This window comes from Lissotriton helveticus, chromosome 11 (genome assembly GCF_964261635.1).
Source record: "Lissotriton helveticus chromosome 11, aLisHel1.1, whole genome shotgun sequence".
NCBI lineage: Eukaryota > Metazoa > Chordata > Amphibia > Caudata > Salamandridae > Lissotriton > Lissotriton helveticus.
This window is the reverse complement of record NC_136072.1, coordinates 811,431,638-811,719,995: the sequence shown is the minus strand read 5'-3', so window position 1 is coordinate 811,719,995 and position 288,358 is coordinate 811,431,638. Positions and strand designations below refer to the sequence as shown.

The window sequence follows — 288,358 nt, the reverse complement described above, 5'->3', positions numbered from 1 at the left end:
TAAAGGTTAGCAACATGTCCTTGCAGTCCCTTTCTTACATCACCTGACCCGTTCATGTGTTACTTTAGCTAGAGTTTAAGTAACATGCCAACATGTTTTTGTGATGTATTGTATTGTATTGTAATTGCATTTATATAGCGCTTACTACCCCTGACGAGGCGTCAAAGTGCTTTTTCGGCGAGTAGCACGCTACTCCGGGACCCATAGAGGATTCGTGTTGAATTAGTATAGTGAAACATGCAAGTACATTTTAAGTGGTGGATAGGTTAGTCACATGTACGCAACTTCCGCTTCATGCCCAATCCATCATTCATTACATTTATTCAGAGTATGACCGGTCTCCACAACCTTGGCCGTTTATAAATGCATTTCATTCAGTATATACCTGTTATTTCAAATCTTGTAGCAACTGAACAATAGTAGTGTCTTCTAGAGTTTTACAGTACTAACATTGGAAGTGCTAACATACAGAATGTAGTAGTTTGACTGATAAAGAGTGTTGATCGAATACTCAAGAAAAATAACTGAGTTATTATAGTGTGATAAAGTAATAATTTAAAAATTATTATGAGACGGGTAAATTGTAAAAGTAAAATATTTTATTAGAAAATAGTGCTTAACATAGCTCTGGTTTAGTTAGCATAACTAACCACATTAACAAGAGAACTTGTCAAATTGCTGGAATGTGCATGTTTATTTGTTGTGTCCGAGCTGCACACATTCATGTGTTATCTTGTTTTCAGAAAATCATCCAAATTCGAATGCAAACCATGTTCTGTCTTTGTGTGCAATTGTAACTTATCGCTAGCTTCCTAGGGAAGGGATGTACTTATGTTGCAACATTGCAAGGTTATGAGGTGAACGTCCTTTGCCGAGTCAAAATTATATTACAAATATGCACAAGTAGTTCTTTGTTTTCTACTGTTTTTGCATTAACAAAATATAATACAAATACATGATTTATTTTGTGCAACAAACCATGTATTTAACAACCACTGAAAATTATGTGCAAGTATCTGTTGTTTTGAACTTAATGTGATTGGTCCTGTGCAAGTAACACTTTTAGTTGAGACCATTTAGAAACAAACATTCAATGAATTTGTGTGTTATCTTTCTCCAGAACATTATAAAACACGTGTTTTTTGGGGAAGAGCTAATTCTAGTGTTAGGCTTTTCTGCTTGTTACTAGTGAGGGCTAGATGGTCGTCGTGGTCATTTCTGTATTTACGCCAATGTACTAATATTATTATGATGTGTGCAAGACCAGAGGCTCGTGTTATGCAGTCGCTTCTCCTGCTATTTATTTTGATAGCCCTTTCAAAGCAAACTGCATTTCCCATAACCCTGATCCTCTGGCAATGAAGTAACAGCAAAGACGAAATACAATCAACTATATACATAGAGTGGTCCATAGCCACTTCCTTTTCTTGCTACTAAAAAAGTTAAGCTTCTGAGGAATGTGCTGTGGTTTACAGCTGCCTGCAGGCATTTGGCAAGTGGGGTTAGAAGCAAGAGAGAGCACATGATTCGGTTATCTGCACAAGGGGGAGCTGCTGCAGGGCGGAAAGCTACTTAATCATTTCTTTCCTTGACACAAGGCTTGGAATGGAACGACTGGCTGCACTGTTTCACATTAGTGAATTTGAAAGCAGCTTCTGGCAGCAATGCTTTATTAATTTGCAACAAATGTTTGTAGCAACCACATGACCTTGGGCTTTCATACAGTCATTCAAGTTTAAAGACTCTAGAACTGTTCTTGATGCTGTCTTTGCAATTCCTGTGCTAATTGCAAAATGAAATGCGATGTTTGTTTGTGAACTGTTCATTTTAAGAGTCTGCTTACATTTTGGGACAGAATGATTGTGATTATATTATATATATATATATATATATATATATATATATATATATATAGGCGCTCCTTAATCCCCTTTACCCGAGCACTCGTGGGCGCGTGCTAAGTTTGCGGGGTTGGTTCCAAAGTTTGTATTCTTGTATGAAGCCTTGCATGGGTTCACACAAGAATAAAAACTTTGGAACAAACTCCTGAGGGTGCTGGACTTCGAGCATATGTGGCATGGCATGGAGGGTGGGAGCAGTAATATATATATATATTAACTTTGGCGCCGAATGAGGGATCTGCCTGTAATTTTCCTTAACTTTGCCTCGCTGCGCTCCGCTCCTTCCCTGAAAGTTTCGGGGGGATCCGTCAAGCGGGGGCCGAGATAAAAGGGGGTCCCAAAACCCTTTTTTACCCCATGTTAATTTCCATAGGGCGGTTGGACTCACTTTTAGCCCGAACGGCTGAATGGATTTCCACCAAACTTGGCAAAATTGTAGGGACTGGTACCCCGATGTGCCTTTGCTATGTCTCAAGATATATGCTCCAGTGGTTTTTACGAAAATTAACTTTGAAAAAATATATATTGGGCTACATTGGGCTATATATATGTTAGAGCCCAAATGTAGCCCAATGTAGCCCAATGTAGCCCAAAGATGGCCACCAGAGACAAAAAAAACAAATGTAGCCCAAATATCAGCCAGATGTAGCCCAACTATAGCCCAATGACAGAATGTCCCAGAGTGTTCTAAAGAACAACTAGAGCGCTAACAGTCTTACTTATGACAAAAGTATGGCACACCTGAAGTCATCTTGATTGGAATAAAGTGTTAACACTTAAAACATTCAATTTGCAAAGGAACAAAATGAGGGGGTTCATTTGCCATAGAAATTATGATTAGTGCTGAAGAAAGAAAAATTAGGGCACATTTTGAGTGACTTCTCAAATCCTCTTATATTTCATTTAAAAAATTCTGATATGCAGTCTCCCAAGATGGCCACCAGAGACAAAAGAGCCCAAATGTAGCCCAAATATCAGCCAGATGTAGCCCAACTATAGCCCAATGACAGAATGTCCCAGAGTGTTCTAAAGAACAACTAGAACGCTAACAGTCTTACTTATGACAAAAGTATGGCACACCTGAAGTCATCTTGATTGGAATAAAGTGGTAACACTTAATACATTTAATTTGAAAAGGAACAAAATGAGGGGTTTCATTTTGCCATAGAAATTTTATATATATATTTATTCACTGAAAAAACCATAGGTTATACACCAGTTATAGTTAGGAATTAGCATTTAAAAAACCTTTGAAATTCACTGAAAAAACCATAGGTTTCACATCAGTTATAGTTAGCTGGAAATTGTACTCGCATAAAACCATTGAAATTCCCACGTTATAGTTAGTTGGACTCACTATAACTTGCACGTCTGCAATGCACTGCTGATGACGTCACATATTACATCACTCATGCATATATTTAAATATTTAAACATTACTCGCTAATATATGTATTCACTAAGATACACTTAATAAGCCAGTTAACCAATCATTTTTTTTTTTAAAAACACTGTCATGAGTGATGTAATAAGTGACGTCATCAGCAGTGCATTGCAGACGTGCAAGTTATAGTGAGTCCAACTAACTATAACGTGGGAATATATATATATATATATATATATATATATATATATATATATATATATATATTTTCTTTTTTTTGGTACGTAGGACGCCGCACACAGCAACTTCAGTTCACAGATTTATTGAGCAAGGCTGTCAGGCTGAAACGCGTTGGTGTTAGACTGGGCACTGAAATAAATCTGTGAACTGAAGTTGCTTTGTACCAAAAATTGTTTTTTGGCCATTGGTCTGGCCCAACGCCGGCACCCGCTGGAGAGCGATCCTGTTACAAGACCACATTGCACCAAAAAAAATAAAATATATATATATATATATATATATATTACCTACTGGCGGTTGCCAGTAGGTAGTTATAGTTAGGACCTAGTTTCCATAGGAAATCTGCAACATTCTATTGGGAATAACTTTGGCGTTGATTGGCGTTGATTGACAGAATTGGCTGAATTTCTCCAAGAAAATGGCCAGCTCCGCTCCGCTCCTTCCCTGACAGTTTGGGGGGGATTCGTCAAGCGGGGGCCGAGATAAAAGGGGGGTCCCAAAACGTGTTTTCCCCATGTTAATTTCCATAGGCCGGTTGAACTCACTTTTAGCCCGAACGGCTGAATGGATTCCCACGAAACTTGGCAAAATTGTAGGGACTGGTAGCCCGATGTGCCTTTGCTATGTCTCAAGATATGTGCTCCAGAGGATTTTGAGTAATTTAGGTTAAAAAAATATATATCTATTAGCACGCCCCGGTACGCGCACCGGGGCGCTTACCAGCGCGCTACGCGAGTTTGCGCGCGGAAAGCTGATTGGCTCTCGGGTGTTTGTCAACATTCCAAACAGTCCGGAGCGGCCGTCATCTTGTGTCTCGGTAGGATCGAGACACAAGAGGTGGCAAAAACAAAGGGGGAAATAACCAAAAGGGGGCAGGGTAGACCCCCCCCTGACCCCATAGGTTTGATGTGGGGGCCATAAAAAGGCTTCGCGGGGCAATTTTTTTTTTTTTTCGATTTTCGCGGGGGGATAGCCCGGTACGCGCACTGGGGAGCGTACCGGGGAGCGTACCATGGGGAAAAAAGAATGACAGATTTTTTTTTAAATGTAGCCTTTTTTTTATAAATTGGAGGTAGTTCTAAAAAGAACTGTTTTTTTTCTTCTTTTTGTTGTTTTATATTTTTTTTAATGTTTTTTTGAACATTTTGTACTTTTTTTGGCTTTTATGAACTATTTTATATTTTTTTGGTTATTTTTATGGGGAGAAACAAAAAACAGGGAATTGTAAACGGCTCAACTGGAGCAAAGAAAAATAAGGAAAAAATTATGTTTTTTTGGGGCAATTGTGGTTGTCACCAGCACGGTTGATGAGCTTTATGCTCTGCTCACCATAGGTGATGGTCTTACCACAAAAAATACAAGTGATCTTGAATTCACCAAACTGTGCTTGTATGTTTGGGACCATCTCCCTTGTCTCTGGTCCCGATGAAGTGGGTTGCTTTCTTTTGGAGGTGCTGGGTGAAGATTGGGGAGGGTTACTGGCCAGTTCTCTCACCTCTGCCGCAGCATAGTTGTTGGGATGCTTGCGCTGCATGTGCCGAATCATGATGTTATTGCCAAATGAATATTTCTTATTAGGGTTCCCCCTTGAAAGTTCAGAGCCACAGATTTGGCAAGTCACCTTTGGCGCATTCACTTTCTTTTTGCCCTCTGGGATGGAAAAAAACTCCCATACAATGTGCTGCTTTGGCCTATATGGGGTATTGTCTTCTGGCAGGAATGTCCTACTCCCCTCCTCCTCCTCCTCCTCCTCTTCTTCTTCTTGACCACCAATGTGATGTTGTGGTGGTCCTCTTGGTGGTGGTGGTGGTGGTGCAGATGCTCCAGCTGCTGCTGCTACTGTAGCCATTTTAAAGTACAAAATATTAGTCACAGATCTCCAAACAGGTCTTCCTCAGTCAAAGGACAAAGTGTGAATAAGGAAAAAAGGTGGGGGCTTTCATCATTTGGAAAAAAAAAATGTCCTGGACCAATGAAAAGTGTTATTTTCAGGTCACATGACCCGGACTTTCATCATTTCAATCAATCAATCATGCCATTTGTATAGCGCACTACTCACCCGGGAGGGTCTCAAGGCGCTTGGGGAGAGGGGTATGCTACTGCTCGAACAGCCAGGTCTTGAGTTGTTTCCTGAAGGCAAGATGGTCCTGGGTCAGCCGAAGGTGGATGGGGAGGGAGTTCCAAGTCTTGGCAGCCAGGTAAGAGAAGGATCTTCCTCCGGCGGTGGCTCTTCGGATGCGTGGTACGGCTGCAAGGGCGAGGCTGGTGGACCGTAGCTGGCGGGTGGGCGTGTAGAAGGTCAGGCGGTCGTTGAGGTACTTGGGGCCCAGGTCGTGGAGAGACTTGTGTGCGTGGGTGAGGAGCCGGAACGTGATCCTCTTGTCGACGGGGAGCCAGTGCAGGTTCCTCAGGTGGCTGGAGATGTGGCTGCGTCGGGGGACATCCAGGATGAGTCGGGCGGAGGCGTTCTGGATGCGCTGGAGTCTTTTCTGTAGCTTGGCTGTGGTTCCGGTGTAGAGGGCGTTTCCGTAGTCCAGTCGGCTGGTGACTAGTGCCTGGGTGACAGTCTTCCTGGTCTCGGTCGGGATCCAGCGGAAGATCTTGCGAAGCATACGCAGGGTGTTGAAGCACGATGAGGAGACGGCGTTGACTTGTCTGGTCATCGAGAGGGAGGGGTCCAGGATGAAGCCCATGTTGCGTGCGTGGTCGGTTGGCTTGGGTGTGGTGCCCAGGGCTGGGGGCCACCAGGAATCATCCCAGGCGGAGGGCGAAGATCCCAGGATGAGGACTCCCGTCTTGTCCGAGTTCAGTTTCAGGCGGCTGTCCTTCATCCACTCGGCGACGTCTTTCATCCCTTCGTGTAGGCAGGTTCTGGTGGTGTCGGGGTCTCTGGTGAGGGAGAGGATCAGCTGGGTGTCGTCGGCGTAAGAGATGATGTTGAGGTTGTGCTGGCGTGCGATGGCTGCGAGAGGTTTCATGTAGATGTTGAAGAGGGTGGGGCTGAGTGAAGATCCTTGCGGGACGCCAAAGATGACTTCGGTGGCCTCGGAGCGAAACGGGGGGAGGCGGACTCTTTGTGTTCTTCCGGCGAGGAACGAGATGATCCACTCCAGTGCCTTCTCTTGGTTACCGATGTTGCTGAGGCGCTGGACTAGGGTGCGGTGGCAGACCGTGTCGAACGCAGCGGAGAGGTCCAGGAGGATGAGGGCCACTGTTTCCCCCTTGTCGAGCAGGGTCCGGATGTCGTCGGTGGCTGCGATGAGGGCGGTCTCGGTGCTGTGGTTGGCTCTGAAGCCGGACTGCGAGGGGTCGAGGGATCCGTTCGTCTCGAGGAAGGCGGTCAGCTGTCTGTTGACGATCTTCTCGATGACTTTAGCAGGAAAAGGGAGGAGCGAGATGGGGCGGAAGTTTTTGAGATCGGTGGGGTCCGCTGTAGGTTTCTTCAGGAGGGCGCTGATCTCGGCGTGCTTCCAGCTCTCCGGGAAGGTGGCGTTGTTGAAGGAGGCGTTGGTGATGTTCCGGAGTTGGGGTGCGATGGTGGAGTCGGCCTTGTTGAAGACGTGGTGTGGGCAGGGGTCGGTCTGTGATCCGGAGTGGATGGTGTTCATCGTGCGGGCTGTGTCTTCGGTGGTCACCGTGGTCCAGGTGCGAAGGGTGGTGGTGGGGGGCATTGGTTCAACGGTTGGGTGCGTGGGTGGGGCGCCGAAGCTGTTGTGGATGTCGGCGATCTTGCGGTGGAAGAACGAGGCGAGGGAGTCGCAGAGGTCTTGTGACAGAGTGATGTCGTTGGTGCCGGTGCTGGGGTTGGAGAACTCCTTGACGATAGTGAAGAGCTCTTTGCTGTTGTTGTCCAGTCGTTCCTTCAGGGATTTCTTCTTGGTGGTACGGATGAGCTGGTGGTGCTTGCGGGTAGCGTGTTTGAGGGCGGTCATGTTGTCGATGGTCCGGTCGAGGAGCCAGGCTTTCTCGAGGGTGCGGCAGGTCTTCTTGGAGTCCTTGAGGTCGTCGGTGAACCAGGATGCCTTCTTGCTTCTGGATCTGCTGGGAGGGTTCTTTAGTGGCGCGAGGTCGTCGGCGCAGGCGGTCAGCCACTGTGTGAAGTTGCGGGCTGCTTCGTTGGGGTCCGTTGTGTTGGCGGGTGGGCTCTGGCTGAGGGAGGTGGTGAGCTGGTCTGCGGTGATCTTGCTCCAATTCCTGTGAGGTACCTGTTGCAGGTGGTGTTGGGTCGTGGATCTTTTGAAGCTGAAGTGGACGCAGCTGTGGTCGGTCCAGTGGAGTCCGGTGGCGTGGCTGAAGGTAATGTACTTGCTGGAAGAGAAGACGGAATCAAGCGTGTGGCCGGCGTAGTGGGTGGGGGTGTTGACCAGTTGCTTGAGTCCGAGGTTGGCGAGGTTTTCCAGCAGGGCGGTGTTGTTGCGGTCCTTGTTGTTCTCCAGGTGGAAGTTGAGGTCCCCGAGGAGGATGTAGTCAGTGGAGGGGAGGGCGTGCGGGCTGATGAAGTCTGTGATGTCTTCGCTGAATTGTGTGCGTGGCCCCGGGGGTCTGTAGACGAGGGTGCCTCTGAGGGTCGTCTTAGGGTCGGTGTGAATCTGGAAGTGGAGATGTTCGGCTGCGGCGAAGGAGTTGTTGGCGTCGGTCGTGATGCGGATGGTGTTCCTGTGGACGATGGCGATGCCACCTCCGGTCTGGTTGATGCGGTCCCTCCTGATGATCTTGTACCCGTCCGGGATGGCGATGGCGATTTCGGGTGCAGAGGAGGCGTTCATCCAGGTTTCCGTGAGGAAGGCGACGTCCGGTGATGTAGCGTCGAGGAGGTTCCAGAGTTCCACGGCGTGTCTGTGGACGGAGCGGGTGTTGATCAGGATGCACTTGAGGTGGTTGCTGCTGGTGTTTGTCTTGGCGGGTGCGGGGCAGGTTCGGAGGCAGGTGAACTTGCAGGTGCAGCAGGTGAAGGGTCCTTGGGTGCGTCTCGGGGTGGCTCGGCAGCAGGCGTGGGTCCGGCCGGTATTGAGTGCGTTGAGAGTGGCGGCGTCGTAGGTCAGTCGGGTCGTCTTGCCTCGGCGGGGAGGGCCAGGGGTCCTGGCGCTGGGCGCGGGCCAGGCGCGGACGGGCGCAGACGGGCTTACCTTTGGCGCACCTTCGGCGCTCAATCGGCGCTCCCGCTGCGCGCGTCCGCTGCGCGGTCGCTCTGGGGGCGTCATAAGTAAGGAGCCGGGAGGGAGGAGCAGCTGGGTGGCGGGAGCGGGGCGGCGAATGGAATCACAGGGGGGCGGGGCCGCAGGGAGGCAGCGGCGGGAAATTCCAAGAAGCAGCGGGCAGCGGGAAATTCCCAGGAGCAGCGGGAAATTCCCAGGAGCAGCGGGCAGCGAGCGAAGGAATCTGCAGGCAGGAGGTGGCAAAGGCAGGCAGGAGCGGCAGCAGTGAGTGGGGCGACTAAGCCCTGTGGAGGGCTGAGCGGTCATCATTTGGAAACCAAAACTGTTCTGCACCAATAAAAAGTGTTATTTTCAGAGTGCTTCTGGGTGCGCTTACGCCGTGCGTATCACGCAGGCGCGGCTACGCGATACGTCACGATGATGTTTGGGCGCGCCCCGGGGCGCGTCCCGGGGCGCTTACGTAGCGCGTTCGTATGCTCGTGGGTGCTTCCGGGCGCGCTTACGCCGCACGTATCACGCGGACGCGGCTACGCGATACGTCACGAGGATGTTTTCGTTCGCGGCAATAGCGGTAACGGGACGCTCCCCGGTACGCGCCGCAAAATTGCGCTGACCGGGGCGCTCCCCGGTACGCGCCCCGGGAGCGCTCCACGGCAAAAAAAATCTTTTTTTTAAATGTTAATAAAAAAATAGTATTATATAAATATACAATATAGGATTCATTATAAAAAATATTACATTTCATAGGTTTGAGGCCCTATATATGGTTAGGAATTAGCATTTACAAAACCTTTGAAATTCACTGAAAAAAACCATAGGTTTCACACCAGTTATAGTTAGCAATTAGCATTTAAAAAACCTATGAAATTCACTGAAAAAACCATAGGTTTCACACCAGTTATAGTTAGGAATTAGCATTTAAAAAACCTATTAAATTCACTGAAAAACTATAGGTTTCACACCAGTTATAGTCAGCTGGAAATTGTACTCGCATAAAACCATTGAAATTCCCACGTTATAGTTAGTTGGACTCACTATAACTTGCGCGTGCAATGCACTGCTGAGGACGTCACATATTACATCACTCATGACATGGTCAGTGACATCACTCATGACATCACTGATGACACCATCCTTGTGACAGAGTGACAGACCTCCTTTCACTGAAATGTAACCCTTGAAACACATTTTCAAAAATAAAAACTAACATTTTCAAAAAAATGGAGATAGCCATACCAGTTACAACAACCAATTCAATTATTCCACCATCTATATACTCATAAACTCATTCACCAACAGTTCTATATAATCACTCATACATATACTCACTCTTCATATGAAGTGATACACCTATACATCCTCTTACACACCGACAGTCATCCTAAAGATACTCTCACACATACTCACACATGCAAATAAACTATTGAACATCCATTTATTTGCATATACAGCCTTAAACACACTACCACTATACTTCTAAGGAAACTTACACATACTTACTCTCTTAAACAATCACTTATAGAAACACATACTAATTTAAACAGGAACTCTTACAATTCCTCACTCACATATACTCACTTATATACATCAATCTTCACATATACTAGATTAAAACATATGTAGTTACTGATAAACACACTAGTGAGACAGTCACTCACTCGCTAACACACACATATACACACTCATCCACCCATACAGTCCTGCACATATGCTGTCTTCAAAACACATACAAACAGAGAGTCAGTCATTCATGCATCTATGTGCTAAGTAATACCCCCACCAAACCATACAAACACTCATACTGATACGAAGAAAAACATCTAATAACCCATATACATACACATGTAGCAACTCACCAACCCATGCAGGCACTTATACACAAAGTGAAACACTAATACATATATTTGAATATTTAAACATTACTCTCTAATATATGTATTCGCTAAGATACACTTAATAAACCAGTTAACCAATCAATTTTTTTTTTTAAACATCCATGTAAACACTTATTTAAACATTTATTCTTCCATCAACTTTTACATATACATATATAACACATATTTATTTTTTAAAAAGACACACATTCACTGGATGGTGTCATCAGTGATGTCATGAGTGATGTCACTGACCATGTCATGAGTGATGTAATATGTGACGTCATCAGCAGTGCATTGCACGTGCAAGTTATAGTGAGTCCAACTAACTATAACGTGGGAATTTCAATGGTTTTATGCGAGTAAAATTTCCAGCTGACTATAACTGGTGTGAAACCTATAGTTTTTTCAGTGAATTTAATAGGTTTTTAATAGGTTTTTTAAATGCTAATTCCTAACTATAACTGGTGTGAAACCTATGGTTTTTTCAGTGAATATATATATATATATATATATGAATATATATATATATATATATATATATATATATATATATATATATATATATATATATATATATATAACACACACAAAGCTGGCGTGCTTAAGCCACTTGGACGGCGGGCTCACGACGGGGTACGCCAACCCCTATATATACACACACTCCTGGTCGATATTCTCCATGAAAAACCAGAGTCGGAGCCCAAGTATATTACGGTGCTGTCAGTTTATTTCAGCAGAGAAACCCAACGCGTTTCGAGATCCGCCGATCTCTTGCTCACGGGTGGAGCTTTGCCGGTACTGACATTCATTTAAAGAGACATACTGTTTACAGAGTTACTGCACGTGATTATAGACATAAAGAAAATATATCCGTTCGAGCTATGTCTGTTAAATTAGAAACAATGTTTCAAATAAACAATTGTATCAGTTCCAGAACAGAAAACAAATTGGAATTGTTTGGAAGCCACACTCATAGCTTCAGATTTAGACTTTTCAAATTATATAAACAATGTTCATAATTGTGGAACAGTTCTAAAATCATTTGGACTGTCCAATTTGAAGTGCGCCTGATATACCCGGCATCATCTGTGGTACTGTGTTGATTTCACACGAGTACAGTCTTCGTGTGAAATCAACACAGTACCACAGATGATGCCGGGTATATCAGGCGCACTTCAAATTGGACAGTCCAAATGATTTTAGAACTGTTCCACAATTATGAACATTGTTTATATAATTTGAAAAGTCTAAATCTGAAGCTATGAGTGTGGCTTCCAAACAATTCCAATTTGTTTTCTGTTTTGGAACTGATACAATTGTTTATTTGAAACATTGTTTCTAATTTAACAGACATAGCTCGAACGGATATATTTTCTTTATGTCTATAATCACGTGCAGTAACTCTGTAAACAGTATGTCTCTTTAAATGAATGTCAGTACCGGCAAAGCTCAATCCGTGAGCAAGAGATCGGCGGATCTCGAAACACGTTGGGTTTCTCTGCCGAAATAAACTGACAGCACCGTAATATACTTGGGCTCCGACTCTGGTTTTTCATGGAGAATATCGACCAGGAGTGTGTGTGTATATATATATATATATATATATATATATATATATATATATATATATATATATATATATATATATATATATATATATATATATATATATATATATATATATATATATATATATATATATATTCACTGAAAAAACCATAGGTTTCACACCAGTTATAGTTAGGTGGAAATTTTACTCGCATAAAACCATTGAAATTCCCACGTTATAGTTAGTTGGACTCACTATAACTTGCGCGTGCAATGCACTGCTGATGACGTCACATATTACATCACTCATGACATGGTCAGTGACATCACTCATGACATCACTGATGACATCTCAAATGACATCACTGATGACAACATCCTTGTGACAAAGTGGCAGACCTCCTATCAGCATAAAATAACCTTTGACACACACATTCAAAAATAGAAACTAACATTTTCTTAAAAAAGGAGAAACCAATACCAATTACAACAACTTATTAGGTAATTCCAACATCTACATACACATCCACTCATTCACCAACAGTTCTATATAGTCACTCGTGCATGTACTTACTCATCATATGTACTCATACACCTATACATCCTGTTACACACTAATACTCAATAGTAGAGAAAATGTCATCCCTTGGTAAACCGTTCACAAAAAAAGGGGGGTACCCCAGACTCAATACCTGAGCCCACCCGATCAAGAAATCACTGCGTTACTTTACTGACTAATACACTTCAGCAGCTGTAGTAAAATTCATTGTTTATTATATAAAAAATATATTTGTACAAATACAATCAGTTAAAAACAATACGTGCCAAAACAATTTCTTTAAAATCTCACAAAATGAAACATCCACTCTGTGATACACATCAATTCAAAACACAATATAATCAATTGGCATTTGACATTTAATAAAACTGAGAGATAGAAAAAAGGGGAAGGAGAGACATACAAAAGACAGTCAGCTTGTCAATAGATTTTGCACGTTCCTGGAGTTTCACATGAACACAATCCTGAGAAACTATAATTGTTTATCTACAGTCTAGGTCTTTACTCCCTTAATCGTGCAGTGGGGCGTCGACGCGTTTCGATGGTTTTATTGTTCTATTACCATCTTTATCAAGACTATAATGATACGTCTCTCCTATTTTATGGCACTGGTTGGTTGCCCGTGGTTTATGATCTCCTGTGGATAAACATATTGCCATCAGAATATTATATGCAATACATTCTACATTTTACAATACAGTTAGTTACAGTCCCTATTTCCAATGCTAATGTTCTAGTGTGCACAAATATTTATTGGCATGTTGTGTCTTTTGTATCATACTGCAACCCTATTATCAGATATAAGGGGCCTAATTCATATATACATCATATTCATTAATGTATCATATACTGATCAATCATATTTTCATGCTATACAAATTTCAGTACATCTACTCTAATCGATACCTTTATGAGTCCTACTCTGACCCCCCCTGTTATTTTTAATGCTGGGTCAACCTTTTTTATAGGATCTTATCTGCCCATATGAGTTACCCGGTTACAGTCATGATAGTCTCATTTGGGAACCTACTTCCTATTTATTCTTAGAACTATACTCCTCTCTCACCACATTTTAGTCCTAGACACAGATTAGAACTAATCTCTGATTCATGTTTAGGTCTCTTCATTACCTTTTACATGTTACAGGGTTTCACGGATTTTCAGATTGGATGGCCGGTTTTTCTTCCTGATCTATGTATATTTTAGAAAGATAGACATACTTTTGTTACCAATGTGCCTTGAGGGGCACAGAAAAGGATTACTCTCTTATCATGCCACTTGTTTATTTACCATTAGATCTTCTTTCTTGTTCTGATTTTGATGAAGTTGGGACGTTATGTCTCCCACACTTTCTTTATTTAAAACCGAACCTGTAATTTATTTATATGAATTTAAAGGAGAAAAAACAAGGGGAGAAGGTTTTATCCTTAATTCTCACTCGTGATGCTCCATTTACGTGTGTAGCAACATGTTATTTTGATGATTACCTTCAATTTTGGTGTAGGCAGTGTTCTGTCCCTTTCTTCGATTTTCTGTTTAAAATCAGTCAGAATATTCTCATTTTTCTTTTGTGTTGTAGCAAGTATCTGCAAACAACGATATACATCCTATTTACTATTTTCGCCCTATCGTTCTACTATTTGTTCTACATGCACAAACACACATCTTACCCCTATTTATAGTGGTGTTAGGGCTTCTATTTTCATCAGGGTACCGTTTGTATTTCCTCTGTACGTATCTGTCAAGGATAAGGCATTGAATTACTTCACTGTATCAGTTGTTCCCCCGCTTTTAAATCTTCCTAATAAGCGCTGTTTCCACTCCTGCGAGTGGAAGAAGTCTTACCGGTATGGAGCCGGACGCTCGTCTCCCACGCCCCTCGTCTGCCTCAGCTTCTCGGCGAGTCAGGAACAAAACGTCTTTCGCCAAGATCAAAGAGACCATTCTCCATTATTCTGCCCTTTTTAAACATGGAGCTAAGTTCTTCTATTGGCTCCTTGTGACCTGTAACAGGTGAGTTGAATGTCATCCTTTCCTCCCACAGTGGATTTCGCGCGTAGATATTGTTTGCGTTCCAAGCGAGTTTCAAGCCAAATTTTCTCTACTATTGAAGTACCCTAGTCCCCTGGTTGTAAGGGGGTCTCTCTCAAATTTGAAACACACTAATACTCATCCATAGTTACTCACACACAAATTCACACATGCAAATAAACTATCAAAAAAACATTTACTTGATTATACTGCTATATACACACCACTACACATACTTCTACAGAAACGGAAACATATTTACTCTCTTAAACAATCAATTATAAAAACACATACTCACTAACCCACCCATACACACAATCATCCACCCATACAGTCTTGCACACATGCTGTCTTCAAAATACATACAAATAGTGAGTCACTCATTCATGCATCTGTGCTCTAAGTAATATCCCCCACCGAACCATACAGACACTGATACTGATACTCAAAAAAACAACTAATAACCTATATACACACTCATGTAGCTACTCACCAACCCATGCAGCCACTTATACACAAAGTGAGACACAGATACAGATATTTAAATATTTAAACATTACTCGCTAATATATGTATTCACTAAGATACATTTAATAAGTCAGTTAACCAATCAATTTTACACAAAAAAAACATCCATTTAGACATTTATTTACCCATTTATTCTTCCATCAACCTTTAGATATACATATATAAAAAATATTTATTTTTCAGAAAGATACACATTCACTGGATGATGTCATCAGTGATGTCATTTGAGATGTCATCAGTGATGTCATGAGTGATGTCACTGACCATGTCATGAGTGATGTAATATGTGACGTCATCAGCAGTGCATTGCACGTGCAAGTTATAGTGATTCCAACTAACTATAACGTGGGAATTTCAATGGTTTTATGCGAGTAAACTTTCCACCTAACTATAACTGGTGTGAAACCTATGGTTTTTTCAGTGAATTTAATAGGTTTTTTTTAAATGCTAATTCCTAACTATTACTGGTGTGAAACCTATGGTTTTTCAGTGAATATATATATATATATATATATATATATATATATATATATATATATATATATATATATATATATATATATATATATATGTATATAAAATTTCTATGGCAAAATGAAACCCCTCATTTTGTTCCTTTTCAAATTAAATGTATTAAGTGTTACCACTTTATTCCAATCAAGATGACTTCAGGTGTGCCATACTTTTGTCATAAGTAAGACTGTTAGCGTTCTAGTTGTTCTTTAGAACACTCTGGGACATTCTGTCATTGGGCTATAGTTGGGCTACATCTGGCTGATATTTGGGCTCTTTTGTCTCTGGTGGCCATCTTGGGAGACTGCATATCAGAATTTTTTTAATGAAATATAAGAGGATTTGAGAAGTCACTCAAAATGTGCCCTAATTTTTCTTTCTTCAGCACTAATCATAATTTCTATGGCAAAATGAACCCCCTCATTTTGTTCCTTTGCAAATTAAATGTTTTAAGTGTTAACACTTTATTCCAATCAAGATAACTTCAGGTGTGCCATACTTTTGTCATAAGTAAGACTGTTAGCGCTCTAGTTGTTCTTTAGAACACTCTGGGACATTCTGGCATTGGGCTATAGTTGGGCTACATCTGGCTGATATTTGGGCTACATTTGTTTTTTTTTGTCTCTGGTGGCCATCTTTGGGCTACATTGGACTACATTGGGCTACATTGGGCTATATGTGGGCTCTAACATATATATAGCCCAATGTAGCCCAATATATATTTTTTTCAAAGTTAATTTTCGTAAAAACCACTGGAGCATATATCTTGAGACATAGCAAAGGCACATCGGGGTACCAGTCCCTACAATTTTGCCAAGTTTGGTGGAAATCCATTTAGCCGTTCGGGCTAAAAGTGAGTCCAACCGCCCTATGGAATTTAACATGGGGAAAACACGTTTTGGGACCCCCCTTTTATCTCGGCCCCCGCTTGACGGATCCCCCCGAAACTTTCAGGGAAGGAGCGGAGCGCAGCGAGGCAAGGTTAAGGAAAATTACAGGCAGATCCCTCATTCGGCGCCAAAGTTATTCCCAATAGAATGTTGCGGATTTCCTATGGAAAACGATCCTAACTATAACTACCTACTGGCGACCGCCAGTAGGTAATATATATATACATTTTACTGTTCGTCACATGTCACATGCACAGCGGCAGCTTCACAACACTCAGTAATTCCTAACCCATTTCTGCATCTTTGCCTTGTTCACAGGTGAGTGTCTTTAAGTAACTCCCTAGTGGTCACATGACCCATAGCAGCTACTACGGGCCCCAGAATGCACCAAAATGTTCATCACAAGTCCAACATTCGATGAGCATTTCGGTGCATTCAAGGTGAGAGTTCTTTCCTCCACCCTTGTGAAAGAAGGATAGCCATTTTGTTGAGGAATGGAGGTTAATTTTAAACAACCCTTGGATTCTGCAAACACGGAAAAGGTTTCAGACAGATTTTTATGCTCTACCAGGTTCAATGGGATTCCTCCAAGAGAGTCTAGAATTAATTTCCTTAGATGTGCAGGATTTGATTTGGGATGTTAAAGCCATGTTGCATGCATACCTGGTGGTTAGTCAGCAATAGATTTTTGGTTCAGAAGAAGAACAAAAATGTTAGGCCATAATAAACTTGAAAGATCTCAGTAAGTTTCTGCTTTATGGCCATTTCAAAATGAAGATTGCGATTATTCTTGAGGATATATTCCTTCCTGGGGATTGGATGATGCCTACTTAATGGTGCCAATATTTTGCAGTTACAAGACATATCTCCGGATCCTCCGGCAAGGACAGAATTACAGGTTCAGGTACTTGCCTTTTGGCCTCTCTTCCACTCCCTTCAAAACTACTACAAGACGTTATCAGAAGCTCTCAGGACCTGAGGATGGTGACGTATCTGGATAATATGATATTCCTAGGCTAAAAGAGCAACATTTTGTTGAAGAAAATGCAGGAGACAATAGAGCTGTTCCAGAAATTGGGATTTATCATAAATGTAAAGAAATCAGATTTCAGGAAACATTGATTTAGCAGGGTTTTTGGTAGATTCATTAAAAAAAGATGCTTTTGCTTCCAGGTTTGCTTCCAGGTTTAAAGCTACAACTGATCAGGATGGAATTGAGAATCACGTTGTCTCAGCCCCAAATTCCCCTTTGGCACTTAGGAAGAGTAATGGTTCATCTTTAATCTTCTATTCAGGCTTTCTTTCAAGGGACCCTTTACTACAAGGCGCTACAGCAACTGAAAATAAGACCTGTACAAAAGGACTTGGAATACTCAATCAATCAATCAGGGGTTTGTAAAGGGCAACTACTCACCCGTGAGGGTCTCAAGGTGCTACGGGGGGCACCTCCGTAAGGTGCTGTGGTCATCTAAAGAGCAAGGCTCTGATGTCCCTCCTTAACTGGAGCAGTGTAGGGCTTTGTAAAAGGTGGAGCGGGAGGTCTTCCAGGTCTTGGCTGTGAGGTAGGAAAAGAACTTTGAACCCGTTTTGGTCTTGCAGATGCATGTGATGGTGGCCAGAGAGAGGGCGGCTGATCGGAAGTTTCTCTTGGGTGCGTGGAAGGAAAGGCGGTTGTTTAGGTATGCTGGTCCGATGTTGTGGAGGACCTTGTATGCATGAGTGAGGAGCTTGAAGAGGAGCCAGTGGGGATCGCAGAGGTGAGGTGTTGGGTAATGTGGTTGTGATGAAGGATGTCTAGGATCAGTCTGGCTGCGGCATCTGGATGGTCGGGCACTTGCAAAGGAGATTTTTGTTGATTCCATCATAGAGGCGTTGCCATAGTCCAGTCTGCTAGTGATGAGGGCATGCTTGACAAATTTTCTGGATTTGGAGGGGATCCATCTGAATGTTTTTTGGTGTATGCAGAGGGTGTTGAAGCAGGCAGGGAATACGGCAGTGATCTGGCGGTTCATAGTGTGAGATGAGTCCAGTATGATGTAGAGATTTCATGCGTAGTCTGTTGGGGGGAGGGGTTCCGAGGGCAGGGTGCCACAGAGTGTAGTTCCAAGCTGAGGGGGTGGAGCCCAGGATGAGGACTTCTGTTTTCATTGAGTTGTTTCAGGCAGCTCTTCTTCATTTTTTTGGAAGTTGTGCTTGGTGCTGTTGGGTTCCTTGGTGAGAGAGAGGATGAGCTGGGTTTCTTCGGCGTAAGAGACAATGGTGAGCCCCTGGTTTCTGATGATGGTTGTGAGGGGGGCCATGAGGATGATGAAGAGGGTGGGGCTGAGGGAGGATCTCTGGGGTACTCCACATCTGGTCCCTGTTGGTTCTGAGAGGTATGGCGGGAGTCCAACTCGCCGAGTTTTGCCTGTGAGGAATGAGTATGTCCAGTTGAGGGCCTTTCCTCGGATACCGGCGTCGTGGAGTCTGGTCGCTAGTGTGCAGTGGGAGACTGAATTGAAGGCAGCTGAGAGGGCCAGGAGGATGAGGGCTGCTGTTTGGCCCTGGTCAAGGAGGGTGCTGATGTTGTCTGTGGCTTCGAGTAGGGCTGTGTCAGTGCTGTGGTTGCTGCGGAGTCCGGATTGGGAGATGCCCAGGAAGTTGTTGGCTTTGATGAAATTTGCAAGCTGGGTGATGACCTTGGCTGCAAAAGGAAGCAGTCAGATGGACCTGAAGTTCTTGAGGTCCATCAGGCCCTCAGAGGGTTTTTTCAGGATGGGTTGACTTCGGTGTGTCTCCAGTCTTCTGGGAATGTGTCTCGAGGGAGCAGTTAATTATCTGGTGTAGTTCAGGTGTGATGGCGGCTCTGTGGAAAATGTGGGGGGGACAGGGGTCTGCGGGTACTCTGGAGTGGATGCTCTTCATGGTCTTTAAGCTGTCTTATGTCGTGAGCAGAGTCCAAGTGAGTTGTCTGTTGGGTGGCGTTGCTGGGAGTTAGGGCTGAAGCGGTGCAGGGGTCTTGGTTGTTGAAGTTGTCATAGTGCGTATTAATCTTGAGGTGAAAAAGGTGCTGAGTCTGTTGCAGAGGTCTTGGGAGGGTGGGACATCTGTTGTTTCGCAGACGGGTATGGCAAATTCCTGGGTGATGGAGAAGAGTTCTTAGGAGTTGTGGACATTGGTGTGGATTCTGTCTTGGAGGAAGTTCTTCTTTTGGTTTTGATGAGTTGGCGGTGTGCTATGGTGGCTGTTCTGTAGGCGGTGAGAGGTTCTGGGGTTTTGCTGTTCTTCCATTTCTTTTCGAGTCATCAGCAGGAGTGATTGGTTTCTTGGAGTGCAGGGGTGAATTAAGAATACTCAGAATGAATTCCCTTAGACCAAGGGGTAAGAGAAGAATATAAGTTGGTGGTTAACCAACATAGATGCCTGGAATAGATGGGCTATCTTCCCTATGTACCCCAGATCTAATATTAGAATCAGATGCAAGCCTCAGGGGGTGGTGGGGCCAGGTGTGGCACCTTCGTGACTGGAGGAAAATGGTAGTGGAAGTAGTTCTCATTGATCATAAATCATTTAGAGCTTCTTACAGGCTCCTTTGCAATCCAAATCTTCAGGAAAGGCAGGGTAACATGTGAGATTCCTCTTTGCATGGACAAACTGAGTGCAGTTATTCCAATCATAAGTAGGATAAAGAGGGCTTATCATTTAAATTATTGTCCGACAAACTGGTAACATTGTAATGCTTTATGTCCTTTAGGAGGATATCAGAAGGTAAGGCACTGGACATTACTGCAATGACTGTGTGGTATTCCTCTTAGTGTATCGTCCACCTAACACAACTACTAGGTTTATGGAACCTTTTTTGAAATTGGTTCATGACCTCCGCACTCTGAAGGACTGGTGGTGCTCGGGGATTTTAACTTCCACTGGGAAATATCCCCGAGGGATGGTCAGACTAAAGACCTAGAAGAGGTGTTAGTATCTCTGGGACTTAGTCAGATGGTGGACGGGCCCACACATGAGAGCAAGCCGGGCTGAAGACGGCTGTAATGCCAGAAACCGGTCTCGGAAGCTTGTTTCCGGTCCAGGGAAGGCATGGCTTGGCAGTTCGGGCTGCACTGTTCCCATGAGGCACAGGGTCAGACTGATTTGCATGTGGCCATGTCTGAACTGGGGTGGCAGAGTGGGCTAAAGAACGGTGATGGATTAAACCCAGATCTTTTGACTGGGTGTGAGTGTTTGATTGGTTCAGATGCTCCGTCCATCACCACCCCCTTTTGTACCGCTTTTGGCTGCCATAAGTGTGGCAGGGTATGCTGAGACGTGAGTCCCTTGCTCACTTTGCCACTGGATTCAAGCAAGCCGGGCTGAAGACGGCTGTAATGCCAGAAACCGGTCTCGGAAGTTTGTTTCCGGTCCAGGGAAGGCATGGCTTGGCAGTTCGGGCTGGACTGTTCCCATGAGGCACAGGGTCAGACTGGTTTGCATATGGCCATGTCTGAACTGGGGTGGCAGAGTGGGCTAAAGAACGGTGATGGATTAAACCCAGATCTTTTGACTGGGTGTGAGTGTTTGATTGGTTCAGATGCTCCGTCCATCACCACCCCCTTTTGTACCGCTTTTGGCCACCATAAGTGTGGCAGGGTATGCTCAGACGTGAGTCACTTGCTCACTGTGCCACTGGATTCAAGCAAGCCAGGCTGAAGACGGCTGTAATGCCAGAAACCGGTATCAGAAGCTTGTTTCCGGTCCAGGGAAGGCATGGCTTGGCATTTCGGGCTGAACTGTTCCCATGAGGCACAGGGTCAGACTGATTTGCATGTGGCCATGTCTGAACTGGGGTGGCAGAGTGGGCTAAAGAACGGTGATGGATTAAACCCAGATCTTTTGACTGGGTGTGAGTGTTTGATTGGTTCAGATGCTCTGTCCATCACCAACCCCTTTTGTGCCACACATGAGAGGGGCCACACTTTGGATTTGGTTTGGTCTACCTGCCCACTCACAGGTCCCTTAGTGGCATCTCCTTGTCCCTGGTCAGATCATTATCTAATTGAAGGCCAGTACCCTCTTTCAACAGGAAGAGCTAAAGGTAAACCAGAATGGAAAACTTTGCGGAGCTGGAGGCGGGTCATAGCATCTGACCTGATAACTATTCTACGACACTCCGTCAGCTCTCCGCCTACGAAGGCCGACCTGGACATGGAAAGCGTTGCCCTGCTGTCCACACTTAAGGAGGCCATCGAGGTTATAGCACTGTCCCATAAAATCAAGTTAGCTGATAAGGGAAAGGGGGCATTATGGTTCAAAACTGCTCTTAGGGAACAAAAACAAGCTCTCCGCCAATGCGAGAGAGCTTGACGTAAATCTCATAATCCTAGTACCCTTTCAGCATATGCTCTGAAGTTCGCTGCATACAAAAAGGCCATCCGCGTGAGAAAGGCCGAATTCTATGAGGCGACAATCACGGAGGCTACCAATCCGCAGAAAGAGGTGTTTAAAGTCCTAAATGCTCTGAGGACGGTTAGGGTGCCTAACCCGACTTTTAGCCAAAAGGACTGTAATCTTTTTCAAACTTTTTTTTTGGATAAGATAGAGGATTTGATGACAGAAATTAGTCTTTCCTCCACCCTCCTCTGTTCTATTGAGCCTCCACCCATTCTACCCAGGCCACTTATGAATCTCTTGACTAGTGTGCCCCTCCTTACCAAGGAGTTCCTGGTATCCCTGGTGGGTCAGGTGAAATCAGGCTCTCCAGCGGACCCCTGCCCTCCAAAAAATTTCAAGCTGGGATGGCTGGGTATGGAGGATAAAGTGCTTGCCCTTTTGAACCGGTCCTTGGAGATGGGATGCGTCCCCTCCAACTTCAAGGAAGCACGGGTGGTTCCGCTTCTAAAGAAACCGGGTGCTGTCCCGAAAAATTTAAAGAACTTTAGGCCAATCTCTTGGCAAAAGTTTTAGAACAGCATGTGTTACATTCTCTCACCCACTATCTGGAAGGCAATGATTTTCTTGAGCCTAATCACGCTGGGTTCAGAACCCATCACAGCACGGAATTGGTCATGCTCTCCGTGCTGGATGACCTGCGACTCAGGGCTGATAAGAAAACGCTGTGTGCTTTGGTCCTATTGGACTTATCCGCGGTGTTTGACACCGTCAATCATGGCTGCCTACTCTCGCGGATCAAGGAGCTAGGGATCCAGGGTTCGATTTTGGCTTGGTTGACCTCTTTTCTTAAAGACCGCTCCCAGGGAGTCCAACTAGCTGATCTAGCGTCTAATCCAGCCAAGCTGACTTGTGGAGTGCCTCAGGGTTCAGCCTTATCACCGCTGCTTTTTAACATCTATTTGCAACCCCTGATAGCAGCACTTAACCGGATGGACTGCAGGGTTTATAATTATGCCGACGATACTCAAATCCTGATCCAGATCGACCATTCACCTATGGCTTACTTGAGAATGCAAGACATTCTCAAATTCACCATCAACTGGATGTCGGATAATTCATTAAAAGTAAACCCTGATAAAACTGAAGTCCTAGCGGTCACCACGGCTTCTAATCCGTGGTGTGAGTCGTTTTGGCCAGCAGAAGTGGGGCCTTTTCCAGTAGCTGCAGGGGCTGTAAAAAGCCTGGGCATCAAAATTGATGCCCGGTTATCCATGACACAGCAGGTATCGGCGGTGGTGGGTACTTGCGTTAATCTGTTGCGCTAACTTCGGAAACTATCTGCATTTTTGTCCTTTTCCACTCAAAGATTGGCCGTCTCTGCCCTAATTCTGGCACGCCTCGATTATGGCAACTCTTTATACTATGGCCTACCTAAAAACCTGCTGGCCAGGCTACAAGTTGTGTTGAACGATGCTGCCAGACTGATTTTTAAAAAACCTCGGCGAACCCGGGCCACGCCTCTACTTCAGGACTTATTGGCTTCCAATTGCCCAGAGAATTAAATTTAAAAGCCTCTGTATCACACACAAGGCTATCTACGGCTCGGCCCCTAGATATATCAAGGACCGACTGATCAGTTACACGGCGGGTAGGGCCCTCCGGTCAACTGATGCTTGTAATTTGGTTTGCCCCCGGTTCAATCTTGTGTCCATGGGCAGTAGAGCGTTCTCCAGTACCATTCCTCAGGCTTGGAACCGCCTTCCAGTGAAACTTCGGAAGGAAACTAATCTACTCCCTTTTAGGAAAACTTTGAAGACTGTGCTTTTCCTGGAAGCCAGGGGGCCCCTTTGATTTGACGGCTCTGCATTTTTATGGGTTGTGTATGTGTATTTCCGCTGATAGCGCTTAGATACCTCGGGGTGATAATGCGCTATATAAGTGTATAATAACATAACATAACATAACATAACAATGCATTTTACCCCATTGGTGTTCATTTTAATATCACGAGATGTACCAAAATCGCTTCCACATATGTGGAATTCCCAACTTTACCTTTGCATTCCACATTGCGTGTAGTGAGTTGCCTCAATCAATAAGTTCAGGTAACCGAGAACCTGCGGACACCTGCTCTGCAGTTTTTAAAAGCTTTGCATAAGCCATTCGCTCCAGTGACCTCAATCACTTTGAGTAGGTGGGTTAAATGAGTGATGAATTTGGCAGGAGTGGACACAGGTTACTTTGGAGCACATTCAGCCAGGGAGGCTTCTAATGTCTTCTGGACTGTGGTTAGCTTGGAGGACACGTTAAAGTAAGCAGATTTGTCTACAGTATCAACTTTTAAGACCTTTTATTGTTAACCTGTTCAGCAGGCAACAATGAGAGTCATAAATATGCTTTGAATGTGTATAATATGAGTCTTCAGTCTTGCAATAAAACTGCAGATTCTCTTAGCCGGTTGGTGAAGGAGAGTTCTGATTTTAGTAAAGACAAAAGAGGCGAGTGTTATACCACCACTACTAATGGTTGTAATGGGTTATCGTTTGGTTGTTCCTAGCGTCAGTCACAAACAACCAGGTGACAATCTGTGATGTTACCAAATGGATGCCATGGAGCAGAATATTCCTTTGGAACAGAGGACATGTTTTATATGGAAATATGTCAAGGAAAAGAAGATCTTCTGTAGTGTATTATAGGAGTTTTTGTTTTTTTCTGTTATTGTGGTTTTCACATGGATTACAGAGTTTTTTGGGAGCATCAAGGAAAGAGGAAGTGGCTTGTGTGGCCCTATTTATATTGTTGATTGCCTTTCTTCTTTGTTATTACTTCCTGTCAAGGGAATCAGGATTATAGGAACTATAGTTTGCTTTGAAAATACTATGTATCAAACTGCATATTTGAGCCTTTGGTCTTCAAGTAACAGAGGTTGAAATGGGTGTCATGAGAGGGGCATGACGTGCCCATACTTTTTTTAATTTAGGAAAGCACTTTCCCCTACTTTTTGCGAAAAGACAACCGGCCTGTGACGGTTAATTCCAATAGTTTTAATTCTTCAGCTGAAGTGTCATTCAGGGAGTCTCCAGTGCTGTGAAACCAAAGGAGGACAGACAGTTAAACAATAAACAAGCTTTGTTGCCAGGGTGCCTGCTTGCCTGAAAGAAATTCCAATGTGCGCAACTGGTTAATCTGAAAATGTAAAGCGTGCTTGGGAGCGGTCCTGGCTTTAATTCATGCAATCAATTGAAGCTTTGTGATGACAAAGGTTTATCCTTTTTGAGTGGTAGTGCAAGGGAGTTACCAGTTGAGCTGTGACGTGCATGCTTTTAAGGGACAGTTCTATAAAACAAAATTGTATTACGTACAGTCTGGGAAATACTAAAATCGACATTTTGGAAGCACCATTTAAACTTAAATCTTTTTGCACATTTTGTAGCAGACTATTTATACTGTGTTCAATGCAAATCTAATATAATGACTTACATATTCACAGTGCTTTCTGTCACACACTGGGACCGCCTAGCACAAAAAATACACAAGTTACTATTCTCCACTGCATCAACCAAGAATTCATTCTGTGGCTCTCTGGTTACAGACACAGACCCCTGCAGTGCATTATCTAATAGAGGTTTCATAATGTACTATATTGCATTTTGCACTGATTAACTTAACTTTCTTTCTTTATTTTTCATTTAAGCTGCATGTTATTTTCATATGTAGCTAACTGAAGGTAAAAGACCAAAAGAAGCCACATCTTCTACCCCGCCCGAACGCTCACTGACCCCGCCTCCATTACATGCAGCATCACAGTCCCTATATTTTTTATATCACACTTCCACTGCTGACTATTAATAGTGAATAAGTGTAAGAAAAAGCCTCTTTTTATATACTTACTCCCATGTTTTTGGGCTGATGTTGCCGGATTTTCAACTCTTTGAGATTGTACTGAGGCCTGCCAAGCAGACCTCAGTGCCTGTGCCCTGACCTTAAAACATGTATTTTGAATTGCCCAATTGGCATAAGCAACCTTACTTATAAGTCCCTAATATATTGCACCCAAGGTACTCAGGGCCTGTGAGTAAGAGCGTCACTCCAAATATTGCAGCACTGGTTGTGCCACCCTAGATGTGACCATGGTAAAACATGTTTCCCAGTCTGCCACTGCATGCTGGAAGGGCAGTATAACACTGCTCTCCCAAGTTTGCCATTCAAAAGTGTTGAAAACCCCCAAACTTCCCAAAAGTGTGGAAAAACCCCAAACTTCCCTTTTTAATATGTGTAAGTCAGCCCTATGGCATGCCGAACGAGCCCTAAGGCAGGGTGCAAACTATGTTAAAAGCACAACATGCATTTTACAAGTTGTGCAGTAGAAACACCAAATTGACGTCCCACTGGTGAGTGCAGGGTTATATGTTAACCCCTCAGCTGTGTTAACTCCAGAACGGTGCGACCAAAGTTGATACTGCAAGGTATGAAACTACTTGTTACATCAAGTCGACTTGTAGTGTGCAACTTTTACAAAGCTGCCACTTTCTTGCCTTCAGCCTTGTGTGCCGTTAACGGTTGCACATGGGGGTTGTCCCAGAGGCATGTTTCTGCCCTTCAGGGGAGAAATGTAAATGACTCTCAGGAAATAAGATATTAGCATCTTGTGCCGGAAAGAGGTGTTACCTCTCCCTGGCAGGAAGTCACACGGTTGTTGGCACAAAAGGCGAGCTTCAAAGGTGAAGCCAAATGGGGGAACACTTGGGAGTGGGGCTGTCATATTGCTTAACAAGACATCCTAGCAATCGGGCAGGAGAGGGGAAACCAGTTGCCTATCCAGTTTTCCAGGGGCCTAAAGCCCACTTGGTAGCCCCAACTCTGGGATGCGCTAGGGGGCCATGGACGCCAAGAGAGGGGTTATGCCATGTTGGAAGTGGGCAGAATGCTGCATCCTGGGATAATCACATACCACACTGTGCAGGAAGTGGTCATCAGGACGGAGGGTACATAGTATCCCATTGGGCACCAATCGCATGCTACCTGAGGGCATTTTCATTAGCATAAATAGGGCACCCCTGGCACTCAGAATTCAGATCGCGACTGGACTGGACGAGAGACTGAAGCAGGACTGCACTGTGGCACCTAGGACCTGGTGAAGAGAGGCTGCCCTGACAAGGACCACAACTGCTGAACCTGGTGGCTAGCAAAGGAGAAGGTACTGTGCCTTCTGTCTCCTGCTTGTGGAGAAGTTGTAATCAGATCCCAGACAAAGCAACAGAGTCAAAGGGTCAGATGGCTGACCTGTTTTCAGCACAAGGCCACAACAACTGACGAAGCCTACTGGGGCAAGGTGATAGCTCAGATCTTTGCATTGCCGCCAACCGCAGCCGTGCAGCACCAGAGGCAAGGACCTGATGCTCAAAGTTGCACCCGAGACCGATGGATGCAAAATAGTACAGTTTGGTTGCCGAGAAGATAAGTTGTCGTCCAGGAAAAAAAATGTCTGTTCCCCTCTATACTGGGTAACTGGTAGCCCAGTGGCAACTGGACTTCTAGCAGGACTGAGAGGACTTCGAGGGACATTGACCCCTGGGACCAGGACCGCCTCACCCTGCTTGTGGACCAAGGAGTATCCACAGAAAGACCCCCATTGACCACATTGCATCCACATCATCCTGGAGCACTTTTAGCATTCTGTAGCCCTCTCACCAGGGCCCCTTCATAGGAACCTTAAGCAAAGGGATACAAGTGCCTGGAACTGACTAAACACTGCTTCTTCTGCTGAGGTGCCTGTTTTTAAGGATATTACTGGTCCCCCTGGCTGGCTCCCTGATGAAGTTGGTCGCTCAAAGTAACTCTAACAGACTGCAATACAACTAGCCAATGTTTTTCCTCAAAAAGTATCTGTCAAATTTGTTGAATTTGTCAGTGCTTCTTTGTGGTTGATCAAAAGGTGTATATTTACTGTATCTGGTAAAATCAGTATCTCCGGTAGATCTTTTCCATTTTGGCACTTAAAAATACAGTCTAGTTCTATAAATTGGTGTTGGATTTCTTTAATGTCTTGTGTATTTCTTCAACTGTTTTGGTGCTATTTAAATGTTTTACACTAGTCCCTTTGTGTAAGCCTTGCTACTCATAGTCACAGCTACCCAGGGTCTAGTTAGAAGGATTAACAAACAAAACCTACTGGTCCTAAGGGTTTGGAAAGGTTGTTGCACGGTGAGGTAGCACAACCACACCATGTAGTACACCCCATTATCTCACAATAGTCCTAAATACAGAAAGGGCCATGAGCATCTAGCTCTCCCTAAGCAACAAGAACAAACGTTGACAGGAAAGACTAGCATTAGAATTAGAAATAGAATTGGCTTTAATACAGGCCTCTTCTTCACCAACTGGCTAGGAGAATCTGCAATTTCATTGACTGCCAGATGTGCTGTGTGTTTTAACTTTCATAAAGGCACAATGCACTATTTTGATTTTGGTTGTATCCTAACTCCCGTAAATAAACCTTGCTTTTTTAGCATTTACCATTATTTGAATAGATCAAAGTTACTGAGAGCTAGAAAAACCTTGTTATGCAGTTTTCCTAATGGTCTTGACTGAGCGTTAAAGTTCAGAATTTTCCCTTTCTTGTACATCAACACTTATTAATTAATTAGGGGTGGAGCGTTGACACGTGTTATTTTAATTGATATTTTTAATATACATTTTCAAATGTAAGTGGGACTGCATACATTTAAGTAATGTTTTAAGCATTTTGTATGGAATTATTGTTCGAGCTGTGATTTGTATATTTACATGGCTTTGTATTTATGAATACAGAAGTCTAAATAAATAAAACAACTGATTGACACTACCGGTTAGTATATAGGAAAAGGAAAACCAGAAAGAAAGGAGTAGATGTAATTATGCAGCAAAATAGTTGTCTATAACTTTTTATGCTGTATGCAGTATTACCCAATTTCAAAATGTGGCTTCTCCACTTGACCAAATTATGTAATCATAGGCACATCATTTTAATTTAATGACGACCTTTTTAGGTCTCTCCTGAGACAGTGCATTATTCCAACGCACTATGTCCTCATCCCAGTCTTTATCTTTGAGGTGAACTCCACCTCAACTAGAAGAGAAATACAAAACTGGTGGGGTAACCCCACCCACCCTAGAGTGGCAGATGCACCCTCCTACACACATCCCTTCCTGTTTTTTTCTCCACCCTGACCAGGACCGGAACTAGGATGTAGGGACCCCTGGCGGACTTGGATCCGCTTTTAGTGCCTACGCTCCCCTTGTGCAGGGCACAGGGTGATTAGGGTGTTTCATGGAAATACGAAGGGGGCAGGAGCGGAAATCTGTCCCTATCCACCTCATGCAAGGAATATCTGATCCCCGCCACGTCCTCTTTAGTTTATGGACTGACAGTTTTGTCCTGTGAATCTGCTCAGTGTGCTGGTGAGAGACACCCTTTCAGGAGGTTGTTGCTGAAGCAGTCAGTAAGTCAGTCATTAAAACTTTATTTGGTTTGTTACAACCATAAAAGTATACACTATACATTTTATAAGAACTTTGTAAAAACCCATAATATAAAACATTTATAAAATTACATCCCAGTCATTTCCTGGAAGATAACACGACTTCTTTTGTTATTAGACAATATCCTCCTAGGTTGTTAAAATCACAATGAATTAAACATATATAACCGAACCTTCCAAATGCAGTATATACATTAAAATGCAATCTCAGTTTATAATAGGGGGGTTACATGCACCTATAACTCTGTACTCTGGAGAAACATCCTAACTCTACTCATGTATTTCCCCAAAGCACAGGCTATATCCAAATTTGTCATTCCCACTAGGAGATTTGCAGCTTGCTTCCTATTCATAATCCTGTATTTTTTAAATATCGGGCATAAAATCTCCTTATGTATATCAAGGACCATCCTACAGTCTAATAAAATATATATATAATATCACAGGAGATACCTAACATACACGTGCAGTTACCATCACTATTTATCATGAGGTTTTTGACCCTATTATTTACATAACAGGGGTTTATTCCCATTCTCACTTTTAATACCTCCTGTCTTAAATGCTGGTTCGGTAACCTATCTAAGTAAGGGTAGGGATGGTCGTCTGAAGCCCATACTTGGATCATATGGGACACCGATATTTTTTGCCGAAGATACTCTTGATGGCAAATATGGGACACATCAGCTCCCAATGACCGTAGTTCTCTTTTGCCTATGTTGACGTGTCCTAACTGCATGTCTAGTTCTATTCCCAGCACTCCATATGCTTCTTTTAATGAGACTCTTGTTTCTTTTGCCCAGGATAACTCACTAGAGGCAATTTCCTCTCTACACCACTGTGAGATTTTTTTGGGGAGCTCCCCAGTCCCTAGACGCTGCCAGAAACATATTAGGGCCATCCTAGTGGTTGCTGCCCGGGAGGTAAATCCCAACTCTAGTCTTGCTGCTTGTACCATTGATGATTTTGGCAGCGAGAACAAGCTTTTCAGGATCATACCCTCCTCTTTATCCCAACATTTTTTCCCACTTAGGAGGAGAACCTCTGCTCCATATAGAAATTGCGCGGGGACCATTGCTAGGTAGGCCTTTATAACCGGCCCATCTGACCTGTCTCCATAGAAGCTATTAAGGGCCAGATGTAGGTAATTCCTATTTACCGACTCTTAAATACCGAATCATACCGATTTGGTATTTAAGAGTAGGTAAATAGGAAGGAGGCATATGTAGGTAAATCTTATTTTCCAATTACCGATTCGGTAAGATTCTGTATTTACTGATTCTGTAAATACCGAATCGGTATTTCACATTGATTCCTATGGGCCTTGAAGCCCATAGGAATCATAGGGAAATACAGATTCAGTAAATACCGAATCCTGCAAGGGTGCAGGGGGTGTCACTTTGACACCCTCTAGCACCCCAAGTACAGGCTTGTGTGACATGTGGCACACATACATGCCCTAAGGGCATGTCTGTGTGTCACATTGCACAGGTGTGCATGCACAGATGTGCATGCACACCTGAATTCGGTATTTTACCACACAATAGGATTGTGTGGTAAAATACCGACTCTTAAGGGCCTGTGGCACTCTTAGGAGTGTCAGCTACATATGGATTTACAGAATCGGTATATTTACCGATTCGGTAAAATACCGAAGTGGTAAATTTACCGAATCGGTAAATATACCGATTCTGTAAATAACGACCCACCTACATCTCAAAAGCCAAATACTGGTCGGTAACGGCCGAATTCGGCCGTTACCGACTGTTATTTGGCTACCTACATCTGGCCCTAAATCTTTTTAAGCCCTTCATAGAAGCCGTTGCCCTCATTTTTAATGCTTCCAGAAGGGTGATCCAATTCAAACTACTCGTGAACCATATTCCCAAGTATCTATATTCAGTTACCTTCTCGAATAATTCCGTGCCTAGATGCCAAGGGATCCGGGTCTTACTTTTACCGAAACATAATATTTTGGTCTTTTCCATGTTTACTACTAGTTTTTTATTTAAGCAGTATTTATGGAACATGTTTAATTTCCTCTGCAGGCCTATCTCTGTCTGGTCCATAATCACCAGGTCGTCTGCATATAGCAGACAAGATATGTGATTACCTCCTAACTTTGGACTAGCCCTTCTAACCTCTCTTAAGTTGCGAGGTAGGTCCGCTATAAACAGAGAAAGAAGCAACGGGGGTAGTACACACTGAGTTTTATAGTATCCAAAAATTCTTATGTTTTTGAACCTTTTATGGATTTTATCTATCCTCTTTTGGCGAGGAAATTGTTCCTGCAATGGAGGTTTGGTACGCTCCCTACTAAAGTTTTTACCCATAAATGGTTGCAAGGGGGTGACAAGCTCTGTCCATGCTGCAAAGCTACTGATGAGGACGACTTGCACATAATGTTCTGTTGCCATGTCTATCGGAGCCCGAGGAGGCGCTGGCTAGCCCCTCTATGTCGGAACCTGGGCTTCAGGAACTATTTACAGGCCTACAGGGTTATGAAAACTAATACCCTGGGCCACATTGTGTTTGCGGTTTCCAAATTTTTAATGGCAGCATGGATAATAAGGAAGAAAATGTCTGGTTAACTTATATCACCTTGTATTTTCTAACGCTGCAGGTCCAGTTGGCTTTTATTGTATATATTGTGTTTTATTTATGTATTTTTACTGCATCTTTTATGGCCCATGTGGCCGAAATAAAGAATTTTTGGATTGGATTGGTAGTACACACCCCTGCCGCAGGCCATTTCCAATCTGGATCCTCCCAGACAATCCGCCCTCCTCGTCCAGGATTACCTGGGCCCAGTTATTTGTATGTAAGGCCTGAATAAGGGCTAACAGGTCAACGTATATCTTGTAGTCTACCAGGGTTGACGATAGCTGCTCCCTGCCTACAAGGTCGAATGCCGCGTGGAAGTCTACAAAACAACAAAGTAGGTTACCCCTTTGCTCTATCGACTTCCGCGCTACTACCCAGAGAGCAAAACAATGATCCACCGTTGAGTGCCCTTCTTTAAATCCCCCCTGTTCAGGAGGTAGTATACAGTTATCTTCAGCCCAGTCTTTTAGCAAACCTAAGATTATTTTAGAAAATACTTTTTCCCAATATCCAAGAGGTTTATCAGGCGATGATTTTTAGGGGAGTTTACATCGCCTTTTTTATGTATTGGTCTAATGATAGCCACTTTCCGGCTTTCTGGTAAGGTTCCTGTTTTTAATATTCTTGAGAACGTCTTTGAGAACAGATCCGCCCACCAATCTATATTTGTTTTTATAATGATGGCGGGTAGATTGTCTGGGCCAGCAACTCGTGTCAAATTTAGATTGGCTACTATGGTTTTGATATGAACTGCTCCATTACTTCTTCCCTAACTCATGGCCAGCTAGATGATAATATCTCCTCCCTCCTTAACCATTTGCTGTAGATCTCCTCAAGATAAATTACCCACTTATCCTTTGGGACAGGACATTGCATGGTCCCTGCCGCATTCCCCGTACATTCCTGTATCATTTTCCAGAAGCCTTTGACATTTGTTTCTTCAATTGCCACTAGTAAGTTTTCCCAACATTTTTCTTTAAAGGATCTTTTTTTTTTTTTCTAATAGATGCCTTATATTTTATCCTTAATTTCTTAAGTGCTAATAATGCTGCTTCATGCAACATGAAAGGCTTCTTTCATGTTGCCTAATAGCGGGCTTAGCTTTCCGGCAGTCTTCATCAAACCATGGTTTATTACTTACATGTAGTGATACTTTACTTACTAAGCTATGCGTTCCCCGTTTAATTTTTATTCTGAGGCATTCTACCAGTTGTCTTATTATATCCTCATACCAGGATATCTCCTCCCCTATTACTAGATTTTCTAGGTCAACTACTATCTGGAGTTGCCTCAGTTTCTTTAGGTGTTCTTCACTAATCCGGGTTATAAGTCGCTTGGGATATTCAACCCCTACTTGTAACACTTTCTGTCTCGGCGGAACCTTATTTGCATACATTTCTATCAATAGTGGGAAATGGTCACTACCCTCTACCTGGAGTATTTCAAAATGTTGAGTTAAGTGGAAACACCAAGCCTGAATAAAGGCATAGTCTATGGGGCACATTTGCTGTCCTATTTTAAAGGTGCGCTTTGCAGTCCGATCAGTTTCTTTCCTACCATTAACACAAACCAAGCCCATGGCCCCCAGCAGCCGTCCAAGCTCCACATCTTAATTTGAGAGCTCGTTGCTGATGAACAATGCAGACGCAATATTATACGCTTTTAACAAGTCGCTATTCCAGGAATCAGTTTTTGGGGGATTTAGTCTATGATTAAAATCCCCTAGAATTAAGATCACATCTCTTGGGTAGATTTCATACAAGTTCTCTATATCCTTTTTTAGACGCTACAGCTCTGCTTTATACTCATTTTTTCCCCTTTCTGTATGTACACATTGATAATACATAAATCTCCACCCCTATGTTGTTATTTAGGATCAGCACTCTGCTACCCAGTGCCCAGTTACATGTTAAATCAAGGGGAAAAATATCTCTCACTATCATTGTGGAGTCCAGCGTCATCTGGCCAACTGATGCCCTACCTATTTGATTCTTCTTTGCAGGTTTTACGTGGTGTGCAAAACCTTCAGTAAAGGGGGTTTCGTCGCACAGCCGTAGGCACACAATATCGATCTTCCCGAGGAGGTTTTTAAAAGTCTCCTGAAGCTGTATTCTTTTATAGCCATTGACATTCCAAGACAAGATACGCAGGCTGTGCGATGACCCAGTTTCCTAATCGATGTTACTTAAGTTCCCCTCTTCCTCCTGGTCCGTATAAGCCAATTCTCTATACCTATTTCTGACCAAGACATCTTCCTCCCCCCACACTATCTTTTTGGGAATAATTGTAATTTCCAGGGCTTCCTTGTTACCCCGTCCAGATGTAATAATTTTTATTTGCCGTTCTCCCAACCCTGCATGGTTACTGAGGAATTGGTGCCCATGATTATCCATTATCACATCCTCTCTATTTACTAATCTGATTCCTTCCCTTAACATCTCAGCTTCTGCTTTTTCCATTGCAACTTGTATTAATGCTGCATGGAGAAGGACCTTTGTTATTTCTTCACCTTTAGCGTTAACCAAAAACCCCACTTCTTTTAAGTCATCTGTACTGACATATTTTAAGCTGGGGCATTTAGCAAATGAGAAAAGTAGCTGTGAGCGATTTAGAGGTTTTAGTTTCTTACCCAATTTCCCCCCTTTCCCGGGCCCATAGATTTAGATATAGCCAGGTGTCCACAATCCTGGATTCCTGTAGGGTCTTTAGGCTTTCCTCTGATCTTTCACCCCTTCTCTTCATATTACTTTCTACTCTACCTCTATTCTTAAAATTTTTCGCCAGGGATAAGTTACTGGGCCCTGCATCAATGGACATCTCCATTTCCCATTCGGATTCTACCCCCTCCTTTCTCCCCATGGACTTCCTCAAGGGGGCCTTTACACTCTTCGCCAAGCATTTACCTAAGTCCCAACTTGATTTTTCTTTAGGTCTAAGGGTGCTTGCTCCTGTGTCTACAAGGGTTAACTTATCTATTTCTACCCTTGCTGCCTTGTCCCTGGGCCTTTGGTCATGGAGTACCTTTTTCCTTTTCTCCTGTTATTTTACTACCTGATTGACCCGTAGGGCCTTTTTCCCTTTCCTCCTCTTCAGGCAACGCCTCCTTTCACCATATCTCTTTATAATCATGGGACAGCGGGAGATATATATACAGTTGGCTCCTCCTCTTTAGGTATATTTCCCCTTGTTGTTTCTCCCGCTTCATCTGCTTTTTTCTCTACCGCTCTTACAAGGGATGGCATTTGGCCTTTAATCTGCATCAGCTACCCAATTATGTTCTTAAACTGATTACTTTGGGTTTTTAGAATTTCATTATTTAGAACTGAAACCTCTCAAATTCCTTGCAAAGTTTTCTGGAGCATCAGCATAACTTCGAGCATTGATAAGCTCGATGTACCTGTCACCTCCAGACTATTCACGGGTAGACCTGATAACTCTATGTGGACCATATTAGCATTTTCCAAACTTTCTTTCCCATTAAGTCTATATTCCTCGTGGTCAGCGTCTCTCTCCGGCTGTGATTCGCTCTGAATTTCATTTTCTTCCTCCCCCTCTACCTCTAAGTCTTGGATAATTACTGACTGAAACAGCCGAGGGGAGGAGGACAACCGAGGTTCCATCGGAATCTTAGCGATGTCTAAGTTTGTCTGATTCAGGGAATCGGCATCTGATACCAGGTTCTCTGTCATTTTTGGGGACTCAACCGCATTTTGCTCTCTTTCTGGTGTCTCCTTTTCTTTAAAATGTTTACCAAAAAAGTCTTTGATAGATTTTGAGACTGTAGAACCGCCTTTTACACCTGCTGCCTTAGCGGTCATCAGCCCTTTTTGTTTTATTATACTTGAGGATGCGGTAGACCCCATTGCAGATGTTTTATTTCCGGTAGGTGTCGTCATTGCACTTTCCAAGTCTTTGGGTAGTTCTGTTTGGTCCTCTACTCCAGGGCTTCTATTTCCTGTTTTTTTAGAGTTCTTCTGTACCTTACGTGGTTTATTCTTCCCTAATGCCATAGCTTTATATTCTCCTTCTCTGCTTACTTCCAAGGGAGCAGAGATTTTCAGGGCGGTTTCCTTCGCTTTGTTGAATTACCCGCAATTTCTAGGTGCACTTCTGCCCCTTTAACATAAACTCTTAGCTGCAACTCCCCCAATTATAATGATGTTTTTTCCACTTACCTCTATTCTGGTGGCCCACGCTCTTCCTCCACCACCCTTTTCCTTTTTTTCCTCTGCCTCTTCCAATCCTGGCACTGCCAATCCTGACAGCCCCCTCTGTGTCTTTATCTTGCAGGTTAGGTTTTCCTGGGGTCTCTATCCCCACCCTATCCCGCTACGGGGCGACCTCCGGTTAGAGTCCGGTTAGGGTCTGCCCAATCAGTGCCTGCAGTGCACTACGGTCCTCAATGTGGCGTCTCCTCAGGTCACACGGCAAATGGAGGACAACTAGGGTGGCGTCTCCTCAAGTGTGACCACTAGTGCAACTCCCAGGGTCTGCTCCAAGCGGCGCGCAGACAAGCGGCGAAGCGGGCGAACAACCACTGCTACCGCGATGCCCGCACCACGCCGCCGACACTGCCGAGGCTGACCCGGAAGCCGGGATCCTGAAACCGGAACCGGAAGCATGCAGGCCGGAGACGGAGGTGCAACGATGAAGGTGGGAGGTTTCTCAGCAGCGCGGCCACACAGTAACAGAGGTCAGCGTCAGCTGCGGGGGCCTGTCTTTGTACTATTTCCACAATGTTTACCCCTTACTATCCTATTGGGATAGTAAGGGGGCTAACCAGGATGACAAGGCTTTAAGGACAGGCTCAAGAACATTCTGTTGGAGGCCATGTCTTCTATTAATTCTCTTCAGGTGCCAAAGAAATGTAATGAGGACCAGCATTCATCCATTCCAAGCTCTGGAGCAGAAGTAGAGGGAGATTCTTCCCTCTTATTTGAAGGGCTAATACATTGATAAGGCGATGATGCCTGAAAAAGCCACAAAATAGGCTTCTCTAAGGAGGAGTTGCCTAGAACCTCTTCTGAATCAGTAATTTGGCAGGCACAGCAGCTCAGAGCTTTGGGGCTTCCTATTTACCAGTATGTTGCGGATGTGGTAAAGAGGGAATTGAAGGACCCAGAATCAATGTTCCTAGATTTATATCTAGGCGTGATCCCTTGGAAGAAGCTGTCAAGTCATGGCAGAGTCAGTGGCGGTGGACTCATTGAATGCCAGTCTGGTTGGTAGAATTTTTATGGCTGAGTAAAGTATCCTTAAGGATCAAACTGAAAAGAAAACTGACTTGCCCTTACCGAAGTCCTATGCTAGAGCTAATCTAGTTATGAGAGCTGGTATTTATGGTGTCTACACTAGGCACTCCCTTATCTCTAACAACAAGAGCCTGTTTAAGGTAATTCAAGAGAATACAGAGAGTTCTGAGCTTCTTCAGGCCTTGGGAAGCAGGTAGGAGTTTTATCTGTTATCTTCTTTGACATAGTGAGTATGTCAGCACTGCCAGAAGGTACCACCATTTGTGCCAGAAGGAACCTTGCTTTAAAGGAATGGTACACTGATGCAACTCAGGAATCAGTGGCTTTAAGAATGCCATTTGGAGGAATCAAGGTCTTTGGTATGGACCTTGAGGACAAATTACATAGAATCTCCAAGTAAAAGAAGCATTCACAATCCTTTCATCACAATGGTGGAGCTTCTGCTTCAAGATCTCGCTCGCTCTTCTAAATCATCTTTTTGTCAGCCCTCTGATGGCCTAGCCAGCCACAGAAACAGAAGTATTCTTTTTCCAGAAGACAGGAGAGCAAAAAAGACATGAATCAGGAAGATCAAAAGGGAAAGTTTGGATCTCCATCCAGGATTTAGCGGTCCTGACTATGTGGAATGTTTTTCCCTGGGCTGTGGGAAAAAGGATAATGTTTTTCCTTCCGGCTTGGGAGTGAAGTACATTTGACGCATGGGTCCATCAAGTGATGAAGGAAGGTTACCGGAGAGAGATTCTCGAGACTCCGGTGGCCTCAGGGATCATTTGTATGACAGAACAGAAGGATACAATAAGGAGATTGTTTTTGTAGGCTGCAATTGTCATCCTGGTGGAAAATAAAGTGTTGATTCTGGTTCAAAAAGCAGAGAAGGCAGGGCACTGTACTTGATGATCTTTTCGGTCTCCAAACCGTCGGGTCAGTTCTGGCTGATCATAGATCAAATTCCCTTAAATAATAGTAGACAAGAGGCGCGTGGCAAAACAGGAACAGTTTGTTTAATGAAACATTACTGCCAGTAGAACAGTTACAGGCACGAGGTCTGAGGACTGTCTCAATTTACAATCAGTATGTGTCCTTCTTTTATACAAAACATGATGGGTTATACACGTTTCCTGCGTACCATATATGGTGGTGTTGGTTGCTTTGGAGTCATAAATTCATTGTCTAATTGTTACCAAAGGTGAGTTTCAACCTTGCGTGGACACAATGTGGCCAATGGTTAATGCGTCCAGATGCCTGACATGCGGAGCATGTGATCACTGCGTGTGATAGGTCCTGACTGGCTATGCGTTCCTAACTCATGTGACATCTGACATTTTATGGTGTTTTAGGATCGTATGTACCCCTCCGGCCATGAATGCTTTATTGGGGCAATCTTCATTGACCCTTGTAATGTCGCTGCGCCTACCCATGTACTGATCAAGAGTTTCCTGCCTGAGCATTTGCCTGCCAGCTATGCACCCTCCCACATGTGACCTATCAGTCAGCAATCCCGGGCCTTAGTTTCAGGGCCTGCTTGACTACACATTAGCCAGTCGAGGTTGATGTGGAGTTCACAACAGGTGATACTGTTAATAAGGATGAAAATTAATTTTCATTGATGAATGCATCAATCGCCATAATAACATTGCCCCCTCTAGCTGATTCTTCAACTACACTACCTAACTCATGCATTTTGACAGTTACTTTATTTGGGGTCGGTTGTTCCTTATGCTCGCTTTTGACACAAACTACCTCTCTATTTACTTGCATTCTTCCCGGTTTGAGGACTGTGTTTTACAGCTGGTGATCCCCAATTGTATAACCCCACATACAATAGCAACATAATGATAACTGATAACAGTGATTTACATTAACCAGATATCCATTGTGGGAGCCATGAGCACAAATTTGAAAACCACTCCTGCTCAGGGGCACCCCCCCTCTTCGTGCATGATTCTTTGTAGATTGTGCAGTGGTTGAATGGCAAGGGTCAGTGTCCATGTCATATTCTGGGACAAACCTAGAGAAAGCTGCTCCGATCTTGGCACAGACCCCTCTCTACATTGTGGGTATTAAGTAGAGTAAATATTGCTGCTGCATTACCATGAGGTGGATTGCTTGCACTTCTTCTTTGATAGAATTGAGGCGAAGCTCAGTGCTGTTCATCATTTTTAGCATCTCCCACCGGAGTATTGGAAACCAGCGGGCATTAACTTTTAATTCCAGGGTGAAGAAGGGTATCGAATCCCCACCACCCAGCTGTGTTTCTGTGAACAGTTTAAATTCTTCTGGAATGTCTTTGATTTGTGATCAGCCAAAATATTCCGCAGCTCTCCTTTCACAAGCTTGGTGCAGCAAGGTTGTCTTTTTCCTTAATGGGTGCTGGTACAAGTCTGATATCTTTTCTCCAGGAAAGACCAGGGTGGGGGTGTGCATGGTGACCAGGGAACATAGTCCCCTCCATCCGGGAACAAGCTGAGTGTAGGCGTACTCGCTGCACTGCCAGTAGTAGTCCATCAGCGTGGAAGTTCCCCATTATATATCCAAAATATATAATATCACTCCACAGTAAGCATTTGTGCCCATCAGAAGTGTTCCTTTTGCTCTGAAACATAGGAAATACTGTGTTAGTTTCCGTACAATCAGGGGTTCTCTTTCCCTTCTAACATACTGTATCCACCCTCCTCAGTGTCGCATATTTCCTGACATGGGGTGGTCATACTTTTATTTAACCCTCCCCATGTGAATCTTTCCCCTTTTTCTCCCCAAGCTGGACGGCCCTACATAGCATCCAATGTCGGGAGACAATTTGTTGTTTAAGAAAACCACAATGGTTACACTAAGAGCCACTCTTGGTCTAAGATGGATGCCAGTGCCGACATGTTTGTGCACTGAGTTGGGGATGTGCCACCTCCAAAAATCTTTTTTCCTGGAAATCTCGGGCCATGTGATATCTTCCCCTATGTTGCCCTTCCTATGCATTCTGTCTAGCTCGGTTTGGATATCAGTGGGTTCAGTTAGGATGTATAGAGCTGCTGGGCTGATGTCATATTGGGTTATGTTTACAACTACCCTTTGAGGTTATATCTTGTTGGGTTGTATCTTAGCTCTTATTCTACATAGGGAGAGGTGCATACGGCATTTTGCTTTCAAGGGGGCTATTTCTTGGGACAAATAAAGCCTGTCTGCACCTACTACATGTGGGATTAATGACCAGAGATAACATGACCTGGCTGATGCTTGAAGCCAACTATGGTCATGTGCTGGTACCATGTGTTATGCAAAAAGGCGCTGTGCAGTGCACGTGGATGCTTGGGTTCTGTTTGGTGTAATTGTAGGTAACGTATGAGTTCTAGGTATGGGTCTCCTGGTTTGTCGTCTGCCCTCCTCCTGTGGCTGTGTTCCTTTTGACTAGTTCATGAAAATGTGCAGTTTTTAGTTCTAGGGTGATATAGCCGTGGAAGGGCTTGACCGCATGTTGGAACGGCGCACCTACTCACTTTTCCCCTCTTCTTTGAGGGACATGGGTGTTAAGCAGATGCCTTGCTGAGGGCCTTGACTTTTTATTCCTTCCATTTGTGCAAGTTCAGTAATGATCCTTTCTCCTTGAGTCGTGGGTATTGATGACAAATCGGTATTGGTGCACTTCATTGGCCTTGCGGCTTCCTGTTTTTTAATAAGAGCTTTGTTGACTGTTAATTCAGCTTAGTTACATACGCTCCATTCTCAATGGTTTTGGAAAATCTTTACTTTACCACAGGGCTGTGTTTCCATCAACCTACTAGTCGCGATCTGGTGAGGGATCGGTAGGTGAACCCACTTGGATAAGTCTTTCAGTGATTAGGGGAGTGAAGGTGTTTACTATAAACATTAATAATGAGACAGATTTTATTTTTATAAGCCGTTATCTTACTAGTTTGATTTTGGAACTTTTCTGACACTTTGGCTCTGAGTGGTCAGATCCGTCTTAGGTGTGTTGTGGAGTGTTCCCATGAGTTTAGGGAGGGATAAGATTGTGGCTTTAGCAGGGGTTCTACGGGTGTCATTCGTTTTTCCAAAAAACGCCTTGCCCCATTGTGGTTATTAAGTCCAGTAAATATTGCTGCTGCATTACCATGAGGTGGATTGCTTGCATTTCTTCTTTGATAGAATTGAGGCGAAGCTCAGTGCTGTTCATCATTTTTAGCATCTCCCACCTGATTATTGGAAACCAGCAGGCATTAGCTTTTGTTTCCAGGGTGAAGAAGGGTATCGACCCCCCCAGCCCCAAGCTGTGTTTCTGTGAACAGTTTAAATTCTTCTGGAATGTCTTTGATTTGTGATCAGCCAAAATAGTCTGCTGCTCTCCTGTCACAAGCTTGGTGCAGGAAGGTTGGCTTTTTCTTTAATGGGTGCTGGTACTAGTCTGATATCTTTTGTCCAGGAATGACCAGGGTAGGGGTGAGCATGGTGACCAGGGAACATAGTCCCCTCCATCCGGGAACAAGCTGAGTGTAGGCGTACTCGCTGCACTGCCAGTAGTAGTCCATCAGTGTGGAGGTGCCCCATTATATATCCAAAATATATAATATCACTCCACAGTAAGCATTTGTGCCCATCAGAAGTGTTCCTTTTCTTCTGAAACATAAGAAATACTGTGTTAGTTTCCGTACAATCAGGGGTTGCTCTTTCCCTTCTAACATACTGTATCCACCCTCCTCAGTGTCACAAATTTCCTGACATGGGGTGGTCATACTTTCATTTAACCCTCCCCCATGTGACTCTTTCCCCTTTTTCTCCCCAAGCTGGACGGCCCTACATAGCATTCAGGGGCTGAGCAGTTGCTGTGCGGCCCCTTCCTGAGATATTTTCCTGCTGGTGGCTTCCTGTTTTGATATAACCCTCAGTGGCACTTGTGAGTTGTGTTTTTCAGTCCTTTTATATCCGCTACATGTGTGCGGAAATGTGAGAAGAGGGGGCGTGTTGCCGTTTGGTGTTGTTGGTGTTTGCAAAGTGAGTCAGGAACACTTTTTTATGTTTGTGCATCTCCCTGATCCCAGCACATAATGTGCTACATGGCCCTCCCCAGTGACATCAGTTACCTGGCTTCGGCTGATATCGCACTGCCTTTTTATCTGGATTCTTCTTTTTAGGGCTAAATTTGGACAGCTTTCTATCAGTTTGGGAGTTTCCTTGAGTCACATAATTCATTGTTTCCCTTGCCTCCTGGGAAGAGGGCTAGAGGCGTGGTGTTGGAAGTCAATGCCGACTGTTTTCCTGGATTGAGCCTGCAAGGTTGGAGCAAAGTGAGTGGACTATGCTTGGAATAGAGGCAAGCCTGGAAGGGGTGCACCCACTGCCCTGCTTTCCATCTGGAGCAGGGGTAGAGGATTGGAAGCCTCTATCTGTGCCACCCCCTCTCCCTCAGACCACACCCCACTTTCTATCAGCTCTTCTGGTGGGCCTGCTGTCCCTAGCTTTTGGCTGAGGTTTCTTGAGCTCCTCAGATTAGATACATTTGTTGATTGCCTAACAAATTGGTGCTCATCTTGTCGATCTCTGGAACGATGAAAGGTTGTGTGAACCTCCAACTGGAGCCTCAAACTCGTCATCACACTTAGGCCTATGAGCTTATTGACTCTCCCATGTGGGGTCTGTGGAATTTTAGGGTCTTATCGAGGGGTGGCTCCTCTGCAATGGTGGAGGAGCATCGCCCCATTGGCTCAGAGCCAGCAGCTGAAAAATAAAACAATATTCTACCATAATTTTATTTTTCACCTTCTGGCTGAGCCATCGTGTGTAGGGAGGGGCACTTAGGTTTCTCTAACCCAGCTGTATTGCACAGCCGGGTTGGAGAAACAGCACAGACTCCCTGTGCCTGAGCAGAGCGTCAAACTGGCCCGCTTAGGCCAATCCCCGCATGAGAGTGGCGTGGGTGTTGCACAGGGTGTCTCTGATGCTGTCCCAGTACCTGCTGGAACCAGGGCAAAGAACACTGAGGCAGCTTCTGGTAAGTCTTCTTTTTAAAAAAAAATATTGTTAAACTCCCCTCCACATGCTCCCTGGGCTTTGGAGGAACCTAGAGGATTTGGGGTGCTATCGGGAATCCACACCATGAAGGAAACTTTAAGTGTGGACATGATGCCCAAAAATGGGGTACTTCCGGCTTGGTGATTGGAATGCGTCCTGTTGGACTTGGCCCTTCTGGCAGGTTCACCCCTGAACTTTTTGCCTGGTATTATTAATTAATTATAGTGATTTCTGGTCTTTGCCCACTTTGACACTGTGGCACAGTGTAAAGTGCGTGCGCTCCCTGAGTCCGTGTGTGAGATTGGTCTGCCCTCCCATAGGAATGCATGGGGAATGTTTGTGTCCCTGGTAGTTCCTGATGCGTGGGGTGTGCAGGCTCGAGTGATTGAAAGCTGTGCAATGGTGTGTGCAGCATGTTTGTGTCTAATATGGAAGTGCCACTTCTAGAAGTGTGCCTGTCTGTGCAGTAAGTGTGCTGGCGTGTGATTGGCTGGAGCTGGCTGGTGAGCTTGGCTCCAGGAGTCTGGATAGGTCTGCCCCGGTGGTGAGTGGAGAGATTAGCATGCTGATGTGAGGGAGGGGTGCACCTGGGGCCTGAATAGGGCTGGGCTTTCCCCACGCAATGCTGGCTCCGCCCCCTGTGGTGCGACTGATGACCCTAGCCTGGCCAGTGAATAGGAAGAGTGGCTGGGCACATCACAGTGCTCCAAATCCAGCTGCGACTGGTTTTTCCCCCACCATGCACCCTGAGATAAAGGAATTGACTGTATAAAAAGGGGCTGTGTCCCCTTACAAAATGTTCTTGTTTCTGACTGGAATCTGCCAGGGGCGTGCTGCTGCTTGGGCCCAGGGGAAGGCTTGCCTCCCTGGGCCCTGCCCAGCCCCTGGATGTCTTGAATTGCTGGAGGAATTTCCTTTTCTTGGAGCCGCTGTGCTCCACCTTTTATCCTGGACCTCTGGGACCCATTTTGTCCTTTTTTGGATGTTGCCAAGGCTTGTTGTAGCCTTCCTGCACCTCATTGTGTGGATTGGGCGCTTTGACTTGACCTCCCTGGGAAAGGGAGAGCTTGGGGGCTGTGCAGCGCGGCGCTGCAGCCCTTCCCGAGGGGATCCCCCTCGTAGGGATTCCCCCCTCCTCTTCTTGTGCCCTCACAGGTGCCCACCCTGCATTCTGCCAGTCTATCTGCTTTGTTATTTATGGGTGCCACCCCGTTTATATGCCCCTTAGCGAGTGCCCATCTCGCTTCTACGTTTTAATTGCTTATCGAGGAAGCCTACCCCTCGTTCTGCCCCCGAAGAATCACCGCCGCGGCCCTCGCGCCGCAGAACAGGAAGTCAGGCACCGTAGTGCCTGACGCGGGGCTGGGACTTCCGGTTTTGGAAGGAAGTCCCGCCCGCTGCTGCGCTGGGATTGGCCGGCGCCCGACCAAAGGAAAAGAGAGCTGTCCCGGAGCCACGAAGGCTACATACCCTGAGTCCCGGTCCCGAGATGGGGGACCGGGTGAAGACTGGGCGAAGCGGGCGCCTTGGGAAGGCGGGGCTCCCATGAGGAGGGAGAGCCCCGCCAAGCGCTACCGCTGCCAGGAGGAGTCCCCACCAGGAAGCCCAGCCTGGTGAGTGAGAGACGGCTGGGGGGGCTCCGTGCAGGTGAGTGATGGTGCCTGAAAGCACAGTGGTGCGTCCCCAGTTAGAGTGGCTCCGTCTTGCAGAGGGCCGCTCCCGTAGGGACCATAGATGTTTAAGGGGCCAGAGAGGCCCAGGTCTTTCCCCGGTGTGATCCAGAGTTAGGGCAGCCCCGGATGGCAGCGGGCCGCCCCCCCCCCCCCGTTGTACCGAGCCATGCGTGGCTCCAGCCAAGGCGAGTATGTTCGAGAGGACCCCAGTGGGGGGGTCCTGAGTGCCAGGGGGGGCCGTGTTACGGCCCCGGAGGGCCCCAGTGATTTCCAGAGCCTAGATGGCTCTTAGGGGGCACATTTGTTTTAAGAGCCCAGAGGGCTCCCAAAAAATGCACATATTTTGATTCAGAGCCTAGAGGGCTCCCAAAGTGCACCAGTAATTTCTAGAGCCAGATGGCTCCAACCCATGCATACAGTGATGGTTCCAGAGCCTAGAGGGCTCCAGCAGTTAGCGCAGTTTTGTTTCAAAGGGCCAGTGAGGGCCCTGTCGCAGTTTTACTGATTCCCAGCTGCCCAGCAATTAGTGGGCAGCTGCACCGTTTAGGTTTCTTTCTTTTAGGGACTTGTTCTTTGGACTTAGGAGTGAGTCGCACTCCTTCACCCCTACCCTGGCCTTCCCCAGCTGCGCAGCACTTAGTGCCAGCTGCAGCGTTTAGGCCCTGTTCTATCCCTGTCCTCAGCTGCCCAGCAAGTAGTGGGCAGCAGCTACGTTTAGGTTTTTGGTGCAGTGGCGCAACCTGGACTTTGTTGTGAGTTATGTGCTTCTTAGGGTGCTAGGAAATGTACTGTGTGTTGTATGTTTTGCGCACCCTGTGTTCTGGTACCTCTGAATGTGTTTTTATGCATCATGTCAAAGTTGCTTTCCTTACACCGCTGAATGTATGTTTATGCTTCATGTGTTTTCTTCTCCTACACCTCTGAATGTTGTGATGCATCATGTGTAATGTTCTCATGTTTATACCCCTAAATGTATAGTGATACTCAGGTGGTTAGGGTTGCGTAGGTGGTACTTACCCCTTACCAGTGATTACTGGTTGTGTGCTACATGATCATTTGGTGCTTAACTATCTCCAATGGCTTGATACTGAGCTTGCCCCCTGACTAGAGTCACAGTACCAGTGGACTCTATCGTGCCTTCCCTGACAAATTGCTGGGACTTGTCTGATCTCCTTGGGCCGCAGGAGCCTCGCCTGAAGTGTGCCTCACTCACTCCCCTGCAGCTCGTGCCTAGCCGCCCCCGCCAAGAGCTGCACCGCTCCTTGTGAAGCCGTGCTCTGCTCCGCCTGGGCCGCCGGCATCCTGCACCTCGGCAGCTTGTGCCTGGGCCGCTCTCATGCCTCGAGCCGCGCCGCTCTCCTCTGAGCCGCGTCCGCTTCGCTGGCCGCCCGCATCCTGCCCCCATCCTCCTCTGAGCCCACACCTTGGTCTCCCCAACCAAACGCTTGTAGCGCGCGGGTCGCCACTGCCCTCTCAGGCCTACTGAGGAGATCACTCGCATTATCCCGCGCAACCAGAACGGAAGGTATGGTCCGTATCCGCCGCCAGTTATTATATGTTCTATGTTCTAAAAGTGTTACTTCTACAACGTGCTAATTTTCCCAACAGCTAGTCATAAAAGTGCTTATTCCTGACAGTGGTCCAGATGGCCCTGTCTTGTACATATCCCCTGTAAATTCTGCCCGTGCCTGTTGGCACATTGTAAAACGTGTGTTTTTATCTAAGGTGTTTTGGTATAATACAAAGGCTATTGTTTATATATAACCTTGTGTGGAGTTTCCTTTGTGGTGGGCCTTGGGTGTTGTTGCTGGGGGTGCGTGCGCCAACACTTAACTCACATTGCCTCCGAGTTTAGCCTTACTGCTCGTGTCACGTTACCAAGGGGGTGAGCAGGGGTTATCTTGGCGTGTAACTCCCTTGCCCTGACGTGGAAGTGGTGGTCTCTGACTGACTTTGGCAGAAGCCCTGGCCAGCCAGGGATCCCATTTCTAACACGTCCCTTTAGATTTTGCTGCAGCACCTGGGTGTCTGCTATTTAAACAGTTCACTGTCCCGCCCCCTTGTCAGACTTCCCTGCCCCTAAGGTGTGGCCAGTAAACCCCGCCCTGGGGTCTCAGCAGCAGAGTGGGGCCTGTTTCCGTAGGCGCCTTAAGCAACCTGATTATTCTGTGCTCCCATCAGATGACTATGTCGCTAGTGTGGATGCCTGATTGAAACAGTCCCAAGCAGCCCTGAATTCCTAGAAACAAGTACAATTGTTGGACTCCTAATGCTGTCTGTTGTCCTTTCTGATCTGACACAAGTTTTAGGGAGAGGGGGATGCTGGTTGTCTTTATCTTCGGAGGTCAACTACTAGGAGTTAAGTCACTGGGATTATTATTACCTGTCTTCATTTACTTGGGGGGGTCTATTTTACTGTGATTCCTGGCTCTGTGGTTGCATGAAGGCGCTACCTCCTCAAACCGTCACCCTCCTTGCTGGGGTTGTGGCCCCGGTCCCTGTTGTTTTGTGATCCCTTACTGTGGTTGCTGCTGCCATGTGCTTACCCAATTACTTGATCCCTGCTGCTGTTGTGTGGTGAATGGGTGACCTCCCTTTGACTGAGTGTATGATATGTTCTGATTACCCTGTACTTGGTACTGAGGAGGGACGTTAACCATATCCTGTTGTGTGGGGTTTTGTAGTGGCTGGCCCTTTTTCTCTAACCTCTGCTGCTTTTGATGCTCATGGTGTGTCTTTATCCAGCATGCTTGTACCAGGTGACCCCCCCCAACGGCAAAAGAAACACTCTCTAATGTCTGATTGAGTCCAGCCTCCCTGGACTCTACTATCATAACCTGTTAATTTTTCAGACTATCTGTTTGGAACCCTCTAAAGTTTTGCACTGGAGCCCCCATTGTGACTGGTTCCATCTGCATGGCTGCGACCATCGCTGCTCCCTCGAGGGCAGTCTTTTTCAAATTATGCTGTACTAATTCTGCTGAGTCTTATTGGGTCTGCTCCAGCTTCTCTCTATCCTTTTCTTAATTTTTATTATGGTAGTGGAGTATATTAGCTTGCATTTCCTGCCAGGGTTTCGTATCTAAACCAACTACGCTGTCCAGCTCACTCTGTATCTCGCTGGGTAACCCCTTCTTTAAAATATTGTAGAAACATGTGACTTGTGAGCCTGTGTTAGCCCACGGCTGTCCGGTTTCCTGTCCCCATCTTTCCCTCATTCTGTTTAGGAAATAGTTTATGCTTTCCTCTGGCTTCATTATGTCTGCCATTAGCCCACTTACATCTGGGCAGTCAGGGAATATTTCTCTCAGGGCAGTCCATATCTGTTGCCTGTATGTATTAAATGCAGCCCCATCATGCCAGGCCAAAAGCTTCTCTTTTACTACATGTAGGTCACCCCTAAGGTAGGTCCAAGGCAGCCCCATGGGCAGGGTGCAGTGTTTTGAAAAGGTAGGACATGTAATGGTGTGTTTTACATGTCCTAATAGTGAAATACTGCTAATTTTGTTTTTCCCTTTTGTAAGGACTATGTCTCCCATAGGGTAACATGGGGATTGCCTTGAAATATTTTTTAGGTATAATTTCCCATTGGGATTGGGAGCAGATAGAGATTTGGAGTTTGGTGCCTCTGAACTCATAATTTAAAAATACATCTTTTGGTGAAGTTGGTCGTAAAATTGCACGTTTGAAAATGCCACTTTTAGAAAGTGGAAATGTTCTTGCTTAACTATTCTGTGCCTCTGCCTGCTGGCAGCAACCACATCTCAGTGAGGATGACAGTTGGGCATTCACTCTAGACAGTCACACAAAGGGAGCTGAGGTATGCCTTGCATATTCTGATGGGCCATCACTAGGCTGATCGGCCTTCCTGAGCTACAGTGGAAGGGACGAGTTGTCATTGACACCTGAATAGGGCTGTGCCTGTCCTGACACAAAGCTGTTTCCACCCATCCTCTTTCTGTGTCTGGAGCCAGGTCAGAGAAAGGCAGGGTCTTGTGCACTACAAAGACTTTCCTTTAAAGTGTGCCTGCTTCAAAGACAGAAACTGGTATATGTACTAGAGCTGTGACACCATAACCTCAGAGCACTTCTGGACTGAGGACATTTTGCCAGAAAGAAGAGCTGTGTTGCTATCAGGAGGGGCTAAAACTTTTGTGTTTGCTTTGCTCTGTTGGCCTGCTGCTTCTGTCTTGTGCTGTGAAAGGACAGGACTTTGCTTTCTACATCCTGCTTTCTAAGTTTCTCCAAGGGCTTGAGTTGAGCTTGTCTCCTGTTACAACTCTCAGGGATAGCAAAGACTTCATCCACATCTAGTTACCAGCACTGGGACTCTCCTGCCATGAGTCATGTATTACCAAAGGGTGCCAAAATCAGTCCTGGGCCCTTGGAACTGAGTAGTTGTGCTGTAACCTCCAGAAAATGAAACCCAACGCTACCCTGATGCCGCTTGGCACCAAAGCTATGGTTACCGCTTGTGAGGAGCACAACACATCGACCGTGACAACATCGCAGACCCGGCCTCACTAATGACATCACTTCACACTGTCATCGACGCCGCTGCCTGCCCTGAAGCCGAGAGCACCGTTCATGAAGATCGTGATATATTGCCTCAGTGATATCACAACCTTGGTGTACCGATGACTGCGCCATTGACTCCGACCTCGTCTCCGACGCAGCTCCCGCACCATGGCTGAGGACACTGCTTGTGAAGAGCACAACACATTGCCCCATCTCACATCACAGCCACGGGTCTGTCAATACAAGTGCTCAGCATAGACGCTGCGTTTCTGCCTGCACGGAAGCCATGGCCACCACTCATGAAGAGACCAATGCATTGACCGCTAAACACATCTCTGCCCCTGGCTCCGCTGGTGCCAGCACTCCTGACATCAAAATGGCAGAGCTCGATCCCCAGCGCATGTGACCCCAGGCCTCAATTACTTCTGCCTGACTTTCAGAACGGATGTCCAGCGATGCCAGCAACACCGGCGACCCCTCATCTTTTGGTTTCATCGCAAGGCCCCTCAAGAATAAACACTTCCAAAGGTACTGTTCTGCGGGTCTGTATGGTGCAGTATCACTGAACTGTTGGATTTGTTTTGTTCACGATGCCGCAATAGCCCTGGTTGGGGGTATAGACTTCAAGAAACTGTATTTTTAAGTCTATTCTTGCAAAATTCATATTTTATGTGTGTTGGATTTTTATTGTTTTGGTCTTGTTTTACTCAGGTAAATATTGGCTATTTTGCTAAACTGGTATGGAGTCCTTTTGTAGTGTTACTGTGTTTGTGTGTGTGTACAAATAATTAACACATTGTAAGCCAGACTGCTCATGCCAAGCTACTAAGGAGATGAGCAGGGGTTATCTTAGCTGTGTAACTTTTTTACCCTGACTACAGTGAGGGTCCCTACTTGGACCGGGTGTATACCGACTGCCAACTAGAGACCCCATTTCTAACAGGTGAACACTGTTCTTGTCTGCTCCCCAACTAGCCTTTTTAGCAGGCTCTCAATGTCACCCATGGCAAAATGTATACCTGTCTTGTTCTTCTCGAAGAATGTAAACCATTTCCCTGCCCCATCCAGCAATGACGGCAACTTTGTTCTCAACCCTTCTTTGTCCATCTGAGCCCATGGCACATATATAATGTCCGCCATGCCCTTCAGCAGTAACAGGTACATTTTCATTCTAGGTGGCTCCTCAATGTAGCGCTTCCATCTTGCGAGGTATTGCTGCCTGTAGAGGGACTTCCAACTGGGGTTTCCTCCTTTATGCCTGATGCAATTCTCCACTGCTGCCAAGTCTTCTGGCTCAAACTGGTGTTCCCTCCGCCAAGACCTCATATTGGTCGCTTTCCTCAGTCCAATCTGCTAATTGGTTGCAAAACAGTTAAGCAAACGTCTCACCTTCCTTTTTGGCTATTATCTCCCTCTGGGTTATTTTATCTTTCTCATACACCGCTGCGGAGCAGCGTGTATCCTCGTTGCTGCTTCCCTCATGTGTACGCACAGGTGCCATTTTGGTTTTCCTGCATTGCGGGAGGGTAAGCATCAGGCGGCCTTGTTCCTTATTTCTTGGTCAGCCCTTCTCTTTTGTCGACTGGACGGTGTGACTCTGAGCCAGCGCTGCACCCTGTACCTGGCCCGCTTTCATAATGTAAAGAGCACGCAGTCCTGTACTCCTGCTCTAACTCCTGGTTGCGTGCCCTTTCTCTCTGTAGCATCAGCTTACACCTCTCTTCCACACGCCATATGGCCTGTCTCTTTTAATCGGAGCTATACGCTGCTTTCGTTGGCCTGGTTTCACCTTCAATTCACACTCTGTTTCCTCCTTGGCTACATGGGCAATCTCTGTAGCCCCACCCTTGTCATTGGTTCCCGGGACACTGGAGCTCCCTTCCCCTCCCGAGTTCACTGAGTTGCTATTGAGGACTGGCCCACAAACCTTCTTGACACTCGCTTACGCCCACCTGAGTCTGTCGGAGTGTGTGCTTTACTTGCCTTTGAGATGTCTTGTGTTGAGCATTGTGGGCGTGGAGTTGAGCTTTTGGGGACCTTCCCTAGTGACCTTGGGCTTTGCTGGAGGCATCTGGGCTCACTTGCTTTAGGTTTTCTTGGGCTTAGAAAACACTGTCCTTTTTTTGGTGCAGGCTCGTCAGCTTCTACTATTGTTGGATTTGAATAGTCTAATGCAGGGGGAGCTGATGTGAGTAAATCCATTCCTGCATATGGTGGGGGAGGTGCTGACACCTTGCTCACTGTTAACATTGTGAAGCTATCGGTTTTAGCTTCTTAACAGATGGCCCATAATTCTAACATCATCTCTCTTTTGTCCTGCATATTTAGGGCCAGATGTAGGTAGCCAAATACCGGTCGGTAACGGCCGAAAATCGGTAATTTCGGCCGTTACCGACCGGTATTTGTAAAATGAGATGTAGGAGTCAAAATACTACTGAATCTGTAAATACGAGTCGGTAATCTACCGAATCTGAAAATTCCGAATCCTTATTTACCGAATTCCTAATTACTGAATCGGTAATTAAGAAATGGTAAAAAATTACTTTCAAGATGTAGGAAATTAAAAAAATACTGAATTTTATGAAATTCGGTATTTATGAGTCGGTAAATACCATGGATTGAAAGAAGGTGGTAACCAGGTGCAGGGTATAGAGCAAGGTCCCAAAATGCAACAGGGCAACCAGAATGGCGGCATTCTACATCATAGCAAGGCGGCTACGGCTACAGGCAGCAGGAGAGAGGGTATGGAGAAGGGAGGAGCAAGTCTACAGGCAGAGGATAACGCTCTTCCAACTGACTGAGCCAGAGATACTGCAAAGGTACAGGCTACACCCCCACACCATCCAAGACTTGATCAGGCACCTGCACCCACTTCTGGATCACCCAACACCAAGGGCGCACGCCATTCCACCCCATGTGCAGGTGCTGTGTAGCCTACACCTGCTTGCCTCTGGGAGTTACCAGAGTGTAATTGCTGCAGTAGGTGGTGTGTCTCAGAGCTGCCTGTCACGTTTCTTCAGGAAGTTCCTTGAGGCCATGATGCAGAGAATGCATCATTACATTCGGTTCCCTGACACACCTGCGGAACTTGCGAAGATCAAAACAGATTTCTATCAACTGGCACACTTCCCTCACGTGATAGGCTGTATAGATGGCACCCACATTCCACTATGCCCACCTGCAGCAACAGAACACATTTACAGGAACCGGACGTCAACGCACTCAATCAATGTGCAGGTGATATGCAACGCTGGCAACATCATAACAGACATTGTGGCCAAATTCCCAGGGAGTACCCACGACTCGTACATCTTCCAGAATAGTGGGATATACACATGCCTTGTTGCCGGTGAATTTGGAGATGGATGCCTGCTAGGTAAATAATTGTGACACACCCTGATAGTGAATGCAGATGGATCAATCATGAGTATGTATCTAATGGCATTCTCTTTTACACCTAGGTGATAGTGCATATGCTCTGCGGTCCTTTGTTCTCACCCCCTACATGAATCCATCTACCAGGAGTGAGAGGCGTTACAATGTGGCACACAGAGCAACACGCAGCGTTGTAAAAAGCACATTCGGACTACTAAAAAGCAGGTTCCGCTGCCTCCATAAGAGTGGAGGTGCACGGCAGTACACTCCAATCATCTGCTGCAAAATAATAGCAACCTGTGCCATGCTGCACAATCTTGCCACCAAGGCAGGCACAGAGGTGGAGATCACACATCATGAGGACATTGATGATGCAACAGAACAATCAGAGCCCTATGCAGCAGGAGCAGCGCCAGCAACAGATGGTAGACTGAGATGGGCAGAAATCACACGCAGATATTTCTAAGTAAGTAAGGAGACACAGACATGTTTAGTATTTGAAGTACGTAGTTTAATAGTCACTACAGCACTTCACTGATACCACACCATGGCACTACAATATCAGTATTCCACACTGGGTGGCCACAGTTTACCTCACCGTGACCTGTCCTGTGGGTTTAATGCATTGTCAATGTTTGCGCCCACGCACTACAGTGCAGGGTGTACGGGGCTGGGTGTCAACGTGCGCAGTGGTGCCTGGGTCAGCAGGTTGACGCCTGCTGCTCCTACGAATGTCAGGAACAGGAGTGCTAGAGCCACTCCTGCTGGTGGAGTCTTCTGTGTCCCGACACCTGTGTCTCCAGCAGTGGCTGCCTAGTGTGTCAGCAAAACCTCCATGGCGGAGGTGACTCTCCCCATTCCCCTCGACAAATCGGTGCAGCAGTGCACAATGTCATCCTGTATGGCGACAGAGCGCCGGCATAGCAGGGAGGTTGCAGTGGCAAGCCGGTTCATGGCTTTGATTTGTTGCCGCATGCATTGACGATCCCTGCGCCTCTCGGAGTGGTCACTCTCTAGTTTTTCACAGAGGGCACTCATGCACTGTGTCATTTCCCTCATGCCCTCTGCTATGGAGTGCATGCTTTCAGACATGGAGCCGATCCCCCTGTCAATGTTGGACATCCTGCTGTTTAATATGCGCACCTGCCTATGCACCGCTAAAATGCCCTTTGCCTGCAGGCGCTGTACCTTCACCATGGTGGCCTCAAGACCACAGAAGACCCCCTCTCCATCCTGGCCTTCGCCTCTCTCTCGTACCCTACGGCATCGGACACCAGCACGCACAGCTCCAGATGAACTCTGTTGCCCAGCGTTGTCAGCCAGAGGTGGATTACTTTGTGTGAGAGCCTCCACATCTTCCTCATGTGATGTTTTGAGGATCCTGAAAGGGGGCACATCATGCCTCCTTGGCCTTCCCAGCACAGATGACTCTGATGTTGGTGTTGGGGAAAGTGCAGGTGCCTCCACATTGTGTGATCCAAACAGCAGAGGTGACAGTGGCTGTGGTGTGGTGGGTTGCTGCGGTGTAGTGGCTGCCTGCGCTTTGGATGTTGTTTCAGATACAGTGCTTGGTCCTGATCTGTCGGGTGTTTTCTCCCTCATCTCCGTTGCCGGTGCCCTCTCCTCCCTTTCCTGCGCTGTACTGCGCGATGACTCTCCTGTGGGCAGATATGGACAATGGGTCAGTGGTGTTGTCCACCTGTGTGACATTATTAAATCACATTCCTATCACACAATTGCTTAGTCCTCAATTGCTTATGGGTGTAGTGTGTGGCATGCCATGCAAGATTCTATGTTGACTGCATTGATGTATGTTTCTATGACTACGTCTCCCATGATGCATTGGTGGTAAGAACTAAAACCAGTGTGGAGTGTGTTGCAGACAGCCAAATTGGGGAAGGGGTCAGGGAATAGGGTGTGTATTTATGGCCATGCATCTTACCTTGTTTTCTTGCAGCTCTGGCTGAGCTGTCAGCATCCCCGATCCCATGTATTATTTCAGGCTCCAGGGTGGATTCAACCAGCTGCTCAAGGTCTATCAGTCTTGGTGCATGGCTCCTCCCTCCACCTGTGGCTCCGGCTTCTTTCCTCTGTGTTGCAATTTTTTTTTTGGTGATGATCCGCAGATCATACCACCTTTTTTTGAGGTCATCTATGTCTCTGTGTGTGACCCCAATGGCATTGACTTTGGCCTGGATCTCCAGCCAGGTGTTCCGTTTTACAGACTCTGCAACATGCAGAGACTGTTTGCCAAAGAGCTGGGTGTGGTGTTTGACCACCTCCTCCACCAGCACCTGGAGTTCTGCTGTGCTGAATTTGATCTTCCTCTTACGCTCAGCTCCATCCTTCTGGCCATCCTGGGACTCCATTATGATGCTTTGCTATACTCAGGGCAGCCTGCTTCTCAGTGTTACCTCCAGCTCTCCAAACAGTTCAGTTGCTCTGCATCTGCATGGGTGTGGCCAATTCCAGGTACTGGGGAGGGGTAGTTGCATCTGATTGGATGGTTCCTCTGTTGCTTTGTTTTGGGGTGTGGTGGGTGTTCCTGATTGTTTGACTGGCTCACATGGCTTTTTTCATATTTCCCGATTTGGTATTTACCGAATCGGAAAATACCGAATCGGTAATTACCGAATCGGTAAATCTCATTCATCCCTATGGGCCTGGAGGCCCATAGGGATGAATGAGATTTACCGATTCGGTAATTACCGATTCAGTATTTTCCGATTCGGTAAATACAGATTGGGAATTCCGATTGTTACCGAATCGGTAATTTTTACAGATTTTTTACCTACATCCCGTTTTCCGATTCCGAAATACCGAATCGGTATGATTCGGTATTTAAGAATCGGTAAACTGGGATTATCTACATCTGGCCCTTAGTCTTTATGTTTAGTTTGTTCAGTTATATTCGAGTCAAATGTTTCGTCCTTAGGCCAGGGAAATGTGTGTGCCCATGTGTGTAAATACCACTCTTGGCAAAATGTATTAATTCTTATCTGTTTGAGGAACATAGCTTCCATATGCTTCAATGGGGGATCAATGGCAATTTTAGCAATTTGGAAAAATACAACCCAAATTACATTTTGTAGTTTTGTTTATCTAATCGTAGGGTCAATCGTACGTGGTGCACTCTTACAAATTACAACACAGTGCGAATATGCGATATATTAGAATAACGTGCATGATCTCAGTTTTTTCACATAATACAGTTTGCAATCAACAATCAATGCATCATCATATACATAATACAGAACAATAATAGTTGACAGAAAAAATTACCTTGCCAAAGAATGAGTACCCTCTCAGCACATGTTATCCTCTAAGCAGAGAAGACTTGCGTGGAACACCTAAGTGAGCTGGATAGTCTGCCAATAGCTGCTCCCAAACAAAGGTGATAATCATAGAAACCATATCATAATAACTCGGGAATTTTATTGAAAATATATTGTGCAAGGTGCGTGAGTACAGTAATCTATGGGGCAGGAATTTGGGGTTTCCAAGACTGCGGTACAATCCAGCGCATTGAAAATACCTTCCTGAGATCCCTTTTAAGTGTCCCAAATAGTGCCCCTGTTTTTAATTACCATCCAGAACTGGGGGTTATATATATTTCCGGCTTGATTAAGGCTCAACCAGTGATGTTATGGCACAGGATTTGGACCACAGAGAACGCAAAACTAAATAGAGAAATAATCACGGACTCTATGGGATTAGATAAGGCTTGTAAAATATTATGGTTAAAATATGTGGGAAATTGTATGCAGGATATTGGCAACCCAGAGTATTACACCAAGCCCGATTGTATGAACCTTATAAAACGTAAAGATTTTTAAAAATGGTTATGTCTCACCTAGAAGGAAATAGATTAACATCTGAGTTAAATAAACCTATGGTGATTAGCCACCAATTGACCCTTATGACTGTATATATTCAACCCTACTTGCAGTGTGTCCAGGATGGCTATGACAGATATCTTCTGACCAGATTTAGGTTTGGGACTTTCCATCATTTAACCTCATACCCAAATGTAAATGACTGGTCACAAGAATTATGTCAATGTCCCTGTGATAAAGTATCTAGACAAAGCACAATGCATGTAGTTCTATTTTGCAAGCTATATAAAAAAAGAGAGGAGAAGATGGTTAATACCTTTATTAAAGCAGGGCGGATGGAGACAATGTTGCCTGCCTTCATATATCTACAGATGCTTGAAAATTATTACTGTATTGGGTCTATGGTGGTCTTCCTAAAGAATGTCTTGAGGACAAGGAAAGCTGTTAATAACTGAATTGTGGGACATATGTTCTGAAATATTTATCTAAGGGAAGAACAAAATTACCCCAATTATTAGCTTAATTTTTTAGATTTTCGTTTATAATGACTGCTGTCCATAAATGAATATTTTTATGTAACGTATGGAAATGTATTGTTGGATTAGGTGTATGCTTTTATGATTTTAATTTTTCAAAATCGAAAAAAGCTAATTTTGATTTGAATTGATTTGAACTCGGGAATCACTGACCCCTATTGGCCACACACAAGGTACACCTAGTTTCCTGAGTCCATTTTTTTCCCTTTGTCCGAATTCCACCCTGTTAAACGCCCAGGGTCCAAACTAGATGTACCTCCCATACTCCTTCTAGATATTAAGGGTGTTAGGAAACATCTTAGCACTGAGAAAGCATTGAACTAGAAAACTATGAGACTGAGGTATCAACTCCACCCAATCAGGATAGCTGTATCTCAAAAATCAACGTCCTGGGAGTTATCAAGGGCTATATTCACCTTAAGTAGCTTACTCAGCTCTCGAAGAAAAGTGACTTCTGCAGGAATACCTCCAAGGACACCTTACGACTTTTTTAGTTAGGGCATATAAAAGAGGTAATATGCCAGACCCTGTCAGTGGCACAAGCATTTAGGTTATCTTTTCATGCTTCTTTCTAGTTTACCATACACTAAAATGTGTTAGACTATGCTTGATATTTTGATGTAGTTTCTTCTCTCTGTGAACCAACAACCTTGGGATTCAGCAGAACTTCCAATCAATTGCAGTGTCTGCCCACCTGTCTTGTTGTGTAATCCTGAATCCATCCAGGCGTGGGTCTCCTTCCTTTGGCTGCAGTCAGGTTCGAGGTCCCAATAAGTTCCTATCTGGCTCGCCAAAATGTTGTTTGAATTCAAAGCCCCTTAAACAATAGAAGACAAAAAGCTTATGTCAAAACAGGAACAGTTTGTTTAATTAAACATTATGGCCAGGAGAACAGTTACAGGCACAAGGTCTAAGAACTGTCTCAATATACAATCAGTATGTGTCATTGTTTTATACAAAACATGATGGGTTATAAAAGTTTCCGGATTACCATGTATGGCGAGGAATGTTGGTTGCTGCCTTTGGAGTTGGAAATTAATTGTCTAATAGTTACCAAAGGAGGGTCTCGACCTTGCATGGACACAATGTGGTCAGTCGATAATGTGCCCAAATGTCCGGCATGGACTGCAGCGCGTGATCACTGTGTGTGCTAGGTCCTGATATGCTATGTGTTCCTAACTCACGTGGCATCTGATTTTTATGGTGTTTTAGGAGCGCACCATGTGTGCTTTATTGGGGCAATCTCCCTTTCTGTGGCTTTGCTGTGCCTTTCCATGGGATTGTTCAAGAGTTTCCTGCCCAAGCATTTGCCTGACAGCTACACACCCACCCACCTGTGACCTATCAATCAGCAATCACAGGCCTTGGTCTCAGGGACTGCTTGACTACATATTTGCTAGTCGAGGTTGATGTTCACAATGGGCGATTCTGGTAATAATAACAAGATTTCATTTTTATCAAACAAATGGATAAAGAGGATTCCATTCAACATGGAGGTGGTTCATAGGATTGTTCCTTTAATACTGGACAGAGCCTTTATAATAACCATGGACTTAACAGATTGAGTCCTTCTCAGGACAGAACTTTAATTAGAGCCCATTTCAGGACAGACCTAGACATGTTTTTTCTGCAAGAGTAAGCAGCAAGGCTAGAACAACTCTATCATCCCTGTTGTCATGGTTGGAGGCTCTAGTAAGGATGTGGCAAAAAGTTCAGGGCCATTAGTGTGTATTTCTCGTACCCTGGGCAATACTTCATATGAGACCACTGTTGGCTCATCTGAAAAATATTGGAAACCGTCTTCCATGGACAGTCAGAGAAGTATCCCAATTATGAATCTGATCAAGGGTCAACTACAGTGGTGGCTGAAGGAGGATTATTGAGCTGGGGATTTCCGCTTCATTCTCCTCCAGAGATTATCATAAAAATGGACGCCAATTTGGGATTCAGTTTTGGTGAGCAAAGAGGCTCAAGGGAGGTGGTCACCAAAGGACAAAAGCAGAACGTCAAACTGAAAGGAGTTGTCTGGATTTTTCCAGGCGATGTCACATTTAAGCTTAAACATTGTTAATCACCAAAGGTTGATCAGGATGGGCAACAGTTTGGTCCGGGGACCCGTATATAGGCCTGTTTTCTTCCAGAGAAGACTCTCAGCTTCTGAGAATCTTCTCTAATACCTGGACCAAAAAGAATGGGGGGGGGGGGGCATATGGCACATGCATGCCCACGAAATTCCTCTGAATCCTTGCCTGCCTTCAAGAGTTCAGAGGGAGAGGGTTGTTAGGCAACCCCTCTTCCTTGGAAGGTTCCATTGTTTCCCTCTCTGAGCAGCTGGCCTTCAGAGAAAGGGTGGTGCCTCAACATTTAGAAACATTTAGCTGAGGTTATTCAGGGCTCTAGGTGCCCTTCTATCTTGAAGTCCTACAGTGAACATTTGGGGAAAAGGTTGAAATTTGGTGTTTTTCTCCCTTTTAGCAGTTCAATGTGAGATTTCCTCTGTCCTCTGCAGTAACAACGCTAGGGTGGTAGGATTTTAGTCCTGAGGCGGAAGCCGGGACTCTTTTTAAACACTCTCTAAATTGCTGCTACTCATTCTTTTACAGATTGCTTGTATATTACTGTGTTTTTAAAAGCTACTATGCACTGAGCAGGGCGCGAACCCCACGATCTCGCCTCACCGGCCCCGCCATCTTGAGTGAGGGGGACGAGCTGGGCGAGCAGTCTAGTGCTCCGCCCCGCCCGCCCCGGCCTGCATAAAAGCCCCGAGAACTCACATCCCTCGCTGATTGCTAGCGTGGTAGGATTTTAGTCCTGAGGCGGAAGCCGGGACTCTTTTTAAACACTCTCTAAATTGCTGCTACTCATTCTTTTACAGATTGCTTGTATATTACTGTGTTTTTAAAAGCTACTTTGCACTGAGCAGGGCGCGAACCCCGCGATCTCGCCTCACCGGCCCCGCCATCTTGAGTGAGGGGGACGAGCTGGGCGAGCAGTCTAGTGCTCCGCCCCGCCCGCCCCGGCCTGCATAAAATGACACCCTGGCCTAGGAAGCGCAGCGGACGGGCGCAGCGGGCTTGCCTTTGGCGCGCCGAAGGCGCGCCAAAGGCAAGCCCGTCTGTGCCCGTCCGTGATCGACCGGGACTAGGGGCAGGAACCCCTGTAGGTCTGTGTCTCCAGAAACGCTACAGCTCCTTAGAACTGCGCAGGCTATGTCCACCTCTAGATAACCCCTGTCTGCATAGCGTAAATGTTAATAAGGGAGAAAATTTGTGTGTGCATTGTTCCTTTACAGTCACCAGACAACTCGGGTCCAGACACAAAAGTAAGATACTGAACCTGGCCCTGTTAAACTGTCGCTCCCTAGGAAAACACAAGATGGAGGTACACGACTACCTTATGGATAGTCAGGTAGATGCCTTATTCCTTACAGAGACGTGGCTGAATACCACATCGGCACCAGACATACTGGCAGCCCTCCCACCGGGATACAACATCAAGAGAATAGATAGGCCAAAGGGGAAAGGGGGAGGAATCGCAATAATTCATAAACTAGACCTGGTGTGCACTCTAGAGGAAAGGGATCTTGTCAGCAGTGAAACAGGCTTCTTTTCCATCTCTGTACAGCAGGGGTACTGCATCAGGGGTTACCTGATATACCGCCCCCCAGGACCGGGAGCTCCCTTTTTCACCCAACTTATGGAAACCCTTACACTCTCCGCTCTCAAACATGAGAGACTTCTCCTACTAGACGATCTAAACTATCATTTGGACGACCCGAAAAATACTGAAGCCCAGGAAATTAAACAAGAGTTGGCCAGCATCCAGATGCTGCTCAAATCAGAAAGGCCCACTCACTGTCGCGGCCATCTCCTAGATCCTATCTTTGCCAACTGGGATACTATAACCGTAGAGCCCCCCACCCCGGTAATCTGGTCAGACCATGCTTTAATCACCTTCCGGGTGGCGATCCCAGACAATGGACGCCAGAAGGAACCTATCATAACCAGCAAACGAAGGAAGTGGGCAAAATTTTCCACGGAGGCCTTCAATAAAATTATAACATCAGGGGCCCCCCCCGAAGGCAAAGATATAGAAACCGCCTGCCTTCAATTGAATCAACGAATCATACAAGCGCTAGATTGCACAGCGCCGTGGACTCATAAGGCTCCGGCAAGGAAATCCAAATCCGCACCCTGGTTCAATACTGAACTTCGGGATCAAAAAACTAAATGTAAAAGCTCAGAGAGGAAATGGCGGAGACATTACCTAGAGACTGATAGGGCGGACTACAAGAATGACCTTAAGATATACCACGCACTGATTCGTAAAACTAGAAGATCCTACTTTTGCACTAGAATCAAAGACGCTGACAGCTCTATGAAGGAAATGTTCCTAGTATATAGGGAACTCTCTGATCTTACCCCTCTAGCAGCCCCTATGACTGGATCTACTAAAACGTGTAACTTAATAGCTGAGTTCTTTGCTAACAAAGTAGATCAAATCTACGCAGGATTCCCAGACTCGGCCAGAACAGGCGGGGGACAGACTACCAATAACATCATACAGATACAGGAGACCAACTGCCCCTCAGCATTTCTGGTCCCGTCTAGGGAAACCATATGTCACATAGCTAACAGTATTAAATCAGGATCACCAAATGACTCAGCAACCCCTAAAAGACTCCATGGCTGTACTACTACCCTGGAGCCCTACATCAGTCATCTCCTGGCTCTCTCCTTTAGCACAGGACAAGTCCCCACCTCCTGGAAAAAAGCGACTGTCCTCCCCTTGAGGAAAAAACCGAACATTAGTATAGAAAAACTGGACAACCTCCGACCTATCTCCCTCCTCCCCTACTTTGCAAAAATTGCTGAGAAAGCAGTGAACAACCAACTTTCAGCATTTGCTGAAACTAATGGACTGCTCCACCCCTCACAGTCGGGATTTCGAGCTCTTCACTCGACTGAGATGGCCCTATTATCTTCAACTGAAGCTTTACGAAGATATGCAGATGAGGGACAGACGGCGGCACTGATTCTCCTCGATCTCAGTGCCGCTTTCGACACTGTAGCCCACCACACTCTGCTACAGTGTCTTGAAAAGGGAGGAGTGAGAGGAAAAGCTTGGGAATGGCTTCAATCATTCCTAACGGACCGAACATTTCAGGTTGCATAGGGACAGTTCAGGTCCAACGAAAGAAAATTAAATCAGGGAGTGCCACAGGGCTCAAGTCTCAGCCCCACCCTTTTTAATTTGTATGTGGCCCCGGTTGGAAGAATCACAGACACGTACGGGGTTGAGATAGTATCGTATGCGGACGATACGCAACTGATTGTGACCTTAACGCAACCAGAGAAACAAAGCGCCAATAATTTCGTGGTCTGTATGCAAAAGGTGGCCCTGTGGATGGCAGACAACTGCCTACGCCTGAACGGAAATAAGACAGAGGTACTGATCATAGGTAAATCCCCATCAGTATGGACCTCAGCCTGGTGGCCGGAAGAACTGGGTGAGCTGCCCACACCTAGCAACGTAGTAAAAAATCTAGGGGTCTGGTTAGACAAAAACTTAACGTTCGACCATCAAACCAAACAAGTGGCAGGCACCTGTTTTGGAATACTGCGTGTCCTTAGAAAAACGCTGGACCTTATGCCCATATCAGTACGTCAGACCATAGTCCACAGCCTGATTACTTCCAGGCTGGACTATGGGAACGTTCTGTTCTTAGGGGCTAGCGAAAAAAGTATTTCTAGACTACAATGTACACAGAACGCAGTGGCCCGCCTGATCCTTCAACTTCCCAGAAGAGCATCCTCTAGGAAAGCTCTAAAAACCCTTCACTGGCTCCCGATCAGGGAGCGGGTGACCTTTAAAGCCCTGTGTGTAGGACACCGCATCCTGCATGGCAAAGGCCCTAAATACCTGCATGGCCTTCTGAAATGGTATGAAGCCACCCGCCAATTGAGATCTTGCGGCACAGGGCAAGTACAAGTCCCGAAGGTCAAAACAGCCAGGATGGGTGTTAATCTTTCAGAATCAAGGCGGCAAGGACATGGAACCAGCTGCCAGATAAACTGCGTACAGAACAATCTGAGTCACACTTTAGAAGAGAGCTAAAAACAATCCTCTTCCCCAAGGACTAAGGTCTTAGAGGAACATGTAAACCCTGAACTACTTTCAGCAATCTTTTAGCGTGGGGACACACTTGCTAGTGTAACCATGCGCTCTACAAAATACTAATAAATAAGGGGCTTAATGGGCGGCGATAAAGGCCTTTAGAGAGTCTTAATCTGATTCCAGTAAGGTGTTCGGCTTTGTAATTAAATTCTTAAAGAGTTTTTTTACTTCTAGATCTTTGTCTAGACCCTCTGTTCCTCTGCAGAATTTGCCTCTTGTACTAAAAGCTCTACAGTGGGTGCCTTTTGAGCCACTGATTTCTGTTGTGTTAAAATACTTTCAGTTTAAGATTTCATTTCTAGTTGCTATTAGTCTTTTAGGAAAATTTGTGAGCTGGGAACACACCTCCATTCTTGAAAATTTTAGAGAACTGGGTTTTGTTTAGACACAATGAAACTTTCCTTCACAAGATAGCGTCCAAGTTACATAGGAAGCAAGGAGTGTTGTTAGCTGTATTTCATTCCACTCCAACTTCCAGGGAGGAGGAACTCTTTCAGTTTTTGGATGTGAAGAGGGCGGTTGAAATTTACCCCTTGAGGTCTGAGGAGCATAGAAAGTCTTAACATTTCTTTGTGACTTTTGTGGGTACCAATCAGGGTCACAAGATCACAAGAAGATAAAGGACAGAGCTGAGTTGGTGTAAATTGCATTGTTTTGCATTTCCAATGTAATCAAGGAGTATGTAATCCTGAATTAGCGTGATATGTTCTTTTATTTCTATTTTATGGGGTTCCAAAGTCAGAACCACAATCTATGCAAGAGACAGTCAACACATGTTTCGCCCACTCTTGGCAAGCAGGCTTGGGGCTTTTTCAAGGCGTGGGGAGCAGAAACTCTGATGAAGTGGCTCATATGTAGAAAGTTGACCTATTTGAAAATATCCTCAAATGCAGTACAGAAGTTTAGACTCTGCAGAGGGCTGTATAAAGTGCTGACAGCAATGAGATGCCAAATATCTCCAATGAATACAAAGTAGTCAAATGCGGTATGCAGTGGGACAGATGAACTGGAAGGTCCAGCCGTAATCTGAGGTCAGGTCAGGTCCGAGGGAGTTCTCCACAAAGGTAATGACCATGACAAGGACAATAAGGACTAAGGATAATGAGATTTACTGGTAAGTAACTGGGCATGAGCTGCTGTGTGCGACGCATTTTGTTTGCGTATAGAGGCTGATCCTCCCCTACCTCTCATTGGTCCGATCGCTTAGCTATCCCTTTTCAGGTTTCCATGCTTAAAGTCTCTTTTAGTTCAATTTCTGGTCAAAGGTTTAGATCCAGGAGATGGGCCAAGGTCACTACCAGCAACTTTACCAAGGTCCTGGCCATTACCCACCCTAAACTGGACAACTGTGTCTCCACTACTAATATACAAGAGGATCATTGGACTTCTGGGGCTCTTGATTGTGTTGCTCCTATAGTGGAGAGGGTATCACATTGAACTAAACCCTCAGTGGACTGGTCAATGAGGAACTTGCCAAGCTCAAAAAGCAATGGCAAACGATGCAAGGTACACCGCATATGAATTTTGATCAAACTAGTAAGGAGATTTATTGTCTAGCTTTGAACACTTACCATAGTCGTATCAGGCATGTGCATAGGGTTTTTTATGCAAATTAAATTGAGCCCGCAAAAACCTCTTCTAGAGAGATATTTGCCATTGTTAAATCTTTATCCTCATTGGATATTGTCTCAGTGGATGTCGCCTCGTCTGAGGTTACTTGCAATAGTATGGCAGACTATTTCTCTGATAAGGTACTAGGTATCTCTTCCTCCTTTTCAGAGGCTGCCAGCAATGCTCCATCTCTTGACGTCTGGTTTGAGCCATCTACAGACCCTGGGAAACTCTTACAGTTTAATTCTACTGTGCTTTCAGAGTTACAGACTTGTATGGCTTTAGTTAAGTCTGGCTCCCCTCTTGATCTGGACTCTCCTGGGATCTTGGAGAGCAGAACAGAAGAGCTCCTTCCCGTCTTTGGAGAACTCTTGAAGAACTCTTTTATGGTGGTCCAGGTGCCTCGGAGCTGGAAACCTGCCTCTGCGGTCCCATTGCTTAAGAGGCCTTTGTTAGATCCCTCCAAACGAGAGAACTATAGGCCAATATCGCTCCTTCCTTTTTTGTCGAAAGTGGCAGAAAAGCATGTTAATCAGCAGATTGCATGGTTCATTGAGGAAGGGAACCTTTTGCACAGAACACAACTCGGCGTTCGTCCACAGTACAGCATCGAGTCTGCTTTGCTTCTCGCATTAGAGTCTTTATGCCAGGTAGTAGATAGAAGAGACACTGCAGCACTCATTTTATTAGACTTGAGTGTGGCATTTGACACCCTATCTCACAACTGTCTATTGGAGTGGTTGTGGAGCTATAGGATTGGCCATAGCCGCTTAAAATGTGCAGCATCTTTTTTTTTCCATTGTGGGTTCTATCGGGTTTTTCAAAAGCGTTTTCAATCAAAGGTGGTCCGGCAGGCTCAGGGGGGCCACAGGGCTCTTCTTTGAGCCCCACTCTTTTCAACCTGTACATGCGTCCCCTGGCTGATGTCATTGAGAGTCACGGCTTTGATATTCTATCATATGCTGATGACACTCAATTGATTATTACTCTATGTCAAAATTCTGCTGTGGGGCGACTTCCCTGAGGGCTTGTCTGTCAGAGGTTGCCCAGTGAATGGCCCTCAACTACCTGAGGTTAAACGCAGGCAAAACTAAGGATCTGATCCTGGGCAAACAACCAACTGTTTGGTCCCCGGTTTGGTGGCCGGCGGCACTCAGCACTTTTCCAGCACCAAAGCCTAAGGTTAAGAACTTGGGAATGTGGTTTGATGAAAATCTTACCTTCAATGGCCAAGTTTTGGCTTTGGCAGGCAGGTGCTTTGGAGCTCTCAAGTCTTTGAAGACCTTTATTGGCCTTCTTCCACCAGATGCCTAGAAGACAGTGACCCAAGCCCTGTTCATCTCGCAACTGGACTACTGCAATGTTGTATATCTAAGTGTTTCTCAGTCACAGCTGCTGAGACTTCAACGGGTTCTGAATCTGTCAGATCAGCTGCTATTAAAACTTCCTAAATGGGCACCTATGGGCCCAGCACTTCTTCATCTTCACTGGCTTCCTTTGAAGAAGCATGTTGCTTTTAAGGCCCTTTGCTACTGCACCAGGATTTCCAGAAGGACTGGTGCAACCTATTTGCACCCTCTTATAATGCCATATTTCCCTTTGAGGTACAAAAGGGGGTGGTACAAAACGGGGTGGTGATGGACGGAGCATCTGAATCAATCAAACACTCACACCCAGTCAAAAGATCTGGGTTTAATCCATCACCGTTCTTTAGCCCACTCTGCCACCCCAGTTCAGACATGGCTATATGCAATCAGTCTGACCCTGTGCCTCATGGGAACAGTCCAGCTCGAACTGCCAAGCCATGTCTTCCCTGGACCGGTGATGGATCAAACCCAGATCTTTTGACTGGGTGTGAGTGTTTGATTGGTTCTGATGCTCCCTCCATCACCACCCCCTTTTGTACTGCTTTTGGCCGCCATAAGTGTGGCAGGGTATGCTCAGACGTGAGTCCCTTGCTCACTTTGCCACTGGATTCAAGCAAGCCGGGCTGAAGACGGCTGGAATGCCAGAAACCGGTCCTCGGAAGCTTGTTTCCGGTCCAGGGAAGGCATGGCTTGGCAGTTCGGGCTGGACTGTTCCCATGAGGCACAGGGTCAGCCTGATTTGCATATAGCCATGTCTGAACTGGGGTGGCAGAGTGGGCTAAAGAACGGTGATGGATCAAACCAAGATCTTTTGACTGTGTGTGAGTGTTTGATTGGTTCTGATGCTCCCTCCATCACCACCACCCCCTTTTGTACTGTATTTCCCTTTGAGGCATCTCAGGTCCTCTGGGGCCTTGTTAGCCGAGGTCCTGAGGGTAAAGTAAGTGCGTATATGTGGGAGTTCCTTTGGCTCTCAGGCACCCAGGCTTTGGAACACTCTCCCTCTGTAACTAATGCATTCAGAGAAAGAATGAATGTCTGAACAGAAAGAATGTCTGTTTCGGAAAAAACTAAAAACTTGCCAGCTTGGTTGGTATTTGACCTTTGGGATGGGATGGGACATTCCTCTGAGAGTAGCTATGCGCTTTATAATCTGCTTTCTTATTATTGTTGCTTTACCCTCCCACCCTCTGTCGTGCTGCTTGCTCTTCCAGCCCTCTACTGGCTGTCTCTCATGTTGCTTGCCCTGCCAGTTTACCTCATCATAGCATTTTGTTTTTTACTTTTTACATTCTCCACAGCAGCCAAACTGCTGTACAACATGCCAAAAAACAAAAGAGTGGCGTCATCAATAGGTCTCGCTTATAATGCTCAACAAAACTAGAATTGGCTAAGCCAATACTTCTTGTTTATGTCAGGACATGTGTCCCATTCCCTGTTTCGTAGGGCTTTGAAGACTTGGCTCTTTACACAGATAACAGTTTGAGCATATCTTGTTTTAATTCTGTTAATTGTCTACTCCTGCAGCGCCTTGGTGCCCTGTGACTAAGTTTGCGCTCTATAAATTTAATATTCATTCATTCAGATTCATTCATTCATGCAGAGCTATTGGATTTGTCAATGCTTGCTTTCTTGAGTGTTAAATTTAAGAACACCTTGAAGTAGGGTGTCCAGATTTTTAAAAACAAAAACCAAGAAATTTCACAAAAATGAAACAAGGACTACAATTTTACTTCCACTGAGGGGCACAGAATGACTGCACTCATCAACACAGAAACACAGACAACAAGGAATTAAATGCAACTTTTAAAATCAGTATCAAATTTGTTAGTCAAATTGCTTTCTAATATGTGTTGCTAACTAGTTCTGCCTCGCAACACATAAAAACCACACCTTCCTCTGTTTTCAGTCCTTTCTGAACAATTGTTACCTGAGATACATGAGACACCGGCAAACAGAGAGACTGGGGATCTCATGAAGTCAAATGACAAAACCAGATGTAACTCGGGATGGAGGATATATGAAACCTTGAGAAGAATGTACTTATCGAACTAAACGCTAATTCAATTCAATCAGGGCAGATAACCTACATAATAGACGGACGGCTATCTATGGGGCCCTATGAACTTATTAAATAAGCCAGCATTTCCAAAGACTTTACCTAATGGATGGATATAATTTGATGAGAATATCCTTAAATTAGAGCACGTGCACCGTAATTCAAAGGATACGCACAAAGAGGCAACCTGACCTACAAAGGCAGCGATTGATAAACTTGTTTTTGAAAGAAAAAAAGAAATATGTGATTTACAAGTCCTGAAGAAGGTGGAGATAAAATATAAAGAATTGCCGAAACGCTGCATCGAAACTTGTTTTTATATAAATTTGATCTTTGTTTGTATTAATGTACAATTGTAAAAAAAATATTTTAAAATCTACAGTATTTGATGTACAGAATTATGAATATATGTGAAATTGGTTACTGACATGTGAATATTGATTGTGACCTGTACTATAGGATCAAAAAAATCTTTGACAGAGTGAATCCATCATTATTAGATTTTATTACATTTTAATGAAATGTGTTATATGTTTTTATATGAACTTGATGTAATAAATTGATTTAAACATATCATTATTTTTTGTAAAACAATTATTTTTGGGTAACGGTTTTGGTTCAGTGGATACTATTTGATTGACATCACTTGAATAATTGAAGCACAGAGGGGAATTTTGTTGTGCGGGACATGAGCTAAATTTGTTGAAATCTGCCAGGGCATATGGTGAAAACTGGGACTGTCCCTGCAAATCCGAGACGCCGAGTCACTGTACCTTGAAGTAATTCAACTCAAGATGAGCACAATAGAAAAATAAAGGTGGGCGAGCCAACTAATCAACCATGAGACGCGAGCCAGAGCTGACCCAAGCGTCAGGCTGGCTCAAAGAACCTATACACCAGCTGAGCCCTGAAATAATTTAGCATTTAAGTTGTGCAACAAAAATCATGGTAAAATATGATGAAGTTGCTTCAAAATTCAAAGAAGTGTATCCTTTAACAAGCGGATGTGTTTCAGTACTTCAGATTATATTACTGCATTGAGATATATTTAATAAAAGTGAAAGTTTTTAAACATTAACTTGAAAACATTCTTGCCCCACCCCTCCTGACAATGTCATTAGGGATCTAAACGGCAAATCAGCTGTGTATCCTATATATGAGGTGTACATTTTCATTGGAGATGGAGCAGCATTATAGTGTATTAAACAAAAAAACAAGAGGTTTTTGTATGGTGCACATCCTGAACTCCCAATTTGAAGGCTCTCTCAAATGTAATAATGAAGAACAAGCATTGGCAAAGCCAGTAGATCTCGCCGATGCAAGTGCTATTGGCTTTGCCAATGTCTTTTAGCCATGCTGTACACCAGTGTGACTGCTGTTCAGCATGGCTAAGCGCTTGTTGCATAGAAGAGAGTGGTGTGGGGTGGAGTTGCATGGAGTGGAGTAGAGTGGTGTAGAGCAGGGGTAGCTCCCCAGTTATGGCGGAGGAGCATCGCCCCACCTCCCCAACCCCAAGACTCAAAAATAAAACGATAATAACACAAGTTTATTATCATTCTATTTTTCAGGACGAAAAAATCTTGGGGGCGAGGCGGACAATGACAGGCTGTGAGGCTGGAGGGGGAGTGGTGCACAGCACTGCTGTCAGTGCACATGTGGGTTTGGCTGGCCGTCTAAGGCTGACCAAACACACATGCACACTGAGCTGTTTCCAACCACAGCAAAGCACAGACTCCTTGTCTCCCTGAGAGTGCAAATCCACAGCACTCATGATAATCCTGATGCTGCTTTCAAACATGAGAGCAGCATCAGGATTGGCCGCAGGAGAGCCTTCTCAGTGCAGCAGAAGAGTACTGAGTCAGCGATGCGGCGAGAGGCAGGTAAGTGATTTTATTTTTCTTATTTTTTGTTGTCATCCCCGCCCCGTCACTCTGCCGTGATACTGGCCACCACTGGCGTAGAGTGGAGTGTTGTGGATAGAGTGGAGTGTCATGGAGTAGGGCTGAGTGGAATGCTGTAGAGTGCCGCAGAGTGGAGGGGCATAGAGTAGAGTGAAGTGGAGTATCGAAGAATGGAATGGAGTGGAATGAGGCAGAGCAAAAGGGTCTGGAGTGGCACAGAATGATGAGGCGTAGAGTAGTGTGGCATACAGTGGAGTAAAGAGTTGTAGAATGGAGTGCCAGAGAGTGGATTGCTGTGGAGCTGAGAACAGTGCAGTGGCATAGTGTACAGTGGAGTAAAGTATCATTGAGTGGGGTGGCATAGAGTGAAATTGCGTACAGTGGCATCGAGTGTCTTAGAGAGTCGTAGAGTGGAGTGTCATTGAGTGATGTAGCGTAGAGTGTAATAAAGTGTCATAGAGTGGAGTGTCACAGAGTAGAATGTCACAAAGTGGAGTAGAGTGACGCTGAGTGGAGTTACATCGAGTGGAGTGGCGTCGAGTTGGATAGAGTGGAGCAGAGTAGTGTAGAATGGAGTGTCATAGAGTAGAGTATTGTGGAGCGGAATTGAGTGGAGTGGAGTTGTTAAAACCTGAGTCGGGTCGTGGACAATCGATATTTGCCCGGCGGTATTGCCTCTGTGACCCTCTAGTTATTTAATCAATGAAGAGGCAGGCGCTGGAGACTGGAAAGCAGGAAACAAGGTTTTTATTTTCTCCGGAGGAGAACACGACGAAACGGACAGAAGGTATCGTTCTGAGGTGCTCTAAATACATTTCTGAGGCCTGGCCTCTTATACACTTTTTTATGACTTTATTGTAGATTACACATTCATGTTAAAGCTTTGATGTATGGAAAAGACATTCCCGGAACTCCCCTTTGAGCCCGTTCCCACACGCATTTACAGTTGAAGTCCCCACCCTAGTCACAACAGGTGATGAGTATCACGCAGCTGGATATTCCGCCGATTCACGGAATGTGGGGGGTTTGATCGGATCTCATGGAGTGGGGGCTTTGATCAACCCGGGGATCCTTTGATGGGGGAAGCTTTCTATTGTACGGGGAGGGGCAAGGAATGGTATCGGCAGCGCTGGGTGTCGGCCTGGGAACGGGGAAGACAAAACGGGCACACGGGGAAAAAGGGGGTTTGCATCTAAGGGCCGGAGATCATGAAAGGGAAGCAGGGAGGTGTCGCGCTGGGAACGGGATGAGGGCCTGGGGCAGAGCAGCGCCGAAGAGGGGTTTATGACTCAAGGCAGGTGCAAGCAGGGGGTGGTCTTAGTGAAGGCGAAGGGCTATGTCAGGGGCCAGCGGCATGCAAATGGGTTCGTTCTGCTCGGGGCATCTTAAAAAAAATGGCGGGCGCGCACGACAAAAGTGTGGCATCAGGGGAAGAGGCAAGATGGCGCAGATAATGTTCACCAAAACGTACTAATTTTCCACAGTCCTCCCTTTAACATATTCAAGACATCTTGCTGGTTCATTTTCTACTCGGTTCTATTGTGGTGGGCATGAGAAAGAAAACGGTAGGAACCCTAGAGGAAAAGAGTTGTAAACAATACATTTTAACATTTGGTTTTTAGGAGGTGGGCCTATTTGATAAACTTTGATCAATTTGTTTAGCAGGAAAGTCATAGGAATGCAATACAAAAACGATTCTGTAGCGAGAGCAGCAAGCATATTTCATACTGGCAGGTTATTACATATATATCAGGTTCGGATTGGAGCATGATCAATACAATGGCGGCTGGGAGAGAAATGAGGTCTAGCAGAAACGGCGATTGGGGATGTCAAATGTTCGAAGTTTAACGAGTTCTCATCATTCTTTGTTGCCTTTCGTTGGCGCTGTTGAGCACCGGCGGTGGAGCTACAAGTCCAGCTCTGTTCTAAGTTCTGCGTTGCAGGGCACGACCCTTTCCTCGCGTTTCTGGTCGGAAAGGTCCTTATCACCCGGTGTCCTTTGAGGTGATTGTCAGAAAGTTCAGATGGAAGAAGAGCGTACAAAACAGTCCATAGGGTAGGTCAGAGGAAAAGGGGGATGGAGCAAGGCCAAATTAGGAACAAACTAGGGAAACGAGAGACTTCAAATAGGCGGGCGTGTGACCGAATTCAGAGAGCGGGGACTTGTCGACCAACACTGGACATCGAGCAGGGGCATCAGGTCGACCCTTTCTTCTCATGTTGTCGGAAACAGTGCCTCGTCCTGCAGCTCTTTTCTGTCGTGGTCTCGCCTTGGCTAATGTCGCAGGTATTCCTTAGTCTGCAGTCAGGCCTCGTGCTCCCACATCCGGTCCTTCTCTCCTCCAACAGCAGTACCCTTAAACAAGTTTGAAAAGACAGTCTTTAGAGAATTTGCAGATGAAGATAATCAAAAAGTCTATTTCTCTCCCAGCTCCAGGCAAAGAATGAAAATGCCCGTTATATTAGTGTTCACAACTGGCATATGAATGACCGGTGACGGGCCTGTTGGATTTACTATGATTTTCCTTTACAATTATTTATTACAGTCACGACAGTTCATCTGATGGTGACCCACCTTCGTGAGACGAACCTGGCAAAGATATGCCGTTCTCTAGAGTTTTTCATTTACAAAGGGTACTGTGAGTCGTCAACATGGTACTACACAGGTGTTTTGCTGAGAGACGAACATGGCTACCTGGTTTTCAACTACTACGGGGTTCATTTCGATGATTTCTTTACCTTGGACTAGTCTGTTAACCTTGTAAAACATCATTCTGGATCCTACGTAACCCTTTACAGCCCGATTACTTAATTAGGAAGGACAGGGGTTTTATGGGAAACAACAAGGGGCATAGGAAACTTGTGGTAAGGGCATAAATCGACCCATCTCTCACAACCGGAAATGAGGGGTAGTTTCATAATTCCAGTTTTTGGGCGGCTGATACAGGGGAGGTAACAGGGGTGATCATTTTTCCGGTTTGGGTATTGTGACAATTCGGGGAGGGGAGGGTCGCGTATTCTGAGGTCCTTGTTTTATACCATAGGAGCCGCTGACATGTGGTTCCCTTATTTCGGGTCAGATTAGGGAACCTCTGTCGTCTTACCTGTCCTTTCCCTTACGGCCCAACCTTGGTTCATTGACTTCTAGCGGAAAAGGAGAGGTAATGACGCGGCCTCAGGGTGATTGTATTAAAGACACGTTTTTGTGCAAATACTGACGGTATTTGAAGCCAATTAGGTGGTGTGCTAGGGGTGGCAGTCTGCCAATTTCGGGGCTAATCACTCGGAAGAGTGGGAGTGCAAAAATAGAGGGAGAGAGAGAGAGAGAGAGAGAGAGAGAGAGAGAGAGAGAGAGAGAGAGAGAGAGAGAGAGAGAGAGAGAGAGAGAGAGAGAGAGAGAGAGAGTGCAACGGCAGGCTAAATAGTACACGTGCAACAGAGAGGGTGGCAGTGTATTCAAGAAAGGCTATTTAGTGCATTACACAGTAAAGGGCATTCACGGGTCTGCGTTAGAATCTTGTAATCATGCAGTTTGAGCATTAGACAGGGTAGAGGGGACGTGCCTTGAGAAAAAGGAAAGAAGAAAGGAGGTACCATTTTGTCGCACTTCTCGCATTCTCGGTCCTTCGACCAGTTGGGTCGACGCCTCAGTCACACACACACATTCCCTCATAGTTTCGCATCATACGTGACATGGGTTCATTCGTCCGGTCTGGTTTAAGGGTGATCACTTTTTATCAGGTTGTGCTAATTTTCCGGGTTTGTTCGATACGTGAGTAGTTTGCAGGCGTGCGTAGACACCACCTTGCGGCGCTAGTCCGCTTCGTGTATTAGACATGGCAAGGCTTCAGATCTTCGCCACACCTCGGCTGTAATCTCTGATGTAACCTGCAGAGGGAGGAAAAAAGGGGGGTGGGGGAGACAGCATTCGCGCATATTCAAACACATGGGTTCATAAGTCCTTTACTTACCTCTTACTCGTCTTTCCTCCTCGGGGCAGGGTCCCCGGGGATATGGTTTCTGGAGTCGAGGGGGGTAGTGTGTCCATATAGGTCGTGTGCGGGGAAACGTAAAAAGGAAACCAGAGGTGCTTAGTGCGAGGTATCTAGTCAAAGGATGTATCTCACTATCGGGATCCTTAAACCTCTTTCAACGCTGTGGCGTTCTAAGGTTCTTCGGTTCTTGGGTCAGCTCCGTTCCCTGATACTTTGGAACGTTGTACTTTATCACATTTACATTATTTCATTTCACCCTCCTTTTACATTCCCTCATTTACACCGTTCGTTTTACCCATCCTTGGAAGTCAAGGTCTTCCTCTACGCGAGAGTTCATGAGTCAGTCGCGTACTTTGAAGGCGGAGTGTCGTGTTGTCGATCCGATCCGTCCTCCAGGGCTGGGCAACCATCTTCTTTTAACCTTAAAGAGAGAGCAGAGTAGGGTGCACAGAAAAGAACTTTCCCACCGATCCCACATTTTTTTTTAAAATAAAGCATGCAATACCCGTCCATAGTTTCAAAAACTTTATTTTGCAAAATCATTTCAGCATGAGGATTATGAGGGTGCGGTCGTATTTGGCCGGTCGTGGCAATGGCTAAAGTGCGTACAGTGGGGGGTGTCGTTTGCAGCAATAAAAACATCGGAAAGTTTTACTCATTCATTTGTAAGAGACTAAAACGTCTATTAATTGGCTGGGGGTTCGGGGGCATTTATTTTCATAATTTAGAAGCATAATTATAATAGTGGTAATCAGATTTCCTATATGCATACCGTACGTGTGCGTCGTAAATGAGGTTTACATCAGTTATAAAAATATAATACATTGTACATTTGTAATCAACATTCGTAACGGGGATCCTTTCATACTGTTCGTCGAGTGAGTTCTCCTTGTCTTTTCTAGCCAAGTGTACAAAGGATCATATAAAATCTCAGAACATCAAGTTTATATTAGTGCGAAGGAACACCACGAGGTGTTCGTAAGTTCCGATTGATACCAGCGCCATTTTGGGCGGGGCCGGCTCAGTCCGGAAGCAGCATCAGGGGGAAATGTTTCCCATTACTGGCAGTTTGGACCAGAGTCCTTTTCGGCAGTTCTAGAATTCATGCTAACAGAAGGAGTGGCAATGTCATGTTTGCTTCGTTGGCGACCAAGGCAGCCGTCCCTTATCGGAAGCCTGCAAAGGCCGAAGGTTCCGCCGGGGACCTTTGTAGGATCTTCAAGGCTGCGGAGATGCTGTCGGAGATGGGGGCTCGTGCTCCAGGGGGCAAATGTTCGAGTTATATTGCCGGTCAAAGTTACTCTAGTGGCCGGGGCCCGCCTTCCAGCGGACCCAGACGCCATTTTGAGGCCCTACAGGGGCCACTCTCGTCGAGTTTGCAAGAGTGGGAGAGATCCTTCGGAGTGAAAGGAAGAGGTCCCTGTTGTGTGAAAGCGGGACGTTCAGCTGGGGTGCAGCTGTGATGCCCCCACCTGGGGGGGGCGAGGGAGACTCGTTCGCATCGTCTCCTTCTCCCGGTGCACTCCATGCCGCTCCTTTTCATCGCCCCGCATGAAGGTCTCTCCACATCCGGTGTTTCCCAAGTCCTGTGCTCAGTGCTGTGGGAGTATGGTCACCTGTGGCGCGCATTCGGCGCGGCACGAGTATCAGTGCAGTCATTGCAGATTCGGTGTTCCGAAAATATGGCCACCATTGCACGTTCGGTGCTGCGCAAGTACTGGGGTGCCACCATGGTGTGTTCGGTGCTGTGGAAGTATTGGCACCATCGCCTGACTGGGGGTGTTCGGCGTCGGGCCGGGGGCTGGGAGACCTCCTATCGGTGGAGGTGGGAGAGGCTCGTCCGCGTCGCCTCTCCCTCCCAGCCCAACTTGGACAAATTGTTGTGGAGGCACGTGCAGGACATCCCGCCGTCCAGAGCTGCTGCGGCTGTTACGGAAGAGAAAAGGAAGAGGTGCCTCGTCCTTCTCTGGACATGTGGCGGGACTACTTAAGTCTATCCAGGCCCGTTGCGGCTGGCTGAGGAGACATGTGGCGGGACTACCTACAACTGCCCCGGCTGCTGGCTCCTGCCTCTCCTCCGGCTCCCCCATACGTTAAGATTTCCTGACCAAGAGTTGGCGGCCGGGCCCGCCTTATATGGGTTGCCGTTGGTTGGGCGTAGCCGTAACCCTGCCCTACTTTGGAAGGTTCCAGAATGGGGGGGGGGCGAATGTTCTGTTTGACTTTCATTTTCTACAGTTTACCGTTATCATTCCTTGTTTGTTGTGCTAAATTAAAAGTTCAAGTTCATTAATGGTCTACGGATTTTGTTTTACCATTTCTTTCTTTCCAGGTTGCTTTTATGCTAAGTTTCTGCTAACAGAGGTTGAGTAACACGGAAACACGTGTAGAGGGATGACGCAGATTTGTACATTACATACACACAAACTCAGACGGGGGACAGTACAAGTACGACATACAAAGACCCAAGACGAATATAAAACAGTTATTGGTCATAATTATCTCTTTCCGTCTGTGAATTTGAAACGAGGCTGGGTTCCCGTCTTGACGTTGCCCGACCTAGGAGAACTTGAGCATGCCGCTGAAATTGTCCTGGCGAAATCTGTGCCATCGGGCATAATCAAACGTGGTGGTTCTGTCTGGTCTGTCTATGTAAGTCGGGTTCTTCTTTGTCTCGCGCTTTTTCTCGTACTGTCGGTCTGTCGTTCCTGTCGGCCCTTTGCCTTTACTCACGCTCAGTAGAGTCGGGCATTGGGCTTTCCAGTGTCCGACATACCTACAAAAAGCGCATTGGTCTGGCCCTAAGTCTGGTCGTCTTTTGCATAGTGTCGGGGGATAAGTTGTGGGTAGCGATGTCCTGGGGTTGTCCTGTCGGTATATTTCTCTACTTGGTTTGTCCTCGTCTTTTCTCTGTCGTTGCATAGCCTCTCTGCGCCACATACCGAGACTGTCGAGCATAATTGGCGTTGTCTTATTATTTCGAAGGGCTATTTCTAACGTTTCTATTTTATCAAGGTCAAAGGATCCTGCCAGTGGCCACTGTTTGTCTTGACTCTCTTCGGTATACCTGTGCCACAATTTATTATAGGCTATGGTGACTAATCCATAGTTTATGAACATGTCCTTATTAGGGGTGCCTTCTAGTGGAGCTATATGGTCCACCTCTAATAAACGGTCCGGGCTAAACAGGCTATTAATCAGTGGGGAGAAGACAGACATGACGGCTCGTAACGAGGGACTAAAAAGTCAGCACTGCCTATCTTATCACTAGGTGCAAAGACTGGACAGAATATTTCTATTCAACGTTGTTTGCAGGCAGTGAATACCTCATGGATCAAAAAATAACAAAAAGACCAATAAATAACAATGGGGAGAATGAGTAGGTCCGCAAAGATCTGCGTTACCTACCCTTTTCACTATCTGCAAAAAGGGTGGTCTCTTCCCTGTTTGCAGACAGGGAATCTCCAGGAAACAATAGTTTTGCGAACAACAGTTCAGTTTCAAGTAATTATTGAGTGGGGGAGAAAAAATAAGCACGGCTGCTGCCCTACCTATCCTCCACTGCTTGCAAAGAGAGAGCCCGTTGTTTCTCCGTTTGTAGACAGTGAATCTCCAAATAAATAAAGAGCAATACTAGTATTTTTAAACAATCAAACAATCAAGCACTTATTTCGCAACTTGTCGTGATTACACGACCTTACCCGGACCATGTGGACAGTTTCTTGTCTTCCGAATCCAGCGCCCGATCGTCCTCTTTTTCTCGTATTTCTCACGGCACTCCTGATGGTCCCCAGTCAGGACCGTAGATCACTCGAGAGAGGTCTGTTCGGAACTAGTGAAGTTCGGATGATCGGCTGCCAGACGAGGGTCTATTGGGCAAGAGCTCTCCCGATCGTTGCAGTCGTTCACTCTGTCGTCGGGACCTCTCCCACTGGATCCACGAGTCGCTGATGGGCCCCACGCTTGGGACGCCAATTGTTAAAACCTGAGTCGGGTCGTGGACAATCGATATTTGCCCGGCGGTATTGCCTCTGTGACCCTCTAGTTATTTAATCAATGAAGAGGCAGGCGCTGGAGACTGGAAAGCAGGAAACAAGGTTTTTATTTTCTCCGGAGGAGAACACGACGAAACGGACAGAAGGTATCGTTCTGAGGTGCTCTAAATACATTTCTGAGGCCTGGCCTCTTATACACTTTTTTATGACTTTATTGTAGATTACACATTCATGTTAAAGCTTTGATGTATGGAAAAGACATTCCCGGAACTCCCCTTTGAGCCCGTTTCCACACGCATTTACAGTTGAAGTCCCCACCCTAGTCACAACAGGTGATGAGTATCACGCAGCTGGATATTCCGCCGATTCACGGAATGTGGGGGGTTTGATCGGATCTCATGGAGTGGGGGCTTTGATCAACCCGGGGATCCTTTGATGGGGGAAGCTTTCTATTGTACGGGGAGGGGCAAGGAATGGTATCGGCAGCGCTGGGTGTCGGCCTGGGAACGGGGAAGACAAAACGGGCACACGGGGAAAAAGGGGGTTTGCATCTAAGGGCCGGAGATCATGAAAGGGAAGCAGGGAGGTGTCGCGCTGGGAACGGGATGAGGGCCTGGGGCAGAGCAGCGCCGAAGAGGGGTTTATGACTCAAGGCAGGTGCAAGCAGGGGGTGGTCTTAGTGAAGGCGAAGGGCTATGTCAGGGGCCAGCGGCATGCAAATGGGTTCGTTCTGCTCGGGGCATCTTAAAAAAAATGGCGGGCGCGCACGACAAAAGTGTGGCATCAGGGGAAGAGGCAAGATGGCGCAGATAATGTTCACCAAAACGTACTAATTTTCCACAGAGTGTTGTAGAGTGGCCTTGATTGAAGTGTTCTAGAGTGGCGTAGAGTATCATAGAGTGGAGTGATTTAGGGTGGAGTAAAGTGGTGTAGAGTAGATTGGTGTAGATTAGAGTGACATCGAGTGGAATAGGGTGGTGTAGAATGGAGTGGTGTAGCGTGAAGTACAGGGGCGTGGAGTAGAATGTCGTAGAGTGAAGTGGAGTAGGGCGGAGTAGAGTGTCGTACTGTGTTGCGTCGAAGAGCGGAGGGGGCGGAGGGTGTCATGGAGTGGAGTGTTGTAGAATGAAGGGGCTTAGAGTGGCACAGAGTGGAGTAAAGTGGTGTAAAGGGAAGTGGCGTACAGTGGTGTAGAGTGCCATAGAGTGAAGGGATGTGGATTAGAGTGGCATAGAAAAACAGAGTGGAGTAAAGTGTCATAAAGTTGAGTGTATTGTGTGAGAGTAGATTGGCATAGAGTAGAGATGAGTGGCATAGTGTAGAGTGTAGTAAAGTGTCAGATTGGAGTGGTGTAGCATGAAGTGGCATAGTTTGCAGAGGAGTAAAGTGGCGTAAAGTGGCATAGAGTGTTGTGGGGTGGCGTAGAGTAGAGTGGAGTGGCATAGAGTGCAGTAGAATGGAGTGGAGGTACATGGAGTGGAGTGGCGTAGAGTGGCGTGTAGTAGAGTGGTGTAGAATGGGGTGTCATAGAGTAGAGTATTATGGAGTGGAGGGGAGTTCAGTGGAGTGTTGTAAAGTGGAGTAGAGTGGCCTCAATTGGAGTGGCATAGAGTGTCATAGAGTGGAGTAAAATGGAGTGATTTAGTGTGGAGTAAAGTGGCAAAGAGTAGATTGGTGTTGATCAGAGTGGAGTGCCGTAGAGTGGAGTGGTGAATAGCGGAATAGAGGGATGTAGAGTAGAGTGGAGTACAGTAGCATGGATTAGAGTGTAGTAGAGTGGCATGGAGTGTCATAGAGTGGAGTGGAGTGTCATAGAGTGGAATGGCGTTGCGTAGATGGGAGTAGAGGGTCATAGTGTGTCACGAAGTAGAGTGTTCTAGAGTGGACTGGTGCAGAATTGAGTAGGGTGGAGTAGCGTAGAGTGGAGTATGCATGGTGTGGTAGCGCAGTGCCACTTTTATAAATAAATAAATAGACAACATATTTTCAATTGAAATGACCATTACATTTGCACAGACTTACAGTTTTTTCTTATAAAGCTACAGTGCTCAAACAATAATGTGAGGAAATAGCATCACAAAGTGTTTTGATTTTTTATATCATATAAAAATATGTTGTTTCCATCACACTTCAAAATTACAAAACAATTACTTTGTTTGTGCTTTCATATTTCTGATTTATTCTGAAATATTTGTTTGCACAGTTCATTTACAGACATTTACATTTTGTTGTGTGCTAGAAATCACAACATCCTACAGCCAGACATTCCTCTGACATAGGTAGCCAGAAAGATTGTCACATAAATCCTCTCACTTTGAAGTCAAAGAAATAAAAGTAAACACCAGGCTCCCTCAGAAGGCTGACATTTGACATCTGCCTTTGAATGCACAGCAAATGTGACAAAATAAGAACAAAATTTCAAGCGAGTACTCATGGATGAATACAAGGAGCAATCACGAAGAGGCTTTACTGCACGGGAGGGAAAACAAATAAACCCAGCAAAAAGAAAGCAAACAAATGTGATTTACAAAGCCAATGGTAAGCAATGGGTAGAATGTATTTCCATAGAAGATTTCAGAATATCCCAAAGATGTCTTAAGCAAACCAGTCAGCTGTGCTCTCTGGTATGCTTTGACTGAAAAAGGAGTGTTAGTGAAATAAAATATTTGTCATTGATCACACAATTTCTTCAAGCTGGAAGTTGGGATTTCTTTTTTGCACTTTGCAATTCGGCTGCTAGATGGGTATCTGTTTCTCTCTTGTCTGTTTTACATCAAAGCTTTGTATTTAATTCTTGGTGCTGAGGTGACCGCATTAGTGGAAGGAGGCAGTCACATGAAAGCTCGGTTCGTTTTGGGCTCAAGAGGCCAAGAGGACCTGAAGCTGAGACATAGCCAGGCATCTGACTCGCGCTTTCAGTGGCGCGCCCACGTTTATACAAAGACCTCCCTGCAAATGTTTTAACCAAGATCTATTCTGTGCGGTTTATTTAATGTTTCTAAGTTGGTGGTTGGAAACGTTTACTTGTAGTGCAAGTCACACACAGCACTAATATAAACTGATGTACTAAAATGAAATACTAATGGTATTGTTAAAACATTTTCTTTAATCTTCTCACAATAACCTGCACCCATGACCAATAAAAGTACCAAAAAGTAATAGAAGTCAGGTAGACATAGGATTTAGGCGCAAAGCTGTATAGACAGCTTAGGAAAGGGATACATGCTGTGTTTTAAGTGGGCCGGGTACTGTCGGTGCTGAGCACCAGCAGTTCTAAAAAGCAGGAGCTGAGACAGGCCCTATCGGGCTCTTTGTTTTTGCCCTCACCATCAGGGTGAAAACCACATCTTAACTCTGCAGCAGTACCACCCTTACCTGCCTTTGATGTAAGTTCACCTTCAAGTTCCTCCCTCACGCCTACAAAGCCGTCCACGATGCAGGACTAGCATACCTGAACCACTGCCTCTCATTCCACTCCCCATCAGACACCTCCGCTCCACCCAGCTGGCTCTGGCCACAGTCAGCGTCGGATTGGTAACGCGGGCATTCGGGCAATGCCTGAGGGGCCGGTGTCCGAGTTCTGCCGTGGGCTGCTTTTTTTAGCAGTCTGGGGGGCTATTTGGGCGCTGTCTCTATTGTTCAAATACAGCCAGCGGCCCAGTGGGTGTCTGAGTGGCCTTTCTAGAGGCGGATGGGCGCCCATTACCTCCGTTTAGCAAAAGGTGTCACTCCCTTTCTCTCGCCGTGCCGGCCCATTAATGTGTGCATATACTGAGCGGGGGTAGGGGGCCTGAGTAGAAGTGACCTCACTTGTTTCATCAGTGTAAACTAACGCGTGCATTTTCTTACCCCCCCCCCCCTAATGTTTTTTTATAGGAATACACCAAAGCAGTGATATGAGGAGTGTTTATGCAAATGTGGGTCGTTTTATTTATTTTTTGCGTGCCCGGGACGATTTTCAATCCCAATCCAACCCTGGCCACAGTCCCTTGGATCCACAAGACAAGGACAGGAGGAAGATCTTTCTCCTACCTCGCCACCAAGACCTAGAACAACACCCTGACACCCACCTCAGACAATCCCCGTCGCTGACCCAATTCAGGAAGTATCAGAACAGAGCCACCCAATATTCCCCCAGGGACTGGGTTCGTTAATAACACAAGCAAAAATGCCCCCAAAGGACACATTCATATGATAATTCAAACATTTGTTAGTGTCACATACATGAGCACTTATTTATAGTAATCACAGGGACTAAATGACAGTCACAGTTTATCAAAACAATTAGCTTTAATCCTTATATTCTCTGTAACATTTCGCAAAAATGAATGTCTGGCAACAAAATACTACCAATCTAATCATGTAGCATTCAGTGGTAGTAAATAAAACACCTTTCGCATCAAATATGGACATTCCATTAAACCATATTCTTGTGATTTAAACACAATGTATAGTTAAATTAGAGTCAAAACACATTTAAATATTTATGCAAAAACGGTGTTATGCGTCGACGTTTCGGTCCCCCGGTGGTCTAGTAGATCCTTGGGACCATCTTCAGGACAGAACGGTTGCACAAAAACATCTAATGCATAAAAACAACAATAATACTGGACATCAATACCCTATGACACAAAGAGAATCCGTGCAATCAGCTCACACCAGAACGATTACAAACAGTGACTTAACCACACTAAAAACACTAGAAATACTAAAAACCTTGACAAACCCGTACCACTGATGGAGCGAGATTCAGAAATGTTTTCATTTCAGCTCGTGAAGTCACACTTCCATAACTGAATTAATTATGCTAATGAATTGTGCTATATGTGTATTAATTCAACTTAGTTTTAAGAGTTGCATACACGAGAAAACACGAGGGTTACTAACATGTGGGCTCATAAATGTGCATTACGTTGCATTTTCATGTATGTGGAAAATAATAAATTAATCTTGTCTATTGTTGTGTCATGACTAATAGCGGCTGTTTTAAATAATGGCATGTGCTTATTTTGCTTCCTTGTCTATGTGGTGCCACTTTACTCTTTACAGGTGCATAGAGAATCCTGCTGGATTAAATGAAGAATGGTAGATATAAATGCTGCTTTGCAAATCTCGTATCCTGTAAAGCAGCTTGGACGCTACAGCCACTCACCGCCAAACCGCCGGAGTGCCACAGATCCACCCCCGCCTCCCGCCGCACGACTCCCGCTGGTCCAGGGAGACTGCCGCCGAGCGGAGAGCGGGGGCCTGGGGAACTACATCCCCCAACAAGCCCTGCGCCAGCACCACCTGCAAGGAGCGCCAGGAGGCGCATAAAGCCGCGCCTACCCTGCAGAGCGGGGGAAACCTTTGCAAATCTCGTATCCTGTAAAGCAGCTTGGACGCTACAGCCACTCACCGCCAAACCGCCGGAGTGCCACAGATCCACCCCCGCCTCCCGCCGCACGACTCCCGCTGGTCCAGGGAGACTGCCGCCGAGCGGAGAGCGGGGGCCTGGGGAACTACATCCCCCAACAAGCCCTGCGCCAGCACCACCTGCAAGGAGCGCCAGGAGGCGCATAAAGCCGCGCCTACCCTCCCTCGCGGGACGCCGGGCGTAGCCCGAGCCAAGGGCGGGCCCGTTTCAGCCCGTTCCAGACTGAACCAGGCTGGGCTGGGCCACCCCCTGTCATCTCATTCCCGGGGTGTCACCCCTATAAGGTACTGTTCACCATCTATTAACGTCGGTCACTTGACTGTTTAATTGGGAGTTCCGCAGTGCAATAACCATGACTAGGGGAACAAGAAGTAAAACTGCCTCTAAAGCTGCATCATTTACCGGCCCCATCGATTTATTCATCTCTAAAACTACTGAGGCCATCAATCAGAATATCGCTGTTTTAGAACGACGGGTCTCACAGGACCTTGCGATTGCCAGGAGATCCTCTCTGGGACCCATAGCGGCTGCCTTAACACCTCTGCCATCACTTACTCCGATTCCCATTTTAATTCAATCCGAGACCACAACGCAAGTACATACCATCCCTAGCGCTGTGGACTTGTCGGCCACTAATCTGTCATCTGAAATGGATTTAACGGAGAACCTTGAGACAACTCCTGATCTAGAACATATTCTATCTGAAAACCCGTCTCTGGATCTAGATCAGGTTAACAAGTTAAGAGGGGCCAGAGAAGGCGCTGTCCCGAAACAGCCGGATGATCATACGAAGGGGAGTTCTAAATCAAATCCCAATTTCATCAGACCTAATAATGGGCCCAATATCCCACCTTCTAAAACTGTCCTCCCAAGTAATAACTTTGTTGCATTGGTTCCATCTACTCCACAAGGTTCAAAGTTGGTAAATGTAAATAGTTTGGAGGGTGAAACCAGCCGGCCAGATAGTGATCCATCACAACAACTTCTTGCCAGCTTTAGGGATCTATTAAAACATCATTTCCAACCCCTAGAGAAGAGCATCATGGCAATAGAAAAGCAACTTGCCATTCTCCTTTCTAAAGTATCCAACCAGCCTGGGGTGTGTACTATTAAAACGGGAGGGGCTCCATCGGTAACTAGCCTAGGGTCCACTCTGGTTAATTCATCCAGCTCACTGATTACATCCATAGCACAGGCGAAAAATAATGAGATTCCAACTACCACTTCAGTCTCTGCCCTGAATAAGAGTGTACCTTTTAAATCTAATGTTACACCTATATCGCAATCTACATCGCAGCCCCTCACAACAAGCTTACAAATCCCTACTCAACCCTCCCCTGCAGTTTCACCACCAGCTGCCATCGCATCCCAGTCTCATACAACCTGTGTACAAAACTCTATCCAACCTTCCCCTGCAGTAATACCATCAGTTGCCAATGCCACCACAATACAGGGGTCTCTGCAACCGCACCAAGCAAAACCAATAATTCCACAAAAACAACAACATACAGACGTTAAAAGGGGGTCCAGGCCCAAACGTCCGGTACACCTTCCACCGGAGGTTTCCCCCTTCACGGTAATCCTAACGGGAGTCCCGGAACTCCCACCAGGTACCGATGAACCCTCCTGGTGCCTTCTGAACAAAATTCTTCAATGGCTTAGCATTAATAGGCCTTTACAGTCTGCTAACACTTGCAGAATTTCTTCTGTTCGTAGGGTTTCATGGGTGGGGTCGAGCCCTAAGAGCATTCAGGGGGATTGCGTCATCATTACATGTGTAGACGCATCCTCGGTGAATCACATCTGCTCTTGGCCAGAGCTGGAGAAGAAAGGAGGAATTGATACCCAGAGGCTCTCGTTTTTCTATCCTACACCAGCTACCAATTGGGTTATTCCTCAGGAACAACCGTGGAATTATGGAGGTCCCTGGTTGACACAAAAGAACAGGAACAGGGACTGGCCATCGCGCCCTTGGTACCCAAATAAAGGCCACCCTATGGGGAATGGATGGCAAGACATTCCTACCAGTAATAGGTATGACTGCCTGGAGATGGTTGACTGACATAGTGCTCCTTTACCCTTCAGTCAGTTTGTCTCCGAACAGTCAGGTTTAGCCATTGATTGTCAGTTACCCGTAAAGGAAGGAGCTTCTGTACCATGTACGCCGGTCTGCATATCCTTTGCTGATCTGGCGGACAGACAATTAATTATGGAAAAAGAGAGAAGTCCTATAGATTCCCCCTCTTCTCATAACTCCATCAGTACTACCTCAATTTCAAACATGTGTAAAGGACCCGATAGCAATGGTCCTGATGCTTGTATATTTACTGACGCCCCTAGACTAGACTCAGCTACCAGCATTCAGGAAGATAGTTCAACCTTATCCTATGATATCCAGCCAGAGCCGGCTATTGTCGACACTAGTAAACCTGTTGGACTTTCCCTTATTTCTTGGAATATTGCTGGCATTGCTAGTAAACTAGGTTCACCCTTTTGGACCAGGTTTATTGGGGAAGGATTTGACCTAATCCTCCTCCAGGAAACGTGGTGTCTGGACCTTATTAACATCGAAGGGTACACATCCCACTGCCTTAAAGCTACTAAATCTAGCTCAGGCAGAGCCAAGGGGGGCCTCCTGATGCTTCTGTCTAATAAGCTGTGTAATTGCATAGTTAGAAGCAGTACGACAGTTGGGACCCACAGTCAGGTAGTAAGGGTGGAGTGCAGAAAAGGTATTGACCTGGTGGTAGTAAATTTCTACAACAATATCTTTGATGCCACTAGAGGAGATATCTTACCACCTCTCGAAAAGGAAATCGCCAGGGCTATGGGCATTTCGAAAAGAAAGGCAGAGGTTATCTGGGTAGGGGATTTCAACTTACAGCCCTGTTATTTGTCTAACGGGAACACCTGTGGTCTTGGAGTAGCTATGCACAATCAATGGGGGGGGGTTGGGAGAGAGGGAGGATTTCCTACACTTCCCGCATTGCAATTATGGTTCTACATTAAACAATATGCTTGTTACGCTAGACCTGACCCTGTTAAACTGTAACAAAAACATTCAGGCAGTTATATGCCCCACCTTTACAGGAAGGGACGCGGGGTCATTTATAGATCATATTCTTTTGTCTAGTAGTGGAGACTTTACCAACTTATATGTCAAAGAAGAAAGTCTCAGTGACCATAATAGCATTTGTGTTACCCTCCTGGGACATGGTACTCCACCAACTCCAGGAGAAAAGTGCTCTACCGACTTAGTACCCATCAGACCGAATGGTCTAAGGATCAGATGGACTGGAATTAATTCCAAGGCTAAGCAGAAGGAGGTCTTAACCAGCTGTAAAAACCAAATTAGTTCTTGTCTAGATAAGGAAAGCAACCCTGGTTCCCTATTACTACACTTTGTTACCATTAACAGTATTATTGATGGTATTTTTACTAAGGTCCCGACATCCAATAGTGGTCTGAAGCAGGGGTGGTTTGACAAACCCTGTATACTTGCCCTCCGGGAACTTAAGAAGGCTTTAGGCTCTAAACCATGTGATAGCGAGGGAATAAAACACCTTAGGTCCAGTTATAAAACAGCAATTAATAACAGGAAAAAAGTTTTACAGATTGAGGCTTGGGACAAGCTAAAAGAAGCAGCCGAGACCAAAAACTGAAAACTATATTGGGAAATAATTAATAGCCCATTTCTCAATAAAGATGGTGTCCCTGAATTAACATCTTATGTTGCATGCAGTGATTGGGTCACACACTTTTCTAATATCTTCAACCCAGAAGGGTTATCACTTGAGTCACTGTCCCCTGCGACTACCTCTTGGCCACCTCTCCCTTTGGGAATAACACTAGAAGAAGGCCATGAAGGACTCTCTAATAGCAAAGGAGGTAAGGCCCCTGGCCCTGACGGGGTCCCGCTGGACCTATATAAAGACGAACCAGATTTGTGGGTCCCCATTCTGGTGAGGATATTCAATTGCGCGGCAGAAATCAATTTCCCTCCTTCCTGGGGTCAATCTGTCATTATTCCCCTACATAAGAAAGGTAACAAATCAGAGGCCTCCAATTATCGGCCAATTTCCTTGTTGGACGCCTCTGTAAAGGTAATGAGTAGGATTCTGCTCAAAAGGTTAGAAATCTGGGCAACAGAATCGAATATTTTAACCAAAGTCCAATACGGTTTCCGGAAAGGCATGGGTACATTGGAACAATGTATAAATCTGGACCTTTTAATCAACAAATATACTGTGGCTAAAAATGGCAACCTTTTTTTATGTTTTGCTGATTTGAGCAGCGCCTTTGATTTAGTTAACCATGCTATTCTTTGGGAGGTCCTGCTAGAAGCTGGGGCGCCGAGGGAAATTATCTATTTCTTAGCTAGACTTTATGAAAAACTTTCCTGTAAAGTCCGCTATGGCACCCTAGGCGAATGCACCCCCTTTTTTAAAGTTTCACGGGGCATACGCCAGGGATGTGTTTTGGCCCCTCTTTTATTTTCCCTCTTCATTAATGGTGTTGACCGTACCCTGGTTGATATCCCAGCAGACGCCCCTTCAATTGGAGGAAAACCCGTCCCACTTTTACTTTATGCGGACGACGCTGTTCTTTTATCTCGCACGCAGATCGGCCTCCAGCGTTTAATTGATAATTTTATGCTGTTTATCAAAAATAGGAGGCTTCCAGTGAACAAATCCAAGACTTATGTCATGTCATGCGGCCAGGTAGCAAAACAGTCAAAGTACACTTTCTTCCTGGACAAAGATAAACTGACACATGTTAAATCCTTTTGCTATTTGGGAATTACATACAATAATAGTGGGACTTGGATCTCTGAATTTGATTCCATTAGATTAAAAATGCTGCGCTCCACTAGCAGCATTTTCAGATTTGCTTCTAAACTAGGTTCGAGAAGCATCCCGGACATGTTGAATATATATCATGTTTGTTGTGTCTCTTCTGCACTGTATGGGGCAGGTGTATGGGGCCATAGTGAAGGACCATTCTTACAAAAGGATGAAAACAAGTTCTTAAAGAGGTTGTTATGTGTCCCCCCTTCCGCCTCTGTCCAACTGATTCACGAAGAGGTTGGGGTCGAGTTTATTTCTGACTTAGCAGCAGTTCGGCCACTCTTATTGTGGCGTTCTATTTGGGCTAAGCCAGAGACTCGATTCACTCAAGATATTATTCTTGATTGTATAGGTTTGGACCACTCTTCACGTATACAATGGCTGAGATACATTCACTTCTGGTATCATCTTCTTTTTAATATTGATGTGTTTCTCGAGCCAGAAGTGGCAGTCTCTATTTCCAAAAAAGAAATTAAGTCAACGTTCCTAAATTTCCAAAAGGTAGAGCGAGACAAAACATTTGGTAAGTTAGCCACCGAAAATTTTTATAAGGACCTGAATTTAACCCCGGGGCTTCAACCTTACCTTGTGTATGTGACTCGTTCCTCTCATCAATTTGTATTAACTCGTGTCAGACTGGGTATCGTTCATCATCTGGTTGCGTTCCCGAACCAGAAAGCCAGATCTGAGACACCCTGCCCGTGTGACAGTACCTCACGCCAGAGTTGTTGCCATTTTTTACTCTTTTGTAAATTTTTTCATTTCCTTAGGGTAAAATACCTCAAACCAATTTTTATAAAGTATAATACCCGTACCACAAAAACTGCATTGACACTATTATCCTCATTGGAGAACGAGGATATTTGTTTCTTTTTGGCCACCTACATTTTGAAGTGTACAGCTGCCAGGAAAAGTTTTGTACTGTAAAATCTTTTTATACTTACCTGTCTGTACCCGAGATATACAGCTGCCAGGAATTGTATTATGTTGCAATTACCTTATATATTCCTGTCTGTATACATAAGCTCTCCAAGTCCTATAACAGTTTGTGTATTTTAGGAATAATTTTATTCGTTGATGCCCAAAAGGTCCAGAACTATTTTACCGGAAAGTCCAGCTGCCAGGAAAATGCTCATTAAGCCAACTTTTTCGATTTCCTGTCTGTACACTTATGAACGTTTTATATTGTCTTACTAGTCTGTTGTTTTTTAAAAAAAAACTTTTTAACTGTTGTACACTAGCTTTTTCATATGTTTCCTACTCTCCTTTCTGATTTGTGTCTTGATGGTGTATTAATATCAATAATCTATGTATTTTACTATGCTTGTATGATTTGTATGTGCAAATCGAATAAAAGCTTATGAACTTGAACTTGAAATGCTGCTTTATTTGTGTGCTTCAGCTAGGTAATTTAGACTAATGGGTTAATCATTAGCAATGGAGGGTGGCAACAGCACAAACTGTATTTCTTTCATTAATTACTCTTCTGTGTTGGTTTATATAATAGTTTTACAAATGAAGCTTAGAGATGGCTGCAGAAAAATAGTGCACTTTTAAAAAGTGACGCAAGAAAAAGGTGGCGCAGAAAAATGACGCTTTCTGAAAAGAGGCCTGTTGATGAAAATGCCACAAGAGAAAATAATTCTGAAAAAGATGAAAAGCCTATGAACTTTTAGTTTGAAAGGTTTTGGAAAGGACTGCCAAAAGTGACTCTGTGGAGAAATTTGCTAACGTGCCACGAAAGCTCAGAACGACAAGCTCAAGGCTGAAAGGAAGAGACGTGATAGATTTTGCATTGCTTGAACTTCTTTCGCTACAAAATGTAGCAGCCTGAGGAAGTGCTGCCAAGACTTCGTGCATGAATAATGAACTAGGGAATAATCTCGGACATGAGGAAGGAGATGTCACAATTTACTGTGGCATGAGGTGGCTCAGCCAATGGAGAGCTAGAATTCAACTGCTGGAATGTGAAAATTGTTAGCTCAGCTTAGTTTTAGGGTATAAGAATGGGCTCAAAGAACAGACATTTGGCTTACGCTCGAGATTCCTGAGGGACGTGTTATGCTGGTGGACAACATACGTAAGGAAAGGAGTTTTATTAAATACTTTATTTCTAGGTGATGAGGGTAGAGACAGAGAGATAGTTAGGGTTTGGAAATGCTTATTTTTACTTACTTCTGCTAATGAATAATAAATCTTGTATTATGCTCTCTTTATTAATTCTGAATAAATCTCTCTTTATGACCTTTTCTAATGTTTGTTTAATACAATTCCAAAACCTGAGTTTTTCTAGATATGTTTAAATAAACTTTCTAAATGACAAGCTGGTCTTGTTTATTGTGGATAGTTTAAAACAACATATATAGATTTTATTTATTTTTATTTATTTAGTTCATTTGTATAGCGCAACAGCTACCCAGCAAAGGGTTTCCCGGCGCTAATGATCCAGTGGTAAGATTGGAGGCAAATTGTTAGATGTTAAACAGCCAGGTCTTTAAAGCTTTCCTGAATTTCATGTAGCTTGGCTCATTCCGTAATGTGTGTGGTAGAGTATTCCAGAGAGTGGGTCCAAGAAACGAAAAGGATTTGCCACCCATGCGTGATAGCCTAATTTTAGGAATTACAAAGTGGTTGGCTGTAGCTGATCGAAGGGTTCGAGATGGACGATAAGGACGTACAAGATTTTGAAGATACTTTGGGGCGTTGTTAGTAGAGATCTTATGCATAAAGCATAGGGATTTAAATTTGATCCGGTTCTCAATTTTTAGCCAGTGCAATTCCCGGATGTATTTGGAGGTTGATGTGGAGATGGAAATTTTCCACAGTAGTCTCGCTGCTGCATTTTGCACTGTTTGCAGCCTGCGGATTGTGGCCTTTTTTGCCCCTAAGTATAGCACATTAGCATAATCAAGCCTGGAGGTTATCAAGGCGTTGATTACTGTTTTCTTAGTGTGTTCGGGCAGCATCCCAAAAAAATTTCTCAACCATTTTAAAATTGCGAAGCATGTGGCCGAGGACTTCACAACTTGCTGGTCAAGATTAAGAGAGTCATCAATGATGACACCAAGATTCCGAGCATGTTTAACTGGAACCGGGGGGGTACCCATTTCAGTTGGCCAATGTTGGGGTCCCCAGTGCTCTTTGTTCTTCCCCAAGACAATTAACTCGGTCTTCTCACCGTTAAGTTTGGGAAAGTTTTTAAACATCCACTCCGCAATCCTACTGAGTCCAAGTTTTAAGGAGGATGGATTGTCAGGTTCCGATGAAGACAGAGAGAAAAGAAGCTGAGAGTCATCAGCATAGGAGAACATAAGTAGTCCAGTATCTTGTACTATTTTAGCAAGCGGACTCATATAAATGTTAAAAAGTAACGGGCTCAAAATAGAGCCCTGTGGTACTCCATGTTTGAAAGTCAAGGTGTCAGAACAAGCGGATTGTGAGAAGACTTGAAATGTACGCTTTTCCAGCAATGATTTAATCCAGTTTATGGCCGGGCCTCGGATTCCTATTGAATAGAGTGTCTGTGCAAGGACATCATGCGACACAGTGTCGAATGTCGCACTGAGGTCGAGCAGCACCAGGGCCACCGTTTCTCCTCTGTCCAACATAAGACGGATATTCTCAGTTACGCCTAGCAAGGTCGTTTCTGTGGAGAAGCCTGCACGAAATCCTGATTGATGGGAAGGTAACAGATCATGCGTAGTTATGAAATCAGTAAGAGACCTGTGAACATGTTTTTCCAGTATTTTCGCAAAAGTGGGCAACAAGGAGATGGGGCGAAAGTTAGCTGGCAGATTTGGGTTAGCTCCCGTTTTCTTTAGTAGCGGATGAATCATTGCGTGTTTCCATTCATCCGGTACAATTTCTTCCTGCAGGGAAGCATTGAGAAGATCGGTGATTATGGCCAGGGCACCACTATTGAGTTGTTTTAGCACTGAGCATGGCAATGGGTCTTTAGGCGAACCTGATTTAATGGTGTTAAGTAATTTGTGAACCATATCAGGACTAAGCTTCGGCTAGTTATCTAATGTAACAGAGGGTTCCTCAACAGGGGGGGTGGAGCCTGGAACGTTAATATTGTAACTCGGCTTGCTATGTGGAATATTAGGCAGAATCGGGTGAGTTAGATTTAGAGTTTGTTCGATGTCCTGGTGAATTTTGTCAACTTTATCGACAAAGAAGGAAGCTAGTAAGTCGCATTGTGACTTGTTAAGGTTTGGCGGCGGTTGTATTGTAGATGAACCAGCCAGTTCTTTCACTATCTTGAAGAGTGTTTTAGATTGGTCTAGGGCTTCTGTTATTTTATTGCAAGTGTATTCGGCTTTGGCTTTGCCACATAGCTTCTGGTAAATGGTTAATTTAATTTTATAATCTCGCTTGGCTTCTAGAGAATAGGTCTTCCTCCATTGCCGCTCAGCGTTTTTACATCTGCTTTTTTCCTGCTTTAGAATCTCATTAAACCAAGGAGCAGGGGGATGGAGAGTATTTTGTTTTAATTTTGTTTTAGGCAGGGAGAAATCAATAGCTTACGTGAGCCAATTTTGAACAGCTGTTGAAAAATGTTGTACCGTTGACATTGTGCGGGGAAGGTGGCCTTCCAGAAAAGAGTTAAGACTCTCAATGTCAAGTTTTTTCCATTTCCTGACAAGTTGGATGGGTACCGGTACTTTGTCTTTATTTGACAGTTTCACCTGGAGGGAAAATTTGATCAAAAAGTGATCTGACCAAGGTAAGGGCATGGCGGGATATATACAGATGTCATTTAAGTTGGAGAATATGGGATCCAGCAGATGGCCGGCTCTATGTGTGGGTCCCGAGTTTTTTAAGGTCAAATTGAGGGATGCTAAATCAGTTATAAAATCTTTAGCTATGGAACATTCCTCATTTTCCAAATGCAGGTTCGTGTCACCAATGATTGTAAAGCTGGCAGTTCTTGTTACTAAAGGGCCCAAGATTTCTGACAGGTTTGACGACCATTTAGATGCCGTTCCCGGCGGCCGATAGATACGCGCTCCAGAGAAGGTGAAGTTAGGTGATAGCGAAAGTTTGAAAGTTGCGCTTTCGCAACCTTCACATGGAAGTTTCTTAAATTCACAGCTATATGTTTTTTTAAAGATGATTGCTATTCCTCCGCCTAACTTCTTTACACGGTCAAGTCTCACAATAGCGTATGAGTCAGGAAGTGCCATAGCTATATCTGGGACAGAGCTTTCTTGTAGCCACGTTTCAGTTAAGAACATGGCGTCTGGGGCCTCTTCAAGTAAGAGGTTGAATATTTCTGTCTGGTGCTTGGGTAATGAGCGACAGTTGATACTGTAAAAGGAAAATGATTTTGAAGTATCTGTAGCGTTACCCTTGATGTTTCTGGTCAGTGTGGCTCTTGTCCCTACCGGCTCTGTGAAAGATTGACAACATTGGCAGACGTCTTTCTCCCAGCCTAGCTTCAGCGTTCTGCAGAAGGGTTGTCTTGGGGGTCGTAAGGTTCGCAGGTGTTCGGAAGTGTATTTAATGAGTGTGGGGGCGGCTATAACCGTTAAGACATCAATGGTAGGTGATACCTGGTTAGGCTCTAGGTGGTCGTTAGGAGGTAATAGTGATGGCGCCATAGCCCTTAGACACGTCCGAGACGCGGACGGGCGCAGACGGGCTGACTCTGGCGCTGACGAGGCGCGTCCACTGTACGCGTCCGCTGACGCGGAGAGCGACCGTATCCTTTTGTAGGGATGGCTAGAGCGCTGTCACAGCTGCCGCCTCCCACTCAAGATGGCTGCCGTTGGGAGTCTTCCCCTTCGGCTCGGTACACAGCCCTAAGATCGGCTGGAACCGTCAAAGTGCAGGGAAAGGGGTTAGCGGGGGCTGGGGGAAGTGCAACAAAGTGAAAAATGCTTTTAAAAAATCGCAGTATAAAATGTGAGTAACACACGCTAGTAATCAGCCAGTGGTCTCAGTATATCACACAATTCAGTACAATTTAGTGGCAGCCTACCTCCCGGCTCACACCTCAGGAGGGGTCCAGTTACTAATCAGGCAACAAATACACAAATCTCGCGTTAGCTCTCTATGTGCTCCTTTTGTAGGGATGGCTAGAGCGCTGTCACAGCTGCCGCCTCCCACTCAAGATGGCTGCCGTTGGGAGTCTTCCCCTTCGGCTCGGTACACAGCCCTAAGATCGGCTGGAACCGTCAAAGTGCAGGGAAAGGGGTTAGCGGGGGCTGGGGTAAGTGCAACAAAATGAAAAATGCTTTTTAAAAATCGCCGTATAAAATGTGAGTAACACACGCTAGTAATCAGCCAGTGGTCTCAGTATATCACACAATTCAGTACAATTTAGTGGCAGCCTACCTCCCGGCTCACGCCTCAGGAGGGGTCCAGTTACTAATCAGGCAACAAATACACGAATCTCGCGTTAGCTCTCTATGTGCTCCTTTTGTAGGGATGGCTAGAGCGCTGTCACAGCTGCCGCTGTTCCAGCGGCCTATAGAAAATATGTCATAAATTACGCTACCCAACTCTACAACTTATACTAATAATCACTAATTAAACACAAAGGCCCATTAATCAAACATGACATATTATGACCAACTGAACCAAGTGGCCTAATTAACCTATTCACAAATTATATACATTTATATACAACCGCGGTAAATGGATATCATCATTTCAATAAACCTAACTATTTATTAAGCCACTTATGGCAATAGAATCTAGCTAATGGTAACCTGAACCCATGAAATGTCAAGACCAGCTTGTTTTGAAAAGTAAGATTTTATTAACTATTTATTATAATTTTTGTAAATGTAATTTTTATTAAGGCATTTTTATTAGAATTATTGCAATGTAAAAACATTATATGTTTCAATTTTATTATTGCAAATATTTTTATCAGTTTAGCATTTTTCAAAACCTAAGTCCCTAACTAAGCTAAATAAATGGAAATAAAGTAAAGTCTTTGAGGGTTCTTACATGTTCCAAGTAAAGTCCATCAGCACGACACCCTCTTCCAAAGGTCAGCAAAAGCAGCAGCGAGCAAGCAGCATAACCCTTCCACGGGGAATGGGTTTTTATACCTTACTACGCTAACTAATCGAAGTAAAAGTAATTCTTTCTGCAAAAGTCGGAGTCCCATTGGTTCAAAAGTGACAAGTGACATGTCACCTCATTTTCAAAACATCAGTTCCGTGACTTTCTTAGAGTCCATTGTCTCTAGCATTCGAGCTCCGAGGCTTCCTCAGATTGCAACATTTTCTTGCATAAAATTTTACATCGCATCATTCACTTCCTCGGATGCAAAGTTATCAAATGTTCCTCCTGCCGGTTCCTGGCCTTGGCCTTGTCCGAGTAGGAGACTGCTAGAAACACACCACGCTTTCCAAATGTTGCCACCGAAAGAAAATCTTTCTTTGAAAGGACTCTCTCATGCTCCGTGCAGAAATTATTTGCAAACTCGAGTAAACTAGGCCCAAAGCAGTCAATTTAACTTCTCTAGTGTATAAACAAACACAAGAAAATGATTAATGAAAGAAATATTATTCATTCTCTTTCCACCCTTTGTTTACTAATTATTTAACCCACCCATTAGTCTAATGTTACCTAGCAAAAAGCAAACAAATAAAGCAGCATTTTATATCTACCAGTCTTCATAAAATCCACGAAATCCTTTATGCACCTATAGAGAGTAGAATGACACCACATAGACAAGGGAAGCAAAACAAGCACATGCTACTTTTAAAACTGCCGCAATTAGTTATAACATGACAAAGGGACAGAATTAATTTATTAATTTGCACGAACAAAAAGATGCAACAAATATGCACGTTTATGAGCACACATGTTAGTGTTCCACGTGTAATGTAAATTTAATCTAGGTTAAATTAATATAAACACAGTACCAAACGTTAATAAAGTTATTTTCATTATGGAAATGTGACTATAAAATTATTTCCAAAACTCGCTCCATCAACTCCCTCATCTGGTGATTAACAAATCACCACACCACACCCAAAATTTAGTAAAGTTTTTTCTACCCGAAAATGGTTCGAATTCATTTGTATTAGTATTTTCTAAAAATTTGTCTCTGCAAAATCCTTGCAACTATCATATTGAACCCTACGTAACTCTTGTAACTCAATTTCTTTCTCTTGTTCCTTTTTGATCTTATAAATTCGATTCTTTTCCTTCGTGTGTTTCTTTCTCTTGTGTAACATGCAACTAATTTTTGTTAAAACTACTATAAATATTATTACAAACAAAGGTGTTAAAATCTTGCCAAGAACCGAACCACCAATTTCTTGAAACCAAGTTTTAATAGCCTGGAATCTCTTTGCAAGTCGCTCTAAAAAATCATCCTCTTCTAAAGGAACTATTTCTGAATGCATTTCTGTAATATTTTTAATATACATCTCAATATTTTTACTTTCATCAGGGATGTAAGTACAACAGTGTTGAACATGTAAAATACCACAGACTCCTCCCTCTTTTGCTAGGAGAATGTCTAAAGCAAGGCGATCTTGCATCACCATAGATCTAATTGCAATGACCTCAACATTCACTAATTGGAAACCATCTGCTGTGTCAGTTGACAATCTGTCAACGATTGTGGATCATTTTCTGATCCTTCCTGCATTCAAGGTTATACCTACTAAAGGTATTACTGCTTCAAAAATATCTCCCAAAATTTCTGTAAAACTTTCTCTTTTATATCTATTTATATGATTATTAATTTTAAACACTCCTTCTTCATTTCTGTCAACGTGAAATATCTTTGGAAAAACAAGCCCAACAAAACATGTCCCATACCAATGATCTGGAAGGTTATAATAAGCCTTATCACCACAAATAAAGTAAATCCCAGGAAAAATTGGATCTTTGCCACCTTTGAATCCCCAACCTCCCATAATTTGATAAGTGTCCTCACAATTACTAGCACCTCCAAAATAATTATCAAAAAGTGTATTATCTCTTCTAATGCAAAGCTTACCACTAATTGGTTTGTCTATGTGTATTGCAACATTATCAAAAGTCTTGCCATTAAGCTTCTCATCCTCTTTTTGCCAGAATTTAGATTTAGTCTGTTTGACTATTTCATTTTTCTTATAAATTGCTCTTCTCTCCTCAACAAGATTCAGGAAAGACTTTTCTTCATCTCTTAATTTACAGGTTAAATTATTCTTGTAAGCATACTCATAAGTAAGTTCGTTAGTGACTAAAAAGAATTCCGTCATCTGTTTAGCTCTTTTATGTTTATTCAAAGCACTCTCAATTTTTAAATTCGCAGAAATCTCATCAAAGTTTGAATAGTAATATTCTAGGCGACCAGTCTGATAAAATAAGCTAGCTAACACACTACAAGTTATCCCATATGTGAGAGGAAGCATATTGTATTTTACTCCCTCAGAAACAGAAGCAGGTAATTTTACACAGACGTAGCAATCTTTAACATTCATTACCTTAACATATTCTCCTAAAAGCCTTGAGAATGAATTGCTTGAAAAATCACTAACAGATTTATCCTGATGAATTTCAGGTTTGTGATCAATTACTTTGTTAGCTATATCTGTTGCACTATGTTTGTTTTGACTACCTGAAGCTTTGCTTGTCATATTAACTTTATATAGATCTTTACTAATTTCAAAAGGAATGACAATAGCCAATACTAACCAGAGCAGAATTAATATGAGCACACACACCAGAGTCATCTTACAGCATTTCTTAAAAATGGAACACTTTGAAGTACTCTTCTCCATAACATAAGGCATCTTTAAAAATCTTATCTCAAAAGGTAATAAAAAGAAAACAAAATTTTAAAATTATCTAAAATTCAGACTAATTATATATATCCCCCTTTTTAAAATCTTTTATTTTTTTTTATTTTTTTATCCTCTAACAACTTTTCTTCGACCTAATGTCACAAGTTAATTTCCAGCTAAACAACTTTTCTTCGACCTTGTGTCACCTAACACAATTTCTTCAGCCTTTTGCCAAATACAAAATCCAAAAATTATTTATATTAGTACTTCAATCATTGTCACTAATTTCTTCAATTTCTTCCTGACTACTGCTGTTAATTTCAATAACAGGAGGAATAGTCAGATAAGTCCACTCAGGAGATTTATACTTCTGATTAGGTCTCAAAACTCTTTTAGTTTTTCTAGTCACTACTTCAATTTTCCTCCCATTTTCAACTTTCTTTTCAGGCTCCTTTTGACGAGTGATTTCGTTCACTTGCTCCTTTGACTTTTTAATCAACCTGACTCTTAATCCTCCATTTTCACTTGGCCAGGATTCTCCTTTTCTCAAGATCTTTCTTTTCGGTTCTGTTATATTTGTTTCATTCTTCCAAGATCTTTTTCTCACTCTACCTTCTTGATCATCAACATCACTTTCTCCAGAATCACTATCAGAAATTTCTATTCTTGACTCAGGAACTTTTCTAATCGGCAGTCTCACTCTGTTAGGAACTATACTCTGTCTTCCATCACTGGTACTTGGCAATTCGACTTCCTCCTCCTCTTCAATTACCTTCAGCTTCCCAGTTTCTGGTTTCTTGTTCCTTCTTTCAGAGCTTATCTTCTGCTTTTCGATACTCTCCTGGTCAGAAATTTCAATTGATTCAGCTTCTCTGTCTTCAAAATTTTCAATAGTCTCTACTCCATTCACTTTCTTGGCAGACTCTTCTGCTGAATTTCTTTTAATCAGATCTTCATCACTTTCAGAGTCTATTTCAATGATTTCCAAATCTTTTCTGTTCAAGTCTTTATTCACTTGCACATTTTCCAGATGTCGACCTCGCTGTCGATCTTCAGAATCTGGATTTCTTTCACCTTCTACTTCAGAATCAGAATCATCTGTAGAATCACTCTCTTCATCAGAGTTTTCAGGAGTAGGAATAGGAATAGTGTGGCTTGGATGTATCCACCTCTTCAATCCTTTACATTTCACAGCATTTGTTGTTACTAAAATTATTTGTCTAGCTCTCTGCCACCTTGGAACTAGACAATTTCTTCTTCGATGTACTTTAGTTCTAACCCAATCTCCAGGTCTCAGATCATGTGTCTGTACTTTTTCATCTGATTGTACTTCAGTTCCCACCTGATTAGACACAGAAGTAACTACGTCAGATAATCTCTTGCAATATTCCAAAATAACACTGTCATTAATGCTCAATAATTTCCCTACTGGTATAAAAGCTTGTCTCATGACTCTGCCCATAAGAATCTCATGGGGACTCAGACCTGTCTTTTTATCAGGTATGCTTCTTAGTGACATTAAAACAAGTGGAAGAGCATCTGTCCACTTCATACCTGTATCAAGACACATTTTTCCAATCCTGTTTTTGATCGTTCCATTAATCTGTTCAACTACTCCAGATGCCTCTGGTCTGTATGCACAATGTATTTTCTGCTCCATATGCAAAGCTTCACAGATCAATTTCAAAAGTTTATTATCAAAATGTCCCCCTCCATCACTCTCAATAGTGACAGGGAAACCGTATCTTGGGATAATTTCTCAAAGAAGCAATTTTGCCACTGTAATCGAATCACAATGACGTGTTGGAAATGCTTCCACCCATCTTGAAAACAAACACACAATCACTAAAACATATTTTAAACAATTGTGTAAAGGCATCTCAATGAAATCCATTTGTAATCTGGTAAAAGGGCCACCCTCCCGACCTATGATTCCTGTACCTACAACTGATTTCCTGTTTGGGTTCATTTGTTGGCAAGTTAAACACCTCTGACAGAGAGATTCAGCAATTGTTCTAAATTTAGTATTAAACCATGTCTCTTTAAAAAGTCTGATCATAGAATCTCTTCCAATATGACCAGGGCCATGATATAATCTGGCCATGTCAGCAATCATACAATTAGGTAAAACTACTCTGCCATCTTTGTAAGTCCAAACTCCATCCTCATCTCGTGGTCTACATTCTGCTTTTAACCATGTGTTTTTCTCATCATCATCAGCTTCATTTTGTAAATCTCTGATTTCCTGCCATGTTTCAACTACTGTTGTTAGCATCAATGAATTCGAATCACTCTCTTTACTCCTTTCCCGATTATATGCACAACCATTTTTTGCACAATACTTAGCAGTCTCATCTGCATAAGCATTGCCTTTGGTGATATAATCTTCACCCTTTTTGTGAGCTGCACATTTTACAACAGCAATTTCTTTTGGTAATTGAATGCCATCTATTAATCGCCTAATAAATACTGCATTTTTAATTGGAGATCCTGCTGAAGTTAAATAGCCTCTCTGAGACCAGAGCTGTCCATAATCATGCACAACTCCGTATCCATACTGGCTGTCAGTTATTATGGTAACTCTCAAATCTTTTGATATTTCACAAGCACGAATTAAAGCAATCAATTCAGCCACCTGTGCTGAACGAATTCCTTCAAGACATGATGCTTCTTCAACATCTGCAACTGTACAGACTGAATATGCTGCCTTTAAAACACCTCCTTCTGATCTTAAACAAGAGCCATCTACAAAGTAGACAAAATCTGATTCAGGCAAAGGTTCGTCTTTAATATCTTGCCTTGGCTTGGTACAGTATTCCATAACATCCAAGCATTCATGCTCCACATCAATTTCATTAACAATTTCAGAATCAGGCAATAATGTAGAAGGATTCAAATTCACACATCTTGCAATAGAAACATTATCTGCTCCTAAAATAACTTTCTCATATTTTGTCAATCTGTTACTAGTTAAATGTTGAGTTTTACTTCTTGTCAGGAGTATTTCAACTGAATGGGGAACATAGACTTTTACAGGAAATCCCATTATGATTCCTTCACTTTGCTCCAAACTGACACTTGTTGCTGCAACTGCTTTTAAGCAACCTGGTAAGGCTTTTGCAACAGGATCAAGAACTGCTGAAAAGTATGCAATGGGTTTTCTCAGATTTCCATGTCTTTGAATTAGTACAGACAATGCACATCCTTCTCTTTCACTGCCATATAGTTCAAAATCTTTTTCATAATTTGGCATGCCTAGAGCTGGAGCTTCACATAGGCTTCTTTTTAGATTCTCAAAAGCTTCCAACTCAGATTCATTAAGAACAATCGGATCTTTTACATCTGATTTAGTCAATTTCTGTAGTGGTTTCGCAATTACTGAAAATCCACTTATCCATTGTCGACAGTAACCAACCATTCCTAGAAACATTCTAACCTGTCTTTGAGTTCTTGGAGGTTGCATTGCTTGAATCATTTTAATTCTTTCAATTGTTACTTGTCTTATTCCTTTTGCAATTCTATGTCCAAGGTATTTCACTTCTTGTTTACAAAACTGCAATTTTGCAGGAGACACTTTATGTCCCTCATCTGCTAGATGATTTAAAAGTACAATTGTGTCTGTCACACAATTTTCTCTCGATTTTGCTGCAATAAGTAGATCGTCAATATATTGTACTAATGTCGACCTGCCAGGTAAATTTAAATCTTCTAAAGATCTCTTCAACAACTCATTAAAGATAGAAGGACTCTCTGTATACCCTTGAGGAATTCTGCACCATGCGAGGGTTCTATTTTGGAACCTGAAAGCAAAAATTTCCTGATTCTCTGGATGTAAAGGAACAGTAAAGAATGCATTGCAAAGATCAATGACAGTATACCACTCAGCATCATGTGGAATTTGATATAAAATAACTGCTGGATTTGGAACAACAGGACAACATGGAATTAAAATTTGATTAATCTTTCTCAAATCCTGAACAATCCTATATGTTCCATTTGATTTTTTAATTCCCATAATTGGTGAATTACAAGGGCTACTCTCAATTTCTTTTAATACACCTTGTTTAATAAATTTTTCAATCACTGGAATAACACCCTCTATTGTTTCTGCTTTCATTTTATACTGTGGAATGTTTGGAAATTCTATTCCTTGTTTCAAAGCAATTTTGACTGGATCGATATGTTTCATCAGACCCATCTCATTTCCAGTCAAATCCCAAATCTCATTTTTGACTGTCTCTTTTAGTTCTACAGGAAGGTTTTCCTTTTCAAAAGCAGGAAACAATTTTGATCCTTCTGTTTCTACCAACATCATTGTCATTCTATATAAACCATCTTCCTCCATTGTTTGTAACTCTACTCCATCAGGAGAACAATATATTCTGCAATTCATCTTGCACAATATATCTCTCCCTAGTAAATTCACTGGACTGCTATTACAAACCACAAATCTATGTTTATCTTTAAAATTTCCAATTTCAACTTGCACTGGATCAGTTAAATCAGTCCTAATCTGTTGATTACCAACTCCGACTACTTGGATGGTTTCCCCAGGGAGAGGTAGGTTTTTGATTTCCACTGATCTAACAGTATAACGGGTAGCACCAGTATCCACTAGAAAAGTGATGTCTACATCATTAACTTTCCCATTTACAAATGGACCAGACTGGTCAACCTCAAGAGTGGCTCCAATTACACACTCTTCCCCCTCTCTCGGGCACCGTCAGAAGTAATCATCAGAATCACTTCCTTGATTCTCTGTTAACAAAAATTGTCCTGAAGCATTTTGCACAATTTGTCTTTGAGTCCTTATTACCTGATCATCTCCTTCAAATCCCACACCTGGATTATATTTTTGACTTCCCCCAGAATTAGGAAAGGGAGGTTGTGGAATTTGATTCTGCTGTTGAACCAATTGATTTTGTAGCTGTCGCTGAAGACTCAGGTCATTCAGTTTACGCTGCAAACGTAGCTGTTGCTGCAGATCAACATTGTTCTGCATCTGTGGGTTTAACAATGGATTTTTAAAATTTCTGGGTGGGTTTTTACACTCACTTTTCCAGTGTCCAATTTCGCCGCAATTAAAACAAGGCAATTTCTGTTTTAAATCATCCATTTTAGCATTATATCTTTTATTATTATTAAATTTAAATTTTCCTTGACTTTGATTCATATTCTGATTTTGAATAAAATTTCCATTTTTATTTTCAAGACTAGCAATTTGTTGTTCAGCCACTTTCACCTGAGCCCACATTGCTTTTTCCTTTAACTTCTTTTGTTTGACTTCTAACTCATCACTACAGTATTTTGCTTTTCTCAAGATGTCGTCAACTGAGAGTGATTGCCATCCTACAATACTATTTCTAATCATTTCCCCAACTTCAGGTCTAAGACCATAAACAAATCTGTAAATAAAATGGCTCATATCCTTTTCGTCTAATTTTTCATAACCACTGTATTGTTTGAAAACTAATAATAATCTTTCATAAAATGAATGACCTGATTCTTTAGGTTCCTGATTAGTTCGATCAATTTTAACCCAATCCACTTCTTTAGGAGATATCTTTTGTTTTAACCAATAAATCACCTTTCCGTAAAAATCCATCACTATTGGAGCTGGAGCACCAGTTTCTTTAATTCGCTCCGGTTCCTCTTTTGGCCAACTTATAGCAATTTTACATTCTGTCCAAAGATCTGACGGAACGACAATGTCAAAAAATCCGTCCAGATCAATCCACAGAACTTTTGAAACTTTTATAAACCTGTCTACTTGTCGATACCATTCAACAGGCTTTTCTCTCAGTCTTGGAAAATCATTAGTGAAAAGTAAAATATCCTGTCTCGACCAAGGAACATGAACATAACCTCCACCAGCAATTTCTCTCATTGGAAATTGTTTTGATAATTTTTCTAATTTTTCATCCTCCTTCTTTTTAGTCCACTTCACTCTCCATTTGCTTAATTCACCAAGCCTTTTGATGTAAACAATTAAGTCTTTTATGTGCATTATTCTTCCAATGGAATTCAAATTCTCAATGTCCCTCTCTGTAAAATCTAATCTATAATGCTTTCCAAAATTCTTTTGTCTACTTAGATCAATATCGAGTTCGGCTGCCAGTTCTTCCAACTGATCATATTTATTTTTCGTTTTCCATTGAATACTCTTGCAGATGAATAGTAATTCATCATCACGACAAAATTTAAGACTATCAGAATCAATTGTACCAATTATTAATTCTTCTAAATTTACTTTTAATTTAGCAACATCAAGTTTTGAATTCGACCCTCTTCTTTCAGAAGACTCAGCATCAGATTCTGCACCCATTGGTGAATTGTTAAAAGAACCTTCATTGAAAGTTAAATCAGGCATTTTCGTTTTCTCATGATTAATTTCAGATAAATCAGAATAAAATTTCTCAGCAACTTTTTGCACTTCTGCATTTAAAGGAATTGTTAAACATGTCCTATTATTTTCTCTTTGTTCAAAAACAGGTTGAACAGGACTAATAGTTACTGGAACAGTTACGGCTTCCATGCCCTTAGTAATTTGTCTAATTAATTCTTCTTTTGATCGTAAATATTCTGAAGTATTTACAACTTCTTCATTTCTAATTTCTCTCATTAAAATTTTAGGAGCTTCCCTTTCTTTTGGAATTAACGAAAAATGTTTACCCCCAATGTAAACATCAGCATTTGTCCCAGTTTCTGATTTTTCTGGAGTTTCAAAGGATTCTGAATTATTAGGGTACAATTTTGGAGATTCATTAATAGGAGGTGCACTTGGTGTGGTTTCAGTAGAAACCATTGGAGTGGACCATGTTTGAGGAGGTCTCAAAGGTTCAGTTCTTTTATTAGAAGTAAAAATTTCTTCTAAAACTGCATCTTCAGACTCACTTTCTATAACTACATTATTTTTCTTTTCAGATCTCTTTTCTCCAGGAGATCCTAAAACCATTTCTCTAATTAAATAGAGACCATCACACATGTCTCCTTGTCTCCACATTCGCATTCTATCTTCATGTGTCTCTCATCTATAACTTGGTATTTTTGGAGGTCTTTTAATACCACCCGCTTCTCTTTGAAGTTGAAACATTTCATCTTCCCATTCAACTAAAGCTTCAAATTGTGTAGGTCTCGGTTTCGTTATAAGAGCATTCATCTTTTCTCTCAAATTTCTTAAAATTTTTATATTGAATGAACCATCTTCTGGCCAAGTCAAGACACCATCGTCTTTAGTGTAATGCTTCCAGACATCAAACCATAAGACAGTATGATATCCATATTCACCTTCCATATACGCTGCAGGTGTTTTGTATTTATGAAGCAATTTACCACCTCGCGTTTTTACTTTCTTGTCAGGTGAAATAAAATGTTTAAACCTTTGAAGCATTGAAGGCTTTTTCTCAACGTGTTTAAAATAATAACTCATTTTTCAAATCAAATCCAATTGAAGGAAATGATCTTAAAATATTTCCTGAATGTTCCGTAATACTAGCCAATCCGTGCGCAAAACACACCAACAAGCCAATCAGAGTTGAGCTACGTCACTACCTTGCTCAACCAATAGAAATTGTTCGTTCTCAAAGAACCAATCAGCTTACAGTACGTCAGAGTTACGAGAGCCAATCAGAACACAGCTTGTGACGTATGCTACCCAATCACTGCGCGAACCGTGTGACGTACTTAGCCGCTGCGGTTTCTCTCGTCTCCCTCACAGCGCTCACCCCTCCTTTGCAAAAACTTTTCACAGCGCCATTTTAAGAACGCTTTTTCAATGAAAATTAATTCAACAACCACAAGAAAGACTCATCTGTCTGTTTCTCTAATAAGTGATAGAATTTTAATCATACAAGAATTCTATACGTGGAATAGACGACGCTATTCTCACAGAATATACATTTGCCAATAAAGTAATCCTTTTACTTTACCCTTCAAACAAGTAATAATGAACTCGTTTCCCTCAGAATGCACATCCAAGTGACAATTCAAAGTTTAACTTGAACACTCTTACAAAACATTTACGCACTTTCAAACGGAAAGTTTCCCTAATCAAACACACATGAAATCCGTACAGGACTCTCACCTGTTTATAGAAATCATGCACCGTTAGTAAATAAACGACGTTATCCGTACAGGACTCTCACCTGTTTATAGATATAAAGTATGATACCCGTACAGGACTTTCACCTGTTTATAGATATTCATACACCGACATTAACTTACTCTTCACTCAAGCTCGAATATATACTATTACTCTTATCACAGTGAGTTTTAAAGCAGGCTCATTGTCCCTATACTCATGCTGTTCAAATTTCTTAGATAATCCTCACTATACAACACTCACTCCTAACCCTAACTTGTGTTGCACGGCGACAACACTTGTGATACACGGCGATATCACTACTCTGAAACAGATCAAATGTGCTGTGTGACTACCTTCTCATCACACTAATTTGTACCGGTACAACAAGGAATTTTCACGCTGCTGGAAAAAACCTTACATATAGCACGAAAACGGACTCAACATATGTTAGACATCGATCCTATGTAACTACCATATATGTTGGTTACCATAGCAACCATCAAATTCTGCTACCAAGGTTATTGTTCCAGCGGCCTATAGAAAATATGTCATAAATTACGCTACCCAACTCTACAACTTATACTAATAATCACTAATTAAACACAAAGGCCCATTAATCAAACATGACATATTATGACCAACTGAACCAAGTGGCCTAATTAACCTATTCACAAATTATATACATTTATATACAACCGCGGTAAATGGATATCATCATTTCAATAAACCTAACTATTTATTAAGCCACTTATGGCAATAGAATCTAGCTAATGGTAACCTGAACCCATGAAATGTCAAGACCAGCTTGTTTTCAAAAGTAAGATTTTATTAACTATTTATTATAATTTTTGTAAATGTAATTTTTATTAAGGCATTTTTATTAGAATTATTGCAATGTAAAAACATTATATGTTTCAATTTTATTATTGCAAATATTTTTATCAGTTTAGCATTTTTCAAAACCTAGGTCCCTAACTAAGCTAAATAAATGGAAATAAAGTAAAGTCTTTGAGGGTTCTTACATGTTCCAAGTAAAGTCCATCAGCAAGACACCCTCTTCCAAAGGTCAGCAAAAGCAGCAGCGAGCAAGCAGCATAACCCTTCCACGGGGAATGGGTTTTTATACCTTACTACGCTAACTAATCTAAGTAAAAGTAATTCTTTCTGCAAAAGTCGGAGTCCCATTGGTTCAAAAGTGACAAGTGACATGTCACCTCATTTTCAAAACATCAGTTCCGTGACTTTCTTAGAGTCCATTGTCTCTAGCATTCGAGCTCCGAGGCTTCCTCAGATTGCAACATTTTCTTGCATAAAATTTTACATCGCATCAATTCACTTCCTCGGATGCAAAGTTATCAAATGTTCCTCCTGCCGGTTCCTGGCCTTGGCCTTGTCCGAGTAGGAGACTGCTAGAAACACACCACGCTTTTCAAATGTTGCCACCGAAAGAAAATCTTTCTTTGAAAGGACTCTCTCATGCTCCGTGCAGAAATTATTTGCAAACTCGAGTAAACTAGGCCCAAAGCAGTCAATTTAACTTCTCTAGTCTATAAACAAACACAAGAAAATGATTAATGAAAGAAATATTATTCATTCTGTTTCCACCCATTGTTTACTAATTATTTAACCCACCCATTAGTCTAATGTTACCTAGCAAAAAGCAAACAAATAAAGCAGCATTTTATATCTACCAGTCTTCATAAAATCCACGAAATCCTTTATGCACCTATAGAGAGTAGAATGACACCACATAGACAAGGGAAGCAAAACAAGCACATGCTACTTTTAAAACTGCCGCAATTAGTTATAACATGACAAAGGGACAGAATTAATTTAATAATTTGCACGAACAAAAAGATGCAACAAATATGCACGTTTATGAGCACACATGTTAGTGTCCCACGTGTAATGTAAATTTAATCTAGGTTAAATTAATACAAACACAGTACCAAACGTTAATAAAGTTATTTTCATTATGGAAATGTGACTTCACGAGTTGAAATAAAATTATTTCCAAAACTCGCTCCATCACCGCCTCCCACTCAAGATGGCTGCCGTTGGGAGTCTTCCCCTTCGGCTCGGTACACAGCCCTAAGATCGGCTGGAACCGTCAAAGTGCAGGGAAAGGGGTTAGCGGGGGCTGGGGTAAGTGCAACAAAGTGAAAAATGCTTTTTAAAAATCGCCGTATAAAATGTGAGTAACACACGCTAGTAATCAGCCAGTGGTCTCAGTATATCACACAATTCAGTACAATTTAGTGGCAGCCTACCTCCCGGCTCACGCCTCAGGAGGGGTCCAGTTACTAATCAGGCAACAAATACACGAATCTCGTGTTAGCTCTCTATGTGCTCCTTTTGTAGGGATGGCTAGAGCGCTGTCACAGCTGCCGCCTCCCACTCAAGATGGCTGCCGTTGGGAGTCTTCCCCTTCGGCTCGGTACACAGCCCTAAGATCGGCTGGAACCGTCAAAGTGCAGGGAAAGGGGTTAGCGGGGGCTGGGGTAAGTGCAACAAAGTGAAAAATGCTTTTTAAAAATCGCCGTATAAAATGTGAGTAACACACGCTAGTAATCAGCCAGTGGTCTCAGTATATCACACAATTCAGTACAATTTAGTGGCAGCCTACCTCCCGGCTCACGCCTCAGGAGGGGTCCAGTTACTAATCAGGCAACAAATACACGAATGTCTTATCGCCTCATGATTCAGTCGCTCTGTTGTTGATATGGGCCTAGTGTTGTATGGTAAATTTAGTGGTAGTAGGTAGAGTCATCTATACATAATTTTGGTGAGAGCGCTGGATCAATTTCCTGGTAGCAATCGGACGGTTATTATGTTGTTTTTGACATACATGTTACATGCATGACACATATATGTTGGTATATTCATAGGATAAATGTTTAACATATGTTGAGTTAGTGATGTTGTCGGATTGTTTAATGTAGTTGAGAGGGTTTTTTCCAGCAGTGTGAAAAAAATCCCAGGTTAGCCATGGCAAGAGTAGTGTAACGCTGTGATCAGGACGCTGTTAGGTTAGCAGGTTACACAAGTACATTTGTTCCGCTTCAAAAGGTGATATCGCCGCATATCATCGTGTTGTGGACGTGCAACACAAGTTTAGGGTTCTAGGTGTGATAAGTAAAATTGCATGTATGATAGTGAGGATTATCTATGAAATCGAAGCTTTGAAATATAGGGACAATGAGCCCGTTCTAAAACTCACTGTGGGAAAGTAATAGAATATATTCGAGCTTGTGTGAAGGGTAAAGTAACGTCGTTTATTTTACTGGCGATTCTGGATTACTACGGTTGGTTAGAGTCCATACCGAAGTTTTCATGTATGTATGTTTTAGGGTTTTCCTGTTTGAAAGTGCGTGAATGCTCTGTAATGTCAATTGAGTTAAATTTGAATTGCTAAATGTACCTGCATTCAACTGAAACACTTTTGATTATTACCTGTTAGAAGGGTAGGGTAAGAATTGCTCTATTGGCGATTGAGATTATTCTATGAGAATAGCGTCGTCTTATTCTAAGCTGAGAATACTTGAACGAATGTATAAAACTGTCACTTTTTAGAGAAGCAGGCAAATGGTTTTGTTTTATGTAGTTACTAAATTGTACCAAAAGTAATTTTAAAGCACTTTGGAGCCTTCAGGGTAAAGTCAGTGCTATTTAAAGGAATTTTAAAGTGTTCCGCGCTATTTAGATGTATTTGAAAGTTTTGCGCGCTATTTAAATATATTAAAAAGTATTGCGCGTTAATAAAAAGCATTTCAGAAGTGTCCCGATCGAAATTGTAAGGGAGGGGCTGTTTTTGAGAGTGAGAACGTGTGGGGAGAGCTTGAAACCGCAGCGGCTGTGTGCGTCAGAGCCGCCGCGCTCTGATTGGCTGGGGTGTTGTATAAAGAAAAACAATGATTTGCTGAAAAAGTTTCATTGATTTAGAATAATGGCGCAATGATTGGCTGATGCGCGTTACTACGATCTACCAAATTGTTCATAAAATTAAATGTCCCCGATTTAATTTACTTTCTCGCTAGTTACAGCTGCGAGTATTATAGCTGATGGAAACGGCTAGCGAGCGTTTTGTAATATATTATGAGCTCACCCCATTTTGTTAACGCGGAGAACTGAGAGCCGCAGCAGCTGTGTGAGCCGCCGCGCTCTGATTGGTACAGATGTCCGGTGCGTCATGATAGGGCCGAGCTGGGATTCGCTGAGGCGTCTGGAGCATCGGGGCAAAGCAGCGCTCTGATTGGCTGGGAGGTCCGGCGAATCACAGCGAGGCCGCGCTGTGATTGATTGAGGCATCGCCACCAGCACTGTGATTGGCTGAGGCGCGTTGTTGCTTCAAAATAATTAATTACTTTTAAATGTCCCCGTTCGGTTTCATCTCTTGATGCATACTGCGCTTGTCACAGCTGATACATTAAATGACAATCAGTTGTGTTGTGTTGTGGACTTGTAGACAGAGGAGGGGCGATTTGGAGCGTGAGAGCGCGAGAGGAGAAAGGAAGGAGACTGCGGTAATAATATACAGTGCTATAGCCGTACTGTGATTGGCTAGAGTGTTGTGGCTGTTGTGATGTGATTGGCTGGAGCGTCGCGACAGCGTGTATGCTATTTGCCGAGTTGTTTCAAGTGTCTGTCACAGCTAATGTGTGACAAGCGTTGCGCGCATTTTGAAGAGGAGGGGCTGAGCGCGTGGGGAGAGAGACTGCGGTAGCAGCAGTGCGCGTCATAGAAGGAGCCGCGTTGTGATTGGTAGAGCGTTGTAGCGACTGCGCTGATTGGCCCAGGCATTTATTGTGCTGTAATTGACTAATACCCATTGTTTACTTCTGCCGGGTGTTTGTGGTTTTGATTTCCTTAGCGCTAGTGCCCAGAGTTTCTTTTAGAAACTGTTTAGGCTTTGATTTTACTAGCGCTAGTGCCTGGAGCTTTGTTTTAAAACTGATCTCGATATTGGGGAGGTGGGACTAGCTGTTAAGTAGCAGTCACCACAGCAGATATGCTGTAATATTAGCTGTTAGTAGTGCAGTATTAGTAAACTCAAGTGCTGCAACTGCAAATACAACCACAGCAGTAACAATAGTGGCAACAACAATAGCTTCTATTAGAATAGGGACAACAGCATTGAGTTGATGTGTGTTGTAGTAGCCAGCAAGCATTTTATCATAAATAAAATTGGTGATTTGTGATTTCTAAATAAAAATTAAATTATTGGTTTAAAGCTGGTTGACAAAAGGGAAAATGGAGAATAATGTAGCAAAATTAAATAAATAAACATTACCTAGCCTTTTGTTAGTTGCTGTATTACTGGTGTGATTATTGTATCCCACAAGGCTACATATAATTTATTGACAGCAGAGTAGAAGCTATCTATTACTAAAATAGAAAAGGTGTATTAGGGAGGTTACCTGTGTTTAAGGTGGTCACGGACAAAGAAGAATTATTTTAAAATACCGAGTTCTGTCCTTAAATTTTGATTTATTAATTAGATTACTTCCATTAGTGTTTTTAGTTGGTTTTATTTGCTACTGCCCAAATTAAAGTAAGAACACAGCAAAGAGAGAAAATCTGTTGATTAAGTTTAATTAAAGGTAAGTATTTAAAAACATGGATAACAATTATCTAAAGAAAAAGAAAATGATTTCTTGGTATCAGAAAATGAAAAAGGTTGTTGCTAAATGTGAGAGCAAATTAATGATTTCCAAATTAGCAAAAATAAATAATAAACGTGTTAGAGTAGAAAACAATGATCAGTGTAAAAATGATGTTGTAAATACAGAACAGGACAATAATTTAAGCAGACCCCCAGAACAGATTAATGTAACGCCAAAAGTTGCGGTTCAGATTAATAGAGTCCCAGCTCAGACTTCTTCTGAACGTGACGCAACAGAAAAAAATGATGAAATGCCTAGTACTTTTGGAATTAATATTACTGATTATGTAAATTATACAAATGATTTAAAACAGTCAACAAAATATATGGAAGCAGTGACAGTCACTGTGTTTGGAAAAGATGAAATTAGTTCTACAGTTTTAACTGTCCAATTAAATTCTGAAATTCAAAATTTTACTGAAAAACTTTATTCTAATGTACCTGAAAATGAGCCAGTAATGATTCCAACTCAGCAAGAAAGAGTGATGACTCCAGTTCTAGCTAGTGAGAAGTCTGATATTGACCTGATTGATTTGACACAGCCTGATGAGTCAAAATTATGGTCAAAGGAAAAGGAGATTGAGATAAATGAGCTAAATAAACAGCTACAAATACAGCGACAGGTGGTGATTGAATAGAATGAGACACTTCCGTTGCCATTGCCAAAATATGTTAATGAGCAGTTAGACAAAACAGACACAGGATTCAGTAAAGAACAGGAAAACAGTCTACAAAGAATAAATATACTTCCAGTATTTTGGAATGAATCTGATGGTCTTTTGAGTGAAAACATCCAAGTGATAGATGAAATTGGTTCACAGATTAAAACAAACTTGACAAATGATCATGAATGTCAGAATGTATTAGAATTTCACAAAAAGCCCAGACAGGAAATTAAAGATGTTCCTCTGCCAGAGTCAGGTTATGTCTACTTCACTGATGGCTCTTGTCTAAGAACAGAGGAAGGCTTTATGAGAGCAGCATATTCTGTCTGCACAATTGCTGATGTTGCTGACAGAGAATACGGTTATGGAGTTGTGCATGATTATGAACAGCTCTGGTCCCAAAGAGGTTATTTGACCTCTGCAGGTTCACCTATCAGAAATGTAAATTTAATTAAAGGATTGACTGATGGCATTCAGTTGGCAGAAAGGATTGCTGTCATAGAATGTGCAGCATACAAAATGAATGATGAACATGCTTTGACTTCGCTAATACTAACTTCTGTAGTTGAAACATGGCAGGGAGTCAAAGATTTACAAGATGAAGCAACTCATGAGGAGAAAAACACATGGTTGAGAGCAGAATGTAGACAGCGAGATGAGGATGAAATATGGACACACAAAGATGGCAGAGTAGTTTTACCAAATAGCATGATTGCTGACATGGCCAGAATGTACCATAGTTTGGAACATATTGGAAAAGATTCAATGGTTAAGCTTTTCAGAGGAATTTGGTTCAATACAAAATTTAGAATAATTGTAGAATTTCTTTACCAGAGGTGTCTGACTTGCCAGCAAGTGAACACAATTAAGAAAACAGTTGTGGGAATGGGAACAGAAGGACAGGAGAGTGATTCATTCACCAGATTACAAATGGATTTCACTGAGATGGCACTGTATAACAAACTGTGCTACATTTTTGTAATTGTCGTTTGTTTAGAAGATGGGTGGAAGCATTTCTTACGCGACATAATTATGCAATTACTGTTGCAAAGTTACCAGATTGTAGAAGACATATTGAAGACAAACTGTTACAAATGATTTGTGAAGTTTTAAACATTAAACAAAAGCTCCATTGTACATATAGACCAAACATTTCAAGTGTTGTGGAGCAAAAGAATGGTACTATAAAGAACAGAGATGTAAAAATGTGCCTAACTACAGGTATAAAATGGACAGATGCCACACCTGATAAAAGGACAGGTTTAAGCCCACGTGATATTCTGATGGGCAGGGTCATGAGACAGGCATTCATACCAGTGGAAAGAATGATGACTATTAATGATAGCATCAATTTGGAGTACTGCAGGAATTTATCAGATGTAGTGACTTCTGTGTCTAATGAAGATGGAACTGAAGTGCAAACAAGAGAAAAAGAGCAAGCACATGATCTGTTACCAGGTGACAGGGTCAGGAAAAAAGTTCGTCGAAAAAGAAATTGTCTAGTACCAAGGTGGCAGAAAGGGAGGCCAGTTAGTCTTGTCACAACAAATGCAGTGAAGTGCAAAAGACTGAAGAGATGGATTGACACTGGCCATACTTTTCGTGTACTTACACCTGAAAATCATGATGAACAAAGTGTCACCACTGCTGATTCAGATTCTGAAGAAGAGCCTGAAAGAAATCCAGATCTTGAAGATCGACAGGTTGGTCGACATCTGGAGAATTTGAATGGAAAACAAGCCTTGAATGAAAAAGACTTGAAAGTAGTGACATTAGACTCAGAAATTGATGGAGATTTGCTAGAAAAAGAAGCAGAAGAAGAATGTGATCAGATTGTGATTCAAGACCAGGAGAGTATTGAAAAGCAGAAAAGAAGCTCTGAAAGCAGGAACAGGAATTCTGAAACTGGGAAGTTGAAGGTAATGGAAGAAGAAGATGAATTGCCAAGTACCAGCTACAAAGATGATGTTCCTAACGGAGTGAAGCTGCCTAGTAAAGAAGTACCTGAGTCCAGAATTCAAATCTCTGACAGTGATACTGATGAGAGTGATGAAGATTCTCAAATAAGAAAATTCTGAAAAAGAGCTTGGAGAACAGAATATAATGTGACCAAGTCAAAGAAGAAATTACCAAGAAAAAGTGATAACAGGCCAAATGAAAATGAAGGCCTAAAATCCAAATTGGTACACAGATCAAAAGAAAAGATTGATGAAATATCAAGTCAAAAAGATTCTGAAAAGAAAAGTGAAGCAGGAAAGAAAATAGAAGTGATACCTGTAGTGGAGGTAAATAGTAGCAGTCAGGAAGAGATTGAAAACAATAGTGACAATGATTAAAGTAAATACCTGTTAAAATTTTAGGTTTCCTGATTTTGGCATTAGGCTGAAGAAAATGTGTTAGGTGACACAAGGTCGAAGAAATTGTGTTAACTGGAAAATAACTTGTGACGCAAGGTTGAAGAAAAACAATTAGAAGGTTTAAGGGTATATAAAAAAAATTGAAAAAGGGGGGTGTTAGAAATTTTTAGAAAATTTAGACAAATTTTTTTTTACATTTTTGTTTTATTTTTCCTTGCAAGCTTAGTGAAAATACGTTCATGTTTTTGTAAATAACAGCTCAAGATGCTCAATCTTTAAGGGATGTTGTAAGATGTCTCTGATATATGTGCTCCTAATAATTTTACTTTAGTTAGTTTTAGTTGTCATTTTCACTTGAGGAAAAGAAGAGAATTTACAAAATGAGAAAGGCATAAGAGAGAGGTATAGAACTGGAGGAGTTTCTTAAAACTCAATATGAGAGTTATAAACAAACTAATGAGACAAGTCTTTAGAAATACTAACACAGGTGAAATCGAATCATGTTCATCTTAGATAAAATTTTTGCTAAAATTTTTTGGATGGTGTTTGGTGATTTTAAAATCACCAGATGAGGGAGTTGATGGAGCGAGATTCAGAAATGTTTTCATTTCAGCTCGTGAAGTCACACTTCCATAACTGAATTAATTATGCTAATGAATTGTGCTATATGTGTATTAATTCAACTTAGTTTTAAGAGTTGCATACACGAGAAAACACGAGGGTTACTAACATGTGTGCTCATAAATGTGCATTACGTTGCATTTTCATGTATGTGGAAAATAATAAATTAATCTTGTCTATTGTTGTGTCATGACTAATAGCGGCTGTTTTAAATAATGGCATGTGCTTATTTTGCTTCCTTGTCTATGTGGTGTCACTTTACTCTTTACAGGTGCATAGAGAATCCTGCTGGATTAAATGAAGAATGGTAGATATAAATGCTGCTTTATTTGTGTGCTTCAGCTAGGTAATTTAGACTAATGGGTTAATCATTACCAATGGAGGGTGGCAACAGAACAAACTTTATTTCTTTCATTAATTACTCTTTTTTGTTTGTTTATATAATAGTTTTACAAATGAAGCTTAGAGATGGCTGCAGAAAAATAGTGCACTTTTAAAAAGTGACGCAAGAAAAAGGTGGCGCAGAAAAATGACGCTTTCTGAAAAGAGGCCTGTTGATGAAAACGCCACAAGAGAAAATAATTCTGAAAAAGATGAAAAGCCTATGAACTTTTAGTTTGAAAGGTTTTGGAAAGGACTGCCAAAAGTGATTCTGTGGAGAAATTTGCTAACGTGCCACGAAAGCTCAGAACGACAAGCTCAAGGCTGAAAGGAAGAGACGTGATAGATTTTGCATTGCTTGAACTTCTTTCGCTACAAAATGTAGCAGCCTGAGGAAGTGCTGCCAAGACTTCGTGCATGAACAATGAACTAGTGAATAATCTCGGACATGAGGAAGGAGATGTCACAATTTACTGTGGCATGAGGTGGCTCAGCCAATGGAGAGCTAGAATTCAACTGCTGGAATGTGAAAATTGTTAGCTCAGCTTAGTTTTAGGGTATAAGAATGGGCTCAAAGAACAGACATTTGGCTTACGCTCGAGATTCCTGAGGGACGTGTTATGCTGATGGACAACATACGTAAGGAAAAGAGTTTTATTAAATACTTTATTTCTAGGTGAGGAGGGTAGAGACAGAGAGATAGTTAGGGTTTGGAAATGCTTATTTTTACTTACTTCTGCTAATGAATAATAAATCTTGTATTATGCTCTCTTTATTAATTTTGAATAAATCTCTCTTTATGACCTTTTCTAATGTTTGTTTAATAAAATTCCAAACGTTTTTCTAGATATGTTTAAATAAACTTTCTAAATGACAAGCTGGTCTTGTTTATTGTGGGTAGTTTAAAACAACATATATAGATCTTATCGCCTCATGATTCAGTCGCTCTGTTGTTGATATGGGCCTAGTGTTGTATGGTAAATTTAGTGGTAGTAGGTAGAGTCATCTATACATAATTTTGGTGAGAGCGCTGGATCACCACCACTGTGAGTAAGCCTCAGAGCTAGTGATGTAACCCTCTAGGGGCAGCGTGTCTCCATAATCATAGCACCCCAAGAAGTAAGAACTTACTTACGTGTCTCAACAATCAGACTTAATCATAATCTGTAAAAATCAATCAATAGCTATAATCACAATCATGTACTTAACAGGTACATCAACCCTAGTCTATCGTCACTCTACTCGTAATACTCACGTGGAGAAACAAGCCAGACTGGTCATCTATAAATAATAAAGAATAAAAAAACATAATGAATAAACTTTGCCTATACCATCACCCTAGTACAAGCACCCAAGTGCAAATAGAATAAAACGAAAAACTCACGTTACGCTAAATCACACTGTAACCTGAAATTAAAAGATGTCTACCATTAGTCTATGTACATTAAAGTGACCACAGTATATTAAAAGCCACTCGATATAACAGACTTAAGCAGAGATTTGAGTCTGCGAGGCATTATCACTTAGTGGTCCCATTATCCTACCGCACGACTCGTCAAAACACGGTAGACACATAGTTGAACAATAGCCAGATTGACACGTACAAAGAAGTAACACTTACTTCAAAATGACGGGAACTAGCGGCGCTTAGTCCCGGGACACCCGACTTAGAAGTTCTGGGATCACCGGTAGCACTAATGCACGGCGTTTAAGACGCTTCAGTCAAAATGACGTCAGATGCTACACAAACATCGCGGCCATTTTACAGTGGACAGATCGTTAATCCCAATCGTCTGTATTGTGCCGATTAGTATGTGCGTAATGCACATCCTTCTTCTGAATGTGACAAGTAGTTGGCTACCAAAATTCCTTATGTATACAGGTCAAAACAACTGTATGAAGCCCATATTAACTGACCTCCTCAGAAGAAACACGCGGAGGCCATATTGGAACGGTAACTGCTTAATCTCTCTACAGCGACCAACAAGCTGCCGTCTGGGTTTAAACACTATACAATCGTAACCACACATTCATTGTTTAGACCGTACGGAGAATTATCAATGGAGTATTACATCTACATAAAACATAGTGATCGTTACAGCAAGACAAACTCAAAAGAATTTACGCTGTGTGCCAATTGCCATATTACATATTATTAATTATAAATGTAGTACATTGTCTGGAACACTCAACCGAGTGTTCTATAGACAAACGCCGTCTAATGTCTGTTGTGTACTCGAGCGCCACACTGCTGTTATGGATTATAAATGTACTATATCACCTGACACACTCAGCCGAGCGTTCTATAGATAGGCAAATAAAACCCATAGACTACCAGCAAATAGTACGCCGGTCGGGGCCTGCGGATACCACACGATGCCATGACCGAATATACCACAAAATTATCTTAAAGTGGCTAATGTGTGCCAATCAATTAAGGAATTTAGTCCATTCTCAACCGTGTTGCAAGGCCAAATCCATTTGTTCTCCTTCTGCGTGAGCAGCTTGTCTACACAATGTCTTCTCTTTGTGCCTTTTACAACTTCCAGGACAAACCATTTCATTTCAGATGGCAAATGTGAAAATTTGTTATAATGTTCAACCAAAGGGGCAGTCATGACATTACAGCGGATAAGCGATTGGTGTTGCAAAATGCGTTTCTTAATTTGCTGGGTAGTCTTGCCAATGTAAATCAAAGCACAAGGACACCTTATACAGTAGATTACATTTCTCGTTAGACAATTTAAATGGTGCCTGAGTGTTATCACTTTTCTATTTAGACAACAGCTTTTCATAGTCTCAGTGGTTATACAAGCTGCACAAGTACCACAAGGATAATGCCCCACAATTGGTGTTAGGCCCCATATATTGGTGATAGTATTCGGTATAGGTTCAGTGTAAGCCTTAACAAGGTGGTCTCGTAAATTCCTGCCTCTCTTGAAGGCAAAACGTGGCATCTCCAATTGTGGTTTTACCTTCCTGATGAGATGCCAGTTTCGTCTGATTATTTTACTGATTTGATGAGATTCAGTACCAAAAGTCATGACACATGTGATAGGTTGCATCATGTTCTCATTAATAGACTCTCGTTTATCTCTCTGCAACAAAGCTTGGCGGTCATAGAACCATGCCCTTTTCATAGCGTGTTTAACCAATCTATAGGGGTAGGATCTCATAACCAGCTTGGGCTGTAAAATCTTGGCCTCTCTGAAATAATCCTCCTTTTTGGTACAGTTTCGCCGGATATGGAGGAACTGGCCAAAAGGGAGATTATTGCGCAAGTTCCGAGGGTGATGGCTGCTGTATTTCAACAGTGTATTTCTAGCCGTGGGCTTTGTGTACAGACTCATTAAAGAACCCCGTCATCGTGTGAGATCTGTAAATCCAAGAAACTTATAGTCTCAGTGCTACTTTCTAATGTGAACTGTAAATTCGAATCACATTGATTCAGCCATGTATGAAATTCTCCCGATTGTTCTTGGTGTCCAACCCATACTATACATATGTCGTCTATATATCGTAGATATTTACATAGATTGGAACTGAAGGGGTTGTTACTGTAGATTACCCTTTCTTCAAAGGCAGCCACGAAAAGATTTGCTATATTTGGTGCAAAAATCGCACCCATGGTCACGCCTTGGAGTTGGACATAGAAATCATTATTGAAAAGAAAATAATTTTCTTCCAGGGCAATTTTGGCACAATCAACAATGAACCATGTTGGGACTTGGTGGGGACACGGCCGCTTTTCCAATACATCAAAAATAACTTCAAGAGCCTCCCGCTGTGGAATGCTCATATAGAGACTTTCGATGTCCATCGTAGCCAGAATGTTAACTGATGGATCAAACAATACACCTTCTAGGTTTTTGATGACATCTCTGCTGTCTTGAGTAAAGGACTTGGTTTGACACACAAATGGTTTTAAAAAATAGTCAACATACTCAGCCAGTGGTGAGGGCGTGGCTAAGCACGCAATGGCGGAGGTCGCACTAGGGTAGAGCTCCGTGTTTAGCTCCCCTTCCCTGAGCCAATTCTCCGCCAAAATTCATCACAGCCGCCCGAAACTGCGGGCGGGCCTCCCCGAGACACTTTCCGGCGTTCTGGCCGACTTTGTGCTGTGGGCTCCGACGCGGTCGGCACCGGCCTGTCCTGCGGCCCTCCTGCGGGACCTGCTGCCTCCCGGCCGGCGGGGACATTAAGGGAGGCCGCGGCTTGGGCCCACTCCACAGGCCCCGGCTGGCGAACCCCGCCCCACTGCTTGCAGCCTCCTGGCCGACTGCCGCCGAGTGAAGGACGCCCTCTGGTGGCCCCCGCCTCGACCCGCCCTGTTGCTGGATCCCCGCGGGGGGCCCGTATCGGGGGAGACGTGGACGCGTAGCCCCCACATTGCGGCCACCGCGCACCTGGTGCTCCGTGCGTGGCACGGTTTTGCCTGGCCGCCTGGCGGTGCACCCGGAGCGGGCACGGCACTGAGGACACCACTGGCGGGACGCTGATGAGGTGGCGGACCCGGCTGGCGGATCTCCCCCTGAGGTTGCTGCATTGAACCCGGTGCCACCCGGTGAGTCCCTCCAGCGCCTGCCTGTATAGCGGGACCCGCACAGAGGCGCCGCCAGGGGATTGCTCTGCGCACCCGCTGCTTGAGGAGAAGCTGCCCGGCCCCTCCCCTGGACTGCCACACCACATGTTGCGGAGGCCGGGCCGCCTTCCGGTGACGGAGGCCCACAACAGCACGATCCGCTCCGGACCTGCCTGTAGGTGCCCCGCGGGGATAGCGGCTGCCTGAGAGACAGGGGGGACACGTGGGGGGCTGTGGCCTGGGCCTGGACTCGGCTGCCGGACCTGCGTTGCCCACCCAACCATCAAACTCGGACCCTGTGAACTTGCAGGCCGCCCTGGCCCCCTGGACCCCCGCCGCGCCTGAGGCGGTGTGGTGGGGCCACGTTGGGAGGAGGCGAGGGCCCGCCTGACGGACCTCCCCCCGTCATAACGGCGACGGCCCCGACCGGAGGAGAGGCTGCTGGCTAGCGGACCCCCCGCTCGGAGGTGGAGTATTCCCGGAGGTGCTGCTGGAGTGACCCAGGTGGGGGAGCTGCTGGCCGGGCGATCTTGCATATGTCCGGAGGGGTGCGGACCCGTACCGGGACTGGAGGTGCCCCGCCGAAGGGTAAGACGGACAAGCTGCTTAACAAAATGGCCGCCGACCAAGTGACTGCGAGGCTGGACAGCGTGTTAGCAGCCATGGAGCGCATGGAACAGTCGCTCCAACAGACCAGAACTTCCCTGGAGTCCAAGATAGACAGTGTTGCCGTGGACCTGACTCACCTGCGAGACGACCACCGGAAACTGTCCGACCGGACCAAGACTCTGGAGGGTGCGATGAAGGAGATCGAGCCCAAGGTCACCCAGACGGACAAGCAAGTGCAAGATCTCCTGAACAGGGTGGAATTCCTGGAGGACCGGGCTGAGGATGCGGAAGGGAGGGCGAGACGCAACAACGTCAGGCTCGTGGGGGTCCCGGAAAAATGGGAAGGGAACCATCCTGCCCAGCATGTTGAAGATTGGCTCAGGAACCTGTTACCCGAAGGCACGCTGTCGCCCTACTTCGTAGTGGAACGGGCACACAGAGTGCCGACGAGGCCTCACACCACCGGCGCTAACCCACGTCCGCTGCTCTTTCAGGATACTAAATTATAGGGACCGAGACACGGTGCTGCGACAAGCTAGACGCCTCGGCGAAATTCGAATTGATAATGCAACAATAATGTTCTTCCCGGACTATACTGTTCAAGTACAACGTCAAAGACACAACTTCATGGAGGTGAAGCAACGGCTCCGCACCGCAGGCCTTAAATATTCCTTGCTCTTCCCTGCAAAACTGAGGGTGGTGGCGGGTGACAAGACCTACTTCTTCAACACCCCCGAGAAGGTCAGTGAGTGGCTGGACGAGGGCACGGACACGGCGCCTAGAAAAACACAGGGCGATGAGGCGAGGCCGCGCTCACGCGGGCCGCGGCGCCGCCGCAGGAACAGAGCCCAGCCAGCCCAACGCCCGGTGGCACGGCACTCTCCCCCGATGGACCAAATGCTTCAGGAACAACAAGATGCACTCAGGAGAGTCTCCCAGTTGAGTACTTCGCCGTCCCAGGAAACGGCCCTGGGGGACGGCCAACAGACAGTTCCTAGCGATGATGATGAAGCTATTTATGGGGTCCCGAACTCTCAGATCTCGGTGGACCTGCCGGACGTCACTCTGCAAACTGCAGATCTGTTTCATTGACTCCGTGCGAGTCATCTGTGAGGCACCCGCCGTGGCGGGGGGGATGGCGGCAGGAGCCGACTGGACGCTGAGGCACGGTTAGTGCCCGATGCTGCAGGGGATATCTTCCCCCCCCCCTGCCTGCCAACTGGACAGTGAACAACCGGAACAGTGAGTACTGCCCCAGCGGTGCGGATGGATGCAGGGTGTGGGGGTGGTGGGGTTGTCTTTTGGCCCGTGTCCCTCCTATACTGCCTCTGACCACTGGCCACGGTCAATGGGGAGTCCTTCTTGCCTGGGTCCCGAGACACACACTGCACCTCCTTATGCCCTTCCCCTGCCATGACAGGCTGGAGCGGGACAGATGGCGCCACATACCGGTACACTGCCATCGGCTGCCTGTTACCTATCCCATATGGCTCAGGGAAGGATCTAGATCTCCCTCCTTGACTGATCACCTGGACTGCCAGAACTGTGCTTAGCGCACGACACCCCCTAGACTTGGAAGGTTGTCCCTCTCGATCGAGAGTATGGATGGTGGCCCGTTTTGCCACTGTCCTTTTGGTATTTTAGTGGGGTTTACCCACGGTTGGTTATTGTTGTTTTTTGTTTTTCCCCTCTTCCTGAATGTTGTTGAGTGTGCTGGGGGGGGGTGATTGTGGGAGAGCTGGAAAAGGGGATGCAATGGACCTCCGTTGGGCAGATGCTGGTGGTTATGGTGAGGGGGAGTTCACACTACTAGGATGGCTGCGATAACAATATGCACCTGGAACATTAGAGGCATGCACACTCCAGCGCGTAGTTACCAAATATATTCCTATTTGAAAAGGCAACGGGTGCACATTGCGCTCCTGCAGGAAACGCACTTGAACGGGGCGGAGGTGGCCGCACTGCGCCGCAGATGGAGGGGGCAATTGTATGCCACGGGGTATTCCTCGTTTGCCCGTGGGACGCTACTGTGGGTGAAACCGGGTACCCCCTTCAACATGACAGATGTCCTCACAGACCCGGAGGGGAGGTACGTGTTGGTAAAGGGCCCCTTGGATGGGCAGCCGGTAGTTCTGGCGTCCGTTTACCTTCCAAACACGGACCAGGGAGGCTTTTTTAGTGAGCATTTCGGAGAGGCTGGTGCCCTGGCATGGTGTCCTCTGGATACTGGGGGGGGATTACAACACAGTGCTGGATCCCATGCTGGACCGCTCGGCCCCACCCAGGCCGGATGCAGCATCTCTAGGAGCCACAAGGGCACTCACGCAGTGGGCGGCACAGTGGGATTTAAAGGATGCATGGCGCGCTCACAACCCTAATACCAAAATATTACTCAGGGGCGCACACGCTGCATGTTTGACTCGACAGGTACATGGTGTCATCAGAACTGCTGCCACACATTACAGATTCTCAATACCTTGGCCGGACGCACTCGGATCATAATCCACACACGCTGCAGCTAGCTTGGGAGCGCCCACATCCGCCCATCCCCACATGGCGTTTCCAACCTGCCCTACTACTGGACGCCCCCTTTCGGAACTCCCTACAAGCTTGCGTAACGCAATACTTCATAGACAACTCCGGTACAGCGTCCTCCCCACAGGTCGAATGGGACGCTTTCAAGGTGGTGGTACGGGGACACTGTCTGGGCACGCAGGGGAACATGCAGAAAACACTAGAGGCCGACCTGCGCAGGGTGGAGGCGGACCTGCTCCGTCTGGAACAGGAGGCGGTGGCAGGAGCGGGCGACCAATTAAACGTGGCCCGAGCGGAACACACAACATTACTGGAACGGCTGAGACACATTAACTATGCGGCTCACTCGGCACGCGTACACCAGCACAGTGACAAGCCTGGGAGGCTGCTGGCCTGGCTAGTCAGACAAGAGTACCGCACGGAGCCGGTGTCCGCCATCCGCACGGCTGAGGGAGTGGTAGTGTACACACAGAGTAAAATACACCAAGCCTTTGTGCGTCACTACCAGGCCCTATACAGGTCACAGCTGAGGGTCTCGTCGGCGTCCATAACCGATTACCTCGCAAATATACCACTGCCTTCCCTTACGGACGCGCAGCAGGGGGGCCTAGGGGCACCCTTCATTTAGGAGGAAATGCGCGAGGCCGTCTTCGCCCTCTCCAATGGCAAATCCCCTGGCCCAGATGGCTTACCTGCCGAATTTTTTAAGGCATGTTCAGACATACTGATACCGGAGCTGCTCAAGGTTTATAACGCCGCAATCGAGGACTCAGTGCTCCCGGACACGCTTAACGAAGCTAACCTGGTCTCACTTTTGAAACCTGGCAGGGACGGAACGTGCATGGGGTTGAACACTGACTATAAAATCTTCACCTCCTTACTGGCCCGACGCTTAACCTCAGAGGTCTCCAGTCTAGTCCATGATGACCAGAACGGCTTTATGCCGGCACGGAGCACCTCCCGTAACATACGCCGACTCTTCCGAGTTCAGGAGGCCGCCGCGTTGCATTGGCCGAGATCGGGGTGCCTGGACTTGGACCTTGAGAAGGCCTTTGACTCCGTAGAGTGGCCCTATCTGGGGGCGGTGCTGGACAGATTTGGCGTGGGTGATGTCTACACGGATATGGTCGGACTGCTTTACCAACGGCCCAGTGTGCGTGTGCGGACTGGTGGGCTGCTCTCGGAGGCGGTGCGGGTACGCAGAGGCACCCGACAGGGCTGCCCCCTATCACCCCTACTCTTCTCTCTGGCCATTGAGCCCCTGGCGGCGCTACTGCGGGACAGGGGAGCAGGATGGGGGATCCCGCTGGCTGACGGGGTACATATAGTTTCGCTCTATGCGGACGACCTGCTGCTGTATGTACGGGACCTTACCGCGGTGCCGGACGAACTATCGGATATTTTCCGGACATTCGAAGAAGTATCGGGCCTTAAGGTCAACTGGACAAAGTCCGGAGTGTATTCGTTCAGCCCGGACCTGCGGGAGTGCGATGTGCACCTCGGAGGTGCTCGACTCACATGGTATCCTACCACCTTTAAGTACCTCGGGATGTACATATACAGGGACACGCAATCAATACTAGAGGGCAACCTGGTGCGCGCCATCTCCTCGTTGCGAGCCCAGATGGCCTTTTGGAAGACCCTGCCACTAAACGTACCCAGCAGGATTGCACTATCCAAGATGATAGCTTTGCCTAGGCTGCTATATCACTTCGCAAACCTCCCACTGTATGTCCCCACAAAGATCTTCCGCGACCTGGAATCAATGATCCGTACTCTGATCTGGAACACCGGGCGCCCCCGTGTGGCCTTGGCGAAACTGTACTCGCCGACTGCGGAAGGAGGGCTGGCAGTTCCTAATATGGAGCTGTACTACCTGGCCGCGCAGTTGCAATGGGTGACTCACTGGCTTAGCGGCTCGCACCTAGACGACACGGCCACCGTGCCTACCAATGGACCCACATGCAGGTGTGCGCCTTGTTTCATCCCCTGACCAGGGGACCCCGCCCTCTGCCCCTGCACGTGGCTGTGGCCCGTAAATGCTTCATCCGTAGCCTAAAATTGACCCAGGGAGTCAGACCATATGCCCCTGCGCTCCCCCTGCTGGGCACCCCCCGGAGGGGTGGAACGGTGACAACACGCATACTGGAGAGCTGGACTGCGGCTGGGGTGGAGACCATGGGCGACCTCTACGCGGATGGAACCATACTCCCATTTGCGGAACTGTCAGAGGGCACGGGCCTGCCAGCGGGGCAATTCCTACTCCACGCTTCTATACTGCGGACATACACGGAGTCCTGGGGAGATGTTCATGAAGAGCCACCGATACACCACCTACTGCAGTACCTACACGTCATGGGCAACGGCTCCCACATCATTCACTGGCTGGCGCAGGCCCTCCTTATACACACGCAAAGGTCTACGCAACCGATCCGGGATAAATGGGCGGCCCACCGAGGGAGGGATTGGACTGATAGGGAATGGAACCAGGTACTGGCTGGCCCCGTGAATATCCCACGCAACTCCCGCTTCCGGACGATTCAGTTATACATACTGCACCAGGCATATCTATCACCGGACAGAATCAACAGGTACTTCATGGTCAACACTGCCACCTGTCCCAGATGCGACCTGCTGGGCGCGGACATCCTGCACATGCTCTGGCACTGCCCCTCTCTAGCCACATACTGGGGGGAGGTGACGTCCCTCCTGACACATAGCACAGAACCGGGGCTGCCACACACATGGGAGGCTTGCATTCTCGGGCTATACAAAAGAACCAAACTCAATAAGACACAAGCTAGGTTCTGGGACCTAGGCCTTATCCCGGCCAAGCGGCTGCTCACCAAACACTGGAAACGAAGAGACCCACCAATCCCCAAATACTGGTTTTCCTCCTTTACCAACTGGGCTAGAGCAGAAAGCACGGCACTGCACCGGGAGGAGATAGCGGGCTTACGGCAGTTCCCGATAGCACAGCTCTGGGACGACATCCTGAGTTCCCTCCAGGGGGAGGGCGCGGCCAGAGGGCTTGCTCAGAGACCGCCACAATTGGGTTAGCACTGTTGGGGTACCCGTGGCGAAGACAAGGGGCGCGGGTTGCAGCCCCCCCCCTCAAGGCGCTCGCCGGGTAGCCCCCCCCCCCCCCAGACACCCCGGGTAGCGGCTGCACCACACACCCGACCAGCTAGCTGTGGACCTGGACGCCCGCCCACATGGGGGACCACTAACCCATGACATATCGAAATGTCCTCCTAGACCCTTTTTCGTACTGTCGCACCCACAGACACACTCTCCCCTACCGCTTCCCCCCCCACACTCACACCTATGTTCATTGTTTCGGACTCTTGTCTCCCAGACATAGCCTTATCTTCCACACACGCCACATCCGGAAGACCCACCTGGCTACATGTCCGGCCGCGGGACTGGACGCAGGTGGCGTCTCCCCATTATACAACATGGCTATACCATTTGCCCATATGGCACGTCACGCACTTTGTTGGCAGCCCGTGGGGCCCTACCGCTCTACGCGGCTGTCGTACACCACGACGAAGGCAGACTGAACACGTGCGCTACTAACCCCTATCCCATTGACACACCTCCATAGTATGATGTTACGACCCATGGGTTTTAGTGTTGTAGATACCGGAGGAATGCGTGATGGAGCAGCCAATGATTGGGACACACCGATGAGACTTGTTTTGATTGCAGAGTTAATATGTTTACTTATAAAAAAAGATAAAACAAGACGTCATTTGACAGCATAACTGAATATTGAGCACACGTGGCATGGAAGTTGTACTTGAAAGCTCACTTACTGGGGTCGCGATCGAAAGAACTGAATACCCTACTTCATGCTCCTGTATTCTCGTAATACCGTAATGTTGCAGCCGGCCCACGAGGTTGTAGGCTTTGCTATATGTACTGCTCTTTTGACTACTAATAAACGTCTTTTTTTAAAAAAAAAAAAAAAAAAAAAACATACTCAGCCAGTGGTTGTAAAACCGACTGGCACCCCGCAACAATAGGTCTTCCCGGCGGATGCTGACTATTTTTATGTATTTTTGGCAGCATATGAAACGCTGGAATGTTATAATCTTTCTTATTTAAGTATTCAAACTCTTTTTTACTTAACCATAATCCCTCCTGTCCCTTTGTTGTCAAATGTAGGATCAGCTTGCGAATTCTCGGTGTAGGATCACAGGGTAATTTCCTATAGTGAACTGGGTTGTCAAGTTGTCTAAAGGCCTCCTGATCATAGTCGTTTTTATTCTGTACAATAATACCACCGCCATTGTCTGCCGGCTTTACTATTAAGTCATCATGTTCAGACAAATATTTTAACGTGGCCATATCATCTTTGGACAAATTAAATCTAACAAATGTTCTATCCTGAAAAAGCTGTTCAATTTCATTCAGTACCACATTTTCGAATGTGATAAGTTCCTTGGGCACTAGGTTATTTGCTGGAAAAAATGTAGATGGACACTTTAGGCCACTGATGTTAATTGGCCCACTCGAAGGTGTTTTGCAGAAGAAGTGTTTCAGGCGTATGGTTCTAAAGAACTTATGGGTTTCAACTAATGTGGAAAACACATCATTCCTATTGGTCGGAACAAATGACAATCCATGACTTAGGACCTCAATCTCTTTAGAACTTAATTCATGTGAAGACAGATTAAAGATAGGGACAATCTCCATATTAGAATTTTGAGAAATGTCTGTGAGCAGGGAATGTGCGTCTGAAGCTACCACTCGTAATAACTGTTGCATGTCTGTCGAAACACGGGGGTGTATTGATTGCGAAACCACCCCCTTCTGGGATTTCGGGATCGTCCTCTTTGTGGCTGTTGGCCCCTCACTAAAAAAGGTCCCGAATTAGTTCCTCTAGTGGATCTGAAGGAAGATGTCCCTCTACTGTTATTATCTTCAGAACTCGAAGAGCCAGAATCTGAGAATGTGGTGTGTTTTGGTACCCAGCTACCTTGATTACCTGTTTGTTGAAAAAAATCTTTTTTCAAAACAGGGTAGGTGCGTTCACGACTGTAATTTTTAAGATCTTTCTGTAAATTTTCAGTTTTTTTCAAGATATTATTCCGTTGAAAATCGGCTATTGTTAGATCTAATTTAGTTAGAATGTCGTTAGCGTCAGTGACCGCTGGATCTTCACGGATTTGTTTTTCTAGCTTCGCAAATCTGCTTTTAATTTTTCAATAAGACGTGAAGCAGTTTCAATGCTGAGCACCATCCAACTTCTCGAACATTTGTTGGAGACGAAGCTAAAACCAATTTTGTATTCCTCGGCTTCAACAAAAATGCACGGTATATTTCTCACTTGCAGACCAATAGGAATGATGTTGTTACTCAAACAGTCTCTCAAGAATTTTGCATGTAACTCAGTTCTAATGAGTTTTTTATGTAGCCTCTCCAAATTGTTACGTAATGTGCTCTGCGGTGAATTAATGCCACTAGTCTGGGCTTGAGGACCTAACAATGAAGGGCCTTCCGCAATTTTATTGATGTAATCGTCAGTGTAAGTGATAGTTTCATGTTCTGACATTTAGGCAAACAGTGAGTTCACGTGCAGTAAATTCTTCCAAAATTATATATATAACAACACAAATAACAATCAACAATAATGAAACAGTGAGCTCTTGCACAAACTCAAATACACGACAAACCACTTTTGCAAAAAGGGCCCTTGCAGACAACGTCTGCGCTTATAACAATAGTATCAGAACAGAGCCACCCAATATTCCCCCAGGGACTGGGTATCGTTAATAACACAAGCAAAAATGCCCCCAAAGGACACATTCATATGATAATTCAAACATTTGTTAGTGTCACATACATGAGCACTTATTTATAGTAATCACAGGGACTAAATGACAGTCACAGTTTATCAAAACAATCAGCTTTAATCCTTATATTCTCTGTAACATTTTGCAAAAATGAATGTCTGGCAACAAAATACTGCCAATCTAATCATGTAGCATTCAGTGGTAGTAAATAAAACACCTTTCGCATCAAATATGGACATTCGATTAAACCATATTCTTGTGATTTAAACACAATGTATAGTTAAATTAGAGTCAAAACACATTTAAATATTTATGCAAAAACGGTGTTATGCGTTGACGTTTCGGTCCCCCGGTGGTCTAGTAGATCCTTGGGACCATCTTCAGGACAGAACGGTTGCACAAAAACATCTAATGCATAAAAACAACAATAATACTGGACATCAATACCCTATGACACAAAGAGAATCCGTGCAATCAGCTCACACCAGAACGAGAACAAACGGTGACTTAACCACACTAAAAACACTAGAAATACTAAAAACCTTGACAAACCCGTACCACCACTGTGAGTAAGCCTCAGAGCTAGTGATGTAACCCTCTAGGGGCAGTGTGTCTCGATAATCATAGCACCCAAAGAAGTAAGAACTTACTTACGTGTCTCAAAAATCAGACTTAATCATAATCTGTAAAAATCAATCAATAGCTATAATCACAATCATGTACTTAACAGGTACATCAACCCTAGTCTATCGTTACTCTACTCGTAATACTCACGTGGAGAAACAAGCCAGACTGGTCATCTATAAATAATAAAGAATAAAAAGCCATAATGAATAAACCTTGCCTATACCATCACCCTAGTACAAGCACCCAAGTGCAAATAGAATAAAACGAAAAACTCATGTTACGCTAAATCACACTGTAACCTGAAATTAAAAGATGTCTACCATTAGTCTATGTACGTTAAAGTGACCACAGTATATTAAAAGCCACTCGATATAACAGACTTAAGCAGAGATTTGAGTCGTCTGCGAGGCATTATCACTTAGTGGTCCCATTATCCTACCTCACTACTCGTCAAAACACGGTAGACACATAGTTGAACAATAGCCAGATTGACACGTACAAAGAAGTTACACTTACTTCAAAATGACGAGAGCTAGCGGCGCATAGTCCCGGGACACCCGACTTAAAAGTTCTGGGATCACCAGTCGCGCTAATGCACGGCGTTTAAGACGCTTCAGGCAAAATGACGTCAGATGCTACACAAACATCGCGGCCATTTTACAGTGGACCGATCGTTAATCCCAATCGTCTGTATTGTGCCGATTAGTATGTGCGTAATGCACATCCTTCTTCTGAATGTGACAAGTAGTTGGCTACCAAAATTCCTTATGTATACAGGTCAAAACAACTGTATGAAGCCCATATTAACTGACCTCCTCAGAAGAAAAACGCGGAGGCCATATTGGAACGGTAACTGCTTAATCTCTCTACAGCGACCAACAAGCTGTCGTCTGGGTTTAAACACTATACAATCGTAACCACACATTCATTGTTTAGACCGTACGGAGAATTATCAATGGAGTATTACATCTACATAAAAAATAGTGATCGTTACAGCAAGACAAACTCAAAAGAGTTTACGCTGTGTGCCAATTGCCATATCACATATTATTAATTATAAATGTAGTACATTGTCTGGAACACTCAACCGAGTGTTCTATAGACAAACACCGTCTAATGTCTGTTGTGTACTCAAGAGCCACTCTGCTGTTATGGATTATAAATGTACTATATCACCTGAAACACTCAGCCGAGTGTTCTATAGATAGGCAAATAAAACCCATAGACTACCAGCAAATAGTACGCCGGTCGGGGCCTCCGGATACCACACGATGCCATGACCGAATATACCACAAAATTATCTTAAAGTGGCTAATGTGTGCCATTCAATTAAGGAATTTAGTCCATTCTCAACCGTGTTGCAAGACCAAATCCATTTGTTCTCCTTCTGCGTGAGCAGCTTGTCTACACAATGTCTTCTCTTTGTGCCTTTTACAACTTCCAGGACAAACCATTTTATTTCAGATGGCAAATTTGAAAATTTGTTATAATGTTCAACCAGAGGGGCAGTCATGACATTATAGCGGATACGCGATTGGTGTTGCAAAATGCGTTTCTTATTTTGCTGGGTAGTCTTGCCAATGTAAATCAAAGCACAAGGACACCTTATTCAGTAGATTACATTTCTCGTTAGACAATTTGAATGGTGCCTGAGTGTTATCACTTTTCCATTTAGACAACAGCTTTTCGTAGTCTCAGTGGTTATACAAGCTGCACAAGTACCACAAGGATAATGTCCCACAATTGGTGTTAGGCCCCATATATTGGTGATAGTATTCGGTATAGGTTCAGTGTAAGCCTTAACAAGGTGGTCTCGTAAATTCCTGCCTCTCTTGAAGGCAAAACGTGGCATCTCCAATTGTGGTTCTACCTTCCTGATGAGATGCCAGTTTCGGACGGAAGGACCTCAAAACCTGCCTCTTTGACTGAGCACCTAAGCGCAGATGGACCAGCAGGCAGCCCCCCTCCACCCCCCACAAGTGCCTTGAGGCCCTCACAGGAGATATGCCACGCTTTACAAACCCTGAGTGATTGACTTCAGGGACTCGTTGTAGCATTTTTACAGTCTCATCATTTCGGAACGGAAGCATTTTCAAAATTAAATACAACTAAGCCATAGTTGCTGCTTATTTATCCTCCGCAACTAATAACCATTGACAAAGCTAATAGTCCTGGTTTGTTGAAGGTGTAACGTTACGTTTTGTAGTATATGTCTGGATGCAATGACAGAAGCAGCAAAACACCAATGGGGGGGGGGGGGGGGCATACTATGCGAAGCACAGATTTTTGTAGCTAAGGTGTTTTAAGCCACGCCCTAAATTAAGTCGACCACGCCCCTTTCAGTGGCAGCCTGTCCTGTTCCCCCGCCCCCTTTTTTTCCATCCCTGGATATATAACATACCAGTTCCGTAATTCAGCAAAAAGATCCGCGCTGGTTAGACACTAACAGGAAAGACGGAGAGCTGTAGACGCAGAGCTGCTCGAGTTATTTGGGATAGAACTAGTCACCTGACACCTGAAGGGGGCAGCTGCACACCTCAGGAGTGGGCGAGGTCTACAGCTGCGTCACGGGACCGACACTTTGAGATCTCTTGGAGACAAAACTCACAAGAACCTGAATGTAGGATTGAACCCAAAGTGTGATGTAAGGCGGAAAGGGAGAAATAAACTATTGCCTTCGTCCGCTGCCTGTCGTAAGGAAGCACGGAAGGAAGGCGGGCAGAACTGTTAGGCGAGCACTCTCTGCCCTCCCCCTGCCCAGAACCAGGAAGTGCTGAAGCGCTTTGCTCTGAAACTGGAGCAGGAAGAGGAACGGCCTAGAGACGAGAGAGCGTAGCGTGGAGCAACAGCTGAGCGGTGGGCACTTCCACCACAGACGAGGCACGAACACTTCACCAACCGCTGTGGAGTGCCCCCGTCCCATCCAAGAGGAGACACCGACTTGCTGCTACGCCAGAGACTCCCCACCCTCTTCTGGGCCAAGAATAATAAAAACAAAACAAAAAAGTGACGACTCGTTACTTCGAGGAAGAGGGGCAGTTATGGACAGAGGAATGGTGAGTGCCAGGGCCTCATTTATTATACCTCCTTCTTTACCCCCACCCAATACCTTCCTCAACTATTTTAATTTCTCCATTTTGTTAGTGTGTTTTTTAACTGGCCGGATTGGAGCAATCTGACTTATATTATTAAAGTAGATTCACGTTAACGCCAAGAGGCAACACTTATTTGGTCTTTCTTCCCCCCCACCCTACCCTGTTTGCGGGTTTGTTGGTCTTTCGGTGTGGGTCAAGGACTGTGCCAAGTTATTGATGTCTTGAAAATTATATAACAATAAATACTGTTCAAGAAAGCGCTCTCTGCAGGGGGTTTAATAATACCAGAGACTCCTTGTTCTAATCTCGTTTTCTTTTCATTAAAACTTTACTTCTTGTGAGGCGAACTGGGGCTACATCTCCCAGTATGCATTTGTTTAAGAAAACCAAGCCTGGCACATAATGACACTTGTCACCAGGAGTCTCTATGTAATCTTATTCTTGCAGTATCACTTCTGAGGGACAAAAGGCTCTTGACATGCTTCTTGTAAACTCCGCGTTAGTGCTTTGCTGCAAAGGGGGTGTACGATTTATAAATGGCAGAAAGACCTGTGGGGATAGACTTTGCTAATGTCATTCCATTTCTGGTTGCCATTGTGACATGTCAAGAAGTGGTAACTTGTCGGGACCTACAGAGGTGGACTAAAATTCAGTTCTTAATTTGAGCAGGTGGGGGCCAGCTGTACTTATTTTTGGGGACCAACACCCAATTTTCCTCATTAGATATTTTATCGACCACAACAGGGGGAAAACACTCAGATCGGAAAGACGAGAAAGAGAAAGACGGAAAAACTGCCACAAAGGGATAAAGCAGGAAACTGCAAGAGTGAGATAAAGAGGCAGAAGTGCCTGGTAGTAGATTAAAGAGGCATACAGTGCATTTAAGACTTCCAACACTGGTATTCAGCATGCTGAGCAGAGCTTCGGGCACTGGCGCTCTTTTTTCACAAATCAAGCACTGATTCTAAAGTGTTTAATTGACCAGTGGCATGTGATAGATGTGGATCAGCTATTCCATGCCTGTTCAGTCGGTGATATGTGGTTTATTACTATAGACTGACACATAAGCTAATAGCTCGTTAAAAACATAAAAGGTGCGCGTCTCCCTCAAAGTTCTCCATCCATCAGATTGCAAAGTGATGCATCCCGACACAATAACCGCACCTCGGTGGTCATAACGTTGGACATGCAAACCCTTCCAGCGTAAATTATAAAACAAAGATAACACACTAACCACACACCCTACACGGTGTAGCATGCTGCATGCTACCATGTTGGCAAGCACTTTAAACTGCCCCAATAGGGGTCTAAGCACCACAGAGAAAGTAGATTTTTTTTCAAATAGGATAGTTTGGAGCCTGCTTGTGAAGGCACTAAACAGCTTGGTAATAGTTCTTAAAATAACATATGGTCACAAACTGGGAATCTAAGAAGAGCACGCTGTTTGGTATTCATGTGGTCACATTACTGCAGGCCACACATATTGCCACAATTTTTTTTTTTTTAGCTACCTGCCAGATGTTTAAGGAGATCTGAATGAAGTGATTTGCAGTAACCTAATCAACCTCTGTACCTCGATTATGCACATATAAGAGTGGAAGAAATGGTTTAGTTTTTATGAGGTTAAAGAAGCAACTTTTCACTTCCAAATGACCTTGGAGTTGTGTTTGCATGTTTCTTGCAAGAGGTTTTGTCCAAAGATTTTGGGAGTCTCAACTGCATGAAATCTGGGTCTGTCTTCTATCCTAAATAATTCACTTAGTTTTATTAACAGGACGAGTTGTGGAGAGATTCTGTTTTTCACTAACATTGGCGTCTTAGCCTGAAGTTTTAATGACAGTGACTGAGGTTCAAAGTGATAGCCTACCCTCAGCGCCCGGGTCCTCAGTTTTAATCACACTAGTGTTCTAGCCTACGTCTAGACTTTGGGACCCACATTGTAAATACCCATTTTGTTGCGGCCGTCAGCTAGTGTCTCGGGTACCCACTGTCACAAATGAAAGAGATTTTTATTTAGAAGTGGAACATTGTAAGGTGGAATCGAAAGTGGGGGTAGTGGAAACAGGTTCCCCATCGCACTTTTTGAGAATGCCCACTTTTTAAGGCTGTTTGACTTGTTTTGGTTGCCCAAACTTGTTCTAATGTAATTACGTTTGTTTTGTGCCATCATTTGAACCCCCAAACCGCAGAGATGCTGGTTCCGATTTATATGCAGATCTGCTAAAAAAGTAAACACTGGTTAAAGGTGTCATATATGTGACATGTGACTTCTTAGCTGCTATTTATAAGTAAGCATTTTGGAACATCGACAGAGCCTCGCCAATTAACGGGGACCTTGAGACATTTGGTAACATTTTTATTTGTAACTTGGAATGGTTTCTAGTGGTAAGTATTATTAAAATACATATTTATCTATTCCTCGTTTTTAGTAACTCCTTTTGTTGTATGTTGTTGGAGACTCTACGCTATACCAAGGCTGTCTACTAATAATTTAATAATGGTGGTAGCACTTTCTTTAAGTATTTCTCTATTTATTATGCTAATAGTCTGTAGCCCTTTCATAAGTAGATACCCAATAGAAGCCTACATACTCCAACTGGATCCTTTAGAAATTATTTGATACCTGTGCACCTACTATGTCCTGTCATGAGCCATTCAGTGTAGGCAGCCTCTGACCCCAAGTTCTAGTCCATTAATTACAACATTGCTCATCAGGTCAGTGCGTTGCTTCCACACCCACCCTTGGAATGTAAAGAACGGACTTGGCACCCAGGTGCCACATTGCATAACACATGATCTTACATCAAACAGTTCTTCCTTGTCTCACACCATGTCGGGAATTGCTGTGGAATATACAGATTTTTTTTTTAAGTTTTAAGAGCGAGTAAATGTAAATAGTTTTCCCCTTAAGGACAGCTAAAAAGCTATGATACAAATAGCTCATAGTGTCATAGGTTAACTGTTTAAAGTATACTAAAAGTGATGCATAGAATGCTTGAATTAATCTCAGCCACTTGGAATTACTTGGGGCTGCACTACAGTCCATCGATATTTTACCCATCATGCCACCTCAGTTTGGAGCCAGCTATATGCAAATCTGCCTTGAGCCTTCTCCAATGAGAACAGTCCAGCCCAAACTGCCAGGCCAGATCCTCCCTGAACCAGAATACAAGCAACCCAGGACCAGTTTTGCCCTTGCTATGGGCTCATCAGCCGGGTATAGCTTGGTTCCAGGGTCACCTATGCGTAGGACCCACGTCTGGGCATACCGTCTCACTCAGGGCGACATGCTAAAGTATAAAAAAAAAAACAAGGTTATCTGTATTTCGCATAGCTTGCGGTTTATTTATACTACATTTATACTGTAGATTAGTAGAGTTGTGCATATATTATGGTGGACTTAGGCTACTTATATCACATTTAGGTTATACGTTATTTGATCTTTTTAAGGATTATTTGTCATGTTAGATTAGGTTTTTTGCATCAAACAAGTTAAATCTGTTGCATTATAGCTAGGCATAACGCGCCCATTCATAAATGGGATGAAGTACTCTTTGTGTTAGGCTTATAAAGGTACTTATTGCAAGTCACCAGAGGGTTTCATGACATCATAAAGGAACAATGCTGAAGGCAAATTACTTTATAAGATCATAGAACTCCGTGGTGAGTGAAATATGCTTTTATGATGCCACGTAGTACAAATAACTTTATTCACAAATAATTCTACTTCTTATAATATACAGGCTCACACCGACTGTGGTAACGTGGCAAGCAATATCTGCTTCTGTTTAATGACCTAAAGGGCTGCACAAATTGAAACCAGCTTCCATAAATTGCAACTGTTCGTTTAAGGAAAACGGTTTAAAAGGAACTGAAAAACGTGTTCAAAAGGATGTCATTTTGCTCCCTAACCTGCCTTCACACTGTTTCCTGGCAGCAGGCATTGTCTGGTTACTACTCGGCTGAATGTTTTTACAGTTGAGTAGCTGCGTCATTTTCTTATTACAGGTGGCTAGTGATGTCACTACTGGACTGCAATCCGAACATTCAAGCCGTGCTTTTATAGCGGGGTGAATACAGCCTTCCTATGCTTGGTCTGCCACTCATGCCTGACTGTTGTAGGTTTATTTACTTATAAACTCATTTGTTTTGGGCATTTGACAACTCCAGAACACCTCAGTGCGATGTAAAGCTGTTTTTACAGTACTGCAGCTAAGTACATCAAAGGTTATGGCTACTGTGCAGGGTTTGGGGTAGCAGGTCAGTGGCGCTCAGGCAGGTAGCTAGTGTAATAGAATAGGTGGTGGTTTGTTTAGAGAGTGTGTGGTGCCAACAGGGCAGGGGGAGACCCAGAAACCCCTGAAAGAGTGAGGACCAAGAGGCCCGTCCCTCAGCAAGATAAGACAAAAACCTGGGCACACATATTAGTATCAACAGTTAATACAACAATAGGTAGTAAATGTTGTCGACACCGGTAGTTTTTCTTAAAGGTTTTTATGTGAAGATGTTCATAGGATAAACAACGCCAGCCGGCACGTGTTTCGTCAACAGGTCAGTGCCTTTGACTCTTCAGGGCTTGGGCAGCGTTGAAGAGGTGTCGATGATCTGGTGATAATTCCAACCCGGAGTGCGGGTAAAATGGTTATGGCAGGTACGTCAGGTAGGGGTTATCGGGCGGGCGGGTACGTCCGTCTCAGTAAAGGAGCCTGTAGAAGCAGAACTCCCCTCGTGCTCGTCTCGTCGGGAAAGATAAATCCTTTCGGACCCCTACCTGACGTTCCTGCCAAAACCATTTTACCCGCACTCTGGGTTGGAATTATCACCGGACCACCGACACCTCTTCCACGCTGCCCAAGCCCTGAAGAGTCACAGGCACTGACCTGTTGACGAAACACGTGTCGCCTGGCGTTGTTTATCCTATGAACATCTTCACATAAAAACCTTTAAGAAAAACTACCGGTGTCGACAACATTTACTACCTATTGTTGTATTAACTGTTGATATTAATATGTGTGCCCAGGTTTTTTTCTTACATCAAAGGTTATGCCGGATATTTAACGCATCGTCTGTGCTATGATGCTCAACAAGTGTGCCCACTTTTTATGGTTGTTTGGCAGGTTTTGGTTTCACAAACTTGTTCTATTGTAATTACGTTGTTTTGTGCCATCATTTGAACCCCCAAACCGCACTGAGATGCCGATTCCGATGTATATGCATAATCTGCTAAAAAGGTAAGCACTGGTTAAAGGTGTGATATATGTGATATGTGTCTTCTTAGCTGCTACTTATAAGTAAGCATTTTGGAACATCGAGAGAGCCTCGCCAATTAACGGGGGTCTTTAGACATATGGTAATATTTTTATTTGTATCTTGGAATGGTTTCTAGTGGCAGTTTTTTTTTTTATACATATTTATCTATCCCTCGTTTTTATTAACTAATTTTGTTGTATGGAGTTGAAGACTCTATGGCCATAGCACGCTATACCAAGTCTGTCTACTAATAATTTACACCTACAGAACACCTCAGCGCGATGTAAATCTGTTTTGACACTGCCTGTACTGAAGCTATGCACTGCAAATGTTATGCCGGATATTTAACGCCTCGTTCGAACCTTGCTAATATCGTCAAGATATTTGGGTAGAGTATGCGAAAAAGCGTTCGTTTTGGTATGCAAATTACGACTGTGGGGAATTTGTACAGAAACGATGTAGCAAGCCTACAATTTACACCCTCTGTGTCTTTTTTTTGTTTGGTTTGGCCTTTCAGCGTTTTTTTTAATTTATTTATTTATTTTGTATTTTTTTTGCTATTTGATTTCATAAACTCTGGCGTGCTCGCCCGTGCACTATTTATGTCTATGATCCACCCCCTGCATTTTTTAACATTTCAAAAGTGATCCTATTGCTCAGGTGTTCATTTTTTTCTGCTGTCTGCTTTGGTATTAGCAAAATGAGTGCTAGTTGGCGTGCAAGGAACTCGGAATGGCCAAGATATCACAATACAGCAGGAGAGGGAAGCAATTGTGCATCTGTTTTTCGGTCATTCAAGTTACAAATGTCGATAGAGATATTTTTCTGTTATTCTGCTACTTAAAACAGGAAGAGAAACTTGAAATATAGCACCTGCCTTTCAGTCGTAAGCCTGGTCATGTTGTTCAGTGTTATACGAACAGTAAATGTAGAGCGTGCTTTTTCGGAGTGTTTGTGTCCGACATACAGGGCCTAATATTTAAAACTATTTTAACACCAAAGCCAAACTTGCCACACTAACAGCTTGATATGCAAACACCAAAGCCACCTTTTGCAATTCAGAAAACCTGGCTTCACACTCGAACATGGATTTAGTCACTTAATATTCCCGTGGTGTTGGAATACCGAGGCAGGAATGCTCCAGAAGTGTGTGCATACTCACAAGATTAAACGTGTTGGAATTCACAATGTATGTTCTGACCAATTCCAACCGTAGAAATGTTTAGCGATGTATTGCTGTTGCGTGACGTAATTCAGCATCAAGGGTGCGAAAGATACTCTCCACAAAAATGGGAGTGGATGTAGAGGAAGGGCGTTCTGCCATCTCTTTTCTCTAATGTTGTTTTGCAGTGGGTCCAACAGTCTTGGTGTAAGGGTCTTTAGCAGTATGTCATGTCTTTTGAGTACGAGTGATTCAGAATACCAGCATCGGTGAATAGTAGACAGACTGAAGAACTGTACAGCTCTTGGTGGGGCGTGTATCTTTATTTTAGACGTGCAATTGATCTACTTTTAAGAAATAAATCATCTTAAACTGACTTCTTTGCTTGAACAGGGCCACTTTGCTCCAGGTAGAAAAAAGTTTTCAACATGAAGAGATAAAATACAAAAACGTTTGCACGTGTGTTTGCGTATTTATATTTTCAGTATGACATTATGGAAGTCACAAAGGTTTCCAGGATTAAGCCTGGAAATCTGCAGCTGTGAGGGTTTCCTGGTGTAACTTGCAATAGTGTTGAGAATTCTCAAAATAACTAAATGTACAGACGTGACAGCCGATGCGTCCTCTTATAGATCCCAGTCCCAGCCCATACTTTCCTTTTATGGTGTCGCCTACAGACAGCTGTGGTTTTTTGTTGTCAAAGACAAACTGTCAAAAAATACATTCAAATATATACATATAGTGGGCTGTGGGACAGTACATTGCTTGTTCTTCCATGTCATTCTTGTGAATCTCATTTGCTTGCTTGTTATTCAATAACTGAGCTCTTCTTGTGTTTGATCCTCAATTAGAGCAAAGGTCTTACCATCCTTCTGACTGGATGACTTGTATCTTACACTGCTTACATTCACAAAACTGCTAATTAGATTCCAGTCTCTGCTGCCTCTTTATGTAACAGCCATGATTGGGGCCTGCCAGTGACACGTGCAGAGCTATGTCTGCGGCGATATGAGGGTGACACTACCTTTGCTATGACACGCGACCGCGTCAATCAGCTAACTGTATTATGTCCAAAAATGTTGTGCATCAAGAAAAGTGATACAGCTATGAGGGTCTCACTAGGCCGACAGTTCACAGATGAGGATGTCCACGATTGATTTGACCCCACCCTGTACCGGGGCTGATGACTATGGGGTCAGCAGTAACTACTGTCATTGCTTACTTTTGTCCCCCTCTAAATGTTTGTTGTGCAAGCCACGCAGATGCAAATGCACTCAATATATTGTTCTCACACACCTAAGGGAACTTGTTAGTGTAGGAGAGTAGGGTCTGCTATCCTATGGTCACCCCAATGTTTGCTTTTTGCTTCACTGGTTTTCAACTTAATGTGGCTGTGGGCCTGCTAATCAGACCCACAGCCTGCTGTTCTCTCTCTAAATTCACAGACATGTAATATATGTACATAACCAATTTGGTACTGGACACCTTGTCAGCCCCTATCCAGTGCACAATAGGTGCCAAGGGCATAGGTGCATCCAAGGCCTACCAGGGGCTGCAGCATATCTTTTGCCACCCCTGGCTGGTACTTAAATCGACACAACTGGCTGTTCACACAGCTGTGGCAAGGTGGTGTACTCACCCCTTGCTTAGATATAGTATACCTATGTCTAAACCTATATCTGGTCACATATATACCTATAAGTCACTCCTATGGCAGGCCTTTACAATCCTGGAGGCTGAGTGCTTGGTTTTTATGTGAGATGGTGCTCTAGCATGAGCTGAGCCTGTCTGCAGTGTTGGAACCATTTCCTTAATGCTGTTCCAGTGATACTGCCATACCATATACTCTTAAGTGCATTGTAATCCTCACGATTAATGCTAACTTTGGTTTGGCTTTATCAAAACATGTCGTGTTTGGTGTCATACACTTTGGAATACTACCCCCTCGCCAGTCCTGGTGATGGGGATAGCATCCCACCCTTCTAGAGGGAGAAGACATGTTACTTTACTGAAAACGCGGTTAATCCTAACCAGAACCCCAGCATCACAAAATGGACGCTGCTGCCACAGACTCGAGTCTGGCCTCCTGCTGCTGACCGAAACTTGGCAGAGGACGCCTGGACAAAGGGTTTCCTGTCACAGGGAGGTGTCACACCACCCCAGACAGGAGATAGTGGATTGTAGCAGGGAGGGTTGAAAGAAACTAGACACTGCCTGGGGCGCACAAGGTGTCCCTGGGCAGATTCCAGTCAAACCGGTTTTGGGGCCATCCAGCCCCAGTCCTGGCGCGAAACTGGACAAAGGGAAAGGGGTGTAACCACCCCCTTCCCAGGTCCCACCCATAGGAGGGACCTAGCAGGTAATCGAGCCCCTTGATTTGGAATAAAGGTAGGAGCTGTGCAGATGCACACCAGATTATCCTGACTGAAACTTATGAAACAAAACTCTGGACCCTTTGACATCCCACTCGACGTGGAAGACTGAAGAATTTCCCTTGTGTCAAGGAGTGACCACCCTGTGCAAACAGGCACCATCCAGCACCTCGACGTTTGCTTTGTTGCAGTTCCCGCCGGAACTCGAGCGACAGAGATCGACAAGACCCAGCGTGCCTGCCTTCTAACAGCCCGATCCACAGTCTCTGCAGAGCTGAGACCCGTGGAGGCGACCTGAAGCGTGGGGCCGGCCATCTTGGAAAAACTACGAAGCGCTGACCGTGCAGCATCCGAGGCTCCCTCGAAGCTGTGCATTGGAGTTTGAGAAGCTCCAGCTCCATGCAGCTTTTGCACCGAAGCTCACCCCTCCACACTCCTCGAGTGCTGCGTGGGGCCCTTTTGCATTTTCCTGCTTGCCGCGTTGGTCCGGTCGGTTGCCCGTTGGCTAGTGGCCCCAGTACCGATGAACCTTTGAATTTGCTCTGCTAGTCTGGTTGCTCCAGACTGGCCCTCGCTCCCCTGAAAAGAAGCACCCGCTCAGACCTTGCTGGTCCGAGTAAGAAGCCATCTTCTAATCCTGCGTGGGTTGCATTTGCCAAGGCCTGTTGACTCCGATCTTGAAGCCGATACCGCCGACAGCGAGAGCCTTCGTGGGACAGCTAGGACATCCTCGGTGCCCCAGAGACCACGTGGCAGCGGAGACATGCTTCACGACAACGACCTGATTGCGCCCGACATTGCCTGGTTCCTTCCTGGTTCCTTCCTGGTCACTGGCTAGTGACCCAGACTCTGTCTCCTCTGCTTTCAGGTACTCTACATCTTCGATCCACCCTTGGATCACACCGGACACTTCTCTTCTGGACGCCTGCAGCATCTTCATCTCCAGGCACCATAGATCTTCATGACGAAACTCGACACATCTTTGCACCTGTGCACCCGCTTCCTGTGGGTGAGGTAACTCTTGAACGCCGGTGCTCCTGTAGTGGTTTACACCTCTAGTGTCTAAATCTAAAGTTTTGTCCTTCTAGTCCAGTCGGAAGACTCTTAAAACTGTAACTCGATAACTTTTACGCACCATTGACTTTGCATTGGTGCATGCATGTGCTTTAGGCACTGCACCCGAATCCCGCGGGCTACTCCCGTCCTAACTACTGTTAGTCCAGTGTAGTCCCAGCGATTCCCAAGGCCCTAGGCCTTACCCCCGATCGATTAGTGATTCTTATACCACTTTTTTGATGAGTGGCCACCGGCCTCATCCATAATTGTGCAACTTGTATATGTTATACTGTGCTTTTGTTTAAACGCTTGTGCTTTATTACTCATAAAGAGTACTGGGGATTATTCTGAGAATAAATACATATATTTTTATAATATATACCTTGTGTGGTGTCCTTTCATTTGATATTACAGGATTGCATATGGTAAAACAGCTGGCTTCACATGTCCTCTTGAGTTAAGCCTTTAGGCTGCTTAGTCCATGCTACCTCTAGGATAGCTTGTCTTTAAGGTTGACTTACAACCACCACCATAAGGGATTGTTTGGACTGATATAAGGTGCCCCCAGAATTGGAGACATCATACCAACTTCTCACAGTTAGCATGTCATATGAAATGATCACAAGGAACAGGGTTGGAGAAAGGGCATGCAAGGCTCGGACACAGTGCAGCCATACAACAAATATTTCTTTGGGTAGGAGGTTTGTTCTTGGTTAAATGTATAATATGTTGCCTACTAGGAAATTGTTACAGTGATGCACATCTCGGAAATGAAATGATCTGTTTACACCCGACACCCTCAATAAACATCCCTTAAATTGCAAATCTCTGTTCTTGTAGATAGTGAATTGTCAGTAAACACAATGGTAACTGAGCAGTTCAACAGGCCCATCTCTGCAGGACCACCCAAAAAATGCATGGATATGGTGGTGTAGGACTCGTACAACTTTACAGCCAATGCACAGTGTGGCCGCAGCAATATAGATGCAAGTACATTGCAACGTAACTGAGGTAGTAAAGCTCATCCATAGTAGTTAAGCGTACACAAGTGAGAATTGGAGGATATCCTATATTTGTACCAGTCACTTGTTTACCAACAGAGGTGTATGTGTGACATGTTCAGCTTCACACATGTAGTCACTGCATCCTGTGGCACTTTCATGTCAACGGATACTATTCTATTTGCATTCCAGAGTGGAGAAGGACCTCAAATAAAGGGGAGCTGCAGCCTTGAGACTCTCAAGGGTCAGTCCTCTGCAATCTCCACCATCCACATCACAAAAACCTAACTGAAGAAGGGTAGTAAATGCAAAGGAATGAGATTCCCCAACTTCACTTGAGTTCTGTGGCCATATCATTTGAGTAGTTACAGATCACAAGCATCTGCTAATTCTGTTAATATGTTTTGCAATTTTACACTTAAATCGAAAGGTGAAATTATCGAACTGTCAGTTCAGGTTGACTACTGCTTCTATTATGACAACCAATTTGACTACGTATTGATCCATCGCCAGCTAATATCCAGGGCAGTGTGTGCTGAAGTATAAGGAACGTAAGACCATGCAAGACAAACCGTTAAAAGTACCATTTCTAAAACCATTATTAAGCTGCAACTGGCCAGACTAGCCGCTGCTGCAGATGAGTGCCTACAGATGATACCTGATGCTCACGAGTTAAGCATGTGGCAGAACACTCGCAATGCCAACTGCACTTTGACTCCATTGGCTACGAAAGGACTACAGGCCAGGATTAGCATATGGTGGGAGCTGCCCATGTGAACAAAGCTATTGCTGAAAGACATACTTTTTCATGCCCAGAAACTAGACTGATGGGGGTGGGGCGTACAGCTTAGCAATGGGTTGACAACACAAAGGAGAGCAGTCATGAGAAGGTGTCCGTCTCTGTGTTGGATGCAATGGTAGAAGAGTAACAGAAGAGAAAATAGTGAGATGTCTCCTCGGTCAGAAGTAGGATAAAGTAACTAACCAGCATTCACCTTCTTAGGTTCTTTATTAACTGGTTATGTTTGATGTGCTTTCTTGATAGTGAATTGTAGTTTTATGAAGAGCGTCACAACACTAATGAGCTGCAAACTACTCTGATTTACATCAGGGTCATTGTTCGCATTCGAAGTCTATGGTTGATAGGCTGTTGGGTGTAGTTTTGCCAATATGTAAGGTATTTGATTCGTTTTTGGGGGGTTTAAGACTTGCTTTAAATGTTGTGTGGTAATGTCACTGAACAGAAGTTTGAGGTGTTGCATATAGGGCGAGATGCAGTTGTGCATACCTATCAGGTTTTTTAAAAGTCATCCGTATCATGCAATTATGGGAGTGAGAAGTCAGCTTTTTAATTGCACTCCACAATTCTAAGTGGTTTTCAGTTCTTATTCATGCAGCAGTCAGATTTCAGAGTTTAGCTGTCTGAGCAGTGATGGCGCTTCTGGCAGTCTGTGACTTTTATTTAAGGGAGAGATGGTCAAAAGAGGGAGAACGTAGAATGAATTTTTGCTTGGCGAAAGGTGGGGGAACTTCTGTTCAAGGAAGAGTGATCAGAAAAGTGAAGAGGAACACTTCTGTTGCTAGTGCAGCCCACATCTGCTGAAGCAGTGATCCCGCTAGTGCAGAAAGTGTTGTCCATACACGGGCTCCCACATGATTTGAAGATGGACAATGACCTTCTGTCGGAATGATGCCTAAGGATATATAATTGACACATCAATCTATGATTCATTAATATACATTGCAATTGGCTGTCGATATTTAATGGCCTATAGTCTGCTTCACGAACCTCTCCAACTCTTGGACAGTCTACGCTGGCAGCCATACGTCTAGGGAAAATTATCTGGTTTCATTCCCATTTATGCAACACTGGCACAGTCACTGAAAGAGACCCAAGATGTAGAGAGAACACAGAGGAGAGAAAATGATAAAGCAACTCAGACATGAAGAGCTTGCACAGTGTACTTCCAAACACAGGACCCAGCAGTTTGATCCTCTTCCTTTCACTCAAATAGACAACATAGGCACAGTGAAAGGTGCCAGCAGTAGTAGTGTTATTGTCAGCAAGAATATGGTGTCAGCCAAAAATATCTAAGGGAAAAGTCAAAGGTTGGCTCCCCCCAAAGCCTGTTTGCAGCCGTGACTGTGGGGGTGGTGGGACGGGGTGATTCACAGGTGTAAGAGTTGCCATCATTATCTCCAGAGGATCCGTGTCTACTGACTCTGCATCATAGTCCAGCTTCAGGTCCCCATGAGACTGTGAAGTAAAAACATTAATCGTGTCAAGAGAGTAGCCGATTAGCATTGGATTTGTGGGCCCCCATAATATCCGTGACTCCTGCACAAGCTACAATCCCCTCACCATCTGTGATGCTAAATTGCTTCACAGCAACTGCAGAAGCTGCACGCACCCCAGTTTATTCCAAACACCGCCTGCCCATTTCTTTTATTTACAGAAGGGATGTTATATTCAGATGGTTTTGTCATTTTAACTGAGCCATGCACAGCTCGACCGCCATGCATTAACTCTACTGGAGAACAGTGAGCGGGCTAATGTAAGGAGGTCCCTTCTGCAAAGAGTGGCCCTCGCACACAGGCCTAGCTGTGTGGAGCTTTGCTTGTGTGCGATTCTGCCTAAAATGCTTACCAGCAATCCTCAATGTTCTTCAAATAACTATAGGTGGGGTAGACATTACAAAATGTATGTTCTGCAACAGAGGGATCGGGAGGGGGGTGGTTATAGAGAAAAATATCTCCCAATCCATATCTAGACATGTGCAAAGATAAAGCCCAAAAAGAAATGGAGAATTAATCCATCTTGTTGATTGATTGTGGGTGCATAACCTAGGGGGGCAGAGTTCTATGCATTGGGAGGCTGGATTGTGAATGAGCTGTGGAATAAATGAAAAGAAAGCATTCTCTTGATATTTATAGCAATTCCACATGAATCCTGCTAGAACCATGAGAGATTAATCAGGAGATCGGCCCAAAACGCTTATGCTGGGGACCCAGAGACCTGGGCCAAGTCTGAAGACCCAGACAAGGTGTTTCATGGTGAATGAACTCTGTTGGACATTCCAGTTCCCATAATACAAATGGTTCATAGTATTGGTGTACACATTTTTAGACCATGAACTAAATATGGTTAGCAAGAACAATTGAAATTCTGCTTCTAAATAAAATAAAAGACTAGACTCCAATATGTAACGCCAGGCCAAAACCAGCTGCAATTTCCACCATAGCAAATAAGCAGATTGCCAAAACCCATTTATCAGCACTTGAATCAAGTAAAAGCAATGTGTAATTGGCCAACTGGAATTCCAGCTAGGGAAGATACACTGGGCAATCTCTGATTCCCGCTGTTGAGGCACTGCATTATATTCTGTTTTGCACTTTTCAACTGTACATGTCGCATGTTCTATGTGACTTACTGTGTCTGTAAAGTGTGATGTCATGGAGTTACGTGCATTGTTAGGGTCCTGTGTGACAGATATGGTTGGTTGAATTTTCGTGGGCTGCATAGTTCTGGGTATTGATCTGTACATAAAGAGATGCTCAAGTGAGGGCCGTAAGATTTATTGTAAGCCTACATGTTGTGATCAGCGTCTTATGTCTTATCCTTGAGTGGATATGGCACTAACCTCTGTGTAGTGCACTGACCGTGCTACTTCTGCAGTCTCAGAGAACACTAATTTGTGGTTCAGCTACAGAGCGCACAAACTTACTGTTGAGCAGTTGCAGAGAAGAACAACTAACTTGATGTGCAGTTACAATTAACCTCTCCTACCTTTGGTGAGCGGAGCACTAGGAGCTTTGCAGATTGGATTTTAAGTGTGTGTCTTGTTCATATAAACATCATATGCCAGATAACGTACTGTGAAAAAATACTGCATTGGTTATGCTGCCAACCCTGAGTACAGCATATGTCTATTGATTTGGACATGTTCTGTGATGTTTCATATATGATGAGTTCTCCCCATGGTGTTTTTTTCTGTTGGGAAGGGTTTATAGAGTTTGATTGCTATGATGAGGACTATTATAGCATAGATTGTTGTCACTGTACGTTTTTTACAGCAGTGGTTGTATGAAGGGTGGTGTGTAGGTGCTATTATGTCTGTGTTTTTCTGTTACCACGTTCTTGAGTTGCTGTCTCGGGTGCCAAAGTGCATTCTTGTGTTTCTATATTTTATTAAACGAAGCTAGATGGTTTTTGTGTTATCTATTTGCAGAGTGCTGTCTCCAAGTCCAAAGTGTATCAGTGGAGTCGTGATGTTATGAGTCCTGTGCTTGTCCTGGTTTTATGTTTGTCTTTTAGGGCAGGTTACTGCAAGACCTCAAGTGGGCTTTCAGGTGTGAAGAGTTACTGTCTTCTCAGACCTGAAACTCAGAGGGGTGAATTATAGGCACTGGACTCCCAAGCCGTTTACCAGCAGTTGTCCCATAAGGGCTCTTTAATCACTGCACGGGCACACATTTGGGCTGCAAGTCAAAAACAGTCCGCACGATTGATGAGAAACGCCAACCCCAGAAAAATATCCTCTGGGATAGGAGACCAGAACACATGCCAGCAGAATTTGACCTCTATATAGAACTTCATCCAGCGGCGGTGATATCACCATTCCCAATGCCACAGTAAAGAAAGTCCTGGCAAATCAGAACTGATTACAGGCTTCTAGTGAAACATACAGGACTCCTGAAACTGGCTATGTATCCCAATATCATACTGCTGATTGGACATTCCCGCTTCACCAGCCACACTTTGGTGTGACCCCAGGTAAGGAACTCTTCATCTCACACGTCCTCCCGTAGACTCAGTTGCATGTAGGAGCGCCTGTCACAAGATGATTGACAGATGCCACTCACTGACTGGTTGTGTGCCATAGACTCTTGGACAGCTGTTATGTGCTCTCCTCTGTTCTTCTTATTCCTTCCCTTTGCTACCTCTAGCTTACCAGTACACCTTCCCTAGCGACTGCTCCTCTTCTTTCATTCTTGCAACTACCTCGTCCTTCCTGCTCTCCTCTCTGCTTCTTCTCTGTGCTTCTCCCATTGACCCCACCCCATCTGCAACACTCCCATGACCTTTTTGTAAGAGAAAAAACATTCACTGCACCTAGTTTCAAGAACGGTTCTTGAACTGTGATCAAAAAGCACATTTAAAGTGGGGCCGGCCATTCTGCTTGTCTCGTTCCCTCTCTACCAGTGTCGCATCCACCCATCCCTAGTTTCTCCTCTCAGTTTCTCCTCTCTTGTCTGCTTCTCTCTCTGAACCTATCTGCACTTCTCTGCTGCCTTTGTGCACTGAGGTCTCCACTGAAATTATACAAACGCCCCGTATTTTTTCCACCTAGACCCTGTTTAGGTTTCCAAGAAGGCCCTTAGGCGCCCTTTTACTCGGGCCATTACTGAGAAAAATATTGTGTCATGAGGAAGCCGTTAGTGATGTTATCACCTTTCACCCAACAGAGGAAGTGTCACCGGATGTGGTGTTGGTGCCAGAGGGCAGAGTTAACAGTGTGCTGGTGTTATGTAGGGGTTGCATCTTGAGACAGAGGCTCTCTGCATGGCTTTGAAAAGCAGCGGACTCCCGGCTGACCATTTGCTTCTGACATGTTTTATGTTGGACAGCCTTCCAGGTCTTTAGACATCTCTGGCTTTCAAAGAGATCTGATGAAATTGTACCCTCAGCCCAGCCGCAGGGAGGGTGATTCCTGCTCTGGGGTTACTGGGAGTGGCAGAGATTCTAGTTCACTGCTACCAGCCTTTGTACCCATACCCGCTGGTGTGGAGAAAGCTTATCAGCACTGTTAGAAATGGAGGTTCCCAGTGGGCTAGGGCTCGCGCCAGAGCCAGGCAGAAACCCCTGGTCTAGTCAGGGTGAGAGAGCTACAGCCTGAGGATAACCCAAGCCCACCCCCTTGATCGCTTGGCACGAGCAGTCAGGCATTTCCCAGAGGCAATGTGTAAAGCGCTTGCGCAACACACACACACACACACCGGCGACACACTAGGCACACTACAAAAGAGACTCCACACAAGGTTATATAAAAATAGCCTTTGTATTATAAAACCACATTAGAATCACCGGCATATACACTGTGCCTACAGGCACCAGGACATTATTTACAGGGGATTATGTACAAGGCAGCGCCAATAGGGTCGCTGCCAGAACCATTGCAAGAGTACAAGTAATCAATATAGAACCCCCAGTACCTACTGGCAGGATCATAAACTTAGCATCATATCAACATGAGGCATAAACACATTAGATCAGGCATACCCCTAGAACATCATACGCTGACCCTCCTTCTAGCTTTAATGCCACATCATTGGTTAAAAAGACATTATGCATGACCATATTAGGACGGGCCTAAACCATGAGAATGAGAGCATCATCATTAGCATAAAAGCATTAGGCAGAAACCTTAGGCATTACGTATACCCACTTGGAACAGCCCTAAACCCAGAACATCATCATTAGGCATAAACCACATTACGCATCCATCATAGCATCATCCGGTACATCATGCCCCAGTCAGCAGTGGAAACATTAGGGAGAAGCTGTGTACATTACAAATGCCACCTACAATGTAGATTGACCATTGGGGCCAGTGCGCCTGGGGAGCCCAACTATGGGACTCTCTAAAAAAGGACTGCCCATGAGGCAGCTGCCTGCTCCTGCAGCGCAGCAGTGGCGATGAAAACAGTATGGTTTAAGTTGGAGCCCCCCTCTGGGACCCTAAAGTTGAAGATGATGTGGCTGCCAAACTACTTGCCCGTTGGAGCTCCCTCTGGGACTTTAGAATTAAAGAAAATGCCTCCCGTTGCTGCTGCCCACTTCTGCGGCGCAACTGGGATCAAGGTGAGCCCCACAGCACCCACGTTGCAGCTGCCCACTGTCCTGCGGGGCAGCTGTGCAGAGTACCACCAGTTCTGCCAAGTTGGAGCCCCACTCTGGGACTCTGAACTTAAAAATCTGCCCAAACGTTGCAGCTGCCCGCTTCTGCGGTGCAGCTGTGTCCTCCAATAAGCACTGGCTCCACTGGTCACGTTGGAGCCCCCCTCCAGGGCTTCTAAAGCCAAAATTCCCCAAACGCTGCAGCGGCCCGCATCTGCAGCGCTGCTGTGTAAGTAGGCACACAGGGGCGCTGGCGTTTTGGAGCCCCCCCTGCTGGGACTCCCGCAATGCCCTCCCAACTCACCTGGCTCTTCAGGGCCTCTCTCCAGTGCAACACAGGTGAGGCGGTGCACCTCAGCACCCGGGGAAGATCTCCTCTGACCCCCTTTTGCCCAAGACTCAGGGAGAGGGACACTCACCCGGTCTCCTGCGCGACTCTTCCTGTGGCCGTCACCGGGTCCCGCGAGGCTCCAGTCTCCTTCCTTGGTGCCTCCTTCTCCGGGCTGCGGGCTCGGCAACCTGCGGGGCTCTCTTCAGCTCACAAGAGCCCCGTGCCCTCTCTTGTCCTGGGTAAAATATATCGCTCACGAGGCACTAGAGAAGCAAACGGGGTTGGGCAAAGGTCAGCAGCCTACAGGGCAGCTCTTCCCCAGCAGAGTGGCAATCCCTTGGGACAGACCAACGCAGTGTGGATGGCAATCCTGAAGGGTAGCAGCCCTGGCTCCAGCGCAGCTCCTTCCCAGTCCAGTAGAAGGTCGAGGGGCAAAGTTGGCCCAGGAGCCAGCACGTAGTGTCCCACGGCGGTTCCTCCTGGCAGAGTGTTTCCTCCACGTCGGCACAAGCACAACAACCTCATGGGCTCACAGCCCCAATATTTATACACCTCCCTGCCCTGCGTCTGGAAGGAGGTAGAAGTTTCTGGAAGGGTCTGGGGGTAGGGGCTTCTGGAAGGTTCTTGGAGGTTCCAGTCCCAACTGGCGCTGGGAGGGGTGTTAGTAGGGGGCGGAGCTAGCCTTGCACAGGGCAGGCACTGACCTAGTCAGGGACAGGGGATTCCTCCACCCACTACTCTAGTTGCAGACCTCCCACTCAGCCTGACCCTACCTCCCTGGCGCCACCCACTCCTCACCAGCCCCGGTCACTTCTAGAAACCGATATGCAGGCAGGCACACAGAAATGCTAACTTCTAAAAGTGGCATCCCTAAAATAGTAAAAGTAAATCTGCGCACACCATTGCACAGCATTTATCATTTCCATTCCACACATACCAAACATGCCATACTTATTTTGTTTTATTTAGGAATTATCCCATAAGGGGGGAGTTCTCAATGTTCGCCTATGGAGGGCAGAGAGCGCACGCACTCTGCACTGCTAACCAGTGCTAAAGTGCCCAGAGTCCTAAAACCACCAACATCACGTCAGCGAAAAGGGTAGGAGGAAGGCAAAAAGTTTAGGGATGACCCTGCAAAAAGGGCTAAGTCCAACAAGCACTCGCCTGTAGATATTCCATCTAGGCCCTACAATAACTTGGATACTTGTTGTTTCCTTAAATAATTTCGGTGGAACTGTTGTGTGGCCTGACTGGTCGCCGAGTACTGAATGCCTGAAAGCCACTTGCTTTTCAACACTGATACACTCGGCTCCCAAAAATGCTCTGTTTACTTTAAATGGAGTGGTGTCTTGGTGGGACATATGCAAGCTGTAGCAAGGGAGTTTTCAGAAGTCAGCAATGTGTATTCAACAGTGGAAAGTCTGAATGGGCTATTGGAAAAGCTGGTGCTACAAGTAACATGTCTCTTAGATATTGTCTTCGACAATCTTATAGTTTCAGCTCATGGCTCAGCAGCATCTGACATAATGATCGCGCTATATAAAACTCTGCAAAATAAACAAAATAAAATGAGAGAATGGAAGATTGTGGGATTTGAGAGCACCTTGCTCAGACCACCATTAAGGATGTAGTTTACAGACTGACGCTGGACCTGAAAGACAGCAACATTTGATCCCCACTATTTATTTCGAGAAGGAGCCTTTGTAGATTTTCCGACCCTCAAAGCCTGACGAGGGTTTCTGGCCTTTCTGGATCTGCAACATGTGCATCTGCATGTTTTGACCCACATGGAATACGAGTGCTTTCTTTATTGCCTATCCTCAATACACTGTGGCAGTTCACAGTCCTTCACTTCGTTCTGCAGTCCTCTACTAATGTGTTTACCCAGATTGTGCCTCTGGTAATGCAACTGTTTTACAACATGGGATGTGTTCTTTATCTGAAGCTTCTAGCCAGATGCTAACACAACCATTGTTCATGATAGTTGAAATAGCAGCCAACTAGTGTTCAGGGCAAAACATTTCTTATACTGAGTCAATGGAAAGCTTTTGGCGGCGCTGGTGTGATGTCATTGTGTTGGTTCTAACCAAATTGGTACACTTCATAGTTTTGAGAATGAAAATCTGAGGTGACCAGTGTAGAGGTTAATGCAATAATCTTAAATGGACGTGGCCTCCAAGAGTATTAGTGTGACTTTCTGCAAGCTGTAGAGCTTCGGCAGCATCCATTTTTAGCACAAGTAAATGCTAGAATGTGTTTAGGAGACCTTGTTCGATTTATGGGGTAAATGATCGACCATGATAGGAGAACTCTCAAGTTATGTGTTTTTTTCACTTCCTCTGGAGGAGTGAGTGCATAGTTTCTCTGGCCAAGTTAGAAGGTGGGTGGCCAGATTCACAGGATCCGGAAATAGGATTTCAGTTTAATCACTGTATAGACAGAGCAAGTTGTTCTGCATGCAGCGATGTACCTATGAAAGGCAACGAGACAAGTTGAAAAGGTAGCTAGCCTCGTGTCCAGGCTTGAGGTGGAAGGAATTGTCCGCATACATATGTTTTCAGTCCTGGTGGAGTCTAAGATGCCAGGAGGGGTAGGAATCAATGGAACAATAACAGGGGTTATGCCCACATTACCCTCCCATACCTGGACAAGGAGCATCAAGAGATGAAAAGATAGAACAAAACGGTATTGAGGGATAAATTCAATTTATAATTTTAGAACATAAGAAATAAATTATCCTGTTCTATATAACTAAATATATAACACTTTGCTTACAAAAATTCAGAGGGCGTATAAACAAGTACAGTAAAAAGGATGGCGCAAAACTGATAAGTTTAAGGAAACAACTTCGCTATATACACACATAATAATGCATTATATACAAATCACAAATACAATCTATACATTACATATATATCCAAGAATTACAAAAAATGCAAAAGATTACAAAAATGTACCCAAAGATAGGATATATAACCTATCACACGATATATACACTCCTAATTTCGAGTGATATAACTAATATTGGAGATCCCTAATGCGCCTGAGATGAAAATTCTCTCAAAGCTCTCTTTTGTATAAGGCGCCTGAATATACAAACAAAAATAAACTAAACAGGGACTCCTAGTAACAAAAGTGTCGACGCTGTCGCGTTTCAGCCACAGAGGTCTTTAGGGCTTCATCAGGACAAGGGTACTACAATAACATTAAATAACACATAATTAATTACACAAAAACAAAAACAAATCAATACTCTCACCCGTCTCTAGAAGTGCAGTGCCACTCATGCCCAAGTGAAAGAGTACTAAAAACCAATTAGTTCCTCGAAAACATGACAAATAACCAGAGTGAGCCTGTGTGAAAAGAAGAAAAACAACAACAAAAACTACCAGAAGGAAAACTAAATATTCCAAAGGAAAAACAGAATCCAACTATTATCCATAGAGACAAGTGGACTGAATGTACACAGTGAAGTGCACTAAAATAGTAGATCAAGACACCCAACCAAAAAGTTCAGAATACAGTGGAGAACACACTACCCCACACCATGGGGCATAAATACCTGAAAGACAAACATGCGCTCATCAAAGAAACGGTCACCCAGGGCACCGCGGGTGAAGATGGATCCACTGGGCACCTGCGCCCAAATAACACTAAACACAGAAATATAATAAAAATAAGTGAAGTTTCAACCCATCGTCGCTATCCACCAGTAGAAAGCATACATATCGGAAAAAGACATCACAGGCACCCAGCAAACTACATACCTTAACGTGCCAAGTTGGAGTCTCACACGCAAAGATGCCGGCTTCAGAGAAGAACAATAATCAAAATAGAGACCAGGGTCGAGGCAATTACACTCGTACCTGAAAGAAGAGCACAGAGATCATGTAAAAACTCGATCTCTCTGCAGTGCCGTAAGGATTTCTGCACAACAAAGCAAAATACTGATCACCAGAAAGGAAGAGGGTACTTACAAAAAACGGGCGGCCGAACAAACGTTAACGGTCCATCCAAACTCAATCACGGAGGAAGCACTTCCGCATAAACACAGCCGACTTGCACTCGCCGGTATGTGAAGAGCGCCCAAAATGCCTCGCGTTATAAAATAACGCGCAGGCGCGTCAGAGGTGTCCCAGACATAGAGAGGGGACTACTCTGCTCAGGGGAATAGTACCAGAAACAAACGAAGGACTCACAGAAGGACTAAACAGAAACACGTCCTTCACTCGTACAGGGAAAGAAACGCTAAAAACAAAACAGACATACCGGTGGCAGCTAACGGGGTCACAAGGGGCCACCTATAGAAATCTGAGAGTGAGGGAGAATAGAGAACAAAAAATCTCAAACAACGTGTAAAGGCCTCAAATGAGGGTAAACCCCAAGAGAACATAGGTGATTAATAAAAATAAATAAATAAATAAACCTGCCCCTCACCAAAGCACCTGGGCCGAGAATATAGTGCACTGCACAACCACACAGGGATTTACAATCTAGGAGCATCCACATACAACAAGGTCTGATTAACACAACACTCCCACCCAATGTACACTGTTTTAAAATGCAGTAAAGAACCATTTATATAAAGAAAGCAAAACTGATAATTACATCCAGGATCAGCTAAATATTATATAAGGGTTCAAGTAATAAGTCCCGGGAGAGCCCTCCCTAGGAACAAAATTAAGAGAAGCCTTCAGAGGAGAGCGATCCACATGGGTTAAATGAGTGCCCACAATTCGTCTCGGTCATTAAGTCCATTTGTAGAGGTGTGGTATCTATCAATTAATCTCGCCTCTGTTCTATTGAGTTTCTGTTCTAATTCATATCTATTAGAGGCTGAAATCACTACTAAGACTGACCAAATCATATCTTCTTCACTATGTCCTGCATCGGAGTAATGTTGTACCAATGGGGCCCCACTGGTTTTACACCTAATGCGAGATTTGTGCTGCCCAATCCGCATCTTAACAGGTTGTGTAGTCTGGCCAATGTAGGCCAGGTTGCAGGGGCAGGTAACAATATATACAACATTTTTAGTGTTGCAATTAGAGAATGAACGCATGGTGTGCGTCTGCCCATTAATCACAACCTCCTTCAAGTTTTTTGTGTTGGGACACACAGTACAGTTCGTGCACCGAAAGTGTCCGATCACTGCTGGTAGGCCTAATAGACTCCTAGTGTCTTTACGGATGGGTAATTCTCTGCTCGCTCTCACAAGATGTTGTTTTATATTTTTCCCTTTCCGAAAAGCAAAAAGGGGTTTGGGGATGTTGAGATGTTCAATCAATTTCCAGTTCTTAAGGATAATTTGCTTGACCTTATTGGCTTTGGGGTTAAAGGTCAACACACAGGTCATCTCACTTTTTTCATTTTTTTTCTTTGGGAGTCAAAAGACTCTCTCGCGGCGTGTACCAAGCTCTTTTAAGTGCAGCTTTTACTAATTTTCGGGGGTACCCACGTGCACACAATTTGTCCAACAAGATTTCTGCATTGTCGAAGTAATCTTGTTTATTCGAACAGTTGCGGCGGACGCGTAAAAACTGCCCAAATGGCAAGTTTTCTTTGAGACTTCTAGGATTGCCGCTGGTAAATTCTAAAAGAGTATTCCGATCAGTCGGCTTGGTAAATAGGTTCATCTCTAGGTGGCCATTGTTATTAAAGATCCACACATCTAAAAAGTTGATTTTCTCGTTACTGAAATTAATCGTAAATTTGAGATCCGGGGTGCATGTATTGATCCACCCATGGAAATGCTCAAGTTCTTCTCTGCTGCCTGTCCAGATTAGGAATATGTCGTCAATGAAACGAACCCATCTTGACAAACAATGCCGGAATGGGTTCGCCTCACCAAGGACATATCTCCCTTCAAATTGATCCATCACGAGATTAGCTATCTCAGGGGCGAAGCAACAACCCATCGCTACCCCCTTAAGTTGTAAATACAGATCCCCTTTAAAAGAAAAAAAGCTGTTCTTTAAACAAATATTAGCCAAGTCAAGAATAAATTTAGTGGGAACCTGGTGAGGTCTACTTCTTTGATTTAATACCAATTCCATCACCACAAGAGCTTCATCTTGTGGTATATTCGTGTACAGACTCTCGATGTCGAAGGAGACCAACAACTGCCGGTCTCCATCGAACATCGAGTTCTCTACTTTATGGATAAAATCCATCGTGTCCCTGATGTATGCTTGGGTCATGACAACAAATGGCTTAAGGAAGGTATCAATATATTTTGCCAAAGGTTCAAGCATTGACCCACATGCTGCAATAATCGGGTGTCCTGGAGGTGTAACAGCATCCTTATGCACTTTGGGCAGTACATATAAGGAAGGTATTTTTTGTTGGGAGGTGTTCAAAAATGCATACTCTTTTTTGCTCAAAAAACCACTGTCTAAAGCTTCTGTAGTCAGGTATACAATCTTTGCTCTCAGTGTGGTTGCTGGGCTCTCTTGAATCTTGCGATAGTGCGCTGGATTGTTCAATTGCCTTAATACTTCAGTATCATAAACCTCACTGTCCCATACTACAATCCCCCCGCCTTTATCGGCGGGTTAAATGACTGTCGAATGGTTGTTGGCTAAGGTGGCAAGTGCCAAACGCTCATCTTTATGGAAATTAGATTTAAAAGAGATTTTCTTCTCGTTTAATTTATCTATTTTCCTGAGAATTTGATTCTCAAAACATAATATCTCGTCTGGCATACTCGCACAGTCAGGAATAAAGGAGGACTTCAATTTCAGCCCACTTACATTATTAACCGACATCTCCTCTTGGCCCATGAAAAAGGTTTTTAACCTGATTTTTCTAAGAAATTGTAACACTTCTGTCTTAGTGTCCACAGGGTCTTGTACAACTAACGGGACGAATGAAAGCCCCTTCTGAAGGACATTAAGTTCAATTGCAGACAACGAGTATTTGGATAGATTATAAATCGGTATAGTATCCACATTAGTAGGTTTTTTTACACAATTGGAAAAGGTCCCATCAATTACATCAACTGTGTTTACCGCATGTACACCCGTTGCCTGGTTCGAAATAAATTCGGGTCCTGCGCTGTGGGTGGTGGAGGGAATTGTTGGAACGCTTGAAACTGGGGTGTTCTCCATCCCCTTCTCCCTCCTCTGCGGCCCCCTCGACCTAAAAAAGGTGGCGGAACAGGGTACTGGTAAAACGGAGGGTATTGATGGTAAGGTTGATAAAATCCTCCTCCACTTTGGTCTGAATCAGAGGAAGAGTCCGAATAAGTAAGGAATCGGGTCTTGGAACTCCCTTTATATTGGGTGTTCAGAGTACCTGGATTCGTATTTTTAAAGAAATCCTCTTTTAAATACGGATAAACTTGCTCTAAATTGAAGTTCTTTATATCTTTACTCAATTTAGTAGTTTTCAAGTTTACTGTGTGTGTTTTAAAGTCCAACAATGTCTTATTAATACTCTCCAGAAGTGATTTGGAGTCTGATATAGTAGAGTCTCCTTCAATCTCTTCCTCCAATCTCCTGATTTCTTTTAATTCCTCTTCACTGATACGCAAAGCGGTGTTAATTGATAGAACTATCCAGTCCTGTGAACATTTAGTTCCAACACCACTGAAGTCTATCAAATACGGTTTATCTTGCAGAAAAATAACTGGGATGTTTTTAACCTGTAATCCTACAGGGATGGTGTTAGTTTTTAAATATCCCAAAAGTACCTCAGCATGTAATTGTGTCCGAGTATTCTTTTTCCTCAATTGAATCAATCTTTCACCTTTGTCAGAGCTTACAACTCTATCCCCACTTAAGTCAGCTCCTAACAGAGACGGAATCGATTTAAGTCTATTAATTTCTTCATCCGAGTAGCTGACAATATGGGGTTCCGACATACTAAGTACATACAATCCAGTATCTCAAGCGGTGATCTGAAGAGGCACCAGGAAGAACAAATCTAGTTGCACATGGGTGTCTACTCGAAAACAAAGCACCCTTAGTGGTTAGGACGGGGAGAGAGGGAAATGGTTCAACATAGAAATGTGGAACATTCAACAACATATACAGGAAGGAAAAAAACACAACAAAAACATTCGATGTGCCACCCGATCACGTAACCAGTAAATACATCCAATATCACTACTCAGTTTAAATAAGTTCAAAAGTAACTTTTAAATCAACGTAACAACCCTCACACTTAACAAAGTGTAACGAATCAATGGAACAATAACAGGGGTTATGCCCACATTACCCTCCCATACCTGGACAAGGAGCATCAAGAGATGAAAAGATAGAACAAAACGGTATTGAGGGATAAATTCAATTTATAATTTTAGAACATAAGAAATAAATTATCCTGTTCTATATAACTAAATATATAACACTTTGCTTACAAAAATTCAGAGGGCGTATAAACAAGTACAGTAAAAAGGATGGCGCAAAACTAATAAGTTTAAGGAAACAACTTCGCTATATACACACATAATAATGCATTATATACAAATCACAAATACAATCTATACATTACATATATATCCAAGAATTACAAAAAATGCAAAAGATTCCAAAGATAGGATATATAACCTATCACACGATATATACACTCCTAATTTCGAGTGATATAACTAATATTGGAGATCCCTAATGCGCCTGAGATGAAAATTCTCTCAAAGCTCTCTTTTGTATAAGGCGCCTGAATATACAAACAAAAATAAACTAAACAGGGACTCCTAGTAACAAAAGTGTCGACGCTGTCGCGGTCGCGTTTCAGCCACAGGGGTCTTTAGGGCTTCATCAGAACAAGGGTACTACAATAACATTAAATAAAACATAATTAATTACACAAAAACAAAACCAAATCAATACTCTCACCCGTCTGTAGAAGTGCAGTGCCACTCATGCCCAAGTGAAAGAGTACTAAAAACCAATTAGTTCCTCGAAAACCTGACAACCAGAGTGAGCCTGTGTGAAAAGAAGAAAAACAACAACAAAAACTACCAGAAGGAAAACTAAATATTCCAAAGGAAAAACAGAATCCAACTATTATCCATAGAGACAAGTGGACTGAATGTACACAGTGAAGTGCACTAAAATAGTAGATCAAGACACCCAACCAAAGAGTTCAGAATACAGTGGAGAACACACTACCCCACACCATGGGGCATAAATACCTGAAAGACAAACTCGCGCTCATCAAAGAAACGGTCACCCAGGGCACCGCGGGTGAAGATGGATCCACTGGGCACCTGCGCCCAAATAACACTAAACACAGAAATATAATAAAAATAAGTGAAGTTTCAACCCATCGTCGCTATCCACCAGTAGAAAGCATACATATCGGAAAAAGACATCACAGGCACCCAGCAAACTACATACCTTAACGTGCCAAGTTGGAGTCTCACACGCAAAGATGCCGGCTTCAGAGAAGAACAATAATCAAAATAGAGACCAGGGTTGAGGCAATTACACTCGTACCTGAAAGAAGAGCACAGAGATCATGTAAAAACTCGATCTCTCTGCAGTGCCGTAAGGATTTCTGCACAACAAAGCAAAATACTGATCACCAGAAAGGAAGAGGGTACTTACAAAAAACGGGCGGCCGAACAAACGTTAACGGTCCATCCAAACTCAATCACGGAGGAAGCACTTCCGCATAAACACAGCCGACTTGCACTCGCCGGTATGTGAAGAGCGCCCAAAATGCCTCGCGTTATAAAATAACGCGCAGGCGCGTCAGAGGTGTCCCAGACATAGAGAGGGGACTACTCTGCTCAGGGGAATAGTACCAGAAACAAACGAAGGACTCACAGAAGGACTAAACAGAAACACGTCCTTCACTCGTACAGGGAAAGAAACGCTAAAAACAAAACAGACATACCGGTGGCAGCGAACGGGGTCACAAGGGGCCACCTATAAAAATCTGAGAGTGAGGGAGAATAGAGAACAAAAAATCTCAAACAACGTGTAAAGGCCTCAAATGAGGGTAAACCCCAAGAGAACATAGGTGATTAATAAAAATAAATAAATAAATAAACCTGCCCCTCACCAAAGCACCTGGGCCGAGAATATAGTGCACTGCACAACCACACAGGGATTTACAATCTAGGAGCATCCACATACAACAAGGTCTGATTAACACAACACTCCCACCCAATGTACACTGTTTTAAAATGCAGTAAAGAACCATTTATATAAAGAAAGCAAAACTGATAATTACATCCAGGATCAGCTAAATATTATATAAGGGTTCAAGTAATAAGTCCCGGGAGAGCCCTCCCTAGGAACAAAATTAAGAGAAGCCTTCAGAGGAGAGCGATCCACATGGGTTAAATGAGTGCCCACAATTCGTCTCGGTCATTAAGTCCATTTGTAGAGGTGTGGTATCTATCAATTAATCTCGCCTCTGTTCTATTGAGTTTCTGTTCTAATTCATATCTATTAGAGGCTGAAATCACTACTAAGACTGACCAAATCATGTCTTCTTCACTATGTCCTGCATCGGAGTAATGTTGTACCAATGGGGCCCCACTGGTTTTACACCTAATGCGAGATTTGTGCTGCCCAATCCGCATCTTAACAGGTTGTGTAGTCTGGCCAATGTAGGCCAGGAGGGGTAGGAATGGCGGCAGTTTGACATTATGGGTGTTGTCTTGAAGGAATGAAGCAAACCAGGGAGGCAACGGTATCAAGCACCGTTACCATATTCAGAGGTGAGTCCATAATTGTATAGATAATCAGAGTTAGGCCATGAGGTTCTTTAGGATGGGTGTAATGATTGTACATTTTAAGGGTAGAGAGTGAGACTTTGATTAGGGTAGTGATAGTTGGTGTAAGTGCTGTGAGGTCCAGATTTATGATTTTAGCAGTAACGCTGTTGCAAGTAGGTAAAATTTGTTTTGATAACGATCATGATATTGCAAATGTTGGATTCAGAGGCAAGTGCAAATTGCACAGAGCGTTCACATCAAAAAGTGTATGAGGCTAAGGTCAAGGCCCGATGGACGGTGGAATAACGGAGGCAAAGCAAACTGTTAGTGTCTGTCTTGTTGGTAAATAATGATAGTCTCAGATGTCTGTTGGGGGAGCCTGGGAGCTGGAATACTGGATAATGAACTAGGGCCTTCCTTCTCCTTGAAGAAATAGGACAATTTGTTTTAAAATCAAGTTTGATGATTGTTCTGGAATTATTCCTTTTTAGATTTTGACAATGCAGATGTGGAGCCTCTGAAATATGCAAATTGTGTGATCAGATGAAATGTCTTTCCAGCGTGCTACCTTGTTATTTAAGTGTGTGGATGCTCTCAATTCACCATTTATTAGTCTTCAAGGAGCACTATTTCCTGGTGGAGATCGGACCCAAGGTGTTCATGGCCTTGTTTATTTTGAGTCACAGGTTGCTTGGAATAACCCGCACGAGTGTTTAGAAATCACCCTGCATTTGGAGGAGTATTTCGATTAAGGCATTTTGCTTTATTTGTTTCCGATTTCTCCATGTATAAAGTTGAGTAATGTCAGCGGAAATCCTGGGCTTACAGTCTGGCTCAGTATTTATGCATAATTTGGTTGCCTATTGATCAGTCCGTGGCAGCTGTTGGAGTCCTCGTAGCCTGAATATCACTCCTGATTGGCACCAGTTGCCAAGTTGTTTCGTTAAGCAATTGGGTAAAGAAGCGGTGTTGAGACGGAAAAGACCTCTGCATGGTACAGATGTGTACCCCTGCCCGAGTGCCGAACTATATTGTTCTCTAATTCCTAATGCTGATTTTCTTGTTCTCATAAACAAACCTGGACGATGCGTGTGTGGCATGACATAGGCCTGTCTCATTGACTGTGGTTTTATTAGACCGGGAGGGGGCGACCCAAGTGCTGCGCTCATAGTGGTGGACACCTACTGCCTTCACTGGGAGTTAAACAGCACAAGCGCAGTGGAGACCTCATACTGTGTGATGATTAAATGTAGTGACCAGGTCCTTATTAGGTCTCGCCTAGCGATGCAGCGCATGCGCTGTGAGATCTATTGTCGGTTTTGCTTCTGAAGCCGGGTGGAAGCTCCACCCATGCTTTCCATTGGCACGTGTCTCAAATGCTCGCTTTTGATTGCAAGTGAGGCATGTTTGTTACATCCCTGTCTCCTGTTTGCCGTGCCTGCCCAGACAGCAGATTGTACAAACGCACGGCGTCTGTTTTTAAAATATAAAAATTAGCATTTGAAAAATCCTTATGTTCTTTAATTAAAGTCTGATTAAAACATTAGACATTGTAGAATTTCTAAATTGTCACATCTTCGCCTAACTACGTAAAACGTATATCAATCAATGACAACTCTGAAGAATATTTTCAATTTGTTGCTTTTACTGTTTTTTTTTGGTGCTGGAGTTTGTTCATTGTTTTTGGCTCTCGCACCAATAAAACCAATCTCAACCAGTCCGTGATTGCTAACAACCCCCACGACTTTGACTAATACTCCCTACAGTTCCTCCGACCAGAGTACTCCTTTGGTGTCGGCCATAGCGCGCGCTGCCATTTCCAGTACAATATGTAGCCATGTTAAAGTGCTTTCGCCCCCCGTTTGATATAACCTCAAACATTCTGTTAATATAGAATTCTAACTTGAAGTCTTTTTTTAAACTCCCACTGTTTAGCATTACCGGACATGTGAGGCTCGAAGTAAATATTTGAATTTAATTATAATATTTTTATATATGAAAGTCAATGTACGTTATATTCATCTTATCATTTTTGAATTAGTAGCAGCAGGCACGCATTGATGACTATATTTTGCTAAATATGTGATTTGAAAGCAGGACATGAGGGGGGACGCAGTAAGGAGGGCACCATTCCAAGATGGCCACTCTCATGCCAGCTCACATGATGGAGGGGGCGGGGCAGCGTGAGCCAGACAGCAGCACCTGGCTTGCTTCCCTCGTCGGTGTCATGGTCTGCGGAGGCTGTCGGTGCGCTCCTACTGTCAGCGGTTAAAGGTTATCCGGGACTTTTATCAATGTCGTCATGGTGACCAAGAGGGCACTGCTCAACCTGGCCAAAGGAGCCGAGGAGATGGAGACTGTTACCCCGACCAACGTCATGCGGAAGGCCGGGGTAAGTGACTGAAAGGATAAATAGAGGGACCTTTTTGCAGATTTATATAGCGCTTTTTATGAGCACCAGTTACGTCACACATTCATTTTTAGGTCTCACCTCGAGGGCGGTGGAGAGTTAAGGATTCTTTAACCCCCCCCTACTTCCTTGACACCTACTTAGTTATAAGTGACAAAACATGTTTCGCCTACTTCAGTTACGCATGTTATTTCCCAGACATGACTGCTTCATCGTGAAATGTGTATGGGTTTATGCTGAGAACCCGGCATATTAGTCATTCATTTATTTATATTGTTTTATTTTGGAGTTTTGAATAGCGCGACTCTTCATTTCGACTACTTCTAACAAGCATTTGCAATACGGGTCTCGCATTTTAGAAACATTGACCTATTGCAAATGACAATGCCTTTTTATTATTGCAGGTTTTTTAAGCACATAAATAAAAGGCATTGTTATTTACAATGCCAATAGCTCAAAATATCGCAATTGCGAGACCTGTTGCATTGCAAAGGCATGTTTACCCTTAATTATTGGAGTGAGGCAACTTTTAAATTGTCCGATGCTGTGTGTTTAACTCACCCATGCCTACTTCAGAATGATGTAGAAGAGCGTGCATAGTGAAAACATGTGCTGAGTGTATATGGGCACGCAGGATTTACACTACACAGAGTACAGTGTGCACATGGTAAATGTCTGTGTGCTGACAGAGGGTGTTTAAGGTGACACTCGTGCAGTAAAGAGACTGTAGTTTTGAACAGTGTGCACAAACTGAGTGTGTGCGCTTCATGTGGAAATGTTGGTCGTAGCACAGTGAATGTACACCACAATACTAGAGAGTAGAGTGTGCTGTGAATGTATGCTGAGTGCAGACTTGCCTGCTCTGGTACATTAAAAGGAAAAGGAGGAGCTTGGGTTTCATTTTGGGAAGCCCAGGTCTGCCTGGTGAAAACATGAGGAGTGGAGCCGTACCCTATAGAAAGAATTGAATATTGCTGCATTCCTGTGAGCTGGGTCAGGCAAGCACTGGGTAAGGGGAAACCAGGTTCTCCCTGTGCATTTCAAAGGGCTCTTTGATTCAGTGACAGATCATCAGGAAAGGTCCTGGCAACATCTCAGGAAGAGGGAGATGAGGCTGATACAAGAATCGTAAAGGGTAGGGCTGAGAGCCAAAAGTTAACCTTTTGATGCACTGATGCACAGAACACTGTAGCTGACATTCCGGTGTGAACTCTGAACACTCCCATGAATCTTGTGGTTTAATCAGCTTTGGAGTCATACCTGCTGTGACGGACATCTGTCAGAAGAAAGGATGAAGGGAAAAGATGTCCATATGAAAGTAGAACCCCAACATAAAACTTAGAAGGTTCAGGCCCTAAATCGCATATTGTGCCTGGAAAACAACTATAAGTAGGGGAGTCTGAGACCCCATTTTCGGTCATCTGCTGAGTAGCCAGCCGGGCTGCATGAGCAGGGGAAGCTCTACTAGGTCTAGAGGCCTAGCCTGCTAGCTAGTCTCCCTGCTGAGCGAGGGGACATCCCTCAAGGAAACCCATATCATCTGCCATGCAGTCTGGAGCACCAGTACGGGCCTGCTTGCCAAGACCGGTGTGCCCGCGAGGGAGAGAAGCGTGTTAGAGGGCATGAAATCCAGATAGAAACCTAGATGTGTGGGACTTCTGAACAACACTGAGGCCAGAGATCTGGGTTGTTGCCTGTGACCCAAATTGATGCTACAACTAAGATGAGGGAGGCTGTGTGTCCGTTGGAGCCCCACTAGAACAAAGAGACTACCCCATCCCTGAGACGGAATAATAAGTCTTACCACATGTAGCTGGAGCTGTATCAACTGTGATCGTCAGGACTCTAGTAAGTGCAGCTCAGGAGTGGGAGCTGGCGTGTACCAGGAGCTATGCGTGTGAATGTATGCAGCCCCACTTTGCAGATCTGGGCCAGGAATGGTTCAAGCATTGCGCCCGGCTATTCTATTGCCAGGCTATAGGCCGGGTGTGAATGGGAGGGGGCTGGTTAGCTATCATACATAAGAACACACCACAAGGTACGTTCTCTCTTCTCTTAATCAAAAATTGTGAAAGCCTTCTCTTCACTCTCAGCCCTACTTTTCCTTTTTCAGGTACTTTATAGACCGTCCGGCCCATATGCCGACTTCTTGCAGGCACCTCTGGATCTGGTTGCAGCTCTCGCTGTGAATATGTGAATAGGGCTGATTTCATTGTGCTTGGCGATTTCAATCTTCACATTGATGATTTCAATAACATGGCTGCTAAAAATCTGTCTTCCGGCCTGGCATCCCTGCAACCTCTGCAATTGGTAGAAGGCCTATACATGAAAGAGGCCACACTATTGAATTAGTATTCAGTAACATCACTGATCTCAAGTGCAAAATCCTATTCCACTTATGTGATCAGACCACTTTTATGCTCCCAATTGTTTTATCAGTGCCCTCTCTTTCCTCCGTCTAGCCCCCTGTCAAGCGTCTGGAATGTCTTTGATCCAAGTTAAATGGAGACGACTGATCAATCGTACTTCAGGCTACCAGACCCAACATGACGGACAGCATCACATCCTCCAGATTCAGTGATTGGATTTCCAATACTTTGGACCTATTGTTACCTGCAAGATGGTGTAAGTCTTACCCAGCGGAAATCCCCTTGGTTTAATACCAGTTTACTTTCCTTAAAGAAAGAATGTAAGCATCTTGAAAGATGTTGGACAAAGTCTAATGACCATGTTAGTAAGGCTAATTATAGGAGTGCAATTTGGAGCTATTATGGGGAAATAAAAGCCTCTCTAGCTGCCTATTTTGACACCAAAATTGAGGAATCCGCTAATTCCCCCAAAAGATATTTTTCCAGACTCTCACGGACATCATGGAACCTAAACTGATGGATCCACCTGAAAGGCGTCTGCTGAACGTAGCAATGACATGGCCTCCTTTTTTCATATTTAGGTCCTTAACATCTACACTCTGTTTCCTGCCAGTCCTACTGCTGAGGAACCATTAGTCAGTGATCATCTTTTAGTACAGTATGAGGGGAATCAAGGATTTCCCCGACTTTACGGAGAGCCTCCTCACCGACCTTCAAAAGGCAGTTAAATCAGGTTCCCCGCTTGACCCTGCCCATTACATATCCTGCTTCAAGGGCTGGAAAGCACTGCCCTAACTTTAGTGGAGCTATTGAACCTTTCCCTTGCCAAGGGGCGAGTTCACCCACAATGGAAGCATGTGGTGGTTAAGCCTTGAGTCTATCCCCTCTGCCCCTGCAACGTTAGGCCAATCTTGTTGTTACCAGGCTCCTCAAAGCTTCTGGAAAAACATGTCAATAGACATCTATCCGCCTACCTTGAGGCCAATAAAAATCTCCATCCCACTCATTTGAGGAACTTGCATCCTTGTTGGACAGAGAAGGCTCAGCAGCCATTATTCTATTAGATCTCAGCGTAGCCTTCAACACAGTAGACCATGCAATACTCATCCATAGGGTATCCAGAGTAGATGTCGTCGGCCATGCCTGAACTGGCTTTCCTCTTTTTTTGAAGAACCAAACCTTCCAGATGCTAGGCCAATCCTGGTACTCCCACACTCTTCCTCTGTGCTTTGGGGTGCCTCGGGAGTCTTCCCGTAGTCCCACCCTTTTCAATCTTTATATGTATCCCCTGGCTAAAGACACCCAGCTGGTGATCTCTATTTCCCCTGATCCTAACTCTACTTACCTCAGTATTGTCCCATGTCTTCAGTAAGTGGCCAGATGGATGACTAATTGCAAATTGAGGCTGAATGAAGACATGACTGAGGTTATGTTACTGGGAAACAACTGTAATAAAAGGTTCCCCTGCCCTGTGCCTGACTATTTTTAGATCAATTGCGAATCCGAAAACTGTTATCAAGAGCCTTGGAATGTGGCTTGACTCCAGTCTCACAATGGAGCACCAAGCCAAAACACTTGCAGCGAACTGCTCTGGCGTTTGCAGACTACTGAGAAAGGCCTTAAACCTTCTTCCTTTTCTGTCCAGGAAACTAATTGTTCAGGCTCTCATCATCTCCCGACTTGATTATGGCAACGTCCTTTATCTGGACTTTCCCCACTATGTGACAAAGAGGCTTCCGACTATCCGTTACCGGGCTCCTGATTAATCGTCCTTGACATCAATACACAAAAGCGGCCTTGAGGGACCTCCATTGGCTTCAAGTCCAGCAGCGGGTTCAATTTAAAGCCTTACACATTTTGCATAGGTCCCTACACAAGAAAGGCCCTGTTCTTTTGAGATCAGTAGCTACTCCTTATATCCTCGGAAGGTCTTTGAGATCTTCCTCAACCAAGCAGATCCCCAAATGCAAGAGATTTCTGCTGGGGCAGCCGCTCGTTTTCCCACCAGGCCCCTAGGCTGTGGAATTCTCGCCCCTTTGACCTTTGCCATCTAACACATGAGCTTTCTTTTCGCAGGACAATGAAAATCTGGCTCTTTTGCAAAAAACCCTCTTACGATCACGTCCACATGACTGTTCCAGCGCTGATAGGACTTCTGGTAGCCATGCGCTTTACAAGACTTCTGGAATAGAATAGACTGCACTGTACCGCTGCCAGAGTTTGTTCCGCTGGAGCAGGCAAGCTGAGAACTGAGCCTACCAGGCCCCAGGGGATCTACAACCCTAGGTTTTTGAGACCCAACTTGACTTTAAATGATTATACCTTATTGACTGAGTCTAAGAGGGAGAACCCCCACTCAGAGGCTCCAGTAGTTTACATTCCTTGGATGTTGAGTGGGAAATAACAGCACAACAGTTACATGGGAACTTAGTAGCTCGGAGGTGGCCTGATAACTACTAGGGTGCCTACCTCAAGGGGGACTGTGTAATTCCATATCAAGTATTGTTTACCTTTGCATGTATAGAATTTGAATTAAAGTACACCTGCAGCCTCATCCTGAAGGCCCCCCCTTCCCAAAACCAGTTTCCGTACTGGTGAGAAGAATGTGACAAAAAAGGAAACCTCTGCTACCGAGTACTGAGGTTCGCGACCAACGGTGTCCTGGTGTCCAGCAACTCTTCATTTTTATCCTCAAATCATTGGGTCCCTTATTCCAGTCTTCTGGCTCCACCCTGCAGTCCTTTTCCGTAACGGACGTCCTCCACTGGAAAGCATTGGGCTCCTGACACCTCCTGAGCACCCTGCACCCGGCCGCCTGTGCGTCGCTAACGGTGTGGACTTGGTGCCAACCTGGGACCCCTTTGCCCTGACTTTAACCCTTGGAGCTTGGCTCTTGAGACGGAGTGGCCTGCTAGTGAGCAGTCCCCAGCCATGGTGCCCGCTAGCCCTATTGGCTAACTTTGGCACCCAGCACTCAGCTGTCCTAGTGTCGCTGGTGGTGCCCTTTGAGTGCCAACCTGAACCTTGGGAAATCTTGTTTCTAACTCAAAAACATTTACTTACCTGCAAAACCTAAAACTTTGTTTTTTCCAATAGGACTTCAAGGGTGGGTTTTCTCAGAAAATTGTTGTACGTGGTGAACTGTCTTGTACTGCATAAAAAGTAAAATATTGCTTGCACAAGGGTTAACCTGTTTACAAATATCCGGTGTTGTGTAAACTGTTAGCCGTTCTAGTTTGCTATGGGACACTCCTATCTAAAAGTAATTACAAGCATTTTTTTGCAGTTTACATATCGTTTTCTGCATTTAAAACTAATCTGAACTCCAGCTGCAGTGGTGGGTAACGAACCTGCATTGGGTCAACGGCAGATCCCTCTCCCTTCCCCAACCAAAGTTCACAGCGGTGACAGATGCATCACTGCTGGGATGGGGCGGCCACATGGGGTAGGCAGAGATCAGAGGCCTCTGGTCTCCGGTGGAGTCCGGGCTCCACATCAACCTGCTGGAGCTCCGGATGATCTGTCTTGCACTGAAAGCATTCCTTCCTTCTGTCAAAGGAAGAGTAGTGCAGGCGTTCACAGACAACACCACAGCCATGTGGTACCGCACAAACAGGCCGTGGTGGGGTTGTGAACCCTATGTCAAGAGGCTCTCCGCCTCTGGATGTGGCTATAACATCAGGGCATGTCACTGATGGTTCAACACCTGGCAAGTTCCCTGAACACCAGGGCGGACGAACTTGGCCGCCGGTGCATGAGGGATCACGAATGGCGTCTTCACTCCGAGGTGGTGCAAGGTCTCCTTCAACAGTGGGGAGAGACTTGGTTAGATCTGTTCGCCACCGAAGTGGACGCTCAATGTCAGCAGTTCTGCCCGTTGGAATTTCCAAAGCGCCACTCTGTCATCAACGCTCAAGTCGTAAGTGGAATTGCCGTCTTCTATATGCCTATGTGCCTATACCACTTCTGCCCAGAGCGCTGAAGAAGATAAAGCGCGACTGGGCCCAAGTCATTCTTGTGGCTCCAGATTGGTCACGAAGTGTCTGGTGTCCCGAGCTCTTGAACATGGCTATCGATCCTACGATCCAACTGCCTCTACGGGAGGATTATCTGTCGCAGCAGCAGGGGACGGTCCTCCACCCAAACCTGTCCAGCCTCCACCTCCTTGTGTGGAGATTGAACGGCGACAGTTGACAGCTTTTGACCTTCGTCCTGAAGTCTGTAATGTCTTCTGTGCAGCCAGTAATCGCCATTTGCAGGTACTCAAAAATAACTCCAATAATTGATTGTCCAGTCTGTACTTTGCTTTATAAAAGGAAGAGTTAATTTATTAAACACACACACTACTCAATACTATGCACCAATTTACAAATATACATAAGCTGTTGGAATTACTTTGTTACATTGCATAACATCTCCCCCCCCCACCCCCCGCAGGGGGGTGGGGTCTGGTACCACCACTCATGTATGCACATCATCTTTCTCCCAATGCAGTTAGTTGAACATAGCCTGGAGCGAGGGCCCTGCGCACTGGCATCATCCCAGCCATGAACCACCCCCCGCCCCAGTATCTCAACCAGTATTTAAATTAGGTAACACTGTCTTGGTGACACACAACCCTGACTTTGCATTTCCTACAGACCATGACGTATGCACCTCTACATCTTAAGGGCTAGCAGTCTGGGTTCTTCACGTAAGCGCAGCAGCAAGAATACATGTTTAGGATGATAGTACTCAGAGCATTTAGCAGGAATGTCTGACAACATAACCCCACTTTGATTATGACATCACCGTTATCATGTACTTCACATTAAACATGTGAACTTCAGTCCTTCTAAAAGAAATAGCCATTAGAAAATGTATTTCAGTGCAATTACACCTCTTCACCTCCAGGGGATGCCCTTCTCCAGACCTCCCCAACTCAGCCCTTCACTCCCCAATGCACCCCCAGCTGTAGAACCAAAGTTTCAGCCCAGGAGATGATGCAATCTAGGCTGATCCCTGTAGGGGGTTGTTTCTTTTAAGTCCCCAGGACACTTAGAGTGGGACTTTTCTTTTCCTGCCGGGGGGAGACTGCTCTTTTCTAATCAATCAATCAATCAATCAGAGTACTTGTAAAGTGCGCTAATCCCTCCTCTGCACAAAAAGAAAGCAACACAATCTCGCTCCTTCTCTGGAAATGCCCCTACTATCTGGAACTCCCTCCCGAAAAACCTTCGCTGTAACTCCTCGTACGCCAGCTTCAAAAAAGGCCTCAAAACCCACTTCCTTAACAACTACTGGGGATCCCAATCTTGTGCCTGACTCCTGATCTCATCTCACTATACCATATCTGTCCCTGTAATATAGTGGCCTTCTTACTGTAATCCAATTTACCTATATTACCAGTATTATACTGCCTTATCTCTTGCTTCATTCCTCCTTGATTTTGTAATATGGTTGTTTTTTACTTTATTATTCTTTTTTACTACTTGTGGCCTTATTCCATCATGATCATGTAAAGCGCTCTGATACCTCTGGGTCTAGCCAGCACTATATAAAACTTTTAAAATAAAAAATAAATAAAATAAATGTATACAAAAAAAGTATTTGAGTAAACATGTATTTATTGTGTGCGCTGCATGCTCGTGAGCTATGAGTCGTGTTCACTGATCTGTATCTACACTTCCCTCCAAGGGAGCCTTGAATGCTCGCTCTATGCTACCAATTGAGAGCCCGGTGCTGAAGGAGGCGCTTGACCCAATTGAGTGGGATTCATACTAGGCGTGGCCTCTGGACATCATGCGTAAACGGCCTCAACCACCTTGGTTGGGCCCAGTAACCCCTGCTTGCCCCGTGGCTCTCTGAACAGCGTTCTCTAACAAGGTGCTTCCATATCTTCAATATTGTTCTGGATAAATGCTTTGGATGGCTCCTCTATGTGGGTGTTTAAAGTGTCCAAAATGAATACTGGAACAGAGATGGTTGGAAGGTATTGAGTCTGATCAAGGAGGTCAAAATGGCTGGACTGGTGCCAGAGAGGCGGTTCACAAGATGGTCACACTTTCGTGCGGCTCCTGCGGACGGGGCCGAATCTGTCATTATCTTCTGGAACGCACTGCCTATCCGCCTTTAATCTGAACATTAACACATGAAGAGTGAACTGCTACTGCATGACATGCCCCTGAAGGCAGCTGTCTGAGGAGGTGCTGAGAAATGTTTGGAAGGAGTAATCCCACGCACGGGGTGGACCTTGCTGAGATGGCTGTTGCCTGTTCATGGGCTGTGGATTAAGGTGCGGCCAACCCAGGATTTGAGACTACAGGTGGGTGTAGTGGCTGGCAATCTTGCCCTTGTCATGTCACCTGAGGAGCCACTTGCCAGGGGAAGACCGGATGGCTGCATCCAGATGGGAGGAGATGGGTGTGCCCACAGGGAGGCCTTGTGGTGCTCTACGCCCCTGGCTTGGGTGGGCAGCCTAGGGAAAGCTATGCACTGCTCTTCTGGGTAATAGATCTTCACCCGGGCTGTGACATCCAGCCCTTGCTTCCCTCCTCTATTATTGGACTCCTGTGGAGCCTTTAGTCCCTAGTGTGCAGCTGTGCTGGGGCCCTGATCTGCTCGTGCCCTCCCCTGTCTTGCTACAGTCAGCCTGAGCAAGACTGTAGTAAAGTGGAGGAGAACTGGGGGCCTCCGCTCAAACAAAGGTGGTAAAACATTTTCGGACTCCACTTGCTGTCTGCTCCCAGCATTTTCTAGAAGTGTGTGGTATATGTGTGTGATCGCATGCTTGTGCATATTCTGTCAGCATCTGTTGCACTTGAAGGTATCTAAGGAATTGCCTGGCTGCCAACTTATCCAGTATTGGGGTATCTTTCATAGATTCACATGCCTGAATCATTCCCCGTCGTCGAGGCGGGAGTCCCACGGTAAATTATATATATATATAGCAGTGCCTAAAAACCATTAGTAGTAGGCTAGAAAAGGATATAGGCCCAACTAGGCCCAAAACTTAGCAGCCTATCTACATCATTATGTAAAAAGAACTGAAAATGTAGCCTCAGCCAATCAGCTAACCTCACCCTCTAGAACCTTCCCAGCCCAGGCAGTTCTCCTCAGATTTTCACCGCACTTCGTGTGTAAGGGAGTCTCCCTGAGTGCCTACTCAGTTTTTCTTCAAAATTTCTTCAAAATTTCTTCTATTCTCTCAAGATGTCTGAAAAGAAGGCTCTATTCAAGGCTTGTGGTTCCTGTTTCAAGAAGAGGGTACATGTGGACGACCAGCACTCTGATTGTATTTATTGTTTGCATCCTTCACATGTTGTGAAGGATTGCAGGATATGTCGAACCTTCCCTCCTAAGACCATCAGGGATAGAGAGGCAAGAGTTCTTTTGTGGCTGAAGTCGTCTGCCACAGATGATGAGGACAGAGCCTCTACCTCAAGTAAGAGAGCCAGTTCCAAAGAGAGGTGTTCTCCTGAGAGACTGAAAAAACCTAAACTCTCTCATAAACCCTCTGAGTCCACGAAGAGTGCTGCGTCAACAGAGTCTTCTACTGTGAGTACAGTCCGCACTAAAGCTGTCTCTTTGGTGTCCTCTCTCACTGTCACCACCTATTCTACGTCCTCTACGTCTTCAAGTACTGTTACCACCTCAGCAATTACTTCTCCTGTGATGTCCGTCATGGTTTCTTCTTCTGAGAAAAAATCATCGAAGAAAAGCTCGTCGTCGACGAGCCTTCCGTCGACGACCAAATCACCATCTACGAAGCATTCGTCATCGCTTCCGTCGACGCTTCCGTCGACGGCTACCCCGTCGACGAAGGTTTCCACTATCCCGTCGACGAAGATCCCGTCGACGAAGATCCCGTCGACGAAGATCCCGTCGACGAAGGCCTCGTCGACGAAGGCCTCGTCGACGAAGACCCCGTCGACGACAAGTCCGTCGACGAAGACCCCGTCGACGACGAGTCCGTCGACGACGGTTTCAGCTCCATCGACGACGAAGAGTCCGTCGACGGGTCCGTCTACTAGGACGCCTTCAAAAAAGTCCTCGTCGACGATTCCAACACCGATGACGATACCGTCAACGACAATGCCGGCAACTCACACATCTGTTTCACTTCTACCGTCGACAGCAGCGCTGGCATCTTTGAATGTGCCGTCTACGCATTTATTGCCCACATCTCCGGTAAGGGTACAGTATACCCATTTCCAGATGAAATCATTTCAGAGACAAAGTTACTCTCATTTGTCTCCCCTCTTGCCTTCGCATATTTTGGAAAACTACGTGGAGGCAGATTCTGATGATGAAGGGGATGATGACGAGCCTTTTGGAGTGGCCCATCACCCTTCCCAGTTACACATCAAATATCAAGAGGATGAAGATGATGATGACGTTCATTACTACCAGGAAAATTTAGCTACTCCTTATCATCAGGAGCAACAACACGCAGAAGACACGACTCATCTTCCGTCTTCTCTAATTCATGATTTGCAGGCCATGCTGGCTGATTATCGTCAGAGGTTTCCACCAACTCTGCCTGCTCCAAATCCTGTGCCAGTAGACATGCCGACAAATTCCCCGCCACATCCTTCGCACTCGCCAAGGCAGGATGTTGACCCCGGGACTGGAGGTCATGATGTTGACGTCTCCTCTCCAGATGAGGATGAAAGTGAGGATGGTGAACTTCCGGATACTACGCCTACGGAACCATGGAATGATTACATCATTCCTATGCCTTCTCCTAATTTGCCACAACCTTCAGATTCTCCGCCAGAAGACATAGGAGGTTTTCATAACATCATGCATCGGGCAGCTGCTCGATTTGCAATTACAGTTTCGGTTGAGCAGACTGACTGTTTTCTTCATGATTTCAAAGAAGGGTATAGAAGGGTATCCAGATCTATCCCTATCATTGAATACATTTGGAAAGAAGGGATTAATATAATGAAGACGCCAGCGTCCATCCCGGCGGTTCTTCCAAGAATCGACAAGAAGTACCGAGCACCACCGGATACTCCTTCATGTTTGATCGGTCATCCACGACCTGACTCAGTGATTTTACAAGCGGCTCAACAACGATCCAAGAATCCGGCAGCACCAATTTCAACACCTCCAGACAAAGAGGGCAGGAGGTTGGATGCGATTGGGAAGAAGTTCTCAACTAATGCCGCTGCTACTGTTAAGATTGCTAATTCTTTGGCAATTTTAGCACGTTATGACAGACAAATGTGGTCAGATCTGTCGGAATTCATCAACCTGGTTCCCGAAGACCGTGTTGAAGAGGTCAGGAAGGTTGTCATGGAAGGCGAGCGGGCAGCTTCTGAGATTATCGACTGCGCCCTCGATGTCTCTAATACAGCCTTTAGACAATTGGCCGGAGCGGCAGTTCTTAGACGACACGGATGGCTCAAGGCGACTTCTTTCAGACCTGAAGTCCAGACCAAAATACTTGACATGGCCTATGATGGCGAGTTATTGTTTGGCAAACACATAGATGAAGCATTGCTTGCGATCAAAACGGATACTGATACGGCCAAATCGCTTGGTACACTACAGTATAAGCGAGGTTTTTTCAGAGGAGCAAGAGGCCGTGGTTTTCCTTCCAGAGGACATTATCAAAATCAGCAAAACCGCCAGTATCAACCTCAGAATAAGCCGTACTACCAACAGTCCTATCGACAGTCATCGTCAGCGGGTTTCTCTCGTCAAGGAGGGAAACGACGTTCTAACTACCAGGGACGCGATTCAAATAAACGCCAGTGAGTTTTGCCGGACACCATCCTCCCTTCCTTCCCTCCCCGTGGGCGCCAAGATCTCCGCCTTTTATCAACAGTGGCGGAAGATAACTTCAGATCAGTGGGTTCTGGACATAGTCAAACACGGACACACTCTGGAGTTCTTGCAGAAACCTCCAACGTCACCGCCCAGGGGTCCCTCCCCTCCTCGTCTTCATTTGTTATACATGGAAGCCATGAAGATGCTACACAAAAATGCGATAGAAAAAGTTCCAACATCCCAGAAAAATCAGGGGTTTTACTCTCGCTTCTTCCTTGTGGAAAAGGTTTCAGGAGAGTGGCGTCCAATTTTGGATCTACGAAACTTAAACAAATATCTGAAAAAGCAGAGTTTCCGCATGGTGACGCTCACGGATGTCCTCAATTGCCTCATGGAAGGCGATTTCATGGCTTCCTTGGATATGGAAGACGCTTACTTCCACATTCCCATTCATCCAAACCACCGCAAGTATCTGAGATTCACAGTGGCTGGTGTCCATTTTCAATTCAAGGTCCTCCCTTTCGGCCTGAAATCTGCACCGAGAATCTTTACCAAGACTCTAGTTCCGGTTGCAGCTGCGTTGAGGTCACAGGGAATCCAAGTATTCCCGTACCTCGACGATTGGTTAATAAAGAGTCCGACAAAAACTTCAACAAGGCAATCGGTCACAAGTGCTCTATCAATGTTCTCGAATCTGGGCCTGACCCTCAACGTCAAAAAATCACAACTGCAACCCAAACGAATTCTGACGTTCCTAGGAGCAGTACTGGACACTTCTCAGTGCAAGGCCTTCTTGACCCAAATTCGTCAGGACAAAATCACAAAGCTGGCAAGTCAAATACGGTCAAAAAAGTCTCTTTCGGTCCGACAGTTTGTTTCCCTGCTAGGGATGTGTTCCTCTGCACTCCATCTAGTCCCACTGGCTCGACTCAGAATGAGGCCTCTACAAGAGGAATTGCATCGACAGTGGCGGCAGATAGACGGATCTTTCGAGGACCGAATCAAGGTCACGCCCAAGATGAAACAAGCTCTTCTATGGTGGGCGGCAAAGAACAATTTGTCTCCGGGGCTCACTTTTCTTCAGACCCTACCGGAATTTACTCTGACGACAGATGCCTCCATGGAGGGTTGGGGAGGCCATCTTCAAGACCTTCAAGTGCAGGGACGGTGGTCCCATCAGTACAAGCACAAACACATCAACTGCCTCGAGTTGAGGGCCATTTTTCTGTCCTTGCGAGCCTTCCTGCCAAGAATTGCGGGCTCTGCAGTGCTGGTGCGCACGGACAACACCACCAGCATGTTTTACGTAAACAAGCAAGGGGGCACGAAATCTCTAGCCCTGTCTCTTCAAGCGCAAGAAATGTGGGAATGGTTACTCCATCACAAAATTTCCCTCAGAGCGGAACATGTTCAGGGAATTCAGAATTCTCTGGCCGACGATCTCAGCAGATCGTTCACAGGATGTCACGAGTGGGAACTCGAACAAAGCCAAGTGGAAACAATTTTCCAGCTCTGGGGCACACCAACGCTGGACCTGTTTGCCACGCAACAGAACAGCAAATGCATATACTTTGCCAGCAGGTTCCACCAGCAAGGATCGAGAGGAAATGCCCTGTTGATGAGGTGGACCGGAATCTTTGCGTATGCCTTCCCTCCAATTCCTCTCATCCCAAAGGTTCTACAGAAAATGAAGAGAGAACGTTGCTCTCTAATCCTAATTGCTCCTCGCTGGCCGAGACAGTATTGGTTCCAGGAGCTTCTGATACTCTCCCATCAACCTCCACTGCGCCTCAAGCCGACACTTTCAATGCTGACAAGGGAGGAAGGACAAATACTTCATCCAGATCCTCAGTCGCTGCACTTGCACGCCTGGCTCCTGACTTCCTAGAGTTTAAGGACCTGGAGATTTCTCCAGACTGTAGAGCTGTTCTATCTCAGGCTCGTGCACAGTCTACCATCAGAACCTATCGCTTCAAATGGAAGAGATTCTGTTTATGGTGCGGAGAGCGTGATGTCCATCCACTACAAGCTCCTCCAGAGAAGATTCTGCCTTATCTGCTGTCTCTAGCCAGATCAGGTCTCGCTTTTTCTTCTATCAAAGTTCACCTTGCTGCCATATCCAGATTCAGAAAGAGTTACAACAAACCATCTTTGTGCTCTTCCTCTTTAATTAAACAGTTCCTTAAAGGGTTATTTCGAGTTTTCCCTCCAGTGCGGCCTCCTCCTCCTGAGTGGGATCTCAATATTGTGTTATCTCAATTGCTGAAAAGGCCTTTTGAACCAATTCATAAATCAGAACTTAAATTCTTGACTTGGAAAGTGGCTATTTTGTTGGCCCTCACTTCAGCCCGGAGAGTAAGTGAGATACAAGCGTTCACTATATCGGAACCTTTCCTACATTTCTCAAAAGATTGTGTGACACTTAGAACTCATCCTAAGTTTATTCCCAAAGTTCCGACCCAGTTTCACATCAATCAACCGGTGAAACTCAAAACTTTCTTTCCAGACCCCAAGACTCCAGCTGAAAGGATGCTGCATTCCTTGGATGTCCAAAGATGCCTCAAATTCTATTTACAAAAGACAAAAGATTTGCGCAAATCTACCCAGCTGTTTGTAGCTTATGGCCAAGCTACACGTGGTCAGGCTGTGACGAAAGCAACAATTGCCAGATGGCTTTCCTCTGTCATTGTCTTCTGTCATGAGAAAGCGAACAAGCCCCTGACAAGAACGGTTAAGGCGCATTCCACCAGGATGATGTCAGCGTCTACAGCCCTATTTGCAGGGGTGACCCTGGAAAACATCTGCCGTGCTGCTACATGGAAAAGTGTGCATACTTTTACCAAGCACTATTGCCTGCAGCCGGTGCTACATGAAGATACGTCAGTGGGAGAAGCAGTGTTGCAGCATCTTCTTCACTGAGGTCAGCCTTTTATGGTTTTTCTTGTTTTCTATTGTTACATTTGTGCTAACATACTGTTTTAATGCTCTATATATATGGTATATGAAGGTATTGTCATGATTATGCATATGTACTGCAATATGTTCTTGCTCTAGTACCTTCCAGGTTGTGTGGGGATATATGGTTTGGATTGTCTCCCACCTTCCTCTACCGACAGTTATGGTTATTACTGCTTGCTATTCTGATTCAGGCATGTGAATCTATGAAAGATACCCCAATACTGGATAAGAAAACAAGTTACTTACCTGTAACTACAGTTATCCAGTATTGGTATCTTTCATAGATTCACATGCACCCACCCTCCTCCCCGACTGGGCAGTTCTTATTATGGATACTACTTCTCACTTGTGCTGGGAAAATCTGAGGAGAACTGCCTGGGCTGGGAAGGTTCTAGAGGGTGAGGTTAGCTGATTGGCTGAGGCTACATTTTCAGTTCTTTTTACATAATGATGTAGATAGGCTGCTAAGTTTTGGGCCTAGTTGGGCCTATATCCTTTTCTAGCCTACTACTAATGGTTTTTAGGCACTGCTATATATATATAATTTACCGTGGGACTCCCGCCTCGACGACTGGGAATGATTCAGGCATGTGAATCTATGAAAGATACCAATACTGGATAACTGTAGTTACAGGTAAGTAACTTGTTTTCTTATACCTTCTCTGCAGCTCTCCAAAAAGCACCATCCTGCCCTCCTCCCAGATATCCCCACCTTGGACAAGCCCAGCAAATCCCACTTGTGTTGTTCTTGAAGGCTCTTCATCTTAGCCAGTGTATAGACCTCCACAGTGGTGTTTCTAGGGTTAGCCTAGTTTTCCACCCTATTTCCCTCGTAGCCGCTCTCCACGCCTTGGGGGTCATGGCTGTCTATGTCAAGAGTGTTTGGGCACTGCCCCACCATACAATAGGCTGAGGTAGCTCCCTTCGCCCATTTCCCCTCTGTCAGCCATCAGTGCTGGCTCCATTTGAGATGTGAAAGCCCATTAGTTTTCTATCAACTGGGTCACCCAATAATAATACTTTGGATTTGAGAGAGCAGTCTGTTCCCCCCCGATCCCTTCCCCTCCAGTGTCTCGTGGGCTATCTGCGGTGCCTCGCCATTCGACAGCAGTGTTCGCGTGGGGGCCTCACTGCCTTAAAGAATACACCCGGTACCTCGGAGGATGTATTTTGGAGCATATACAGACATTTCAGATGTGTAACCATCCTGTATAGTTATCATACAACTTTGATTGAGCTCTGTGAGGATTGTGGTGTATTATATGGTATGGCTGTGCGACCTTGCAGTGCGCTCCCAAAACCGTATTGGTCCAGCCAGGCTTGTTTATAAAACCTTTAGTTCAGCCCTGAGTAGATGTAGCTCGAGCAGCAAGGCTTACAGAAAGGAACTAGTGTAAATCATTTAGAAGCACCAAATAACAATATAAGTCACGCAACACGAAAGAAACCCAACACCAATCAAAACATTTTGATTCTATTTTTATGAATTTTAAGATGCCAAGATAAGCAAAATCCACTAGAGGTTTCCAGAGATATAGATTTTCAAATAAAATGTAGATCCTACCTGTTTTTCCAAAGTGCAATTCAGTATTGATAACTGTAAAGTTTTGAAACCTTTAGAAAAAAATGAATGAGTTGTGTTTGGCCACTCCGGCCTGAGTGGGGCAACCAATTCCAATAAGGAGAAGGTCGGGGGCAGTAGGGAGTATTTGGACAGTTACCTTGTCGCCAAACCAGTCTTGAATCCATTTCTGCACTTCAGATCAAGGCCTCCATAGACATCAATGGAGGGGTCCTGATGCTGGGGATGCAAGTTGCTAAAAGATTCTCTGGTTGTGGTGTGGTAGATAGCGGCCTTCCTGTGGTTATTCCTCTGTTCGTGAGTAAGGTAGGGCGACTTTCGGCACAGGATTCTGAGTCCCTCGAAGTCCACTTTGAGCGAGTAGACGTCCAGCTCTGGCTGGGCTGCCTCTCTGCAAACACAGTGGTACAGCGGGATCCTTTGGTGAAGGCTGGTGTCCATTTTTGATGACCAATTAGTAGTCCGACAACACTCCTGGGTCTTAGACTAAGTTGCAACTTTTGGCCATCAAAGATTGGTCTCTTGGGTTGCTCACGGACACTCCATGGTAATTCAAAGAATGTGGCTACAGACTTGGCAGAATGGCCTACTTCAACTTTGATGGCCCTGATGCTGGTTCAAGTGGAGGGTGTCAGCCGACTTACCTTTGTAGTCACTTTTTTAGTCTGGGGCTTGGGAGCGACTTTTCCACAAGCCAGGAGCCACAGGCACAGTCCTCTTTGCTAGTTCAAGTTGTGGCAGGTGCAGTCTGACAATTGGTGCAACCTCTCTTGCCAGGTCTAGGGGTCAGCGGGTCAGTCTTTCTTCAGTGCTTTCTCCAGCTTCATACTGATCTGTGGCTCAGTGTGCTGGGGTGCCATATATATTCCCAGACAGTGCCCTATTAGGATGATGTGGTTATTAGCCAATGGGCTACCAGGATCCCTCCCACCTTGTGACAACTTTTGGTTGTGTGGCATCTAGCAATCACAGAGGGCACTATTCCACCCATTCTCAAGACGTCTAAACCCTTCCTTGGATGTTAGGAGCTTGGTAGTACACCTTAGTGGTGTGCCTACTTGTGGGCTACATGCCCATGGGAAAACCGGTTTGGCCACTGGTTTCTGCTCTCTGTTCCTGCCTCCGGCCTGGCTCAATTAACAAAGGGACAGCCCTACGTGAGTGTGATTGCCATTTGCCCACCACAAGTGGCTTCCCCTATTAAAGCTCAGCTTTTGGGCAAACAACCTGTGTAGCTTCCTACAAGGGGGAGGTAACACTTCCCTCTGTGGCAGGCCTCCATTGTTCCTTAACCTGGGAGTTGATGCAGCTGCTGGGGACCTTGCCAAATTTTACCATCTGGACCCAATTTTAACACCTTGCAGTCCCCTTCACTCTGCGTGAAACAAGTTACCAATTATCAATTTAATCATATGGTTCTCGCTCTCCCATGGACCTTTGTTTGTTGATAGGGATTTACAAAAGTTTTGACAGAATCCTAACTTAGGAGGACCTAAATGAAGAAATAATCATTCATTATAACCAAATAACTTTAAAAATTACACTGATTACTTATCAATATGCTTTTATCTAAAGTAGTCTGAATACTCGCCAAGTACAATACAGCTTGAATCAGAAATCACCACACAAGAGAACAACAATACAGTAATTCATAATAACATCTCAAGACCATGTCATAAGGGAGTGGATAGGCGAAGAGACAAAAGAGTAAAGAACATTTGCAAAATAAGATTAATGCAAATTCAGAATATCATACGAACCTATAGCACAAAATACTATTAGTCTGAAAAGCTACTCTCCGGCTGAAAGAGTAGGCTGGGCACCCACATGAAGGTATGAAGAGCAAAGTCAGAGAGTCTGGATCAGCAGAACAACAGCCAGCCCTTCAGGTAAGGAAACAGCAGCACGGCTCTCTCCTCTCACAAAATCAAAAATCAAGCCCGCCAAAACTATATATTCTAATACTAGTAATTATACCCTAATTCACTAAAGAGCCAACCCCTCCTGTTTCAAAACCTAAAAGTCCTTGAATCCCATTGGACTAAGCCAGGGGTGTCTGATTACTCCACTTCCAGTGTGTCTAACTTTTTAACAGTTGTTTGTCTTTAGAGAGCTTTTGTCATTTTCCTTCAGCAGAGGAAACATCGATAATCTCTTCCGCGGCTTGAACATTTCCATCTCGCTAATGTTTCAAATTCTCAGCACAACTGTCCACATACTCCAGTTGGCACGGAAATTCCATTAATATTAATCATTACATCTGCCACGCAGCCTTTGCCATCGTTGGGAACTCACGAAGAACAAAATACATTTCTTTGCAGCCTATGTTTTAGAAGGCAAATTAAACCTAAAAGCCTTCATTTCAGAACAGTAAAATGTGCTCTAGGAAAAACAAATACACATGTGATTATCGTTGTCATTATAAAGCTTCATTATTAATGCTCTATAATTGCTTTTCTCGTATTTCTCTTTACTTTATATACATTTTTCAAACAGTTAGTGAAAAGGAAAATATCATGTCTTTTAAACTTATGGCTTCTGTCATTTTTTTCTTTGGCTGTTATTTCTGCATTAATCGTTTTACATTTACGGCTAACTAGAAAAGTACTGGAAATACTGATTTCTTTTCATCATGCATTTGCAGTTTCATCTCCCCATTGTTAGTTTTAATCTGTTAATATCATATGACTTTAGTTAATAATCCACACAATGAAAAGTTTGATCCGAGCAGGTTTTATTTTCGCAAAATCCTGCTCCTTCAGAGTCTTTATCAATACTTCCCAAGAGGGAAGAAGGATGTCTAGTGGCCGGAAACTGGGAAAGGCCACCATATAAACTGGACAACAGAGTGGCAACTTTCTAAAAGTTGCAGTTCCTTAAAAGTGACAATAAATTCGATTTGGGCACCAAGTCTGGTTTAATGGCACGGTTACTTTAATTCCTTGAAGTATGCATTTCAGTAGTCCCACTCAGAGCGTAGCCAGACTGAGAGGTCAGCAGGGTAACTCTGTACTAGCCAAAGCTGCTACTAACTTTTCCACAGCAAGAACAACAAAATGGGGTGGTTTGCTGTTAGGGCATATTAAATGGTATGTCCTACTTAATAATATACAGCTCCCTTCCTTAGGGCTCGATAGGACTACCTTAGGAGAGACTTGCATATATTGTTGTGGGAAGTGGGGTAAGTGTCATTGGTTTAAATCAGAAAGTTGAGTTTGCGGTTTTAAAACTGCTCTTCCAGGCTGCAGTGGGAAGCTGGGAGACATTTTTAACTTTCTCACATGAAGGGTGGGAGAATTGGTACTGCAGCCCTGAGTGAGCACTCTAACTTACGTGACCTGGGTACCCTTGGTACCATATACTAGGATCTTAGAAGCAAGTCCGCTTCTGCTAATTGGGGGGGTAGCCAATTCAACATACATTCTGTAATGGGTTAGAACACTGAGGTCTGGTTAACAGGCCTCTGTGCACTCCGAGTCGAAAAACCAGCTGCACCGTTCCAAAACTTTGGGGGTGATCATGCAAAAAAGAGGCAATTTCTGTGCAAAATTCTATAAGAACTCCTGTACTGATTTCTTTCGGAATTTAACCCTTGACTTAATTGGAGCCTTTCCATCATTGAAAGGTCTAAATCAGGTTCTATTTAAAATGTTACCAGTGTCTCCATTTAAAAGATAGTCCTTGGTTTATTGTCTTTCCTATACAAATATACAAAGTATAGTGTGTTGTCTGTGGCACAAGTGGGCGAACATAGACTACTGATTCTATATATACATAAACAAATATTGAATCCGTAGTCAACGTAGTGCTTCTCTGTTGTGATGTTAGACACAAATATGATGTGTCAGTAGCCACCCATGTTTGACATGCACTATAGGATTATTATTGGCTTGTGATATATTGATGGACGAAAATGCTGAATGAAAATCGCTTTGACCGCAGCAGGCTTGAACCCTTTCTTGCGTGCTACGGTACTTGGAATTCAAGGAAACCAGTTCAAGGGTAAATCAAACTGATTTCAAGCGAGCAGCATCACCGGTTATTTCTGATGACCGTAGCATCATGATGTATGAAAATGTATTGATGTACAAAGTACCAGTCAACAAACGTGACTCATTAAGTCATAAAAGAACCTAAAATAGAAACAAACAGAAACCACACCACTTGACAGCTGTTTAAATACAATAATAAATACTATTACACAAAATGATATCGCTGACATGCGTCCAGAAAAGATTGCAGTCATTTCTATATAGAGTCAAAATGGACTTGTGCCATTTAGTGGGATATTTTGCAATTAGTAAGAACCCCACCCCCCCCAAAAAAAGTACATGTGTATATATATATATATAACGTTTGTTAACTCCTGCTTCACACGTTCACTGTATGTGTCAGAATGCTACGTTCATCTGGAATAACTGTTGACACTGTTCTTTTGAAATCACTTTCATACGCCCTTGAAGAACTTTTCAAGGAAGGCTCCTCAGAGCTTGCTGCAGACAATCAAAGGAGTTTTGCATTTTAGCATTCTCGAATATCGATTTATCAAATGCCAGTGATTTAGGGCACGTCAAATATTGGGAAGGAGGTGTCCCTACAATGGTTGGGAACACACTAGTTGTTTTTGGATACCCCTCACACACCAACAGGCCCCTTGGTGTCACGCTTCATCATTGGGGTCCTCGCACCCCTCTACGGGATGCGGCGTGCTGCGACCGACGGTTGCGTGGGAGCACTTATATTGGCTAAGTGTGGTGTGGGTGAGGGATTTTATAAGTGAGTGCTGTGGTGGGGTTTGAAAGTGAGTGGAGTTTAAAAAAGTGCCTGGCTCGTGGGGTAGTAAAAAAACTTTCATTGGCCCCCGGGCTGGTACTAATAAAAGGTGAGAGAGGAGGTATTGGTGTAACCTATGTGCACCACCTCCTATGTGTGTGTCAACATGTTTCGGTGTGAAAACACCTTCTTCAGGACTGGGGTACACAAATCCCCACCTTACTCACATTTTTCTATTTCATCAGATTTTTTATATGCTAAAAAGTGCAATTTACAAGTGCAGGAATTATAATGTACCTACTGAACAACCGCTATTTAGCTGCCTGTTTTGTTTAGGAGTTTACTACTCCATGAGACCATTTAACCCCTTCGACGCTCATGACGAGCCCAGCTCGTCATGGCGTAGCCTCCTCGCACGCTCATGACGAGCCCAGCTCGTCACGTAACATGCGCTTTCGCAAAACCCAGCGTACGGGCGGAATTCCGCCCGCACGCATGCGGTTAAACGTAGGGGTTACTCGTGCTTCCTTGCTACGAGTCTATGAGGAGAATCAACCAACGGAGCCGGCGTAAGGGGCAGGGAAGAGGGATTCTCCTCATAGACTCGTAGCAAGGAAGCACGAGTAACTCCTACGTTTAAATGGTCTCATGGAGTAGTAAACTCCTAAACAAAACAGTTGGGGGTGATCATGCAAAAAAGAGGCAATTTCTGTGACCAACCAACGGAGCCGGCGTAAGGGGCAGCGAAGAGGGATTCTCCTCATAGACTCGTAGCAAGGAAGTACGAGTAACCCCTACGTTTAAATGGTCTCATGGAGTAGTAAACTCCTAAACAAAACAGTCAGCTAAATAGCGGTTGTTCAGTAGGTACATTATAATTCCTGCCCTTGTAAATTGCACTTTTTAGCATATAAAAAATCTGATGAAATAGAAAAACGTGAGTAAGGTGGGGATTTGTGTACCCCAGTCCTGAAGGTGTTTTCACACCGAAACATGTTGACACACACATAGGAGGTGGTGCACATAGGTTACACCAATACCTCCTCTCTCACCTTTTATTAGTACCAGCCCGGGGGCCAATTAAAGGTTTTTTGCTACCCCCACGAGCCAGGCACTTTTTTAAACTCCACTCACTTTCAAACCCCACCACAGCACTCACTTATAAAATCCCTCACCCACACCACACATAGCCAATATAAGTGCTCCCACGCAACAGTCGGTCGCAGCACGCCGCATCCCGTAGAGGGGTGCGAGGACCCCAATGATGAAGCATGACACCAAGGGGCCTGTTGGTGTGTGAGGGGTACCCAAAAACAACTAGTGTGTTCCCAACCAATGTAGGGACACCTCCTTCCCACTTCCAAATGGATTCCTTTTGTTTATAAAACTAACTCAGGGAGAACGAATCCATTTCAAGGTAATTCTCTCTCTCTCTCCCCCTTTTGTTAACTTTGGTACGTCAAATATTGGGCAGCTTCGGACCCACAGTGCTTTTGTCTAATGTCACAACAGAAAAGCACTATATTTTGTTTGAAATGCAGATGCATGTATCTAATACTATTGGATGGTGCCTTGGGCTTTGTGACACCAAAATACTCATTTAATATGCAATGCAAAATCGAGGGAAAATTCCGCGAAGTGGTAATGGTCCTGCTGGCTGGTATTGCCTCCATATGTTTTGTATTGTATTGTGTTGCTACATTTATATAGCACTTACTACCCCTATGGGGGGAGCTGAACACAGGCCTACCTGGGTAGCACGTAACACAGTGTTAGGTTGGAAGTGTGTTGTCTTTGCTTAGATTCTCTGTTGGAAGTGTTTCCATAACGATCCTAAGGACCACCGAAGTGCGGTTATCGTGTTATGAGATGCAGTGCTTAGCAGTGTGATGGATGTAGAATTGTGAGGGATGGAAGCACAGTTTATGGTTTCCAGTAAGCTGGCAGCCTTGAGCAGCTCTGCAGGTCCTTTTTTGGTATTTTTTTATGTTCAAAGGTCACTTAGCTGGCTACTGTACGGAGTTGTCCATTTTGAGATATTTTGTTTAAGTTTATGGTCCTGAGAAGACCTGGGTTGAAGGGAAAAGTGGTGGTGAGATCTGCTGGGAAGAACTTTGTTAATATTATCCCAAATCTGATTGTCATTGTGAGATGCCAAGAAGTGGCTGTGGTATGTTGCTAGCCAGGGCCTGCAGCGTTGGATTAAGTTAAAGTCCTCCGTTGGCCAGCTGTACGTGGCAGATCTCTTAAGTTATTCTGTTCTTGTTCAGTTGGGGATGAGTGCTTTATTGCTGTGGTCTGGTATATACTGGGTGATGGATGTGGCCCTCAGGAGTTTTGTCTTATGTGCGTGTAAGAGTGTTGAGCAGTAAGAGGGAGTTATTAAGCCTCCTGTATGAACTACAATCATCTGTCTGCTGAGTATTATTGCATTAGTTGTAGTGTGGGATATACTTTGTATTGTATTGTAATTGAATTCTAAAGCATTTACTGTCCCTGACAAGGCATTACTGTGCCTTTCTGCTGCTGGGAAGCATGTTGCTCCTTGTCCAAGTGTTAGGTTTTCTTTTTTGTTGTTATTGGGTTTAGTTGTGTGCGCTACAGGAAAATTCCATGCCTTTACTCCAGTTGCTATGTAGTAGATTACATTAGTAAGAATTAGGTGGGATCTTTAGTGGGAGAGGGGGTTATGTAAATTTCATGCTCTGGTTGGCAGTATTAATAGATGAGCCACACGAGATTGGGTATTGTTAGGGTTCAGCGTATGACTTTTGAAGGAGAGGTTGTGATCTTTGAAATAAGGTGTGGCCAGTTTCAGAGCTACAATAGTGAGGATTAAGGCAAACATGAATGTGACTTAGTGTAGGTTGTTCTCAGAGAGTGGAGGCATGGAAAGAAAGCTGAGGGTCATTTGAAAAAAAAAGGAGACCCAAGAGTTGGAAGTTTTAGGTCCAAGTCCGTTTTCATGCAGGGTTTTTAGGAATATTGTGTTTTTTTTTAGACTGCATGCAAACCTGTAGCAAGAAGTAAAGTTTTTGTATATGTTTTAATATCACTGTAGCCCATGAGAACACCACTGTGCGCACACACATTACCATCAGCTGTGCGTAAATAGTATTCAAATAAATGTTTTCATTTTCCTATAAATTGTCTTACATCTGTGCTCCGTCTATCATGTATTTGAATTGACTGTTAGTAAAATAAATATGGTATCATACTAATTTGTGGATGGCGTTAAGGGCCCTTATTTAATTTATTAAGGATAAGATGCAGTAGACTCAACCACAGAACAGCTGGAGATCCTACATAGCGTTATGCTTCAGCGTGAGAACATTTCTCAGTCTATATATTACATGAATTAACAATCATAAAGATCATAAACATTTAAATGAAAAAGCAGTAGGTCTGAGAATACGCCGTATAATGCGAAAAATGAAGTATTGAATTGCCTCTTCAATCTCCTACTATTTCTTCTAGAATCATTTTCATATTGGCGATGGAAAGGCACAAGACAAAAATAGTGTGTATGAGCTATGATTCTTGCCACCATTGGTTTTGACATTCATTTTTAGGTCTCGCCTGTCAATGCGCTTGCGCATTGAGCTTGCGAGAATATAGGGGCTTATCCAGAGCTTAACCACCGGGCGATTCCATGCAGTGCCCGTGAAAAGCAAGCTCAATGCGCAAGCGCATTGACATAAAAAGCGCGTGCACATCGCCTCCAGCAGCTCTTCAAAGGTATCCGCTCCGCCCCTTGCTGCATCAAAGCATCAAAGGCTTTCATTTCGCGGCCGCGTTTTTTTTACTTTCATTTCGCGCCCGCGTTTTTTTTTTCTGCACCTGTTGTGCATTTGTTACTGGCCCATCTGCTTTAAAAATAAAAGTTCTACTTCATGTCCACACGTTTTTCATTTACTATTTTTGATTGGTAAATACACTTTTTTAAAAGGATCTTGGTCACACGCAACCATCATGGCCCAGGCCAGGCACAAGCTCGCACAATGATGCAATTGTTACAATCTTCTGCCATGTTTACTCGTTCAGATAAACTGTCCACAGCATATACCAAAAGCCTTCCAGCGAATGCCAGGAGCCTGCAGTCTCTGTCCCATAGGTAACATCGTCCCATAGATTCCCATATTATTCAGACACATAGTGCTTTAGTTTATACAATTGCTACCCGTCACTTCAAAGGGCGCGCGAAGCGCGTCTACACCAAAGCCATCTGTTGTTTCCCCCAGCGGGCTCGGCCTCACTTACTTCTCCTCCCCCCTAATTACATCCCTGCTGTCTTTCACGGCCGCGAGGCCGTGCTCTGCTGAGAGCTTCACTTCAAAGGGCAAAGGGATCCGCTCCCCCCCCCCCCCCCCCTCTCACACCTTGTTAATGTTTGAATCATTTGGCCTCTAGTTGGATGTCTTTGAAATGAGCACACAACCCCTGGCTCCCGGGCACTACATCAACAAGCGTCTGACGAGTCAGCTTCTCACCTCTGAACCCATGGCCATTCTACAGCTGTACTTTTTTTTTTCGGCGTGTCCCAGAAACCCGCATGCATTTAATTTAAATTTGTAAAAAGGATGGTGCTACCTCGACGCCATGTACTTCTTGTAGAGTCTTTGGGTTGTTGCCACCTATAATAGATTCAGAATAGCGACATGGGTTGCGTTCTAACGTGTGTCATGGGAACATTGTTTTTCCTGCAGTAACCGTTAAGGTTTGTTCTGTAAGCTTTTGTATCCTAATCTGGCTTGTTTTTTTCCGGACCAGAGCTTGTGCCAACAACTCTTGCTGTCTATAATTGCTTGTTACTGGGGTTGCGTACCCTCACTAAGATGGCGCTTTTATCACAGCAGACTTGTAGAATGCCCCTCAAAACATGTCTGCCAAGAAAAACGCGACGCTCGGAAGACTCGTGATGTTAAACATGCTAAACCCTCAGCCGTCAAAGTGAATGAACTGTTTCTACATTTAATAGTTATAACAAACCCATCAGCCTGTTCTCCTGTATCGTTTTCATTGTAAAGCAGCTTGTCTGCTCTAGCACTTGTAACATAGGGATAACTTGTAGGGTTAGTTCAAGTAATCATAGAACGGAGTGAGCCATGTACATTGAATTGTGCCTAGCAGATGCTGCATGCTAATATTGCTGTAAACTGCGTTGGATTGGAATCGTATCTTTTTTTAGGCTGTGTTTTTTTTGTCCGGTTCATTGACTTTGTTACTCCTGGAACAAACCTAGTTTAATCATCTCCACGTAGGGTTGCCACCTTTTCCGGAGGATAATATCGATCATTTGTTCATGTCTTAGGGACATTATACCTGAATAGAAATCTATGTAAAACCGTCTATTTTTAATGTCTTTTCTGTATGATTAATTATTGGCCAGGGTTCATTTAGGCAGTTCTGGAACATTTTAAAGTGATTTCTCATTGAATTTGCTCGTTTAAAGCTGAGAAGGGGAACGTTTTGGTGATTTCTTTTATTTTTACCATCCTGAGCACAGCAATGCCAAGAGCTTGCAGGGGTGTGGAATTTAATAAAATATCTACTTGTCCATGGGGCAGGCTGCTTAATAAATCTACTTGTCCTGTAACAAAATCTACTTGTCCCCTTTGTGCCATGTAATGCAGCAACAAATTACGCAGCAATCTCATTATATAAGAGTTCTGATGTAGCCTCTCTGATTATGCCAGGGTTCAAACCATAGTAGTGTTTGAATGCTAGCAATTCCCTTATGCTGCTATGTTTCTGCAGGTCTTTATACTGGATCTGAAGGTAGTGGTAAGCAATAGTCCCAGGGTTGGTATGCCCTTTTTAGTCTGTGCAAACCTACTACGTGCATGTTTTAAGGGTTTTCACCAATTCTTCTCTAATCATTTCCCATACTGAGAACGGTTCGAAATTTACTACTGAAAGTGGCAGACTTAACTTCTTCCAGGGTTGGGAAACACGTGGTTGGAGGAAAAGTGAACTTGAAAAACATCCAGATTTTCACATCAGCAAATCTACACCTGCATTTTTGCACATGCTAAACTGCACTTCACAAATATTTTCTGGGAGTACTATTTCTTGGTCTACTTCTGTAAATTCTTGTGAATTCATGGAAACTGTACATATGCACTTAATGCAAGGATATATACCATGGATGCACTTTTTAGACTTTCTTTAAAAATTGGGCCTCTAATTAGGCCTGGCGTTAACCATGACCTTTGGTTTTGTTTTTTATTCTGTCTCTCTCCGTCTGTCTATCAGCTGGCGTCCTGTAAGTGACAGTATTTTGCTCTTTTAGAAGAAGCATATTGGCACACAAAGTAGTTTTGATCAGTGCCCAGAACCGCTGTGGCAATGTGTGCTGAGACTAACATTTTTTTGTTTTGATTTTGCCAATGCTTGTTAGAATGGTGAGGACCCAGCAGCTCCTACACTTTTATGGTTTTACAAAAACCATTCTTAAACAAGTCACGCCTTGACAATCCCAAAAGGCTGACCACCAATTTCAGACCCACTAGCTTTACCAATGCTTGTTTGTTCTTGTTTTCCATATTCTTATTTAAACTGGTTACACTGATATTCTATTCTGAATATTTTTGGGAAATACTAACATACATCAACATGTTAATAAATGATGCTGCAAAGATACGGTACCTAAAATCTTACAGTAGTTTAGTTAATGTTTTCTTTTCTTACATGCATTTTTTTGTGAACGTTTTATTTTGAAAGCAAAGAATCATCACTCTTGCTTTCAAGCTTCTGCAAATCTTTGCATATAATCAGAGAGCATTCTGGGTGCATTACACAGAGCCTCATATTATTAAACTTTGAAAATGTGTGTACACTTTTATACTGGAACCACTGTCAGTAGTGCATGATGAGCTTAAAACATTTACTTTTAGTGCTCACCCTAATAATAAAGGTTTTGCGTTAATGAACCATATATACAAGTTTGAACAGCATTAACACACATATTACTTATAACACACACTTTACCTTAATTGTAGAGAATGCCCTTCCCTGAGCCACAATGTGGTACTGTAAACTGGCAGCCAAAGGGTTTGTGCTGCAGGGGGTTGGGCCTCCTTGTCCCAAGGACAAAATGCACATTAAAACTTTTTGCCCTTGACCCCAAACAATATGTCCTGGGCGTCGGGCTATAGGAATTCCACATCCCTGGCTTGTCTTTCATTACAGCTTGAATAATGTATTTCAGCTGCCTCCGTTTTGACTAATTTGCCTTACCCGGACAAATGCTATAGGTGTCACATTTGAAAGTTTAAATTATTGGCATTGTAAATGACAAAGCTATTAATGTTGCTATTTTCAAGACCAACACATTAAGAAAAATTGTAATTTACAAAACCAATAGCTCCAACTTTTCTAATACGAGACCTATTGCATTTCCACTGCTTGTTCATTTTGGAATTATTTAGAGGGAAATGTCAAACGTTACTCCAATATATGTGTGCACGAGTGACAAGATGCAAGAGTACGCGGAGTTCAGATGATATTTTTTAGTTTAAAAATGGCGTTACTTTCAATTTGACAGTGACATAGGGGTGGTATTAAGACCGTTCTTCATTGACGGAGAGGGACCACCGAGCATTTCGCCGGCAGTACCCGGATTGCTTAAGTTACATTTTAGTCAAATCTTTTTTTCGGAGTTTTCGTTATAAAAACGAAATATCTCATCTGCAATAACACGACATTCAGCAGTGATTTACACTTGAGGAAAGCGTTAACTTCTAATAACATTACTATTTTTCTAGCACTTGGTATAACCATGTGAAACCAAACCTCCACATGTATACTGTTTATTCGAAAAAAACATGAAGCATTTTAATTTGAAAACAATTCGTACGAAACAAAAAACATGTGAAATGTAAATTATTGGGAAGAGCCAATGGTGTGCCCCCTGAATACTGAAGCCAGAATATCGAGGTATACAAATATTAAGGGCTAAAAAAACAAAAAGTAAGTATAGATTCTTAGGTTTGATATTCAGCAGCTCATTCGGAGATGGTCATCTTGTCAGCCACATAGGTGTGGGTGCTTGTCATGATGGCTTAATACAAGTGGCTTAGACGATGGCGCAGGTGGCAGAGGGAGCCACTGGAGTTCTGAGGATGGCTGCGATGCAGTCCTATTGTTCAGATTCTTGAAGAGGTGTGCTGGGATGTGTAAGATGTTACTTATGGAGGCCAGTGTGGAGTCTGGGAGGCCTCAGAGCATTGCTGTCAGCCAGATGCATCAGTATGCAGAATTGAAGGTGCATTTTAATGCCTGCATATGGTCTGTTTTTAGTAGTGTCTGGCGTAAACCAGTGAGGGTTAATTTGTTGCATATGTACTGTACTGGCTTCTAGGCCTCTTCATAATATCTGTTTCCTATAGACAAGGCTGTCGTGCCAATCTATTTGATCTTTTTTCTGCCTGCTCCAACAGCAAGCAGGTCCCTGGTTGTGTCTTAGGGTCATATGTACAAAATCTTTTTGGGAGGTTACAAACTGCCCAATTAGTGGAATCTGGCTGTTTGCAACAGCAAAAAAGCATTTTGTAATGTACAAAAGCCAAATTGCGATTCAATACAATTTGGCTTGGCAACTCAGTATCTGGAAGGGGCATGTTTAGGGCATCCCTTCCAAATACCATGCATTAGTAAGTATTAATGTTTAGTGACCGAATTCTGATAAACATTTAGCACTTTACTGATACCTCAAAGGAGGTGGTAGCTCATTCACAAATTGGAAAGGGTCTCCAAGGGACCCGTTTCCCTTTGAGAATGTAGCAGAAAATATTTTTAAAGAACAGGCGGTGGTCTCACAGACAAAGTTAAACGTTTAATTTTTTAATTAATGCCATTTTATTTTATGGAATACAAGCTGCATTTTGGTTTATTGCTTTATTTAAAAACAATCACAGACCAAGTGGTCTTCTGACTTGTGCAGTCCACCATTCCTGTGATGGCATTTATTCCTAGTGGGTCACAAATTGCAACCTACCTCATTAATATTCATGATGCAGGTCGATTTGCCACCCTACTAGAAATCGTTATTGTTTAAATATTTTCTTTAATACATTATGAATAGTGATTTCCTAATTTTTGAATATCTGTCCCCAAGTTCTTCCATTGCTTATTCTGCTTGAAAAGAGTCTCCGTGCTTCTCTTGGAATTTGACTGCCTGGCAGCTGGGATTCATACTAGTGGTCTTCCTGTGGCTGCTGTAGGTTTGAGTGTATTTTGCATGAGGTGTTCTTTTGCGCCCACTTATTAAATCCCATTTTGAACTTTACCAGTTGGTGTTGATCCAGAATATCAATAGTTAAACTCATCATGAGTAAATGACACAATGAAAAGAGGAGTTTATGAACGGATTAGCCCCACTATGAAAGCCATACCTTTCATCTCCATTCCCTCATGATGTCCTGAGGCAGGCGGTGAAGTCAGACTGCCATAGACTTTGGCCTACGACCTATTTGGAGTTGCAGAATCTTCACTGCAAGGTGTTATGCAAATGCACAGGGGAAACACATTTGGGGGTCAGTATTGGTACCCCTTCTCATGACTGTTCTAGTAATGTTACAGTTCCAAAATAGTATCATGTGTTTGATATAAAATCTTCAGGCTCATCTTAACACAAAACCCCCCTGTGGTCAGATTCTGCTCACACAGCTCTGCCAGTGCATATCGGTAAAGCAGTGAATATGCGCCGCTTCTCAGAAACTGAGACCGCCCCCCCAGGTGAAACATCAATAATGTACCCCAATCTTGACTTGCAAGCCTACTATACCATTTGATGATAGAAGAGGACAAGCCAAGTTAGGCTCACGGTAGATATCTGGTATGGCCTCTATCCCAGGACAAGCACCCCAGGTGCTTCCCCATTCTTTCTAACAGTTTTGGGGAGTTAAACATGAGAGATGAGAAGCTGTAGAAAATCTTCTTTAACTAAAAGCAGAACATGTAAATGAATTCCTTTTCACAGCTAACTAGAATTACAATTTCCCCCAGAGCTCTATCTGTAGGATCTATTAGCTTTTTTTGATAACCTGCAAATGCCATCATTGAGGGTTTGAAACAATACCTGAAATTGGTCTGTTTTTGTTAAGTTAAAGGGAACTCCTTAATAATGCCAGTAATAGTAACAGAAAATATTGGTCCTTCTATTCCCTTTTGACTAACATTATACTTGTTTCTAGAAATACTTTTTTTAGTTCTCGCCTCAAGACCGCTTATAGCTGTCTGTTGTTTAAAGACCTGTTGTGGATCATACCAAAAACCTACAGTGGGCTTAGAGCCTATCCATTGCTTATCATCACACTTTCTTGTCAGTCTCATGTGCTTTATTCTTAGTCAGTGGTTTCTTTCCTCTTCTTGTGTTTGTCCTTCCTGCACAGCATAACCTCTTTAACATCCTTTTGACTGTGTAACTTGTATCCTTACACTGCTCACATTCATGGAACTATACTTTTCTTTTTCATCCCCCACACCATTAGACTACACATGTTTTCTGGGTTTCTACCTACCTTATGTCCAGCTGCCCCCAACCCCTGTCTACACTGTGTTGCTCTCCATCCTGCAAAGCCTATCTGTAAAAGCAGAGCAACAGGTATTGTATTGCTGGGCTACGTTTAAAAAGCGGACTTTAGGGGTTATTTTTGGTTTATCTCCTGCCTTACACAGTCCTGCTCACTCAAAGAATTTTAGGGCGGGGCCTGGTGCTGCACTCAATCTGCTTGTGTTTGAGGCAGAAGAGATACTTAGTTTGAATTAATACATTTGTCTTGTCTTGGGGGCCCATTAAGCTGCAACCCGGTCTACTACGGAGGACCGAGTCGCTGGAGCATGTCTCCGTTTCAAGTCCTGGGGGAAGTTAATTAGGCCTTGGAAGAGTTTTCCTTTAATTTTTTTTTTTTTTTTTTTTTTGAAAACCTTTATTGGTCATAAACACATGAAATACAGCTCAGAGCCTACAACCCACATTCCTGGGCCGGCTTTCACAGTGCCTCGAAAGAGGATGGACTTGTAGTCCTAATAAAGTTATGGGATGCACACAGCAAGCCGCCTACAACCCATCCGGGCCGGCCGCGTTAGTATGAAACATGGGTCATAGAGGAAATTGCAGGAAATCATCTTGTTTACACTGTGAGTCCTGAGCAGCAAAGCAATGAGGTTACTTTTTACATTTATAACAACTTAACAACATAACATTTCCATTTCCTGCCCCCAGCGACTCTTCCATACCTGGGCAGTGGAATGACGGAGCTTAGTCGTACGGGGGGCGCAGGGTCGAGGTCACTATTCAGCATCGGACACCAGTCAATGCTGGCCGTGTCTTTACTACTGCTATACTGTTGACTCGACCCCGGAGAAGGTAGTTTGCTCGCTTGCCATGTAGAGAGTGCGATATTGTGTCTTGCTATGGATGTGTTGCAGTGGATGATCGTCTGAATGAGAATATCAGTTCCGAACCAAGTCCGAATAATACAAGAGGTGAGAGGGGGAGAGGGGGGACGTTCGTCACCCCGCAATCCCGTCACACCTCGATCCGTATGTTATGTACCAGGGGGGGCGTAACAGTATGTGCTGCGCGTGTTCACTTACGCAGGCCCTAAAGTAAGCCATGTCCAGCAGGGGGTAGCATATGTTGGGGGCGCGTGTTGGGGTAATGCCATTGAAAGTGTGTGAATGGGCACAGCCCCCGTGTGTTAACGGAGCGGTTATCGCTGCAGTCCACCCCTCAATTATCCCCCTCCACAGAATGCTCATCATTGTGTAAGTGAAGTAGGTACGAAGTAAGAGGGCCCCATAGATCTTTGGGTCGTGATTTAGGTGGTAAGAGGTCAGCATAGTTGTGTAATTGTTCTTGCCAGGTAGCCATGCAACTCAACCAGTCCTTAAATTTAGGTGCCCGCCCTCTGCCCCATCTGCATGCCACCTGACGTTTGGCCAGAAGGAGGCTCAGTGCAAAATTTTTTCGGTTAGTCTTAACAGCAGGGTGAGCTAGTCCGAGCAGCGCTATCCTAGGACAAGGGTCTATGGATAGTCCGAGCATTTCCGAGAGAGCTTCAAACACTTCCACCCAGTACGTGGCGACTGCTTGGCATCCCCATGCTAGGTGTATAAAATCTGCCCCCGGGATGCCACATCGGAGACATCTATCGTTGTCTTTGAGGCCCAGACGGTGCAGTTTTGCCGGCGTGAAATAGAGCCGGTGCAAGAATTTATAATGGATCAGTCGGAGACGTGTGTTTCCGGTTACAGCATGTGTGTGAGAGCAGCTCGTCTCCCACTGCTCGTCTGATATGGGTTCGGGTAGGTCAGCGTCCCAGTCCTGACGGGCTTTAAAGGAGGGGGGCGATGGAGCCACCTGGACGTGTTTGTACAACATGGAGACTACATGCTTCGGGACCGTGGCCTGGAGCAGGGAGTGCAGAGGCGCCATGATTTCTGGTTCGTCCGGAAAATTGGGCGTGACGGATTTTAGAGTTTTCCTTTAAATTCTCATAGTTCCTTTTCTTCTTAAACTATGTTCAGAGCTTCCTGAGTGAAAAATTATTGAAAAGTATTTGAAAAGCAAAGCAGGTCATTTATAAAGTTTGAAACTATTTAATTCAGTGCACAGTCTTGACATACCTTCAGCTATGTGTTTAGTTTGTCTCCAGTATCTTCAAATGTTTTCTTCTTTCACTTTGGTTTATAAGCAAGCATTTACAAATTCAACAACGTGGCACTCACATTTATACACACACACACACACACACACACACACACACACACACACACACACACACACACACACACACACACACACACACACACACACACACACACACACACACACACACACACACACACACACACACACACACACACACACACACACACACACACACACACACACACACACACACACACACACACACACACACACACACACACACACACACACACACACACACACACACACACACACACACACACACACACACACACACACACACACACACACACACACACACACACACACACACACACACACACACGAACACACGAACACACATACACACGAACACACGAACACACGAACACACATACACACATACACACATACACACATACACACATACACACATACACACATACACACATACACACATACACACATACACACATACACACGAACACATATATATATATATATATATATACATACATATATACATACATATATACATATATTTTCCCAATACTTGTTTTGCGTACATAGTATCAGGCTGATTTAACACAATATTTGTTGAACAAAGTACATTAATTTAGGTCATGAAAGTACTGTACACTATGTTGTTAAATGGCACAAGCAGCTATCCATCCAGAGGCAAGACTGAATTACATGTATCAGGAAACCTAGACTGAATTACCGGCTTCCTCAATTGAGTGATCCTAAGCAAATATTTTACTGCACAGTGCCTTATGCTCTTTAACTGACCAGTTTAGGAGCACATCGATTTAATTCAGTTCATTATATGTACGTTCAAAAACATCACTGCTTTATGGTGTAATACGCAAGGATATTGCTCACATATAAAGTTGGCCATGTGTACAGTGCAAATTATAAACTTACGTCTGGCAGAGAAATGTTTTTGAATCTTTGTAAATTTGAAAACGAACATTTATTTTCAATAGAGATGTCACTTAATGCAGTGATAAAATGCAATGCAATAAACTGAAATGCAAACGTTGAAGAAATGACCTTTTTGAATTTGAAAGCAGTCTTGAAAAATATTTCCATGACTGCCTACTAAGTGGCTTGCATGCCAAATCTTGTGATGGCTTGGCTTGTTATTTGGCTTTTCGAGCCAATCCAGACTCGTGGCTCGGATGTGACTTTGCTTCCTAAATGTGTTGTCTTGCTGCCTCTAGTTGTTGAACCCAAGCTGGGTTGTGCCATCCTGATCTGACACACTCAGCTATTCCAGTATTCAGGGGCATAGCGTGGTTAGGAAGACTTAGGGGGCTGGGGGGGTAAGCTTCAGATTTTCCAACAATCACGCTGGCATACCTTGCTAAAATATGTTATGAGAAGCAGGCCACGAGGGGGGCATATGGGGCAGTAGAAAGAGAGAGGAGTACTTAAAACTCAATCGTTTTTAACTAATCAAGTTTTAAAGACGAGAGAGTGTGCATTTGTGTACTTTTGTCAGTGTGGGGGTGTGAAAATGCAGAGTGCAATCCGGCAGACACCTCCCCATATCCGACTGAAAGCACCTGTACCCAACTATGTGCTACAGAATACATTTTTTTAAGGGGGTGAAACAGCCCCCCCGAAGCTACGCTCCTGCCAGTATTGGGACACACACCACGCATGCCCAACCTGACCCTTAGCCGCCAGTGCTTTCCAGTATTGAGGTCCATCCTAGCCCTGCCAGTGCACCTCCGTCCTGACTGCCAGAGCTGTACTGAACTCTGGATCCACACACAGCTCAGGTAAAGCTCCTCATTCTTGTTATGCAATCTGTCCTGGTACTGCACAGGGAAACCATGCATGTCTTAATGCTAACGCACCGCAGTCCTGACCTTCTGCGCCTCCTTCTATCCCAGTGCTCTATTCCACATCCATCCATGCAGAGGCTGCAGTCCTCACTGCCAGCTGGCTCACCCCAGAACTCCTTGCCTCCAAGCAAGCCTGCCGGAATCTAGAGAAGAAATGGCACAGTGAACAAACTCCGGACAGCCACGCAGCACACAAGGACGCCATCCGCAACCACAACCACCACCACCACCACCACCACCTCATCAGGGCAGTCAATAGGACCTCCTTCAAAGACCGCCTTACAACAACGCACACAATAGCAAGGAGCACTTCAACATCGTGAAGGAACTCTCCAACCCCAGCTTAAAGACCGCAGCACTCATCCTCCTAGACTTCTCCGCTGCCTTCGACACCGTCTGCCACCGCACTCTACGCGCACTCCTCCACCCGCAGGGATCTGAGACAAGGCTCTTGAATGGACCACCTCCTTCCTCTCCGGCAGAACCCAGAGCATCTGCTTCCCCCCCATTCTGTTCCAAAGCCTCCGAGATCATCTGCGGTGCACCCCAGGGATCCTCCTTCAGCCCGACACTATTCAACATTTACATGGCCCCGCACGCACACGTCGCCCGACAGCACGACCTCAACATAATCTCCTACGCCAACGGCACTCAACTGATCCTCTCCCTCACCAAGGACCCCATCACCGCCAAAGCCAACCTCCACGAAGGAATGAAGGCCGTCACTTACTGGATTAAGATCAGCCGTCTGAAGCTGAACTCGGACAAGACGGAGGTCCTCATCCTCTGCTCCAACCCTTCAGCCTGGGACGACTCCTGGTGGCCGACGGCACTGGGGGCAGCCCCGACACCCACCGACCACGCACACAATCTGGGAATCATCCTCCACTCAACGCCTTCAATGACCAATCAAAAGTCAACGCCGTCTCCTCCTCCTGCTTCAACACCCTCCGCATGCTCTGCAAGATCTACAAATGGATCCCGACAGATACAAGAAAGACAGTCACCCAGGCCCTCTTCGGCAGCAGACTCGACTACAGAAACGCCCTCTATGCCGGAGCCCCGACCAAGCTCCTCAAACGACTACAACACATCCAACACACCTCGGCACGATTGATCCTTGAAGTACCACGATACGGCCACATCACCCCCCACTTGAGAAACCTGCACTGGCTCCCCATCAACAAGAGGATATCCTTCAAGCTCTTCATCCACGCACACAAAGCACTCCACAAGACCAGCCCAGCCTACCTCAACAGACGGCTCTCGTTCTACATCCCCAACCGCCAGCTACGCTCCGCCGACCTCTCACTCTCCACCGTCCTGCGCATCCGAAGAACAACCACCGGCGGGAGATCCTTCTCCCACCTCGCCGCCAAGACATGGAACACCCTCCCACTGAGCCTACGACAGACCCAAGACCTGCTGACCTTCAGGAGAAACTCAAGACCTGGCTGTTCGATCAGTAGCGCCCCCCCCCCCCCTCCACCCCAGCGCCTTGAGACCCTCGTGGGTATGAAGTGCGCTTTGCAAATGATTGATTGATTGAGGCTGCAGTCCTCACTGCTGCTCTGCTGCAGACCCACTATTTCTGAGCTTCGTCCCACGCACAGCGTTGCCCATGCATGGGAACCGTGTCAGGAGTATCCCTGCTATAGTAGCATTCGGACTAAAATATACCTGCCCAGTAAATCCACACACCTCTGTGCCACGTTGGTTCTTGTGCTGCGCTCTGTCATTCGATAAGTGAGCCGCACGCACGGCAGTCCTAACCTGCAGCATCCAGGGCTGGATCTAGGATTTTTGGGCCCCTGGGCAGAAAGGGACAGTGCGAGGCCCTTCTAATTTGCATAGAGTTGACCCAGCCCCTCCCTCTCGGTCACTTTCAAGCACCTCTCAACAGCTCATCAAGGGCTGAAGGGTGTGAGGGTTGCTTATCTCCATACTGCCTAGGAGCTAACAGGGCAATAGCCATCCCTCTGAGCCTCTGTGTGGGTGGGGGGTGGAGGCCTAATTGCGGGACAAACCTGAGTTTGAAACTGTGAATGGGGAAGGGGGGGGGGGGGGCAACCCTCGGGTTCCCCTTGCTTCACCAAAGCAGTGAGGCCAGGGGAGGGAGCTTCTCCTTTCATGCCGTGGTCTGACTGTCACACTGGTGCAGGGACCCAGGTGGAGGGCTGACTACGGCGCCCTGTGCAGCTGCCCACACTTCCCCTGCCTAGCGTCGGCCCTGGCAGCAGCGCTTGTTCACTTGTAACACACTGTTTGCTACCTCTTATACTTTTTGTTTGCTTTAGATACTTGCACAAGTGCCACCATTTCCTACGTAACGTTTGTTCTTGTGTTTGAGTACCTGCCATGTATTGCAGTACTATGCCTATAGTTGTACTTTGTACGCTTTTGTAACCTGCACACGTGTCACTTTTTCCTCCTGTAATGCACCGTTTGCTACCTCTTGTATTTTATTTGCTCACAATTGTCACTTTTGCCTCATGTAACTTAACGTTTGCTTTTGTAATTTGTTCACTTGTAATCTTATCCTCATGTATCAGTGCTATTCCTATTGTGAAGCGCTCTGACACCTTCGGGTAAAGTCTGCGCTATATAAAAACGCATTAAATAAATAAATAAATAAATAAATCTAGCACTAGGACCCACTCACAGCAGCCTGGCCTCACTGTGTGTGTAAGTGAAAGCATGGTGTGATAACCCAAGATCGCTCACGTGCGTGTCCTTGGGGCACAGCTTAGCAGTGCAGGCCCTGCCACTCTGGCAGCAGAGCGGTGATGTCACCTCCTGGCACGCCACCGCACCTACCGGTCTGCGTGCTGCTATAGTGATGTCATTCTGGGCCCGCCTGTCCTCGAGGCGTGGCTGACCATTGCTGGGGAACTGGTCCGGCTCTGAGTTGCCACATACCTGTGCACTGCTTATGAATGCCTGTCAAGGGCAGGACACGTCTACCGTGAGACTTGGATAAAGTATGTCACTTATTGTCGCAGCTCTGTGGCCTGAGGTGTGTGCGAGGTTAAAAACAAATACATAAATGGCATAGCAAGGTGTTTGCTTTTCTCGCTGCACAGTAGCAGTCAGCAAGCGCGAGCGCTGCCTTTATTCCAACCGTTTTCAGTTTCTCCCGTTAATGACGGCTTCCTTGAGAAGAAAGGTAGACAGCATAAAATTGAAGATGGCTAAAATATCTATGCCTTTATGAGACGGGGCAAATTACTTTTCTAATTTAAGGCCTAGAATATCTGGGATAGAAGGCTTGCCGACCCTTTGCAGATTAGCTAGGCATGCTAGCACTGGGGGGTGACAGTGTGATATTGAAGCTGACAATTTACCTGCAGTCATAGACTAAGTATTACGTGTATTTGCTTATTGATTCATTAAAAAAATTGCAATACAAATACATGCATCTTGCTACCCCTAAAATACAGTGACCAAGTCAAATACAAATATTAAAACTACTTGCAGGCCGCCCTATTCCTTGTTGCAAATTATTGCCGTGCATGTTTACCTTCCAAAATTAAGAGTCAACAGATCAATACAAACTTTAAAACGATGTACTGCCAGTCTTTTCCCTGCTGAGAAATAATATAATAAAGCATAAACACTTAATGAATTGTAGATACAATAACATAAGCATCTTGGTTCTGCTAAGAAATGGCCTAGTGGAATTTCTTAGTTCAGATACCTGCCAGTATAAGAGGACCGACTCTGCGGCAAAGAGTGGCAAGCTGTGCAATTTAGGAGACCCCCTAAGCTAAAGAGCAGTTCTGCCTGAATGCCCATCTGTTATATTTCCTTAAATTGGACCTAGGCAAGAGGTGGTAAAAGCTGTGCCTTTAAAGTGGTACCAAGATTAAAGTGCCGTTGTGCCCAAGTGCTGAGGAAGAGAATATATAAGGTGATAAGATGGCTGTTCAAGACCAATAGTGCATTTAGCATATATTCTACAACTGGGAGGACCCAGAGAGTAAAGTCCAGCTGTACTTGAGGTCCTAACTGTATTGCTTTAAAATGTTACCTCGGCAGGGAAATGGCAGAAGCAGTACTGTTAGTGCAGCACCAGATAAAGTGCCTGTTGGGCCCAGGCTTGACATAGACTCATAAAATGTGTCTCTCCTGGCACATTTACATAGGGGTGATATAAGTGTGAATGAACATGAGTGCTGACTAAACGGAGAATGTGGAAGTGTTGCTCTTCGACCAACTTGTGGAGTGGGCCCATTCACGCGGCCGGACACCGCCTCCATCTGATCATCACACACTTGACAGAGAATGGAGAATGACAGGCTTTTTTTATCCATGGAAAATGTATGTGCGTGTCTGTCATACCTATATCGGGGTGTTGGTGGTGAAACCGGTTCACATGCCTTCATCCTCCATGACTAATTCTTTAATAAGTAGCCTTTGAACTCGAAACACAAAGCTTTGCCATGTTTGTCACTATTTTGCACGTGCTGTAGACCTGCTGAGGGCCTCACAAGCAATTTGTAATTTGGTAACACGTCACTCCATTTACTGTCTGCTGACTGAACCTCCCTGTCCTTCCCAGTGTCTTCCTTGTTTTCATTTCGGGTTGACTTTATAAGGCAACTTAGGGGTACTCTGATGTTTGACAGCACCTGTGTCTCTTGACGGCTATGCCATGATTTTGCATATAAATATTTTCATAATTTGATTTGAATATATGAAAACTCTCTGTGCATAGCTCCCACTTACCGTGGAGCAGTAGTTCCATCTGCCATATTTCAGAGTGCTGCCTCTGGTGTACTACTACATTTCTAGTGCAGGCGGTCTGGGTAAGATTCTGAATTTACTGCACTGGGCTAATCCCTAAATATAATTTAGAGATCCAAGCTAGTCTACCCAGCAACATGGAGCAATGCCTTCAGGAGCATCGCGTTGGCCTTGCTTCCCACAGGTTGATTTACCAACCACCTTTCCCATTATGACTTTGGAGGACGTTGTTCTGAAGCTCTGGAAGGCTTTTTCTTTAAAAACTAGAATGCGTCTGCTTGTCCATTGTTAACTAGGATTGCGCTAAACCCATTTATATTTTTGGCTAGAGCTTCAGTCCAAGCAGAGAAGGGACCTGGTTAATGTAATTGTGCAGAATGCAGTTTTTTATGCTTTGTGCTTGGTCCCTAGCTTTACATTCAAGCATAAGTGCCCGAGTGTTGTAGTTCAGCTATTGCCGGATTTCCTGACGTTATTGGTACATTGATATATATATATATATATATATATATATATATATATATATATCAATCAGAATTCTTGTAGCAGTCCTATTGGGACCAGCAGTGCTGTTATTTCCTGATTTGCAAAAACAGTGGTGCCTGACACAAAGATAGGCCACATGGGTGACTGGCGATGTACATTGCTTAACAAAATGTTGTTTTGTTTTATGTCTCATGTTCTGCTCAGAATTCCAGATGAACATTTTGCTGCATATGAAAGGTGAGGGCATGAGGGGAATCCAGCATCCACCATCCCCTATCTTGTGTCATGCTTGACCATTGTTCGGGGAGCTGGGCAGGTGCCGGCTGAGAAAAGGAATGGTTGGTTTTATTGTTGTTACTCTTACCTCAAGTGTTTTCAATTAAGCAAGGCTTTCAGCTTGTGCAATGCAGTCACTTCCTGAGTCAACCACTTACTGTAGCTCTTAAGCCTTGCACCAATGACTGTCCTAACTAAGGGAGAGAGAAGTAGAACCTGACTGGGTCTACAGCGCAGGCACCAATGGTCCAGTTCATGATGCTGCTGCTATTATGCCAGAAGGTCAAAAGAATATGTTTGAAAGACCAAAAGATCCAAAGTTATAGTTTTTTTTTAACCATTTATTTTGATTGAATTTTTCAAATGAACGTACAGTTGACAGTGTTACGTTGGCATCAAATGATTGTGTACCTTAGCTCCAGTGTGTGTGAACCTATATTATAACACTAACCCAGTTTTGGAATCCGTATCAAAAATCAAAACATCATCATAGGCTAAAGGCCAGTTATCCCCTTCCTTAACCACAACAGTACATCCAAATTATATATGGTCAGATTCATGGATGTAGGCCATTTGTATCCATTTGGCACTCCTGACAACTGGAGATGTAAAACAGTTTTTGTATCGCCCATATATCTACAGCATAATGTATAGCATAATGTATAGCATCAGACTAGTCTTGGATTCCTTCTGACCCATATCATATGCACTTCCCCAAGAGCATGTATTCTCCTTTGTTCCTGTTGTTTAGGCTGCAATATTAACTCCCACATCTGCTTCCAGTTCCCTTATTATTTATTATCAGGTACATTCTCTCCTCATGGAGGTCTAGTTTCAGGTGGGTCATGCGTCATCTTGGCTCATACAATCAAGTCTTCTGGTAGCTTATCATCTTGCATTACTTTTCTCAATTGTGATTCCTCTCTAACTGCGCATTTCATTATATCCTGGATCCAACCCTCCATAGGCGGTGCCCTGGAGATTGTCCCCTGGATAGCAATCTCTTCACTAGAATGGTGCCCAATCTGAAAAACATTTTGCCCATACACCTCCTTTCTTTCCCCTTAGGGAGTGTATCCAGCAAGTATTGTGTTATTGTGGGCTGTCCCATATCACCCAATCCTGCAGGCAATCTCCTCCAAAAAACACATGTATAACTGGGCAGTTCCAAGTGACATGTAGGAGGTTTGCGTCCTTTGCCTAACACCTTCCACATCATCCCAAAAGGTATAGGTATAAGGACACATGGTGGGCATCAAGATGGCCTCCTCCATCCTCCTGTTGATGCTGCTGAGAAACTCCATTCACGGGGTTGCAATCTGAAATTTGGACCGAGTGTCAAGGCGATATACAGTGGCTGGAGGGTTCTCCGTGCTGGCGGTGCCCATGTGGGTCAGCTTGGGCAGTCCGCTGATGTGGCATGCTGTTGTGTGATCGAGAGACTGGTGTCCCCGCTAGGCTAGTAAGCTGGTGCTTGGCAAAGCTTCCCCACCTCCCTCCCTGCATGCTGACCTGCCAGGATTGATAAGCTAGTGGTGGATAATTGAAGCCTGCGGGTGCGTATGAGTCCCGGCGAAACCAGCTCCTGTGGGAGTGGCCTGCGTTTTAGGCGGTTGTGGTATGTGAGGAATAAGCCACAGGTGTTTTTGAGGTAGTGCGGCCAGTGTAAGCTATATGACGATCGTCCCGGGGAGTGAGAGGTAGCGATTGCTGGCCTGCTTCCCGTTGGTGGGAGATTCAAGATGGCACAGAACAAACCTAAGCACAAACAAGTAAAGGTAAGGGTGAACATTTTCTACCTTTTCTGGAGATGTGTGAGAGAGCTGGTGATCTATCTGGAAGTTAAGGGGAGCCTCTCGTGGGGAGTCATTGAATATGTCTGTACTAGCTGAGCTACACAGTCTGCAACTCAGCACATAGAGACTAAGGCATTGGAACTGGAAGGATTCCTAGAGACTTAACAAATTAGAGTATCTTTTACAGTCATGAGGGCAATTGATTGAGGAACCAGCTAGTGCAAGTGAAGAAGGCGACTGACCGCAATATATCAAATTGAACAATTTGCCTATTTGACAATTTTATTTAGTAATGGCATCCTGTAGGGTAGAAAGTATAGAACGAATACAGTGGCAATTTCACCCTCACCCATATATCCAACTTCCATTGGGTAAATTGTTACAAATTAATGAATGAAAGCGATTTGTATTGGTTATCAGTGACCTCGAAAGCAGTCCTGTTGCTTTCAACAATAGGTCAGGGGTTTGGCGTACAGACAAAGTGGAAACTTTTACGAGGTGGACGAAGTAAAAAGGCATGTCTTCAGCATCTTTTGGAAGTCAATATAATGAGCAAGCAAACACAGATTAATAGGCAGCCAGTTTCATATTTTTTGAGTCACTCAAGAATTCTCTGCCTCAGATCCTGGCATGACGTATGGAGGGATGAAAAATTAACAAATGGGCTTTGGTCTATCAGTCCTTTTCCATATCACTCATTAGGCAATCCATCATTTTTAAGTCTTTCTTACCAGATAGTACGAGCTTCTAAAAACATATTTGCTTGTCAGCTTAAAATGTGCTGAGAGCTCATTTCTTACCATTGATTGCCTTTGTTACTCTCATTAGCTTGCGTTTTATTTGTTAGCTGGTGAGGACTTTCCTTCCTCTTCTTGAGTTTTTCCCACCCTTGGCGCATGGTCTTATTACTTGTGTCTTTCCAGTGTTTAAGTTTCAGGCACTACTTTTTATATTTTTGGTTATGTATTCCAGAAGAATGCATGTGTTTTCCAGCTGTCTCCTTCCTAGCTGTACTTCTCTCCACCATGTACCGTGCTGTTCTTTCTCACCTGTGCTTATCCATGTCCTCTCAGTGTTGCACTCACCTTCCTGTTTTTCTCTCACACCTTGCTTTCTTACCCAGGTGCTTCTGCCCTCTACCCACAGAGCTCCACATTGCTCCTTGTCCCCAATCCATGTACTTTTTCCCCCTTCCTCCGTGTTACGTCCTCCGCCACGTTGCCTCAGACTTACCTCATTTTCTGTGTTGCTTCTGCCCCCCACTCGTGCCCTCCATGCTGCTTCCCCCTACTTGTGCCCTCGGTGTTTAGTGTTGCTTCAGCCACTCCCTGCCCTCTGTGTTGGTTCCGCTCCCACACTGGCTTTAAAACAATGCAGTTAAGTTATTACAAAAAAAAAAAATACTGCTAAAAAAGAAAGCTTTTGTATTTTTTTAATGCATTCACAGTAGTGGTGTGTGTGCCTAATAAATGACTGGGCTAGCCACATAGGTTTTTATTTCTTCTCTGTGGACGTGTTGCTCAACATGGGGATTGCTGTACACCATTGATTAATAATCATTCGCAAATTCAATACGTCCCAAATGTGAAACCCATTGGCTTTGCAACTGCTTGTTGTAAAACCTTTTAATTTTCTCTCTCCATCATGATTTTAAGGTCTTATATCGTGAGTATTTAGTAAATTAAAATTGCCTTTTCACTGTTAATGGCAATGCAATAGGGTGAAATATTTGCACCAGTATGTTTTTATGATGCACCAATTTAGCACTAACCTATCGAAGCATTACTTAGCTTAGATACTCCCAATGAAGTGATTTTGAAATCCTATCGAGCGCTGACTAGTATTGCTGGAACCTTCAATTAAAATGCATCCATCTACCAACCAGTCCTTCCATTGATCACCCCTTGTAAACCAAACAATTTCTACAACCCTATTCAAAGGCAATAGACATTAAAATAATTTTCAAAAATCCAGGCCTATTTGCTTTGTTAATGCTTGTTAACGTTTGCCTGCTCTTGGGTTTTAATCATTCAATTTAACGATGTATTTAACTTACCATCATCCTTGGGATTTAGGTCTCGCATAGACCGCTCATGTGCTGTCTCTTTGAGACCTGTTGTTTACAGTCTAGAGGGCTACAACCCGCCCACAGCTCACCATTGTTTAGCTTCAGTGTGGCTCTCATTTGATCTTTTTCAATTTGTCAGGACACATGTGCATCGTTATTTCTTCAGTTTGGCCCTCCCCTGGAGCAAGGACCAATTACTTGTGTCCTTCCACTGTTCCTATTTTTGGAGCTACTTTTTTCTTTGTTTTCAAGCAACTCCATATGAGTGCTTGTGTTTTCAGGGCATCTCCCAAATCCCGGTCAATGTTGCTTCTTTTCCCTCACTAACCACTTCCCCATTTCCTTTACTTCACCCCTCACTCCTGCTTCACCGTGTCCCTGTTGTTTAGTGTTGACCCCCCCTCACACACACGCAGCCGCCATCTTGGAATCTAAGTGACCCTTTGCAGTGGAATGTAGGTATTCAAAATCCCAATAATAGTCCAATAGTTTTAGAGCACATTAACCAGTGTATTCTAAATTGGCTACCACGCTATTGTTAATGAAAGAAGTATTTTCTGCGTCTAAACCCTCTATTTCACTTCGCTGTCCTGAAAGTCTCATTTGTCTAGCGACCAGACACCAAGCGAGGAAAAGGTGGCCTCTTTAGCGGCCGTTGAACACAAAATTTATGGCCTGCAGTGTGGCGATGTTCTTTCTGAAAGCCTGTCACAATGGCGATTCTACATAAACAGCAACTGTCTTTATATAGGGAGAATATAATCTCTGTTTCTCCTGATGTGTGGTGTCTAATGAGAAGCACATTTGTCTATTTGCATTAAATTCAAATTCAAATTCAAATTTAGCTTTATTCGATTTGTTTGATAAAATCATAAAAGCATACAAGTACATTTTATACAGCAAGTCTAAAAACTTGTCCCCAACGAAGTTTTTATGAGACTCTATAAAACAGTTTTCCAGATGATAAGAGTCAATGATGAAGTTACAGCCGTTGACCTCATGTAAAAACATATGCAAAAGTTAAAACATGTAAGGGTTACATCATAGAATTTCTATATTTCATCACTGACATTAAAAAACGTGAAACGACAAAGATGACATACACCTCATCTAACAAAAGTAATTTGTGGTAAGCGTCTTTGCATGTTCTTATGCCCCAGTGTTTTAGAAGAGGTAATAAATACAATTTCCTTGGGGCAGAATACAGATTGCAAAAGAACATAATATGAATATTACTTTGTGATGAGTGATCATCGCATGGGCAAATTAGAATCGAAGCAGTCCAGTCATTTTGTTTAGGGAAAGTGACCATACGGAAAAAGGTGCCAAGGCGCAGCCTGGTGAGAAGCATACGAGGATAAGGTGCAGTTTCGGTCCTAAGGTACAATTGCAAACCTTCGGTGGGAGTAATTCTTTGGTAGCTCAAGGTGGTATTTTTGAGTTTCTCTGCATCCCATCTAACACCTTCCAGGTGGATAATTAAAAGTTTTTTGAGAGACGACCTAGACAAATTTTCAAGGGACTCTGGGTCATCATAGTATTCGGGACGACCAATGTTGGCAAACATCAACCGGACATGTCGCAACCATTTAATTTTGGGTGCGACATCCAAGCTCATGCAATCCCTGATTAGATCTCTGTTAAATTGGCATTCCCTGGTAGTCCAAATTTTGTGCCAAAGCAAACATGGTGACAGCTTTATGAAGTCACTAAGGTATTTGAGGCCAGTCTCAATATGAGTAAAAAAAGTTGAAGTAGATTTGCTCACCCCCAATAAGTAACGAATAAAAAGATTCTCGCAAATTTGGAGTGAGGACACGTCTTCAAAGCCCCATAAACCTGCTCCATAAGTGACTGTCGCTAAACACTTGGCTTGGTAAATCTGTATCATCTCAGCAATCGGCTTGCCCCCAATTTTCGCTGCAAAAGTTCTCAGGGCACCAATAGCACGGGTAAAGGCAAGCCTCCTAGCCGATACTGCATGTTTCCAGGCTCCTTTTCTCTCAAAGACAACGCCTAGATAACAAAAAGTGTCTGTGGTCTCAATTCTTTGCTCGTCAAGGTATATCGAACATTGTGGCCTTTTACTCTTTTGGGTGCACGGCATGGAGAAAGTTTTTGAGATGTTCACTTTCAAATTTCTATTCCCCATGTAGGACGAGAATTCTCTTACCGCTCTCTGCAACCCTACCCTAGTCCTGGACATAATAGCCGCATCATCGGCGTATAATAGGATGGGTACAGGCCTACCATTGACCGCTGGGTAGTCATTCTGGAGATTTGTTAGATGTTCTACAACAGAATTAATATAAAAACTAAATAGAAGGGGCGCGAGTATACAACCTTGCCTAACCCCTCTATTTATGGGGAATTTCTGGGTACATTGCCCCTGGGTCCCGAACCTCACCCTGGCACCAGCATCTCTATAAAGCTCTTTGATAAAAACCACTATGGTGGGATCCACCCCAATGAGCTCCAATGTTGACCAGAGCTGCAGATGATCCACACAATCAAATGCTGAGCTAAGGTCAACGAATGTAACAAACAGATCCCCTTTTTTAGCCTCAGTATATTTGGACATTAATAACGACAGATTTAGGCATTGCTCCTGGGTGCCCAATCCCTTTCGGAATCCATATTGGAATTCCGAAATAACCTTATTTTCTGTCTCCCAGTGCTGGATCCTCTTTAGGACTATCCTTCCTGCAATTTTCATAAGGCCGTCTAGTAAGGATATGGGACGATAGCAAGCCGGGTCGTCCCTGTTTCCCTTTTTAAAAATGGGGACTACAATGGCATCTGACCAGGTCTTGATTAAACCGCATTTGTTTCCCATATTCAGAACGTTGGTTAAGAGAGGAGCCCAGAATTCCAAGTTTGTTTTATAGGCATCCACTGGTGTGTGATCCGGACCCGGAGCTTTCCCTGAAGGACTTTCCCTAATTGCATTTTCGACTTCTAGGGTGGTAAAGACCAGATTAATTGGATACGGCGAAACTAGGGGATCGCTTTGTTGATAATCTCGCGTGAAGTTGTTCGAGGATGCAAGTACCTTTTGTTGGTTCATGCTGTTCCCCTGTCTGTTGGTGTAGAGTTTCCCGTAATGTTCAACCCAGAGCTCTGCTGTAATTGCTACATCTATGCAATTATCAGTATGTATTGGGTTGTATACTGATCTTATCACTTTCCAGAAAAGGTTGGTGTCCTTATTCCTGGCAGCTTCTCCCAGTGCCTCCCAGGCCTCCTTTTTCATGGTTGCTTTTCGGAGGTTAATTTCTCTCTTGTACTCTCGTCTAGCCTCAGAGATTTGGGCCCTATTTTTCGGGATTGCGTTTAAAACTTTCTTCAAGTTCTTTAAGGCGGCTGTGCACCTAGAATCAAACCACCTGGATGCACATCTCCCCTTCTTTTTGTGACTCTTAGTTAAAACGCCTTTTATGTACTCCTGTATATTGGTAAAAGCTGCCATAATCGCCTTAGGTTCCGCATCTTCTTCTAAGCAGACAAATATGTCTTCAAGGCAGGATAATATTAATTTGTGGAAGAAGATGGTGGGGTTCAATTTCTCCCACTTTAACACATAGCCGTTTATCTTTGCTAAGGTGACCTCCAATGGGTACAGTGAGCCGCTAGGTTCCTTTAGTTTCTCTACTTGGAGCCTAACCCCAAAGGTAATAGGGGAAGATCCAATGAGTGACCATTACCCTATCTCCCAAAAGGTTATAAAGTTGGGCGAGGTGGGGGATATCAGTGCAAAGTCAATTATGGATTCACAACCTCTTCCATTATATGTTGGGGCAAAGGGAACTGGGGGAGAGCATGCCTGATTAACGAAGGTGAGGTCAAAAGCAAACATAATACTGTTAAGGAGAGACCCCAGTTTGGTGTGTGAGAAGTGAAAAGGGCCGTCCTCCTCACGATCTGCAAGGCCGCACAAACCTAACTCAGAAAGTGGGCAGATAGCACAGTTAAAATCTCCCACCCAAATAACTGTATGGTCTCCCGCGTTTTGGTCCCTCACTTTATGGATACGGTTTAACATTTTATTTAAGATGGATTCCATCTCATTTGGTGGCATATTGTTATAGAAATTCACCAGTATGACCTTTTGTGTGGTGCCCCATTTAAAAGAAAGGATTTGAAAATATTGGTCAGAGTTAAAATTATGCACTTTTATATCCCCCACATTCGAAACGTATATACAGAGACCCCCTTTATTGCGGCCCTGAATGGCGGGAGCAGCGGGTGTATGGAACGTTCGATACCCCATGATGTGCCTTTCTTCTACCAGCCAGGTTTCTTGCAGGCAAAGTATGCCATGCTTGTGGACCGTCTCCAACCAGGGTATATGCTTGATCTTGTTGCCCAGTCCTGCTACATTCCAGGACAATAATGAGTGTTTCAGTTCACTGTCTACTTGAGATATGTGGCCCTCACTCTCTATTGACTGTATGTGACCCTCACTCTCTATTAACTCTACCTGATCTTGAAAATGTGGCCTGCCTAGGTGTTGTATGGCTCGGACAGGGGGAGGGTGCTGGGCGGAAGTGGTTGGAACCACCATCAAATGGGTCAAGTTCTTAACAATGGGTGGCGATGTATTGCTATTAGTGTCAGTCATTGTGTGGTCTTGCTCACTTGATCGGGGTGTTTGATCGAGTATTCCCAGTCAATCCACCTGATCTAAGCATCCAAACCTATTCATGGTGTGTACACCTTCCCACCAATTGGTGGGTTGCCATCCCTGCACCTGACCCTTCCATCTGTGGTTGTGGATTGTGGTCCAAGCCCCAGGGTGCTCTACTGGCTGTTTTGGAGGGTAGAAAAAGGTTAGGGGTTTGGTGACAATGATTTGTTCGGTCACGTATTGGTCCCATGTGGTAATGAGATGGGCTGTATGAGGGTCTGCAAAAGACATAACGATACAGTCTCCTGGTATCGATTTGTAAGTACGGCCCACCCAAGGGACTCTCCTGACCATTAGTACCCTACTCTTATTGGTGTGATGGATCTGCCTATTGGTATTTAACCAGTGGATCACTTTATTTTTTAAGGACCACTGGGTTTCAACAATATCGGGGGCAAGCGGAGGTACCCCTGCCAAGATAACCACATAGGGCCCAGCCTCAGGGGGAAGATCAATATAGCCTCCGCGGAAGTTCTGGTGATTTGGGTGTAAATTTGGTGTGCGCTCTAAGAGAGGAGTGATGGAATTATTCGCCTTCTGGTCGGCTCTAGGAGGGGGTTTGGGCTGAAGATGTTTTTTAGGGGGTTTTTCCTCTATTTTTGGGAGGTTGGCCGCGACATTTGCAAGTGTCCTAGGTTTAGGAATTGGAGTAGGCTTGGATAACGGGGGGGGTAAGGGTGCAAGAAGAATCGAGGGGGCAGGAGGAACCTCCTTAGGCGCTGTAGCTGCTTTAGTGCCAATGTTAGAGGCTGGAGCAGGTTGGGTACCAGCATTTCTAGCCAGAGGTGGACTCTCGTTAATATGGGGATGTGTTGCTTCCAGCTGTTTTAGGCTAAGCGTGGCCAGGGATACTAACGTTTTATCCATCTCAAGTAAGTGATTCTCAATACGTGACAGTCTGAGTTCGAAGGGTGTCAATAGTTGTTTTAAAGTGACCCAGACTGTCTGGAGAAAGTCTTCATCATCACCCACTTTATCCTTGTCCCTCTCTGTCTTGTTTAGCCCTCCCAGTGTTGAATTATCTGCAAGGATAATGGGATTCTCTACCGCAGGAACCGTGGTGAGGTTACTATCACCCCCTATTTGATGGATAGCTGGGGGTGGTGTTTGTTTAGGATCCCCTGCGTTGGATAATGGTCTTCTATGGTTGAAAAACTGCTGCCTTGCAGCTTTGGCTTTAGCTTTCTTACGAGCATAGGCAGATTTTACATTGTTTTTCTTCTTCGCTGCTTGGCGACCTGGGTTTGTACTTTTTGGTACAAAGAAGGAGGGGGCAGTTGTAACCGGGAAGGTGGTGGAATTTCCCAGCTCAGTAGGTGGGTCACTTTCGCTGGGTTGGACGGTCATGGGGGAGAAAATAAATGAGGAGTCTAATACTGGTGGGGAGGAACAATGGGAGGAATGATGAACGTCGGCCAGGATCAACAAAGGAGGCGGACGTTCCACCTGTTGGGGAGATGCAGCAGACGCAATATTTCCCAGGGAGGATTTTTTAGAGTTAGCAAATGTTTGGGAAAGCCTGCGTGCAGCATCTAGCTCCATAGAAACCCTCTTCTGCATTTTTGTAATTTCGGCATCTATTGCCAAGTTTGTTTTTACGAGGAAATCATCCAAAGTGCCATTTGGCTTTGTTAAACCCAGCGCGGTCTTACTGCGACTCCCCCGGGTACACATCATGTGTGACAGTTACAGTTTCTCTATGGTACTCAGTAGGGTCGATGCCCAGGCACGATAACCTTGAGAAGAACCAAGGGGGGTGGGCCAGGCCAGTCCTCTCTGTCCTCGAACGGCCTCAAACGGTCCCGCCCTTGTCCCGGGCTTCTCCCGGCGCCCTCCCGCGCGCTCCCGCGCAGCTGGGCAGTTGGCTCAGTAAGTACTGACTGAAGGTAAGGGGGAGGAGCCGTTGCCGGTCAGGTGGGGCTGGGCGGGGCGGTCAGGGAGAGCAGGCCAGCTGGAAACGGCCAGGGCAACCCGGGACTCCTGGGATACTGAGTCCGGGTTGCTGCTCGCAGCCCTGTCACACACTCACCGCCCAGCAGCAGAGGAGAAAGCACAGCCTCGGAATGCCCCTTCCAGCGACGTGGGACCCGCGAAGCGGGTTCCACTAGGTGTGATTGAAGGTCCGTGGGCAGGCAGCAAAGTGGCGTCAGCAGCGAGGAAAACAGCGTCCGTGTGATATCCCCATCCCCCTCAGCTCCTTCAGGGAATAAGCAGCGCTCCCGTGCTACTTCGGGAAATCAATGGTGTCCGAAGCCTGCTGACGCGGCGCGAGGAGACACTCAGCGCGAGCCTTCACTCCACGAGCCGAAGCACGGAGCAAGCCGCTGCAGGGGGGCACGAGCAGAGGGTCACTTCTTGTTGGTTCGCACCGTTTTTACGGCGCAGGCGCGTTCCATCCTGTCGGGTGATATGTTAGCAGAGGGTCACATCGGTGTGCATTAATGTTTCGCATTCAATGCCTTTCAAAATGTACCATTTGGACAGTGGCTGCTTCACTTTGTTGCAAGGGGCAGGGTGTGTGATGGGGCGGTAAAATGGTCCAGGGAAAAATATTTGATTTTAATCCCCTCTTAGTCCGTCGCAATATTGCATTGCTCTAAATTGAACCCCTGAATGATGTAACAACAATAACTTGTAACAATACAAAATATGCCTTTCTGAGCAATTTAAGTAATATGAGCAGGGGTGACGCAGAATGAGACAAACCAAAAGCAAAGGGAGGGACACATCTGCAGCTGCTTGTGCTTTAGTTTTAGCTTTAAATTGTTTTCTACCAATGTTATTTAACCTCAAAATGAACCTGAGTTTGTAGCATTGGGTAGATGTAATGGAATTTTTCTTCGATTACTTTTGCGCTTGTCAGACTCTGGGAGGAGGCAGGAGAGGCTCGTTGAGCCCATGCAAATCACAGTTTGTTAACTTCCCTAAACCTTTCTTGCTCCTGTATATTTTATTTTGAAAACAGCCTCTATTATTTTACATTGTTTTCGAATGCCGCGCATATGGAGGACCTGAGGAGGTTGAAGTTTTACTGGATGATTACTGCAATACTGGATGAGATACATTTTTAGCATATATTCTGACCATGTCTACTATGTACGTTTGTGAAGGGAACTTGGAATATCAGAAGAATGTCTATGCTTTCCTGTTGCTGACATTTTTTGTTATTTTAGAGAACACCATTTTGACTTAAACATTTAACTATTTTGTTAGGCAATGAGATTAATAGCAGTACACTCATTATCACAATGTAACCCTCATCATGTATGTGCAGTTTATCAGGCTGTTGATAAATAGTGGCGATCCTTAGCCTATTTATCAGGATGCCAGGACAACAAAAAAAATATAGTATACGATGGAGGAGAGGTATCCAGGTGGAATCACTAATAGAAACAGCTCCCTTTCCTTGAACCAAATTTTCACTTGGTTAAAAAGAAAGGAAGAAGTTTCTAGTCCTTTTACATGTTAAAAAATCCTTAATGGATGTCTGAAATATCAAAAAGCAACTATTTCATATCAATGAATAACTTTTGATTAAACACTAGTCCAGAGGATAATCAATTAAAATCAGTAATAAGAACACAAATATTTAAAAAACAAAAATTCCTCCAAATTATAACTCAAAATGTCGATGCTGTGTTTCGGTGGTCTTATTTGTTCTTTCCGCCTTCTTCAGGACAAATAATAGTATTAACAACATGGATTTATCTAAAAAGTAAATGAATAAAAAAAATATTTATATACATTTAGTCCAGTATATTAAATAAGACAAATTTACTCAAATGAGGTTCAGAGTTATTTAAAAAAAAAATTCTAATACTTTGGTACTTCTATCATACAATCATTCATACTCAAAGGGCCTGATTCCGATCTGGGTCGGAAGTGTTCCGAATCGGATTTTGTTTTCCCTAAACCGATTAGGAGCTCTTGTTTTCAACCGTCTTGTTTCCATTTCCGATCGACCAAGTACGATGCCTGGAAACCCTTTGTGCCGACTGAATCAGTTCCGAAAAGCATCTGGAGAGATAGAGCCTTTCCGAAGCCGATTTGTACAGCTCTATGGACTTGGTTTCCGAGTGAGCAAGTACGATGAACAATTTGGAATCTGTCTTTGGGGGACCATTACAGGCCCTCCTTCTCCCGGGCCCTCCGAATCGTGCCTGTGGGGGTGCCCATGGGTCCCCCCTTCCCAACCATGCACTGTGTGGCAGGCTCCAGGGGGTGCCCGCACAGGGTGCACAATTATCCCCAACCACCTTTTGTCAATGGGAGCATGTGTTCTCTTTCGGAGCACAGGCTCCCATTAAAGCCAATGGGAGCACGACCGAATCATATCCAGATGCATACAAATGCATCGTACTCATTCGGTCTCGCTCTCTCGATCCGAGTTGTATGGAAAGCATTCCGGAACCAATATGGAAGGAATGCTTTCCGAACAAGATCGGAATCGGGCCCATAGTTATACTAGTTACTATTAAATTTATAAGATCTTTTTTTAAGGACCTTCTCATTTTTTATGTCTCTGCACTTCATACACCCCAATGTCCTCAAAAAAGGTCCTGGTGAAAAATGTATTTCTATATTGCAACAGATCTCTTTTAGGATTCTATGAGGGAATATTTTCAATAACCTCACACACAATTTTTGTCACCTTCGGATTCTATGAAGAAAAGGACTTTCTCCTTTTATACCTTTTCATGATTTCTTTCCCTTGTCGATACCAATTTTCCTTATTAAGTACCTCTAAAGAAAGTGGTATTTTCATCTAGTTTCATAAAGTAAAAACTGAAATATACACTTCTGTCTAATATATTAATCACCTGCTCATGTTCCAATCATCAATTGTTTCTTAGGATTAGGTTATATCGTCTTTGATGAGCAGTCTGTGTTAGTTTTGCCTTTCTGTAATGGAATTAAAGAAAAAAGGGTGTTTTCCTATTAAACTTATATAATACTCCACTGTTTATAGGCACTCTTCATTATTTCCCATGTTATTAAATGTCTTGCCCCACCTTCTTACCTTAATTGACTTTTTAGTACCATGGTAGCAATATGATTCCTGTATCATTCATATATTTAAAAGATTTTCTCGAGTCAATTGATGAGAAAGATTCTTTGTAAGCAGTTTGAATGAATGGTATGAGTCAGTGGATGTGATTCAAGGAAAGGGAGCTGTTGCTACAAGGGAATTCACTTTGAGTCCCTGTCCCTTTCTGAATGACTGGGCACCTCTCTTTCTGTGGAGGTATCCAGATGGGACATAATGAGTTTTCCAACGCAAAACAAGCATTGGATAAGCCGATAGGTCTTGCCTATGTGAGATCTATTTCCTTTGCCAGTGTCTTTTTAGCCATGTTGTAGAGCAGCATGGCTAAAAGATATTTAAAAAAAGATATACACAGTTTTTTGGGGCTCCCGCATCATATAGCGAGTTTTTGTGAAAAATGTTCTAACTTTTTTATTAACTTTTAGTCTTGATGAGTCTTGATGACAGGAAACAAGCTGCTCTACAACATGGCTAAAAGACATTGTATTGTATTGTAATTGCATTTATATAGCGCTTACTACCCCTGATGATGCGTCAAAGCACTTTTTTGGCGAGTAGCACGCTACTCCGGAACCCATACAGGATTAGTGTTCAATTAGTATAGTGAAATATGAAAGTAATTTGAGTGGTGAATAGGCTTGTTAGTTATTTGTATTCAGAAGGATAGCGGAGGGATTGAAGAGGGAAAACGGTTTGCATTTATATATCGCTTGTTACTCCTGATGGGGTGTTGAAGTGCTTTTTTGGAACCCATAAAAGGATTAGGGGTGGATTAGTATAGTGAATTATGAAATTTGAGAAATGGACATGTTAGTCTAATATTTTGATTGAAAAGAATAGTGGAGGGATAGAAGATTGAAGGTTTTAGACTTATTTTTTTGTTTTGTGTGATTTGGAGGTAACAGCAATAGGAGGAGGATTGGGATGAGTAGAGAGGGATGTGGGGGGGGGAAAGAGTCTGAGGCAAGAGTTTAGAAAGGCTTGTTTTGGGGATCTGTATAGTGAAAGAGGTACCAGACGATGCAAGGAGGGGTAGAGTAGGGGAGAGTCTAGAAAGGGTTATTTTGGGGATCATAGTTGTATGGGGTTTGTGAATGACTAAGAGAGTGGCTGTAGAGTATATATTGCTAGAGGTATAGGGTGAGAAAAGGGTAGTGCATTGGATATGCTGAATTAGAAGAAAGTAATACATATATAGATCTATAAGTACATGGAAAGTATATAGATGCATAAAGGAAGGAAGTATATGTAGAGTAGAGATATTGATAGAGGTATAGGGTGGTGCATTGAATATGCTATGGTTGGAGAAAGAATGAATATATAGATCCAAGTACAATGCAAGTATATAGATGCATAAAGGAAGTAAGTTTATGTAGATTAAAGATGCATTAGATAAACGTTGGTTTTCAAGTGCTGTTTTACTTAAAAATGTCAAAAGACAATAGGTGTTGGCTTTGCCAGTGCTTGTTTTTGGGGGGGGGGGGGGGGGGTACTTTTCTGCCAATGTAAACGTCTAGCAATGCTTTATTTGGTAAGAGTGTGGCCGACTCCCTTGCGACTAATTAAATAATGGTGTGATCATGATGATTGTTCACCATGATGAACCCATGCTGCCTTTTCTCCTCGTGACGTTTGATATGATCTGCTAAGATGTCCTCCTAGATCTTGATCCTGTTCTCTTACCTTCGAGGGTAGCCGATATAAACTCTAAATCCTTCTCCAGTTTGAGTGCCTCCGAACTCCCGCTTCACTCCTGCATTTCCCATATCATTTCAGTGCAGGGACTCTAAGCTGCCACATTCTAGGCCACTTTTCAGCATTGTATTGTTAAGAAAAGAAGTACCCCCTTGCTTTAAAAAGATTCTCTGTTGTAATCCACTTAGCTTACCAAGACCACTGGAGAACACTGAAGGAAATTTATCAACCAATTGGTTCCCAGACATCACATTCATCCATACCAATTTGGGTTTAGATATTACACTAACAGAGTGATTCGGGTCTAAAATTGTACCTAGATCCCCTTGATCATTCCATCCCAATAAATAAGAGCCTTCTTTTGCAACATAAACAATACACTTCACCCTCTTGCCTTCACATTCAATAACAGCATCACATTCACCTGGGACCTACATTCTATTGCCACCATAACCCCAAAAATGTTGATGCTTGGTTAAGTTATCTCTGGTGGACTGAATTTTATTTTATACTTCTGGGCTCATTAATGGGAATGTGCAACTCATTACTGATTCAGGCTTACCCTTTTACATCATTTATAAGAATATTAGAATATGGAGACTTTCTTCTCAAGATGTTAACATGGGCACAATAACATCACTAAGTGTGTCACCTTTCTCTCCAGGTTGGTCCCCAGTAATTATTAAAACATCAACACTGCAATCATCATACATGTTTGATTCAAACTCCAGTTGAGCTACAATCATTTTACACATGTTGTGATGCATTCTAGCAAAATTACATTTACTATTGCATTTGAAACCAGTTTGATCCAAAGCTGGATATGACTTGGAGAAAGCCAAGTGTGACCTGCTACCGCATCTGAATCAAACTGGATTACTAGAAATATTTCTAATATCACATGGACATTATAGTTTATTTACATGATTTTTCTTAGTCTGTTTACATTCATCTTTGCTCGGAATATCATTTATTTCTTTGGAAGGTGATATTTTTCATAAAAGTTCTCCATCTCTCAGGCAATGTTGTTTTTAAAATAAATAAAAATATTTTTATAGAATGTCCATCCGTCCAGGATTATAATACATTCATAACAACTTAGAGGTACACGCTTTAGCGTTACAAATAGTGCACATAGAGAACAAAATATTACATCTACATCTGCGAAGGATATATTCATATTGACGGTTCATACTCGGGCAATGGGTATCGCAGATTCAAGATCTGGGTCTTCTGTAGATTAGTCTTTCTTGTATCCCCCTGTTACTAATGAAGATTAAACAAAAAAGGGCAACAAAACAATAGAATGCAAATGACGGTAAAGAATTCTCACCTAGTCTGATGTGCAAAAACAATTATAAAGTTTGCAGAATGGCCAGGTTACAGATCAAAATACTGGCAACAAACAGTAAATCCTTGAATTCCCAAAAGGGAAAATTGCTCAATCCAAGATAACGCTGACAGTACGTCTTGTTTTGTTGGATGGTTGAAAAACTAGCCAAACCCTAGAAAAAGAGGGTGCATTTTGTGGTGCCAAGAAACAGTAAGAATACTTTAGGGGAGGAGCGATGATGCTTACCCCACAGCTTTCCTGCTCCCATGAACACAGCCACACTTCGAGCAGATTTGAAATGGCCCCAGTGCCGATACTAAATTCCACAGTTGTAGCACGAAGAACAGCAAGCTGGTGGTCAGCATAAAGGGGTTGGGGTAAAGGGTCTACTCGTCACCACTATTTGGAAGTGGACATGCACACCAGAGGAGCAGTTTTTACTAGAGTTTATTGGTAAGTCAGGATCTCTAATAACCGCTGGCCCCTAGCGCACCAAATGCTGGTTCGGTCCAGGAGCGGCATTCGTCAGAGCGGTGCAGGAGGTGTGGGGTGCACAAGACGGACCCCCCACAAAGTAGTAGTTTAAATGCATTTTGGGTAATATATTTCTTGGTCCAGTAGACTTATATGCTTTCCCCTTTCGACTGTAACAAGTTGTTCTGCATTCAAATCTTGATGGGCATTCGGAAGGACAGCAGTGGTAAGCTGGAGGAACGCACATTAAACAGGTTGTGTACTATCACCATATTAGCAGTTGTCGATGCAACAGTGTTCAAAAGTGAATACTAGGAGGATATAAATGTAAAAGAAGCTAAAGGACAAATGTGTTTCTTGTGGCAGTCTGACATCTAACCGAGATAATGTGGAGAGAAGGGTTCTTAGCCTTAGATTGATTGAGGAACATATTTCTATATAATACAGTGATCTCCAGCGACATAGGTTAGTTTGTGGAGTATGGCGGTGTCCAATACCTTGGATAGCTCCACTGCACTTGACCTAGATGGTTTGCCAGATTTAATGGAGCAAGCCTGTTGTAAATTAGCCCCAGTAAAAACTCTTTCCCAAAAGAACACAACCCACCGCCCCATGGTTTATGGAAGTATTGAGAAATAAAAAAATCCTATGCAAGCGCCTTGAGCGGAGCTGGAGGAAAGGGTACAAAGAAACTGAGAAAAAGCTATATATAAACAGCCTCCAGAGTTATAAACCACTCCTTTTTACAGCAAAGCAAAAGTTCTACACAAACTAAATTGATTTAGCGAAAAATTCAGCGAAAGTTGAGTCAGGAACTATGTGAAGATATCGCTAAGTTCTTTTTGAATAAAGTGGAGACCATCTTCTCGGTGTTTAGCGGCTGAAGCGCAGCTGGGGATGCATACGGTAAGGGAGGAACTTAAGTCCACTGAGGTTCCCCCCCATACCTTTGACTAGTTTGTGCCATTGTCTTCGAATGACACTCTTAGGCTCCTTATGGCAGCAAAAAACGGGGTCACCCTGTGATCCCTGCTCGGTCGCTGTGGTCAAACTGGCCCGGATCCGGGTCCGGTTGCCCTATTACTTACATCTATATACAATGCTATGTTTGAAACAGGGCAGTTCCCTAAACTCTGGAAGGTTGCCTCAATACTGCCCCTTCTAAAGAAGCCTAGCCTGGACCCTAAGGATCCAAATAACTTTTGCCCAATTTGACATCTTCCGCTTCCAGCAAAACTGATAGAAAAAATAATGAATCTACAATTCGTGCATTTTTAGGCGAAACGCAAGCCTTGGATTCCACCCAATATGACTTTAGAGAGGGCCTTAGTACTGAGTCAGCTCTCATCAAGACCACAGAGGAGATCAGGGAAGCAGTGGATCTGGGTGGCAAGGCAGCCCTGATCCTACTGGATTTGTCCGCGGCCTTTGATACAGTCCATCATGACCTCTTGATGGATCGTCTAAAGGCATGTAGATCCAGGCTAAAGTATGGGATCTTGTACAATCCTTTTTAACAGACTGAGTACAAATTGTTTCCTTAGGCGAATACCACTCCAAACCTTTTGCGCTGCATTGTGGCGTCCCGTAAGGGTCCTCAATGAGCCCTACACTTTTCAACGTGTATGTCTCATCACTGGCCCCTCTGAGTGTTTACTTACAACAAGGGGTGGTGATGGACAGAGTCTCTGAATTAAGCAGAGTACTCTCACCCAGTCAAGAGATCAGGGCTAGATCCAACACCGTTTTTTAGCTCATTGCACCATCCCAGTTTCAGAACCTGGCTGTATGCAAATTAGTCTGTCCCTGGCCCAGTGCATCATGGGAACAGGGCAGACCAGACTACAACAGCCAATTCTTACACTGGGAAGGAAACAAGCTTCCGGGGACCGGTTTCTGCCATTTCAGGCGTCTTCGGCCCGGCTTGCTTGAATCCTGATGGTGCAATGAGCAAGGGACTCACATCTGAGTATACCCTTCCACGCTTAGGGTGGACAAAATTATTTACAACAAGGGGTGGTGATGGACAGAGTCTCTGAATTAAGCAGAGTACTCTCACCCAGTCAAGAGATCAGGGCTAGATCCAACACCGTTTTTTAGCTCATTGCACCATCCCAGTTTCAGAACCTGGCTGTATGCAAATTAGTCTGTCCCTGGCCCAGTGCATCATGGGAACAGGGCAGACCAGACTACAACAGCCAATTCTTACACTGGGAAGGAAACAAGCTTCCGGGGACCGGTTTCTGCCATTTCAGGCGTCTTCGGCCCGGCTTGCTTGAATCCTGATGGTGCAATGAGCAAGGGACTCACATCTGAGTATACCCTTCCACGCTTAGGGTGGACAAAATTATTTACAACAAGGGGTGGTGATGGACAGAGTCTCTGAATTAAGCAGAGTACTCTCACCCAGTCAAGAGATCAGGGCTAGATCCAACACCGTTTTTTAGCTCATTGCACCATCCCAGTTTCAGAACCTGGCTGTATGCAAATTAGTCTGTCCCTGGCCCAGTGCATCATGGGAACAGGGCAGACCAGACTACAACAGCCAATTCTTACACTGGGAAGGAAACAAGCTTCCGGGGACCGGTTTCTGCCATTTCAGGCGTCTTCGGCCCGGCTTGCTTGAATCCTGATGGTGCAATGAGCAAGGGACTCACATCTGAGTATACCCTTCCACGCTTAGGGTGGACAAAATTATTTACAACAAGGGGTGGTGATGGACAGAGTCTCTGAATTAGGCAGAGTACTCTCACCCAGTCAAGAGATCAGGGCTAGATCCAACACCGTTTTTTAGCTCATTGCACCATCCCAGTTTCAGAACCTGGCTGTATGCAAATTAGTCTGTCCCTGGCCCAGTGCATCATGGGAACAGGGCAGACCAGACTACAACAGCCAATTCTTACACTGGGAAGGAAACAAGCTTCCGGGGCCCGGTTTCTGCCATTTCAGGCGTCTTCGGCTCGGCTTGCTTGAATCCTGATGGTGCAATGAGCAAGGGACTCACATCTGAGTAAACCCTTCCACGCTTAGGGTGGACAAAATTATTTACAACAAGGGGTGGTGATGGACAGAGTCTCTGAATTAAGCAGAGTACTCTCACCCAGTCAAGAGATCAGGGCTAGATCCAACACCGTTTTTTAGCTCATTGCACCATCCCAGTTTCAGAACCTGGCTGTATGCAAATTAGTCTGTCCCTGGCCCAGTGCATCATGGGAACAGGGCAGACCAGACTACAACAGCCAATTCTTACACTGGGAAGGAAACAAGCTTCCGGGGACCGGTTTCTGCCATTTCAGGCGTCTTCGGCCCGGCTTGCTTGAATCCTGATGGTGCAATGAGCAAGGGACTCACATCTGAGTATACCCTTCCATGCTTAGGGTGGACAAAATTATTTACAACAAGGGGTGGTGATGGACAGAGTCTCTGAATTAAGCAGAGTACTCTCACCCAGTCAAGAGATCAGGGCTAGATCCAACACCGTTTTTTAGCTCATTGCACCATCCCAGTTTCAGAACCTGGCTGTATGCAAATTAGTCTGTCCCTGGCCCAGTGCATAATGGGAACAGGGCAGACCAGACTACAACAGCCAATTCTTACACTGGGAAGGAAACAAGCTTCCGGGGACCGGTGTCTGCCATTTCAGGCGTCTTCGGCCCGGCTTGCTTGAATCCTGATGGTGCAATGAGCAAGGGACTCACATCTGAGTATACCCTTCCACGCTTAGGGTGGACAAAATTATTTACAACAAGGGGTGGTGATGGACAGAGTCTCTGAATTAAGCACAGTACTCTCACCCAGTCAAGAGATCAGGGCTAGATCCAACACCGTTTTTTAGCTCATTGCACCATCCCAGTTTCAGAACCTGGCTGTATGCAAATTAGTCTGTCCCTGGCCCAGTGCATCATGGGAACAGGGCAGACCAGACTACAACAGCCAATTCTTACACTGGGAAGGAAACAAGCTTCCGGGGACCGGTTTCTGCCATTTCAGGCGTCTTCGGCCCGGCTTGCTTGAATCCTGATGGTGCAATGAGCAAGGGACTCACATCTGAGTATACCCTTCCACGCTTAGGGTGGACAAAATTATTTACAACAAGGGGTGGTGATGGACAGAGTCTCTGAATTAAGCAGAGTACTCTCACCCAGTCAAGAGATCAGGGCTAGATCCAACACCGTTTTTTAGCTCATTGCACCATCCCAGTTTCAGAACCTGGCTGTATGCAAATTAGTCTGTCCCTGGCCCAGTGCATCATGGGAACAGGGCAGACCAGACTACAACAGCCAATTCTTACACTGGGAAGGAAACAAGCTTCCGGGGACCGGTTTCTGCCATTTCAGGCGTCTTCGGCCCGGCTTGCTTGAATCCTGATGGTGCAATGAGCAAGGGACTCACATCTGAGTATACCCTTCCCCGCTTAGGGTGGACAAAATTATTTACAACAAGGGGTGGTGATGGACAGAGTCTCTGAATTAAGCAGAGTACTCTCACCCAGTCAAGAGATCAGGGCTAGATCCAACACCGTTTTTTAGCTCATTGCACCATCCCAGTTTCAGAACCTGGCTGTATGCAAATTAGTCTGTCCCTGGCCCAGTGCATCATGGGAACAGGGCAGACCAGACTACAACAGCCAATTCTTACACTGGGAAGGAAACAAGCTTCCGGGGACCGGTTTCTGCCATTTCAGGCGTCTTCGGCCCGGCTTGCTTGAATCCTGATGGTGCAATGAGCAAGGGACTCACATCTGAGTATACCCTTCCACGCTTAGGGTGGACAAAATTATTTACAACAAGGGGTGGTGATGGACAGAGTCTCTGAATTAAGCAGAGTACTCTCACCCAGTCAAGAGATCAGGGCTAGATCCAACACCGTTTTTTAGCTCATTGCACCATCCCAGTTTCAGAACCTGGCTGTATGCAAATTAGTCTGTCCCTGGCCCAGTGCATCATGGGAACAGGGCAGACCAGACTACAACAGCCAGGTTCTGAGCTGGGATGGGGCAGTGAGATAAATAACGGTGATGGATCAAGCCCTGATCTTTGGACTGGGTAAGAGTGGTCTGCTTAATTCAGACACTCTGTTCATCACCACCCCCTTTTCTGAATTGTTTTTGGCCACTATAGGTGTGGCAGGGTATACTCAGACATGAGTCCCTTTCTCACTGCTCCATCAGGATTCAAGCAAGCCGGGCCGAAGAGGCTGAAATGCCAGAAACCGGTCCCCGGTAGCTTGTCTCCTTTCTGGTGAAGAATTGGCTTGGTAGTTTGGTCTGCCCTGTTCCCATGATGCACTGGGCCAGGGACAGACTAATTTGCATATAGCCAGGTTCTGAGCTGGGATGGGGCAGTGAGATAAATAACGGTGATGGATCAAGCCCTGATCTTTGGACTGGGTAAGAGTGGTCTGCTTAATTCAGACACTCTGTTCATCACCACCCCCTTTTCTGAATTGTTTTTGGCCACTATAGGTGTGGCAGGGTATACTCAGACATGAGTCCCTTTCTCACTGCTCCATCAGGTTTCAAGCAAGCCGGGCCGAAGAGGCTGAAATGCCAGAAACCGGTCCCCGGTAGCTTGTCTCCTTTCTGGTGAAGAATTGGCTTGGTAGTTTGGTCTGCCCTGTTCCCATGATGCACTGGGCCAGGGACAGACTAATTTGCATATAGCCAGGTTCTGAGCTGGGATGGGGCAGTGAGATAAATAACGGTGATGGATCAAGCCCTGATCTTTGGACTGGGTAAGAGTGGTCTGCTTAATTCAGACACTCTGTTCATCACCACCCCCTTTTCTGAATTGTTTTTGGCCACTATAGGTGTGGCAGGGTATACTCAGACATGAGTCCCTTTCTCACTGCTCCATCAGGATTCAAGCAAGCCGGGCCGAAGAGGCTGAAATGCCAGAAACCGGTCCCCGGTAGCTTGTCTCCTTTCTGGTGAAGAATTGGCTTGGTAGTTTGGTCTGCCCTGTTCCCATGATGCACTGGGCCAGGGACAGACTAATTTGCATATAGCCAGGTTCTGAGCTGGGATGGGGCAGTGAGATACATAACGGTGATGGATCAAGCCCTGATCTTTGGACTGGGTAAGAGTGGTCTGCTTAATTCAGACACTCTGTTCATCACCACCCCCTTTTCTGAATTGTTTTTGGCCACTATAGGTGTGGCAGGGTATACTCAGACATGAGTCCCTTTCTCACTGCTCCATCAGGATTCAAGCAAGCCGGGCCGAAGAGGCTGAAATGCCAGAAACCGGTCCCCGGTAGCTTGTCTCCTTTCTGGTGAAGAATTGGCTTGGTAGTTTGGTCTGCCCTGTTCCCATGATGCACTGGGCCAGGGACAGACTAATTTGCATATAGCCAGGTTCTGAGCTGAAACTGAACTCAGACAAGACGGAAGTCCTCATCCTGGGCTCCTCGCCCTCCGCCTGGGACGACTCCTGGTGGCCCCCCGCCCTGGGCACCGCACCCACACCGACAGACCACGCACGCAACCTGGGCTTCATCCTGGACTCCTCCCTCTCCATGACCAGACAAGTCAACGCCGTCTCCTCGTCATGCTTCAACATCCTGCGCATGCTACGAAAGATCTTCCGGTGGATCCCCACCGAGACCAGGAAGACGGTCACCCAGGCCCTCGTCACCAGCCGACTGGACTACGGCAACGCCCTCTACGCCGGAACCACCGCCAAGCTCCAGAAGAGACTCCAGCGGATCCAGAACGCCTCAGCCAGACTCATCCTCGACATCCCCCGACGCAGCCACATCTCCGGACATCTGAGAGACCTGCACTGGCTCCCCGTCAACAAGAGAATCACCTTCCGTCTCCTCACCCACGCACACAAAGCCCTACACGACCAAGGCCCGAGCTACCTCAACAACCGCATCAACTTCTACGCTCCCAAACGCCACCTCCGATCAGCCAGTCACGCCCTCGCCGCCGTCCCCCGCATCCGAAGATCGACAACAGGAGGAAGGTCCTTCTCCCACCTGGCCGCCAAGACCTGGAACTCCCTCCCGACCGACCTGCGCCTGACCCAAGACCACCTCTCCTTCAGGAAGAAGCTCAAGACCTGGCTGTTCGAGCAGTAGCAGCACCCCCCCCCCCCAAGCGCCTTGAGACCCTCCGGGTAAGTAGTGCGCTATATAAATGTCCATGATTGATTGATTGATTGAGCTGGGATGGGGCAGTGAGATAAATAACGGTGATGGATCAAGCCCTGATCTTTGGACTGGGTAAGAGTGGTCTGCTTAATTCAGACACTCTGTTCATCACCACCCCGTTTTCTGAATTGTTTTTGGCCACTATAGGTGTGGCAGGGTATACTCAGACATGAGTCCCTTTCTCACTGCTCCATCAGGATTCAAGCAAGCCGGGCCGAAGAGGCTGAAATGCCAGAAACCGGTCCCCGGTAGCTTGTCTCCTTTCTGGTGAAGAATTGGCTTGGTAGTTTGGTCTGCCCTGTTCCCATGATGCACTGGGCCAGGGACAGACTAATTTGCATATAGCCAGGTTCTGAGCTGGGATGGGGCAGTGAGATAAATAACGGTGATGGATCAAGCCCTGATCTTTGGACTGGGTAAGAGTGGTCTGCTTAATTCAGACACTCTGTTCATCACCACCCCCTTTTCTGAATTGCCTCTGAGTGTTTACAGCACTGGTCTTGTCAAGGCTGGATTATTGTAGGGTCTCTATTTAAACATTTAAGAACGCTTCATGAACAAACTCCAGCTGCTGCAAAATGCAGCCACTAGGTTACTCACTAGTACGCCTAGGTTTTCCTCCATCTCCAAAGAAATTAAAAAAATTGCACTGATCCCGGTAAGGAATAGAGTGCATTTCAAAAGCTCTTCAAGGTATAGGACCCGAACATTTAAAAGGCCAGTTCCAATGGTATACACTGAAAAGAACTCTTTGCTCATTGGGAGCCAAGTTAGTCACAGTGCCCTCCACAAAACCAGCATTGGCATAGCCAATAGGTCTCGCCATTGGGACCTTGTAAGTAGAAAAGAAAAAAAACAATTGCCAGAAATTAGGTCGTGAATCTTAATAATTGTGACAACCTTCCAAAGTGGGCCCTATGCAAAATGGAAGGAGGACTTGGGCTCCACAGATGTATTGCCAAGCAAAGTACAGCTCAGATCCTGGTGTTCATCAGAGGCATGGCAAAATAAATTCAAAAACTCCTGCTCAGAAAACTTACACCTGTCAGCCAACCTTTTCAAAACCATTCCCCAATTAGTTTTTCTCCGATCTCTTTTAAATCTGCTTTTGCTTCAAATCATTTTGAAGAACCAAAGAAGGGATGATGGTGGTGGCCAAGGTAATATCTAATACTCCTCCTGCTTCACCCACGTGCTGGCATTTTGTAGTGAAAGAAATAAAAAATGCACGTGATAAATCACTTACCTCCGGGTCAGCTCCATATGTATTCCAGGATTTTTTAGAGTATGATTTAGTTGACCATGTGATCATTCAAATCCCATTCATACAGCTATAGAACAGAGCAACTCGTCATGTCAGACTCAAAGTTTGAATATGGAAATCGAGGAAGTGCAAGACGTTGCTCAACATACTCTGCAGACTCTTACTGACATTTCTCAATGGAGCCAAAGCGGTGACGAAAAGTGACAACAAATGAAGTTGTTGTAGATTGCTCAAATTTGGAACAGAAAGTGATGAGTTTAGTTTAAAGCTGGGAGTGAAGAGTTTAACCGATAACCCCTGCACATAAAGCTAACCACCAATGATTTAATAAGACCATTCTCTAACAGTAAAAATATGCACACATTCAAATATGCTTTGTAAATCTAATGTCGAAGTGCCTACTGTCAGCTGGAGATTGGCAGGTCTAAATATGTGAAACTACGATAAGGCAGCTTGACATCCCAGCTGCAGTTCAAATTCGGCTATTCACTAGGTGTTTCAGTGAAAAAATATCAACCGCACTGCAAGATAACTCAAACAACAACTACAAAGGCAACACAGTAGGCAGCGACAGGAAGCAACCATGAGAAGAATGCAAATCTAACGCAGACGTTCCCTAGGAGGAAAGCCTCCAAGGGGCAACAGCACCAAAACTAAATAAACAAGCGCAGCTGCGAAAGTGAAAGAGACCTTGCTGTGTATAATTAGTAACCTGATCCATGACTCGATGAGGTATGCAGCTGCACCCTACGCGCCGCTGTTCGCTCTTGACACCCAAACGCCGTGAGAGTTAACATTTGAAGAAGAGGTGGGACATGCACCTGCCTTTGACCATTTGCGTGCTTTCATTATTGAAAGCCACACGCAAAGTCCAATCAAATGTGTGGGCGGAGTCAAACCCACACGGAGAAATTTAGAGCGCTCACAAGAAGCCTCCCATAGAGCAGTGCATGCGCTCTGTGCTAGGCTCGACCTAAAAAGTAATGTGGGGTTGTAGAAGTTTTGCTTTCTGTGCGGCAAAAGGCTGGAATGACCTTCCGTTCCATTTGAGAAATGCCGCTGATCTTTTGGCATTCAGGAAGGGACTAAAAACCTGGCTTTTTGATACGTAAAACTCCTTTCTTCTGTTTTATTGCTCAATGGATAAGTAACTAGCGCCAGGACACCCTTGGGTAACCGCTGTGCTCTAAAAATATCTATAACATAACAATGGATTTTCTCCTCTACATGAAAAGGACATTTTCAGTTCTGCAAGATAAATGTAATTGAGATTGATTAGCAAGGAAAGTAGAAGAGCCTAGATGAGCTTGTAGTTGATTAGTAACCATCTGCACATGATTTTGTTGTGGACTAGTAGCCCAGTCGGATTGAATCCTACCTCTGTGCAGTGCTAACTGCAGTTGCATCTGTTTTGTATATGTGTCTGTTATGAACTGCCCACTTTTTCCTTGTTTTGGTTGAAATGCTTGGGACCCTTTTTTAGGTCTCACCTGAGCCCGCGCATGCGGAGCTCAGGCGAGACATTTAATGAGTGGGCTTTAAAAAGCCGACCACATCTTTTTGTGTGCTTAAGAGCGTGCGGTTACTCGCACAGTTACGAGCAGAGGCGCCATCTGGCTTTCCTCTCTAGTCATGGGCTCGCATGCACGCACCACTCGCCTGCTTGCTTTCTGATGTTTATTCTCTCTGGCTTTTCTATTGCTAGCATGTACCTTCATATGTAGATATATTTATCCACATTGGTAGCAATACATCTTTTCTTTTATCTGGCTTTTGTGTTCCCAAGATCGGAGTTTAAGAGATCTCAATCTGTTTCCTTTTTCTCTACACATTTTTCTCATTGCTTGCTCTTTTATGCCGAATGCCCTTTCTCTTTTGCCTGCCCCTGTCCCTGGTGCTCACGTCGCTGGTGCTCATGCTACCGGTGCTCCCGATCCCCATGCTCCTGCTCCCGGTGCAGTTCTTGCTCCCTGAGTTACTCCTTCCAGTGTCTGCTCCCGGTGCTGCGGCTCCGATGCTCACGGGAACAGTGGCCATGTGCCACCCGGCCTCCTGTCTCTCCTCCCCCGGCCTGTCTGAGCGCCTCTCACCGTCAGCAGCAGCACCGCCCCGCCGCCTCCCTCCCAATCGCCCAGTTACTTCCCTTAGCCACAGCGCCCTCCTCTTTATTTTCGTTCTTCCTCCTGTCTGTTATCACCTCTTCAGTCTCGCCTCACCTTTATCCCCGACATCTACAGTCTTTTTTTTTTCTGTCTCCCTTCAACGTCTGTCCGCACTTTTTCCGCCACTCTTAATGTCTCTCCTTACTTTTGTCTCTCGTCACTCCCCGGATCTTTCATTGCACCCCTCATCAATTCCCACTTATTTCACCCCACAGGTCTCTTCTCATGGCACCTATATCCCCTCTTGCCTCCTGACTCTTTTCCTCCTTGTCTCCCAATTTTTCACGTTTCTCCGCCCTTTATCTTCAACCTTCCTCCTGTCTCTTTCCCTGTCCCTTTCACGCCTTCTGTCTCTTTTCAACCTTCATTTCTCTTTCACTCCTCCTGTCTCTCCCCACCCCTTACTTCTCTTCCAACTTGTCTCCCGTCATCCAGTTTCCCGTCTCCCCGCACTTCTGTCTCGCGTCACTCCTGCGACGCGTATGCTTGTTTCCCCTCACTGTCCTGTCTCTGTTCAGTACTCTAGCCTCCCCACCACAGATGTTCATATATATTTTTTTTTCATACCTTGTTCGCACCTGTCTCTATTCTGTTCTGTTGCACAACAGAATCAAGATGTGTAGACTGAAGCATATCTACAGTCCTTCATGCAACCGTGGAGGAACTGACATAGTTTCTGACGGTTGAGTAAGAGACTTCTCTGCTTCTTGCACTGAGGAAAACAAGAAGGTGATGGATGAAAGGCTTGGATTAATCTTTCTCATTCTATATTTTTCCCTTGTTTTAAAAAAGCGCCCAAGCGAATACTCTCATCTGCCAATTGAGAAAACATGTTCAGGGCATATCTCAAGTTATTAATGCAACATTTTATTAAAAAAGGGTAAGCATAGGGCTTTATAATTTTGCAATACTGGGAAGAAGGCACCTCCACCCCTGGGTTGTGGTAGGCTAAATAAAGTACCAGTAGATTTTGATAGTTATAGCCTCTGGTGTGCCATTTGTAGGGCCCACGAACCGGTAGAAGCAAATGTTAGACCCAAATAAGAACAAGCATTGGCATAGCCAATAGGTCTCGCCTTTGGGAGCTTATAAGTGTTTATCCATGCAACAGTTGATGTTGTTGCACCAAGCATATTGTGCTGCATAACTAAATACTTATAAGGTCCCAAAAGCGAGACCTGTTGGCTATGCCAATGCTTTTCTACTTCCTCTCCTTCCCTGCTCTCAGTGGGAACTGTCCATTGGGTCACTTGACAGCACATTTCCTCTGAGAAGCTTGCCCCACTCACACACTCTTATCCTAGCCTCTAATGTTTAAGTATCCTATTTCTCACTTGTTCTTGCTTCAACTCAGGCCAAGAATGATAACAGAACAGGATAACAAGACAACTCTAGTCCTCATGCACAATATCAAAACATAATTCATTTAGGCTGCAACTGACCCACAATTCCATCTAAAGTACTCATAAGTGTACTAGCTGTGGGCAGTTGCACTTTAGGGCCTTGTTTGGATATAAATCTCTATGTAAATGCAATTGCACACAAGATAACATCTACTTGGGTTTCTTGGAAAGCGAATTATTATTTGGGGTGGACAATTGTAGCAGGCCGTGTCAAAATCACCCCCAACCCTGAAGCATCCGAATATTTTCTGCAAATCCGGAAGGAGCAAGTTCTAAAAATCATTGAAAAACTAAGACCCGAGGGAGCTCTAGGACCCCGCGGGTTGCCAAATGCCCTGTTCCGGCATAATCCTTCATTCTGATCCGAAATCCTCACGCCACTTTTCTCTTCCATCTTAGCATCCTGTACCATCCCAGACTCTTGGAGGGGCAGTAGTTTGAACCCAGTACACAAGTCGGGTGCCCGTTCCGACCCCTCCGTCTGATAGCCTTAATCATTGTGGAGGCAAAAATGTATGCATCAAACTTGTTGGCTGATTTGGAGGACTGGGTCAGAAGAAGTAACCTTATTCCCTACACCCAAACAGGATTCAGGGCAGGGATGGGCACACTCACGAACATCTACGTGGTCACCCTGATAGCCAACCAAGCTCTCGCAAAATCCAGGCCTTTGTACGCATGCTTCATAGACCTTATATTAGCCTTTGACAAATTCCCAAGAGCCAAGCTATGGGCAAAAATGCATAACTGGGGTGTCCCAATCAAACTCCTGGGCGCCATAATCAACTTGTATTCCCAGATGTGGGTTCAGGTCAGGAAAGATGACTGACACAGCATAACCAAAAAGTTCCAAACCCTTAATGGGTTAAAACAAGGGTGTGTGCTGGGACCCTGCCTCTTTAACATCTACATTGCCGACCTAGATAAACAACTACGGTCAATTCAATCTGACCCCCCAAAACTGGGCAACGTCCCCACACCCAGTCTACAATACCCGGAAGACATTGTGCTCCTTGCACAAACACCTGTAGGCCTGCAGCGACTCATCACCAAACTAGGAGCTTACACCATCATGGCCCAACTAACCATCAATCACCAAAAAACAAAAGTGATGTGTTTTGCCAGACGAGTCAAAACTAAGGCACACCGCAAATTCATTTGGTCTTTGGATGGGCAACCTTTGTCCCGGTTGACTCATACAAATATCTAGGTTTCCAAATAGACCGCAACCTCAATTTCAAATTACAATTGGGACAAGGCCGTACCAGAGCTAAATAACTGCAGTTTGCCTTCAGAGTCTTAAAGAAAAAATTTACATGGTGTTCTACAGGTCATTTGCTTAAAGCCATTTCAGCAAAATTCCTGCACTATCTCATACGGCTCGGGAAATTCTAAACCTGAAAGGCGCCATCTCCTTAAACTCAGCACAATCAACCTTCTTTAAGGACCTGTTCTCGATCCCCCGACATATTTCACAATCCCAAACTCAAGTATAGACTAAGAAATCAGACTCCTGACAGACAAGGGGCATTTGCCAAATACTGCTGCAGAATGAGGGATGCAGAGGACAACACCCTTGTGCATCACTGTTGAAAGGAAATCGAAACCCAAGCCAGGCTAAAAAACTCGACGTTCAGTGTTCTGAAAGATTCCCTTGTGGCATTGCAGCTAGAGGAGGCCTGGCTCACCCTACCCACCTATTCCAGTTTCAAAACCGTAGAGAATAAGGCAATGAAAAGGACCTCCTTATTAATAGACAACATAGCGGTCTAAAAAAAAAAAACATGCCTGGGCAGTGATTCAAGGCTATCAGCGGCTGAAACCTCAACCATACCTGCTAGACCACTTTTCTCAGGAGAAAAAGCACTATCTAACGTTACTGTGGCTGGGGTCATTTCCCTCCAAAGATTTGATACCAAAATGGAAATACCCCTGGCAATCCAAGGAATGTCACTTATGCGGAGGATGGGACGAGTCTTTTCTACACTTATTATGCCTCTGCCCTTTCCTGGCAGAGACCCGAAGAACGATCCTTGGAAGCCTTTAGGAATGAACAAATAAGGTCATGCAGAGCAGCCGTCATCCAATGCCTCGGAGGACTATCAACCCAACTGTCCTGTAGAGCTATAAAATTCCTCCAAAACGAAGCAACAGAACTGGGGAAAAAAAGGAAACCATTAACTAGTTTAATAAGTTCCAGTACACCTCGTACAGAAACTCCTTTATGGTATTGTCTGTATGTTTTATACTCACATGTTTTTACTCCAAAATGTACACTTCCTGAATAGTGGTTCCCCCCTCTTTTATGATTTTTTTTTTTTAATGAAATCAAATAAAAGTATTTATTCATTCATTCAAGTGTTTGCCACCACCTGCTAGATATCACACAATTTAAATAAAATAAACCTGTTATCAGTCTTTGTCAATGTGACACAAAGTGGCCTAGCTTAAATCTAAGCTATGTGTTACGTATTTAAGCAGTGCATCCACAGTAGATAATGTCACACAAAACACAATGAAACTCCACAACAAATGTTTAAATATACGGAAAAAAATATGACTAAAATAAAGGGCAAAAATCCAATAAGGAGAACTGGAGAAATGTATTATTAGAATATTAAGTAAAAATAGTGCTTAAAACAAACAGCACCAATTTTAGTACTTTGGAAGCAGTAGACTCGGACCTAGGCTTGTTTTGAACACGATGGAACTCGGGTCAAATACAAGTGGATAGGTCCCCGTAATTGTCTGGAACTTTAAAAAAAAATCCAAATTATTTCTAAGTGCCAATGGAGAAAGGGACCTTAACACTGTGTGAAACATAAAAAACTCCTTGAGCAGGTGGCCACCAAAATTGTAGCCACTGCTGTGGAACTGAAGGGTGGATAACAGAAGCAGATTAGTTGCTCCGGAGCTGTGGAGTTTTCTTGCTGAAATTTCTTTACATCCCAACTCAGAATGGGACTTAGACTTTTTTTTTTGGATGTGCTGGGAGCCTTGAGCGGCACAAAGCTGAAATTCAAGCTGATGGCGTAGCACTGTCAACTAGATGTTTTTTCCTCATAGGGCCACCTGAAGCTCTGTAGGAAAACGTTTCCAAAATGTCCATACTTTCTTCTGGTGCCCAGGCAACACAGAAGTACATTTCGTGCTCTGAGGATGGTACCTTTGGATGCCACATTTATGCCTGGCATCAGCGAGTGGGTGGGTTGAATACTGGCAAATCCCTGCCCATTGAGGTGGAAGTGCCCGTGGGTAACCCTACCCACTTTTCAAAAGTTTCTGCTTGCCCTACTACACAGTACCTACTAAAAAATCATGCAGAGCTCCTCACTCTAACAAAGCAGTATGGTTTTAACCTTTCTTTCCTTGTGCAGAGCCTGTGTGCCAACCCAGAGGTATCATCGGGGTAATGAGCAGTCCCCTCCTTTATGGTCACTCAAAACCAGTTTCGGGGTAGCTTTCCTCTCACTGTGTTGGTGCCTGCCTGACTAGGAAGTGAACGTTTGGGGCTTTCCAATTGTTACCTAACATTTGCTTATGACCGCACAGGCCCTTTTGAAGTTAAGTTCCTGGGCTCACACCAACGGGTCTTCGTGCTAGGGGAATCACCACCCTACTCCAATGCCATTGCCTTTGTTCAGGGTGCAGTTTTCACACCTCTTGTAAGTGTAATTCAGGCCAAGTGCAGGCTTGGCAGTTGCCAGTGAGCTAATGCAATTTAGCCTCCAGCAGTTTTACTTGCGATACATGTCCAATGTATTTAATAGAAGTCCAACTTTACCATTCAATTGGATTTTTATTAAATATAAAATAAGGCTTTGAATATTCTGTTGTGGGTACAGCTCAAAACCTATGGATTTAAGTATATAATCTATACATTGACTTTCCCTATGTACCAGTTACAACCTGGCTGGTAGCCAGGTCATTTTGGGCTTAGTCACTGATGGAGCATGACATTTCTAATGTTCCAAGTCTTAAATATTATGCACCCTACCTTGTGGTCAACAAGGTGTGCTTAGGGATGGTGTATATGCTATTTAAATCCAGTTTTCCTGCTTGGTTTTGAGAGAGCAGGGGTCAAACGTCTGCTTTCAGGCTACACAGGGTGTGCCTGAAACCATGTTTTCACTGCCATTGTAGTGGATGGCACAATAGGCATTTAATTTCCATGCCAGGGGTTTATTTCTGCACCTTTTACTATTGCTTTATAGGAAAGTTAAATGTGTCAATCAGGTTTTATACCAATTTCTATGTGTTTTGGGATCTGAGCACATACACTGGGCACTGGATAGCAGTGGCCAGGTGTTGGATTTCAACATTACCAGTAGGCGAGTCCTTAAAAAATAAAATACATTTAGGGAACAACTCAAAAACTGGTCACTTTGCAACAGGGTCATTCCCATAAAGGCCTCTTGTGGAAAGAAAAACAAATCTGTGTTAGTGGATCTTTTCAAAGATGCTTTAAGGTTTCCTTCTATAACTCAGCAATTGATGATGTTATTTCAAATTGCAGTGCGCTCATATATTTGGAAAGAGATGCGTGCCCATGTTGGCCATGTGTCCTAAGTGCAATGCATGGAATTCATGTTTTACTAAAATCTTGATTCGTTATCCACCGGTGGTTTCGTCATTAAATTTATACGCCTGGGGTGTAGAAATTGAAAGAATCCGTATGAAAACCAGCATCCAGTTTAGCAGCCCCCAAGTTGTTGTGTTGACTGGTAGTAATATTATGATGAAAAAAGGTTGTCATGTTCTTGCAGAGGTGTCTGGATTTCACAATGTTTATGTTCCTCCTAAAAGAGCAATAAGCTTGTTAACAGTTTGAAAATAATCAGGTGTAGGCTCGTTAGTTTGTTCCCAAAACAAGGGGTTTTGGCATCTTAATCGATTTTGTTGAGATATTTGGTGATCTTTGCACCAATTCCAGTCCATCCCCCTCATACATTTACCCAACTACTCGTCCACTTTCTTGCATGTTACCGACCAATCTGTCTGCTAACTCGTCCATACTCAGTCATTTAAGTGATGTGCTCAGTCTCATGAAGCGATGAGCTCAGTTTCATTTAGCTATCCTACTCCGCTATCGCGCCACCCAACAGTTCAGCCACACTCGCTCACACATGAACACGTCAGTCATCCACCCACTTTTCCGAGTTCTTACCAGCTTTGTCATACACCCACTTATCGGTCCACTCTTCCCTCCACCTCTTTATCCTCATACGCTCCTTTTCACCTGCTTGCTCACTCAACCCTCGGCTCAGCCTTGTCACTTCACCCACTAGCCCTCTGCCCATTCAGCCACCCACTTGTTCATATATCCATTCATCCATGCTGCTGTAACTCTTTCCTCTGTCCATCCAGTTTTCTTTCCACGCATTCATATTCCTTGGCTTGTCTTCTCTCATCCATTCTTCTACATCCACCCCCTTTCATCCACTTACCCCTTTCCTGAACTACATGTGTACCTCTCTCCTCTAGATACAGAAATCTTTTCATACCACACTTCTGGTGTGCGGCCTTCCAAATTGAATGTGATGGGGGGCAAGTGACTTGAGACAAGGACTGGGCAGACGTGGCCTCTAGAACTCTAGAATGTACCTCACAGCGGTGCAACTAGAGCCAAATTTCGGGCAGGGGGCTACTAAAAGTTTCAGGGAGGCTAATTCTTACAGCAATAGGCATATTTTCAGGTCGTCGGATGTGAGAGCGCACAGACATGGGTAGGTTGCGCTGCCGCTGCTCGCAGCAGCAGCGGTTCGCTCTCTATGCCACTTGTTTTTCCCCATCCTCTGTGCCCATTTTTTGCTCTGTGCTACTGTTTTCCCCTCTTCTGTGCCCCGTTTCTTTTTTGCTCTGCGCCACTGTTTTCCCCTCTTTTTTGCCCCACTGTGCTTTCTGTGCCACACGTTCTCCCCGCCGCTGTGCCCCCTGCGGCCCCGCCCCCTGCCCACTCGCTGCTCCCGCCTCCCAGCTGCTCCTCCCTCCCACCTTCCCATATATGCCGGACGCTGCACGGCCGCGCACAGTGGGCGTGCCTAAGGCAAGTCCGTCTGCGCCCGTCCGCGCCTGGACCGCGCCCAGCGCCAGATCCCCTGGCCCCCACGAACGCCACGACGCCAGACTGCGATACGCCAGCACCCTCCACGCACTCCACACCGGCCGAGACCACAGCTGCTTCCAGGCCGCCCTGAAACGCACCCAACGACCTTTCTCCTGCCGCACCTGCAGCTTCACCTGCGACAGAGCCACCAAACCACCAAGGACCGGACCCAACCACCTCCACTGCATACTCCTAAAAACACGCTCTGCATGCAAACACGCCGTCAAGATCTGGGACTTGCTCGACAACTCCACCCCAGACGTTGCCTTCCTGCCCGAGACCAGGTGGAGCAACTCCTCGGCTCCTGACATCGCCATGGCCGTCCCAGACGGCTACAAGATCGCCTGAAGAGAACGCACCAACGGAACTGGAGGAGGAATAGCCATCGTCCACAAGCCAAGCCTCAAGGTCTCCACCTACTTCAACGACACTCTGAGCACCGCTGAACACCTGCACTTCAGGATCCACACTGACCCCAACACCACCCTCAGAGGAACACTCGTCTACAGACCAAAAGGACCCCGGCCACAGTTCAGCGACTCCATCGCCGACCTAGTCAGCGCCCAGGCACTCGCCTCCACGGACTACATCCTCCTCGGGGACCTGAACTTCCACCTCGAGAACAACGACACCAACTCCGCCACCCTGATCGACAACCTCAACAACCTAGGCCTCAGACAACTCGTCACCGCTCCCACCCACGCTGCCGGCCACACGCTTGACCCCATCTTCTCCACAAGCACCCACATCTCCTTCGACCGCACCACCGAACTCCACTGGACGGATCACCGCTGCATCCATTCACCTACAAGAAGCCCACCACCACACCCAACAGCTGCCCTGCCGCTGCTGGAACAAAGTCACCGAAGACCAGCTGGCCACCTCCCTCACCCAGAACTCACCACTGACCCCACCTACCCAGACGCCGCCACCCGCAACCTCAGACCGTGGATCATCGACTGCGCCAACACCCTCACCCCGCTCAATAAACCCTCCAACAGCCGCACCAGCAAGAAAACCACCTGGTTCACCGAAGAACTCCAGACCTCCAAACGAGTATGCCGAAAATTGGAGAAGAAATGCCTCCACGAATAAACACCGGACAGCCACGCAGCCCACAAGGACGCCACCTGCAGACATCACCATCTCATCAGATTAGCCAAGAGAACGTCCTTCAAAACCCGCCTGGAAAACAACGCACACAACAGCAAAGAGCTCTTCAGCATCGTGAAGGAACTCTCCAACCCCAGCGCCAATGCCAATGACATCCCGCCCTCTCACAAGAACTGTGCGACTCGCTAGCCACCTTCTTCCACCGCAAGATTGCTGACATCCGCGACAGCTTCAACACCACCATGACCAACCCGACAACGCCAGACTCCACCCCCCCTACGAACACCACACGCATCAACCGCCTGACCTCCTGGACCAACGTCAACGACGACGAAACATGCAAGATCATGAACTCCATCCACTCAGGATCACCGTCAGACCCCTCCCCACACCACATATTCAACAAAGCAGACGCAGCCATCGCACCTCAACTGCAGAAAGTAATCAACATCTCCTTCGAGACAGCTACATTCCTTGAAAAGCTGGAAGCATGCCGAAATCAACACCCTTCTCAAGAAGCCCAAGGCGGACCCCAAGGACTTCAAGAATTTCCGGCCCATCTCCCTGCTCCCGGCGAAGGTTATTGAGAAAATCGTCAACACACAACTAACCCACCACCTCGAGGACAACGACATCCTAAACCAATCCCAGTCCGGATTCCGAAAAAAACACAGCACCGAGACAGCCCTCATCGCCGCCACAGACGACATCAGAATCCAACTAGACAACGGCAAAACATCAGCCCTCAACCTCCTGGACTATCAGCCACCTTCGACACGGTCTGCCTCCGCACACTAAAGACATGCCTCCAAGAAGCCGGAATGCAAGAGAAGGCCCTAGACTGGACCATATCCTTCCTCTCCGGCAGAACCCAGAGCGTCCGCCTTCCCCCCCTTCCGCTCCAAAGCCACCGACATCATCTGCGGCGTACCCCAGGGCTCATCCCTCAGCCCGACGCTGTTCAACGTCTACATGGCCCCCCTCGCTCACGTCGCCTGCCAGCACGACCTCAACATCTCCTACGCCGGCGACACCCAGCTCCCCCTCTCCTTCACCAAGGACCTGCACTCCACCAAAACCAACCTCCACGAGGGAATGAAGGCCGTCGCCGAATGGATGAGAGGCAGCCGATTGAAGCTCAACTCGGACAAGACGGAGGTCCTCATCCTCGGATACACCCCCTTAGCCAGGGACGACTCCTGGTGGCCGACCACACTGGGAACAGCACCGACACCCACCGACCACGCACGCAACCTAGGAATCATCTTCGACTCCACCCTCTCCATGTCGAAGCAGGTTAACACTGTCTCCTCCTGCTACAACAACCTCTGCATGCTCCGCAGGATCTACAAGTGGATCTCCACCGAAACAAGAAGAACGGTGACACAGGCCCTCGTCAGCAGAAGGTTGGACTACGGCAACGTACTCTATGCAGGAATCCCGGCCAAACACCTGCGACGACTGCAACGAATCCAAAACGCCTCCGCCCGACTGATCCTCAACGTCCCTCGCCGCAGCCACATCAACCCCACCTGAGAGACCTACACTGGCTCCCCGTTGACAAGAGGATCACCTTCAAGATACTCACCCACGCATACCTCAACAGCAGTCTCCGCTTCTACACCCCCACCCGCCGGCTCGCTCCGCCAGCCTCGCCGCTGTCCCCCGCATCTAAAGAACGACCTCAGGCGACAGATCCTCTCCTTCCTCGCCGCCAAAACTTGGAACACCCTCCCTACCCACCTACGAGAGACCCAAAACCGGCTTACCTTTAGAAGACCTGGCTCTTCGAACAGTAGCGGCACTCCCCCCTCCCCGCAGTGCCTTGAGACCCTAACTAGTAAGTAGCGCGCTCTACAAGTACAATGATTGATTGATTGATTGGTTGATTAACCTGCGTCCTTATCCCTGGTGCCTGTGCTGCGTATTTGAGAACAACCAGCCCTGCTGCTGTCTCTAATGCATGTGTGTGGCTGTGTTAAGGTTTCACTCCTGCACTTGCTGTACGTGTGGGAATATTTTACAATGGCGTAGTCTACTGTTCGTGTGATTTGGGTCAGTGAAGCTTTTTCACAATCTTTTCACATTCGTTTTGGATATGAACCTAGTGAAGGTTTTGCTTATCGTCCGCCAAAGCTTCCCCGACTGTCCAGCTCGTCGGCACAGACTCTAAAGTGAGCACAAAAGACCACAGAACATAAAATCGATGCTTGTGACCCTCGAGTTTCCCTCCATTTACTCAGAATAGATTCCATTTACTTGGCGCTGGGTTCTCTGTCAGAAGTGTTTGTGTTTCTAGGTTTCTGGATTGTTTGTGGCGTGACTCTCTCGGTTACGGGCGAATAAGGTGTTTCTCGTGTCGTCAGTGCATGGTGCACAAAAGAGGTGTTGCGCACCTGAGACGTAACCGGTCTGGTGAGTTCTGCGCTAATGCTTCAGGACATCATCTGTGACCTAGTAAACGTGGGCAGCCCGAGTTGACGTGCGCGTGACGCTCGTGGGGCACCATGGAAATGGCGGATGTTGGCAGAGTACAGCGTCTGTGCGTTGAACCCCAGCGCCCAGTGTTTAGGACCACGTGGCTCGTTTAGTGCCTCTTTAGATTCGTGAGGTTCTCTCGACAGAAATCACTGGAACAGGTGCATGGACCTGCTCTGCCAGGGCAGTGGCGCCCGTCAAACATGTTGACCCAGTGCAGCACTGAGGCTGGGGTTGTACTGCGCTTGGTGCACGTCAATTCAAAACCATTATGACGAGCCCGGCACCCGTGTGCCGTTCTAGAACATGGTTACTTAGGCGTGGTTAGGCTGCTCAAGATAATGACTCACTAGGTAATTGCTTCATCTCAATGTGTGGAAAACCTAAAAACAATCAGCACGTCTTCAAATTACAGCCTATGGAAAAGCAACATGCCGAGGAGCCTGAGAATAGTATTGCATGTTCACTTACTCATCCATTAAATGCTATGTTGCTCAGCGAGTTAGGCACTTACTTCCTTGGTCTGTGTATAACCGTACTATCAATCGGGCCTTAACTGAACGTTGCTTCTCTGAGCAATGATTATACAGGGGATCGAAGGTTGCACTTGCTGTCTTCTGTGAGAGGGAAGCTTGCTTTGCTACTGCCATGCTGTACCTGTTCTGTGAGGAAACCCTGCTGCTGCATGACTTATGCATATCTTGTGAAGGGGAAGGCTTCTGTTGCCGCCGCCCTAGCTGTGCTTGGTTGTACTCGGAAGGACGAAACTTCTACTGTTTCTTTCCAAGTTCTTCCTATTCTATGAAGAAGGGGCAGCTTATGAAAGAACACATAATGTATTGAATGTAATTGCATTGCAATTCACTGTGAACCACTGACAGTTTCACAATATTTGATGTGAGAGACCAAGAGACCCGTAGTCCTGAGGAAGGCAGCCGACCCCGTTAGGGTGACATTTGAGTGCTGAAACATGTCGATCGAAAATGGGAGGTGGGGGTCAGTTGCTCGAACTTCCTGTTTTTAATCTTGTGGTAGGGAAATACTAGTAGAAACATAATTAGCTCACCAACACTCAGTTTTAATTTAGATCTGACAGTTTAACAAACAGAACATACATTTCGACATCAGAGACATAACCTCACCCAAACTAGAAGCCCATAACTAGGATAGTGTACAAGGGAAGGGATCTACTGTTGTAGTGTACCACCCAAGGCCAGAGAGAGTTCCTCATCCTATGTGCACACATAAATGTAAAGAAATTCTACAGGATTTTTGGCAGTACACAGTCCTTTAACTCATGTCACTCCCTCTTTAGTGTATTAACTACTTATGTTGTACCTGTCTTGTATGTGTGAACGAATCATGGGATGTTCCATCCGGTACAACCAACGGTCCTTTACTTATTGTTTGTGACACCGACTATTGTGTTGCTGCACTTTTGCGTAGGCAAATGTTGTTGTGCAACATTTCAGTCGTCTAACCATATCTGAACGTCTAACTGACTCCAGTCTGTTTTCAGGTTGCTGAGTGTGCTGGATGGGTTGAAGTTCTTTCCACATCTCGACTGCCAAGCACTAGTGGTGAGGATGCATTCTGGAGATTATGGCATATAGTGGGAACATGGGCAATTTTTGATTAGTGTGAGGCTATAATCTTTCAAGTCTGGTAACTGAGGAACTGTATTTTGCACTGAAATGGTTCAAAGAGTTCTGAGTTCAACTCAACAGGCTACAAATATTGTGGTATTCTTGGCCTCAGGTGTCCGAAGGGTTTCGCTCCATATTTGTAGAACTGGGAGGAGTGCTGCAGGGAGGCCATTTTCCTTCTTGCTGTACTTCTGCATTCTTTGAGTCTTGGGGCCAGGTGGGTGGGAGACACTACAAGGCAGGTAGGGCATTGGTTACAAGTAAAGAGGCCGTTGCTCCTTTGCAACGGAATTGCTGATACCAACTGTCGGCCTCTTGATGCCCTGGTGGCTGGATATCAAGTGCCCTCCACTCTGGTTGGGGTTCCATTTCGGTGCCATCTTATCGAACTAGAGTAGTCTACTGCAGGTGAGCAGTAACAATAATATCTAGTGCTCCCAGTTGTTTCAAGGATGTTAAGGTCATTGGTAGAAATACAGATGGGGAGTTCCAAAAACTTGAAAAGGGTAGTGTGGCTCAGCTGTTGGCACAGTTCGCAGACTTTTGTCCTTAAGTGGCGAATGAGCTGGACATTGACATGTGACGAGCAGGAGGCTGCTGCATACCATGGAAAGCATACGTATGCAGGGCATGGAAAGGCATCAAAGCACCCCACCATACATAAAGGTGTTTTCTTTCTGCAGGCATTCCATTTGTTTTCTGAGCGTGGCAGTGGTGTCAGATGTCTGCCACCTGTTTTTTATTTCAAATTGGAGGAGGTCATTAGTTTTGTTGATGTAAGCCCGCAGCAACGACATCTCCACCACCATGTAGTCCATTTTGGGTTCAGAGGTGCCCGTCACACCTTGGATGGTGGCCATAATCTCTCTGAGGGTAGGTTCTGGCTTTTCCTCACTCTGATCTGGTTGCCCATCAATGGTTAGAGATTCGTCCTCTCGTGGGTACCGTGTATTTGACCATGTTGTTCTGTTTCATGGTTTTATTTCCCTTTCCCACCACCAAGGTGAAAGGCTGCCCCGGTGTGCCCTGCCAAATCCCTCTGATGTCGCTTCGAAACGCGATGGGTGATAGACTGTCACTTACCGCTGCCTGCCAAGAGATGGTCGGAGGGGGATACAAACCCATTCCTTAAAAAGATTTAGACCCCAATCCTGTGACCTTTTCAGCGAAAGATTTAATTTCTTGAATTTCTGGAAAAGATAGAGATGACTATTGTTTTGGTGCAATTAAAACAAGCCCACCTTAGCAGGGAGACGTTGCATCCGCTTCTGCTCCTGCTGTCCTAGTCCTGAAACGAAAGGCGACTGGTCAAACTTGCATGATATAAACCTGTTTATCCCCGCAAAAGTTAAAGTGGTCACATATTTCTGGTTCCTTGACCTGAGGAGGGTTTCCAGCTGTGACTGAAAGTTGACGTGACTACATACCTATGTGCCACCAAATGCTCAGTTTTTAGCTGCAGATCCATTTCTGATTTAAAACCGCTTTAAGAGGCATTTTTCGGCTTCTGTCACTAGGTGGTGGAAACCTGGGAGGTCTAGGATTGCACTCACCACACAGGTAACTTTATCGTTTTGTTATCTTGGAAGGTAGTGAACTAGAAGTACCAAATATTTGATTATGTTAATAGTTGCCATCTATGCTTCCATTCAATCTAGGACAGTGGTTCCTAACCTGCGGTCCGAGGATGCCTACTCAGTTTGTGAGTTAAAAAAAATTAAATGCTTGATCTGTAGGAGCAGCACAGATACAGCAAACAGTTGTGTGGATTATAAGTGACCTCAATCGAAGCACTCGTGCACTGCCAAAGAGAGCATGCATTAGGAATGAAAAGACATCCTGATATGCTAGATATAGCAATCTCTCGTATATTACTGTGTCTTTTAGAAAAAATTCAGTTTAGAAAAACTTCCCTTTTTATTTTCGTATATATTTTTGTTTGTGAATAAAATAAATTATTTAATAATCAGTGTATTAGTTTGATGTATACTTGTTTCTGTAGTTTTATTTATCTTTTTTGGAGCGTGAAAATATAGAATTTGCTTAGGTGGGGGACCCTGGCTTCCAATAGTTATTTAGTGGCATTCCACAAGTGTCAAAAGGTTAAGCACCGCTGGTGTAGGAGTTTGTAGAAAGAGCCATCGCATCCTTATGGTCCTTCCAGAGTCCCAGGCACAGTTTTCTTTTATGTGCGGGCACATGAATTTTAAATTTTTTCTACATTTGTTTATATTGTCTTTTCATTTTAAGTACACAGCACTGTGTAACCCTGTGTCTTTAGGGAGAGGCTCCCAACAATGCAGAGCATTATTGAGCTGAGTCTTTGAGTCTGACTTTTAACACTTTGTGGGGTCCATTGAGGGGGTAAGTGGCTGCAAAGGAGTCATCCTCAGGCAAGGAAGTTGGAACAGGATATTTGAGATGAGTGGACGATTGGTGGGGGAAGGAAGGAGAGAGGAGAGGAGGGGCCTGCCGGACACCGTCCATGGAATATCAAGAACTTGAACACCCAGGTATTTAGAGGAGGAGAGCTCCCATCAGCACTGTCCAACTGAAGATTCTGGGGACCTTCCTGTCGTCCAGCTCGATGGGGAAACCACAAGACTTCATCCAATTGACGTGCAGCCTTAGATGTGCCCAAACTCATTCAGGAGTTCCGGTGAATGGGGTGAGCCCTGGGTTAAATTTCCCAGATAGATTAGGACGCTGTCCGCTTATGAGGTAGTGTGGAGTGTCTCACCCCTGCCACAATACGCAAGGTATTGCTTCCTGCTTTAAATCTGGACGCTAATTGGTCAATTCCTAGGGCAAATAATAGAGGAGATATGGGGCATTCCTGGCACGCCTCACTCCTCTGTATGTGAATTTGTTCATTGGATACTGACCCAGTCTTGACCGGAGCGACAGGGTCCGTGTATAGGATCTAAGTCCATCTAATAATCAAGTCAGGGAGATTCATCCGTCTCAGCACTGTTAACAGGTAGGCCTAATTGAGAGTGAGTAAAGCTTTGTACAAGTCAAAGGACAATGTAATGGGTCTGGTGGATTAATCCAGCTCGGAGTGCAGAATGTGGACTAGGCAGTGGATGTTTGGGAATGTGCTTCAGCCGGAAGCAAAGCCACTCTGGTCCGGATAGACACACTTCTAGTATGCAGTTGGCGATGGCTTTACTGATTATTTTATAATGAACATTTAGAATTGATAGTTGTTCACAGTCCCCAGGATCGCCTGTTTCCTGGTTAGGCTTAGGGAGTGGAACCAGTAGGGCTTCTCTCAGGGAGGTTGGTAATCGACCTAGTTTGTACGCTTCAGTATAAAGGTTCAGAAACTTAGGGGCCAAGCACGCTGAGTACACCTAGCAAATTGAGCAGGCAGCCCATCTGTGCCTGGGGTTATGCCCATAAGTAGGAATGTTATGGTCACCTGTATGTCTAGCGAGGTGATAGGGTTACCTACCTTTGTGCTCTGCTCAGTTGCCATGGTTGTCAGCCTGGTTGTGCCTAAATACTTCTCAACTGCATCTGATGGTGGGGTTGAGGAGGCTAGTGTAGAGGTGTCCATAATGGTAATGGAAAATGCAATTAATCCCCAGCTGAGTGACAATGGGGCAGCCATCAATGCTTCTAGTTGATGTTATTGGGTCCTCTCTTTTCGGAACGAATAAGCCAGGCCAAGAGCCTTCCAGACCTGGCTCCTTCCACGTGGCATGTGGTCAGTAAAGCTCTGTAATAGTGTCATTTCAATGGATTAAAAAACTCAGCATGTCACGAGGTCAACTGCGTATAGTGTGCGCTATCGCTGTTGTTTGGTCTAATAGTTGGATTGAATTTATGCTCCATGTATAACTGATTTGAAAGCATCCCGTTTAGTGATAGGTATCTCTGTTCAACCCCATTTTGTCCCTAAAATAGTAGTCTTCGTGAATATTGATTGTACCCAATAAGCTTGGTCCTCCAGTGCAGCAGACTGGAGTTTATAAGTGGGGATTGAGGACCGTCTGCCTCCCCATATTACCTGAATTAGTAAGGAATTGCTGTCGGAATATTCAGTCCCAGATATACAATGCCAGATAACCTGGTGCAGCAGTAAGTCATTGAGGCGCACAGGTACATTTGAATGGGCAGATATAAGGAGCATTCAACTAGAACTGGATTTCTGTGGTGCCGAGCTCTGACAGCACCCAATGTTCTTGCCAAGCGCTAAGGGCTCTAGCCGTTCATGTTGGGGAAGGAGCCCGAAGTCGCAGTCGGATGGGACTTGTCAATATTGTTATTAGTGTCTTCTACACCGTTATAATACCCACCCGAGATCAGTGGGAAGCTGGTATAGCGGGCTAGTTCAGGCGACAAAGAGTCATAATAATCCCCTTGTCCTACGTTGGGGCATACATTTTGTCTATGAGGACTCCCACCCCGTCTAGAATGCCTAATAGGAAGATAAACAGCCCATCTGGGTGGGTATATGAAGTGGTGGGTGAGTTGGATTGAAACACCTGGTTTGATCCAGATCAACAGACCGCAGGCGAAGGCAGAGGATGTGGTGCTAATCATTTGGCCTTCTCACTGATGGCGAGATCTTGGGAGTTCCCCAAAGGAAACGTATGCCCCCTGCAATTAATCAATGTCAGTGGTACTCTGGCGTAAATAAGTGTAAATGTTATGTTGCTTGGGTAATCTATTGAGGCCTCTAACATTCCATGTCGGAACTGAACAGTGGTATAGCAGTTCTATTAGGGAGTTAGTGTTGTGCGCTGTTATGTAGTAGTTAAGAGTAGGTAGAAGGACCAACCTCACAATTTGTGCTCCCCAGTGGAACATCCTCTCATTGCTCCCAGGATCCCCCATAAGCCGGTCTGAAACATAGAACAAGTATAACACCCATAACTGGGCTATGGTTATTAAACCTGCTGGCCAAAAAATGTCAAGTCTATTAGGTTAACTATTATGGTATAACTCAATGTGGTGGTTATGGGGTTCGGGAAGTCAACTGAGATAGCTATTGGAACAATATAGCTTAAAGGCCTTTGCAGTGTGTGCCCTGTTATCAGGGTGGGCTGGGAAAAGTATTGAGCTGGATGATCTTTCTTGGGTGGCTGCTGCCCAGAAGGACTCTCTCGGCTCTGCCTATGGGGCTAGGGAAGATATTGGGCAATACAGCATACCCCATGTGGTCTGCCATTCAGGGTGTCCATGGGGGCCAGTCTGTTTCTGATTTAAGGGCACTGGTGGAGTCTTTTTCCGATCCACTGGATTCCCTTTCAGGCGTGTTTTTGGGATTTGTTCTCCAGGTCGTTCAGCATTTAGCTCTGGAGGCCAGCCAGCTGTTTCGTTCCTCTTGAACTTGTTATGTCGATGGAGGACTCTATTCGTTGTTTGGGGTTTCGCTGCCAGAGGCACCTGTGCCTCCTGCTGAAAGCTAACCTCCGAAAGGATGGATATCAAGATTAAATAGGAGAAATGGAGATTAACTAATAGTGTCTCAAACTATTTGTTAAGTAAGACCATATGTACTCCCCTTGTTTCATAAACACTTCCTAAAGTTTGTAAACTTGGCATTAGTTTATTTTCCTCTAAAACGTGAATATGCTTATTTGTGTTCAAAGTACGAACTCTCATAGCGGAATTAAAAAAAACACCTACATGTGATGACCGTACAAGGTGGATCCGGCCCTGTGCAGTTATTAAAGAAAGACTTAGATTGTAGATTGATGGCATCCTACTCAACATCAAACTCACCATAAGGGCATTTTAAGAATGATTTTTTTTATGTTTATATCCAGTAAGCACAGTAAATGCACACAGGCCCAGCAGATGCCCCGCAAAATGCCCTGGGCAGATCTTCTATATGCAAGCACACACATGTTAATGGTATACCTCATTCATTACTTGCTAATACATGGAATATATTTATTGCTTCAATCATTAACTATTTTTCTCTTTGGCTTTAGAATCAAGATGATGGTGCTGGTCCCAGTGCTGTGGGAAATGACCGTGTCCGAAACCTGCAGAGCGAGGTGGAAGGGGTGAAAAACATCATGTCTCAAAATGTAGATAGGATCTTGGCCCGCGGGGAGAATCTCGACAACCTCAGGAACAAAACTGAAGACCTGGAAGCCAGTGTGAGTACTTAAGCTAACTTTTCATTCAGGTCTGGGGTGGGAGCGAGTGGGTAAGTTTACAAAATGACTATATCAGCAGGACTTCCTTTTTCCATGCCTTTGCCTTCATTTAACTATCCAATTCATTCCCGGAGTCACAGCTATTTTCACCTATACTGAACCACTCCTTTTGTGTGACTGAGTGAGGGGCAAATGTGCCTGTCTGGAATACCTCTGTGACATCTCTGTGTGGGTTTTCTCAGTAAATGTAGGGGTGATCACTGTGTTTTCCCCCCAAAGATCAATTTCTCTGCACACACATTTCCATCTACCCACAAAGTAAATTAGAACATTGGAATGTTGAGTGCTCTATTGAAGACAGTGGAGTGCTACGGACCTCTAATGGCTGGTAAAAGCCCGGAACATCAACATTCCAATGGTTTTTCACAGCAACAGCTGTGAGCCAAGTCCTCCTGGAGCCTGAGAGGATTTCAACCTCCTCGGGCTCCATGAGGCCTTTGTTTTACAAATTAGAACATTCTGCTCTCTAAGGGCATGATGTTCTAATAGACTTAGAGCCCTCTGTATTTAACTCTGTCGGCCATTAAAGGTCCACTCCCTTGTTAAAGGCTCTCGCCTTCGGCTCGGGCCTTTAACGCTGGAGGGGGCTTTTAATGGCCGGCAGAGCCTGCTATGGCTAGCTCTAAGGCTCGAATTAGAACATGGGAATGTTGTGAGCTCCATTGAAGACAATTGACTAGCTCCAGGCTTATCAATACTGGTATAAGCCCAGTGCTCCCACATTCCAATTTGTGTCTTCATGTTTTTCTCTTTTTCATAGAACATTCTACCCTAAGTGGGTGGAATGTTCTAGTAGCCTTACAGTCCTTCTGCCTCTGGCTGTACAGGTCGTTAAAGTTCCTCTCCCTCGTCATATGTGCCGCAAACAGTGTAGTCCGAGGCAGAGGGCTATAAGTCTATAGGAAAGCACTCACTGTATTTGGGTATGGGTAGGCTCATGTGTGTTTTTATCTCAGTCTGATGTACACATAACGTTGCCCACCCATGTTTGCTCCCCCTAAAAAAGTACTAAGCACACAAACACTATGGATTTGAATGTGCTTCTCAGAGCTGGTGGCCAAAAGAAACTGAACAAAAATACACACATATTTCGCTCACATATGTTTAAAGATGCACACATTTATTGCTGTTGTTAAAGTTGTCTTTTACCTGGTTTTTGAAAGCTGCCCTACCCATAACATTCTGGCCGGCTCTTTTTTTCCCCTTCAGTTACCTTGACAAATGGTGAGACCACTGAAGGTGGTGCATGCGATGCTCAATAACAGAGTGCCTCTCTGATCAAAGGCGGTACTCAACATGTTTCCCCAACCATTTTTTGAGGGATGAGTCCCTACTTCTTCTGAGCACATTGTATACAGAGAGAATGGGGTTGAGTTTAAGAGAACAGGAAGCAGTGGCGCTCTGAGCAGTGTGATCACTGGATTAAAATGTTCGTGCAGTAGGCACGCAGTGCAGAACATGACAGGGAGACACAAACCCAAAGGAAAAACAACCCCTGCAGTGGTGTAGGGAGGCCTAAACTAAATTAGAAGAAGAGCTGGTCCTGTGCACACGCTAATGAGACACGTGGTCCTGATGTCCGGTCTCGAAGTTACGTGCAAGATGAAAATTACATGAGAGTTCAAATAAAACGGCAAGCACAAATGTTCATGTTGAAAGCCAGCTGGCTATCATTTTCTGTACTGACCAACAATTGACTTATAAACATTCTTCACCAACAGACTTATAAACATTCTTCACCAACATGAACATTTGTGCTTGATGTTTTATTTGAACTCTCACGTAATTTTTACCTTGCACGTAACTTCGAGTCCTGACATCAGGACCACGTGTCTCATTAGCGTGTGCACAGGACCACTTCTTCCGAGCAGATGACTGGTGGCAGTGGACTGTTGTTGAGATGTGCAGGCCTTTTCACCTGCACCCATGTTGGATACTCTCCTGTAACAATTCAACCAGTCCTCTATAACTGGAGTCCTTTGTATGTGTCTGTCCCTGGTGTTCAACATGGATAATGGATGTCGATTTGGACACCATGAGCATGACTGCACAAGACTAGGGTCTTGCTGCAGTCTGTGCTTTGACCAAAGTGGATGTGACATCTTGTCTGTCTCTTTAGGTAGACCTCCCCTGTCTGATCCTGGAGTTATCTGGTGGGCCGTTCTTGGAGAAGCCGGATTCTTCTGCCAATGGAAAAACTCACTGCTTTCCCTTTTTTGTGTGCTGTTATCTGTCGCCAAGCCACTTTGCTCTGTGGCTTAACCAGTCTGGCCTGAATCAACAAAATTACTTTTTCCCTATCTGACTGTCAAGAGCTATAACTACCTACTTCAGGAGAGTGTGTAAAATCAAGATAAATCTCATGGTTGGTCTGCCTTAATATTAAAGGACGAATTTGAACTAAATAAAGCTTGACTTTGATTCGGGGGGTTTCTTGAACGTATCTCAACAGAAGAATAAACATTAGCCACCTTGAGGCAGAAACTTGTACTTAGTCAAACTTCTAGAGGACTCTTCCCGTCAGTTCTGCGGCCATAGGGCTTCAGGGGCGGGGACATGGCAGTGACTGCCTTGATTTTGGTTTGTGGACATTCCTTGGACTCTGCAGAATTCCTGCTTCTGTGACTAGGCAGAAAAGCTGAAACCTGAACTGTGAGTTTAGGAGCGGACACTTTACTGGAAGGAAGATCTGCACCAGGCCAGCTGGGATTTTGTGGATATCGCTTTGTAGGATTGAGTTTCCCGAGGGCCACAGGACCTTGGCCGCAAGTAAGCCAGAGTCTTAGAAGCACCTGAAGATAATCACCTGAAGTTGTGAAGGCTTTTCCTGACAGGTTTGTGGTAAATGTGCCCCTTGCCTAACCTGTCTTGTACCCTGTTGCGCCTTTATCTGTCCCCCATCCAACCCCAGACGGACTTGGAGGGCTTTCCACTTCACTCCAGTCACCAGTTGTCTCCGTGGCTCCAGCCGATTGTCCTTCTTCTGGAACTATTTGAATCATCTTGCTAGTTCGTATGTTCTGAACACATTGGATTTTACCTTTGCAGTTTAACCCTGACCTATAGTCTGCTTTTAATTGTGACTCATCACATCTTTGGGTCCGCTTGGTGCCCGCAGCCGCTTGGCCACTCATGCTATCTGTAAAACGTGATTCCAAAAGAATTTGTTTGTAGATGCAGGCAGCCTAAAGTTGGCACCACTAGCATAGGCTTGTGCATGGTGGCCCAACTCCAGCTTTGGCCTTTTGATGCGAATACTTGGAGAGACTTCAAGTATCTTTAACTGGTCTGATTCTGACATGTCTCTTCTGGACACCATACTATCTGGTGTGCAGATCCCAGATAGCCTTGTGAAATTGAACACATAGGCTGTGAGCATGCTTTGGCATCCTAAAAGTTAAATTTTTCTAAACTGGGTGGGAGTTTTTGGGCACAGGTTTTAGGGCTCCTGTTTTTTAGTATTAAATGTAGTAACTAACAAAGTTACTCAAACGAAGCAGTGACGTCGGGGTCTGACTAAGAACCCACAGTTTTTGGAAGAATAAATAAGTCTCTTGCCATGAATAACATGCTAGTATATAAACATCTATCACTTTTTCAGTTACCGTATCGTATGCCTATGAAGGTAGAAGTCCAACCATCTATACACAAAAAAGACTGTAGAAGGACAGACTAAGAAATAATCCATTGCCTTCTATGTTGTTTCGGTGTACTGAGGTTTTCACATGCCCCCATACCCTACACTATGTTGCCACTACATAAGGTAACTAAGAAGCTTTGTTTTGCTACATCCCAGCCTCTGGCAATCCATAAAACCAGAAACCTATCAGCGGTTCATTTCTTAAGTTGTTCTTCAGACTATTCCAGAAGTCGTTGCCTGACCCCACCTTCAATAACGAGTATGATTTTTGACTAGCATACCACCTTCAGCTTGGCAGCATTTCACATCCTGCTGTTACCTTGAGAGCCATCAATTCAACATGGATGTCTAGCTTTACATTTACACTGTTTCTGCACTGAGATCCTGGAGGAGAAGAGTGCATTTAAAGAAATTTTGAGCTTCGGTCTATTCACTTTCAGCCAAACATCCTCTTTTTTTTCTTCCAGACTATTGTTACTGTGCCACCTGCATCTCTAGAATGTCTGATGGGAAGTTATGCATCCTTCATATTGTCAACAACTGCCACTAGTGTGAAGTCAAATCAGTGCAAGCCAAGTATAGCAATTACTGTCAGACATGTATTTTAGGTTGGATAGTTTGTGGTTATAATATGCCTTGTGTCGCACGAGGTGGGTAAATATGTGAGGTCATGATGAAGCGAACTTGTCACTGCTGGTATGCATGCTGTTATAGATGTATGTAAGAAGTAATAGCGCACACTTCATGCAGCATTTAATTATTGGGACCTGATAGAAGAATTCTTTCATATTGGTACTGCTTCTGCATTGTTTCATTCTGATGTATTGGCATGGAGTCAGGCTAAGCTTGCTTGATGCCACTTGTGCCACCTGATTGCCAGACTGCAGAGTATCCAGGCGGCAGCAGCTAAGTTAGCACTCTCCCAAACTCGGCGTTCATCAACAACACAAGCACTAGCGGAGCTACACTGGCTCCCAGTAGCTCAAAGGATCCTGTTCAAATCGTTGTGCATTGTGTTTAGAGCACTTCATGGACAGGGTCCTAAGCCGCTTCAAGGTAAATTCCAGTCCTATCCGGACCCTTCGCTCCTCTTCCACCAACCTTGTCAGAATTCCCAGGATAAAGAAATTGACCCCGGGAGGGAGAGCCTTTAGAGTGGCAGCAGCCCGCCTTTGGAATTGTCTCCCCCTAGCAATCAGGAGAATACAAAGTTTGATGCTTTTCCACAAGAAAATTAAGTACTGGCTTTTACCTAAGGTATAATCTCTTAGGGTTATCAGTGGATCTCTCTTGGCAGTCTGCCTTTTTTTTCTCACAGCTGATAGTCTCTTCTTCCGGTCTAAATTACTTCTTAGCGCCAGGATGCCCGCAGGGTCACAGTGCGCTCTCCAAATACCAAATAATAATAATAATAATTGTGGAGTTGGTTGGTGTGTGAGGGATTGTTACTGAACTAAGGGTAACATATGGATCCATGGTTTGACGAGCCTTGTTTTTATTATCTTCTGGCAGCCACAGTAATAAAGTAAATTTCTTATTTGTTCAGATGGGAAATTGCAGCTTGCTTGAACTTCCTGGCTCTTATATTTGAAATGTGGTACTTTAATTTGTAGGAGTTTACTTCAAGTGGAGGCTTTATCTTGGGTAACGATTGTAATTTTTACTGGAGGATTGCTCTGATTCCCTGGAGTGCTAGGTGTGTTCTGCACAAGGCATTCTGCTATGAAACTGGAAGCCAATTCAGCGCCAAGAGGTCTGGAGTAATGTGATACCAGAGGTTTAGTTGTATGAATTGTCTGGCTGCTGGATTTTGGAACCATTGCAGTTATTTTAGAAGAATTTTTTCACTCCAAAATCAATAATTTTTTCATAATATTGGTGAGTGTGTACAAGGGCATCTGTACCTTGAACTGTGTGAGGGAATACCTAGGAAAGATATCGATTTTAGAATTTTCTACATAGATTTCATTGCACAATATATTTGGGGTTCTAAATTTAGGTCCTGTGTACGTGGATTCCTGGACGAAGTATGGTAAAATGTCTACCTTACCGTCACGTTTTTCTGTGTTATTGAAAGTCTTAAATGCTCACCAAAGAAACCTGCCTCTTTAGAGAAATGAAAAGCTCACACCATCAAAATGACCTGCCTCCTTATATTGCCAAGTGTTTTTAAGGAACCAGTAAGCATGAATGAACAAGTTGCCTTTTGGGAGAATGCTGACATATTTTGTGTCACTTCATTCAATCTCCATTTACTCTAAACCACTTCTTTGTGTCAACAGCCCAAGCCTAATTTTTCTATGTTGTTTAACACCGCTGTCATCCTTGTTTTCTACAGTTTAATAACGTTACTGGGGTCAATGCCAAATGTCCTTGTCTTATCCATACGGTGTCTACTATCATGTGGGAATTGTTAAGAAATCCCGTCTGTTCGGGGACGGGCTTGAACCCCAAATCCGCCCCGGCAAAAATGTTCAAACCTGTTCCACACTGAAGGAGGCGTGACTAGAATGGGTGTCAACAGCAGCAGCAACAAGGTGATGGATGGAAAGCTTGACTTAATCTCAGCCATTGGCAACACCTTTGGGCCCCCTTCTTGTCCATCGTTTTTCACCTACAGTGCCACTCTGGGCAAAGGCCTGCCTTTTGCAAATCAGTCCTGACCCTGCTCCTCCTGGGAAAAGTCTGTCCAGAACTCCGAGGCAAAGTCCTCTCCAGAACAGATTACAAGTAACCACAGACCGGTTTCTCCCTACTGCTGGCTCTTCAGTAGAATGTTTATTTAGTCCAGTCTGTGGTTGCTTTTGCTTCCTATTAAAGTAGGCATTGTGTGGCAGTTTGAGATGGACTGTTCCCATGAGGAGCAGGGCCAGTACTGATTTGCATAAGGCAGGTCTTTGTCTAGAGCGGCACAGTGTGTTAAAAACAATAGCTTAGAATGCTGCAGTGTACAATTGTCAGTGGTTCGACTTCTTGCAAGCATTCCTTCCATCACCTTTTGTGTGATTGATGACTAGAAAGGGGCCATGGGGGAATGATGGCAGCCCTCAAACCAGCCCACTTAGCTGACCGTCCTCTGGGAAAATGCCAGGATGTCAGAATAGCAAGTCCAGCCATGTCTGTGGTCCACCACGATGACTTCTTGATTGGTTCAGTTGTGCTTCTGTGCAGATGGACCCTTCAGTTGTCCAAGTTCATCCGCTTTCCTGTATGGCAGGCGTCACACAGCAGCAAGTTAGCTGTGAAGTTGAACAGTACTGCCTGGTGTATGAATTTGCTCTGACCCCTCTTGGGGCCGAATCATGTCCGCCACAGGTCTTTAGTGTTTACGTTTGCCCCGGTTAAGCGACACCCGCTTCCACAGTTTTTCTGGCTCTTCTGTACCAGTGGTGGCAATGGCAGCCATCCACTTGCTCTGCCATTAGCACCGGCCGTCTTGGGTCACTGATCTTTTCTTTCTGCCTTATCACCATTTTCTCAATACCTCTGTCGGTAGGCTAGGAGTGCAGTGCCTCTTTTGCCATGCACTCGGTGTACCTGCTCAGTTGGGAGCTCGCTTCCTTACCATGGTATTTTCTAATCCCTCATGCACCACCTGGTGTGCGGTTGGGTTACATGGGGTAGGGACAAGTCAAGCTCGATTGAGCCTCCAATCTTACAAAGAATAGTTGGACCAATTGGCTTCTTGCTCTGCCCTCTTTGGAATGTTTTTAACTGCAACTATGGCAACAGGCTCTCACAACCATCGAGTTTCCCTGTTAATTTTCTGTAGTTTGGTTCCGGAAGCTGAAGTTCAGACTTATCGCTTTGCAGTTACATTGCATCCTGATGGTTGTCACCTCTGTTCTATTGATTAAATTCTGTTTACAGAGTAAACCTAATGAGTGTAGAAGATGTGAGTAAACACCCAAACACCGCCCCTTTGGGTAACATTGGCCACTGAGCTCGCTGTACGAACAGATTCAAGCATTTGCAGGATAAACACAATAAAGGCCTTTCTGCCTGCCCGAGAAGTTGCTAGCACCTTCTGTTTCTTTTTGTACGTTTTGTGATTTTAGCCTCACTTTTTTAAGTGTTAAAAGTGTTTATTCTTTTTTGGAGCTGTTCCTCTGGCTAAACATTCAGTTTGGCTTTTACTTACTATGCAAGGCGCCATACGTGTTTCTTACATCTACCAACTCCTAGAGTAAGTCTGCACTGCCTGGCTGTGCACTTCTGGGGAGTCAGATGCACAGAAGGGAGTAACTTGCTTATCCAATTACAGTGTTAATATATTTGTGGCCCTGACGCACAATTGGGAAATGAAAGTACATTCATACATCACATTGTCCAGTAACCTCTCACCGCTCACCTGACTCTTCCCCGGTCCTAGGATGCTTGATTCCGGTCCAGGGAAGACATGGCTTGGCAGTTCGGCCTGGACTGTTCCCATGAGGCACAGGGTCAAGACAGATATGCATATGGCCATGTCTGAACTGGTGTGGTGAGCAAAATAACGATGGATTAAATCCAGATCTGTGACTGGGGGTGAATGTTTTGCCATTGTGGAACATTCCGTCCATTGTTGTTTTTGCATTTGTCTTCCCCCACCATGATGAAAATGTCTAACAATAGTTTCACACATCATTCATAAAACTGAATTGACCAAAGCTTAGATGCAATGTGTAAAGGATTTATGCAGCACACAAACAGTAATAAAGTGACAAAACAACACAGGAAAAATCCCACATAAATAATTTGGCCTCTTGAGTTTATTGTATCCCTGTAGCTCCCAACAGGAGGCCAGCTAACTAGCCCTTGGAGTCACTCATGTAGCCTGGAATGAAGCATCTAGGCCCAGTCTTCCATCTCCAACAGCAGGACAGGCCTCAAGCAGCAGGGCAGTCCTCTGGCCGTAGGACTGTCCATCTTGTGTAGAATCCACAAGTCAAGGAGTGTACGGAAGTGTAGGTCTGAGGGTCCCATAATTATACCTGATGGCAGCTTTGAAGTGGGTGAAGCTTCGGAATCCCAATCCCCGACAGAGGTGTTTGGCATTTGTGCCCTCCCTATCTTGGTCCCAATCTGTCTGCAGTCACAGTAGGCTAGGGTGAACTTCTTTGTGTGAGCTGAGGCAGCATCTTTGAAGTACAAATGTGACAGGGGACCACACCGCCCATCCCATCTGATTCCCATCAAGTCGGGATGGTCCATCCTGCCAGTCCCCAGTATTGTGTGGCTGTTTGGCAGGAACACACAAAGGCTACCTGTCCCCTACTCATAGTCATGTGACCCAGGAACTGGCTGCAGGCACCAAATGGTTAGAACAATAAAATGGCAACTTTCTAGAAGTGGCATTTTAAGAGTTGTGATTTAAAATCAGACTTTACCATTAAAGGTAATTTAAAACTGCAATTCCTTAGACACCAAGCATGACATTCCTACATGCTCCGAAACAACATGTATCCCTAAATTTAATAAGGTAATCCAAGGTTATCGTATGGGAGAGGTAGGCCTTGTAATAGTAAAAAACAAATGTGAGTTTTTCTCTAGCAGAACATGTAAAACCTAAATGTGCACGTCTTCCCTTTTTAATTACAATGCACTCTGCCTAGTTCTCTGTTTAGGGCCTACATGTGGGGTGACTTATATGTATTAAAAGAAAGGTTTACAAATCTCTAAAGGTTTATTTTGCTAGGTAAAAATGGCAGTTTAAAACTGCTCACAGGCTGTAAAGGCAGACGTGTTTAAAAATGCTACTTAAGTGTGTGGCACAATGAGTGCTGCAGGTCCACTAGTAGCCTTTAATTTACAGGCCCTGGCTACATGTAGGACCACTCTACTAGTGACTTATAAGTAAAATTAAAGATGCCACTTTGGAGTAAGCCAATTTTACAATGTTTAGGGGAGAGAGCACAAGCACTTTAGCACTGGTTAGCTGTGTGAAAGTGCATTGAGTCCATTGGGCAGCAAAATCGAGGTCAGTAAAAATGGAGGCGACGGCAAAACGTTACGGGTTGACCCTGCAGAGAGGGCAAGGTCAAACAATTTCCATATTCTATTAACTGTGATATCTTTTTTTTTTTTTATGAAATGATATTTCAACAGACTGGGAGTATTTCAAGCCTCTAGTTAGAAATCCGACATAGAAGTAATGTTTGGAAAATGGTGTGGCTATATCATTTCTACTGGGTGTTGGAATGAGGCGTTATGTTTTTGCTATCTTTCTGCACAACGTTTTTTGCTTCCATTCAACAAACCTGTTTAGTACTATGCCTGGCAGGGACATCTTTTGTCCCTAAAGGCTGCAGTCCCTATTCAGAGTTACAGACCAGTTCTGTGTGGTTATGGCATACCCATGCACCGGAGGTCTGTTCCCAACAAGACTAAAGGGTGAGCTTTTACTAAATAATTTTAGCAAAATCAAAATTCTGTTCAGCAAGAACTCCATCTCACCTATTCAGGAGCGGGCCTGTTTGTCCCACCCATGACTGATTCATTAGATATGCAGAATCGGAAAATACATGGTTCATTTGCAGCAATGTTGTTGTTTTCCTCAACAACAAGGTCTGGACACCTCATTCTATATTACTACCTTTACATTGGTGGCCTCATCTGCACAAAGGTTAATTCCAGACAACTCTGTCCAGCCACAGGCACAAAATCGGCCTCTCTCAATCCCATGCAGAATAAATGTCAACTTTATCCTGTAAATAATTTAGGAAAACAATTCAGCCCTTAATTGGTACGCCAACCTTTTCCTCCATCCTCCCAGTGCTCAGTCTTTTTTTATTTCTGAAATTTGGGGCACTAAGCAGTTAAGCATTCATTTTTTTCCCCCACAAAAGTTGTAAAGGTCAAATTTGCATCCTTTTATCCGATGTATTGGCGATTCTAAAGTTCCATAGGTGTTGCGTATTATCCTGCAGGGAAGCAATAAAAATATCCAAAATATATCAAAGTGTTGTTTTTTGTGGGGGAAATTAGAAAAAGGTTTGGTGTATGAAAGTTTTTCTCTTAAAAATAGCATCAACAGTAGGTTTACTGTTCGAAGATCACCCTCTTCCCAGCTCTCAGGAATGGGCAAAGTATATTTTTTACCACAGTTTTTGCATTTATCTAAGTAGTAATTGTTTTTTCCTTATTTTGTGGTTTCTACCTACTTGGAGTTTGTGGTGTAAAGAGGTGTGAAACCTAGGGGTGAAACTGGAAAGCTTTACATTTTTGAAATGTAGACAAAATTCAGAATTTAGCAAGGGTTTTTTTGTGTAGCTAGCTTAAGGTTTTCCATTAGCAAATGAGAAGGAATTGGCATATATCATCTCGCGGCAGCTTATATGTCAAATCTATGCCTAAAAGAATCAAACTTTCTTCTCCCTTGCTATGGGGATGGAGCTGCTCTAGACCCCAGGGGTAAAAAGACTTGGAAATGGGTGGAAGGGTATTAGGGCTGAAAAAAGACTAGTTGGATTCAGGCCTGATGCCAGAGTGGATTGCCCCAGCTCCATTTTTGTTTTTAGGTCGAAGCACGACCTGCTTCAATGCGTAAGCATTGATAGCAGAGTCTGCTTCGACATCTATTGCTGCCTGTTTCTGGGAATGTGGACAGGAGAGGGTGCACGAGCGCAGAGCTGCTCAGTTTTGACCTCGTGAGCGCGCACGGCGCCGTGCCCCTCTCCTGCCTCATTCCCTTGCGCAAACACTCTACACTCACGCATGCGCACATACACAGGCATACACAGGCACACACACACACTGCATACACACACGCAAGCACACACAGACACAGACACAGACACAGACACAGACACAGACACAGACACATTCGAACAGACACATTCGAACAGACACATTCGAACAGACACATTCGAACAGACACATTCGAACAGACACATTCGAACAGACACATTCGAACAGACACATTCGAACAGACACATTCGAACAGACACATTCGAACAGACACATTCGAACAGACACACGCGCGACCCCCACCCCTTACCGGGCTCTTTTTGCGTGTTCAGTGTCTAATCTACGGCAGCGCTGGTACCAGGGGGCAGGACTTCACTTCCGGGGCTCCCTCCAGCACATGGGAGCCCCGGGCTGTGGAGAGGCCATCAGTCGGCCGGCTCCACTTCTTCCTCGGCGGCGGCGGCGGGCGGGACTTCCTGCCGGATTGCAGGCCCCGCCCCCGTCTCAGGCAAAAGTGCCTGACTTCCGTTTTTTTTTATTGGCTATGAGCCCATCGAGAGGCTTCGTCGTTCCTTTATGTCACTGCTAAAAAGCAGTGGGGCGAGGCTCCTCCGGAGGAACCGCCAGACTCACTCTGAAGAAACAGACATGGTTATCTTTTTAGTTGTGATGTAACTTTTAACGTTTATTGTGTAACGTACACTCTTTTATATTGTTTTATCTTCCTCGCCTTTTTAAATCAAGGTATTACGCTCTATTTTCAAATTCGCACTCCTGTTTGAGAAGCCTACGCTTTATTATTTAAAACAAAAGTGCCAGGAACGCAATATGCGCTTTTGAAAACACCAAGGGCGCCGGTGATCAAGCGCTATGTTAAATACATAGCAACAATCAAAGTACTAAAGCGAATGAGTTCATAGTAAAAATCCGATTATTGGTAATCGACTGTAGCCGAGTACTCACGGCAGCGATTTTTGGCCTGCGAGGTCCATTGGATGCGAGAATCTTAGGCCGCTGTTCTCCGCGGGGGCGGGGCTGGGGCTGGAGGGGCTTCCACTCGCGGGGAGAAGGTATGACACAGCTGCGGGGTCTTCAAGGCCGGCGGCTCTGGCACCAGAGTGTTGGACAGGTTCAGGGGCCGCCTCCAGTGTTGAGGGGGTGCAGAGGACACGGAGCGCGTCTCGCCTCCCGCTCTCCGCCCGCAGAGTAGGAAGTGGGAACCACGGCTGTGTCTGGAGTAGATCGGGTTCCCCTTGTCACCATGGACACTGCTTTGAGCCATCCTATTGGCTGACCAGGCATTCTAAGCTTTAAAGGAGCATTGTACAAGCATATTCTCGGACACAGGATAACTATTTGATGACATATGGATAGCGCGCGCCTTGAAATGCATTTTCAAGTTTCTCCCCGCGTTGCTGTTATTCAAATAAAAGATAATCATTTCAGAAGGGTGAAAGCTGTGTCACCTTTGGAAGACTTGACTATGTAGCCTTCAGTGTACCGAACTTAAAAAGAACACTTTGGCAACCGCAGGGAATAAACACAGTAACTATTTACTTACTCTATTGTCCAGAAAGTATTCCGGGCTGAGTAAGGTGTATGGAAGTTTTGTACCTGTTACTGTAAACCTGGCGCTCTGATGCCGCGCAGCAAGGATCAGAGGAGAGCTCCGGTTTGAATAGTAATTATAATTTTAATAGCGCTTTGTACCTCTGTGTGGGGCGCTCAAGTGCTTTTAATACGGATAGCAAGAACACCAGGTGTCATGATGTAAACATAACATCCCTCTCCAACTGGAGGGACACGAGGTGGGGTGGAGAAGCCGCTCGTGGGTAAGCTACGGAAACACGGAGGCAGGAATTGAGAATAGCAGATGTGACATCACAGAGTTGAAATACAAAACATGTTGCATTACAAATGCTATAGGTGTCACATTTGCGAAAGTTATAACTATTGGCATTGTAAATGACAAAGCTATTAATTTAGCTATTTTAAAAACCATCACATAAATAAAAAAATTGTCATTTACAAGACCAATAGCTCAAACTTTCCTAATGCGAGACCTATTGCATTGCAAATGCTTGTTACATATTGTCTTAAAGTAATCCCTGTTGTCTAATTGGCTTGTCCCCTGGAGAGGGGTAGATAAGGGGTCAACCCGCCAGTGGCAAACCCTCCTGAGAGGGGCAGGAAGTGTGAAGTTTTCTTTTTAGTGGGAAATGGAGATTCCCAACCGTGCCCCTGCCTGGTGTCCGATGGGTGGATCCCTGCTCGGAGATCGCCCTTCTGCGGTGATTCCAAAGCATAGATCCTCTTGGGAGAGTTACATTTGAAATGGGATATTTTCATAAACAAATACATTAAGCATAGGAAAAAGAAGTTCAGAGACACAAACCTATCCACTTCTTACGAATGTATCAACCGTTATGCCAAGATTAAAATATTGGGTATGTTTGTTTGCAACAAGAAGCTTCTGCTCCATTCAAGGTCGTCTGGCTGTGATTGATTGACTTTCAAGACTTCTCCTTCAGAATTTCGTATTACAGTGGGCCGTCCCTAGATAACGGTCTTCAAATTTGTTGTAGGAAAGGATCCTTGTCTGTTCTGGTGCTGCTGTGTGTCCTGCATGCTTGCCCTTTGCACCTACTCAAAATGTGTAGAAGCGATAGCAGCTTACATACTATGTGCACGAGACACGTGTATATGTGTAATACTTGTACGACCGCTGTCTTTTCAGAACAGCAGAAGACAGTCTCCTGAAGACAATGGATAGTCTCTACCTCCAAGAATACTTAGTGAATTGACAGATCTCTTCTTTGATTTCCAGGATTAACTTTGATGGTGATTTTCAACTTCGATATAGTTTATATTACCTTCCGAAACAAGACTTAGTCATATATTAGAAAAATTCAAATCTTCCAGACATAGGTACATTTTTTGGGGTGTTTTTTTTCATTCTTATTTTTTTTTATAACACATTTTATTAGGTTATTTTGCAATATGTTGGGGATGCAGCCCCACACTGGCCCAAGAGATGTATCTTTAATTTGTATCAATAACCATATTTCTGATATATAACAACACCCACCAAACACATAGGTGTCATAAACAAAAAACGTAGACAGGTTCCGGTCTCCATGTTCGTACAAGCTTCATTCTTATTTTTAATTTAGTTTTCTACTGTGAGAACTAGCCCATAGAGAACATACTGCGATTTACAGATCTCAATATGTTATACAATAGTTGCAGTGTTAATTGCTGAATTAAGGTTTACAAAATGAGTTATTTACAGGAGTGAAAGGGGAGCACATACTGAAAGTTAAAAGATGACTCTCAAACAAGTGGTGTTTATGGTGTTTATGGGAGAGGAGTACATGTCTCTAGCCTGTATGTAAACAAGCTCTAGGTTCATGATGTTTTGCTTTTAGGATAATGGCATCATGACTACAATTCCTAGTAACTGCCTGCACACAAGAGCCCTGTAGAGTTCTTGGAAGATGTTTCGTTTTCAGCGCAATGGGAACAAAAGATGGAACTATCTGTAATAGCTGGGAACGTCTTCTTCTGACGGATGATTGTGAACATGTCATTAGTAATGTTGCCTTGGTAACTGATGAAATACTGCGATGGGGAGAATGTTGTAGGAGGGGTTACTGGAGGCCGGGGAGAAGAGGACGTTTCTCTCTATGCTGGAGGTGTCAAATGAAATAAAGGTGTTTTTAAAAGAACACCGGAGTGCAACAACTTCTTACAGCGACCCAGGAGGGCATTAGGCACAACTTTTTTGTTTTTGATAAACCGTGCTTGAACATGCAGTTATCTTGAACACTTCTCCAAAGGGATATACAATCTACGTCGATTCTGTGTCAGTACATATACTTAACTCAACACAATATTTCAAAAGTTTAACATGTACATCTTCAATCCCTCATTTCTCCTCGCATCCCACCCAGAACATGAGCCAAGGGTCATGATTATGCAAGGGGCAGTTCAGCATATGCATTCTAGCAGTGCGAGGGGTCCACCTCAACAGTATCAGAGCATCCATCTATATTCACAATTTTTGCCATGGACTCCTGGAACGGGTGTCGTATATCCTTTGGTTGTATTCTTTGGACTTACAATGATGAGCAGGTCTCAGCCCTTCCATTACATTATACAACATCACGGAACTAGTCCCGGTGTTTGGGTATATTTCCCTTCGCCATACCCGATCCACGCCTCGTTGTGCCAACACAAGTCTTCCTGCCACTAATTTTCTTCTAGAGCGACGCATGTCAGCAACATAACCTTAGAGTAGTGGAGGACATACAGGCAGCTGGGTGTTTGCTATTTCATTAATCATAAGTGCAACATCAGTCCAAAAACGACGAACTGGGGGACAGTTCCAGGCTTTGTGCAGAAAATTGGCAGGATTTGTAGAGCATCTGACACATTCAGGCGAACATGACGGATCCATCTGATGCAGTCTCTTACTGGTGTAATATTCTCTATTCATAAAATTAAAATGTATAAGTCTGTGACTTGATTTCTAGAAATGTGCTTTGTCTGGTCACTGTAAAATAGCTCCGAATTTTGTTAGGTAGGGCCATTCCCAGGCCCTCCTCCCACCAAATCCTAAGAGAATTGGTTGTTGCAGGAAGGCGGTTTTCCAGTATTTTATACTATTGTGACACCCAGCTCCTAGTGCTTGAGGAGACATACATCTGTATCAGCGGGTACACACGCCTGTGGTTTTCGAGGGAAGCTATCCCACTGGACTGAAGCCGCATTGCGCATCTTTATGTGAATAAGTCAAGAGCATTAATCTAGCCAAGTATCTTAAATTCCTTCGATGTGAGGAAACTACCATCATAAGGAAACAATGCAGCATAGTAATTCCTTGTCGTAGTAGTGTGGTGTAGACAGACTTATCCCTGGTGGGGGCCAGTACTTTGGTTATTTAGAATAGGCATTTTAGGGGAGAAGATCAAGGTAAGGCCAGCCATCTTCACCAGGGACCATAGTGCCCAGCGTGAACAACAAACCCTATCTATATATTTACACAGTCTGGGTAGTCCATTGGCTACCGGTATGTCCAATGTGCCGCTATCGACTTGATCCCTCTCAATTGGGAGACGTGGAGAGGAGCATCTCCAGTATATTCCAAAATGCACTTCTGCTGCCAAGAAATATCTTTTCGGGTAGGGCACTGCAAACGCCCTGTGCTCATGTGAATCTCTTCCAGCTCACTTGTGGTGTCATACCACCTTAAACTAGCCTCGTAAGTAGTGTAAATCTACATCTGGCACGAAAAATATGAATTTGTATGATAAATTATGAAAGTATAAAGTATAGTGAGCTTAATTGTGGGATCATTATTCTCTTAAAGTATCGATTCCTTCTGTCTCCTAACCTGAATACTCTGATTTCGCGCAGAGTCCTTTCGCCATGTCAGGGAATACTAAAGAGTTATTATTTTGGGCAGTGTCTGCGAGAGGCAACATTTGTGACTTTTGCCTATTAATCTGCAAGCCAGCAATGTTGGCGAACACAGCAATATCATGTAAAATGGGGTTGAGGTTTTCTCCTGGATTCTTAACAAATAGCGATATATTGTCTGCATACAGCGAGAGCAAGATTCTCTGTGTTGGGGAAATCCCAAAACTCTACGTCCATGCCTGTCACGTAGCCTAGATAAGGAGCTTGATAGCTAGGGCAAATAATAGCGGTGATAGGCGGCACCCCTGACCGGGGGTTGACTCCAAATTCCTTGCCATTTATTACATTGCCTTTATCTTCCTGTATTTGCCATATCCTTGGAAAACAACAACTGTTTCTTAATCAGTCTCTGTAGCCCATCTGCAGTCATGCTTTTTCTTATGCACTTCACTAAAGTAGGATTGACACACTTGTTCAGTTATGTCACCATATCCCAGAATGACCCTACCCCTGTGCTCATCTGCCTAGGCCTCATCACTCCCTTGAATGTGCATGACCGCAACATCACCATCTTCGTATCATCATGGACATCAGTTGCTCAGGACTGTTTTGCCTACTGCTAATATTTTAATTTTCTCAGGGCAACAATAGCCCTTCTGAACCAATGGCAGAAAATATCGTCTGAATATTTGCAGTATTTTGAGTTTGCGTTGACATTCTATAGAGGCAATAGATTGAGGAGTGTGGTCTGCACTGTAGAGATAAAAAAAGATGCTTTTTCCGAGTGAGTGTGCAAAGATTTTTTTACACCAGTACCTTGACTGAAATCCAGAGCAGCTGACGAGGAAGTGTTGAGATGTTGTCCCTGCCTTATCTCAGGTGTAGAGTGCAACCATGAAGGAACTTCCAGCACAGAAACAGGAAGGGTAGAGATGAGCAGAGAGACTCCATCAAAGCATTCTTGTTTCAACAGGGCGCCCGTGAAGCTGGAATGGAAAGGTCTCCAGTAAGACACATCCTGGGGACCTCAGCACAGAGCAATGAAGGTTTAACTGAGGAGACTGAATCTCCTCAAGACAGAGAAAGCTGTGATGTAGAGGTGGAGAGGGGGCGCAGAGGGACCTCCTTGGCAAATTGAGCCGCATAACTTCAGAAGAAACTATGCGGACATGCGGTACCATGAGGATATCCCATGTTCCATATCTCCCAAACTGGTTGCTGTGGAGGGAGGAGGAACCTGTGATTGAAATTAAAAATTAGGAAATGGGGGGGGGGTCTAATTGTTTAAGCAATACTTGCTTAGATGATTGGGCAGGATGGAGTTTAAGATCGTTTAGGTTTGTTGCCATTAAAAAACATGTGCATGTCAAGAGGATTATTTTTACAGAGTGTAATAATCAAAGTTGTCCGCAGAGCGCATTTAACACAAGCTCTCTGATTTAAAGGGTTATGGGTGACCGGTTTCTTATGAATTGGGGGGGGGGGGGAGTTCCATAACCTTCCACATAGGGCAGCATGGTGGGGGGGGAAAAGGAAAGGTCAGATGACAGTTTTTCTTGAACCTTTGGATGAGATCAGCGACATAACACATGCAGCTGACTGAATACACAAAACATGGGACGATAGCCCATCAGTAATAATGAAAATATGGCAATGTTCATGGATGGTTATGATAGCAACACATCTAATGTCCAAGTGTCTTACATTTATAACATGATACGTAAGTACTACACCATGCATTCCACAGCTTTGAATCTGAAGTGATCCTATAACTAGAGACGTACCTAAAGGACACTAGTTTCCGTGTACTGGATAAAGCGACACATGAGTATTTGGCCCATTTAGGGATCTCCTCAGTTTCTAGGAGATTGGCTAGCCTGAAAAAAACCATACCCTAAGTGATAGAACATAGGTTGACAGATGAGCAGGGTTGCTTTAAATCAGTGACTGGGTTTTGGAATGGTGAGAAAATCACCTTGTTATCTGTATATTTCCTCTTGGGCTCTAAAACAGACCTTGGAAAAATTAGGGTCCTTGCAGAACAGATTGACAGGAGAAATTACCGTAATAGCCAGGATCTGAAACTGACAATGAATGACATGAACAGAAATCGGGTGAACCAAGGTAAGGGGCACACATGCCTAAGGAAATTTGCTGATGCTTTTGGCTGGTTAATCTTTGTTGGGTGTACCTTTCTAGGGACAGGCAATTTACCTTTTATTCAGGGGTTTATAATTATTTCTCATGGTTCAATTACCTGATTACACAGAGTGGACACGTGTAGATTCACAGAAGTGGAATTTCTAGTAAGAGAGATTTCGGATCATTCTCCGACAGGGGCTGAGGTAACTGATACTGAGTCTGAGGTGCTTGTGGATGGAGTTTTGATCCCAGGATCCTGCAGCATGAAACTGTTAGGAACACACTGGGGAAGACGACAAGACTATTTGTAACGAGAATAGAGCCATGAGCTTTTCCACTGCACTGTGAGAGGCATGTAATGGTGTAATCGGGGTTCGGGTAATTTTCTTGACTGTACAGCAAAAAAAGATGGTGGGAAGAAATTAAACTAACGGAAGGTGAACTCCTTGAATTGGAAAAGGAACACTTACTTACAGGAGAAGACGAGACAAGACACTGCCTTATTCTCAAAGAGCGGGAAGTTCAGGCCCTTGCTAAAAATTAAGTCAGTAAATTATGTCTTGCTGTTCGAAAAAGTCTTTACGATGTATGGAATAAGGCTGGAAACCTTCTAGCATGGCTTGAAAAGAGGGACAAAGGTAATAGATGGGAAGGGAAAAAAATAGATCCAGAGGGAGAAAAATACAGTACAAATAAAAGTACTGTGGAGTATTCTCCAATTCGTGTAGGGAACTACACTATGGAAAGCATTGTAGGCGTTGTTGCAATCTTGGAATTTTTTAAGGACTTAACGATGCCTAGACTGATGAAAGAGCATAGGGATGAATTGGAGGTAGAGATCTTGCTGGAGGAAATAGCAGAGATTATTGCTATAACGCAACCCGAGAATGGCCTAACCTTGGAGATATACAAACAACTGGCCAGAAAATAGATGCAGCCAATGCATGAGCTTTATATGATGGTGAGAGAAGAAAGAAGACTGTCATATGACCTGAGGATGGCCCCCATTGTGGTAGGCACAATTGGGAAAGACCCGTCCTGAATATACCTCATTCATGTTGATATCCCTCCTTAATATAGAAACAAAAATCCTGGCGACCGTTCTATCTGTACGACTGGGAGCGGTGACATGGGAATGATCACCTCTAATATAACCAGAGATGGAACATTCTTTACCCAGATAATGTGTGCTATAGAATACATGTTGAAAGCCCAGCAGTACTTTTCTACCGGACCTGGCTCAGATCCTTTTATTTGATTCATATTTGATTTACCTATAGATGAAACAGTCATAGACTTTGTTCAGAGAGGAAGAAAAGCTTCCTCTCTGAACACAGCATAAAGGACATCAAGGGCGCCGAAATTGTACATTAAGCCAACTTAACCTGCAAGCTGTGTGAATAAACTAATAGTAATATCTGTTTAACTTTTTGTACTCCGATTAGAATAATAAAAGGTTATGAAAGCAAAACCTCCGCGGCCGATTGCGCCCTGCGGCCTTACACTCTGCCGGAAAAGTCTCATACTCTTCGCAGGACCTTTATTCCCTCAATCACAATGTCCCTTTGCCGCCTGAAGCCATTAGAAGGGCCCAGGCGTGTGGCATTGCTCGCGTATCAAGCACTTCCCTCGCCCCGTTACCTAGTTTTACCTTACCTTCTGTATCCCTTACTTCCTCCCCTCCAACCCCTGTGTCTTGCACTTTATCCATTCATTATTTAAATACGCGTTCCCTGATGAGACACCAACTGGACATCTATCGTCTATTAGACGATACTGAGACAGATATTCTGTTCCTGTCTGAGACTTGGCTGACCGAGGACTCAGTACCCGACATTTTAGCTGCTATCCCTAACGGGTACTATATACTACATGTTGACCGTCCCAGGGGGCAAACCGGTGGCGGAGTTGCCGCTATTATTCGCAAGGAATATGTTTTTTCAGTCCTGGATTGCACTCCTATTCCTGATACCCAGACTCTTGTTATACAGCTTCGCTCTGTCACTACTTCCCTTACCTGTGTGCTCATGTACAGACCCCCCTCCTACATGCCTTCTTTCTCCCAGTCAGTCGGGGACATGGTCTCCCAGCTTCTTATTAATCACTCTAGGATTCTTATCCTGGGTGATTTTAATTACTGGCCCAATGACCCTCAAGAAAGTCGACTGTCTGAACGTTTCACTGAAACCCTCAGCAGTCTGAACTGCCAGCAACTGATCTCTAGTCCTACCCACTGTAAGGGACACACACTCGATCAAGTTTGGTCGGCTAATCTGGATATCGACCCTCCTTTGATCACTCCATGTACCTGGTCAGATCATTATATCATTTCTTTTTCAGTTGATCTGCCCAGTTTTCACCGCCCTCCTCGTCCTACGAACATTAGGGCCCGCAATTGGAAAAATGCCAACCTGCCAAAACTTCTCTCTCTCTTGTCAGCCTCAGCCCCTCCAGAGGCTGATTCAGTATCCCACCAAGCCTCCTACCTCGAGCATTGGCTGAAGGAAGCAGCTGATTCTGTAGCTCCCCTAAAGACTATAAAAGTCCAGCGCCCTCACGATGCCCAGCGCTGGTTCAATGACCAGCTTAAATCTGATAAACTTGCCCTCCGCCAAGCTGAACGTCGCTGGCGCCACAAGTACGACCCTTCACTCAAGAAAGAGTTTACCTCTTTATTGAGTAAATATAAATCTTCGATACTTGAGGCAAAGACTCTCTATTTCTCCACAAAAATCTTGGAGTCGGCCTCCAAAACAAAAGACATTTTCTCAATCGTCAATGAGCTCTCCCTCCCTGACCGTATTACTCTTCCACTGGTACCTACCCAGGCTTTGTGTGATGAGCTCAACGCCTTCTTCCAAGATAACATTTCCATTATTAAAACAAACATTTCTCCACCTTCCCCCTCTAAATCTTTCCCCCTCCCTCCTGCTAACCCTCAGGAATTCTCCTCTTTTCCTCTTATCTCTATTTCTGATTTTCACAACCTTCTTCATAAGGTCTGTTCCGGTTCTCCTAGGGATTGTTGTCCCCCTCATATCCTGAAGGAAATTTTCATGGCCTGTCCCGGTCCTGCCTTGGCCCTCCTCAACTCCTCTTTATCATCTGGAGTTGTTCCAGAGGCCTTTAAGCAGGCCGTGGTATTACCTATTTTAAAGAAACCCGGCGCAGATCCACTAGTGCTAAGTAATTACAGGCCCATCGCCCTCCTCCCTTTTTTGGGCAAGATATTAGAGACCTATGTCACCAGGTGCCTGAGCTCGTTCGTGGAGACTTCTCTGTTCCTGGATCCCCAGCAGGCTGGTTTTCGCCCTCTCCACTCCACCGAGATGGTGATTGCGGCTGTCATGGACACCCTCAGAGCGGGTGCTGATGAAAACCTCTCCCAAGCCCTGATTTTGTTGGATCTTTCGGCGGCATTTGACACGGTCGATCATGCTATCCTGATCGACCGTGTCAGAAACGCCGGCATCCAGGGTATCGCGCTGGACTGGGTGCGGTCTTTCTTGCAAGGCCGCTCGCAGGCAGTCCACCTGTCTACTTTCACTGCTCCCTTTTCCTCTCTCACCTGTGGTGTCCCTCAAGGCTCTGCCCTTTCTCCCCTTCTTTTTAATTTATATATGCAACCACTTATGGTCTCCCTTCGTCACTCCCCTGCAACCATCTATAATTATGCGGATGACCTTCAGTTGGTCTTTCCCTTGGATACTCTACCCTCTTCCCGTCATAATTTTCAGACCACAATGTTGCTGATTTCAGACTGGATGGCCCACAGCCAGCTCAAGTTGAATCCGTCAAAAACAGAACTTGTCCTGGTGGGTGGCCCCACTAATCCTTGGAATGACACTTATTGGCCTCCTTCCCTTGGTATCCCTCCCAGCCCGGTCAGCACTGTGAAAAGCCTTGGAGTGGTCATCTCTGAGGATCTATCCATGAAACCCCAGATCTCGGCTGTGACATCATCCTGTTTTTTTCAACTGCGCAGGATCCGTAAGATCTGTCGTTTTCTCACCAGAGAGGCACTCATCTTAGTATTACTGGCTCTAGTCATCTCCAGGATTGACTTTGCTAACCTCCTGTATGTGGGGATTCCTGCTTATCAGCTCCACAAACTTCAGTTAATCCAGAATCAGGCGGCCCGCTTGGTGTTTCACCAACCTAAACACCAGCATGTTTCTCCCCTTCTGAGGAGCCTTCACTGGCTCCCAGTGGCCCAACGGTGCTCCTTCAAACTCGGATGCACCGTCTTCAAATCTCTTCACGACCGCGCCCCTGAATTTGTGTCTTCTAAACTGAAGAGATATCTTCCCACCCGTAATCTAAGATCATCTGCTGATAATCTTCTCTGTATTCCATCTTTCCGTCGGAAGAAGCATGGCGGCTTGCGCTTTTCTTCTCTCGGCCCTATCTTTTGGAATTCCCTCCCCTCTTCTTTTCGTCACTGCTCTACCTATGAGTCATTTAGGAGAACCTTAAAAACTTTTCTTTTCAAAGCTGGTACAGTATGATCCCCTGGCCCTGGTTTGTTATGTCTGTTATGAGCGCCAAGAAACCGTCCCGGTGTACGTGCGCGGTATAAATTATTTAACATAACATAACATAACATAACCTGTCCATCAATGGAGGACTTTTCATACAAACTCGGCTGCTGTTCTTCAGCAATTGTTGCTCCAATTGATATTACATTCAAGAAGTGCAAATATGGCAAAGATCCAATAATGCAGAAATATGATATTTATCTTTTAGTAATAGTTCTTCAATTTTATTTTATTTAAAAACAATTCAATACCATATTCTTGCTTGCACACTATTTAGAGCAACTATATGGTCTTAATTAAGACTGCATCAAAATTTGATGGAACTGGATTATGATTTTCATGGCTGGGACAGCTCCTAAGCTTTTGAAGTCTTGTTTAATTAAAAAGAATAGTGGATGTTAGCCGGAGATGATGAATATGAGGAAGATTCTCATGATGGACAACAGTTATTACAGGTTAGCAACTTTTATATTCTCATAATAAATGTGCCTTAACTTGCCAGTAGATCTGTCTTGTTTACTGACCTGCTGTTGTACTGAAGAAGCAAAGCAAGATTTTATGCTAAGAGCTGAATGTTCATAAGCCATGGTGATAATGATTAACATCTCTTTTTCCGTTCTTTTCTTGCTCCTCTTTCCTTTCTTCCTGCTCCTCTCCGTTGATCTTTGTCTCCACTTTTCTTTCTTTTACTTTGATGGTGCGGCAGTCGGAGCACTTCAAGACAACATCACAGAAGGTGGCCCGCAAGTACTGGTGGAAGAATGCCAAGATGATCGCCATTATATGTGTGGTAGTTGGAATCATAGTCCTCTTCATTATCCTCTTTGCCACAGGAGCAATCCCGACATAAGTGTTCAATGGATTCCCCACACCATCTCCTCCTGCTTTCCTGTAATGTCCACCATGTTGCCTCTTCAAATTCATCATCAATTAAACCAAGAGAATAATATGTCCAGTGCAATCTACTGACCGTCATTGTGGACATTGCTTACTGCTCTGAATGCTTAGGGGAACAGAGTGGTATTCCTAATAGACCCCACTTTAGCTTATATCAGGCATGAGGCCAATGGCTGACCCAATCTCACTCCAAATCATCTTACTACATAGGCTGTTCAGATGGGTATAGACCTGGGAATGGGGGTAGGGTAGGTGGCATGCTTGTGTTTGCAGCTGACCATTGCAGAGCAATATGTAAGTGTAAAATCAGGAAAGGAACACCTGCCAAAGTTAGCTATCGGTTTGAGAATGGGATTCTAACCACAAATGTCTTTTCATGCTCAGAATCATTATCTGACATTGTCCAGTTGTCTTGTCCAGCTAGGAGGTTCATTGTTGTGTTCATTGTACAGTCAGCATATCACTCTGCCTTTTCAGTGGAACCCACAGGTGAGCGGAGAAGCCATTCACTAAAGAACCGGTGACTGAATGTACCCAATAGAGATTAAATGGGCACGTGTACAAAGAGGGCATGCTTTTATATGTGGACAGGGGGCTAAAGGATAGAGTTAGTGTGCTATTACAGACTGTTAACCTTTTTGTGCTGTTTAAACAAGAGGGGCCCCCCTTGGGCACATGAAGCTGCATTCTTATTTGCTTGCACAGATTTCAGGGGTGACTGAGGTGTAGAAGGATTTTGCCCTTCGCTAACCTGTATTGCCTAATCCTTCAAAAAAAGTGTCCAAATACTAATGGTACTTCAGTTTCTCTCAAGAGGTCCCAGAATGATTGGCCATGGTAATCTTAACCTCTTGTTTTGAAGCACATTGAAGGAGAGGCAGTGAAGGATATTTGCTTTTGCCAATCCATGCAGTGCTTGGTTCCAAATGTATCTAGGATATAATTTTACCAATACCCTCCAACCATGTGCCTGATCCAACCTTTGGCACGGTTAGCAATGTATTTTCTTGATATTTTCCGTTTCGCTGATCAGAATCCCAGAGAACTTTGAACTAATCGATAAACCAACCAAGGAAAGATCCTTAGCTGGGCCTGCATTACATCTTCCATTGAAAGAAGCCCTCTCATGGGCCACAGCTAGGATGGCTAGCCACTACTCGAGAAGCCCAAAGACCCCTTCAGATAGTTTGTGAAGGACTCCTGAGGATGACCCTCAGCTAGACTTCCTCAGCACGGTCTTTAAAGAGCCATGGAGGAAGCCTAGAGTCCCCTCTCTCCCTCACCGCCTACAATAAGAGCTCCCTTTTCTCATTGGTGTGATCACCAACTTGCAATAGTCCGACGGATGAACAGCAGTGGTGAGAATTGCCGCGTAGAGCCAGTCTCACTCTAGACAAGTACGGGATTTTTTTTAGTTTTTAGGGAAGAAAAGTACTATTTGATTTTAAAAAGATAATCTGCTTCGCCACCGGCTACTTTACTTTTACATAACCCATATGAGTCTGAATGCCCAACCTGCACGTGATCTCCTCAGTGGAATACATTTTCAAATAAAGTATAATAAGTTGTGGTAGAAAATGCTTTTCGCTGGGTGAATAAAAGTAAACATACATAAGTGGGGAAAGGAGGGAAGTGAAAATGATAACCAATGATGAAAACATGTCAGGCTATTTCTTTTATGCTGCTAAGGCGTTAACAAAATCACACTCAAGTGCATAATGACTTCAAGGGGCAACGGTACGAGACTAATTACTTCGTCAATCAGTAATCCATCGCCACGGTATTCCCGTGGCAGACACTGTCGGAAGTGATCCAATATGACTATAAATATATAATGCATTTTGAGATTTTAGCACCTATGTGCCTTGACCTGAAACCTGTAAGGATTACCCTCTAACAATGGCATCATGCAGGCCTGCAGGAGGTAGATGCAATGTATGCCGTACATGGCTCCTTGGGTAAAAATCCCAAAGGTCATCAGAAAAATAGAATTGTTGGAAGCGGAGTAAGTGCCTTTTATTTTTTAGAGATTTATATATAAATATATGTTAGTAAATACAAATTTATATAATATAATGTGAAAAAGAGCTGAAGATGTATCAGAAGGGGATGTGCCATGGTAATAACGGTTATTTTTCTCTTTATAGCGTACCAGTATATAATTTGTTCATTCCAGTAGTTCTAGAAGGAAAAATTGTATTTGAGAAGAAAAATGACAAACATGACATCTCCCCTTTTAGTTTTAGTTGGAGTCGGAGTTGGGGGTGGTCCCGGAAGCCCGGCTGTGCATACAGTGCTCAGTTGTGTCCCTCCAGCTGGGCTTTGGTCTATGTAATACTTTCCCTGTAAATAAAGCTTTCAGAAAATCGCCTTTGAAAGAGTTCAAAATTATGAAATGATTAACAAAAATATTTTTAATTGTGTAAAAGGTGCTGCAATTTAAATAAAGCTACATTAGAAAATCATGTTTGTGTCAAAATTAGATTATTTCACTTTTCCTCCAAAGTTTTCTAATACTGTTATTAGTTTTCATATTTTTTCTTAGCCTTTTTTCATCTCATTGATTGTTATTGTCTACACATGAATATTGAAATGAAGGAGGAAATAACACTTGTTGCTAAACACGAGCTGAGTTTATTAAAGATAAATCCAGCCAGGGACCCAAGCTTCTGTTGTCTCTCTTGTAACGTCAACACATCAAAGAGCATAATGTATAGTCCCACCTATGCAAGAATGTATAAGTGAGATGGCACACATCTTCCTTTATTAACATCAAAGACTACTTAACATTGCATATGAAAATCAGTACATTTATGGTGGCTTCACAACAATTCTTCTGTTTGCCTCACTCTTCCAAATCTCTGTGGCTCGCATCTCAGGTTATCCTTACAACCCTCATTTCTTTATTTTCCACCATTGTCTTCTTGAACACCCACAGTTAGATCCAAGAGCATGGGCTGTCCCTTTCCATAGTCCCTGTGGCAGTTTTATTTTGATGCAATTACCACGTCAACTGTTACTTAGTTTTATTTGGCATTCCCTCCAGCCTTCTCTTAATTAACACATAGTGATGTTTTGTCATCCTCTGTGCGTTGCCTTCCCTAACCACCCTTGGCAAAATCTGTTTGCTCTTCTTCCTTGCAAAACCTCAAATAATACGAAACCTGTTGTTGGGTGTCAATCTATAAACCTGCATCCTTTCATTAAAACTATTCTTCCCGGATCATCTTCCTCCCATTTCAAACTGCATTCCTTCCGTTCAAGCTTGATACTGTTTCTTCACCAAATCATTTGGATCTGGATGCTAAATTTTGATTCACTTAAGTTTTATACAGTTCATTTTCAAAGAAAAATATCGTTTTCACTTGAAACTGCCCACACACCATTCTAAATCTGTGTTTTGTTTGGGGAAACCCTTTTTCTCAAACATCTGTTTAAAAAGTCCCTCTGCTGAAATACTATGTATCCCCTTATTCACAAGCCTCTTGGGATATTATTCTTGTGAACCAATACATTCTTGGTTGTTCTTTAGTACTATTAAAGTTTAATGATGTTTCAGCGAACTTTGCCCAAATGCCTCTTAGGTAGCTTCCTTCATTTACTTGCTATACATTTCTCAGTGTCGTATTTCCCATCTTAGCTTTTTTCCATTTATGTCACACCTGCTGTTTTCATGACGCAATTCGTATTAAACACCAACTCATTATCTTTACTCCCTATCTACAGTTTCCTCATGTCACTCTTTAATTGCCAACCAGAAAAAAAATCAACTGCATGTTTTTAATTAGCTTCTTTTGTATTTTCCACTGAAAATATGTATGTTGCAGCATGAAATATGTTCTAGATTCTCTGAGTAATTCTTCAATCTAGTAGTTGGGTGTATGATGTGCTGGTTTAACATTTTTTCCTACTCTGTGGGTGTCAACATAGGCAGAGCCTGATTATTACGTTGACCATGAGGCTGTAGCACCACCTAACGTGGCCACCATCTTCGATGCTCATCTCCAGGAGAAACGGTCAGATTTGTTGAGAGAACTCAAAAGAACAGATGTGATGTGAAACTGTTAAGAGAACAGTAGCGATTGACGTTAGACAATGAATTTGGTTTTCTGGTATATTCTCTGGGGGGCACTGGGGGTGGTGGCATGGGCTTCGACGTAGTCCGAGAATGAAATGTTTCAAAGGGGGACTTATTGAGATTCCTTGACTCCACTTTGTAGTTTGAGAAAAACTTTTAAAATTCTGCACAAACTAGTATTATTCTCAATAACGAACATCCAGTATGTATGTTCTGCTTACATAAGGGACCGTAAGTAAGAGAATTGCTATGCATATTCTTAGTTTGAACCCAAAACAGTAATTCACAGACACTCATTGGGCAGCTGCAGATATTGAAGTACTTCCTGAACTGGAGAGGCAGAAGAGAAATACTTCACTGCTGGAGGACATGCGTCTCTCTGAGGAGGATCACGTTGAGGCTTAGGAAGCTCAATGTGAATGGGTGAACTTAGATTTGAGGAGATTGCTCCACTGGTCAAAGATTCAGCTCCTAAAAAATCAGACCCCAAGTCTACAGTTCGTCAAGGTAAAAAAAATGTTGAGACAAGGCATGCAGACAACCAAATGAAACACCTAAATCGAAATCTTTGAGCAAAATAATTAAGTACCACAAATTAGAACTACAAGGCCTCGGCGCTGAAAAAACCTCAGTCAAAGAAGTTCTCGAACCCTTGCCATTCTACTGTGTCCAAATACAAAGTCACTGGTAAAGAGTTGCTGAAATATTTTGGCTCAACTTTTGAGTACGATCCATGTCCAATGAAGCAGGAGGAAAGAGGGCAGCTGATGCTTGCCGGGTCAGGTGGAGGTTGAGACAGGACGGATGTTTCCTGTTGGAGACATTGATCTCTGTGTACAGAAAAACAAACAAACTTCTAACCAATGCTTCCAATTATCCTACAACAGGGAAGGAACATTTTCAACAGGCCAGCAATATCTAAAGCATGATAGAAAAGAGGTATAAAGCATTCGCTAAAGATCCTAGGTACATATAGTCACATGTTGAGCCACTCTCCCTCTACAGTCGGAAAGGTCATGTCACCAGCTTTTGTGGGGCCTCCCCAGACTAAGATAAATGGAGAGGGCTGCAACCACCCAGTGGTGTATTGCCAAATCCAGTGCCCCAGAATAGATACGCTCACCAGCACCGGGAGGGGATGAAGGGTCTTATTCCCCATCTGCCCAATGAATACAGTTAGAGGCTCAAGGCCGCCGTTATTAGGGAGGATAAGAACATACCTAATTTGTGCCTGAAATTGAAACAAGATTCTGCATGTACCTCACAACAGACAACTGTCCACGTACACTGCACTGCACCGGCAAGCCAGGGTGTGCATTTGGGGGTTCCAGACCTAATATCAAGGAAAATATCGTCGACATGCCCTTGACAGGCAGCCACCTGTTCAGGCCTAAAGTACATCAGACTCCAGTAAGAATGAAAAAAGCCAACGACAGGGCAAAGGCCATGGTGCCCGGCAGCATTCAAGCATTCCTTTAAAAAGGGGTTGTATAACTTTCAAAAGAGCCCAGAGGAGACAACTCTACACTTCTCATGTTCAGAGGCAACGCACAGGAAGCCAGTACAGAAAAGCTACACCATGGCAACTCAGTATCAAGAGACATTTTTTCAAAGCAGGGGCAAGACGAGAGGTAACGTCTAGGAGATCAGCACCCCACTTCTCCTAATGAAACAACGCTGCCCCCCATGCTCTTAAAAAGATTTCATATGTGACCTATTCAAATGTGGTTGAACAACCTCTGATCCCAGACGATGAGGGGATATAGTGGTAGTAACAGACAAGGTCAACAAAGAGATAAGATGGTGGAACAAAGCAGATATGTTGAATTCTACTTTAAGCCAACAAAACAATAGATGCATTGCATCTGGGCTAGAGGGGGGCTCATGGGACAGGTAAAGATAATGAGGGCTGTGGTCCACTAAGGCGGTGACCAGGCACATCAGTTACGTAGAGATTAAGACATTTTATCTAGCATTGAAAGCTTTTCACAGTCAACTGAAAACAAAAGAGCTAATATGCGGCAGATAATACACCCACAATTTTCTATCTAAACAAGCAGGGAGAAGCAGTCCGTTATGGTGTCACAAACCTAGCGCAAGGCATGTACATGGGGGGGCACTTACAAGTGCACCACATACCAGGAGAAGTAAACGTTTAAGCAGACTAGTTAATCAGATGAACAAATAGCTCTCACGAATGGGAACTAAAACAATCTTTGGTGAACATAATGTTCCAACATAGAGGAATTCCATAAATGGGCCTAGAACAGCTTCAAGCTATAGAACTATTATTACTGGCAAACAACTGGTTTCTTCCTATATCCAAGACACTCATTTGCAAATGTTCAGATACTTTGTCATTCATAGTCCCCTCAAAAGCCTCTTTCAATGGTTTATGATTTGCTTTTCTTGTTATTCTTCTTGGGTACATTGTGCTATCAGCCACATTTGAAATGAATTTGGAGTTGAAGTCCACCATAACAAAAAACCTGCTCCTGCTCCCTGGGATTAAGTGTTATTCATTATAGTGTGCACCAAGCAATCCTTTAGTTTAACTTCATCCCCACTAATCATATTACCTAGATATTTAACCTCTATTCTTTCCTAAACCTACACCTTTTCGTGATAGTTACCTCCATAAAGATTGCTGACATCCTTGCCTACCAAGCATCATGCTCTTCAGTGCAACGAAGGGCAACTAGATTACCATTAAAAAAAAAATATAACACCAGGCATTCCCTTAAATAATGTATAACTTCTGGAGCACTGCTGCAGCAGACAGCAAACAAAATGCAGCCTGCAAAAGTAAAAATGCTTCTTAAGTGAATTTAAAGGTGATAACGGCTATCGATTCTGGATGCAACTTGTACTTAGGGATATGCGGATGACATATTCAGAGTATTAAAGACAGACGCAGCGCCTAACAGAATTTGTATCGCCCAAAACACATTCATTAAACATTTTTGAATCGTTACACAGTCTAATAACTCCTTTCAGTTTTCTTATAATTACCAATGACGAACCCCATTCACTAGCTTCTAAGGTTTCTTTTATGCCTTCTCTGCATAACTTGTCTAGATTTGCTAGCCGAGAGTGTCTCAAGCAATCTAGCTCATTCATTTAGTCTTTTACCATCATTTAATTCAGAAACTTCTTTAGGCATCCAACTCTTTAAGCACCTCAAGAAAATCTTTGACCTCCCAACATGTTCCCTTCTCCATTTTGCTACACTTGAGTACGTGTACAGTCCAAACTATTTCACAACCTTCTCTGATGTAGCCACCCTAAAAGTTCTTCACCCATCTTGGTCACACAGTGCCGAACATATTTGTCATTAAACTGTATTTCTGTTTAAAAGGACCCACAAATCTTCTAATGTGTGCCATTAAAATAGCAGCCATGCTCAGTTTAATAACTCTGAGTCCTATGTTCAAATAAGCCTCGGAAATGTAAGTCAGTTTTGAGCTAAAGTTTTTAATGTCTACTACTTGAATCTTCAGAATCTCTCGAGTATTTTCTTTTTCCTTGTCTAACAGTCAAAACATATTTTCCAATTCTTTCCTTATACCTCAATCACAACTTTTGTTTAAAATTTGTTGTAAATCTTTCAGTACCTGGGCCCGTGCCTCTTTCCTCACACAGTTTCTACAAATCACCTTCCATGCCAAAAAAGCCTTAAAATCAGCAAAGTATTTTTCATTTCCATATGGGTAGCATCTACAAACATATTTGTTCTCTGATATTTCTTCCTTTTTGTTACCACTTTACGTTTGCTATTATTTTTCAGAACATGCGCTCGTTCCTCTTGTTGCTCATAAACTTTTCAGGGACTGTGTAGTTCTTTGATAACCTCCAGATCTTCCACTAAATTGAGAATTCCCTTGAGCTGCAATTATCTCACGTACGAATCTCTTCAGTGCCACATACATCTATAAATATAATATAAAAAACAAAGTATGTCCTTTTTTCCTTTATGCATTACTACACCATTCATCCGATCGACATGAAACTTTGGGAAGTTGTGGAGTACACTCCCGCGAAGGTTTCTGGCAGAATTTTTTTTTTTGTTAAATATCAGCCCCCCGGCCACCCAGGGCCCTCATAATCTTTCCAATACTGAACGTTTACACTTTCCGGTGCGACTCGCTTTTGCAATGACCATTAACAAAGCACAAGGACAATCGCTGCAAGTGTGTGGACTAGATTTGGAGAATCCGTGCTTCTCACATGGACAACTGTATGTGGCCAGCTCATGGTCGGAAAACCTTCTGATTTATTTGTCTACGCATCAGACGGAAAAACAGAAAATATTGTGTATCCACAAGCACTCGAATAAAAAAACAGAATTAAAACAACACTTTGAAATGTTTTCCATATTAAAATGAATAAGTTTCAATAAAAATGACATAATGTAAATTGAATGTTATCATAACAAGTTTCCTTAAATTTCCTTACTTCTGAGATCGCAGCAACGTGCGACGGGTAAGCTAGTTGATCAATAAATGTTTTTTTCCATATTATTCTCAAATTCATATTTTCTCAGCCTTCCATAGTGTGGGAATAAGCATTTCCATACTTTCTCTTAGTATCCCACTCCCAGAACTATACCTTTATAAATCAGATAGGCATCCTCTGAGCTGCACGTACAATCAGCATTTCATTGCTTTGTAAAGGCATACACTGGCCAACTTGGGAGATGCCTGGCTCCCGCTTTTGAAAATGCTCTGATTCATGGGTTTATCCGACATTTCTTTTTTATCTGTTTGAGTTTCTGTTTCCCACCTTAAATTTCAGTTGTTTGTCAAGTTCCCCATAGTTTTACTGTGCAAGGGAGCCTAGTCAGGTTAGAAAGTGGTTGCTGGACCCTAGTTTGTTCTTTTTCGGTGGTCCCTTTATTTTCACCTCTGAGGCGTGACTGCACTCCTCTGAAGCAGGCCACATCCCTCTATGCTGGCCCTTTTAGAGTACTGGGTAGCTCGTCCGCGCAGCTGGCACTCCCGGGCTGCACCATGGGCAGATTATCGCAATTATATTAAGGCCACGTTTAATCTAGTCACTCACTTGGGCGGCGAAGCTTTGATGCCTGCCTTTAAATGTATTAACATCACCATTTATAATGGCACTTTGCTGTATCGTCCCCCCAGCCTGAGACTGATTTATCACATCTGTACATGCCTTTATGGAGTCATTGGTTTCCCAATTTCACCCTATTGGGGACTTTAATTTTCATTTAGAGTTTGAAGAAAACACCAGAGACTAAGCAGTTGGTCTATTGCCTTTCTAGTTTCGACCTCAGTTGATTAGTTAGTCATCCTGTCCACAAGGCTATCCTCACACTGGATGGGATATTCATAAACAGCTCAACATTAAGCTTTGACAAAGGTCTGCCTCAGATATGGTCGGATCACAGAGCAGTCGTTTTCAACTTGGCAGTTCCAGCTAATAAATCTTGTTTTCTCAATTATTCAAATTCTATTAAGTTCCACCCGTGGCGTAAAATGGATAATTTTGAGCTTGATAGTGTTTTGAAAAATTATAGGTCCAGCACTAAATGTTAATATAGAAGATGCCACTACCAATTCCACTAACTGGATAGACTCTGCAGTCACTCGACTATCCCCAGAAGTAACTATGAGCAATCCTAGGAAAAGTCCTTCTGTTCCATGGTACTTTCCTGAGCTAAAAAAATGCAAACAAAAATGGAGAGCCCAAGAACAGAGATAGATGAAAGCCTACAATCTTGAAGAGATAGATAAATATTAGCTAATTATAAATGAGTATAAAACGCTAATCATCTCTGAATAAAACAAATACTATACAGAAAAAAATAAATACTGACAAGGATTCTACGAGAATTTTTTTTAAGACCGTTACTACTCTCAAATTGCAACACCATTTGTAAACAGGGTCTACAAGGAATTCGCTTCTAATCAAGGGGCTAACCCTTAAGCCGTTCCTTTGTGCTCTTCTACATCTCCTTTGGGGATGCACGATAATGCTGATTGTGCCCTAAATATACTTGATAGTTTTACTCCTTTCTCTGAAGACAGCGTAATAAGGCTTCTGTAGACTACTAAGCCAGGCTCTCCTTTGGATCCCTGTCCGCAGTATGTATTGCAAATTGTCTCCAGTACGATCTCTGTACATCTTACTGAACTCCTGAATACAGTTTTAACATTGCCCAATTTCCAGTAGCCTGGAAAAGTCATTGGTGCTGCCTCCCTTGAAAAAACCCTCCCTTGATCCAGGTGACTCTAACAACTACTGGCCTATTTCCCATCCACCATTGGCTGCGAAAATACAGGAAAAGGCTATTAATAAGAACATGATGTCCTTTCTTGATGCCAACAGTCTTTTGGATCCATCACAATATGGTTTCAGACCTCAGCATTGCATAGATTCAGCCTAAGTTGCTGCTACTGAGGAGATTCGAATGTTGGTAGACAAGGGAGGGAGGACTGCACTGATTCTTCTCGATCTCATTACTGCGTTTGATACATTTAACCATTATTTGCTTATCAACCTGTTAGAAAGAATCGGATGAGAGGCGTAGCACTTATCATTAGTTCCTTTTTATCCAAAGAGAACAGATGATTGCCTTCAAGAATTTTACATCTAATCCGTTCTCTCTTCCCTGTGGGATGCCTCAGGGGTCATCATTAAGCCCCACGCTTTTCAACATCTATGATACCCCCCCTGGCGAAACTCATTCTGTCTCACGGTTGTTCAGCAGTCTATTACGCAGACAACACAAATATTTGTGTCATTTTTATCTGATGTCGACGAGGTTACCAATAAATGTAAAAACTTTTTGGGGAGAAATTGTAATCTGGATGCAGGAAAACTGTCTTCACTCTGAGAAAACTGAGGTACTCCTCTTCGGTAGCAACAATTCTTTCTGGAACACTTCATTGGAAAGTGAAGAACTTAGGGGTTATATTTGATGGACCGCTCTATTTGTACGAGCAAATTAATCATGTTACAACCTCCTGCTTTCATTTACTTAGGTTATTGAAACATGTTATTCCTTATTAATCCTCAAGATCTGAAATAAAATGGTCATGTGTGGCCCTCGTCCTTTCCAAGATTGATTATTACAATGCGTTATATTTAGGATTTCAGAAATGCTTGCAATTGAAACTTCAGTCATTGCAAAATGTGTCAGCTCGTCTGCTTTTAAAAATACCCAAATTGAGTCCCATATGAAATAGCATGTGTGGTCTTCATTGGCTACCTGTCTGTGAAAGGGTAAAATTCAAGGCTTTGTGTATGGTCCACAAGGCA

The 288,358-nt window shown here is 44.4% G+C and overlaps 1 protein-coding gene across 2 annotated transcripts; it reads left to right on the top strand.

Moving 5' to 3' along the window:
- Positions 1 to 132,751: 132,751 nt before the first annotated feature.
- Positions 132,752 to 279,461, top strand: LOC144792041 (vesicle-associated membrane protein 8-like). 2 transcript variants are annotated; one of them, XM_078666896.1, is made up of 3 exons: positions 132,752 to 133,392; positions 252,460 to 252,630; positions 276,806 to 279,461. In XM_078666896.1, exons 1-3 carry the CDS (start codon positions 133,378 to 133,380, stop codon positions 276,947 to 276,949), a joined length of 330 nt encoding a protein of 109 aa, XP_078523022.1. In that variant the 5' UTR covers positions 132,752 to 133,377; the 3' UTR covers positions 276,950 to 279,461. The 2 variants fall into 2 exon arrangements, with proteins under 2 accessions (XP_078523022.1, XP_078523021.1); XM_078666895.1 differs by lacking the exon at positions 132,752 to 133,392 and adding an exon at positions 207,732 to 207,863.
- The last annotated feature ends 8,897 nt before the right edge of the window (positions 279,462 to 288,358 follow it).

Bases quoted from the DNA above. Each gene is read 5' to 3' on its own strand.
- LOC144792041 (XM_078666895.1), top strand. From the start codon at position 207,828: ATGGCACAGAACAAACCTAAGCACAAACAAGTAAAG. The intron at 207,864-252,459 runs GTAAGGGTGAAC...CTTTGGCTTTAG, and splicing joins CTAAGCACAAACAAGTAAAG to AATCAAGATGATGGTGCTGG. The intron at 252,631-276,805 runs GTGAGTACTTAA...ATGGTGCGGCAG, and splicing joins CTGAAGACCTGGAAGCCAGT to TCGGAGCACTTCAAGACAAC.